The sequence below is a fragment of the Phyllostomus hastatus genome, unplaced genomic scaffold (assembly GCF_019186645.2).
Source record: "Phyllostomus hastatus isolate PE091 unplaced genomic scaffold, TTU_PhHast_1.1 phas_scaffold_501, whole genome shotgun sequence".
Lineage (NCBI taxonomy): Eukaryota > Metazoa > Chordata > Mammalia > Chiroptera > Phyllostomidae > Phyllostomus > Phyllostomus hastatus.
This window is the reverse complement of record NW_025334033.1, coordinates 62,187,463-62,454,988: the sequence shown is the minus strand read 5'-3', so window position 1 is coordinate 62,454,988 and position 267,526 is coordinate 62,187,463. Positions and strand designations below refer to the sequence as shown.

General features: G+C 50.2%; 3 protein-coding genes across 5 annotated transcripts; 1 reads left to right on the top strand and 2 right to left on the bottom strand.

Moving 5' to 3' along the window:
* Nucleotides 1–2,715: 2,715 nt before the first annotated feature.
* On the bottom strand, nucleotides 2,716–61,554 carry KCNK13 (potassium two pore domain channel subfamily K member 13). The gene is made up of 2 exons (XM_045823587.1): nucleotides 61,221–61,554; nucleotides 2,716–3,803 (listed from the first exon to the last, which is right to left on the bottom strand). The coding sequence occupies exons 1-2, from the start codon at nucleotides 61,552–61,554 to the stop codon at nucleotides 2,911–2,913; spliced, it is 1,227 nt and encodes a 408-aa protein (XP_045679543.1). The 3' UTR covers nucleotides 2,716–2,910.
* Nucleotides 61,555–73,296: 11,742 nt separating this feature from the next.
* TDP1 (tyrosyl-DNA phosphodiesterase 1) lies at nucleotides 73,297–137,102 on the bottom strand. 2 transcript variants are annotated; one of them, XM_045823917.1, is made up of 17 exons: nucleotides 136,834–137,102; nucleotides 136,314–136,416; nucleotides 134,176–134,735; nucleotides 128,879–128,922; nucleotides 127,761–127,816; nucleotides 123,964–124,060; nucleotides 121,394–121,428; nucleotides 117,050–117,142; nucleotides 113,084–113,251; nucleotides 112,571–112,649; nucleotides 109,966–110,151; nucleotides 109,325–109,373; nucleotides 107,163–107,229; nucleotides 105,757–105,864; nucleotides 93,866–93,968; nucleotides 80,873–80,981; nucleotides 73,297–73,657 (listed from the first exon to the last, which is right to left on the bottom strand). In XM_045823917.1, exons 3-17 carry the CDS (start codon nucleotides 134,726–134,728, stop codon nucleotides 73,584–73,586), a joined length of 1,821 nt encoding a protein of 606 aa, XP_045679873.1. In that variant the 5' UTR covers nucleotides 134,729–134,735; nucleotides 136,314–136,416; nucleotides 136,834–137,102; the 3' UTR covers nucleotides 73,297–73,583. The 2 variants fall into 2 exon arrangements, with proteins under 2 accessions (XP_045679873.1, XP_045679872.1); XM_045823916.1 differs by lacking the exon at nucleotides 136,314–136,416 and having other exon boundaries at nucleotides 136,834–137,101.
* A 1,202-nt stretch (nucleotides 137,103–138,304) lies between these two features.
* On the top strand, nucleotides 138,305–262,499 carry EFCAB11 (EF-hand calcium binding domain 11). 2 transcript variants are annotated; one of them, XM_045823233.1, is made up of 6 exons: nucleotides 138,305–138,469; nucleotides 138,936–139,031; nucleotides 142,356–142,401; nucleotides 156,118–156,219; nucleotides 157,574–157,664; nucleotides 261,831–262,499. In XM_045823233.1, the coding sequence occupies exons 1-6, from the start codon at nucleotides 138,395–138,397 to the stop codon at nucleotides 261,904–261,906; spliced, it is 486 nt and encodes a 161-aa protein (XP_045679189.1). In that variant the 5' UTR covers nucleotides 138,305–138,394; the 3' UTR covers nucleotides 261,907–262,499. The 2 variants fall into 2 exon arrangements, with proteins under 2 accessions (XP_045679189.1, XP_045679190.1); XM_045823234.1 differs by lacking the exon at nucleotides 261,831–262,499 and adding an exon at nucleotides 187,741–187,846.
* The last annotated feature ends 5,027 nt before the right edge of the window (nucleotides 262,500–267,526 follow it).

Here is a 267,526-nt window from a genome sequence, read left to right as displayed (position 1 = left end):
CTCTTTATTAAATGAGTCGGTTGTGTAAAGCAGCTCCTGGAACAGAGCAAGAGCTGAAAAGTGCCGTTATGGTTACCGCTGTCATCCATTATCCACTGTTGGAGTTCCCTCCCTCCTCCTCACACTCCGGGGGGCTGACGCAAGGGTTGGGAAGCTGAGGAGTGCCTTGTCACCGCTCATGACCCAGACAACTGAGAATCACATTGTCATTAACATTAGCAGGGACAGCGAGGAGAAGAAAAAGTACAGCTAATGTTTTCTTTCCCACCACCCACCGAGGGGTGTTGGGTTAAGGGGGCACAGGCTCATCCGGATGAGAGGGAGGAGGAGAGGCAGCAGCTCTGTTGGCTTCCGAAGGGAACTTGAGATGTCCTTGCTGCATCACTTACGTCACCGGATGCTGCCACGTACAAGGCAAGAGGGGGGGAAGGATGTCCCCCTGAACCCACCTTTGGCCACAGGACTCGGCAGCTGCCCTCACTTCCACAGGTGGTGCATAGTTCCCTGCCCTTGACTTTGGGTAGACCACGTGACTTACACTGCTCGACAGATCAGGATGAAGTGACAGTCTGTTTAATCTTTTGAGTGTCGACTGACCCTCTGGTGCCTCTGCCACCGCTGCGAAAAGAACGTTCTGAGGCAGCTTGCCGATCCAGGAGGAGGGTGAGAGACCCCGGGGGCAGAGCCCACCCTGCATCAGCGAGCCCAGCTGCAGACCAGCAAGCAAAATCAAAGCTCACTGTCGTTTGCCACTGAAGTTCTGATTTTGTTTGCTGTGTAGTATGACCGTAGGCAAAGCAAACTGATACAATCTCCCCCAAGGACTTCCTCCTTTATAGACCCAGGTCTGCAAGGGATGCTACAGTCACCTGGAGCTCTGACGCACAGTGAGACTCAAAGAGCAGTGAAGGAGTCCCCTCGAGACGCCACGGGGACTTAGGGGTAGAGTATATGGTCACGTGGATGGCACCTCTTGACCATATGACCTTGGACAACTTCCTTAAATCTCTGTCTCAGATTTTCATCTGTGACAGGGGAATAAAAACATGTTCCCCTTGGGAATGCTTTGAGCTTTATAGGAAAAGGTCTAGCATAGTGCCCGGAACATAGTAGGTGTCACTAAGTGTTAGCTCCCCAGCAAATGGAGCAAATGGAGCAAATGTTCTGATGGCGAGGCTCTCTTTCCCCGATTCCTTCTATGTCTGCCAATCGGATCTCTTCTGTATGAACGCTTGTTCCTTCTATGGGTGAAGATCTCTGCTGTTGGAGCTGCACAGCCCTGCGTTCAGACCCAGGGCTGCTACTTAAGACGCTTCTGCTGCTGGGCACTGGTGGCATCGTAAAGGAAACATCTGGGTTTGCCTGCTGGAAGAAAAGGCGACTCGGCCTGAAGAGGGAGCGGTTGCAGCGGGAGGTGGGGGGGAGCTGCTGCTGTGGGGGGGCCTGGCAAAGAGCCCACCCTCCCCTTGGAGGCCTGGGTTCTCCTGGCTGCGCACCATCAGCCCCGAGAGCTCAGACGAGGAACAGCCCCTCCGTGCCCATGTCCTCGTGCAAACAGCATGGAGATTGGATGGGGTGGTGGCTAAGGGTCCTCCCAGCTCCGACGCTGTCTGCTGGACATCCGAGTCTCCTTAGGCCACGTCTTCTCCTTTGTCTTCTTCACCGCACCCGCCTTTCCTCTTCATTTCTGGGAGTACCGTGCTGCATCACTCTTGCCATATAAACAAACAGCTACGTCCTTTGAACTCTGCTCTCACCCCCCAAACATTCTCTCCTGCACAGAGGAAGGCCCAGAGTTCTTGTTCCTCACACGGACACTTTAACTCCTTGGGAGGTTATGCAACCAAGACGTGTTACAATCCCAGAAGGCAGAACCGAAACAGCTTAGACAAGCGCTCAGATTTTCTTTCCTGGGCCTGGAATCCAAGCCGCCAATCCAAGACGATGCTCCTGTCGCCAAAGGTTAATGTCCTGCTTCCTTTTTCTCTGCACAGTAAATGCCTGTTTAATTAGTCACCCCACTCCCGCTGCCCGCAATGAGCACACGTGTCATCTTAGGTAATAAAATGAGGATTTATTGAATTTTCGGTTTTAATAAATAGTCAGCCAGGATCTCTGCGATGGGCCCCAAGTCCTGGTAGAAATGGAGTGGTCCCTGGGACCCATGGAAGGGACAACGTTACACTCTAGTCTCTCGTTGCAAAGTGAGCACCGCCCCCCCCCCCCACCACTTTGCTGCAGTGTAAAGGCCCAAAGTTGAACTCTGTCTTCTTAGCACACCGAGGTCCCGGAGACACCTCAGCCACGCATCAAGATCTTTAAAGTGAAAGAAAGAAGAAGCGGAAAGCAGAGAAGCAGGTACAGAGTAAACCAGATGGTCGGCTGCCGTGGCCGCGGCGCCGCGGCCCAGTCTGCTCTGAAGGCAGCCAGGAGCCCCGATACATCTTCCGACAGTTCCCTGCCTCTTGTTTTGTTTCGAGGGGCTGGGAGAGGAAGCGGATTCAGCTCTGCAGAGTCCCCGGGAAAGTCAGGACCTTCAGGACTTTTATGTCCAAATCAAGGACACAGCAGCGGGGATCAAGCCTCACCTAACCACCGCCCTGCTCTGGCCACCGAAACGCTGGAGCAGGATGAGTAAAGAAACAGGGCCAGGTCTGCGCGATTCGCTTTTAAAAGACTGAGTTGAAATGTAAAGAATAAAGATGAGGAGAAAGGCCCGGTGGCTGCGGCTCCGGCTTCCCACAGCCCGCAAGGCTGGCCGCTCGTCGGAGCGCAGCCTGGGAGACCCGGTGTCTGGAGCCGGGGTCAAAGGAGCCCGGAGGAGGAGCTCCAGAAGGAACCCGGCCAGGCGCAGAGCTGGGCCGGGCGACCGTCCCCTCCTCGGCCACTGTCCCCTCGGCCTCCTCTGTCCTACCTGTCCCCACTCGTCTCTGCCAGCCTGTTGTTCATTATCGCGAAGGCCCCCACCCCCGCCGAGAACTCACTGTCCCGATGCAGCGAGCCGGTCTGGTGGGGGCAGCCGTTGGCCGCCTCGGGCAGCTGCTTCTGCAGCATGGGCAGCGAGGCCTTGCTGGCTGCCGGGCAGTCCTTCTCGGAGATGCCCTCCCCCGAGGGACTCCGCCCGTCCGTGTCGCTCTCCATCACCCCATCGGTTTCTATGGAGACGCTGCCCGGGTTCTGGACGCTGCCCGGCATGATCACGTTCCTCCGGGACCGCGGGAGCCCACCCTGGCACCGCCGGCAGCAGCCACCGCCCACCTTCCTCAGGATCCAGTTCACGGACTGTTTGATGAGGATGGAGATGACATTGAACAGGGAGTAGATGCAGCAGACGCCCATGAGGATGAAGGCAAAGTTGGCGAAGCGGTAGAGGCCTTGGCTCTCGTACTGGGCGTTCTGGCTGCTGACCAGGTCCCCGAAGCCGATGGTGCTGAAGGCCACGAAGCAGAAGTAGAGCGAGTCGAAGTAGCTCCAGCCTTCGACGGAGGCATACATGGCCGAGGCGCAGCAGGAGATGAGCAGGGAGGCCAGGCACAGGATCAGCATCACGTAGTACACGGAGGGCTTCCAGCCGGTCAGGCCGTCCGCCTCGGACCTGCCCAGGTTCTTCAGGCTGTCCTGGGGCAGGGCCCTGCGTCGCCGCAGCTGCCGCTGGTGGCACGACTTCATGATGTAGGCGATGACGGTGATCAGTCGCTCCAGGAACAGGTTGAAGAACAAGATGGTGCTTGCGCACCCAAGGAGGCCGTAAAAGATCAGAAAGATTTTTCCTCCTACTGTCGCCGGAGTCGTCATCCCAAACCCTGCAGGGGACAAAAGTCAGAGGAGACAGGCGTGAGGGAGGGCTTTGCTGGGAATGGGGGGGGTAGGGCCTTGGCTTGGATGTGGGCAAAGCACGCAGTCCCGGTCCTCCTAGCAAGGAGGGGGACCTTCTTGCTTCCCTTTGAAGACACTAGGGGATATTCAGGGCTGCAGCCATTGTGCAAACCGGAAAAAGGCCCCTCGTGCTGCAGGCGGATACAGCCAGGGACTGGTGAAGAGCACACGGGCTGGACTTGGGCCTCCCCTCCCCACTCTGCCAGCCGACCTCGTACAGCACAAAACCTGAACAACTGCACTCCACAGGCAGTGTTCAGAGAGGCAGACAGAGGCTGATACGAAGACAAGGCTGGCACGGACGCATGGAAACTCACGCACTCTATAAACTTACTGAGTGCCGTTCCAGGGACGAGCGGTGGAACTGTGGAGGAGACAGGGAGCTCTAGTCTAGGGAGGCGATTACTAGACTGGGGTAGGCGTTATGCTGGAGGGGACACAGGACCCCACGGGAGCTGCTTAGCAGGGAGCCCATTTCAGGCTTGGGGTTCTGGGCAGACGGAGCAGGGAGAGTGGAAAAGTAAAGAGGGGTCAGGGAGAGAGGAGGTTGTCAGTGTGGGGGTGGGGTGGGGGTGGGGCCATCCTGGGCAGAGAGACGGCGGACGCCAGCATGTGCAGAGTTGAGAAATTTCCCCAATGTGTTCTCACTTTTGAACAAAGTTCTTCCAGGACACACCTCACGCCCTGGACGTGAAATCTGAGGGGTTGGTTGGTAAAACATAAAATGTCTCTCTAGCTTTTTTCTTTTCCTCTTCGCAATTTCCACCTCCTGGACCTCTCTGCCCACGCACAGACCCGCTAATGAGCACATTGACGGCAGGACAATGGGCGTCCTGAGGAACAAGGAGAAACAGGCACGTGAGCGGGGACACCCCTGCCAAGAATCGGAAAAGAGCTTTCTCGTGTAGCACGAGATTCACATGGGCTAATGTTTTCCTTTCCAAAAGTCTCCCTGTCCCGTCCCAGCGGCGACCACTATTTCCCTCTTGCAGGGCGGGGCGGCAGTGGTTGTTCTGAGCGACGCTCAGCCATCGATGACAGCAATAATTGATTGAGCACCTGTTCAGTTCGAGAGCCTGCGTAGGGGTTTGGGTCACACACAGCTGACCCTGTACACGGTCCTGGACCTCAAGGAGAGCGGCACCCGGGCTGAGACAGATCTACAGAACGAGGCGCAGTGAATCAAGGCCCGGAACAAAGGCGCGGCGGGGCTGCCCCGGCTTCAGGGTCCTGGCTGCAGCCTCACCAGGGAACAGTGGGGGACCCGGGCACCTTCGGGTGTGCTGCCGGAGCCCGTCCACAAGCCCGACAGACCGGTTTTCCAATGGATGAGACTTCTTGCGATTTTGCGACATGTCCCAGGCATTTAAAATTTCTAGATCCTCTCTTGTTTATTTGGTTTTAAAACATTCCATTTTATGAAAGAAAGGACAGTCCATGACTTTTGATTACCTGCTATATTGGACTGATCACCGCCATCTTTTCAATCAGCCAAAAAGAACCGAAAAAGGTGCAAACGACCGTGTCCGCAGGGCACCAGCGGCCAGCCTCCTGATGCCCACACCTTGCACCACTCCCAGGGCGCCACGTGTGTGAGCGAACAGTGCAGTCTTTGTCTCAGAAAGCCTCCCTTTCCCTGAGCTTGCACTGCAGAGCATCAGGGCTACCTTGGACTGAGGATCATAAACCTCAGCCCCGCCCCCCCCTTGCTGGAGGAAAGGACACGGGCACGATCAAAGGCCTGTCCTCGGGCCCGTGACCCCGACCCCTCACACCCACGCTGGGGAGCTGGGTGCTCATTCCTAGTCTGTGGGTCCCGTTGGATGAACGAGAAAAAGAAGGATGCAGCAACGTGCCGAAGGCTGGGCAGCCAGACTCAGAAGCAAGATCTGCCTCGCCCCCACCAAAGTATCAGCAGTGTGACTCGTGACGCACATTGACGCTCCCCAAGTCGTCACTTTCACTAACGAAATCCTCAGCAACCTACGTATAACAGGGCGAGTACGGCCGAAAAGATAACAGGGAAATGGCCCAGTAATGTAGCCGTCCACACGAGCCCACTGCCAGTGTCCACACAAGGAGTTTTCAGTGACCGGAGACACTGCCAAGTGGGGAAAAGCAGAGCCTGCGCCGCGGCTCCAGTGGGCTGCCGGGCCGACTTCACGCGTGTACCTTGCACAGCCCTCGTTTCTTCGATGGGGAATTCTCTCTTCTAACATGTCTTCTGCTAGCCGATGCGCCCTATGGGGTAGATCTGACGGCAGCATTTACAGCGCTTGACAGCCGCCTCCTGAGGACGGATTCCAGAGCAGACTCTGCCCGACGGCTGCCGCCTGCACAGTCACTGAGGTCGCCCCCCACAGACACACACACCCTGCCCTGTTTGGAATGAAGCGTGCTTCAGGGAGGCGACCACCCAGGCAAGAGAGTAACGCCGGAAAATGCTCACGTTAACGCCCTCACGTCCAGGTTCTCATCTGATGAACCGGGGCTCGAACCCTGTAACTGGAAGCTGTAGCTGTGCGCCCAGCGCAGGCATGCTGTGTAGGAGGCCACTTCCATTCGCCCCCCACAGCAGCAGCCCCCGTGGGCCAGCAAATCCACGCCGATGACTCAAGCCCTGGCCAGCGAGGCTCAGTGGGCTGAGCGTTGTCCCATGAAGTGAATGCTTGTCGGTTTGGTTCCCAGCCAGGCGCACGCCTGGGTTGTGGGTTTGGCCCCTGGTTGGGAGGAGGTGCATGAGAGAGGCAACCGATACATGTCTCTCTCACACATCGATGTTCTTCTCCCTCCCTTCCCTTCTCTCCAAAAATAAATAAAATCTTTGAAAACATAAGCTGATGACTCAAAATCCTTTTCCAAGACCTTATAAACCCCACCCTCTGCTTTGTTATCCTCACCCGAGGACATGCTATAGAGCAGGGAAGAGAGGGAGAGAGAGGAGGAGGGAAACATCAGCGCGAGAGAGAAACGTGGATCAGGTGCCTCCCACACATGCCCTGACCGGGGGGGGGGGGCGGGGGATCAAACCTGCAACCCAGGCACCTGCCCTGACTGGGAATCCAACCCAGGACCTGTCGGTTTACAGGGCGATGCTCCTACCAGCTGAGGTGCACTGGCCAGGGCGACCTTATAAAACTTCTCAAGGGACTTTCCCCCATCCCAACACTGGTAATTGGGTTCCACGAGCTGGAATTCAGCCGATAACCAGAACTTCCCTGTGGCTCACTGGACTTTCACGCTGTACTGCGTCTGTGTTCACCATAACCTCCCTTCTGTGAACCAGATAGGAGCAAACCCTATGAATGAATAACACTGAGCTAAGAACGTCTCTCCTCCACAACCAGCCGCGGGTTAGTTAGGGAGAAGGCCCAGCGGGATGTGAACCGGCTTCCTCCGGCCCCGTGGGTTTCCCTCACAGTCCTGCCCACGTGTTCAGCCTTCTGGGTTCTTAGGCACAAGGCCATTCGCCGTTTCTTTCAGCTGCTTGAGGCAGGCAGAACAGCGTCATAGGGGGGATGACCATGGGGACAGCCATTCATGGGGACGGAGTACCCGTCCCGAGCTGGGCCCTGTGCTTGGTGCTTTACAGGAAACCACTCCTTCAGTCCTCATGCCGACCTGGAAGGGGAAACCTGAAATACAGAGAGGTCAAGGAACTTGCTCCAAGTCACACAGCTAGCAAGTAAGGGTCCCGGGTCCCAGTTCCGACCATGACTTACCTAGGCGTGTAACGGTCAGGCTTTTCCTGGTTGTCCCTTCGGTAAAATGAGGGAAGGGTGGCCAGATGAACTCTAAGGACCTTCCCGTCCCAACATTCTGTGATCTGGGTGTGCAGGGCAGAAACCTGAGCTCACTCTACTTATCCGATCACCCCAGGATTCTGGGGGAGCTCACCTTGGGTGTCCACGGCTCCCCTGCTACAGGCCAGGCAGGTGCATCTAAGTCTGCCTGGAGAACAGTTCCACCTGTAAGTGTCTCCACCACAGCGACACCTCGGACTGACTGAGAGCGTTTCACGAGGCATCGAGGAGGTGGAGGGGGAAGAATCTCCGCTGTGTGCCTGGGCCAGGGTCCGCAGCCGCCTCTGGTGCGTGCGGAAGCTAGGAGTCCTTCCCAGAGCTGAGGGTGTGTTTGGGAATTTGCTGTTTTGAGGGCTATGACCCCTCCCTCATTTTGTTAACAGTAGAGCATCTTCGACAAAACATTAGGAAATCAGAGGCCGTAAAGACTGAACTGTTTTCCTGGTAACTTCTGAACCAGGGGCCGTTTTCTAGACCCTTTAGCAACAGCAGGTTATAAGTAAAAATAAGTTGCTTCTTATCCTAACTGACAGTTGAGAACTGGGCTGTGACAAAGAAGAATTCTTTAAATCATGCCCCTGACTACAAGTTGCAGTAACTTTTATCCTCAGAAGGTGGCGAAAAAAAAAAATGAGCATCCTGGGACGCGGCACACGTCAGCTCCTGAAGCGGAATGTTACAGATTTCACTTCCCCAAGACGCGCGCTGAGTCGTGACCTCGAGAGCTCCTCGAGCTGCCTTCTCCGGCCCTTTCCTCCTCCTCCCCCCCGCCAGCCCCAGCCAGTGTGACGGCGGAGACAAGGGCTGTCATCACTTCCAACTCCGCTCGAACTTACAGAGCAGTGGGGCATTGGGGTGAGGGGCAGCACTGACTTATCTCAAGCAGGCGTTTCAGTTCCAGAGCCACCTGACTTCTAAATCGTGAACCAACTCCTTCAAAGCAAGCACCTACAATTATGTTCTCTCCCGAGCAAGACTGCTCTGCCCCAGACCCTGAAGAAATGACCCGATAAAGCAGAACCCTGCCACGACGCAGGGCGTGCGCCTGGTGAAAGGTGCGCTTCTCCAGGCCCCGTGAGCAGGTGTGGCCGCAGGACGTTGTGGGAACTAGGAAGAGGCTACCTGTAGGCATCCTCACGGCGCTCAGCTCACCCCGGCACCCTCCCGGCGCCCACAGCGGCCTGTGGCGTCCTGGTGCTCCCCCAAATCCAGTTTGACAGCCCGAGAGCAGGGGTGGCGTCCTGGTGCTCCCCCAAATCCAGTTTGACTGCCCGAGAGCAGGGGTGGCTCTCACATCTCTGAGGGTTTCCCTGCGTCTTTGATGCGGCAACCAGAACGGAGCAGGGCCTGGGCCGGCTGAGCGGCAGACCGTAGGAGACTTCGGGAACAAGCGTGGTATTTACAACAGCATCATCTCTGTTCTTCTCCCGTTCGCACCTCTTCTCCGCAGACCCACGCAATTTCCTCCGTGTTAGGAACGAAGTATTCCTGTGCCGCCAGACTCCTATTCCGTGCTGAAACCCTGCCCCTCGGTGGGACGTAGGAGGGGGTGGAGCCCTCAGGATGGGGCTGATGCCCTTCTAGGAGTCTTGGGAGAATCTTTCTCCCTCTTCCTGCTCTCCATCAGGTGAGGGCACGACAGGAAGTCTGCAGTCTGCCCCCCAGAGGAGGGCCCGCCCCCAGAGCCCAGCTGTGCGGGCCTCTGATCTCAGACTTCTGGTCTCCTGAACGGTGGGGACAGATGTGTACTGGTTACTATTAGTCGCCCTGTCTCTGGCATTTGTTACGCAGCCTGAGCTAAGCCAGTCTGTGGCTATCGCACCATCATTTATCCTGCGTTACCTAGAGTTTCCTAGAAATGTTTGGTTAATGTTCTCGTGTTTCCTATGGAGATCAGGTCTGGCGAACCAAAACTCCCTATAGAAAATCAAGTTTTCCTTTCTTCTCTTCTTCCCTCTCTCCCTCCCTCCCTCCCTTCCTCCCTCCCTCCCTTCCCCTGCCCGCCCACCCTTTCATTTCTTGAAAAGAGTCTTTAGACACCCACCCCTTGGACCGTGTTTCCTCGAGGCCCCTGCTGGGTTGTATCTGAATGAATCTCTGCTCTGCCGTGAACTCGTCTCTGAGGGGCCCTCTTGGGCTCTCTCCTCAACATTTAATTTTGATATTATTAATTCCAGGAAGCAGTCAAAACTTCCTTTTGCCCAAAGCCCACAGAGAACCCACCTCAGAAGGCTCTGTGACACCCATGGCGTCGATGAGATCAGTATGATAATTCAGCTGCCCGAGGGAATGTTCGAAAATATCGTTAACACAATGGTATTTTCGCTGCTTGCGGGGAAAGAAGGGGCTGATCACTAGGCTTTATTTTTCCCACCAAAGGAGCAAACACCAAGACAAGACACCTCCCCTAAACTCTGGCTGTTAACCCAAATGGGAGGGTCTTTGGTAAACTACTTTCTAAAATCAGAGCCAGAGAACCAGTCCGAGGCACCCGGTGCGAACCAGAGCCCGGGTTCACTGAGTCAGATGCCCTGCGTGTCCGTCACCCTGTTTACACTGAGTGGGGTCCGATTTCACGGCAGACGCTGGGCACTGGAAAAGGGCGAGGTCCTTGGTACCCGCCGGGGCGTGGAGGAGGCGTAGCAGCCGCGCACACTCGGGCAAACGGCCTCAAGGAGAAGGTTCAAGCCCTCAGCACCGTCTCAGAGGTGCTCACCCCGGAGGCTTCCAGGGGCCGGCACCAAGGGACTGTGGCTGGATGACATCATTTCTAGTTCTGCCGGCCACACGGGCTCTGCAGCACAAGTTGACCTGGTTTGCCCTTTCCCCCTTAGAAACGACCCGCACCTCCACCTTTCTCTCCTCCCCATCGTGCATCTGAAGTGTTCCTTGTCTCCGGCGGGTCCCCTGTGCGCTTCAGCCCCGCTCACTCGGTGACTGAGCGTGTCCCACGTGCCTGATGCCGAGCTGATGTCACCAGCAAACGAGACATCGCCTCTCGGCTGCCTGCAGCTAGAGTCCCTCCGGAATTTGTCATTTTTTTTAACTCTACCAATTTCTGTTTCATTGCCCACACTTTTCACATGTTTCTTGGCCTTCTGTATTTCCTGATGAGCTTTGGAGCCACTGGGCGAGGTTCTGGAAAAGACACTTGGAGTCTGATGGGGGGTTGCCTTATTCTCAGAGATGGCACCGTGACCACCCTGAGTTTTCCGCCGGGGCCACGGCGTCTCACTCTCCACTCAGAGAACTCTGAAGAGCCAGCCCAGCGGAGCTTTGGGACTTCCCCACAGGCATCCCGCACCAAGTCTGTCACGTGGGTTCCTGCTTCACGGCTTTCGTGAAAGATGATGTGAATAAAGTCTTCAACTCCACCACATATATATTTTTGGTGGCTTGTTTCATTATTGATTTTTTTTTTATAGAAGCAAAGCACAGGAAGTCAGGGCACAGGGTCAGATCAGAGATGAAGGGCCAGGTGGGGGCCAGAATCCAAATGGCACTCCCACATCAGGTGTCTGAGCCCGCACCAGGACGCACCCACCCCCTCCCGGTGGTCGCAGGGCAGAGGCCGTTCGCCCTGTTCTGAGCCCCTTCCTTGGCGGGCAGAGAAGGGCTGAGGGGTGGCACTGCTCTTGGGAGAAAGGCTGGGCCCTGTGTGGCTGGGGCCGCCCCGCCTGCAGTGTTACTGCCTCTGCATCTCCTTCACAACTCAGCGGCTGCAGCCCCTCCCCCCCACCACCACCGTCCCCTCTCATTATCCCTCTTTCAGTTCTGATGACACCAGGGGAGAGACCTCAAGTAATCAGGAGCCTTATGCACACCACAGGGGTCACTGAACGCCCACTGTGTGCGGGGGGTGGGCCACACACTGAGATCAGGGAGAAGAAGTAAACGCATTTCCTGCCAGCAAGTGCAGGGGCGGAGACAGAAACACAACAAGTGTGAGGGACTGAGGATAATGATAATAACAGCGACAGGGAGCATTTATCACACACTTCCGGAACTAGGCTCTGTGCTCTGAGCTCTATACGGACGATTTTACTCAATCTTCAGAAGCCCAAGAAGTAGGCACTACTGGTATTCTCATTCCCATGTCACACATGAGACTTACGGAGGTAAAATAAATTGCCCAGAGTCACTCAGCTGATAAGCAGTGAAGCCAGTATAAGAAATACAGTCTTTCTGACCCCAAAGCCAGTGCCATCATAATCACTAACCCCTGCCAACTCTTGGGATGCTAGGGGCTACCCCAGGGGTCACCCGACTCTGACTGGGCCCAGGGGACGGCCCGGGGTGTCAGAGAAGGTTTTCCCGGGGAGGTGGAGGATGCCCAAGCTGAGCGGTGCAGGCAAAGTGATCGGAGCAATGCTCCAGGCCAGGAAACTTCTGGCGCACAGGACGGGGCTCAAAGAAGAGCACGGTGTGTCCAGGAAAGGGACGGTAGTGTGGGGACAGAATGACAAAGTCCAGATCAGGCCCTTACAACGATGCAGCCCAGCACAACCCTGGGCTGCACACCTCCCAGGCCTCGGCAGCCCCCAGAATGAAAGCCCCGTGAACAGGGAGTCCCAGTGTCCATCAAACCGGGTTACTCACGAAGCACTGCCAGCCATAGCTCCCTGTTAAAGGAGTTCCCGTTAGCACATATGTTTAGGTCAGGCCTGCTTTGTGTCTCACCATTGCTTCTCCTGCTGCTGAGCAGCAGGTAAACACTGCAGAGGCCTGCCTGACTGCCCCTCCCAGCTGTGCCCAGTTATATCACCGCACTGTTGCAGCACTTGTACTGCGCGCTTGCAATAAAATGCAAAACGGTGCTCCGCTGTGTTTGGGAGCCGCTGGAGGGCAGCAAGGGGCGCTGGTACTCACTCATCTGTGCAGCTCCAGGATGCTGCGAGCTGAGCAGATCAACAAAGCTGGGGAGACGTCTACAGAGACTGACAGGAGGAAAAGACACAGACGACCAATACTGAAACAGGAGCGGGCACCTCGCCAGGGATCCCAGGGACATTCAAAAATAACGCGGGGACATTGTGAACAGCTTATGGGCCATACGTTCAACAAATTAGATAAAATGTTCCAAGTCCTTGGAAGACACAAACTACCAAACCTCACTCAAGAAGAAACAGATACTATGATCATGGTTAAAAGTTTTCTCACAAAGAAGCCTCAAGCCCAGGCGGCCTCGCTGATAAACACTGGCAAACATCCACGGAGCTGAGATTACCAATCCCACAAAATGGACAGAAAATAGGAAAGGAAAGGAATACTTTCCAACTCACCGATGAGTTTGGCACCACTCTACCCCCGAAGAGGGGAAGAAGACCTCACAGGAAAACCGCCCACCCAAGTCCCTCCGGAGCGCAGACTCAACGATGCTGAACAGCGTTCCAGCAAAGCGAACCCAGCAACATATAAAAAGGATAGTGCATCGCGATGAGTGGGGATTTATCTCAGGAATGCCCGGCTGATTCAACATTTGAAAATCAGTGTAATTTACCATATCGACAGATCAAAAGAGGCAAAACTACACGATCACGCGGTAGATGCAGAAGAGTCAACAGTCAAAACTTGACATTCATTCACAGTAACACCTGTCAGCCGGCTGAGAAGGGATGGGAACTTCCTCAGTGTGATAAAGGGTAAACCCCCCCAACCCCACACACACACAGCTAACACCGTGTTTAACAGTGAAAGACACTGGTTTTTCTTCCCTAGGACTATGAACAAGGCTGGTACGACCACTCGCCCCATTTCTATTCAACGTCGCACTGGAGGTTCCAGTGCCATCAGGCAAGAAAAAGAGAGAAAAGGCAGGTTATAAAGAAAGAAGGAAAACTGTCTTAATTAACAGAAAACATGATGGGTATGTAAAAAAATCCAACAGACTCTAAAAAAAATCGAGAACCAATATATGAGTTCTTTTTTTAAAATATTTTATTTATTTATTTATATTTTTAGAGTGAGGGAAAGGGAAGGAGAAAGAGAGGGAGAGAAACATCGATGTGTGGTTGCTCCTCATGTGTCCCCAACTGGGGACCTGGCCTGCAACCCAGGCATGTGCCCTGACTGGGAATCGAACTGGCAACCCTTTGGTTTGCAGGCCCGCACTCAATCCACTGAGCTACACCAGCCAGGGCTGAGTTCTTGTACTACTTGATTTCAAGACATTGCAGTTACAAGAACATAGCCATGTGGTATCAGTGCAAAGACAGACAAACAGATCAGTGAAGCTCCATAGAAATAGACCCACACACACACATTTAACTGATTTTTGTTTACAAGGGTGCCTGGCAATGCGATCAAGAATTACAAATGTCTTTAACCAACGGTGCTAGCAAAAGCGGAAAGCCAATAAAAAGGAATCCATTGCTGGCACATGCAGCCGCATGGATTGATCTCAAAACGGTCACACTGCGTGAAAGAAGCCAGACAAAAACAGTCCACACTGTGAGGGCAGGCGGAGCTTGCCACCCCAAAATATGCCTTTTGGGCTGTTGATTAGTTTGAGCTGGTTATTTTTAAGAAACAGAGACTCAGAAAAAAAACCCCTTTGACCTTCCCCTAACTGTCTTAGAGGGTTTAGACAGAGGACCAGGAGATATCATTGTAGAGAATTTTAGTTTAATATGAACTAGGGTGCTGGACAGGGAGGAACCTAGCAAGGCCCTTTATTCAAAGTCTCCTCTGTGTCTTGTTATCAGTGATGGCCCGGCAAACTCCTGCTTTTCAAGCTGCCCTGGTCCAGTGTGGCGTATAAGCCTCCACGGACCAGCACGTCCTCAGGCCCCGTATTCTTCTGCCATCCCTCCAAGTACGTACGTATGTACGTATGTAATAAATCTGGTTATTTTCTCCTGTTACTCTGTCTCATGCCAATTTGATTATTAGACCAGTCAGAAGAACTTAGAAGGGCGGGTGGAGAATCATTTTTCCCTCCCACGGCAGAGAGGTGGTCATCTGGGATGGGGCAGGGGCACAGGGGAAGTGGGGAATGACGGGGGTGCGTTCGCTACCTGAACTGTTTAGGTCGTTTCATAGGTGCGGAGACATGTCCAAACCCATCGAATCGTACACCCTAGATACGTGCGGGTTAATATGTCAGTTATACTTCAATACAGCTGTGAAAGATACCTCTGTGGTTTAAAGCAAATAGCTCTCTGGCTGTCCGTTCAGCCTTAGAGTGCAACGTCACATCCTGGCACGTGTCTGCACTGAGAGGCAGGGTCCCGGGCGGGCTGCTGGCAGGGGCCAGCTCTCTTGTTCTCGACAACGACGTGGAGACGTCCAGGAGGATGCCAGCCCGGGGGGTGGGGGGATGGACGGAGGAGTGATGTCCTCCCTTTCATCAGTCCACTGAGAAACAACATGCCTTCCCCTAATGCACAGGTGGCAAACACAAGGCCCGTGGGCCGAATCTGGCCCTCCACCGTGTTTAAACTGGCCAAGTACCTTGTTTCGACCCGGCGGCAGCACTGAGCTCTCGCAGCTCTCGCTGAACTGTTAAGGAGTAGTTGCATTTATACAGTCCTAAAGTTACATTCGGCCCTTTGAAGGCAACCACGAGGTTGATGTGCCCTCCCAGGAAAAATGAGTCTGACACCCCTGCCCTAATGTGAGCGGTGGGGGGTTGATAGCCGTGAGAGGTTCAAGTCCCACCCCGACGCTGCTGTAAGTTGCTGTGATTGACTCATTCCCCAGGACACGTCAATCACAAGAACCACCAACATTGGCTACTGACAGGCCACGGCTGGCACAGAACGGCCCTGCACCCTCTGACGCCTCAGTCTGTCCACTCTCCACCTGCAGGGCCACCCCAGCCAAGCAGCAAGGTCCCCGGCTGGGGGTGGCCGTGCAGGTGGATGCCCACCTACAGTCCCGTTTCCTCCCGGCATCCGGAGTTGACTGTTTTATTACGCTTTCATTCTGAGAGTGATCGTGTAAATACATAAATTGGGAATCACCACTCCCTTGCAGAAAACCCTTCAATGGCTCCCGTTGCATGAAAGGAAACCTCTAGAGCTCCCCACTCCGGCTCCCGAGGCCCTGCACGCTCCAAATCTCACCTCATCTGCAGACTCACTTTGTTACATTGTCCCCTCGCTCACTGAGCTCTGGCTGCCCGGGCCTGGCCTGGGGCCTCGGGGCAGTGGCCCCTCCCCCTTATCTGCGGCTGTGTTTTCCAGGGTTTCAGGGACCTGCAGTCAACTGTGGTCTGAAAAATATTAAATACACAATTCCAGAAATAAACAATCATAAATTCTAAATCGCGTGCCGTTCTGAGTAGCGTGACGAAACCCCGAGCTGCCCGGCTCTGTCCTGCCCAGCTGTGACTCATCCCTTCGCCCAGCCAATCTACGCCGCACAGGCGTCCGGCCCACGAGTCACCCAGCAGCGGTCTCAGCGGTCACACAGAGAGAGAGACACCACACTCACGGAACTCTCATTGCAGCATATTGGTGTAACGGTCGTATTTTATTATTGGTTACTGTTAACCTTTTACTGTGCGTAAGCTATAGATGTGCATGGACAGGGTTCGGTACTGTCTGTGGTCTCGGGCGTCCACTGGGGTCTTGGAACACGCCCCAGGGAATAGGGGGGCTACCGGGTCTGTTAGCCCCTCTGCTGGAATGCTCTTCCGCAGCTCTCGGTTCACACTGCTGACCTCGGCCTCAGTTTCCACGCAGCCTGTCCAGACCCGGGGCCACCTCAAGAGGAAAGAGGCTGTCCCTCCGCCCAGGTGCACAGTATCATTTCAGCCTGCTTTTTTAAAGCACTTGCCCTGGTCTCAAACGACCTCTTTATGAGCTCGTTATAATAGAAAGAACGAGAGCTCCATGAGACAACGAACCTCATCGTCTCTCTCTCTGCTCTCTCTCCAGGGCCAAGGAGATGCCGGGGCCGCACTGTCTCCCACGTGGCTTCATCCTCCCAGAGTCCTCTGAGCCACGCTCTGAGTGATTAACGGAACCAGTCCTTCACGCCTTGCTGGACCTCGCCCACCTCCCCGGAGCCCCCCCGAGGTTGCCTTCAAAACACTGCCTGCCGGGATGTGCTTCTTTCCGGCCCACCCTTCCCTGGCCCCTCCTCCCGGGGCACACCTGGAATCCGGGAGCCCTGGGTCCTTCAGGGGTAACATCTGGCTGCCCCTGTGAGGCCATCCCACAGGTGTTGCCCAGCTGCGCTCTGGAGGCCTGCTGCAGGTAGCCGTCTGGCTCAGGGGGGTGCAGAGCTCCGAACCAGCATCTTCAGGGCGATCCTGTGCTGTGTCCTGGGCTCTAACAGAAGATCACCCCCCAGGAAGCGACGTCTTACTAGTGGTCGAAGGGATGCCACCAGCTGGTATGAAAATGTGCGTGCAAATCAGAAAGAGACTCCCCCTGCCCCCGGACAGACAGAGCCGCTGGGTGCAGGGGGTGGTGTGCACACAGGTGGGCTTTCGCTCTCCATTCCCCTCCTCGGCTGGGGGTCTGCGTGCAGGGCACCCATCCCATAGCGTCCTTGAGTGGTTGTCTCAGAGATCCAGCCCCTTGGGGTGGACTTTTAGCTTCCCTTCTATAAGCCTCTGTTCGTTGACACTTTATATGAACTCCCATTACCCGTGGCAAACAGGCGACAGGAACATGAAAGGCAAAGACAACCCCCAGGTCTTATTTTAATACATCTCATTACTTCCCGGGCCCTGACGCAGAGCCAGGTGCCAGGCTAGACACTTGAGCACATCATCAGCACTTTGTGAAAAGAAAAATGTTACAAAATTCAATGGCTGTATGACGCCATCAGAAAATCAAAATCAATTATGCACGTGTGAATAGACAAAACAGTAGTAGTTACTTCCGGGCAGTAGGACTCGTAATGGAACTTTACGCTTGATTATTTCTGAATGGTTAAGAATTTTTTTTTTACAATGAGCGTATAATTACTTTCATAAACAGAAAACAATAATAATGATATTTCTATTCTGGGAAAAAAATAACACGGACTAAAAACTACAAATAAGTCAAATGAATGGCTTTGACTTTCAGGTTCTTTTATACATGAAATAAAAGTAAATATAAGTAAAATCTTTCACTTCCTGTCACGGGTGCTGGCCAGCAGGGAAATGACCCCAAAAGACCCGGGCCAGAGGATGAGCTGCACGCAGGCAGAAGTCATCCAGCCCCCACACGAACAGACAAACCGCAGGCCAGGCGGACTGTGAAGTCAGTTTCCAATCATGAGAAGCTACAGGCTTTTTAAATGCACAGTTGTGGGTGGAAGCAGCTCAATACCCTGTGCCCGGCCGCCTCGCGGGAAAATGAATTCCAACTCTCGCAGCTGTAACGTGGCAAACACGCAGCTGACAGGCAGTTACACGGCTCACGTTTCAGCAGCTCATGTCACTCCTCCATTTTCAGGAATGAACAGTTTCCTTGTGTTTGTTGCCAGCGCATCGTTTCTAAACAGGCCTGGGAGCACTGTGCGCTGCAGGGGAGCCGGGGCAGGAAGAGGCACGTGGGACGAGGGAGCCGCTGACCCTCTGCAGCCAGGAGAAAGGAATCCAAAGGCCAGGAGTGAGTGCACCACATTTTTGTGTGTTTACTTTGGCTCTGTTTAAATGAGCACGAACACGAAAGGAAGAAATATGAATCAGAAGAACTCGCGGAACTGCTTGCTCCGTGACCTGCAATGTGTCCTGTGAACAAACTACTCCCACTGTCTGTTTTGCTACTTTGTGGCTGGGGCTTTGTTCTCGTTTTTCTCTTTCGTTGTCTGTCTGAGCCAGAGCAGCACGCATGGAATCACTCATGAAGGTGTAGCCTTGTGACTTCACCGACCTAGCTGGTGGTAGCCTTCCGCCGTCCCGAGTGGTGCCTAAGGGCCGCCTGGGCCTGCAGCGCGCACCACCCTCCCATTGGGCCCAGGATGAGGGGAGCAAGAGGAGAGCACCCTCCCTGTCTGTGGCCTCTTCCCCAGTCCAGCCTGGAGCCTTCACCCAACTCTGCTGGACACTGGGGAGGGGATGACATCCCCTCCCGTTCCCACTTAGGAGTGTCCTGCTGCATGGGGACCACGGAGCAGAAGCAAAGCTCTGTGACGGGCAAACAGGAGGCCTGCAAACCGATCAGGGACCGTCCGCCTGCTCGGCTTTGGATGGAGTGAGGAGACACAGGCCAGGGATGGAGTGCGTACGACCATCCTCCTCGACGCTCAGCCGTGCGCCCGCCCCCAACCCATCTGTTCTCATCCACATTCCGGTCACTTCTCACGACTCTCAGACCGAACTTCCTCCTCCTGCGTAACACGGTTCTACCTCCAGGCACCACCTGGCTTGTCCGCCCGTCTGCCCCACGGCTGCCCTGGTCCCAGCAAACTCGGGCCATCTGTGCGAGGCCTGCAGGCGGCCTGTGCCCCGAGGCCCGCCCTGCACCTCCAGCACCTGTGGAGTGGCCCCTTCACGCCAGAGGCGTTTCAGCGGCTGGGTGCGTGTTCTCATCTCTTGTTAGGGAAGAACTCGGCTGAGCCGCGTCACCTCCTACCACAGTGACCAGGGGCACCCTTCTGGTAAGTTATTTCGGGCCCTTTGGGGAACCTCCTTAACACTCCACAAAGAAAGCCATGTACATAAACTCAATTGGAATGGAAAACTTAAACACGGAGAAAGCTTCCTTTTCTCGAAGAGAGCAGGAGCAGATCCAGAGCCAAAGTGCAGGCCATGCACTCTCCAACATCCCCTCCGAGGCCAGACATTCCTCACGCCCGCCTGAGCCTCGGGCGCTGCACCCAGCGAAGGCAGCCCAGGCGGTCTCCTCTGCGGTGCCCGTCCGTGGGTCAGGGCAGGTCACCCGCCACAGGTAGAGGAAGGTGGGAGAGGTCCCCTCCCACCTGACCCCCGACCGTGGTCGGGGGGGGGGGGCCCTCGGATGGAAAACAATGGGATCTCAACAGCTTTCCGTTCGGAACATCTGAGAAACCACTTACCCAGCACCTTTATCAGCCTCCAAACACTCTGAGGTGTCGGTGATCTCAGCCCCTCCCTTCCCGTGGACCTCAGCGAGAGAGGCTGACCCCGCACCAGGCCGGCGCGGTCGCGGGACCCGCCCGGAGGAGGCCCACGGAGGCGCCGGTGGGCCGAAGTACACTTCCCGTCTTTCCTTTGCCAAGAAGTCATCAAGCACATGGAGGCTTTTCTCCCGTGAAACCCACTTTGCTCTTATCTTTGTTTTCTTTTTGAATGAGTCCCAGTTGCAGGATTAGGCGCAGATTTGCGTGTTTTCATTGGAAGACCCCGGTCAGCAGCCTGGACCTGAGAGTCCGCTGAAATGAGCCACCAGGCCTGATTCCTCTGCGAATGAACACCGCGCAAGGTAGGTAGTGCGCTTACGGATGACTTTGAATGTGAGCTGGGGCGCGTTAGGCATGAGCCCTGCGGCTGGCGGAGTCCAGCTCTCGGGCCGGTGCGGTGCCTGGTGAGCAGGCCCCACTGTCCCCAGTGCAGGGCAGCCCCGTCATCTGGAAAAGTGTTCTGTTCAGCAGTTGCGACGTTCTTCGGTTTGTTTTTTAGTAACCATTGTTAACAATAACATTTAATATGTTACTCCTAATAATACATGTCCACTGTAGGAAATTCAAAACACGTAGAGAAGCAGGGAAGAGAAATTACAGACCACCCCCAGTCGTGCCCACGGGAGGCGGAGGGGGCGGGGCAGGGCGCGCGCAGACTCTGACGCCTCCGCGGGCGAAGCGGGCGGACAGCGGCGCGGAGTGTGAGGATGTGACCGAGCACAGCGCACAGGACCAGCCCGGCGTGAGAGCCGGTCAGTGTGAGCTGCTCCTGCGATGACTCCTGGTGCATTTCTTCCTGTCTTCGCTCGCGTGACTTACAAACTTTGGATCATTCCTATGCGGAAATCCCATCTTTCTTCCAATTCCTCCCTGTGTCCAGTTTCAGCCGGGTTCTGGCTAATACTTCTAAGGCTATGTCAGGGAATAATGTTTATGCTTGCTACTTGGTCATGAACTTGCAGATGGGTCTGCAAAGGCAATAATGGGTTTTTTTCCAGAATCACACACCTTCTTATCCAGCCTCCTATCTCATCAACTGCACGGGCTGCACGAGAAAGCCGTCTGGGATGAGGTTCAAGCTGCAATCACAGAAAAGAGGGTGATGCTCTGTGGCCTGCGAGGGGGCCAGCCAGCCTGGCCACTCTGGCCTTGGTGGTGTGAAGGACTCAGCAGTCAAATTCAGTGAACCCAGCGTTCCCCACGACAGGGGCCCCCACGGGGCCATTTCACTCGGGAGCCCCCCTTGTGGAAAGGTGCTCGAGGAAGGGACTGGCCTGTGCCCGTGATCTCTGCCACGGAGTCCGCACCTGACACATGGATCTGGTGTCAGACACGAGGTTGGCCTGGGATTACATGGCAGGAAGGACCCACCTCTCTTGCCTAGAAGCCTACAGAGTGGCACCTACAAGACGCTATGAAAAGCTAGAGGAGGCATTTTTCCAAGAGAAAGGGCCCAAGAGAGGGAGCGAGGGTGCTGCCTGGGAAGGCAGGAAGCCTTGAGGAAGAGGCAGAGCCGAGCTGAGTCCTAGGGGAGCAGCTTGAGTTTGTCAAGGCAGACGAATGGGGCAGGAGGGACCCAGAAGCATCCGGTATGGACCTAGTCTCAACGCGCCTGGTTCAAATCCCAGCTCTGTCACTTGCTAGCTCTGTGATCTTGGGCAAGTTCCCTAACTTCTCTGTGCCTGTTTTTGTTTTAAATATGATTTCTAAAAATAGCTCCATTGAGATGCAGTTCACACACCATATGACTCACCCACTCAAAGTGCACAATCCATTTAAGGGGAAAGATCGAGCAACCATGTCCACACTAACTTCGGGTTTTCATCCAACCAGACAGAAACCTCATACCCGCCAGCAGCCATTCCCCTTTGCCTCCGATCCCCGGCTCCTGGCGCCCACCGTGCGTGTTCTGCCTCTGGAGATCTGCCCATTCGGGACTTTCACACAAATGAAGTCGCACCACGCCCAGTCTGCGGTGACTGGCTGCCTTCCCCCGGCACACCGTTTCTGAGGTCTGTGGCTACTCGTTGTGTATGAACCGAGAGTAATAACTGAATGCACCTCAGGGGCAGATGTCTTTGTGAGGGTCGGATGGGATTAGGCCTCCCAGTGTCTGGGAGGCCGAGTGAGTGCTCACTAGTGTTCCCTGCCCTCGTTCTGCCGATGCTTCTGTGCAGAGCCAAAGGGGGCAGGTGTCCTGTCTCTACTGGTCTGGACACCCTCACATGCAGACGACAGAGTGACAAACCTCAGCTCATGCACATGGCTGTTCAAAGTTCAAAACGGTGCTGCCCTGCCCAGGTGGCTCAGTTGGTAGGAGCGTCGTCCTGTACACCAAAGGGCTGTGGGTTCGAATTCTGATCAAGGTGCATACGAGAGGCAACTGATTGGATTCTCTCTCACACTATTGTTTCTCTCTCTTTCTCTTCCTCCCTTTCTCTCTCTAAAACCAACAAACATATTCTCATAAAATATAAAAATTTTAAAAATAGTTTTAAACAGTGCTCAGTGAGACAGGCAGGACATAATGACCAAGGTGAAGGCACCAGAGGTGAGGCGGGTCAGGTGGGCGGGCACAAGATGAGGGTGTGACTGTGGCCTCCATCAGGCACCCTGCGGACGGGACGTGGAAAAGGGCTGGGCAAATGGGGGCTAGTGCGAGAACGGAAGCAGTTCTCAGAAAACCTGCTCGTGAGGAGGAGAGGCGCTGGGCCCTCACTGAGTGCTCTGCCGTGTGCCCCAGGGCCCTGTGACCTCCCTTCAACCTCTCTAGCCCTGCCCTGTGATCCCAATTCAGCGAGGAGGAGTCTGGGGCTCAGGAGAGACCAAGACGATGGGGCCAGTTCTCACGCCGAGGCTGTGTGAGGTGGGCTGGAGTTCAAACTGGGCTCTGGCTGGCGAAAGTGGGCCCTCCTTCTGCCACACTGCACTGTCAGCACGAGAGCAAGGTGACAGTGCAGTGTCCTGCACAAGCCATCCCCTCTCTTCCCTTACTTGTTTTTTATCCTCACCTGAAGATATGTTTATTGGATTGTTTTAGAGAGGGAGAGGAAGAGAGCAAGAGGGAGGCATCTATGTGGGAGAGAAACATTGACTGGTGAACCTGCAACCTAGGCATGTGCCCTGACCAGGAATCGAACTCGCAACCTTCAGTGTATGGATGACACTCCAACTGACTGCACCACCCTGGCAGGGATTCCCTAATTCATTTTATTTTTTTAAAGATTTATTTATTTATTTCTAGAGAGGGAAGGGAGGGAGAAAGAGAGAGAGAGAGGGAGAGAGAGAGAAACATCTATGTGTGGTTGCTGGGGGCCATGGCCTGCAACCCAGGCATGTGCCCTGACTGGGAATCGAACCTGCGATGCTTTGGTTTGCAGCCCGCGCTCAATCCACTGAGCTACGCCAGCCAGGGCAGGGCTCCTTTTTCTGCTCAGGAAATGCAGAAAATTTCTTCCGCTGCAGAACACGTGTGGTACTGTGGAAGCAGCGTTTGTAAGGTGGGTATGATTTGTTTTTCACCTAACAAAATAGGCTTTTAATTTTAGAATAGTTTGGACTCACAGAAAAATTGGGAGCCTGGAGCAGACAATCCCCATTTGCCCTGCATGTAGTTTCTCCTGTGATCACCAGCTCCTATGAGAACGGTACATTGTTACGATTCATAAACCGATATTCATCCATTATTATTAATTAAAGTCCATCTTTACTCATATTTGCTTTGTTTCACTCAAGGTCCTTTTACTGTTGCAGGGTCCCACCCAAGACACTACACTTGGTTACATTCAGCCATTGTGTCTCTGTAGGCACCACCGGCCTGTGACACCTTCTCAGACTTTCCTTGTTTTGGGTGACCCTGGGCGTTATACAGAGTGCTGGCCAGGTGTTTTGTGGGACGCATCTGGTGTTTCCTTGTGATTGGACTGGGCCGATAGGTTTTGGGGAGGAATGCCATGGAGGGAAGTGCTTTTCTCATCACATCGAGTCAGAGGACTCACCGTCGACATGCCTGTTCCCTGAGGATGCTCACACCTCTGTCACGTGGCTAAAAATTTGCCAGTTTTCTCCACTGTGTAAATTACCCCGCCCCCCAGAGTTTCCCACCCTGCACCCCTGGAGGAAGTCAACATACACCCACGTGTCGGGAGTGGGGAGCTGTGTTTCTCCACCTCCTTGGGGGCAGAGAGCTTCCACATAACTTATCAAGAAGCCTGCTTTGGCCCTGGCTGGTGTGGCTCAGTGAACTGGGCACCGGCCTGTGGACCGAAAGGTCGCCAGTTCGATTCCTGATCAGGGCACATGCCTGGGCTGTGGGCCAGGTCCCCAGTAGGGGGTGCGCCAGAGGCAACCACACACGGATGTTTCTCTTCCTTTCTTTCTCCTTCCCTTCCCTTAAGAATAAATAAATACAATATTTACAAAAAAAAAAAAAAGAAGTCTTCTTCAAGGGAGATTGGTCTTTGCACCAGCATTTATTTATTAAGTTGCTTACTTGTGTTCACATGGGCTCATGGATATTGTCTCGGCTTTGGCCACGGGGAGCTCTTCCCGCTGGCTCCCATGTCCCTTTGACACACCCCCTACTACTGTGGGTTGTTTTGTTTTAACATTTCCTTACCTGGTGGGTATGGTTTTACCACCAGCTTTCATCCTCAAAGTAAGCAGACTGGGGGCCTGAGGGTGGGAGAAGACAGGAATTCCTTTGCAGTCTGAGGAGCTGTTATGACTACGATTTTCTTTATAAGAAGCCTGCCTACCCATTCCACATGATCGTCCGTTCTGTATTTTCACCATGAAAGCTTCCCTTTCCTTCCATCTATGGTAACGGGTTCCTTGTTCTCCGTGTCGCGGGAGCTTCCCTCGAACGTGCAGAATCCGGACCCCATGTTATCACCTAACGCCCTTGAATTCAGAACCATCTTGAGCCTAGGACGTGAGTTAGCGAACACCGGGCTTGTTTCTCCTTTTACCAATTGCGCAAATATGAGTCGCTGAGCTCCATGACAACAGGGAGAATGTTATTTTGCTTTTCAGCGTCCAGCTATGTTAGTTTTCCATCGCTGCGGTAACAAGTCATCATGAATGTAGGGCTTAAAACAACGCAAATGTATCATCTCACTCCTCTGCGGGTTGAAGTCCACCCTGGGTCTCACCCATCGAACCAACCCCAGAGCGGCTGCAGGCAGCAGCCCTTCTTGGAGCTGCGGGGGGCGGGGGCGGACGGTTTCCTAGCTCACTCAGGTTGTGATTGGATCCAATGCCTTGCGGCGGTAGAACTGAGGGTCTGCTTCTTCGCAGGCTGAAAGCTTCAGGCTGTTGCCAGCTGCCCAGTCTCCCGGCTTGCGGAGGCTGCTGCCTGGGTGGAGGCCTCCTCGCTCCCTCTGCAAAGACAGCAGCAGTGGCTCTGTGGGGTCCTTGTCATGCTGACCACCTTAGGTTTGACTTCTGCTAGGAAAGGTTCTCTGTGTTCAGGCATTCATGCAAGTACATTGAGCCCGTGCGGATAATCCAGGAGAATCTCTATTCGCATTTCCAGGGATTAGGGCACAGACACCTTCTGGGTGCCATCGCTCGGCTCACCCCGTCCGCACGGTGGTGGTGTCGAGTGTGTCAGAGGCCTCAGCTAACGACGGTCTTAATGAGCGAAGGAGCAGAAGAGCACTGCGGCCGACGGGCACAGGCGGAGTCGAGGTGCAGCTGAGCTGCCGTGCGGAGGTTTTGCCCCGACGAGGTGCCCTATACAGAGAGCTGGGCGTTCGCTAGGCAGCACACATGGTGGTTTAGAACAAGGCCAGCGGCTCCGGTCTCCCTTTAGAATCCCAGTTACACGGGGGTCTCCGTCCTGGGTGCTCATCCAAACCACCAGGGAGCTTGTGAAGAGCCGCTGTGCCAGGGCCCCACGGACTGGTCGGCCCAGGCCCTTGGGGCGGGGGGCGGGGTGCCCTGCTGGTCACCGAAACTCCTTCCGGGTGACTACAGAGCACAGCTGGCGGAGAGCCAGGGTCAAGAATTAGCCTCATTCCAGAACAGAGGAGTGGAGATCTTGCAGCTCTATTATCACATTGTTTGCGGGTAGTTTTTATCGAGCGCTCTACTACCAGTCAACGTAAACGTATAAATACGTTTCCCGCATACAATGTGTTATCTTCTGTCTCGTGGAAGGCCTAACCCCCCGGGACCTCAGGGTGAGACTGCCCTTGGAGAGAGGGACTTTAATAAGGTGATTAAGTTAAATGAGGCCATTCGCAGGGGCCCTGATCCAGTGTGGCTGGTGTCCTCATAGGAAGAGATTAGGACACAGATCTGCACAGAGAGGAGGTCACAGGAGGTCATGGGTGGGCACGGAGGCAGGAGGGCAGCCACCTGCCCACAGACCAGGAGGAGAGGCCTCAGAAGAAACCGTGCCGACACCTTGACCTTAGACTTCGGAGCCTGCAGCTCTGTGAGAAAGTCAATTTCTGTTGTTTAAAGCACCCGGCGTGGGTGCTCGGTCACGGCAGGCTGAGCAGAAGGACACACCTTTTAAAGAAAAGAGCCTCCAGTGCCTCTGATCTCCCTTATTAAGTGCAAGCTCCCTCGATGGGGGAGGGGGGCGGGGGGCGGAGCTTGCCTTGCCACCTTTGTTCTCCAGGTGCTGAGCGTGCTGTTTTGAACGGAGCAGCAGTTCCATAAATACGGTCAGAGCAGCCCCAGCCCTGGGCTTAGGCCCCAGCTCTGCTGCTAGTTGGCTGTGACCTTGGCTAAACCACGGAGCTTCACAGTCTTCTTCTGTAACGAGACACGACCTTGACCTTGTGCTAGGGCGGAGATAAGGTGTGATGGAAGAACCTCGGGCGGGAAACCTGCCGGGATCTTCCCACGGCCCGCGTGACTCTGATTTCGATGGAGGCTTGTTGGGTGTGTACTGGCGGCGCGAACAGGGAGTCACAGAGCAAGTCCACGCCAACTTCTCCTTCTGTCAGCTCGGCCGTGACTTGAAGTTAGTTCTCATGTTGGTCTCCAAGGGACAGCTTCTCCTTTCCCCACATTTATTGAGTGCCTTGGGCCACTGGTAAATATCACATTTTAAAAACGAAAAAAAAAAACAAAAACCCAAAACCTCAATTTCACACACAATCCTTAAAATATAAAAGGATACGGTCCTTTTGGAAAGCAATGTCAAATTATGGGTGAAAAGCCATTAAAATATTCATACCCTAGTCTCCAGAATTTTTGTTTCTGTTATCAGTTCGGAGGAAGAGATGCTAAATGAAGAAATAACTTTATTCGTAAGTATAGCACTCATAAATGCGCAGTAAAAGGGAATAAAGTATAGATAACAAAATACAAGATATAGTACATGCCCAACACAAGCTATGATGAAGCTATCAAAATTGTGAAGATGCCTATATTATGGTGTCCACTTAAAAAAGATTCAGAATACGTAAAAATGTATAGTTAAGTCTAAGAGGAAGTCCAACCAGATGCTAACAAGGTGGGCGCCTCCGCCGGTGGGATTATGTGTGGTCTCCCTCCTTGCTGCCCTTTCTCTGGGGTGTCTGCCTTTTTTCTGTAAGGAGTGGGCGCTACATTTATCGTGGGAGAACATAAAACGGAGTTAAGAGAAGAAACCAGCAACAAAAAGCAGAAACCGGACCCAAGAGATCTGGGTTGCTCAGGGACCAGTTACCACGCGTGTAAATAATCAAACGCCCCCGAGCTAACAGCTAACAGCAGACTCCGCCGGCGTGATGGGTCCCTGCCCTGCCCCCCACCCCCCCACAAACCCCCAACGCTTTCCTGGTGTGGGTGGAAGCACATCCTAAGGAAGTCTCCGTGCGTAAAGCGTGGCAAAGGGCAGGCGCGGCCAGGTGCTGCGTCAGCAACTTCTCTTCTACCCCTTTAACAAAAACATTCTCCTTAATTAATTTAACAGAAACCTGTCGACGCAAGTGCATGTGTACGGAGGCCTGCAATTCTGATAAGGCAGGCTCATTATTCTTACACTTCGCAGCGTGCTCTTCGGGACCCCCCCACCCCCGCCAGCCCCATGCTGGGAGCCACAGGTGTAGGGGCTGCCTCTTCGCCTCCCTGGCCCGCAGGGCCGCCCCAGTCTTTCCAGTCCCACGACGGAGGGCTGCGCGTCTGTCTGCGTCAACCCACCCTCTCTGCGGCTAATGCCACCGCCGTCTCTCCCTGCAGAAATGCAGTAACCTCCTGGGCTGGCGACTGCTTTCCTTTTAATTATAGAGCCTCCTAAAAGAATGGGGCAACTGCCACTTAGGGGAAAAATAAAACAATGACATTTCCCTCTTTCCTTGCAATTAGGTGGGACCATGTGACTAAAAGAAGTGATGGGGCCACTTCCAGATTGTGGGTGTCCTCCTCATGCCCTGACCCCCTCCCATGGCTGGAGTGGGGACTTGGGGGTTGTGGCTTCTCATCTTCACTTGGCTCCTAGGGCGTAATTGAGCAGTCAGCTGATAGTATCTTGGGTTTCTTCGGCTGCCCCTGGCTTAAAACAACACAGAAGAATTGCCTCCGGGCCCCGGAGGTCGGGAGTCTGGAGACAGTGTCACCGAGCTGCCGTCCAGGTGTGGGCAGGGCCGCTTCCTTCCCGGGGGGTCTGGGGGGAGCAGCTTTTCCTTGTCTCTTTTGGCTTCTAAAGCACTTCAAGCAACCTTAGTGATTGCTATTAGCTATTATTCTTAAAAATGAACATTTCTTGGACACTGTATCCTTCTCATCAGTGGCCTTAGGGCACAGAAACAGAGCAGTGTTGCTACTTCTTATTTCAAGGTCGAACGTCTGGCCTGGACGGGCGCACCGCAGTCGCCTTCTGGGGGAATCCTCAGGCACCTCGGCACGGACGCACAGCCAGGGGCAGGACCGCACGGTAGAGGGGTGCTCAGAACACTCATCAAGGGGATGTATCCAGGGGGTGGGGGTGTTGGGGTCACAAAACCGACCTAGCCAGGGAAGAAGAGCATCTGAGACAGGACATTCAGATGTCCTGTAAGGAACCTTACTCAAAGAAGAAAATTCAAGTGTGGCACTGAGCGAGCAAAGCGAATTTGTCGGCAGGTGTTTTCGTGGCCTCTCTGGCACCAGTTATGAGCCAATTGCTGATACTGCGTTTACGAGAACACAGGTGAGCCGAAGACCACCGAGGTACCTGACCCCGTTGCTCAGGACTCGGTCGCTTGCAGGAAGTGGGCTCCCAGCTCAGGGCGGTTTCAGCTGGGAAGGGGGCCTGTGGCTCTCGTGGTCAGGACCTTCCGCAGCCCTTGGGCTGGCGCGGAGACTGTTTTTATCTCTGCCTCTCGTCTCCGCCATCTCCCCACGCTGGTCTGTTGGGAGATGATTCCAGTGTTTCTGCAGTCTTCTGAGCAAAGGTCCTGAAGAGCTTTGTTAGGAGACGTTTCCGACACCGCCCTGGGGCAGGGGGCAGCTTCGCCAACGTTCCGGGATCTGGCAATGCCATCTTAGGTGTGAGGCCAAAACCGGAAGCAGAAGTAAACCAACAAACAGACAGTTGAGCTCCATCAGAATGTGAAACTTTGGTGCATGGAAAGACACCATGAGCAAGAAAGGAAAAGGACAGCCTGTGAAGTGGGAAAACTGTTTGCAAACATGTATCTCATAAGGAACTACTGATTAGGGGTTTGTGTCCAGCAGGTATGTGCAGAAAAACGACACGAAACCACCTGCTTACACCACACAGAAGAATAAATTCAGACCGGATCAGAAACTTAAATGTTAGACCTGAAACCGTAAACATCATAGGAAAAAAAAAAAACACAGGCAGCAAAATCTCAGACGTCGCTCATAGCAATATCTTATCAGAGGTGTCTTCCCAGGCAAGGGAAACAGAAGGAAAAATAAACAAACGGAACGACCTCAAACTAAAAAGTTCTTACGCAGCAGAGGAAATCATCAACATTAATTTTTTAAACATGGATTTAACGTTCTTAAAAAAATATTTTATTATTTCTTTTTTGGAGACAGAGGGCGAGGGAGGGAGAAGGAGAGGGAGAGAAACACCGATGTGGGGGACATCAATTGGTTGATTGGTAGCCTCTTGCTCTCGCCCCAAGCGGGGACCAAACCTGCAACCCGGGCACGTGCCCTGACCAGGAGTGGAACAGGCGACATTTCCCTTTGTGGGATGACACCCAACCAGCTGAGCCACTGAGCCACACTCCAATCAGGGCTCTTTTTTTTTTTTAATGATAGCCTTCCTAGTGGGTTTGAACTAGTATCTCACTGTGGTTTTGATTTGCATTTCATGAGTAACTAATGATGCTGAACATCTTTTCATGTGCTTATTAGCTACTTGTATATCCTCGTTGTATGAGGGTCTTATTCAAGTCCTTTGCCCGGTTTTGAATTGAGTTGTTTGTCTTTTTGTTGTTGAGTGGTAAGAGCACTTTATACATTCTGGATACAAAATTCTAATCAATAGATCCTTATGAGATGCATGATTTGCTAATACACAACCCACAGAATGGGAGAACATCTGATGAGGGGTCAATACCCAAAATGTATAAAGATAATAGCCAAAAAGCAGAAACAACCCAAATGTCCATCAGCTGTGAAGCAGTGGTACACGCCGCAAGGCATATGTACCTCGAAACGTCATGGGGTGAAAAAAGCCAGACCCGAGAAGGCACAGAGTGTACGATGCCGTTTTTATGGAGCATCCTGGACAGATAAATCAGCAGAGACGGGAGGATTGGGGGGGGGGCAGGGAACGAGAGGAGGGGCGGGCTGGGGTGAGTCTCAGGGGGCACGGAGTTTGCGGGCGATGGGGATGTGTTAGGACCGGGTGGAGGTGGTGGCGGCACCACGTTGTGGGTGTACGAAGCAGCACTGAATCGCATACTTTAATGGCTCATTTTATGCTGCGTAACTTTCATCACAATGAGAAGAAAAGAAAGCCGGTGTCTCCCCCTGGGAGACATGGTGAGCGTGCTGGCTTGCTGGCTCGCAGCCCCTTCTAAGGCTGGGGGCGTCCTGTGCGCGGGCCTCCTCAGCGGAGACGCAGACCTGCGGGTGTGCCGCATTCCTCTGGGGCTGCTGGGGCTGCTGGGGCTGCTGGGGCTGCTGGGGCTGCTTTCGTGGGACCTGGGGGACAAGTGACTCTGTGGAAACACGAAGCGCACGCTGCCTGCTGTGCCAAAACACGCCGTCTGAATCCACCAGGGCTTGCTTCCTTCCCAGCAGCACCGACAGCAGCGTGGTGGATCGCTCCAGCAGCAGCCTGCTGCTACCTACGCTGGGCTCGCTGCTGCAAAGGCCTCCCTGCCTCCTGAAGAACACGGGTCAGCAGGGCAGGCGGAACTCCCTCTCCAAGGGCGCAGTGTGCCATAGCAATGGGACGCACCATGGAAAGTTCCAGTCGACCCTGGCTGGTGTAGCTCAGTGGACTGAGTGTGGGCCTGAGAACCAAAGTGTCGCTGGTTCGATTCCCAGTTAAGGCACATGCCTGGGTTGTGGGCCAGGTCCCCTTTGGGGGGACTGTGAGAGGCGACCACACATTGATGTTTCTTTCTCTTTCTTTCTCCCTTACCCGCTAGAAAGAAAGAGAGAAAAAGAGAAAGAGAGAGAGAGAGAGAGAGAGAGAGAGAGAGAGAGAGAGAGAGAGAGAGAGAGAGAGAAAGAGAGAAAGAAAGAAAGAAAGAAAGAAAGTAAGTAAGTAAGTAAGTTAGTTCCAGTCACACCCTGTGCTTGCTCTCACCCCCGGGAGTGAAACAAGCTTGCAAGGACATCTGTGGGCAAACAAGGTGTCAGAAACCTGGTGACTTCGGGGATACCCATTCCAAGAGAATATACATTTAAAATTAGTCCTCAAAGAAAATGTTAGGAGGCTATGGATGGGAAGGGGAACAGGGGCCGTTTGAGTGTCTTATCTTTTGATCCGAGCATGGATTACATGGATTCAATATATGTGCAGAGTGGAAACAGTAAAAGTAAAAATTCGCCAAGCTGGCCCTGATGGTATAGCTCAGTGGGTTGGGCGTCGTCCCCCAAAGCAAAAGGTCACCGGTTTGATTCCCGGTCCCGGCACATGCCTGGGTTGCAGGGCAGGTCCCCAGTTGGGTGTGTGCGTGAGAGGCAGCCAATACATGTTTCTCTTGCACATCGATGTTTCTCACCCTCTTTTTCTTCCTCCCTTCCCCTCTAAAAAGAAATAAATGAAATCTTTTTTTTAAAAATTCATCAAGCTGTACATTTAAAACATATGCACTTGACTGCATGGGCCATATTGCAACACACGTCATTTTTGCAAGGCAGACATAGTACAATATTCTTGGGATACTTCCATTTAAATAAAATTTTTTTTTAAAGCGAGGAGCTGACTAAACATTGTATCGGAGCAGGACACCGCTCTTCAGAACGAGTCATGCGGTGATGGCGCTCTGCAGCTGGGGTTCTTAATCCCGGCTGACTGAAAACGCCCCTGAAGAGCTTTTCCAAGCACCAGTGCCCGGGCACCACCCACAGAGAGTCTAACCTAAGTGGCTGCGAGTGAGAAGTCCATTCCCCCTCACCCCCGGGGTCTTCCCAGGGGTGCACAAGACTCGGCCCGTGTGCTAAGCGGGCCTCTTGCCTGTTTCTGTAAATAGTGTTACTCATAGAACCCAGCCGAGCACATCCATTACGTAGCATCCAGGACTTTTTTCACACTATGGAGACAACGCTGAGCAATGCCAGACCTGCAAGCCTGAAATATTTAGTGGCTGGCCCTTCGGAGGAAAAGCTCTGCCCAAGACCAGGACTTCCCACGTGCATCACTGGGGAGTGTGTCAACCACCCGAATACATGCCCAGCAGCACACGGCAACTTCCGATGCCAGCTCTCCAGAGATGGTGGGGCTTGGGCAGGACTTCCTTGTAAATTCCAGGTTTCTCTGGGGGACCCTGAGTCCTGAACCAGAGCCCCTGATGTTTTGGGGGGATGCGGCTCACAGGGGAGCCCAAGGACCAGCAGCAGTGACCGGCTCCCCCAGTGTCATCTGGGGAACTGGTGGAACTGATTCCCAGCTGTCACCCTTCAGAGATTCAAGGCCAGCAAGTCTGGGGGAGCGGCCATCCGCTGCCGTTATAAAACACACACACATACCCCTCACGCCTCCCTGCGCTCGGTCGGGATCATTAACCTCCGCGGGCTGAAATGAGACCAGGCCCCAGGCCCAATATTTCAAAGGCACGATTCCGCCTGGACCCTGGAGTATGCAGTGGGTTGGTGGGGTCAAGTGATTTTGACCTGGCTTTGGCTTTAAGTGCCAACAAGAGAGTAGGCTTTGTCCAGGCCACACCGGGCGGGCCCCTGAAAGACCCCGCTGTGCGTGGGATGTGCTCAGAGGAGGACCAGCTGCACGCAGAGCTAATGCCACCCAGCAGGAGGAGACACTGGCACTGAGGGGCTGCTGCACAGTGAGGTGGTTCTCACCTAGCGGTGAACTCCCCCTTGAAGGTCATGGCCTTCTGCTTTCAGAGAAGAAACCCATCCCTCACTGTGGAGTACGGCTCACAGAATGTCCTGGGAATCAGGAGTGTGCGCCTCCTGGTGGTAAAGAGTGGGAATGTCATGCAAATGCAGGCGTCTGTGGGAACCCGTGTGACCTCCATGCTCCCAAGGTTGAAGACAGAAGGACTGCTGTAAGGAAGGCTGGGCTCAGCCAGGCTTTTCAAAGACTAGTAGCGTTTAGTTAGACGACACCAGTGGTTCTCAGACTTGGCTGCGCATTTGAATCCCCTGCGGAGGTTTTTAAAACCCAGAAACCCAGGTCATGACGCAGACCACTTAAATCGGGATCTCTGGGGGTGGCAACCAGGCACCAGGGGTTGTTAAAGCTCCTCAGGGGGGTCCAATGTGCAGCTGAGCTGGAGTGCCCTGGCGCCCACTGGGGGCGGGGGCGGGAATGGTCCAAAGGAGCCATCTCCAGGGGTGAGCAAGAGGAAGCTGCCTGGAACTGGGGAGAGCCGAGGGCAGACGCCAGTAACCGGCCGTGCACAGAGGTCGACAAAGGGGTGCCGAGGGGCCGGCGTGCATCGGGCGTAATTCCTGGAAATTAAAATCGATGTGGAACAACCAAGGGGCTCCACTGGGAAGGGAGACACAGAGTTCTGGGAGAGCATAGCAGGAATTTTGTAATAAAGAGTTTATTTTTAGAGAGAGGGGCAGGGAGGGAGAAGGAAAGGGAGGGAAACATCGATGTGGGAGAGAAGCATCAATGGGTCGCCTCTCATATGCGCCCTGGCTGCGACCCAGGCATGTGCCCTGACCGGGAATTCACCCCGTGACATTTCGCTTTGTGGGACGACACCCAACCAATTGGGCCACACTGGTCAGGGCTGTGGTGGGGATTTTGTTATTTTTTTCCCTTTGTCCAGAGCATTTTGATGCCACCATATGTTGGGGAGTAATTTTTAGACTTACAGAGAAGTTGCAGAGAGAACACAGAAAGTCCCCTGCATACCCCTAACTCGGTTCCCCCTCAAGTTAACCTCTCGCATGACCAGGTGTGGGGGAAGGTCAGCAGGACGCCACCGCTGGTTTGGCCCACAAGCTGGACCCGGACGGACGCCTGGAGGCCCCCCACCCCCTCTCGGGCTGTGGACTGTGCTTTCCGCGGCAGCCCGCCCCCGCCCCATCCTGCCCCAGAGGCTGCTCCAGGGACACAGCCTGGAGAGGAATGTGGTGTTAGTGCTATGGGGACTGACCCCAGTGAGGGCTCCCTGGGTGTGGCTGAACCCAGTGAGGGCCTCCATATAAACTTCTAAGATTTGGCGGGTGGGTGCAGACAACTAGGCATGAGTCACTTAGGGACAGGGACACATTCTGAGAAATGCACCATCAGGAGGTTTCAGTTTCGTCAGTGGGCGGGCATCAGGAGTGCCCTTCCACAAATACGGATGGCACGGCCCACCTCCCCCCACCCACTCGGGGTGTGTGGTCCACCCCCCTGCCCGCCCCCCACACCCCCGCACCGCACGCTACTGCACTGAAAACTGCAGGCAACTGTAACACAAAGGGAAGTAACTGTGTATCTAAACCTAGAAAAGGTGCAGTAAAAACATGACATAAAAGATAAAAAAGGTGCACCCGTCCAGGGCACTGACCACGGACGGAGCTCGCATGACTGGACGCTGCCCTGCGTGAGTCGGGGAGCTGGTGGGAGTGGGAGCGAAGGGCCAGGACGTCCCTGGACGCGACCGCAGACTGTCCAGACCCGGCCCCACCGCCCTCGCGCTCCCTTCTGACCGCGGGGCCGGGAGCAGAACTCCGCAGCTGTCAGCGCCGCTCCCCGAGCGGGGAGGCGGGCTGGACGGACGGACGGGAAGAACCGGGAGAAGCTGGCTGGGTAGCTTGGGGGTCGCCGTGACAGTGACCAGCAGGAGGGAGCGACAGGCGGCCGGAGGGTCAGCAGGAATGAGGAATCACGATGCACAGGAATGCAGACCGCGGCAGCCACTGCGGAAGGCAGCATCTCAAAAAGCTACAAGTGGAACTTCCTCATGATTCAGAGATGCCGCTTCTGGGAATTTACCCGAAGAAACCCGAATCACTAACGTGAAAGAACATAAGCACCCCTGTGTTCACTGCAGCGCTATTTACACTCTCCGAGACATGGAAGGAGCCCACGTGTCCATCAGTAGATGAGCGGATAAAACAACTGTGGACAGTCACACAATGGAATTCTACTCGACTGTAAAAAAAAAGAAAATTTCACCTTTTGCAACAGTATGGACAGACCTGGAGAACATTATGCTAAGTGAAATAAGCCAGTCAAAGAAAGACAAGTACCATATGACTTCGCACATATGTGGAATCTAATGAACAAATGAAACTAAAAGGCAAAACAGGGGCAGACTCATAGATGCAGAGCAGATGACAGCTAGTGGGGGGGCAGTTAGGGGGTGGAGGGACTGAGCAAAGGAAAAAGGACCCGTGGACACGGACAGCAGTGTGGTAATTGCAGGGGAGGGGGTATATGGGGGACAAATAATAATGGGGAAAATACAATAGATATAAAAATAAATCAAGATGGAGAGCTGAAGGAACATGGGGATTGTCATGACAACGTGGTTTTGGCTACTGCATGTCAGAGCGGTGGTTAGATTGAGGAACTTTGGGGTTTTCATTTTTTAAAAAAGGGGTGTCTGACATGGAGAGGGTATAGGACTGAGAACTCAACATCTGACCCTGGAAGTTTGTTTCTGGTTCCACTGACCCCGTCTGGCACAAAGGGCCCGTGCTGGCACTGAGCTGACGGGGGACATAACTCATCTATGCTTCACATCAGTACAACCCCAAAATTTTTCCCAAATACAGAGACAGGCGGCCCCACACGACCACAGAAATCTTTTACTAAAGTAGCAGTGGCACTGAATACTTGTTAAGGTAGCTCCTGTGGGCCTGTGTCCTTGCACAGGGCCGAAGGTCCCCAACGCAGCATTTACCGCAGTGTTCTCTGGAGACCGCGGAGCCCGACCTGGGAGGGCTGCAGCGCCCTCTGAAGGTGTCCTGCCGGCGGCACAGGTTCCACTGCGCTGACGGACTGGGACGGCACCGTGCACTCAAAACTGAGCTGCTGTGAGTGACAGGGAACCTGTGGCCAGGTCCCACAGATGCTCATGCCACCAGAGGAAGAGATTCCCCCTGAACCACACAGGCTTCCGTTTCTCCCAGGACATTCAGCTCCATCATAGTCTTATGGGACCACAGCCGTCACACATCGCACACGGTCCCTTGCTGACAGAGATGGTGTTACGCAGCGCATGACCGGACTCACTTTGTCTCGACCAAGACGAGCCTCGTAAGTAGTTCCCCTGCTGGCCCGCCGCTCGCCCCCGGGGGCTGGTCTGCCTCTCCCTCCGGCTCCGCCGTCTCTCCTTCCCTCCCTCCCTCCCCGTCTGGGTCCGGTTCAGGTCACAGCCGGGAAACTCCAGTGGGGGCTGAACCAACTCCAGGACACACCTGTCAAAACTCGAAGCGGACATGCGTACACCGCTGTTCACTGAACTTGAAACTTCGTGCGGATTTCGCCCGTTTTTCCTCCAACGTGGCGCTGCTCCTGCCCCAGGGTCCGTCACCAGTGAACGGCGTGTCGTCGTCCAGGTGGCACGCCGCAGCCGGACCCCCCTGGTTTTGGGAGGCTCTATTGGACCCAGCTGCCGCTTTGCCTTTAAACACATTTTCAAATTCTGTCTTTATGAATATATAGATTTTAATCTGAATTTTACCAACACTGAAACATTTCATGGAGAAAGTGTTTTTCTCGGTGAATCCCATCATAAACTGCTTTAATCCCTCAAATTCCCATTCTGTGCAGTGAACGGTTTACCGTGCTTCCCCATCTTAAACATCTCTTTTCAATAGCATTTTTTCCTATTGAAAATTACCAAAGATGAGCCCTGGCTGGCGTAGCTCAGTGGATTGAGAGCAGGCTGCGAACCAAAGCATCGCAGGTTCAATTCCCAGTCAGGGCACAAGCCTGGGTTGCAGGCCATGACCCCCAGCAACCACACATGGATGTTTCTCTCTCTCTCTCTCTCTCTCTCTCTCTCTCTCTCCCCCCCTTCCCTCTCTAAAAATAAATAAATAAAATCTTTTTAAAAATTACCAAAGATGTGATTCATCAATTATTTTTGTCTGTCCATCCTAACTTCTGACAATCTGAGTTTGCACGGAACCACGTTTCCACCGAGATCCATCTGTGGTCAGATCTGGCAATCCAGACTTTGATTCTGCTACTGTTTTTTAAAAAACCGGTTTTTACTGCATGACATGTTTCCTTCTGTTGGTTTTATTTTGTGTGGGATCCTTTTCGATCACATCTAAGTTCTCCCAGAGCAACTGTTGCGCTTCTCAACCTTACCAACAAGTTCACATTCTTTTTTTCTTTTAAAGGCATCCACTTTTCTCGTTTTTTCTTTTAATTTATTTTTTAGAGAGAGGGGGAGGGAAGGAGAAAGAGAGGAAGAGAAACATCAATGTGTGGTTGCCTCTCACATGGCCCCCACTAGGAACCTGGCCTGCAACCCAGGCATGTGCCCTGACTGGGAATCGAACCGGCGACCCTTTGGTTCACAGCCTGTGCTCAATCCACTGAGCTACACCAGCCAGGAAGTTTATATTCTTTAGTTTCTCATTTGTGACAAATTTCATTATGTGTAGTGTTAACTGCTGCCGGTTCCATTTTGCATCAGTTTTTCCACTGATAATATTTACTGAGAAGTTGGATAAAAGACAGGTAATTTGTGTGTGTATATATATATATATATATATTTTAGGACAGCCAAGCAAGGATTAAGCAGGCCTTCTTGGATATCCCAGGAACGACGCACTGTTCGGAATTAACCGATCGTGTTGCTCAGCCGGTTCCGAAAGCACACGCTGACTTCACGGACCACAGGCCAGCGGAGCCAGGATGTACAGCACAGGGGGTCAAACCCTCTGCTCCATTTTTTCAGAGTTTCAATGTGTTGCTTTGTCTGGTGCCTGCAGAAAGCTCTGTGAACGGCCCCCTCGGAGGCGAGCGGCAGGATGGCCCCGCCGAGCACCCGGCAGCGGTGGGAGATCGGAAGACAGGACGCAGAACAGGGAGGGACAGGCAGACAGGATGTCGGCGTGAGCACCAGGAGGAACCACAGGCATCAGAAACGGGGCTGGGGCCGAGGCCTGGCCCAAAGACACACGTTCTAGTTTTGGGAGTTGGGGTACAAGGTCAGGGTGGAGCCAGCTCCAAGGCTGATGTGCTGCGGAACCCCACGTCCCCTGGAGCGGTGGAGTCTACCTGAGAGTCCAGGGCCTGAGACCCACCGGTGAGCGCTGCAGGGGGTGGGGCCAGGAGATTTCTAGAGGAGGCAATTCATCAGAGGGAATCAGAAGCCTTATTTATTTGTGTAAAACTGTTCTCAGAAAGCTTAACGGCAATGTGGTAGCCAACTGCCTGTACGGAGGGGAGGTGGCTTTCCTGCTGCGGCTGAGCCGCCGGGGCTCTGAGGCTGCGTGAGGGGGAAGGACATTCTTCGCCCAGAGAGAGGGGGAGGGGAGGGGAGGGAGAGACAGACTGAGACTCAGCCCCTTCCTTCTCCAGATGCTCTCGGTGGCTTCTCCAAAGCGGTGCAGGTCAAAAGCCTCTGACCTCGGGACAACAAAAGGAGGCATTTCACTGTGTCTCCCGCAGTGCCCTCGCCCACCAGCCGATTAGAATAAATGAAACTCCCAGAGAAAGGGCGCAGCTGGGAAATTAAGGATAATTGGGTTCGAGCAGTAAATAATAATTCCCCTCATGCTCTCCCGGGGCTAGCTGACCTCATCGACGAAAGCCTTTGTGCTGAGCACTTCTCATCTGCGTGTATGTGAAGTGTGACACACATTCAGAAGGGAACAAATACATGCATAAACGGCTTGAGCATCCAGAACCTCAGAGGTGTGGCCCATTTCCCAACCTCCATCGGATGTCCCAGGACAGCTTCTTGACTGGGCAGCGTCTGAGATTTGGACAGAGAACAGGGCTTTATTTGTAAAGATCTTCAGGGTGCAGAGACGTCTCGATAGGTGCTCGGGGGTTCTCAACCCGAGTGGTTTTAAGGCAGCACTCGGGGAAGTACTGACTGAGATGCGGATGCAGGGAGTTCCTGATTCAAGTCGTCGGTGGGGGGAGGCTCAGGGACTCACATTCTTGACGGGTGCTGCAGGGGATTTGATAGCAGATGGTTGTCAGAGACACCCGCGCCCGAGAGACATGCCCTGAGTCCACAGAAGTTCAGTGCAAGAAGGTGCCGCGTGAGTCCCTCAGGTCCTTGCTGCTCAAAGTGAGGCCCCGGGCCGGCGGCAGCACCGGGAAGCCTGTGGCACGTGCAGACTCGTGGGCCCGGCCCAGAGCTCCTGGATCAGAGGTGCTGAAACAAGATTCCCAGGACACCTGTGCACGCATGGGAATTTTAGAGCACACCCGGGGTCACTGAGGGCAGAGTCCTCAGCAGGGGCAGCTCTGCCCCTACAGGGCATTCGGAAGCAGGCATCTGGCAGGTGGGCTGGCTGGCACACGGTTCGGCCAACCGTGGGCGGGGGCTGGGGAGGCTAGACGTCCCGGGAAAGTGGCACCGTCAGCACCGTGAAGGACTGTCCGCATCTGGAACGACTTTCCAACACCCCAATGGCCCTTCATGTACAGAAAACCTGTCTGCTTTATTTGGCCTAGAACCTAATTCCTATTCATTCACAAATAAACTTTTTTTGCACAATTTTAATTTTATTTTTTATTCCCCTTCACCCTGCACACCCTCTTCCACCCACATTCCCACCTTTAGCTCATGTCCATGGGTCGTACATATAAGTTCTTTGGCTTCTACATTTCTTAAAAACTATTCTTAATCTCCCCCTGCCTATTTTTTACCTACCATCTATGCTACTTACACTCTGTACCTTTTCTCCCTCTCTCCTCCTCCCATGCCCCGTTTATAACCCTCCATGTGACCTCCATTTCTCTGGTTCTGTTCCTGTTCTGGTTGTTTGCTAAGTTGCCATTGTTTTTGTTTTAGGTCTGGTTGTTAATAACTGTGAGTTTACTGTCATAAATTGTTCATATTTTTTATCTTCTTTTTCTTAGATAAATCCCTTTAACATTTCATATAACAAGGGCTTGGTGGTGATAAACTCCTTTAACTTGACCTTATCTGAGAAGCACTTTATCTGCCCTTCCATTCTAAATGAAAGCTTTGCTGGATAGAGTAATCTGGGATGTAGGTCCTTGCCTTTCATGACTTGGAATACTTCTTTCCAGCCCCTTCTTGCCTGCAAGGTCTCTTTTGAGAAATCAGCTGACAGTCTTATGGGAACTCCTTTGTAGGTAATTGTCTCCTTTTCTCTTGCTGCTTCTAAGATTCTCTCCTTCTCTTTAATTTTGGGTAATGTAATTACGATGGACCTTGGTGTGTTCCTCCTTGGGTCCAACTTCTTTGGGACTCTCTGAGCTTCCTGGACTTCTTGGAAGTCTACTTCCTTTGTTAGATTGGGGAAGTTCTCCTTCATTATGTTTTCAAATAAGTTTTCAATTTCTTGTTATTGTTGTTCTCCTTCTGGCACCCCTATGATTCATATGTTGGAACGTGTAAGATGTTGTGGAGGTACCTAAGCCTCTCCTCATATTTTTTGAATTCTTATTTCTTCATTCTGCCTGAGTGGTTTTAAGGCTGCATTCGGGGAAGTACTGACTGAGATGCAGATGCAGGGAGTTCCTGATTCAAGACGTGGGGGTGGGGGGGGGGCGGGGAGGCTCAGGGACTCACATTCTTGACAGGCACCACAGGAGATTTGATAGCAGGTGGTTGTCGGAGACACCCGAGCTCAAGAGACAGCCCTGAGTCCACAGGAGTCCTCTTGGATGTTTCTTCCTTCTGGTCCAAACTGTTGATTTGAGTCCTGGTTTCCTTCCCGTCCCTGTTGGTTCCCTATACATTTTCCTTTATTGCACTTTTCATAGCCTTCATTTCTTCCTCTTATTTGCAACCATACTCAACCAATTCTGTGAGCATCCTGATTACCAGTATTTTGAACTGTGCATAGGATAGGTTGGCTATCTCTTCATCACTTAGTTATATTTTTTCTGGAGCTTTGAGCTGTTCTTTCGTTTGGGTCATTTCTTTTTTCTCGGTGTGCCTATTACATATGAGGGGCGGAGACTTAGGTGTTCACCAGGGTGGGGCGACCCAGTTGCTGGGTTATGACGCTGTATGTGGGGGCAGGGTCCGAGAGGGAACAATAGCACTTGCTCCGCTCTCTGCTGGATTTCATTCCCTTCCCCCACTTCCCACAAGCAAATTGTGCCCTTCTGGTGCTTATTCCCACGTGGGTGGGTCTCTCCAGTGAACTCTCTGTGAGGCTGGGAGTCTCTCCCTGCGCCTCAACCCCCACAGGTGTTTTCAGTCGGAGGCTTTGAGGCTCTATTTCCCCGTGCTAGGACCCTGGGTTGTGCGGCCTGTCTCACTCCCCAGTTGTTCCTCCCGGTTTATCCACACACAAATGTTTTTTGCACAGCTTTAATACTCAAAGAAGTTTCCAGGGATGCAACTGCCATAGACATTGAGGGAAGATTCGTCATTCGTTTTAAGCATCACCCAGAGCTGCTCACCGTCCGTGGTGGCGAGTGTTGTGTGGCAGCTCAACTGGGCTGAGGGACGCCCAGAAAGAGAGCGGGCGACACGCTGTTTCTGCGTGTGTCTGGGACGGGCCTCCCGGAGAGCGGGGCAGTGGGGCAGTGGGCGAGTAAGGAGGCTCGGCCTCCGCAGCACGGAGGCCTCATCGAGTCGCTGAGGGCGTGAGAACAAGGAGGCCGAGGACGGACGACTTTGTTCCGTCTGCCTGAGCGGACACGCCCAGCTGCTCCTGCCCTTGGCCATCAGCGGCCCCGCTTCTTCTGCCTTCGGCCTCAGGTCGGGACCTAGACTCTCAGCCCCCCAATTCTCAGGGTTCAGACTCCAGCTGGAGTAACTACACCCCGGCTTTCCTGGTTCTCCAGCTTTTGTACGGTGTGAGCCAACTCCTATAATAACCCCTCCCCCCTGTCTATCTGTCTGTCTGTCTGTCTGTCTGTCACCTCTCTGTCCTCCATCCACCCATCCTCGGGTCTGCGTCTCCGGAGAGCCTTCCGTGAGAGTGCGCCATGGGGACTGTGTGGATGGAGCGCCGGTGAAGTAGCAGGCGTGGTTCTGAACACCTTTCCTGTATCATTCCTTTAGTCCTCACTCAGCTCGGCTCGGTGAGGTGTTACTCCTCTCACCCCGCCCCTGTGACAGATGGGGACACTGAGGCCCAGAGGGGTGCAGCGCCTTGCGAGGTAACTCCCTTGTGAAGCTGCGGCCCCGCTGCTTGCACAGAATGTGGTGGCACCTGCCGGAGTGAACCGTGTAACCGGAGACACAAGTGCGGTTTAAGAAGCGGCAGTACTTCAGAGCATTTTTCAGCATCCTTTGGCTGTTTCACGAGGACAATCAAAGCTATGAAAATAACCACCACTAATTTGACAAAATTACTGTTTTTCTTTGTTCAGTTCACCGCCCCAGGCTGAGAGGCCTGACTAATAACCTTGGGCGGATGACACCTTTGTCTCCTCTGACGAACGCAATTTTCTCTCCAGGAATAGAAAAGCCTGGTGTCTTGGAGGTCAACCTGCTCCAGCTAGAGAGCGGCTTATTAAATCTATTTTGCTATGTAAAACCTGCTTCCAGTTTAGACTCATTAGGGACCAAACAATACCGAGGCTTGAAGAATGGGCCAATCGACAGGAAATTAAGTCCCCAAAATGCAGCCATGACCCCTCCTACGGAGTCCGAGGGGGTAAAAAGTGAACTCACTTCTATGCATCAGGGTCCCTACAGGAAGCTCTTTCAAGTTCCATTTAGTTTTGTTTTCTTACTGGGGCCAACCCCGAACAGTTCAGCTGTAGACCATCCGCACTACCCATGCTGCGGTGGGATTCACTCCGAAGAAACGTCATCCCAGCCCTCAGGTACTTCCTGACGTAGGAAAAGCAAATTCGGTTTAATGCTCGAGCTGCAAGGGGAAAAGCGGGAAAAGCACACGCCTTAGGTAACGTGCTCACAGAAGAGCAGCCCCAGGGCACTTCCGAGGCAGGTGCAGCCGCCTGTCCGAGAAGGAAACCTGATGGAGGGGGAAACCAGTCTGCTACAGCAACGCTATGGCAACACAAGTTTTGGACCACGGGGCCGACTCGCCTCCTGGGAAGGAAACAAACAGCGTGTTTGTTCGGTGGGAGAAAATGCAGCCTGGAACTTTCTCTCCTAAGCGGGTGGTCCACGTCCTTCTGAAGAAACGCTGCGGACATCACACTCTGCTGTCCTGCACTTCGCTGCTGGAAGGTCAGGCTTCACAAGCACTGGCTCGCTGCTCCGGTCACCCAGGGTTAGCTTCGCTCTGTTTCAGCGATGCCTGTTACCTAGGGTCCTCACGACCTGCCCAGCGATCGGCATTTTTCCTCCCAGCTGTCTCTGACAGAAACTCGATGATACGTACAAGACCACCTGTTGAGCCAGGAGCAATCTTCCCAATAATGCATATGGATGAATCAATTCTCCATTTCCTGGAACCCAACTAATGGACATTCTGGGGTGTTTTTTGTTTTGTTTTGTTTTGGCATTTGTCATATACTCAACTTTCAGGAATAAGAGGCCATTAACAAGGAACAGAGGGCATCGGATGTATTGAGGACATTGACAAAGTCAGCAAGGGGGTGACCTGAATGAGGGTGGACAGAGGTCCATCCTGACACTCTCTCCACTCGCAGCTAGCTGTTCCGGGCAGTGCTGGGGGCAATGAGGCACCACCACCAGCGAAACCTGAGGCGGAGCAGTGGACTCACGCGTTTTAGAAACGTTCTGTCTCCACTGTGTGAAAACCTTACACGCAGTGTTCGGAAAGAAATGCACAGAAATGGAAGCAGTAACTCCGGTTGGTGAGACAGTGGGTGATTGTCAGCGTTTAATTCCAAAGGTGGGTGTAACATTACTTTCCAAAGGTCTGGTGTAGGATCTCGAAGACAAGAGGAGCCCGTCGACAGGACCAGCTCCCTCCCCAAAGCTATCGGGCGAGGCCTTCCCCGTCTCCCGAAAGGGAGACGCTCTGATGAGGTCACAGGCCCACCATCGTGTTATCCGCACGGCAGCCCTTTAAAACTAAACTTCGTCCTGAGCAACCACAGCAGGACATCACAGAAGCTTAAGTGTGTCTGCGTGCATGCCATTTAAATAAGTCAGTCAATCCCGTGAAGAGTTTGGTCTCCCACGCATCACCTGCCGTCACGTGTATCCCCGGTAGCCCTGGGAGAACCCTGCAGGGGGCACGGCCAGGTGCTCGGAATCTGCGCTGTGAAGTCCATGCGGAACCCCCACGTTACAGCCTGGCACAGGGACCGTCGGGGGGGCGGGGGGAAACATGATGCAGACACAGGGGCTCGGAGGGAGAGACCGCAAGGCTCTTCCCCTCCCCAGGATGTGGCCGTGTTTGTGTCCCAGGACAACCAGGGTGCTGGGTCCTTGGGATGGGTTCCCCTAGTTTATGTTTGAGTGGGTTTTGAGAACTGTCTTTTTTTATTTTTTAAAGATTTTATTTATTTTTAGATAGAGGAGAAGGGAGGGAGAAAGGGAGGGAGAGAAACGTCAATGTGTGGTTGCCCTTCGTGTGCCCCCTACTGGGGACCTGGCCTGCAACCCAGGCATGGGCCCTGACTGGGAATCGAACCGGTGAGCCTTTGCTTCACAGGTGGGCACTCAATCCACTGAGCCACAGCAGCCAGGGCAACTGTCTTTTATTTTTTTATTGTTTGTTTTACTTATTTTCTAACAGTTTATTTCTTTATTGCATTTTCTCCCCATATAACTGTGTTTTAAAAGCCCGGTTTCGCCTTCCTCTCCCGGGCCCTCAGGATGCTGTGCGCGCTCCGTGCCAATAAGCAGTAACTGGATATGATACCATGGGCGTTCCGTTCCCCATCCCGCTTCCTAGAGGGGAGTTTTAATTGCAGTTCTGTCTTGTTTTCCTTCCAGTGTTGTACCCTGGGTGTGTGGTGGGTGGGGAAACCTGACTGCTTAGTCCGCAGATGGCAGCTGCTGGGTGGCCGTACGGAGGGCAGGCGCTGGGCTAGGTGTGGGCACCCAGAATGGAGCCAGGGGCACACGCAGCTCACGGTTCCCTGGAGACACACATCCTGAGAGGCACCGGGGCACTCCCGCCCTTCTGCATGAGAGGAAGGCTGCAGCAGAATCCAGGGGACGCGACGTAACGAGAGAGAGAGAGAGAGAGAGAGAGAGAGAGAGAGAGAGAGAGAGAGAGAGAGAGAGAGAGAGACCCCAGCGGGAAAGAGCGGCACTTCCCACATCCCATTCCAACTAATCCCGATACAGCTCAGCCAACTGTGCAATACATCGGCATTTCCAAAAGCGGGGCACTGATTCCGTTACAGACTACGCACATGCCAGGCACTGAGGAAGATCAGGGCGGGACTCCAGGGTTCCATCACCGAGGATCTGGCAGCACCGGCCACCCACAGGCGAGGAGATCTTCGAGTCTTCTGGGAGGAGGGAACTGAGACAGTCCCAAGGTTCCTTCTCTGCAAGCGGGGGGGAGCCGGGGATCCTCACAGGAAACCACAGCACACGCCGCAGTCTGCTCTCTGTGGGGCCCCTGCAGCCAGCCCTCCAGCAACACCCACGCCACACGTACGCTGGGCCGGGCTGGACACCCCCGTGGGACCGGAGCCCCCACCGCACTCCCCCTCGGTGTGTGACAAATGTAGAGGTGGCACCGAGAGATCAGGGCAACGGGAACGGCTTTTATTTAAAGAAGAAACTACTGAGGAAGCACAAAATCGAGTGTGGAAACGGAGCTGACGTCTTCTCCACTGATAGTACTTGGAGTTCGTTTTTCTTCATCGGTGCTAAGAGAACAATGGCAATTCTACACCAGGTTCTGGGAAGGGGGGTGTTATGTTCGACTCCTGAGTCAGTTCAAGACACAACAGGACGCTTGTCGAGGTGACACAACCATCCAGAAAAAGTGTGGGCTTTGGAGCCACAAGGACCCGCTCCCCCTTCTGCCCGCTGTGGGGCGGGGAGCAAGTTTCTAAGCCTCAGTGTCCTCATCTGTAGGGTGGGACATCATCGCCTCCTGCTGGGGGGCTTTCTGAGGCCAGACGGGAGGATCGAGAACCTGCACTTAGGGTGGTGCCTGGCTCCCCGAAGAGCTCAGTGAATTTAATTATCCTAATCGGGGCCCCCAGACTTGCAGTGTCGGCTGCTCAAAGGGTAAGGTTTGGCGTCTGGCGGCAAGGAGGGCCCTCAGTAGTGGTGTCTGGCCCGTCTCCGTCTCCCCCTTTGAGAGCGCCCTGATTCCTCCTCAACCAGGAAGTGAAGACGCTCCAGTGCGAAAGGCCTGGCGTGGGTGTTTCGCATCCTGTGGGTCCTCTTTGCTCACTGGCCGGCTTTCCTGCCCCTCCGAACGCCCCCGTGACAGGTTCTATCCTCCCTCATCTCTTGCTCGAAAACTCCTTTTCAGTTGCAGCTTTACCACACCTGTGTTTAATAGACTCCGTCAATCCGTTTAAAGCCCTCCGCTCTCTCCAGCTGGTACACCCTGTCGGAAAGAAGAGCCCGAACGGAGGGGTGTCCTCGAGCCCTGCCGCCGCCGAGTGGGCGCCTTCTCCCAAACGCCAGGCTGGGGGGCCCTGGAGAGGTGTGCAGAGGAGCCGCTGAAACCCCCCCGCACTGGGCTCCCGCGCACAGTAGGTGCCTTTCAAAACAGAGCAACCTTCCCCACCGTGGAACTGGTTTCTCCTTAAATGACGCTCTTGCCAGTGTCTCGGCAGGTATGTGCAGCGTGCAGTCCTTCGCCCCAGAGCTGTTCTGGCCGACTGCCCCCAGCCCTCCAGCACTGCAAACTCCAGGGCTCGCCCTCAGCGCCTTTCCGGAACCTCAGCTTCCCGAGTCACGTGGAGAAGCACGTCACCCACCCTACCCAAGGACAGGACAGGAAAACGTCTCATAGCCTGTAGGGGTCCCTCACCACCCACCCATAAACGCCGAGGTGCTTACGGTACAAGCACTCTGGCAGGGCTGTCCTGCATTCTGGGGTTCGGGGAGGTCGTCGCCCCAGACGCTTGGTGTTATCTCCAATCAGCACCCATGGAGCTACCCAGCCAGGCCTCAGGGACACGGCTCCCCCGGCCCCCCCCCCCCCCCCGCACGCAGGGCTTGCTACATCATTAACTGCTAAGTTTCCTCCAAACTTGTTACTTTTCCCCATTTCCCCGGGGAGTAGGGCTTCATTCCCAACAGGGAAACTTCAGCTCGTCACAGAGTTCACGCTTTTCTGCTTCGATTCTTGTTTACTAAACGCCTTATGAAGAAGATCTCTTTGCCTACTGATTCGGGACGGCCAGAGGGAAAGCAACAAGAATGAAGTAAGTCTTCTTGCACCCCATCAGGGGAAACTCGACTGCCTCGTGATCAAACTGGAAACAATTTAAAAAATTTAGATAATCTGGGACCCGACTCTGCAGCTCTTTGTTGGTGAAGGCAGGGGAGGAGATCGCTTGGTTCTCCTCCCTCAAAGAGACGGGGGTGGGGGTGGGGGGAAAGCTCAGCTGGTAAACTGGGGGGGCAGGAGAGATGGCAAACACAGTGAGAAATGGCAGGCGATGCCCAGCCTAGGTGGAGGGGGGCTGGGGGGCCAGTGGGCTCCCCATAGGGAGTTTCCCTAGCTCTTCTGTGAGTGGCTGACTTGTAGCAATGCGCACACAGAATACCCAGATTTCCCATTTTTCGAAGAGAAATCAGAAATCTAGGTTTTGACTGGGAAGTCTAATTTTTGAAAGCTGACAGTTAATTTGAACGTTCCTTAAACACTCTGTGGTCCAGGCGGCGGGTGCCCTGGAGCTGGCCGGTCCAGGCTCGCTGGAGCCGGGTGTGCTCGTCTTTGCTCTGCTCTGCCTCCTGCCCCTGGGGGCTTCACACCCACAGCCTGAAATCAGCCATCGCTGGGGATATTTACACCACGGAAATAGGCAAATGCTACCTATCAGGGTTTTTTAAAAATCCGGTTCTTTGGCATTTACCAGCACATCACCCGCTGCGGGCTGAATAAAGTGTATTGCCTTCGGCCACAGTTGCAGCTTGTAATGAAAACATTAGACAAGATGCAGTGTTAAATAACCACGAAGTACGATGTATCCCCTGGTCTGTCGTTACAGCAAACAGTGCCTGTGACGGCAGGGGTGGTGGTGAGCCAGGAGTCGGAGGGACATCACAACCAGCCGGGAACGCAGAGACAGAGAAACGGGGGTGGGGGGATGGGGGCGTGGGGGCGGCTCCGAACCAGGCCCGCCACCCTCGAGGAAGAGCGCCCTGTACACAGGACACCTGCGTCTGCCCCCTGCTCTGAGGGACCGTGGCAGCGGACACGCCCAATCAGGGCCCTCAGGACACCGCACCATTCTGGCCTGTCGTCCGAACCATCGGGAGAAGACCCCATGGTGCACAGGGACTGAGCAGGAGTGTTTCGAGTCAGTTTTCAAACTGCAAGGGATGCATGCCCTTGGCTGATCGCCCAGGGAGCTGAGACGGCCGCGGAGTCCTTCCCCTTTTCCTCTGCGGTCAAGACCAGCCCGATGCTGGGGAGGTTCTCCATGACTGTGGCTGTTACGGGGGGCCTTGGGCAGCCTGGGGCAGCCGCGGGGTCCCTTCCCAGAATGTTTGATAAATGAACAAAATGATACGCATAGGATTTCAAAAGCAACCATATGAAAAGACAGTTACTAAACTGCAAAACAAATGCATGGGACAGTCTATGAGCTTCTTTAAAAAAAAAAGATTTTATTTTTATTTATTCTTAGAGAAAGGGGAAGGGAGGGAAAAAAGAGGGAGAGAAGCACTGAGTGGCTGCCTCTCACATGCCCCCACCTGGGGATCTGGCCTGCGACCCGGGCATGTGCCCTGAGTGGGAATCGAACCAGCGACCTTTCAGTTTGCAGGGCAGCACCCAACCCACTGAGCCACGCCAGCCAGGGCAGTCCATGTGGCACTTGATGAAATCATTAAGTAGCAGGAACGGGTCTAATGACACCCATAATTCTGGAGTAGCGGCCAGGGGGAAATGCCCCAGTGGCATCTGCCACACTGTCGCGTGAGAAGAATATACCTGCGATTTCGGCCGGTGACAAAGCTGCAGGGGCCGCTCCCGCGACCTCGGGGCTGCTGCCCACACCCACTGTTGCAGGAAATGCCAACAGCAACTATTTTCTCATCCAAATGTACAGACCTCGTGAGCTCTGCCCATGCCCCTGGGGCCAGAACCCCCACAGTCAGGCCGGGCACAAAGCAGGAACTCAATAAATTTCGACTAAATGGATTGAATTTTATATTTGATAGGAGATGGCATTGGGTCTGGTCCTGAGCAGACGAGAAGGGAGAAAAGAAAGACACGGTCCACTGTTCAAAGCCAGGGCGGGACAGCGAGACGTCATCCTTACCATACAGCCTGGCGGCCCAGTTTCTTCAGAACAATAGCTTGTAAAACGCGTTCATCAGTAACATCAAACAGAAATCCACTGATGGCCAATAGAAACACAGAATCAGGCCCGGGCGTGGGAACCAGTTTTTGCTAGACTTCGGACTGTCTCCGAGGCGGGCTTCCTCTCCCACACGGACACCACGGCTGAACAAAGCCTGAACGGACGCCCCACCACGGCCCAGCAGCCCAACTCTGGGCAAGCTCTCCGACCCTGTGCTCCCCTGTCTCGCCCACAGAACTCGGGGAGTAGCAGTCCCACCTCTCGGGATGAGATATTATGCACCCAGAATGTTTAGTATAGTAATGAGGAGGAAAATACAGTGCATGTTCGCTGTGAGAATAACCAAATTCTTGCTCATTGGTTAAGAGAATGTTTATATTTTTAAATGCTCCCCTGGCTGGCATGGCTCAGTGGATTGAGCACGGGCTGCGAACCAAAGCATCGCAGGTTCGATTCCCAGTCAGGGCACATGCCTGTGTTGCAGGCCATGGTCCCCAGCAACCGCACATTGATGTTTCTCTCCCTCTCTCTTTCTTCCTCCCTTCCCTCTCTAAAAATAAATAAATACATCTTTAAAAAATAGATAAATAAATTCTCAAAGATCTGGCAGTACCTATACATAGTTACAGTTCAGAGTTCGAACATTAAAATGAATACTATGCATTCTAGAGCCGTTACACTGGCAAACGATCAGAAACGGCCAACACGCCCCTCCAGCGGGAGGCCCGGTTTCACTGCATCCACACCCCAGTGGTGCATCCTGGGCAAACGGGGAGGGACGCACAGAGACCCCAGGTGCACACTTCCCCACTCGTCCCATCGGCCAGTATCATCCGGACGCCAAAACCAGACAGAGCTATCACAAGCGAGGAAAAACACGGATGAAGGAAGGTCTGTTTGGAGTATACAGACATGCACCACAGAACAACATTTTGGTCAACACGGACGGTATACGACGCTGGTTTCCTAAGACTATAATGTGGCCGCAAATTTCCTATGACCTCAGAGCTGTCATAGTGTCACAGCTGTGCAAGTTCAGCACTTTCAACACTCAGCTTAGGACCCCTCCAGCGGACCCCCACCTCGGTACCCTGTTTCTGAAAATAGCATCCTCCTCCAGGGGACCCCCAAAGGTGTGTGTCTGGGGCCATTCTTCCTCCTTCCCTCCATGTCTACCAACAATCTTGGGAACTGTTTCCTTCCAGTTGCATGCCACCTGAACACGCCCCTTGCCACCCACACCAGAGGAGGCTGTGTGGCCTGACCCGAACTCTTGTTAAGTGTGGCATGCGAACGTGACCTTGCAGTATGCAAGGGCCCCCTGTCCGGGGGCTCTGGGAGCACAGGGACGTTTCCTCCTGAGTTCCTGGATGCTAAGGGTCACGGCAGCCTGAAGCTGCTGGACAGACTACAGTTTCTGTTTCTCCCTCTCCACTCGGTGCGACATGGGGTGTGATCTGTGGACCACACAGGAAAGTACTGAGTTGGCCAAAAAGTTTGTTTCGTTTTTTTCCCTACTATGGCTCTAGTTGTGCTTAGTTGTCTTTAACTTCACTGGAAATAATTTTGTTAGATTGTATTGTGACCGCTGTCATATCAGTGTGCATTGGAAAAAACTTATCAAAATTGGTGAATTTTTGTGCAGTCATTTTAATATTGAAGATGAAAGAAAACATGCAACATTTTTGGTGTATTATGCTTTATTATTTCAAGAAAAGTAAAAACACAACTGAAATGTGAAAAGAAAACGAAAAAGATTTGTGCAGTGTATGGAGAAGGTGCTGTGATTGGCTGAATGTGCAGAGGTGGTTTGAGAAGTTTCTTGGTGCTATTGACATTTTGGCCAAAGAATTCCTTGCTGTGGGGCTGTCTGATGCATGGGAAGGTGTTTAGCAGCACCCCTGGCCTCTACCCACTAGAAGCTAATAGCAAGAGATAGCCAGCATACTCAAAATGTCCAAATCAATAAAGTTATTGGTGAGAATGAAAAAAGGGTCTTTTATTTTGTGGAAAAAAATAAACAGACTTTTTGGCCAACTCAGTAACTCCTTGAAGGCTAATTACCTTGTTGTCACTGTCTGTTTGGAAGCAGAAGCCGGGCTTGCGGAGACGCAGGGGCTGAAATGAAGAGGAAGGCGCCGGAAGGAAACGTGTAAAGATGGTTGAAGAGACAACAGTTTGTGGAGGCGACGTGCTCTCGTTGTCCGATGCGAGGACACGAGGCAGGTTCTGAAGATGGAAAACATGTGATTTCAGAGAGCATTTCCAGTGACCGGGGCGCAACAACAGGGCGCTGGGGAGACAAGATGGGGGGTGTGTGTGTGGAGAGAACGGGGCTGAACCCAAGGATGAAGGACTCCAGGTCGACCGGAGAAAATGGTCTTAATTTTACTCCTAAACATGAACGACAATGCCAAAAGTCTTTTTTCTTTTAAATCCACAGAGATGTTTTGATAAATTTCATTCTGACCACACTTAAACGTCAAAAAGGATATCCATTCCACTGTGACAGAAGATGCAGAATTAAAAAGAGGAAAATAAATAAAGAGGGTGTGGAACAAAAAAGGGTAATTCAAACAAGACTCGGTGTTCAATGTGCTGAAGTCCCCTACGAAGAGAAAAGTCTAAAACTGATTTAAAAAAAGAATATAAAAATGTATGAAGTGGTTTACTTAAAAATTACAACTAGAAAGATAGTCTAAACTTAGCAAATACATGCTGATATATTGCAGGGATTTCATCATCTCCAAATTTAAAAATAGACGTTAACATACAAAGCATCAAGAGGTAAACAAAGGTATTAATAAAACGAGTCATGCAGATGACGAAATCAATAACACTGAATTCATATGCTCTGAAACACACAACTGAAGTGTTATTTTGGGTGTGTTCACTAGGCTGCGAGTGTGTCTGGAGATTATGTTCCCTCCCCTCCAGAGTTCTGTGACGGAAGAGACACCCAGCTGGGATAAACACAGATACAAGGATACACAGAGACATTCAAACAGAAAAGAGAATTCTGGAAAACACACATTCTCAAATCATGATGTGATCATTTTAGAAATAAATCAAAGCATAATTGTATAGCCAATCACACAAAAAAACCATTTAAAAAGCAGTCTTTTTGAATAAAATTTGAGGTGAGGTAGAGCTAAACAAAGAATGGAGAAGAATATTTATCTCAAACACGGAGAGCACCTGAGTTTATGAGAAACCATAGGAAAAAATTGCTGGTCAAAATGAATGTGTATGGCGCTATAAAAATCTTTTGTACATGTCAAAAAAATTTAATAGTCAATAAAAAGGTAATGGAGCGGGATCAATGTTTTGGACATAGGTAGACAAATATATGTGACAGAGATAAGAACCTGAAGGTTGCCCTTGGCCCTCAGTACAGCCCTGAAGACTCCACAGAGAGCCCCGGGCCCTTTGGGGCACCGTTTGAAAGTCACGGCCCCGGCGGTCTGTGGGGTCAGTGCCTTGTGCTCTTCGTCAGGTCTGGGCCCAAGGGAAGACCCGAGACGCCGATAATGGGGCCGACCTGCCAAAGCTTGCGGGCAGAATCAAGAAGTGACTTCTGGGATCAAATACGTCCGAATTGGAGACGGAAAGTCCCGGGGGCTGGCACGTTAGTCGTCACGGTGATGGGAGGAACGTTGCAACTTTGAGGGGACTGTGAAATATTGTGACAGGTGATGTGAGTCTCCGTATGCATGGACGTAGGGATCGGACACCTTACAATCTCACACACGCCCTGCGGTTCGGCTAACCAGACCATCTCTGTCTTCCCCTGTTGTCCCGAGTCTGCACCTGATAATCAACACGGGAAAACAACAGAGGGTGAAGAGCAGGCCGCCGACGTGCCCAAGGGCCAACATCCTTAAACTCTACCGCACACGCACGCGGGGACTAACAGCACCCCCTGTTCCTGGCAGAAACACGGGGGAAAGACGAGAGGATGAACTCCAAGTATGCATGTATGTTTGTACTTTTAGAGCAAGGAGAAGGGAGGGAGAAAGAGGGGGAGAGAAACACCCGTGTGAGAGAGAAACACTGATCGGCTGCCTCTTGCAGGAGCCTGTCAGGGGGCTGAACCCCCAACCCAGGCACGTGCCCTGACTGGGAACCGAATCAGTGACCCTGAGCTCTGCCAGGTGATACCCAACCGAGCCACACCGGTTGGGGCAAAGCGTTTTTAATAAATATTTCAAATGAATCAGTGTGAGCATAAATCAAAGGAATTCTATTATGAGATTAATGTTGACCTAATCACAACAGTATGCTCCTGTTATAATGGTTATATGGGAAACAATCAGATATAAGATACGATCTGTTTCAGGGATTTTCAGATGTACCTTTTCCTGGAGTTAAAGTATCTCTTAAATCAGGATGATCTCACCGTTGCTAGCATCTCAGAATTTAATTGGCAGCATTCTTTCCTTTCTTAATGGCATTTAACGTAATGACTCATCTTGGATTCGGTAAAAGTCTTTAACACTTTAGATTCGGTATAATACGATTCACCAAACTGTCAACAGTGGTTCTCGTTGTATGGTGGGATTATGGGTGATTTCTACCCTCTTTTTTATACGCTCGTATGTATTCCCCGTCTTCTAGAATGAAGGTGTATTTCTTTCAGCAACAAGGGTAAACCAAGCAGCATCTGTTTCTAATTCTGACTTTGTCACTTTAAAAATGTCTTGTCCCGAGTAAGGCATTTATGCTCTGTGCACCTCAGCTTCCTTATCCCCAAAATGAAGCCACTTCTCCCCCTATCTCACAAGGCTCAGAAGCAAACGCTTTGTAAAATGTGAAGTGGCTGTTCCACCGGCGAGACGTCTGCTGATGTGTGACCTCTGTTAACACATCAGTGGAGAGTCCTCTTCATCCCGAAAACCTGTCCGTTATCTTTGATGTCGGCTTACAGCTTCATACAGCACAGTGTTGCTCCCCAATCTTTTATTGTTTGAAATGTGACCTAATTCGATTTCAAGAGCTCCTTCCTCAGCCTTATTTCCATGTAGGAAAAAAAAAAAAAAGAGAGTCTGGAAACAATAGTCAGTCCAGTGCTACGTAGGTTTGCACATTGATGGGATGGAATCACCCACCTGTCGGCCCAGCTCCTGAACCCGACCCCACCTCCTGTTCCAGAGCACAGCCGCCCAACTGCTGGTCACCAGCCCCACCCGGGGCCAAAAGGGGGCGCCAGTGTAACTCTTCCTATTTAATTAAAACAAATCAAACTCTTGTTGGCCCTCTGGTCGTCTATCTTGAGGGGCTGACTGCGGAGGTGGGGCTCGGCATCTCTGTGTCTGGGGGCCTCGGGTCCACACACGCAGCGTTGCTTTCCCAGCCTGTGCCCGCTGCGCCCCTGGACAGTGCTCGTCCTGATCACCTGCCTACTACGCCACCAGCTGGAGAGGAGGTCCTGGGGCTGTGCGGCCGGTGGCACGCCTCCCCTCCCTTCCCTTCCAGTCCAGCCACCACCGGTGCCGCCCTGCTCTGAAGCACAGGGGCTTTCGTCCTAGTCAGCAAGGTCACAAACCACAGACTTCAGTGTGCCTATGACTGGCCCTGGTGTTTGTTAAAGAGCAGGTGGGTTCAACTGGTCTGGGGTTGGCCTGAGACTCTGCACTTCCAACGGGGTCTGAGGTGATGCTGACGCCGCTGATTCGTGGACCACCCGTGAGTAGTGAGCATCCTCAGGGTGGTCTCAGTTTCAGCTCTATGCTCACTCCGATCATGCACGCTGCAAGCGTGCTCCCTGTCCTGCCTCCATCAGAGCCTTCTGGGGAAGCTGCTCCAAGTTCAGATGCACTGTATCAGGAGCCCTGTGGGGGGACCCCAAACACCTGCATTTTAACAAACACCACACTTCCCTCGGGTGAGTTCTTATGGACACCAAAGCCTGGGCACCACCGGTAGAAAATTCTAAGCGTCCATGCCGGACCATGCCAGCAGGAGCTGCACGCTTGCCCTGCAGGGCTCTGCACTTCGGCCCAGGGGTTTTGCTGACCAGCACCTTGCAGTGAGGGACGTCTCTTTTGCACTTACGGCCCAGGGGCTGTGGCGGAGATGACTCACCACAGTGTCCACTCCCCTTCCTGACTATCTGGAAGAGAAATTCTTATTCAAGTCTGAAAATGCTGGGTGTCTTCCAAGCAGCCAGCCTGGAAAGGGGAACCATTTAGTGGTTGCCTTTGCCTCTTTATACTTCGACAACCGGAAAACTCAGAGTCATGTTTGGGGCTCACTTTTGGCAACTGCGCAGGTCCTTTTCATGCACATCTCTGTGTTTTAATCTGTAGCTCAATGTCCTATCCTACTACATTTCTCATCTCCCTGATGTTCTACATCCATTACTCCCCCCTTTCTAGTACACTGGCCTCATGTTTGTGTGGGTAGTCAGCTGTGCTGTTCACCAATAGTCTTTTCTTTTTTTTTTTTAATACTTTACTTTTAGACAGAGGGGAAGGGAGGTAGAAAGAGAGGGAGAGAAGCATCAATGTGTGGGTGCCTCTTGCATGCCCCCTCCTGGAGACCTGGACCGCAACCCAGGCATGTGCCCTGACTAGGAATCGAACCAGCAACCCTTTGGTTCGCAGGCCAGAATTCAATCCACTGAGATACACTAGTCAGGGCCCAATAGTGAGTCTTATCTACTTCTGGACTCATAGGAGGAGTATGGCGCCCTTTGTCCTTGAAGTTGGGTGTGGCCATGTGACTGGATTTGGCCAATGAAGCATGTGTGGAGGTGATTTGCGTCACTTCCAGGTGGGGTGGTCAATGAATTACCGGAGCTCCACTCTTCAGCCCTTTCTCTCCCTTCCTGGGCGGTTCTGGGAGCACGAGCTGATAAACAGGGCCACGAGAACAGAAGGCCGGAACCCTGGGCCACCCAGGGGACCACTGCGCTGGGGAGTCACCGCGCCCATGGCAGGCTTTGTGTGTGCGAAGCAAACTCCTATTGCGTTAAGCTACTAAGATCTGGGGGTAACCGAAAGCCTGCCCTGACCACATTAAATGCAAAAGGCCTCAAATCCTTTCTGAACAGAAGCTGAGTTATAAATACACAGGCAAACACAGAAACGAACCCCCAACAAAAGCCCATTTGAGAGGAAAGATGTTTGTGAAGGGACCATTTACCAGCGAGGCTGTCAGTCTCCTCCTCTGAGCAGAACTCAACGCGTGTTCTTGCTCCAGGTCTGGTCGCCAGTCTCTTGTGAAAGCAGCACCCCTGAGCGTGTCCTACCATTCTGCTCCCACTTTGTAAATCGTGGTGAAACACACCGAATGTTTGCCGTTTTAACCGCTCACAGGTGCACGATTCCATGGCGTTGAACACAGCCACAGTGTTGTGTGACCCCGAGCACTATGTACACCCAAAACTCTGTCCATCCTCCCCAACAACGACGCCTGCCCAGTCAGCAAACCCTCTCTCTGGCCCCCCGACCCCCGGTCACCTGTTCTGCTTTCCATCCCCATGGAATTCGCTTATTCTAAGTACCCCGTGTGAGTGGAATTAGGTGATATTGTCCTTCTGTGACTGGCTTGTTTCATTAAATACAATGTCTTCGATCTATCATCCCTGTCGCAGGATACATCAAAACTTTATTCCTCTTCATGTCTGGATAGTCTGCCATCGCACGTAGGCACCACATGTGTTCACGCATTCCTGTGTCGATAACCCCCTGGGTCGTTTCCGCCTCCGGCTCCGGGGACAATGCCACACCGGACACGGCCGTGCAGACACCTGTGTGGGCTCACCCTCGGGACGGACCTGCTGGGTCACACGGTGACGCTGCGCTTCTCCTTGTGAGACACCGCAGAACTGTTTTCCGCTCATCTTGGACTTTTAAATCGCAGGCCTCGACGAGACAACAGTTGCATGCAACCCTCAGGTGCCTTTTCCTAGAGAATGTTGTTTGGGAACATCAGCCGCTGTCTGAGCCATGTTTTCTCTATCAAATCTCAGGGGGAACCTTTGCTCTGCTCCGGGCTGGGCCGTGACTCTGCTGTGGTGCTTGCAACCAGATTTGCAGCTTGAACAGTCACTGTGGGCCCCTTGCCCATGCCACCTGGAATCCCCTTTATCACGTCTCGTCACACTGGCCTGACCTCAAAGGGCTGGTGCCTGCATCTCTGTCGTTGGGCTACCCTCGGGCTCTCTGTGAAAAATCAAGCCAGAAGTGCCCGGAAATTATAGGCTGTGCTTCTCTGCCCTCCATGCAGCTTTTAACCAGTTACTGACAGGTGTGGGTGCATACACACCCCCAGCTCCCTGGCCTGGGGTCATGCTGGGCCGTGAGTTTTACAGTTTTCAAGCTTCCACTTGGGATTAAGTACAGGTATACCTCGTTTTATTGTTTCGCTTTATTGTGCTTTACAGGTGTTGCATTTTTTACAAATGGAAGGCAAGACCTTCTACAAGCAAAAAAAAAAAAAAAAAGTTACGACTCTCGTTGTTACGGTGGTCCAAGCCGAACCTGGCGTATCTGGGAGGTCTGCCTGTATCTGCCGCCCACGATGTTCCTGCCCGACAGCACACCTGTACAGACTGACTGCCTTCTTCACTTGCCTGTTTTCCTCGCACCTGCCAATGAACTCAAAGTGTTGCCTCAGGGCCCACTTCCGAGCAAACCTAAACTGAGACGAAGCTCCCTGCCCCCCGGCACCTTCTCCTGTCTCTGTTCTTCTTTCTCCTGATTCTGAAGTGTTATTTGCATTTTATGATGATTTTATGGTATGCTTTCTTGCTGTGCTACCTCAACGTCTCTGCAGAATGAGGCAGAGTAGAGCCAGTTTTTACAAGAAAAACACCAGCATGTAATGCCGTGGTTAAAACACAAGCTGTAAATGGTGTGTAGGGAAAACAGAACAGAGAGCCATGCACCCAAATGTTAACAATGGTGAACCAGGGGTGATGTCATTACAGACGGTGTGCCTTCTTTCTCCTTTAGACTTTATTGTGCGAAGACCGTGACCTTTAGTTGCCTCGTCTACGACGTGGAGATGACCGCACCCACCTCATGCAGCTGGGCTGACTGAGACTGAGTGTGATCAGAACGCAGCGATCGGCTGCAGGACACATCCACACAGTAAGCAGTGTGTGCCTAAGACGTACCCCAGCAAAGGGTGACAAGTACGTTGTTACAGCAGGAACTAATGAAGCAGTTTCAAAGGCAATGTCAGAAATGTAACAATAAGCCCATACGTGCATCGTGCTTTGTAAAGAGCACTCCTTACTCGAGCTCACTGGCCCTCGAGAGCCCCCTGAGAAAGGGGGCAGGCTTAGGGGCAGGGACGGGCCGGAGACAGGACTAAGGTCTACTGTGCAACTACAGCGTGGCCCGAACCGAGGCAGCATTTGGTGGCCGTCTCCGACGATGAGGCGGAGGGGGCTCAGAGGGGCTCAGGCACCTGGGCAAGTCCCAGGGGCAGGGCCGACAGCTCCAGCTCCAGACTCTCTGTCCAGGCTTCCTTCTCGCCGCCAGGCTGCACTGTTACACTTGCACCTCGTACACGCCCACCGGCCCAGGCATTCTCCGTTCCTAAGGCACTGATGTTCGCCCGTCTATAAACACACTCCGCGCCCGCCTGCCTCGGTGTCCAAGGGGAGAACCAACGGGTGGTGTGTGTGGTGCGGGGGAGGATTTAGCCCCCCAGTCTCCCAAAGAAACCATCCCACGTAACTATTCAACCTAAATAAAAACTCTGTAGCACTTGCCATATAAACACAGCGGATTCAGGGGACTTCCACAGCAACACTTGCCAACCACTTGGCTCACCCAAGTTGTCCCTGCACAGAAGTTCTGGAAGTGTCTTCTGAGACACCGAGGCGACACACTGAGGGACTCAGGGAACTCTGCGAGGAGAGAGCTGTGGAAGCTGTTACTCCTCCTCTACCCCCTCAAGGCCCGTGTGTTTGGGGCACCACGGAGAATGCTGACAGTTTTTCGTGCCCGACACCCAGTCATCGTGGTGCCTTAGTGACCTGTGCGGACGGGCAGGGCCACCCGGGATGGGATGGGGGGTGGGGCGGGGGTTGTGAGCCAGGCGGTTTAGGACAGAGCACTCCAGACACAGCCGGCGTGTCCCCAGTCCTGCCGGCCTCTCTGCCTCGCCTCCCACCCCCCAGCTGCAGCCCTGCGCTTCCAGGCTGACCTTGGGAAACCGTTCTCACCCAATCAGGCCTGAGGCTGATCTCTGTTATACTCTGCGCTCCTTCTGGCAGAATGTCTACCTGAGACTCCCACGCGTGGGAGCTTCAAGGAAGTTCGTTCACCTTGTCACCCGCCTCCCTGACAGCGCTTCCGCTCGTACAGGGCCACAGCTGCGGAGCACTTGCACCCGTGACATGTGCCACTGGGGGCCTCGCTGCCCTCCCTGGCCCTGGCAGCTGGGAGCCCCTCACTCTCAGCAACGCCTTTCAAAGCCCCTCCTCTGTGCCAGCGTTCTTCTTCCTTCAAAATCTCCACAGCATCTCCCCAGCCCCCCTGTAACTCCATTATGTTTCAAGGGTGAACAGTTTTTGGGGGTGTAGTGCCAACACACCCAACTTCTTCCTCCTGCTGGGAATAAAGGCAAACTGACTGTTGCCATGCCGCACTCTCGCTCCAAGACTTTCAATGGCTCCCCGTTGCCTCTAGGAGCTTCTAGCTCCTTAAACTGGCCGTAAAGGCCCCCAGCTCCACCCCTTTAGCCCGGAGACCTTCTTCATGGCCTTCTCCACAGACCAAGTTCATGGGGCCCCTGAATGCAAGTCTTTCCTCCTCCAGAATGCAAAACCCAAGCCATCCCTAACACTACGGGATTCAGCCCAAAGGTCATTTCTCCCTGTTCTTCCAGGTAGGAAACAGTTTCCCTCCTCATCAGCGTTTTGATGGACTTTCAGTCTGGCATTCAATCTGATTTCCTCTGTAAGCTCGAAGTCAAGGGAAGATTTTTTTTTTTAAGTTCATGCCCCACCCCCTCCACCACTAGTGCCTTGTGCGTGACACTAACTCAGTAGACGTTTATCGGTTCCCGTCCCAGTGTGTCGGCTTTCTCCCGAAATTTCCACGAACTCAAGCGACGTCTCCTTCACTAGACTGAAAACCTCCCCCCGCGGGGTGTCTGCGATTTAAGGATCCCTCCCGTCCGCTGGGGGATTTCTTAACCGCCTGTTCTGACTCAGGAGGTCGGAGGAGGGCCGAGACGCGGCAGTTTTGACTGGCTCCCAGGTGATGCCCATGCATCACGTTTGGAGAAGCCCAGAAGCCACACCACCTGCGGGCCAGGCAACCGCTCACACCTGTGCAGCCGGCTGAGCGGCGGCTGAGCGCCAGGTTGAAAAGCGCCGTCCTCCCCGGGGAAGCGCCCCTCCGGGAAGACGTCGGCGCGCCCCGCGGCCCCTGCACCCCCCGGTGCGGCTCACGTACCTATGGTGGACACCACGGTGCCCACGAAGTAGAAGGCGCCCGTGAAGTCCCAGCGCGGACGGGTGCTGTCCACGCGGATGCCGGCCTCCGTCGCCTCCTCGTAGTGGCGGAGGAAGCCGCGCAGCTCCTCGCGGCTCAGGTTGTGGCGGCGGCTGAAGCCGGCCAGGCGCTCCTCCCAGCGCTGCTTGGCCTGGCGCTCGTGCGCCAGCTCCAGCGCCGAGAAGACGGCGGCGCCGCCCAGCAGGTACAGCGCGATGAGCGCCGCGAGCAGCAGGAAGCGCGCGTTGTCCTCGTTCAGGTGGCCCGGGCCGCAGCCGCAGCCCCGGCCGGCCATGGCCGGGCCCCGGGGAGCCCCGCGCCGGACGGCCGTGACCGCGGGCGGACTCTGGCCCAGGCCCCCCGGAGGTCGGCGCTCAGCCGGTCCGCGGCCGCGCGACCACCGGCTCGCCCATGCCCGCTGGGCGCTTCCCCGGACCGCCGCCGCGACTGCTCCGGTGGAACCAGCCCCCCACGGCCGCCCCGACTCCTGGTTTCGAATCCGGCTTCTCGCCGCCGCTCAGTCCTCCTGAATGCTGAAGGTTCCAGCGAGAAGCTGCGGAGCCCGCCTCTGCTCGGCCCGAGGGCGCGGGCGTTGTTCCCGCCCCGGCGCCCGGGGCGGCTCGGACTGGGGAGCGGGCGTGGCGCGAGTTCAGGGCGCACTCCGGCCAGGGTGAGTGTCCCCGGGAGCGAGGGTCGGGGGGCTTCGTAGGCGGGAGGGGACGGGGAGCCCCGCGGCTCCCATGCCTTTGGCCATCGCCTCTCGAGACGACGGCTGGGCCGCGGGGTCTCAGGTGGCGGGCGCTGCGGGTGGACCTGCGGCGCTGCGTCCTGGTCGCGGCGGCGTCGCTCGCGCCCCTCGGGTCTCCGGCCCCGCTGTCGGGTCTTGCAGGCTGGAACAGGTCCCGGGCGGGCGCGCCGACAGAGGGGCGGTGCAGAGTGGTGCTCGCGGGCCGAGGGGCTGGAGGAGGAGACCAGGAAGCGAGGTTGGAATGAGAGCGCGGAGGAAGTGAGGGGTATCTCCCCCGGGCAGCCTCCCCCGCCTGGCCCCGGCCCGGAACGCCCTTGGCCTCTGAGTCCTGCGCGGGAGCGTCCTCGGTCCGCACGTGTCAGCTCCGCGCGAGCGAAGCGCGCGCCCCCAGACAGCGCCAGATCCCGAGACGCTGCCGAGGACCGGGCCGGAGGTACCCCACGGCCAGGAGACCTTGACCCCGGAGAGTGCCACCTCCTCTGCCCGGACTTGGCGGCCTCAGTGCACTCCAGACCTTTCGCGCCCGCCGGGCTTCGTCCCTTACCCCGTGCAGACCAGCGGCAAGACCCCCCCCCCCCCGCCCATGCCCAGCAAACCGCCAAGGGCCTCCCCCACACCCCGAGACCCTGCCTTTCGGAGGGTGCTGGAATTGCGGCCCCGCTCGAGTCTCACCTCCGGAGGAGAGAGCCCCTCTGCTCCGCTTTGGCGGGACTGTCCCCCGGTCCCCTCCTCTCCTCAGCCTCGCCCTGCAGGGCGGCGCGGGGGAGCAGGGGCGCACGCGGAGCTCTGCCCGGCTCTGCCCGTGCGCTCCAGCGCGGCAACAGGTGGAACTGCGCTGCCCCCCGCGCCGGAGGCTCCACCCTGTCTCCTACCCCCGGGCCACGAGGGGCCCGCAGCGCTGGTCTCAGCCCGCAGATGCCCGGCTTTCGGCGGTCCCTCAGAGGGCTGCAGCTCCCAACCCCGGCGCGCTGATACCGGGAGTGGGTGCTGAAGAGGCGGGTCAAGAGCTTACCGGGCTGTGTGGGCTCCTCCCGGGCCAGGAGAGGGCGCTCCGTCCCTTTCAGACACAGCTCGCCCGCGCTTGTGCACCCAGCCACTCGCTGCCCCGGCGAACCACCAGCCCCTGGAACGGGGGAGTGAATATAGATACCTAAAGGAGTGGGTACAAGGGCATCTTCAAATTAGCCAAATTTTCCCTGCCTCCCGAGAGAGTGGTTCTAGGCTGAAGGCCCAACCCACCCACCTACACTCCCCGGGATCAGAGAATAAAAAAACATAGTCTGGATTCCAATATTCTGCCATTCATTGGAAGCCCCGATGCCGCGGATGTTACTCTCAGTTCCACAGTGTCCCCCTTTTATTTAGCCTACTGGGGGCAACAGCTGCAGGGGGGCAGAGGCCACTGGGGCACGTGTGTGCACCCTGGGTAAGTCCCGCGACTGCTGCTTCACCACTTTACTACGAAATATTTCAAAGTTGTAAGAAGCTTACAATGCGCACGCATATACTCAGCACGATGGTAAACTTTACTGTATGTGCTTTGTTACTATCTATCCATCTCTCTATCAACCCGTCTGGCTTTAAACGCATTCAGAGGAAGTTGAAGACGTCAATCCACTCCCACTCTCCCCCAGTCCTTCTCCCTACATATCACTTGAGTTCAATATTCATTTACAGATTTTTTTTCCCCCTTGGGGTAAAATCTACACCCAGTGAAATGCAAAAATCTTCAATGAACCATTAGAGGAATTCTGACAACTGCGTACACCTTTGCAAATTAAACAGCTACCAATCCACCCTATCACCCTGTTCTTAATTTCTTTCTACCACTGACTGGTTTTGTCTCTATAAGAACTTAGTTTTGCCTGTTCTAGATCTTCATATAAGTGTAATCATACAATTATGAACACATTTGTGTGTTTGTCTAACACAGTTTTTTAATATCTACCCATGTTATGGCTTAGAATAATTTGATCTTTTTTTCCCCTCCTAGGTTTTAACTGTTTGAATACACTATAGTTTTTATTTTCCTATTGACAGAAACCAGGGCTCTCAGAAATTTTTCCGTGATTGTAAATAAAACTGCTAGGAAATAAAAACTGCTTTTTTAAAAGATTTTATTTATTTTTAGAGAGGGAAGGGAGGGAGATAGAGAGAGAGAGAGAAACATCAATGTGCGGTTGCTGGGGGTCATGGCCTGCAACCCAGGCATGTGCCCTGACTGGGAATCAAACCTGCGACACTTTAGTTCACAGCCCGCGCTCAATCCACTGAGCTACGCCAGCCGGGTGGAACATTCTTGTATAAGTGTTTGTGGCTGTTTTTGGGTCTCTCGGGTAAATACCTAGGAGTGGAATTGCTGAGTCATAGGGCAGGTGTGCATTTAACTCTGTAAGAAACTGCCAAGTATTTTCCCAAAGTAGCTGTGTCTCCCAGCGATGTGCGGTGGTCCCCAGCACTCCACGTCTCGTGATCGTTTGGCAGTAGGTCGTCTTGGTTTTAATCAACCTGATGGATGCGTGGTGGTAACTCCTTTTTATGTACTTGCATTTCCCTGATAACTGATATGCTTGTTGGCCATGTGTGTGTCTGCCTTTGTAAATGACCTGTTGATATATTCTACCCATTAGAAAAACTGTTTTCTCTCGTGGGTTATTGAATTACAGGGATCCTTTACGTAATCACACCAGTCCTTTCTCAGCTACCTATCTTGCAAATATCCTCTACCAGCCCCTGGCCTGCCTGCCTGTTTCCTTCAAGATGCTTTCTGATGGATGGTTTTAATTTCGGTGAAGCCCAACATATTAATCTCTTATGTTGAGTGTTCCTTGTTTACTAAGAAATCATCATTCCCCTCAAGGTTGCATGTCTTTTTTTTTTTCCCCCTTAGACATCTTATAACTTCAGCTTTTATATTTGTGTCTATGAGCCATTTTAAGTTTGTTTCCAAACAAGTGCACCACACTAGTCAAGGCACAATGTATGTGCCCTGTCCTTAAAGAGAGAACGTCTTTTTATCTTCATCTTTTATCTCTATGAAGATGTCTGCTATTTCAAATGGCTTTCCTTCCTTACTGAATATTGAGTCTCTCTCTGACACACTCTCCCTTTAGCCAGAAGGGTTTCCTTCAGCATTTCTCATAGGGCAGGTCTGCCAATGCTTAGTTTCCTCCTCTCTGCGAATGCGGTCATTTCACCTTCATTCTGGAAGGATGTTTGCTGGATGTAGATTCCCGAGGGGACTTTTCTCTCGGCGCATTAGAGACGCTGCCGGACGGCCTTCTGGCCCCACCGTCTGCTGCGAGGCCGGCCAGTGGCCACGGCTCCCGGCTTCTCCCCATGTCTTCTCCATGAGCTCGGTCTCCAGTCGTTAGGCTGTGACACTCCCAGTGACGCTTTCTTTGTATTAATACGGCTGGTTGTTCACTGAACTTGGATCTGTAAATTTGTCATCCAAGTTGGCAAATTTTAAGCAATAATTTTCTCATCTTTGTCATCTGTTATTTCCCTCCTCATTGTCAGAGGCTTCGATGCCTAGGATTCCAATGACATGTAAGTTCACTTTCTGATTTACCCCACAGGTCCCTGGTATTCCCTCCCCATTTTTCCCAGCGTTTTTTTTTTTTTTTTGTCCCCCAGACTGGATAATTTTTATTGACCTATTTATTGACCCGACTCCCCTGGTATCTCCATTTTGTTACTTTGAAATTTCAGATATTATACTTTTTATTTCTAAAATTTCCATTCAGCTCTTCAAAAAATAACTTCTATTACTCTGCTGATTTACTGCCTTTTTTATTCAATATAAAATCTTGTTTACACACTTGAACATCAATTTCAATGGCTGCTTTAAAATCTTTAGAAATTCTAGGTTTGGTTTCCTTTGTCTTTTCTTTGGAGAATGAGTTGTTTTTCTGTTTATTTGTATACTCAGTCATTTTGGGTTATGCCCTAGATATTGTATATTGATGTATAATTTAGAATATATTGCAGAAGCTCTGGATTCTGTTATGTTCCTAGGAAAATAACTTATTATTTTTCAATACACAGTTAAACAAACTTGGCTGAACTCAACCACAAAACTGTCTCCCCTGTAGTGGGAAGCAGCTCAATTTTTACTGAATTCTTTTAGCCTTAGCTGTGCACAGGCAAGTCTGTGGTCAGCCCCAGATCTGAGCAGTTCACATACAGTCTGGGAGTCCCCTCTCTGGCTCTTTCCTGCTAGTTCCCTCTTCACTCTCAGAGGCTGCGATTGCTCCAGACCGTGTACTGTGGGCATCAAGGCACAAAACGGCAGGTTGTCCACAGGAGGTTTGCCTGTGCGGACCAAGACCTGACCTCCACCGACAGTAGGAACAAACAAGAACCATCCCCCTCACCCTTGCCCCAGCAAACCCACCCAGTGCAGTGCCTGTCTTAGTTGTGGACCCCTCTCCAGTGTCTGCCTGCTTTTAGTCACTTTCAGTACTTTTAAGCAGCTGGTTTTTAAAGTTGTTTCTGGAGCTTACACTCTGATTTGTGGAAGAGCCGGTTCAATGGCCATTTGGCCCTGCCAGAAACCTGGAGTTACTTGGTTCCCCCACTATGTTTTAAAATGAATACTTCCAACTTACACCAGCGCTGAAAGGATTTCAGTGGCAACTTTGTATATTTAAGTTTTCCTGTTTGCTTTTCCCTGTATCTATCCTTCTGTGAACATGCCATGTTTTAATGCATTTCAGCATAAACTGCAGACATCAGTACACTCGCCCCCAGATCCTTCTTTGGTGTGTACCGTATTTTCCTGTGTATAATGTGCACTTCCTTGCCCAAACTTTTGAGGAAAAAATAAGGATGCGCATTATACATGGATATAATGATCCCATACTATGAGTGTAATAATCCCATGTATTATGTGCACAAAACCGTGGGTGGACATTATACACAGAAGCGCATTATACATGACAAAATACGGTGCATCATTAACTACGGTTCAACAATTTAGATTTCTTTTGATGTAGAATTTATATAAATGCACATATCCGAACTGTACATTCTTTTTTTTAAAAGATTCTATTTATTTTCAGAGAGGGGAAGGGAGGCAGAAAGAGAGGGAGAGAAACACGGATCTGTTGCCTCTTGCTCACCCCCCACCGGGGGCCTGGCCCACAACCCAGGCATGTGCCCTGCCTGGGAATCAAACCAGCAACTCTTTGCTTCCAGGCTGACACTCAGTCCACTGAGCTACACCAGCCAGGGCTCTTTGTGTTTTACAAAATCAGCTTTATTGAGCTATACGGCAGATCCTCGAATAGCATCTTGCTGTCAAGTCGATGAGAGGCCATTGGAAATGAACTGCCCGTTAGGTCAACTACCCCCTGGTAAACCTGGTTTTGTTATACGTCGTTTTCCTTTAAGTCTCAGAACCTATCGACGGTGTCAAACGAGAACTTAACTATAATGTACACACAACAAAAGTTACCAAATTGGTGGGCGGCTGCGCATGCAGCTCCTCCAGGTTACGGTGGCACATGGTGGGGAGCGCTATTCTGAGGGCAAGGTCAGAGCCGAGAGAAGGACGAGTGGACGCTGGTGCATCGACTGTGGCCAGTGGCGTGCAGGTCAGGCGCGTTGTGAGAAGCAGCGGCGGTGTGGCGCCTCCCACGCCGTGCGCCGGGCCTTCGGACCTGCCCTGTGGACACTTCAGCCTGAGGCTGGCAAAGGCGAACAGGTGACAGTAACTCTGCCAAATACAGAAGAATCGACTCCACCAGGACCTGTTTTCAACGGTTCAAAGGAACCTTAAAAACTGCGCTTTGATGATGAACCATGATACCGGAGAGCGTTGACTAGAAAACCTCGGCAGGGCCCTGGCTGGCGTAGCTCAGTGGATTGAGCACGGGCTGCAAACCAAAGTGTCGCAGGTTCGATTCCCAGTCAGGGCACATGCCTGGGTTGCAGGCCATGACCCCCAGCAACCGCATGTTGATGTTTCTCTCTCTTTCTCCCTCCCTTCCCTCTCTAAAAATAAATAAAATCTTAAAGAAAAAAGAAAGAAAACCTCGCAGCGCCACTGTAACAAAACAAGAGGCGAAGGAAGCAGCACAGTGCAGTCCGGCGCAGGCGGCACCGGCAGCCATGAATGCCGAACCGAAGGAGGCCTCCCCAGCCTGTAAAACATTCTCCATTTGAAGACGAGGCGCCCCGGCCGTCTCTGGTGGATGATCCTGAAGGGTCGGGGTGGGTCGGGTTCGGTTCTGCAGCGCACCCTCCTGCCCTCGGGCTTTAGGCGCAGCCGGGACGGGACACGCCCAGGAGGCCCCGAACCACCGGTGGGGGGAGGAGGGCGAAGGAACGAAGCGGCAGAAAAGTTCCTCCGGCAGCCGCTCACGTCTCGGCAGGAAGGAGTTTCCAGCAGGCGCAGCCCTTTGGGAAGGAAGGAAGTTGAGATCTGCACTTCTTCCCTCCCTGCGGTTTGGGGGCTGGTATTCGAGTCGCTGTGGTGGGAGTCAGGCCCTGGGCACCAAAGTGTCCTTGTTTCCACACTTCTCCCTCGAGGTGTGCATGGAGCAAGCCAACCCGCCTGCCCGCTGTAGTATCAGTGGGCCCACTGCGGTGGGAGTCCCCTGATGCTCAGCGTTCCCCTAACGAACAGTAAGGAAGGCAGAAGCTCAGCACCTTGTTGCTAAAAGGGATCTTGAACTTGATTGTCTCACATATGCTTCCAGAATGGATCTGAATCATGATGTCTTTATACACAGGCACACAGTAACATACTGGGAAGAGAAAAGCATAGTAGTAAAGGGAAAGAAGCAAATTTGTTAGCAAAATATATTTAGACCTGCGTTCCCTAGCCACTAAGATGAAAATAAAGACCTCTGTAGCATATTTTGTATTATCTAGGAGACAGGTTCCAAAGAATCAGACTCGTCCCTGCCACTACATTCTAAAAGGAGTTCATGGGACCTGTTCTAAGGAGTATTAAACTGGATGGTATCTTGAACAATGATTGTACAGTACAAGCTCTATGTGTCGGTGTTTTTTTAGCAGAGAACTTAATAAAAGCATTGTACTGAAGTGTGCTATTGTAGGAGGTGTGTTAACCCGACCCAAGCACAGGATCTGACTGTGTGTAAAGGTTTTTCATTGAGGCATTTGTATAGCCCATTCTTCACATGGTCATCTTCTAAATATTTCCCTGACCCTGCTACGGCTGAATCACGTTTTCAGATTTTTATCTAGGTATCTGGCCCTTGGATTAGTGTTTCTAAGGTTTAACTTTTGCATTTACATCTTTGAGCTAGCTGGAAATTTAGTGTAAGAAATAATCCAAGTTTCCCTCCATCCCAACAGTATCAATAAATAGCACTGATAGAGAACTGAAATAAAGTTACCAATTTGGTGTCTGATTCAAGAGGTTTTGAAACACGTAATCAACACTACAATCATGGCAGGAACATTCTCATGGTCCGTCAGAGTTCCCTCATGTAGCCAGTCCCTCTTCCCACTTTTGCCCCTACTTCCACGACCGCCTGGTCCGCTCCGTGCTGGGGCCAGGGAGCCAGGCCAGTGGGAACCGGAGACCACAGGGAGAGCTGTCGGTGAGGCTGGGCACCAGAGCAGGACGGAAACCTGCAGCCAGGCTCAGGCTGGCTCTTCACAGGTGTCCACAGGTTGTGTCTAGAATGCTGTTAAGTGGCCCACGGAGACCAGTCGGTCTATTTCTCTACCTGGAGGCAGGTCTTGCCGATTTCAGCACAATTAAAGGTGCCTGTTTCTTGAGCCCGTGAAGGTACTGGAGGAATCCAGGAGGCAGGAGCTTGCTTCCACGACCTTGAAGAAGATTGCAACCGTAGGCAGGTCACATACCTCTTGGGGCCTTTCTCCATTTCTAAAATGGACTTCCTCCCGGGGGTGAGGTGTCAACTCACCCCCAGACTCACATGACCGTGACCCCCCAGTCCCATGAGGCCACCACCGGGACACCTAAGCGGAGCCAGTAGCTTCAGGGCAGGAAGTAGGCGGGTCAGTTGTGCACAGCTGTTCAGGGCGGGTCAGGGCCTGGCCGAGGTTGGAGGCTTCCTGTGGAGCCCCGAGGCCCACTGGCCCCTGCTGCAGCCAGCACCCTCCTACCCACCCCGGCTCCCGGAAACAGCCTGTGTGCGGCAGCCTGGAAGCAGCACTTGAGGGCACGCTGGTTTCCACACCTGAATTAACCTCCTGTAAGCGCTCCAGGGAGAGGCGGCCAGCACCCAGCACTTTCACTGACTGGGAGTGAGACCCATTATAATTTGTCCCGTTTTTGCGTGTTTGAGCACCAGTTCCACAACTCCCTCCCCCCGGCAGGAAGGACAGCAAATGGCCCCATTCAAAGGTGAGATCACGAGGACTCGGTGTCACAAGGTGTGCCTGAGGCCTCCGAGTGGGGAGGGGGCAGAGCTGGGACCAGACTGGGTCTGTGGTCCAAGCTCCTGTCACTTTACCTGGTGACCCTCTGTCTTCATCCGGGGGCTTGAACTAGCAAACCTGGGAACGAATTCAGTTTATAGTGTAACTCACAGATAAACAAACGGAAACAAAAGTAACCTTCCTGTTGCACACACTATTTCATTTAAAAACACTGGTCATGGCCCCCTGAGCCGATTTCATGATTCTCTGAAAGGCCGAGGCCACAGTGGGAAAACATCTCTGTTCTGGAACACTCGGAAGATAGGGTGCACTCACTCACGCAGCTCTCTGAGAAACCTGGACTTTAAAATTCCGGTCCTGGTCTCCTTTGCAGTGGACTCTGCTCGCTCGCACGCGTCACTGGAGGGCGAGGCACGGAACACGGCCAGCGTCCGGCCCTTGATGCCCTCACCTGAAAGGAGCCCGCTCCGCCGCCGGGTTCTGGCTCCCACGGCGCAGTGGCTCGGTGCTGCCTGTTAACGTGGCATTTGGCGGCTGACTTTCTGTGCCGCTGGTTGGTTCTGTCGCGCCCGCTATGCCTCACGGCTCCAGAGGAGGAAAGGCACCGGGTTTGCAGCCACCGCTGCACATTATGTACACAGGGCCGCCTCCTCGGCCGGAGCTTTGGGACCGGTGTCTTAGTCTCTCCATCTGTGAAATGGGGGTGATAGCAGCACCCCTCCACGGGGTGTCATGAAGATTAAATAAATCAGGTGACACACGTGAGACATGTAGAGCACCTGGCACGGGGCAGGAACGCAGCACCTGTGGGTCAGCATGCCTGCTCGGGGGCCGGCGGGCAGAGACGGGCTCCCAGGGGGTCCCCAGACCCCGCGCTGTGTCCTGGTCACGTGTGCTGCCGGCACCTCCCAGGAGCAGAGCGCTGCCTGATCTGATCTGCCTTGTCTGTCGTTTTTGCGTGTGAATCCCACTGAACAAGCAAGGGCCCCTTGAGATCTAACGTTCCAGGTGACAGAAATGCAGGAGGAAACTGTGCAGTTTCGTCTGTTGCACTCTTTTGGGTACTGCTTGAGGTGGGCTGTTAAACCTGGAGAACCTGTCAGAGATTGTATCAGAACGTGGCCTGACCTGTGCATCACACACAGCACGTTATCAGGGGAGCTTCAGATCTAACCCTACGCAGGAGCTAGTTCCTTTCTGCATGCCGCTGAGTCCCTGCACAGACTTTTGTCGTCAGCCTTGTCGTTATAATCAATGTCACTCACCCATCAATACAATCCCTATGTTCTATAAATGTAAATAAAGGATGTCTGTGTGAGCTTGTCTTTGAGGTAGTCAGCAGTCAAAGGCCAGTACCCACAAGGAACATCAAGGAAGGGGTTCCGGCTCTAATTCTTTAGCAACAAGGGTGAAATTCAAACGCCCTAAGATCTGAAACACTCTGGCATCCTGGCCCCGGATCTGAGCTCCAGGACCCTTTGCAGGAATGTGGGCCAGATGAATGACACGCCCGGGGGACCAGCCGTGGCTGGTGGCTGTCCCTCCGCCTGCCATCGGCGTCTTGACGGACTGGGCCCTGAGCCGGGGCAGGCCGTCTGCCTGCAGCCGCTGTGACTTTGCCCGTCGCCTGGAAGCCCCTGGAAGCTCCTGCTACCGCCTCCTAGGATGGGGCTGCCTCGCTGGTGCGACTCTGGGTCCCTCGGACACCCGGACACCCGAACACCCGGCTCCGACTGCGGAGCACTGCCCTGGGCTGGCCCAGCACGGCCCCGGCCCCTGTTGCCGGCCCAGGGTGCGCGCCCACCGTCTTCCGGGCTCATCCGACGCAGGGCTGGCTTGTCCCGGGCAGGCGAGGGCAGGGTCAGAAAAGGGTTAAGCCTTTGTTTTACTGCCTGTGAAATGAACTGGTTACACTATTTCAGTGGCTTTTCAACTTTCTTTCTTAAAGCAGAACACTAAAACAATAATCAATAATAACAATGAAAGATCTCAGAGAACGTTTGGTGTAGAATCCCGGCCCATGAAACGGGAGGCACGGCTTCTCCGAAGGGGCGTGGAGGACACGCCAGGCCAGTCCCTCCTGCGTCACAGCACCTCCCCCTCCCCAGTTCCCAAGATGGAAATTCTAGGCCTCTGAAGAACAGTTTTAAAAACTATTTTTAAAAAATCTTTCCCAATTAACATTGAACACTATTTTCAACTGTACGATGAAGAGGCTGGAGACACACTGGAAATCAGCCTCCTGCTGAAGGAAACGGGGGGGGGGGGTCTAAATCCCCCCTAAGTGTGAAGGATGGGTGTGCACAACGTGGAAAGACAGAGCCGTGACCCAGCGAGTGGCGTGACCTGGAGGACATCCGGAACCTTTCTGGGCCTCGGTTTCCTCACTTGTAAACCAAAGGTGCCAAACTGCCTCACCTCCTAGGATTTTTTCCAAGTAAAATACCCGTGTGTGTATTTCCATGATCCCGTGAGCTGTCTTTTCTGGGAACTGGTGGGAATGGAAGAGACCCCCACGCAGCCTGGGGGGTGGGGGAGGGAACCGCAGCTGGCCCGGGCCAGGGAGCCCCATGTCGGCAGCGAGGGAGGCGGCCAGCGCGGCGCCGGGAGGGCGGAAAGCGCCGAGAAGCTGCCGGCTGAGGCCACACGACTCCCTGGTGTGCAGGGCTGCCACGCGGCCTCAGGGACAGGCGCCTGGGATCTGCAGACTCAGGTCCAGCAATCCCATGGCCCTCAGGAAGCCGGGCGAGGCCGGGGGAGAAACAACCAACCGGTCACACGTCCCCTCTGACGAGTGTCGGCTGAGTGAGGAGCCCCTTCCCCGACAACGCACGACCTGCCCGGTCAGCCCTCGGCTCCGAACAGCGGGCACCACTGAGAGAGTCCGATCACTACGAGAACTTTCCATCTGTGTGTTCTTCTCACAGTGTGACGTTTAATCGCTCTTATTCCAAAGCACAGCGCGGAAATGAGAATTAAGAAAATATAACTTTTTTTTTCGTGAAAAATGTTAAGGACCGCTAAACCTATAACCAACATCCATGTTCAAAAGAGTGACCCTTGCAGGGAGTGTCCCGGGGGTGCAGAGAGGACTCGGAGGGACCCGAACACCCCGGATGAACAGGAACATTTGATGTTTGGGGCTCAGTGTCTTACGCGTGAGTTTCACAGAGCTTCCGCCCACCCTCTCAGGTGGGGACCCACATGTTCCCGTGTGTGTCCGGGGCTTTGGTGTAGGGAATGTTCCAAATCCACGGCCGATCTGGAAGAAAAAAAACACACTGCGTATGTATAACATTTGTCTGGACAGGGCTGCAGAGAATTCACTCACCAGACGGCATCCGTGCACCCGTGTGCTGCTGGAGTGTGCAGACTGTGGAGAACCCTCCTGGAACCGACCCCAGAAACACCACGCTTCCGGTGAAGGTCCGGGCTGGGACGGGGCGCGTGAATGCAGACGCGGCGAGCACAAACCTGGGGGCGGGCGCTCTGCCCTGCCACCTACACGGACGAGCCGCCTGTGGAAGCCTCAGTTTCCCTACCAGTGCCTACCTCATGCGGCTGTCCTGATGATTAAATGAGATAAACCCGTGTGGTGTGCAAGACAGGGTGTCCGGCAGAGGGAGCCGAACAAAGCACCTAAACCCTGTTCCAATGCCGCCTTGGCCCTTCCCTGACGCTGAGGGGGCGTTTGGAATCGGGCCCCAGGCCCCCCACCTGTGAGGTGGGGACCGAGCTCACTGGCCGCCTTCGCCCTTCCCTTACGCTGGGGGGATGTTTGGAATCGGGCCCCAGGCCCCCCACCTGTGAGGTGGGGACCGAGCTCACTGGCTGCCTCCCGAGATCACTGGGAAGCACAGATGAGGGAACACCTGTGACAAGTCCTGGCGTGTCTGGATGCTCAGTAAATAGGGACCTTTCTCCCTTCCTTTTAACTGGTGTTTCATAAATTGAACAAATCCGAACAAATCACGTTGAACACGCACCGCTACCTGGAGTCAGACCACTTAGGGAGAACCGTGGGGATACGGGCAGGGAGTAAACGCATTGCGGGGACTACAGACAAACCCCCGTGGCTGTCCTGGTGTGTGTGCGAGAGAGAGCAACTCTGAGTGCCGGCGGTGAATGGGCCACCATGCACAGGTCTGTGGGGAGGGACTGGCCCCCTTCAGCCCGCGTGGCCCTGTCGGCTGCCCTGGGGAGGCCTGCTCCCCTCTCTGGGGAGAGGCGGGCTGCGGCTCGGGGCGCAGCGCAGGGATGCCCAGCCAACGGCGGCCCCTGCTGCTCCCTCCTCCCAGCCTTGCTGTGTGGAGTCACCACGGAGCCAGCATTAAAACAGCAGGAAAACGGTAACAGAAAAAGTTACAATAAAAAAAGAGAAAAGGAAAAGAATGCCAAAGATGGCAACAAGTTATCAGAACCCTGGTCTCTTGCCTTTGGCCTTCCGATGGTTTAAGAGCACGAAACCCACGTGTTTTGTTAATGAACGAGCTTGTGAGAGAGCCCCGAATTTGGGCGGAGTTTCCCAAAAGGTCAGGGACTGGTGGGGCTGGGGACTTGACTCCCACGACACTCGCTGGCCTTAGAAAGCACCAGCTCTCTCCCACTGGGGGCACCATCTTCCGTGGCTGGACCTCTCTGCCTCCCCCCACCTTCTCCTGCAGACTGCTGCTGGCTAACCCAGTCTGCGTCCTCCCCACGGCAGAGGACGCCCCGGTTCCTGCTGCGTGAGCAGTTATCGGAGAGACTCTTCACCAGTGCGGGGTTTGAGATGCAAACGTTGGCCAGTCAGCCGGTAACTTAAAGGCCACCCCTGCACTTACTTCCTCCTCTCCTTTGACGTCAGCCAGCGCTGACCAGCAGGCCTGGACACCACCCTGTTGGTAAAACCCCGGCGCTCTGCCCTGTGGGGGAGCAGTAAGGGTCTGCGTCTACAGGCAAGCCGTCTCCCGTGCTGGTGCGGGGCCCTCCACTGCCCTGGGGAGGAGCCACATAAAGGCCAACAGGAAAGGTGAGAAGAGGCTGGTTGTGATCTGTCGTCTTTCTACCCGTCACTACCGGAAATCGGCATTAACAGCCTAGAGGAAGGCCTGTTTTAAGCAATCTGTGTAGACTGTCCCACAGAGAATTTGACTCATACAGTGACGCATGCATCCGGACTGTGTGTTGAGAGCTGGTTAGACATGAGGTGCTTTGCTGCTGGACAAGCTGAGGGCCCCCCAGCGTCTCCAGGCCAGTGGGGCGGACAGAGCAGCAAGCGGGCCGTGGTGCGGGGATTCTCAACTCCACCGCACGTTACAGTTCCCTGACCGGGGTCGTGTGGGCATCACTCACCTCCCGCCCCCAGGAAGCTCGTTGCATCCCCTTCCCTGGGCTGGGGCCTGGGGACGTGCATTCTATCAGTTCAGAAGGTGATCCTGACACAATCAGAGGGTGGGATCCAGGGCCAGAGGGGATGGAAGGCTGTCTTTTTTTTCTGGATACGGTGGGAGGATTGAAAACTGAAGCATGACAGGATGCGATGTGCAGGTGGGGGCGGGGGGTGTGCAGAGGGCGGAGGCCAGAGCCAGGGAGACGAGCGAGCAGCACAGGGCAGGCGAGACAGGGCGAGGCCCACGTCACGGACACGGCAGGGGGCTGGGCACGAGGGGGCAGCCTGCGGGGTTCCTCTCCGTGTGGACCCCCCTCTCACCTCTCCCCGAGCCCAGGGACCGTGTGTTGTGTGTGTCTGACGTATCTTTGGGCGCCCCAGACTTGGCCCCCACTGTGGGGAGGGGCCTCGGTGGAAGGGCAACGGGGGCGTGGATGCTGGACGTGGGAGAACCGGAAGCCCTGGCTGGGTGAGCCCGAGTGCTCAGGGTTAGGGTTCCTCGTCTGTAGCACCCGTGTCGTGGCGGAGTGAGCGTTCAATGCCTTAATTCATGTCACGTGCTCAACGGCAGCTCCTGGCCCGTGGTAAGCACTGAAAGAGTACCAGCTGCTATTATGATTATTACTGTAATTATGGCCACCCCCACTCACAGTGGGTGAGGACCGCCATCACGCTATATGCTGTGTACGCCCTGACAGGATTTTTAACAACCAGACAAACCCAAGTCAAGTCCAGAAATCCTGTTCTATTCAGCTGGGTAACACACCTTCTCTGCTCTTCTAAGAAGCAGCTCGTGGGGTGAAGGACTCGGGACTCTCTGTCCCAGTGACCCCCAGGCTCCAGCACCCATGTGTACACTCCCACTGTCCTCTGCAGGGGACCCTGATACACTACTTCCAGAAGCCGCCGCCTCACCTCAGCAGTCACCCCTCATCTTCCCTTACATCGGGCACAAGCAGACTGGGCGTGGTGTGTGACCCCAAAGAGACGAACCAACCACCCTAAGATTTCTGATGTTACTTCACTTGAGACTACTCTGGCATCAAGGGCCATACGAAAGACTCGACAGACTTACACATGAAGGAAATTCCCAAGACAGTTTACACGGGGTTACCGACTACGCAGAATTGCAATCGTGTGACTTGCAGCATGAAGAACAATGCAAACGCAGCCGCTGCATGCAGGACGGAGCCGGAGCTGCCGGCCGGGAGGCATGGCCCTGCACGTCTCACTCCTCGAAACCCCGGAGTGTTAGAGCTGGGCCGAAGGGCCTCGAGCTGGGCCGCAGCAGCACCACACCGCCGACAAGCTCATCCGTGTGCCCGGCTAACGGGGAGCAGGCGTTACGAGGAGCGGACGGACAACGACAGACGTTCTTTGGAATTAGCATCACTGTGATCACCGTGTCAGCTCGCTCGCCCCAGCAGAAACCCCTCCTTTGGCGTATCAACACCCACAGGAACGGCTTCCTTCTACGGAGGCAGTTACCCCACCCCCGCCCAGCATCCGTTCTCGTAAAACTCCTCATGTTTGCCTCCCAATTGGGGGGACACGCTCCGGATTCCTCCCTGAACCGGCACTTCCAGAACAGCCCCTCTCCTGGATCTCAAGTACAGTCCTCTTTTTTAAAACTTGGATTACTCTAGATTTCCTTAGACTTTCTGATTCTAAAGTCAATTTAAAGGCAAAACTGGGAGTTTAGTTTCAACCTCTGTGCAATGAAACAAAAATGGATCTTGTTAAAGGAAATGATCAGAAGCACATCTAAAAACTTTTTTGGCTGTCTCATTTTTTTTTAAAAGTCTCATTTCTAAAGATCTTCCAAAAACATGTCCTTAAAAAAATTAAATGAAACATATCAACGACGATTTTAAGTAACTTACCTGGTTGTATACACTTTGGATTAGAAAATTAAATCAAATTTCTGTTTCCCTCACAAAAATACGCATCCGGACTCTACTACTTAACAATAATTCTAGATGGAAGTTTATTCCCATACTACCTAAATGCAAGAATTTATTTAAAACTACACAGTAAGTGCCCCTGGCTGGTGTAGCTCAGTGGATTGAGCGCGGGCTGCGAACCAAAGCATCGCAGGTTTGATTCCCAGTCGGGGCACATGCCTGGGTTGCGGGCCACGGCCCCCAGCAATCACACATTGATGTTTCTCTCTCTCTCTCTTTCTCCCCCCCTTCCCTCTCTGAAAATAAATAAATAAAATCTTTTAAAAATTACACAGTAAGGGAAATGGTTAAACCCTTTGGGAACAGGGGGGCAGAAAAGTTAGCCACCCCAAAATATGCCTTCTGGGGTATTGATTTTAAATCAATATTGATTGGTTTAAATCATTATTGATTGGTTATTTCTAAAAAAAACAAATGATTCAGGGAAAACCTTTGACCTTCCCCCAAACTGCCTACAAGGATTCAGACAGAGGACCTGCTCCAGAAAGGGAGGAGACAGCACAGGTAACTGTAGTTTACCATGAACCAATGTGACAGCGAGGAACTCAGCAAGGCCCACTGACCGACGTCTCGTTGCTGAAGAAGCCCAGAGGTTTGCTCCATCTCCGTGTGAACTGCCTTTTCTCCCTTGAAGTCCCGAACCACCCCCCTCCTCCTTAGCTCCAGACGGAGTCCAGGCCTCAACTTCCCGGTCCGTCCTTGGGTCTCTCTCCTCACAGAGCCCCCTTACGTACCTACGTAACTAAATTTCAGTATCTCCTCCTGTTAACCTGTCTTATGTCATTTTAGCCATTCGACCAGCCAGAAGAACTAGGAGGGAAAAGGGGAAAATTTCCACTCCCCAGGACTGGGGTTATGTAAGAGAATGCCTTTATTTTTAGGAAATATATATTGAAGTATTTAGAGAAAAAGGGACATGCTGTTTGCAACTTTCTCTCAAATGCATCAGAAAAGAAGTTAACGAGAGAAGAGGGGAGGAACTGTACAAATGTGATAAAATATTAACATTCGGGGGACCTGGGTGAGGAGTATAGGGGAAATCTTTGTACTTGTAACTTTTTGTATATCTGAAATTATGGAAAAAACTCGAAAGAAAATACTATATAGACACAACGCGTATTTAAAAAAAAGAAGCAACAGATCACTCAATACATAAAATACAGCTGAAACCCTGTGAGGTTCTGGATGTTTGATCACTTCTTCGACTTGGCACACAACTTGCTCTTTAAACCCAAGTAAGACAGGCCTTCCTTACCCTCACCTCGGCTTTCTCAGCGGTGTGTCAGACAGTAAGGAGAATACAAGGGGAACAGGGAGTGTACAGCAGACGTGCCTTGGGAGAGAACTCGGGAGGATCACCCACTCACCTCTCTCTCCCTCCAGGCTTAGGGCTGCAGAGCAGGTGGGAAGTACAGGGACAACGTGTGCTAATTTTAAAATGTGAGTGATTTTGCTTTATGAAAGTTAAAAAAAAAAACCACGCAGCCCCCGTTTGTAAAATGAGTCTGGTAGAGTGTAAGTTGACAGAAGGGCAGCTGTGAACTTGACGAGGGCAAGAACTGTGTCTGCCTGACACACTCTGTGCACCAAGGCTGTGTGAACGAGCGCGCGGCAGGCGCTGCACGAGGCCAGGCGCACCTGTGGCCCAGCTCTCATTTTTGACCAGTTTCTGGGTTTCAGGATGTCGGGTGGCCTCTCGTAACGACCTGTGATCTGTTCCCGGCAGTGTATTTCTTTGCTAAGGTTTTTGTATAACCTCCTGATTTAACAAGCTCTCCTTATGTGTTGGTGGCTTGGAAATCATTTTTTCAAAAGAAGTGCTTTTCGAATCTTAGCCACTCGCTTTTCCAAATCTTGGTAAAATGCCCTTTTTAGACCACACGCCCCCCTGGAACGTCGGCTGTGTATGAAGTGGTGACACCCAAATCACTGGCACCATTCCACATGCTAATGGAGCAGCGTGGAGGGTAAAACCGTAGCGATAAAAAATAAAAGGCTCCAGTCTCTTGTATCTTTCAGAGGAAATGCATAAAAAAAAGAGAAAATCAGCTAAATAATAGAAAACATTCTTCTTGCTGGCCAAATAAAAGATTTATCATCAAGACACTACCCAGTTTAATTCTTGGGAATGCTTTTTCTACTGGGACTTAAAGGGACCCCAGAAGCACTCGAGCAGGGGCCTTGCACACAGTGAGGTTATCCTAGGGACCCCGTCTCTAGACAGACTCTCCTTCACCAAACAGCTGCTCTTCTCGGCCCCCCACACGGACCCTCTGCAGCCCCCCGAGCACTGCCTCATTGCTGGCTCAGGACGCCCCGTCCGGCTCAGTCCCCCTTCCTGTCTCCGGACCTCCCGTGCACACGGGGTCTCGGACTCGTGTGTCTGTGGGGCGTTCCCAGACAAATGCATGGATTACGTTTGGTCACTGCCTCTCGCTGATCTGTCTCTTGTCTGTCTGATTATCAGACCAGCCACACAGATCCTCACGGCAGAGGCAGGCTTGCTTCTGCCCCACACTCGACCTTACACCTCCTGGGTGAACTCCCCTCACAGACCGCCCCGAGTGGGTGGGTGCAGTGTGAAGTCGGCCTGCACAGCCAGCCCGCCCGCCCTGTCCCCGAGACGCCAGAACCGGAACCGAAGCGGCTGTCACCGCCCTGAAGAAAGTCAGACCCTGGTGCAGCGGTTTTCAACGTGTGGCCCGGAGACCTCCCTTTGGAGAAGTGGGGGGGCTGTAAAGTTGAAATCAGTTCCACCGTCATATTAGGCCATAGCTGTCCCTTCACTTTCTCACGAGTATACAGATGCAATGTGACACACGTGACATCACATGTTGTGCTGTCACACAGAGCAGCTATGAGTATCGTTGTCTTCTATTAACCAGGACAGAAAAGAGGTTTGCAAAAAGTGTAAACAGTGCCACCTTCCATTTTTTGGAAAATAGTCTTAGAAACCTCCCACACAAACCAGAGCTCTCGGTGGTCCTCCACAATGATACCAGTGCAGAGGGGTTCCAAGACCAGCGAGTTTGGGAACTACGGCTCCAGCGGCCCCAGGCAGGGCAGCGAAGGGGCCGGTGCTTCCAGAGTGTTCCACAGGCCGGCCTGCCCCCGAGAGACCCCCGGTGTCTCCCCGCCTCACCTTTGCTCCCGTACAGCTCCGGAGGGAGGTCACAGGGCACGGGGAAGGACGCCGCCGGCTCCTGGCCGCCAGAGAAGAACCGCGGCTTCACCCGGAAGCTGTCCAGGCCCTGCAGACACACAGAAGGAATCCATGACGGCACCTCCTTTTCTGGAAGACGGGTCTCAAGGAGCGACTGGGCCTTTATGATGGCGCTCACACAAAACCCAAGTTATTTCACGGCTGTTGTCAGTGTTCGATAGGTCAAATGTATTTGCACCCCCCAATGATTCCTTCCTAAAAACGAGAGGGGGTCAAATTCCAGGAATCACATTTTAGCAGTTGGCAGAAGTTTAATCAAGACTATGAAGACGCAAGAGGAAACAGTTTAAAACACTACAGCCCATTTCAACTAACCACTATGTAGAGTTTGCAGTGAGCGTTTAGAAGACTCTATAAAAATATCTCAAAACTGTTTCAATATTGCTATAGTAACAGGCTGCTCACTCTGGTGTAAGAAGAAAGAAACGTCGCGCTCGTGTATAATGAAAGCGTCCCAATGTAACGCGACAGGAATATCAAAGTGACAAGTCCTCAAGACCCACAGAATGGAGGGTTTATTTCCAGGACTCGAGAACAGGGTGTTAACGTTGGGTCTCACTCAGGGTGCGGGCGAAGGTTCTGTCTGGAGGCTGAGGTGCTGCCCGCCGCCTCCTTCCAGCGCTGGGCCGGCCCGAGCCGGGTGAGGGCCTCACACAGCAGCCTCGCCTCCCGAGGCCTCCAGGCGTCCGTGTCGCCAGCCTGTCTCCCCTCGACCGTTGCTCTGGCTCTTCGTGTACGGGTCTGTCTCTCCTCCTCTCTGCCCGCCCACCCTTCACATCCTGAATGCCCACCTGCCGGACGGTGCCAATGTCCTAGGGACCCAAAGAGCCGGGGCCGCAGGGCTTTGCCTTGGTGACCACATCACTCAGCAGGGGAGGTGGCCGGGGACAGCCCAGGACACGCAAAGAGCTGCAGTCGTGCTGGCCGCAGGCCGTCTGAGGTCCAGCCCCTGCGCTGGTGTCCCCCCCAGCTCTGCAAACGGCTCAAGTTTGCATGCATGCGTTCAGCACGCTGCTTCCCGACGCTCCTCTGCGTCAGCACGAGTGCCGGCACTGACTGTCTAGGAGCCCCCACCAGTGTCACCGCGCCTGTCCTCAGGGGGCGCACGGTCTGGCAGGGAGACAGCACACAAATCCGTCCCAGACAGTCAAGTAACCACAGTCTGTGGTAAGTGCTGCACAGACACATGGAGGTGTGAGAAGAGAGCGTGGTGGGCCTATTCTGGATTTGGGCAGGGGGTGGCCGATGGAAGCTCCCCGAACAACTGATGTTTACACTCTGAAGGACAGGTCGGGTTTGGTCAGGTGGAGTGGGGAGGATGTTCCAGGCAGAGGGAACAGAACCTGCAAAGGCCCAGAGGTGGCCAAGAGCTTCCACGTTCCAAGCACTTAAGAAAGACGGTCTGTGGGACCCTTGGCCACCAGTTTATTAGGCCTCAATCCCCTCATTCGTTAAATGGACATTAAGAAAACACCTGGATATTATCATAGGAACGTTTCTCACTGCAGCGCTCAGCACACGTCTCAGCGAGAGCTGGTGTCCACGCGAGATGCAGCTGTAAAAGCAGGATCACAGCGCCTCCCCTGCTTCCTCGTAAGGCTTCCGCATGAGAGCAAATGCAGCAGCGTGCAGGAAAGTGCCCTGTGCATGCCAATACCTCTAGAGAGGCGTGGGGCTCTCGGAGCATCGCTGAAGACGGTGGGTAATGATGCAGTGAAGGGCGGCATGTGATCAACACCCGACACGAATTCCAGACAGGAAAGGAAGAGGTAGCCTTTCACCAGTTGCAGGGCAGGAGAGGCTTTGTAGGAAGCCCTATAGCTGGGCCCTGAAGAACGGTACACTCGTGGTAAACAGAGATGAGCGGGCAGAGCAGCGGGATGGTGCACCGGGGACCGGGAGTGAACTGATGCAGAGGAGGAGGGCTGGGGAGGGCCGGGAGGGAAGTCAGAGCGGGGCGGGAAGGGCTTTGAAGGGGAAGCAGTGTGGGCATCTGTGGTTGCATCTGGGCCCGGCCCCTGGCCAGTGACTGGCACAGAGGTGTCGGGGACACCATCTTCCTGCTGGGAAGCTCATTAGTACGGTGGATGCCTGGAGCTGCAGGGCGCCCCCACACCGCCACACCCACCTCTCACGGCCCGGCCCTGGCACCCAGCCCTGCCCAAAGCACAGGCTGGCCCCTGGGGTCTGCCTGTTCCCTTGTACTGAGTTAGCTGACCGTCACTCAGAACCCAAAGTGTCAGAGCACCCAGGTACGGAGGGTGGCCGTTACTCCGGCATGCAGGGAGGAGCTGCAGAAGGGTCCCCCGCACAGAAGTCCCGCCACAGAGGCAGACCGGCACACACAGGCACAGACTGGAGAAGGGTCGGAACTGCCGGTGCGGAGAGCTGGGAAGGGTGAGCGAAGGGTGAGGGGCACAGTGCAGGTGCCGCCCTAACAAAACCCGAGATACACAGGGGGAGATACACTGGAGGAGCGTGGGGTTGGTGCAGGCAGCAAGACACGGGGCTGAAACAGACTGAAGGAAAAACTCGTAAAACCAGGGACACGGGGTGGAGGAGGGGAGCGGGGGCCCAGCACAGGACCCCGAGGCCTCTCCTTGGCCCCACGCCTCCCCCCCCCCCCGCCCCCACTGGGCAGAGCACGGCCGGCGCCTGTTCCACAGCCCCCACCGGTGTCTCTCCTCGCAGCGCACCCCCGCCGAGTTCTGGAGCCGGGGACCTGAGGACGGCAGCATCTCTTACTTGCGTGCGTGACCTACTGGCCGTGTGCGGCTCGGCCAGGGACCTCACCTCTGCGGTCCTCGGCAGGCCCGTCTATCGGATGGCTGTGGCGCGGACACGTGACTTAGAGAGGTAACGGGCACGTGCACGTGAACAGTGACGTGAGTGCACGGGGCGGGGGGGGGGGCGTGCTCTCTGTGGGGCAACTGCTGGTCTTTCACATCCAGAGAATCACAGTTTGGGGAATGAGCAGCTGCCGCAGAGCTGCTGTGTGGCAAGGCGGGAATCGAACCCCGCCTTCCTAGCTCTTGGCCCTAAGTTCCTGCCGCGTGGTCACCGGAAGGTCTCCTTCTCACCCAGCAGGAGCCACGGCAGAGGAAAAACTCCTCGCGTGTTTAAGAGGCGACATGAGGGCAGGTGGCCAAGTCAGGACGAGCCAAATCCGGGAAACCTTGGTTCTCGACATTTTTAAAAAGAAAGAGGCCAGCGGTCGGAAGTGATGCCGACTTAATGATTATTAAATCATTTATGGGGTGTCAGGTAGAAAAGACTTCCCTCTTCTTCGCTCCTGGCTTGTCCTGTGACCCTGGAACGCACCCGGGGAAGGGCCGAGGGTCTCTGGGACGGGCCCAGACCCGACGGCTCCGTGTCGTGGTGTCGGACGACCTCACCAACGAGAAGGTCTGAGCCATCGTGTCTGACAGCAAGGAGTATGGTTTTCTTTTTTGAATGCCATTTCTGATCCAAATTCTAGGGTGTTACATCGATATAAAAAAAGCACCACTTTTCCCTTCAATCTGGATGTCAGATAATCTGAGGCTGTCTTCTAATTACCGTTATTTATGTATCACAGCGGCATCGCCACCTGGCATCTCATGCAACAGAGGCAGGCGCCCTCCCAGGCACGAGCACTTAGACGAGACATTTGTAAAACACCAGAGGAGAGGGTGGACGTGTGTCACGCAGGAGAAGTCGGCGGCTTCTCCCTCCGTCAGCCCTGGGAGGAACAGAGCTGGTTATCACTGTGACGGATGGGGTTCGGCAGCTCAGCGCAATCCCAGGGAACAGGAAACCTTCCCAATTTTCAGCTAGAGATGTAATGTTCTTTCAGCTGCACCTGAGTCGCATCCTCCGGCGGTAAAACCCTCTATATACGCTTTCCTGGGTAAAACAGTAATGGCAGCTGAACCTTCTAGAAGGGGTGCACTTAATCCAAGAGGGGCTAAGGGATAAGGAAGTGCACTACAGGCAGGTGGCTGTCTCATGCTGCCTGTAAGTCAGTATCCACTTAGTATCAGCTGCAAGTTCTTCCAGCTGGGGCCCAGGAGACGCTTCCTGGAGGACACTAAGCCAGCACGACGTCATCGTGGGTATGATGCCAGCATTCTGACTGAGGCTTAGTCTCTGCCCTCCACCTCCTGTTGCTGATCTGCCCACGTAACCTGCACCTGGTGCCCAGTGCTGGCTGAGTCCCAGGTGCTGCCACACACACTTCCCAGGTCCCCAGTGATCCCATCCTATCCCCATGTCAAGGCTGAGAAACAGGAGCCTAAAAAGCAAAGCAACAGAACCACAGCTGTTAAGCCTGCAAGCACGATCCCAGCTCCCTTCCCTGTCCTCTGCTCCTCTAGATCTGACACCCCCGAACCCTCAACCGCTGCGAGTCTGGGGAAGTTCTTTCTCTTGGTCCTCAGCATCTCTTCGCTGCGTGTGTCTACACTCTGCCTCTTTCCAAGCTGCACAGGAGCCCGAGGCAGAGCAGTAGCCCAGGCTGGCCCCTGGTGAAGCGGCGGCTGCTACCACGGGCCGACCTCACCTGCGCACTAATGAGCACTTGCCGGTGATGGAGGCCGGGGTGGGTGTGCCAGGAAGGGGTGGGAGGCACGCCGGTCCAGTTCACAGCCGACTTGGATGTCACACAAAGAAGTCCGGACATCGTCGTGTGGGCGGAGGGCAGCCACTGAAGGAAGGTTCAAAGGCCAGGGGGAGGCCACAGCTTCAGAACTGGGTTGCAGCCGAGATGGGAAGGATGGGTAGGATGGGATGACAGTGACCAGCAGCAGCAGGAAGAAAACCTCCTGATGGGGCAGATGGCCATGGCAACTGGATTTGGGTGGGGGAGGGGAAGCAGCAGGAAAGTAAGGAACAGGACGCATGGACCCTGATTGTTGGCTGAGTGGTTGTGAAGAAACACCACTCACAACAGTGCTGCCCAGCGGTGTCCTCCCGGGAAACCCTGAGTGCCCCCGGCTGACGGACGGGCCGGGCCCCAGGCAGGCCCTCAGAGGTGGCGCTGGGAACTAGGGGGCAGGTTCTTCCAGCCAGAGCCACAGCTGGAGTAATATTGTCCTTTTTATGGCAACAAAAGAGAATAAAATAGTTGAACCAGAAGATAGGAAAGAGAAAGACTTGAAACCTGAACATTCTTGGAGACTTGGTAGAAGCAGTTTTAATTCTGACCGCAGAGACAAGAACTTGCCGTCTCAGGAGCAGGTGACCCTGGGGCTTGGGAGGGCAGAGACGGCTCTCAGCTCTGGGACAGCGCAGGGGTGCTTGGCTACCTTGCCGGGAGGATGCAGCTTTGATCATGGACCTTCTTCCCAGAGGCAGGGGGAGTTCTGGCCACAGAACACCAGGCAGGCTCAAGTCCAGGGCTGAGCCAGCGCCAGACAAGGTAGGTGCGCAATAAACACCAAAAGGCATGAAGTTCAAAGTGAGAAATACTTGCATTCCCTGATACCCTCACAGACAGATGCCTTAGGGTTTGAAATACAGTTACTGACCCTTGAGATCACTGGATGTTTCCCACATTAAGATTTCCAGGAGCTGCATGAATTAGTCTAATCTAGAAGTTAAATACAACTATGCTAAAGGGGCAACCCGAAAAACATTACGTACTCTGTGTGGAGGAGGGACTGTGCAACCACACGACCTGTGTGCCCTGCAAGCTGGACCTGGGCCAGGACGAAGGAGCTTCCTGCAAAACTCCCCTACAGACCAGCCGTAACTGATGTGCACTCTGACCCGAGTCAGCGCCCCTGAAGTCTCCTGCTGCGCACTGGTTCCAGGAACAGGCTGCTGTCGCGACCTGGTCAAGCAGGAAAGCAACGGCCCGAGACACGCCTCCTACGTCCGTTTCCCTTAACGATCTCCACTCATTAGCAGACTGGAGAGGCCGCACTCTTTCTTTTAGATCTTCAAAGAATAAAATCTTTAATCAAGTACCGACTATGCAGCAACAGCAGCTAAGTGCTGGGTGCACGGTCCAGTGCACTTTGATACAAATCCCCAAAGCTCTTGAAAGCGTTTCTAACCAAAGGAAAGGTTACCAACTCCATGCTCTATGGCAAAGTTAGGTGCTCTCGAGATGATGGGTTTACTGATTAATTCATTTAAAAGCAGCAGGAAAATGTGAACAGACCGACATTTGGTTACCAGGAGCTTATCAGCTTCCAGGTCAATCCCGGAGGTGGCATCTTTACTATGAATGGGAACGCTGGCTCCCGGCCCACTGGCTGGGAGGCCACACCGAACGTGACAATCCACACAGCCATGGGCTCCTGCGCCCTCGCCACGGCCGTGGGGGAGGGGAGAGCTGCAGGGTTCCTGCCAGGCGACTGCCTACGGCATGCTCCACACTGTGCCGCTCTGCACACAGAGCTCACTGTTCGCCACGCTGGCCTCGAGTCAGCCTCCTGGAACACAACGGCGAGGGGGGGCTGCTGGTGAAGGACAGACGTGGCGACGCCGGATGCTGATAACTCAGAGGTGTGGGCGCTCCGGACCTGGAGTTCTGCCTAGGAAGCACAAAGGTGGGCCGCTCTCGAGTGAGGAACAGAGTGAAGGAATGAAACACAGTCACTGAGATCGAGTGGGCTGAGGCATGAGGAAGCGATTCTATTCTTGCTGTATAAGTGTGGGAATGTAAACTTTTGAACTTTCCAAGCCTGCATCAACGCCTGGGCACACATCAGACCTGCAGATGACCCTCTGGCTGCCTGGGGCGGGGCGGGGGGGACGGACTCTCAAAGCCAGACCACCGGGTGCGCCCACACCGCCGGGGGTCCATCCTCGACTGACATCGGGCTCGCAACCACCCTGGATCGCTCCTGGAGCTAAGAATGCACTTTTTATTATAAAAGCTCTGGACTCTTCTTTCTTCTTCAGAACACTTCCGGGTTTCTGCCTGGCTGTGGGTTCAGTTTGGGAACCCTGTGCCTCTTGATTGAATCTTTATCCTTATTTCTCTCAAAGCCTTCCGACTCTTGGAGTTTAACACAAGAACCCAGATTCTAGATGACATCCAGTCAGAAGAATAACTATAAAACCGGGTATTAAGTAAACTATTTGGCAAACACGTAACTAAACACATTAAAAGGCCTGTCTCGCTAGTACTGAGAAGAGATAACTAAAGAAAGAAACGCCACTGACCTCATTTTACAACAAACTGTTCCGGTCAGTAGCCACTCGAAGACTGATGGGCCCAGAACTCGCTAACTCACCCACGGCACGAACACACAGGGGTTGGCGAATTATGAACTGCACAGGCTCCCAAGATGTGTGTGAGTGTACGCACACATGTGCACACGTGTGCTGATTCCAACAAGACGGCCGCAGGCGAGCCTGTGCAGCCACACTGCGGACTGCGTACGACGTGGCGTGGGAACATAGTTAAGCACCTGCTACATGCCACACCCATGGACCCAATCCACGGTCACTACTCTGCACGTTCGATCTCCTCATAGCAAGGGCAGCGTGTGCTCTGGGAAGTTAAAGGAACGACATCGACTAGCAGACCTGTACGAAGAGGCTCCCACGGGCAGGCCCTACTACATGAAAGCCGCTCACAGTCTGGTTGAGGAGACACAAGGTCAAGACCGCACACCGGGGGCTGTGTGATGAGCCCCAGTTCTGCAGAGCTGTGGGGGCGGAAGAGGGGCGCCTGGAGCGATGGCAGGTGGGGCTGGGGCTCAGGGGTGTCATCCCCAACACACCAAGGCTGGTTACAAGGGTGGTGTGAAGGCTGATTCTACACGTCAAGGTGACCGGGCCACGGGATGCTGAACTGTCTGGCTCAGCCTCGCCTGGGGGTATCTCTGGGGGTGTCTCTGGATGAGATTAGCATTTGAATCATGGACTGCAAACTGCTTGCCACCCCCAGCCCACTGTCCGTGTGGGTGGGCATCACCCAGTCAGTGGGGGGCCGGAATTGAACAAAAAGGCCTGGGAAGAGCGAACCTGCTGTCCCGCTGCTGGGCTGGGATGTTCTCTTGAACCCCGACCGGGAGTGGAAGCACCGGCTCTCCTGGTTCCTGGGCCGGCAGACTCAGCGAACACCACGCCGTCCGCTCCCCTCCGCTCCCCGGGCTCCCCAGCCTGCAGGAGGCGCGGCTTCCTCTGGGAGGCTTCCTGGCCTCCAAAGTCGTGGGGGCCAGTTCCTCACCATAAATGAGTCTCCTCCTCTGTGTATCTATACGCCCCTCCGGCTGTTTCTCTGCAGGACCCCGACTAGCCTGGTGGGCCCGATTCCTAAGGAGAACCGGTGGTTCTGCACGGCTGGACACGAGGGCCGGGAGGGAGAAGGCAGAGGTCAGGACTGAGGAGTCAGGCGCCAGGGCGCGAAGGGGGAAGCAGGCCGTGCCAGCACCTGGCTTCCGTCCCGCCAACTGGAAGCAGACGGGCGACCCGTCCGGTCTGTGGTCTGCAAAGACATTCCGGCCGCAGGGTGGAGAGCGGCTTGCGGGAGGCAGAGGGAAGTGGGGTGAGAGGCCGCCGCCGCAGGAGCTGACGTGCCCTGGACGCAGCGGCAGCAGCCACGGCCAGAAACGAGCCAGAAACGACAGCTCATCCAGCGGCATTAAAGAGTCAGGAATGACAGAGCCTGGTGATCGCACAGACAAGGGGGAAGAGAGAAGGCATGAGGGACGACGTCCTCCACACTGAGCCAGGACAGCGGGGTGAAGGGTAACAATGATTCAGTGACATTCAGGCTTTTATAATAGTGTGGTTAAGTAGTTACGATGACTTGGATGACATCTCCAGTGCCCTTACCCTTTGAATAATATAAACTAAATTTTAATCACAATTGGAGATGTTCTATAAGATTCAAATTCTCTGAAAATTGACCGGAAGAGACCAGTAATCCTGCTGACAAAACTGAGGGCTCCCGCCCCGGCCAGTGTGGTTGGTGGGTCGGCCGCCTGCCGCCCTGGGAAGTGAGGGGTCGCAGGTCTGACACGGCCCGGCCCCTGGGAGGGGTGCTCACGAGAGGCGGCGGCTGCCTGATGCTTGGCTCTCACACTGGTGTTTCTTTACTTCTCCTTCTCCTATCTCTAAAAATAAATACATAAAACCTTTAAAAAAAACACCCCAACAAGCGGATGGCTGCCCACTATGTGTGTGGGACGGTGTGTCTTTCGGAAGACGACTCCAGCCAGAGCGCCCCGGCCCCTCCCCAGGCACACGGAGGTTTGCTGCTTCTCACCCGGAACTTGCACTGTTCTCTCCGGCTGGAAGCCTCATCTCCCCGGGTGGTGGGTTAAGTTCATACTCATTTTTCAAGATCACATGAGGTCAAATGTGATCTCCTTAAAGGAGCCTCCCCCAAGCACCCCCCCCCCCCCGCCCCGGCAGGCCACAGGCCCCCTTCTCGGAGCCCGTGTATCTTGTCCACCCCGCACCGTCTCATCACAGACTGTAGTAACGGTTTCCTTAGCTCTCCGTGAGCTTCCGGGGACAAAGACCCCATTCTCACTCCTGCTGGGTTCCCAGGGCCCGCCCAGCAGGAGGCACGGGTGCTGCTGGAGCTCAGCCGAGCACCTGCGAGGTCATGCCTGCAGACAGAACGTTCAGTTCCAGGCCTGAGATACGCCGAGGAGGGCACAGCCGCGTCGTTCCGCCGAACGGCCTCTCGCCAGCAAAGTGTCTCCTCGTCCTGTGCTTGCGCAACCCCCGCACAATGACAAGTGACCTCATGGCACACGTCTCCGGGCTGCCCTCACAGTCAGATCGTCAATGTTAATTCTGTGCAGGCCACGCCAGGGTCTACTTGTTTTCCAGAAGCTTTGCGGAGCAGCAAGTGACACAGCAGCTTAAGGACAAAGGCTCCTCTGTCGCCAAGGGCCCTGAGACCGCTTTGCACAGACTGTGATAACACACCGTCCACATCCCGATGGGTGAGGCCCTCTGGCAGCTGCTGCCCCTCAGCGTGGCTTCCTAGCTCACGGCAGCCCCGTCTCTGCAACAGGCCCACCATGGCGGGGGCGGGGGGGGGGGGCTCTGGGGGAGAACAGAGGCGTGGAGGGCAGACCCGAGCCTGAGCCCTCGCTGTAAGCGCAGGACGGCCAGCAACAGCGCAGAGAAGCCACGTGGGGAGTTGCGGGCGGCGGCGGCAGCCCCCAAAGTGGTCCATGGCTGAAGCCCCAAGCTGCCCCGGCCCCAGGCCTCCTGGTGCCGGCTGTTCCTCTCTCCTGCGGCTCCTGTGACACCCCCTCCCGAGACCCCCTCCCGAGGTCTTACGTAAGCTCAGGCTGGATTCTCTAAAGCGCAACTAAAAGATCACGAATGCCCCCTTCCAGCCCTCTGGGGTCTGCTCACGCAGGCCAGGCGCCTTCCTCACGCGCCTCAGCACCCAGTTCACGCCAGTGACATTTCTCGTACGAGGGGCCCATCTGATTTTAGGACCATCAGCTCCTCGGGAGGGCAAGGCCGGACAGTCCTGTGCACTGTCCACGGGCCTAATGCCAGGACCTTCTCGCCCAAGGCATTTAAGACACCCACGGACCCGGACAGCCTGCCGGAAGGGGGGTGACGGCAGGATGGTGGCGTCTGTGGGTCCTTATCAGTGCCGTGGAGCCAGCCTGCTTGTCGTGAGACGGCCCCAGAACCCTGGTGACTAGAGAGTCCGCCGTCTCCTCCGTGTGTCAGTTACACGGCCGCCCTGCTTGGGGCCTGGCTCTGGAGTCTGTGGGCACAGCATGCGCGGGGTGGGGGGGTGGGGGTGGAGTCTATTCTTTCTATTCTTTATCGATACCCCAACCTCTATGTTACCCAAAACGCACCGCAGTGGGGCCCTTCCTTATTCTAAAAGTGCAGAAGTAAGTCCAGTAGAGACTCGACTGGGAGAGTCTGCACAACCACGTCCATTTTCCGTGGCAGCCTTGTCTAGTGCACAGTCGGGAACAGCAGCCGAGGTGAGAACTGGGGGCGTCTACGGACCCGAAAGTGCAGCATCCTTCCTCCTTACTGTTTTCAGGAAGCGGGATCAGGCCGAGACAGGGAGGCGTGAGTAGGACTTTGCCAATGTGGACAACAAACGCCAAACCGAGGGACGTGGAATCCATTCCACTATTTAAGTTATTATTGGAAGGCAATCCTAGCCTCCGTCCGAAGCTGCAGTCGCTCTAATCACACCGAAGTACGGAATAGTATCTATCACCCTGCGTTGGGAATCTACCGCTCCCCTGAGACAAGGCTGAAAGATCACAGGAGGGGCCGGCGAGGGGCTGCGGTTTGCGGGCCGCACCGCACTCATCGGCGGAACCTGTGGGAAGCTGCGTCCTGGCCTACAGTAGAACACGGGTGGTCGTCCACCTGCGGGCTGTGGAAGTGGAAACCGTCAGCTGCAAGCTGCGCTGGGATTTGCATTCGACTCTGTAGGAAACAACAAGTACTGGAATCTTACGACACTACCCATAGAGGAGGCCTGGGGGACAGTTTTGTAGCGACGCCCTCTGAGATGGGGAAGGATGGCTGGAGACTGGTGTGGGGAGGAGAGGAAGGAAGAGAGCTCTCGCTGGAGCAGGCGTGAGAGAAACGGAGGTGTGGGGAGCCCGCTGGGCAGGGCGGGGAGGGGTGCACGCACTGCGTGGTCAGGACTGAAGCCTAAGGACCCAGCGTTCCCTGAGAGAATCTGCAGGTCCAGTCCGAGTGGTTTACAGCGGAGCTGCATCGTGTGTGTGTGTGTTTGTGTGTGTGTGTGACACACTCAACCACAGCAGGTGGTGAGAAAAGAAAGAGGAAAAATAAAGCACGAGCCACCCCATCGTGAGGGCCATTCTGACCGACGAGGGAGTGTGAGCCCAGCGTGCCCGTGACGGGGGAAGGTGGGCGGGTGGTCTCGGGGCCCCGGTGCCTCTTACAGTGGGAACGTGCCTGTGAACCAAGAGGGATTCTAGTGTGTCGAGAAACCTATGGCTTGAGCCCTGGTGGGGTGGCTCAGTTGGCTGGAGTGTGACCCTGACAGGCCAAGGTTGTGGGCTTGGTCCCTGGTCAGGGCACTTGCAAGAACCAACAAGAATGCATCAATAAGTGGAACACCAAATCGATGTTTCTCTCTCTCAAAACAAAAACCACAGAATAAAAAGGAAAATACGGCGTGTCCACTGCAGTCCTACATGGAAGCTAGCCGCTTGGGGCTTCAGCTGCAGACACAAGCTGGCTGCGCCGGACACCTCGGGAGGGACACGGCCTCCAAGTCCAGGTCGTCCCAGGCAGCCCACCCGGCAGTCTGATGGCACCTGGCCCCTGCGGCCCCCTGCGGCCCCCTGGACGCCACCTCTCGCAGAAGCCGTGAGCTTCCCTGCCTCCCGGCGTGTGCTCCTGCCAGTCCCCTCCCGTGAGCTCTCCCCCTGCCCACCTGCCCTCAACCCTGAGCCCCCTTCGACCAGCCCTCCTGCTTCCAAAGGCAGCACCCCAGCCTGACACGGCTCACACCTGGCTGAGCCATTTCTTTGGGGACTGGTCACTGCCTCCGAGTAAATCTCCACGCCTGTTTCCCGACATCCACGTGAACACTGCTGACGTTACCCAGAGTAGCACCTCCCTCCTGGACGGGGTGCACTCCTGGAGGCCGGCCATTGGGAGCACGGGCTTGGGGTGAGTGCCCGGCTCTGCAGCCTCCAGCCTCTCCTGACTCTGGAAGGCAACCCAAAACCCACCTCGTCTCACACGTGACAGGCAGGCGGTTTCAAGGGTGAACTTACAGCCCTGGCTGGCGTAGCTCAGTGGATTGAGCGCGGGCTGTGAACCAAAATATCGCAGGTTCGATTCCCAGCCAGGGCACATGCCAGGGTTGCAGGCCATGGCCCCCAGCAACCACACACTGATGTTTCTCTCTCTCTTTCTCCCTTCCTTCCCACTCTCTAAAAATAAATAAATAAATCTTAAAAAAAAAAAAAGTGAACTTACAAATGCCGACGGGAGGAAAAGGACCCCGAGCTCGTAGGATCGGATCATCAGCTGGGCGCCGTTCTTCTCCAGCGCCCCCCAGGCGGCCTTGGACAGGTTCGCGCTGCAGGGACAGACACGGAGGAGCTGACTCAGCGAGGCGTTTCGGGGCAGGTGGTAGGAGCACGCGCTCCCGTAACCAGGTTCACTCTGTTTCTGGCAGATTGCGCATTTGGAGATAGGGGACTGAGTCCTACTGTGTCCCTGAGATGTATCTAATTGTTAATTTGGGACAGTTGTACCCTCATCTGCGTTTTCCTGAGGGTAGCTATTAAAATAATTACCCTTCCTTAGAAAAAAGTGTTTTTCTGTCCAAATCTTTTTAATTTTCAAGACTCTGGTGCAGCCAGGATGCTTGGTTTTGTTGTATATAAAAGAAGCATTAAAAAATACCAACTACGTCAATATCATCGTATATACTAGTATCTTGAGCATTGTTTTTTTTTTTTTTCTTTTTGTGTTCAGCCAGGTAGTGCTAACTTCTTTCAATCTAAAGCAGGGGCGTCAAACTCATTTTCACTGGGGGCACATCAGCCTCGCGGTTGCCTTCCAAGGGCCGAATGTAGAGCTCCTTGCCCCTAGTGAAGGAGCAGTTACATTCATATAGTGCTAAAGTTACCTTCGGCCCTTGGAAGGCCACCGAGAGGCTGATGTGGCCCCCAGCGAAAGTGAGTTTGACACCCCTGGTGTACAGAAAGGCTCTGAGGGCGGTAGACCGGGATTTGCATCTAGAAAGAACCGGTGCACTTAAAACCACGTTTTATACGGGAACGGAGTTACAGATGTGGCTAAAAGTCACATGAAGCAGCAAGAGGCAGGCGACTCGGGGCCGGCCCCTTGGGAGGCTCCGACGCTACGAGGACGAGGACGACGCTCAGGACTGAAGAGGACGGGCCGGGCTCCGCCCCATCGTCTTCGGAGACCCGCCCGGAACTCTCACCGCCCGTGAACGAACGTAAACCCGCTGCAAACGTTGCTCCCCGTCAGGCTCATCCAGCTTCCACTTCTCTTTTAGAACGTGGAACAAAGCCTCAGCTGCTCAGAGCCTGGCTTTGCGGACAACTGAGTGTTTCGAGAGTCATCCATTCAGCCGCCCAGTTTTCTCCTGCACGGAGGGAGGGCAGGAACTGGGGGAGTCGGACAGTGCAGTGAGGGGACAGGAACTGGGGCCTTATTGGGGTTCCACGGGCGCAGGCGCGGAGGCTGACCGAAGTCAGAGCCGAGGAGACTCTGACGGCGAGTCGGCTAACTTAAGTAAACCCAGACCTCCTTGCCTCCCCTCACGGGCCCCACTGAGCACGGGGCACCTCTGGGTCAAACCCCGCTACGTGCACCTGTAAACGTCTAAAATTTGGTGGCAGGAGTAGTGGCATCGGTTGCCCCTAACCCCGGTCCGAGCAGCTGTGCTAGTGGCTGATCATGTGCTTTTGGGATTTTGTTGGAAGGCGGACGAATCCCCAAGACGGCTGCTGCAACGGGAACGTGTCCGGTGACAAACGCCTCTTCTCACGGTCGGCACTCAGTCCAGGCCGTCACTGCGGAGCGTGCGGAGGTGACGACAGACTCGGCTTCCAGCCACACAGCCCCGAGGACCCTGCCGGGGGGTAGGGGGCAGACGCCGCCCCAGCCGGTGCGCGACAGGGGGTGGCGCTGAGCCTCGGGGGTGCCAGCAGGGAAGGGAGGACTCTTGCCACGGCGGCAGTCGCCGGCCAGGTGCCTGCCACAGCCACGCGGACACTCCACTCGTCAACGGCTTTAGGCTTTCTTGTCCTGCCCTTGGGCCCTGCTGCTTTTGATGGAACGAAAAGGTTTCACAAGTAACACTGACAGATACTCTCACTGTAAGAGACTCCAGTTGTAGGCACAAAACCATAACCTTTCATTTGGGTGGAGTCTGCCAATGTCCCTCTGAAACAGCTTCCTGTTTGGTGATGACCCATCAGCCCCTTTTCTCAGGTCCTTGGGAACACCGGGTGGACAATATCCATGAAAATGTTTGCTAATCTCGCAGGCAAAACAGAGCTCATTTAAATTTGATTTCCCGGATTACTCAGTACTTTCGACCACATTTACTAGATGTCTACGGTCCTCAGCTCTGAGTTACCCATTTAAAAACTGTTATTTGTCTTTTCTACTGATAAGCAGTGGGCGCTGGGCTCCTGCTGGTGCTCTGACAAGGCGCCGCCGGTTTAGTGGCTGAAACCACATGATCGTGTCCCTCGTGCTCTGACGCGTACCCTGCTGGACGGCAGCCACGGTGTCGGCCACTTCCCTCCCCCTCTCCAGCTCTCTGCAGCCTTGCTCGCTCAAACAGCGCTCTAGCAGCCCCAGTGGTCTTTCTGTACTTCTTACCCTCCCAGACCAGTGCGTCTCAGCTGGAGCCGGTCTCCCCCTCAGGGGACCTTAGCAATGTCGGAGGACGTATTTTGTTGTCACAAGTGGAGGGTGGGTTGCTACTGGTGTCTGGTGAGTGGCATCAGGACGCTACTGGTATCAGGATGCTGCTAAACCTGCAACAACGCACGAGACAGCCCCCGTAACAAAGAATGGTCTGGCCCCAGATGCCGACGGTGCCAAGGTCCGTGAGTCCTGCTCCAGACCTCTTGGGCCGCACGGCCTGCTTTTGTCCACCCTTTCTCTCTGCGTCTCCCTCCCCCAGTTTTCCCGTCACTGACTGCTCTGCACGTCTCTCCTCTGCTGGCCTTTCCACCCTGTGCCTTCTAAATCTGTGCTCTGCCATGCGCTCAGTTCTGTTGTCTCCTCTTCCCTGGGGACTTCCCTGCTCACCGAGTGTAGCAATCACCTTGACAGGGATGGTGCCCAGGCTTCTTCTGCTCTGACCCAATGAGCATGTCCAATCACAGGCTGGGTATCTCTGTCGGGACGTCACAGTGCCGCCTCAAACCCAGCGCTCCACACAGCGAACCCAGCCCTCTGAGAACCAGCTCTCTCCCGAACTCCCTTCCGTCCACCGCCTCGTGCAGCCGGGCTCAGAGGGCTCAGAGGGCTCCGGCGTGGGGACCTGTCTGCTGCCCAGGAACTCTGCACGACCTGACACCATGGTCTTTTACTCTCGTATCCTCCTTTCCATTTCCGGTCGGATCCCCCCAGCTCAGTCCTTCTCACCCCAGCCTCCAGACCCGCAGGCCTCGCCCCCTCTGGTTTCTCCGTCTCCATCTCCCTCCGGTGCCCTCAGTACCACCGCGTCCTTTTCTGCTTCGGCACAAGGCAGGAGCCTGGCATGCAAAGGGCCTGGCATTCAGGGCCTTCCACCATCTGACCAAAGCAGTGCTCAGTCTCATTTCCCATCATGCCTCTGCCTGACTCTCCCACCTTAACTGAACAGATTCACCGACTGCCTCCACGTCTCGGCAAGCACCACCTCCCAGTCCGCCGTGCCTCCTACCTTGCCCACCCCCGTGGCTACGTCTCTTCCTCCCCCACACACTGTGTGTCTCTCTCAAGGAGCTGTCCGTGGCTCTCCTAGCCCACAGCTGTCTCCCAAGTGAACCCTGCAGATGCTATGCAAGCCAGAAACATGTAATTAATTCAAGAAAATATGCAAAGGCTTAGAAGATGCAATTTATGAAAACTGTTCATTTTGGCCAGGGAATTAAAAACTTGGAAATCACACAGTTAGAGAAAATGCCTAATTGCTGACCGGCACGGAAGGTGCAGCCGGGCTCGTGGGTGCGGGCACACACTGAGGGCGAAGACGTCAGATCTCAGAGCCGATGCCGCAGCCCCTCGCTGCGGCTGCTCCCGCCTCGTCTCAGACGGGGCATGTCGAGTCCCGGGCACGGGAACGGTGCCGCACAGGTGTTAGCCATGACCATCACCGATACTCCACTCACCTTTTGGGAGGGCGACTCTGGTCCTCCCCTCTGGTGTGGTCCACCAAGCCATGGGGGGGTCCATCCTGTCCCCAGAAAGTGCTGGCGGGAGGCAGGCCTAAAAATTATTCACAAAACCGCTTCACCGACTTCACAGTCCTCGCCCGAGTCCCCGCGGCAGAAACACAGTGAGCTCCTGTTCTGTTCAGTAAAGGAGTCAAGAGGATTTGGGTCCCCTTGATACAGATACACGTTTCCCAGTTTGAATAGGAGTGATGAAGTATCAGAGACTTAAGAGTGTGATTGAAACTAAACCAGCTCTGCACAAGTCCACGGACCCTGTGAGATCGAGGGCCAAGGGGATGCAGCACGCCGGCTGTGTTCTGGGGGCTGCAGTGTGTGGGCAAAGAAACGTGCGCAGGAAAAGGAAAAGGAAAAGGAGCGGCACGTTCTCCCGCAGACAGACGGGAGCAGAGCACCCTGAAGACCAGAGACGCGGGTGCGGGCTCCTGAGAGCGCCAGTTCCGACAAATCACCAGGGAAGGAAGGGCCGAGACTCTGCTGATGAACCGACTTTGCCCCCCAGGCACAGGTGTAGTCTCCCCAAGCAAACGCTGTCACAGCCGCACCGAGCTCGGAAAGGGTGGCTTTCCTCCCAGGGCGCAGCCCTGCCACGCCACCAGCCTCTTCTTCCGGAGGGTGCATGTACACTGGATCCCACAAACAGAATCGCACGGCTTCAGAAGCCGTCAGTCAGATCCCTGATCCCACATGACAAAAAACTCCGTCAAGCAGGATCAGAGCCGCCTTGCACCATTTCAGGTCAAAGCGGGTCCTTAGAACACCCTTCCAGAGAATTTCACAACGTCTTTAACCGGCACTGACAACCACTAACTGCCACTTCCATTTCTAACATTATTTTCCTTTACCTCCTGTGGTGCAAAGACGGTAACGAAAACTTGAGAAGTTTTCCAATAACAAAACTAAGGAATGTTTGTTAGAATGGGCCGTGGGAGATGATCTATGATAACGGTCCTTTAAGCTTTAAACAAACACGCCCCCAAACCAACCAACCAACCTAGAGATTCCTTTACTGAAAGGAAACACTGAGAGCAGACAAAAGGCGAGTGTCTCCGGGTGAGGCAGAAACTGCCTGCGCTCCCCCCCCGCCCCGCCCCCCAGGCACTGCAGTAGAGGGCTCTCAAGGGGCTTCCAGGACTCTGACGGGCTCTCAGTAGGTCAGCAGATCTAGCTACCGAGAGCCCAGCTCGGGGACCTTTGCAGACCCACAGTAACAGGTAACGGATGCGTATTTGCAGATGGCAGGAAAGGTGAGGGGAAGACTGAGAGGCGGCATGGGGCTCACGGGCAACTTGGGACAACAGAAACGCTGGCAGACCCAGGCTCCAGGTGGCACGCAGCTGAGTTTGGTAGGAACAGAGTGGGTGGGCAGAGGCGGGAGGAATCTGGTGCCCGGATGTTGACTGGTCAACGAGAACGGGATGACCGGGGTACAGGAGTGTTTCGAGGGCCCTGAAGCTTTCAGTGCTGCGCCCCAGCACAGCCTGGCCCAGAGCGCATGCTCGATGGACTGACAGAGGAAGGACATACAGAGGCTAAGAAAAAGCAGCATCAGGCTGCTGCCCACTGCCAGCCACACGGACATCTGGGGCTGCTCAGCAGGGGCGACACAGGACAGCTATGGCTGAAATTAAGCTTTCCCCACGGGCAAGGCTATGGCAAAGCGGTGGGTAGGAGGTCAGCCCATTGTGGGTGAAGGGCCGGGGAGGGTCAAGGAGAAGCCTGGCTCAGCAGCATTAAAGGTGTTAATGGGGAGGAGGGAAGGCCTGGCCAGTCGCTACTTGAGGAAACTGGAGCTGCAGTGAGTTTTTGAGCTGTGGGTGCTTCCCAAGGCCTTATGTAGCAGCGTGGACCCCGAAGCGACGGACAGCGGGCTGCCTGGCGCACAGGCAAGAAACAGCCGTGCTGGACTACCTGGGTCCTCCGCCACCTGACCGACCCGGTCACGTCGCTTCAGCTTCGTGCTTTAGTTCCTATGCCTCTGAGACGGGATGACAGTGCTGGCTCCCGAGGGGAAGAAGTAAATCAGCGAGTGGGAAAAGCACTGTCTGTAGACATTAAGCACCTTACAAGTGTCTGATTTGTGGGGGGTCCTCCTCAGGGGCCAGTTCCTGGTGAAGGACTCACAGATGGCACCGCCTCGTCTCACGCCACAAGCACACCTTGTGACTAGCCGTGCCGGCACACAGAGGGTCTGGGGGCCCCGGGGCAGGTGTCTCGGGCTCCATAGATCTGCTCCCCTGAGTGTGAAAAGGGGCATGCTCTGTCTTTGGGCTACTTGTCAGAAAGCTAGGGTGGTGACATGACCTTGAATCATCTCTAACATAGAAAGAAAGTCATTCTCTGACTTTAGTACTGGTGACCATTATTTGTTATCAGCTGTGTATTTGTTAACATTAGCTGAGGCACACCAACTACTCCCAGTATCTTGGGGCCTCAGAGCCAGGTACCCATGCCTACCCAATGACAGGTACAAATACTGTGTGTGTGCGTGCGAGCCATCCAAGTTGATCTCGGACCTAAAATCTCAGACAAAGGAGGAAAGAGGGCTCTTTGTTTCCGAATCAAAGGAACAGGCACTAGAGAAGAAGTATCGCACAGCTATGCCGACAGCAGAGCATCTTCTACGGTCTCTCGAAAAGCCGCGGTGGTTTTGTAGTCAAGCACTGGTCTTGTTTTCCCCCAAAGTGACAGCACCAACATCTCTGCTCATCCCAACTTTCTTGTATTGCCTGTCAGTTGCTAGGCAACTGTGACAGCGATTGCTCTCTGCCCACCCACAATGCACAGCTTTCATAATTGCTCTCTCCGGCTTTGCCAATTACTCGTAGGCACTGTCTTCTCACCCAGGGCTGCCTCTTCTAGCTCGTCTTCTCGCCTGCTCAGTCCGGTGGTAACATTTAAACACAGTATTTGTCATCATGCCCCGGCAATTTCCATAACAACAGGCTGCCCATCAAACAGCATGATTTCATGGTGGGATCAAAAACTATAAATAGCTTCCATAAAAGCAACCAGAGAAAAGAGAAATTACTGCCAACACAACACCTAATAAGTTCTAATTGATTAGAATAATTTTGAGCAATTTTTAAGTAAACCACATTAAGTTTAGAAAAGGTTAATAAAGGCTGTATCTCATCCATGGGCAAGTCTTTAGGTCATAGAGTGTATAGTGATATGTTGTATTATAAACAAAACAGAGAAAAGCTTCTCAAGCTTTTTTACAAAAATTTTTAACTGAATTTATTGGGGTGACACTGATTAATAGAATTATATAGGTTTCCGGTGGTAAAATTCTGTAACGCATCATCTGTACACTGCACTGTGGGCTCACCACCCCAAAGCAAGCTATAAGCTGCTTTCTTGAACCTCAGAGGCCCAGCGAATATGAGCTTAATGGTAACATACGTAGTTAGCAGCTACCACAGTCAAGCTGTTAACTGATCTTTAATATTTAATACATCATATACTCTAATAGGTAATGTTCACATATTTCTTTTATCATCATCCTCTGAGCATTCAACAAGATAAAAGCTGAGATGATAAATGGCTTTTCTAAAATTTAAGTGGCAAGGCCAGTATGTGGTCATTCCCCATTGGGACATGGACGTTTGGACTCCACTTTGGTGCTATTTCCTCCGTAGTACGTTGGCCGATCGGACAATGCGACCCCTGGAGACACCTGGGTCTGAGGGTGTTGACAGGGTCACGGCTGTAAAACCTGAAACCCCAGCAGGATGGCTGGGGCACAGGAACGGGAAGATACGCTTTCTCCGCACACCCTTCTCCTGTCTTCTGCATGTGCCACCCATCCGAGAAAACCAGTGTCGTGGATGGCTCTGGCTTAACCACGCGTCGGTCAGTAGCCACAGGCCACGCCCCGTGTCCGATGCCGCCGACAGAAAGATGGGTAAGACCCGTCACCACCTCTCAGGCAGCTCATAATATACTGAAGAAACGGGACCCACAAAGAACCAACAAGGAGGACGTAAAAGGAATAAACAACAAGTGCTACAAAACACAAAGGAAATAGACAGTGACTTATGTCTGCCGAACTACAAGGAGTTTCAAAGGGGAACCTGTGAAACAGACCTGAAGGATGCGTCCTGGGCAGCACGAAAGGAAAACACAACCCTGAGACCCAAGACGCAGCGAGAAAATGCAGGGTAGGACAGCACTCATTGGCTGAAAATGTTCAGAGCCATATAGACCAGGCACTGTACTAGGCACTCCATTTACTGCTCTGAGAGAAAATACAGACACTAAACGAATAGTTACTAACAACGAGGATGAGTATTTTGGTAGGAAAAGACATATAAGATTACAAAGTTATGTTCTCTTAGAGTAGGAAAAAAACTTCTAATGCAGACTGTACACTGACATGGAAACTGCATTTAAAAGTGGTTTTGGCGCCGATTTTGCAATGCTCGGGGGTGTGGCAACTGTGCACTGAAGGGTGGCCCAGGACCTGTGAAAAATGCCTTCCTTCAGGCCCCAGCGACAACATGACGACAGAGGAGAGGAACCACGGTGACCCACGTGTGTTTAAAAGGAAAAATAAAGAAGAGTGAAAAGTACAGTCACTTTTTACAAGCCCCTTAAGCAGAGTCCGGTCCCTGGTCTCCGGCAGCCAGTCTCCACACTGGTGAAACGTCACGCGGGTGAAACGAGGTCCCCGTGACCGGGACGCCGACGCCCCCTCCCGAGGACGGGTGGGAGGCGGGGCAGTGGGATCTGTACACCGTGGGAAACACGTGCAGCGGGCCTCTAGGGTGATGAGCGTTTGTGGTTTTGGTTTGGTTTAAGGTGAGGACATCAGATCTCTGGGAACTCTGCGCGTCCTGGGTGAGACGTAGGAACAACGGCACACACCACGCCCCCCCTGCAACACTGCCGCTGCTCTGTCTCCGCGGGCCCACTGAACTGCGCTCCTCCAGCCGCCCTGCAGCCTGAGGCTCGCCTTCCGAGTACATCTAAGGGCAGTTTTGCTTAACTATGGAGACTTAGCTTCAATTTCATAATAATGAAGAAATCAGTTCAAATCGAGGCTGCGGAGTAAGATGGATGAGGCAAACTGGACGGTGAATACCAACGAGGCCTGTGGAAGGCAGAACCCCATCCCCGCCCCCGCCCCCGGTCGGCGCCCCCCGAACAATCCCCTGCCCTTGAGTGTGAGCAGAAGCCGCCAGCGTGACGGGGTCCTCTCCCACATCAGCTCACCCACCAGCCGACCAGGTTAGTCCGAAGGTCTGGGATGAGCCTGGTGGGCCTGACCCTATCACGTGAGACTTAAAAGAGTGCCTGGGTTCCTCCTGACAGACAGAGACTCCCCCTTGGCTTTGAAGAAGCAAACAACGATGCCTGTGTGGAGAGCACCGTGTGCCAGGGCACAGAGGCCTCAGACCTCCAGCCGTGAGCAACAGAGTTCTGCAGACCTGGGGGCTCAGAGGAGACCACGGCCCCGGTCAAGGCTCTGACCCTCTGCTCACGCCGCTCAGTCCACCATTAACTCGCCCCGGAACACGTGGCCCACGGATGGGCTGATGCATCCCCCCTTGCCAGGCAGCGAAACTGGCACAACTATTGAGTGCGCTGAGTCCCGGGCCTGGCGAGCTCTGAAGCCGACGAGTACCGAGGCCCGCAAGAGAGAAGCGCCTGTCTTGGTGAAAGCACCAAATCTCAGAGCGCGGCCCCCTTGCAGGGCAACACTTTTGCAGGTGTGTGGATCTGGAGTATTGCAGAAAGTCTCACAATCGTGCAGTCAAAATTCACATTCCTTGTATTCCATCTTGCTTATTGCTATTAAGGTTTTTTTCCTGGGGAATCTGTTTCAATTTTGTGGCACTTAATAATGCGATTCTATTCTCCACCAGGACAGACGATCTAGAAGATACTTAGGAATGCATGGGGCATCTGGGGGGGCTTCCGCCATAACGGGGCATTTGGTATGTGAGGGACAGGTTATGAAGTTTCCTGTAACGCATGGGGGGGCTGTGGCACCGCAAAAAAACCTTGACCCAAATGCCAGCAGCGCCCTGTTGAGAAACACTATTGGAGCATAAGCTAAAGCCGACTATATTGAAACCATGTCTTGGTCCAGAAAGCCTCATGAAATAAGAACGTAAAAAGCAGTTGTTCTAATCAATCCAAATTATGGAATACACAGACACAGAATTGCCTCCAGCAGACCCATAACTAATAAAGCTTCAGGAAACCCGGGAGACGTCGGGCAATAGTGCTTTTGCCTCTACAGCTGGGAAAGGCGGTCTGGCCACGGCTGCTGCTCTGGCTGCACCTGCCCTCCCGCCCGCTCACTCCAGCAAAACCGCCTTGCTGCTTCTCACACACAGTGAATACGTTCCTGCCACGGCCCAGAAAGCGTTCCCCCAGCTACCTGCCCGCACAGTCCCCTTCCTCCTTTCAGGCCTCCACTCCGAACGTGGCCACGCCGGCCAGGCCTTCCCTGACCACCCTACTGAACGAGCAGCGTCCAGTGCCCGCCCCAGGTTCCTGGGCTCCGGCACAACCTCTGTGCTTCAGTTCCCCCCTCTGTATGGCGGATTGACAGCTGCACCGCAGAACAGCTGTGAAGGCTACGAGAGAGAGAGAGAGAGAGAGAGAGAGAGAGAGAGAGAGAGAGAGAGAGTGGGGGGGGAGAGAGAGAGAGAGAGAGAGAATGAAATGTGCTCGGAGGGTGTCTGAAACGGACAGGACGTGGAGCACGTAGCTCCAGGGCCCTGGAGGAGGGCGAGGACAGAGGAGGCCGGCAAAGCCTCCGGGAAGAGATGACGCGGGACCTGAGCTCAACTGGGGAGGCAGAGAGAGCAGAAAAGGAGGGCACTCTAACACCTGGGCTGTGGGCAGGAAGGACGGTTTGAGGGGCAAAGGGAAGAAGCCTGGCTGCTTCTGGAAGCTCACGCTGGGGAACGCAGGGCAAGCTGAGGAAGGTGTGGCTGGGGTGGACGCCAACCTGAGGACGCTGGACCTCGGTCAGCAGGAAGTGTGTGTGTGGGGATTCTGAACACAGGACAATGAGGAAAACCCATGTTAGTAGCAGACAAAAGGTCATGGACAACTGGGACGGGTGGCCTGGGAAGAGGACAGCCTTGTGATGGGGCAGCAGACAGGTGACCATTTCAGAAGCGCAGGTGGTAAGTATCTGACTGAGTGTTTCGGGGATTAGAAAAGCAAAGTGCAAGGCATTTCAAGGATGAACAAGCTTTGATGTATATTTACATACCACCCACGGGCCCACCTCGACCGCAGAACAGATCTCTTCCTATTGTCATCACTCCTGTCTGTCTTCTGACACCTCTGAAACCAGGAGCACCTCAAACGCACTAGGTGAACCTTACTGTTTCATCCTGTGTGCCCGGCATCCACGGGGGGGAGGACTTCAGCCAATGCCGCAGCATGCTCAGAGGAAGGACCAAGACAAGAGCACGGCCGGGCATGAGGCCCGAGGATGGGAGAGTGGGCGGGGGCCACTAAAGCACAGAGGATGCTGGGAAAAAAAATCTCCTCCCAGATGCATGAGCTCAGTTTGGGATGCTCTGACTTTGAGATAAAGTGGCAGACAAACAAAAAAAAAAATGAAGGGAGTTGCTGGTAGGTGTCCCCTATATTTGCGGTCTACATCTTCCCTTGTTTTCGAGGGCTAAGAGTGGATGCTAAGCATTTTCTAAATTATTTAGGTTGCGTCTCTCAGGTGTGCCTTAACAATACTGGAATGCCATGTGGATAAAATCAGGCCATGATTACAACCTCTACAAAGGGATCAGTCACGGGCCTCCTTTCAACAGGGCTCATGTAGGACACACACACAGAAAACTAATCACAATTCATAAAACCACTCTTTAGAACACGACGTGGCATTCAGAGCAGGAGTTACACACACATTTAGAAGCCCCTCCCACCAGGAACATGAGGACGGTTTACCTTGTGACAAGGAACCAAGCAATCCGACTGAAGTCTGGAGAGGGCCTCATGTACGTCTTAATGTGCGGCATGGCGTTGCTGCGGCCCGACGTCTCCGCTGACCATTTGCTAGTGACAGGAAAGACACAAATCACTGATAAGAAAGTACCAATTGGTCACAGTCCTCACATTAGAAAAGTGCTTGAAAACCCAAATCCTATAATCTAAAAAAAACGGTGAGTACACAATTCCCTTTGATACGACCCGTGGTATCTTCTTACTACACTCGGCTCAGGGAGCAGAATAACGCGTGTTCACTTCAGAATGCAGGAATGCAGAAAAAAATGTACTGCCACTCACAACAAGGGCCTTCTGGCACATGGTGCGCCCGGCTTCTCTGCTGTGAAAGCACACCAGTATGCAAATGCCATACTCTGTCTGTTGTGCTTTTCCCGGCACGTCTGCACATCGTATCTCCTAGCCGGGCTGTGAGCTCTTAAAAGCTGGGAGTGTGCTCACACCACAGTGCTAAGCAGAGGCTCAGTAAGAGCTTGTTGATAAAACACAATACAAAGTGGGAAACATACAAACAGTATGCATATCGTCACGGGACGCTGAAAAGCAGGGGCATACATCAGAAATACTTGAGTCGAATGCTGACATTTACTTGTATCCTCAGTTTGGTTTCTAGGTCTGCCACGTGGCAGGACTGAGGTGCCATGGGAAGAAATGCCGCCTGTCCCTCCCGGGGCGACCATCCTCACTCACAGGAGGACGGTCCCTGAGAGAACAGATCGTCCGCAAAACCCAATGTCCTTTGTGAGGGACACCCGCCCAAGAGAGCGTCCCAGAAAGCCTCCGGATGACACACGACTGGATTAGACGGAAAGGGAATCAGCCGTTGTTTCCGGCTGTTCGGCAAAATAGGTGGACTTGGAAGTAGGTATGGCGCTGGGATCAGCCCGGAAGTCACAGATGTGCGACCGCTGTGGCCGCAGCACAGAGGACTTCCCTTTCGCCTGTCTGTCCGTTCAGCCACGCAGGCACTGCCCCTGCACCCGGGGAACCGCGTGAGGGTCGACCCTCAGCAGGCCGTGCCGACAGAATGACTACACTTTCCATACTGGAGATATGAACCAAAAGGTACTTATGTAAATCCTAAGCTATCCAACAATGTTCTTTCATTTTATCTTCTTCTTCGTGTGCCAATGTATAAATAGAAATGCCACAGAGATCAATTATACTCGTTGGCATTAAAAACCTATTCCAAAGAAAATGTTCAAAACCTTGTTTTAAATTATTTCTATCACTAACATATGTAGCTAAAATATATAGCTGTATTATGTAAGGTTCTTTTAAAAAATATGACATAAATAACACTCTTATCCCAAAGGAAGCAACGGCAGCATTCTAAACCAATTACTTACTGGAAATAGGAATGGAGCCAACTCTGTTTTTCCGCTGTCTGGATGCTATAGGGAAGAGAGCCCCCAGCTTTTGAAAGAAGAAAAATGAAGTAAATAATCAAATCTATGGAATATAATTTGAGGATCCTTCATTAAGGAGGAAAATCTATAGTAAACAGTGAGAAGCTTAAAGGAAAAAAAAAACCCCGAAACTACTTCCATTATTTCATCTTATACAATAGTTCTTTGAAAGAAAAACGTCTATACTTGCACAAGTGTGTTCTCAGTGGGGCTTCCTTTCTCAGGGATGCATATTAAGTGTATATGTATACTGTCTACAGAAAAAGGTATTCAATCACTTGGCGATGGTGACTTGATATCTGTAACAGCACGGATTTGAACTGTCAGAAGAAAACACGGAGAGAACCCTGGCCCGTCCCGCGGTCCGCACGAAGGCCAGCTGAGGTGCGGAGCGCCCCGCTTTTGCCTGAGACCAGGACACCTGGGCAGAGTGGAGTGAGACCTCCTAGGGGAACCTGGTTCTCCGCCTTCCTTCGCCCGCTACTCTGCTCCTTCCCAACAGACTTCGCGCGAGCTAAACAGAGTCTTACCAGTGGGAAAGAATGGTCACTAAAATAGAATAAAGTGTCAGAAACAGGTAAGTTTTTAAAAAGGAATTCTAAAAGCCATGTTCCTGCAAAGAAAATAAAGATATGGTTCCCAGGGGGAACACAATTAGAGGCCAATTTTTTGGTTCATCTTTGAAAGGAGGGAAGTTCCACTGTACATGCATCAGTCGCTTTCCAAACACGGGATGGAACTTGTCCACAGTGACCTTTGCCCGCAGCGGGCTTTAACTTTCTCCACCTCACCAAAGGTGGCGTGATGCACCTCCTACTCAAATCCCTAAAAACACACTTAGGGTTTCAGGACCAGGTGTGAAGTAGCTTAATTGGAAATGCCATGTTCTTCTCTGTTAAAAAGTATGCTTTGAATGGATCTAGTCTATTAGAAGTGCAGGAGGGAGACCAAAAACAAAGAAAGAAACTAACAAAAAATACCCCGCCATGTCCCTGAGCCTCAGTGAAACAATCTTCACCTTTGTCACCAAAAAGCAACAAATGGGCTGAAACACTGCAAACCCTATGGAGATTTCCCTGGCAGGGTCACACCTGGTTTGACAAGCATTAAGTGGATTAAATCAGCCCAAATTCAGAGCATTCTGCTTCCGGCCATAAGACTTCTTTTTTTCCAGAGACGTACATTGTTTGGGGTTTTGGTCATTACCTCCCAAAGGCACTATTTGGGGAACTGAATTTCAAATAAAAGTCTAGTGCCTAGCCCTGGTATAGGAGAAACAGAGAACCAGGTGATGTCTACAAAATAATCGTGGGCACTCACAGATGAAGCCCTTGAGAGATGAGATGTACCCATTAGGCTATATGAAAGGTTTCATCTCAATGTCAAGCGTCAGTTCTGAACCTTAAATGTATCTGCGTCCAGGATTCGTGTTTAGAAGAAGCACACGGTACCACAGACGCAGACAGGATGCGGAGAGAGGGAGGGAGAGCAGAGTAGGGTGCTAGCAGTGCTCTGAAGAGGCAGCGGCAGGAGAGGCGGCTGGTCTTATTTGGAGGTGTGCTCGGACAGCCAGGCTGCTGGTGGCCAAGGCGAGAACCTCATTTCTTTCTTTCTTTTTTTTTTTTTAAAGATTTTATTTATTTATTTTTTAGAGAGGGAAGGGAGGGAGATAGAGAGAGGAACATCAATGTGCGGTTGCTGGGGGTATGGCCTGCAACCCAGGCATGTACCCTGGCTGGGAGTCGAACCTGGGACACTTTGGTTCCCAGCCCGCGCTCAATCCACTGAGCTGCACCAGCCAGGGCTGAGAACCTCATTTCTATCGGCAGAAATGAGATTCCGACTCAGAGGGTTATTGTAAGGATTGAAAAACACTCACAAATGGCCTCACGTACCATCTCTGGGACACTGCCAGTGAGTGCTCCATGTCACCTAGGTTCATGATTCCTACCCAGTTAAGATAAAAATCGTCTCCCAATTTCTAGCCAATACTTTCACATCCCAAGGAGGAAGGCATTCTCATTGCTTGTTTTTAAAAGTTTACCAGGGCATTTATGAAATAAACCCAAAGATGCAATCCGGATGGTTTTCCCAACAATTACCTGGGTACCCTTCTAAGCTGGTCCTCACATTTTCCACAGAAGGATAGATCTACAAATAAGTAAGAAAAAAACTCAGTAAAACTAGGAAGGTACCATGCTGAAGAAACCGTTTGTTAAAAGGCATGCTGACTAGTTTTTTAAAAAGGAAAATCTCAAAAATACTTAGACTTTGAAAATGTGCTTTAAATTTTAAAAAGTTCCCATTTTATGAAAAAAAAAAAAAATTGAACTTCTGGTAATTAATTTGATGATAAAAAACTACACTTCGATTTGAGTTTTTCCTCTTAAATATCACATTAACACTGAATTGAATGCAAAATTAACTATTAATTCAGAGGTGTCTAAATTATCAATCATGCTCCTAATCCTGCTGGCAATGCGTCATCAAATATTTTTCCCTGGGCTGACAACCTGGGGGGGGGGGGGCGGAAGACCGCAGGCTCGCTGGTGGCGGACAGGCGCGTTGGCGGGACCCACTCGCCCCCAAGCACCACGCGATGAGGGCCCCTCGATTACAAACTGCTGTGTCCACCCCGAGCTACTGAACAAAACCTCTGCACGACAAGGAGGACTGATTCCCAATTCCTCTCCTGGACCAGAGGGCGCGGATAATCAGCCCCCGCCCGAGGAAGGGCACTTACCAAATGGAGCGGAGCGACGCCTTTGCCGGGGGCCCTGGTGTCCCTCCCCAGGGTCGCCAAGGTCTCCTTAAACTCGGAGCACAGCCATTTGGACGCGTCAGCCCCCAGGGAGCCGATGCTGGAGAACTGGCCTACGATGGGCCAGGCCTCCGCGCTGGGTGTGGACGCGGCGTGCTCTCTCAGAAGCTGGGAAGAGGAATAGAGGATGCGGGTCACTCCCTCGCAGGAGCAGAAGCGCCGTCACGACTCAGGACGCAGTTTCCCACCCTCGAAGCCCCCGATTAACAAAGACATGCTGGAAATATTAGTGATCAATTTCATACACAACCGTACATTTTTTCCTTCTTTGGGAAATACTTTTTAACCTCTAAAAATATTTTACTGGAGTAAGTAGACAGGAGAAGTCTTCTTCTCCTCAAATTCTTTGATTTGTACTAAAAGCAAGAACAGATTCAACTGTTTTTAAAAGGTCTATGTGTATTAGCGGGAATGTCAGATAAACCACGAACCTGCCTTGCGAAGTCACATTTTTGCACTGAAACCATGACTGTTTAACACACCTATAGAATACATGGATGGCCGGACCACTGTACATTCTGACTCCTACCAACTGAAAGAAATCTGACGCTTGTGCTCCAGGGAGCTGTTAAAATAGGAGAGCACCTACTTACATATAGATAACACTGCCTTGAACACTAAGGATGACCTGTACTTCCTGCTTTGATACTGGGGAAAAGCTCCAGAAGCAATTTAGAAAAAACATCTGGAAATCTCATCCACTTGGACATTCACACTGAGTATCTGCCCAGAGGCTGGAGAGAGCAAGAAAACTGCACTGCGGTTCCTCTGTTCTGACTGATGTGTTGTTTAGTTCAGTGCGTGTTACTTTCTTTACCACAGCCTAGGCGTCACTGTTTGTAATCACTGCCGCCCAAAAGCCCGGACAACTCTCGATGACAGGCACGGTGGGCGCGGCGCCGTGCAGGGAACAAGGCTGAGCTGACGACTGCGAGACCCCGTGTCTCGTCTGCGCTCGGCCCCCGGTGGGCTGCAGGACCCCGGACAAGACCCTCTGCTCCACTCACAACAATGAAGCAGAACCCTGACTGTCCCCCCGCTGCCCTGGAAGGCAGCTGGGAGGCAGCAGGAGCTCCTGGGTGTGAGCCGTGGCTGGAAGACTCTAAGATGATGCTCAGCGTCCAGTGAGGCCGCACAGCCTGTGCTCTCACCTCTCGGGCTGAGCGGCCTGTTCACAGACGACCGCTGGTGCTGATGGCACACTCGGCCTGTGGCTGCACCCACCGTTTCGTTCAATCCTTACACAATCCTGGGGGTGCAGCACCACTGTTACACCCATTTTACAGATGACAAGAGGGGCAGGTTAGGGAGAAAGCCAAGGTCACGTGACTTGTGCATAGCAGGTCAGGACTGGAGCCCAGGCACCCGCGAGGCTGTGCACTCAGCCAGTCGCTCTGGTCCCTCTAGGTCATGACCTAGCGTTTTTGTTACGCCTCTCCCACCGGTATGAACTGAGAGCTTGGCAGCCAGATCTTGCCTGCTTTTAGTTGTAGCCTCATTTAAAAAAAAAATTAAAAATTTCATTAACAAAGGAGAATTCTTATGTAACATAAATAATTTATGGAAAAAGAGGTAAGGCTTTTACGGAAGACACCTTAGGAATATTACTAAGGTCGGTAAAGTGTTTCCTAACAGGAGATAAAGAAAAGTTAAAAAAATATTTAGTTTCTAGCTAAAGGGCAAGGGAGGGAGAGAGGGAGGGAGCGGCACATCGATGTGAGGGAGAAACATCAACTGGCTGCTCTGGCAGCTCCCTGACCAGGGCTCGAACCCGCAGCCCAGGCACATGCCCTGCCCGGGCATCGAATCAAAGACCTGCTGCTTTACGGGACCACGCTGAACCAGCTGAACCATGTGGGTCAGGGCAGGAGATGAAGAAAACCTCAATGTTCAACTCGCCTGTTGTTGCATTGCGTTAAAGGCTCTCTTTGTTCATTTTCACACCAGCAGCCAATGTCATTTTCGTCATTTTCGTAGTAACAATTCTCTTAAGGGCACTGGCTTAGTGAACAAAACACAGTGTAGCTGGGCTGTAGCCTCTCCTCAGCGCTCTGCTCTGCTCTTTGCTGAATTTGTAGGTTAAAAGTCCTTGATATGCTGATCAAGTGCTACAAAGTGAGAAGTCTCTAGTTATCGTTGTTGTAAGATATGTAACTAAAAGTCCATTTAGGACAGTTCATGCTATAGGAGAGGCATAGCACAACTTTAAGACCACGGAGAACTGTAATTAGACATCTCTCTAGTGCTCACCATCTGCCCAGGGCTGTGCTCGAGACACTGCGATGCGGCCAACACAGCAACCGCCCGTGAAAGAGGAGAGAGCACACACCCAGGGCCGTCCCGCCCTGTGGCGTCTCTGGGCCACACCGGGGGGAGAGTGGTCTGGGGCCACACGTTAAATACACAAACACTAACGAAAACCGATGAGCAAAAAAGTTTTAAGTGAATTTACGGTTTTTGTGTTGGGTCGCCGGTTGGACGCCCCTGCAAATGTTTAAACATGTTCAACGAGTAAAAATTCTGCCACCTTCCTAAGCCGAAAGTGCCCCCAGTCGTCCTTCTGGCCTCCTTGGAAGCGTCCTGGGGTTGATCCCACGAGGTAAACACTGCAAAGACACAACATGTAAGTTACAGAGCGTTAGCGATGTGACTCATGGACCGTCCCCCAGATGAAAACTCATGTAATCCCGAGGTGTTTTAAGAGCCAGCTCATTTTCTTGGGATGCTTCCTCAGAGTAGTAAGTGATACTTCAACTCCTCTTCAAGCACACCGACTGCTGGTGTAAGGTGCCAGGCGAAGGACCCATTCACTCGAAGATTCCTCCGGTAGGAGGCAGAGGACCGGTGCGAGGATGTCCGGGCCTCCACTTTGGCGGCCGAGAACCAGGGGGTATACCGTGACCGCCTTTTGCTTTCATCGCGTCGTGTAAGGGTAGCCACGTGTCACTCAGCCTCTGCCGAGACCCCTGCACCCCAGACCCATGAGGCTCTCAGGCATCGCCTACGGTGAGCACCCCCCAACGTCGAGGATGACACGTACTTGGTCTCAGAGAGGTCATGGTCCTGGATGATGTCTATCCACTCCTGGAGAGGGGCAGCGTTATAAGCCGTCAAGTAGCTGATAAGATCAGCTTTGAAGTGTGTAGCCGATTCTCCAGACGTGTGGGTTCCGTGGGCAATTCGTGGGTACAAAGGGCTCAACCATATTCTGGAACGGGAGAAAACGACTATTAACAGGCCGGCCTGCACCCACCTGGTCACAGCGCCCTCTCTGCACGGAGTCTGCGCTCACCCCACGGAAGAGGTGAATCCCCACTACTACCTCCGCCCGAGAGGCAAAGTGATCCTTACGGAACATGAATCTGATCACAGCACTCAGATGGCTTCCATCGTGTTCAGAATTAGTTTTGAACACCTCACTGTGAACTCAGACCCAGGAAGGTCGGGCCTCTGCCCACCTGTCCCCATCCAACCCCTCCACGCTCCGTCTCACCCATTCACCACCACGCTTCCCTCCTCCTCCTCCTTTCCCTGCCGGCCATGCTGCTTCCTAACGTGCTGACAACAGCTAATCGTTCTACTCTCAGTTGTAGCAAATCCACACCCCCTGCTGTAAGCCCAGCAAGTTCTGGCCTTGACTACATCCGTGTAGCTCTTTAGCCAAGCAGAAAAGAATAAAAGTTACTATGAGAGAAATGTACGTTGTGCAAACCTATTTTCAATAAACAAGCTCGTCATTTCCACGATGTATATGCTAGAGCAGTTTGCGGTATTCTCACCTCCTATACTTTGCTGGGGTCTGGATTGAGGATATACTGCATTTAGTGATGTTAGATGAACACAAACCTCAGTCTTTCAGATAACACAGGAAACAAAATATTAAAGACATCTTTCATTCTATCAATTCTTTTTCCCAAAAGGAAAACAATGCACTTTGCCAGAACTTCTACGTTATACCCACACAGGGAAAACAACCCCATCCAAACCCAGTCCTTCTACAGACTGCTCTGTGGTGGATTGCGTGTGAGTACACTTCCAATCTCTCGTGCTCAGTTTCTCCAAGTGCAAAATCGGGCTACCACCCCTGCTTCACAGGGGCGCACACGAGGTAATGATCGGTGTCCAGATTCAGGAAGCAGTGGGAGCGTATTAGCTGTTACCGCCCCTTCCCTCCTGGGGCTCCTTCTCTCCTCCCCCAACAAGTTCTACCCACTGAGCCGAGGCAGAAGCTGCCGAATTCTGCTTTCCACCTCGCAGCCCTCACAGGAGACCCACAAGATGAGGCCACTAGGGCAGGAAGCTCCCGCAGCCACAAGGATCCTGGCTCTGCCTCTTCCAGTGTTGGGACGTGTCTCTTGCAGCAGGTTGGACCGTCACACTTTCCATTCCCACCCGGAGGAGACCCGCCACCCAGGCAGCAGCACAGCCTGACCCAGACTGGAGCCCAGGCTCTGAACCCGGACCCACTCCCCACGGGCCGTGCCACTGAGGCAAAATCCGCAACCTCTCTGAGCCTCTGCCCGTGCGGACAAGGACCACGTTGGGCTGGATGTGTAAGTGAGGTCTCCCCTCACAATTGCGACTGAGAGCCCACGGTCTGAGGGGGGCTCCCCTGGAGCAGGTGCACCTGCAGACAGGAGTGGCTCTGGCTGAGGAACAGGGCAGACGGCAACTCCCTGCACCGGGATGCTGAGGTGTGAGGCATTTTGACACGCCACAAGATAAGATGAGAAAATGGCCACGGGCCAAATAATTTTAAAAGTGAGCAATTCCAAGGTGGACCAAGCAGCAGCTGAAAAAGACGGCTGGACCACCTGCACGGCAGAGGAGGATGAGCAGCGCCATGGAAGACCAGTTATGAAGATCCCCCGAAACAACGGCCTTTAAATGTTTTTGGAAAGTGACAACCCACGGCCCTGGCCGGGCTGCTCAGCTGCCTGGAGAGTTGTCCCGTACACCAAGGGTTACGGGTTCGATCCCCGGTCCGGGCACGTATGGGATGCAATGTTTCTCTCTCTCCCCCACTTCCTCTAACATCAATAAAAACATAGCCTGGGGTGAGGATTAAAGAAAAAAGTGACGACCACAACATGAAACCGCAAAGTGTCAGAGCGCAGAACGCAGACTAGCCAGGAGATGACAGCGCACCAGTCCAGTGCAGAGAGAGGTTGCGGGGAGATTCCCCACCCTGGGCACGCTCTGAGTTTTAAACCACCCGAAGCTACTACCTCCTAGTCATGACTTTTTTTTGAGAAAGTTAATTTCTTTTCAAATAAAGGGGGGAAAGTAACACCCCAGCCCTCACCCTAGGTTGCTCCCCCCGTGAGGGCCGCCCCCAAGAGGCCTGAGGAAGCAGGCTGCCTGCGAACCCGGGCTCTGGCAGCTCGGGCTCTGGCAGCGGGGGCGGGAGCCGTGGGAGTCCTGGAGCCACTAAGATGGAGGGATCACAACTCGATCAGTTCATTTGTGACATCAATGACTATTTCCCCAAGAAAAGCTGTATTCATCTCACCTCTTTTTTTTTCTGATGGAGCCACATATAAGTCACGAGCCCCCAAACCCAACTTGGCGGCTTAGAAGCCCCCGAAGCAGCAAAGGTGTAGCTAACCCGAAACTCGGTGGGTCAGGAGGTCCTGCGGCTGAGGCTCCTGGAGACAGAGTGACGGTCCCCTTGACCCTGAACCAGTCGGAATCACACTGCATTTCGAGATGCGTATTGTAAGTGGGACACTCAAACGAGAATGTGTTCAAAGAAGAACTAACAGGAAGTGGGGGGTGGGGGAGGGGAGTGCAGAGAGGGACCGGGAGAAGTCAGGCTCAGGGAAGAGACCATCTTTCAAACTGGACAAACCATCTGGAGGGGGAGAGGTAGCTCTGTTTCTCCACGCACTTTTAGGTCAGAGCAGGCCCAGCGGATAGAGGCCGGAAGGCTCTGTATTGTAGCCCAACCCGCGGTGGGAGTGGACTCAGGCAGCTAATACTTTCCATGTTAGGGGTTCTAGCAGAGCTGGGCGAGGGGGCAATGATATGGGGCAAAGTTGGTGCGGGGGAGAGGGGGAAGACGACAGTGGAGAAACCCTGAACCCTAAAAGGCTCCTGGAGGAATGTCTGAGTTCTCTCTAACACGGAAGCTATTAACCAGCACTTAGCCATCTTTAACAGGGGGCAGAGACGTACCAAACAGCTTAAAAGAAGGAAAAGTAAGTTAAAGCTCCTCACAAGGAAGGGCTTACCAGGAGGGAGAACAATGTTACAACCTGATCTGGGAAAGTCCCTAAAAATAAACCCAAACCCCTCCTGAAAAAAGAGAGAAAAAACTAGACCCAACACACGCGCACCAAGGACACAGGGTTAGCAATGCAAGCCAGGCCAGAGCCACCTTCCTGTCAGTCCCGAGACTCGCAGCCCACTGAGTGTGTCAAAGGCCCTGAAAAGACACCGGTGCTGGCTGGTTGTGTGGGAAACCGCACTGGTCAGGGGTGAGGGGACTCTCAGCACGCAGCCACCCCCCAGGCTTTCCTGTGATGCCCACCGGGAAGTGCAAGCGCAGGCGCGAGTGGGCGCAGGGGCGCGTGGGGACCAGAAGGCCCTCTGGCGGGTCTTGCTGGGACCGGGACAAGTTCAGACCTTCCCCCCGGCGTCCTCTCTCCTGCCTCAGGCCCTAGGATGCACTTGGCTGTGAAATGTGTAGAATCCCATTTTGTAAAAACAATGAAGAATACCCATTGAGTGCAGACAGTTATCCATGTTTCCGGGTGGACCAGAGGCAGCTGTGGATGATTAGGCACCAACCTGTTAACACTGGTCACCTCAAGAGACAGAAACTGGGGGGAAATACGAAAAGAATGCTATCATTTTTTCCTGCACGTGTATGTCTTCTGTGCCACACGAGTGGGTTTTATACAATTAAAAAAACCAGAACAACGAGGAGACCAGAGCGAGTGTCCTGGCCCCTGACCCGCCCCAGCACGCCCCGCCCCGCCGAGGGCGAACGGAGGCCACGCACCCCTGCGTCTTCTGGTGCCAGTCCGCGCGGATGAGGTTGGCGGTGTGGACGACGACCCGGAGGCCTTCTTCGTACAGTAGGAGCATCATTTTCCTGTAAAACCGGAGCAGGCGTCAGAAAGCGTTAACATACAGCACTTCCAAAAAATGCAATGCCTTCCTAATGCCAATGTGATAGCGAGAGGAATCCCTCAAACTCCCTTATTATCCAATCTTTCAACGTTTATAATCATCCTTTCTTCCACACGCTGTCAGAGCCGGCTCAGCTGCTCCGGAGAAAACCAACCACCCTCCGAAATGCTCCGAGTGTGCCCCGCCCACGCGGCCAGGCCTGGCGCTCAGGCCCTCCCCCTCCAGGCTGGCCCCCCACCGTCTGCCTATCCAGCACCATCTGTTGCTGTGGGGACAACAGGAACCTTCCTGTCGGGTGTTCTCCAAAGCACGGTCACAACCTCTCACTGTGTCATTCATTGCCAGCATTATAAAAAAGTCGCCCCAGAATAAACGATACACGCGAGCGCCCTGCACCCGTTTCAGTTCGGCACTGGTCCACGACCTCCGCGTGGCCGGACAGGCACGGACGTGTGTGGAAGACTGAAATGCACAGTTACTTCTCACCGGGGGCTGCAGTTGCACCCTGCACAGATTCCACACTCGTCCCCAGCATGCTTGCACTTGAGGTCTGTCTTCCTTTTCCTTCCCCAGTGACTTTTCTTCTTTCTCCATCAGTCCCAGGTGAGTCCTCTCTTCCCTGCGGGGACTTCCCGGGCTTCCAGCCACCAGACGCCATTCAATGGCAGCGAGAGGGGAACAGCACACCCACGGGGGCTTTCGTCTGAAGCATGGGCACCTCAGCTCCGGCCTCCGTCCGGCAGCCGCCGAAGGACGCTACGTCATTCTGCGGCTGAACCCTGAAGGCTCCACCCGCCTCCCCCGCCTTTCACTTCCCCGCGTGGCTGTGAGAATGGAATGCAACTGCACTCTGCGGGAGGTACAGCGCCCTCTCCGGTCCACTCCACCAGTCCTCCAACGCCTTGCTTTCTCCTGTCACGTCCTGTTGGGCGATTTTCGGCTTCCTGGTTGCTTTCTACTTATTTCAGGAATCTGAGCTCTCTGTCCAACCAGAGATTCTCTCCTCAAGGCCAACATGCTACTTAAAATTAACTGACAGAGGCCAGTTCACACGTGATTCTCTCAGATCAGCACCACAGACAGCGTTGGGTTTGGCATAAAAAGATGCGGACAGGGATGTGCGGACAGGGAACGGGACTCCGCTCTGGCCAAGACGGGGATCTGAGCCGCGCTGGCGAGCAGCAAATAACTCGAGGCTGGAGAAATGACAGCCGTTGAGCCTCTTTCCACCCGCGACATGTGTGCCCTGGAATCTGGGCAAATTATGCACACAGTTACCAAATCAGCAGCTGATTATAATTAAAAATAAGCCAGTTAGTTATGAATTCATGATACGAGTTTTACAAATGTTTCCATTAAGGGAGACGCCAGTTACCAGGGGAACCCACTCACTGAATTCAGCGAGCCCCGTGCAGAATGGTGAACGAGCCGGGGGGAGTCGCCTGGATTCTTCAGAGACAGGATGGCTCAGGCCCGTCAGGTCCCAGTTGGAAGTGGGTAAGAAGGGGTGAGACTCGGGGTGCCCCCTTGAAGAACGCTGACCTGCACGACACCTACTGAGCTGCAGGGGCAGTGAGGGGACACCTGCCAAACCTGGAGCCACTCCCGAGAGGGGAGAAGAAAGCCCTGCCTACAGAGCCTTGCGTGCCGGGCGCCGTGCTAGAGCTTCTGCGGGATGCGGCCTTGCTGCGTGCCCACGGTGACCTGGAGCAGGCGCCACCCCCCACTCCGCTGCAGAACCCACGGCTGGGGGAGGCGCCGGTCACAGAACCAGCCAGAGGAAGAGCTTGCTTGCTTGGGTCGGACGTGCCGGGTGGTCCTCTCACTGCACGTGGCCTTGAGGGGATAGACAGGGGGTCACACGTGTCACCGCGCTAGGGTGGGAGTGGGCGAGGCGGGGATGATGTGACCCAGGGGAGACAGGGGACGGCGGGTGGGCGTGGAAAGCAGCGTGTCCCGCCCACCCTGTGGTCAGTCCCCGTGAGACAGGGACCGCGCACAGGGAGCTGCTTTGGCGTCCCTCCTTCCCGCCTACAATTCTCAGGGCCATTGAGCCAACCCTGCTCCTAGCTCTGGGGGAGCTGAAAAGCTTTGGCATTCTACAGCCTTGCCAGAGACAGCCCGGGGCTGCAGGACCTCTCGCCGAAGTATGGACAGAGCACATTCAACGTGCCTCACCGGACTCTGGGCTCCCGGAGGACGGGCCGCACCCGGCCACTTCCAGACGCTCTGCACAGAGCCCACGGCCAAGGCAGGCCTGCTCGAGTGAACAGGGTCTCCAGGCCACTTCCTGCGCCCTGTGGCTGCGCCACTCGGTCACGCTGGGAGGCGGTTTACAGCCGTCACCGTGAGCTGGAAGCGTTTCCTCCTTTTCTAAATCAGATGCTTGTCTTGCCTCTCTGGCTGAAAGCTACAAGAACAAAGTGTTTTGAGGCTTCAAAACACTTTATAACCCCTAGAGCTGTGTCTCAAGAATGTAATAGATATTTAATGAGTAATTCCTACAATATTTTAAAATAAGCAACAGAAAGTAATTTCAAGATACGAACTCTTTGGGTTTAACTTGAAAGGGTGTCTGCTGGGAGGCGGAGGAGGAATGAACTTGCAAAGTGTATGTGTGTTGGGGAGGGCGGGTGGACCAGGGGAAACAATGAGTCTGCTTTAGCAGTGAGCACACAGAAATTCCTGTCCGCAGCACCGGCCCAAGGAAAACTGATACTTGGAGCCTCTGGCCTATAAAATGAAGGACGTCGATTTTTTTTTGAATGGCCTTAAAAAAGGACAGCCCCTCTGGGCTCAGTCGAGCATTCCTGTGTTAGGTCCTGGCTAGGCCCGGCACGCTCACTCCCTCCTGGGTCAGAGCCACAAGTTCTGCTACTCTTTGCTAGCCTGTCAAATACAGGGTGACTGTGCCCATGAACTGCTGGCTGCTGGCACGGACCGCGTGGCCAGCACCCGAACCTGGCACTGGTGGTCTAGGAAAGATACCGAGCTGCCTTATTCACGGCGACTTTGTATCCTCCGATGGAAGTAACATCCTGTGGACTCAGTGCTACCCGAGGAATAATCGCTACTGGAGCTGGGTGCCTGAACTGGAGCTGGGTGCCTGAGTTCACGTTCAACGACCCTCAAAGCTTGTCCTCATTAGCCTGCAGCTCCCAATTGGGAATGGTTGGTAAATGCTGCAACGTCTACTCAACAGCACCTGCGACCAGACACCGCAGGGCTGGTGGGCATCTTTCACAAAACGGCTCGACTCTGTCCACTCTGGTTCCTCTTTTTAAAGCACACTGGCAAAACACAGTTTCAAGTGTGTAACAGGAAAGCTGAATGCACGCCTCCGTGTCACTGTAACAGGAGGAACACCGTGGTCTCGAACACTCCCACTGCCTCCTAGAGTCTCCTTCCTGCCCTGCAGACAGACAGACACCTGAAGGAACACGCCGCAAGCAGCCGGCTCCCCAGCTCCATGACTGGTCTCGAGAAAAGACGAGGCTTTGTCACACTCACGTCACACTTCCTTTCCGGAGAAGTGGGATTTATTAAAAAAAAAAAAAAATTGAAATGCGCTCACGTACATGTATGTGTATATCAGCAAACACAGCCGTATAAAACTAACCTAAAACAGGAGTCCAGTTGAGATTTGGGTACAATGTGTGAAATGGGAAGTAACAGAAAAGTTTTCCCTGTCTTTGTCTGGCGAGGTCTCAGAAAAGTATTCTACAGGAAATTTTTGAGATGTCTTGATCTAGAACAGGCATCAGCCTCTTGAAGTGACAAACTTTTTGTGAAACAATTTTTTTTTCCATCCCAGGAAGGAGCTGACCCTCAATGTCCTGTTCGATGCAACGCGGACTCGCATGGAAATCGCCAGGCTGTCTCTGAGGCGGCGGAGCCCGCAGGCCCGTGGCTAACACACACACAGACAGCCGCCCACAGCCGGGCCGCACACCACACACGGCCGCCGTTCTCCGGTAACGAACGCCCCGGGCAGAGAGCAGAAACCGCACCGGGGGTTCGGGCTTTCCTGCTGAAAGCCGGATCCCAGTCAAGGCCGCTAGAAAACAGCTCCACTTCCTCTAATTCCTCACTGACAGGGTTCCCCCAGCCCCTGCAAGTTCACCACACTGGAGTTCCTCTACGGGCCCCTTGTGAATAGCATGCATCGGTCCACTAAAACCACACCCTCTCCCATTTCATAAAAATTGCTTACGTGTGGTGTGTTCCAAATGCAATGTCCAACTTTGCCTAGGATGAAAAAGAAGTCAAGTCACTTATTGGGGGAAAAAAACCCTCAATAATATCTCTACCCTACTAGAAATTAAATTAGTAAAGTTTCAGTTCAACATTTTCTAACAGCTTTTACTGCCCTCTAGTGGACAAGCCCTTGATCAACAACACAGCTTTTTTAGTACTGTTGAGTGAGGCTCATTAAAAAAAAAATGACTTTTTAAAGTTACTCAGAATGATTCAATACTTTCTGCATTTTAATTATAGTAATTACAAGTTGAAATGCCTAATTTCTTTAGTTGTCAAAAACTAATAAAAACAAATGAGACTATGCAAAGTTTTAAAATAAGTTAGCTGGCTTACACAGAAATTAATAAACGCAGTTTTCAGGGTGTAGTCAAAAAACACTGAATGTAATAGCAGCAGAAAGACTTGTGTTATGATATTAAAACAGAAGTTTTCTTATATTAATAACATAGTAAGTGATGAAAATAAAGAACACATATTATTAAATCCGCGTTTGTGTTACAAAATAATACCTTCACATACAGAGGGGAGCGGGGTGGAGAAGCAAAACATCGTATCTAGCACCCCGTGTAGCAAGACCTTGGTTGAGCAGAATACACCCACGATGTGGGCTATCAAAGGGTTAAAACAGAAATGTCAAAACAACAGGTAGGAACGCACAAGTCCTAGCTTCACGACTTTGCGTGACTCGGGAAAAGTATTTAAATGTCTGTGCTTATTTGTTCTCCTTTTTTCAAACGACGGGGCTCATGGACAGGTGGCCTGGCCCACTGTACTCTGGCACTTGGTGCCTGGGGACAGTCCCAGGCCAGCGTGCATTCGTGCAGTTGGGCCACCAGAGACAGAGAGCAGGGAACCATATTTGATGACTCTAAAGCTATAAAATTAGCACGAAGACTGCCACTCTATAAATTGACATTTAGCTCAGAAAAAGCAGTGGTCAAGAGACTTGGCTTTCAAGTTCAGGTTTGTTATACATTATGTGGTTTTGGCAAGTCTGACCACAAAATCAAGGATAATAATAACTTCAACAGATAATATTTAATGGGTGCTTTCTGGGGCAAACGCACCAAATCCCTTGTACAACAGCTCTGTGAAGAAGGGTATTAGCAATCCACTTTAAAGATGAGGGAATTAAACTCGAAGATGGGCCCAGCAGGACACAGCTGGAACGTGACGGGCTGGGACAGAACCCAGGTAGCCCGAACCTTGACTACCAGCCCCAATCTCGGGTCTCTGCCCCGTATGTACAAAATAAGAGAAACTGTAGCATCCGCCGGCTCCTTGACTGACGTCAAAGCCAGGAATCCATCGTGCACACGAGACATAAGGAATTTCAGTAAGTCAGGATGCGGCCGACCCTCCTGTGCCTCCGATTAGACCTGGGGGCTCCTGAACAGCTCTTTGCAGGAGGTTTGGAAGGCAGCGGCTCGTCCCGCCCTCTAGTGGCGGGTCTGAAGCACGCCACAACGGCTCCTGATCTTTCAGGACAGGTAGTGCGTGAAAACCATTACTTCTATGGATTTAACCACTAGTTTTCAAGATTCCTGTGTTATTTTATTTTCTGACCACCACTCTTAGTCTGATGAGAGCTCTCCTCCTGCAGTTCGGCCTCTTCTGTTTTGGGAAGCAAAGCAAACAACGGGAGCTTAGGCAACTGCTAGGCAAAGGCGTGTCTGAGAAGAAGGTGAGCCGCAGACACTGGGGGAAGGAGTGGGTCCCAACTCTGACTGCCTAAAGCGCAGCGCTGAGACCCGGGGTTCGAGAGGCACGCGGACTAGATGCACCCAGAGGAGGCCCAGAGGCCCAGAGGGGGACCAGAGGCAGGGAATCCGTGGTGCCTCCGATACAACTGGAGGAAGTAAGCCACGTAAGGGAGATGTCGTCAAACACAAGAACCACGGGCGCATGCCAGGAGGAGAACGACGCTCCGAGGCTCCGGAGGGGAAAAATCAGGACGAGTGTGTAGAAGTCACAGGAGGAGGGCTGAGATTCAGTGTAAGTGTCAAGTTGGCTGGGCCATCGTGTCCTGGTGCTTGGTCATGTGCTGCAGTGAAGGTCGAGTTTAGATGAGAGTAAACTCTGAGGGGAATGGACTCTCCTCCCCATGGTAGGCGGGCCTCACCCCGCCCCCCCCACCCCCACCGGTGGAGGCCTCAGGAGCAGGCTGACCCCTTCGAGGAAGAGGACTCCAGCCCCCAGACTGCCCGTGGGCTCCAGCTGCCACACCCACTCTTCCCTGGGTTTCGGACTCGCCAGCGGCCCCTCTAAACCTCCCCCTTGCCCCTGCCCGAGGCTGTTTCCCTGAAGAGCGCTGACTGATGCAGGGACACGAGGGCAACGTGAAGGACAATCTTCCTACCCACAAGGGCTACCGCAGGCAACATTGGAGCCCAAGCTAGACAAATGTGTTGAGGGTGCTGGGGAGGGAACTCCTGAACTAGGCAGGCAGACGGATGAAATGTCTAAATTGCCTTCCCACTCGCAGACCAAGCCTGACCTCGGAGGGCAACAAGGTAAGCTTACCTGGCAGAGGGAAATGTTCTCATAAGGCTTTGCCTCAGCGTGCAGGTGAGCCTTCGCTTCTCGCTTCTCGCCATGCACCAGCAGGATCGGCTTCCTCCTGCAAAGGGGTCAGAGGCACATTTAAAATACGTCCTTCAGAACGCCGGACTCTCGCCTAGTGAGGGGAGGCGAGCTTCCTTCTCAGCCTACACCAGCTCTGGCCTTTGCGGTGCCCGAGAACAGGGCTGACGCAGAGCAGAGATCGGTTCACCCTCACTGACCACTCACCTTTACAGCGGGCCCCTGTGGCCAGATCCCGAAGCTCTGCTGCGACCCAGGGGGGCTGTGACTCAAGAAAGCCCCTGAGTAATGAATTACTTTCTTTTTTTTAAGGTTCTGTTTATTTATTTTTAGAGAGAGAGGAAGGGAGAAGGAGAGGGAGAGAAACACCAATGTGTGTTTGCCTCTCAGGTAGCCCCCACTGGGGACCTGGCCTGCAACCCAGGCATGTGCCCTGACTGGGAACCGAACCAGTGACCCTTTGGTTCAGAGCCTGCACTCAATCCAGTGAGCTACGCCAGCCAGGGCTGCATTATTTTCTTTGGTCCCAAAGGGCACATGGATCTGTGTTAATATGTTTAAAGTCAGATGGATTAAAAGATATAAAATTACTGTTGTGTAGCATGATGCTCTTTTCTTTCCCTTCTTTTGGACCCTTACTAGGTCTGCATTTACCAAGCTCCTACTGCGTGCTAGGCACTGCACTAGGCTCCCAGGATACATGAGTGAATAGGCTCACTTCCACAGCACGAGGCAGACTCATTAAAGGTGGTTGTATTTCAATGAAACAGAGCCCAAGGTATACTAAAAATGCTGTATTCTTGAATTAATGAAGGACAACATACAAATGCTCCTAAGGAACAGACCAGATTAAAAAGGCTTTTAAGGGAACCATGACCTTCTCCAGTTAATTCAAAACAAGATGGTCCTTAGAAATCAATATTCCTTCACAAGTGCTCCCAACAAAACAGAAGCTGGATCTTTCTCCAACAAGTAATCAAGCAAGACGGACAACTACAGCCACTTCTGCATCTACCAATCCCAGAGCTGAGCGGTCCCCAGCACACACTCGGGGGCCCCACGCGACAGAAAAGGTGACAGAAACGCACTTCCGGTACAAACGCCTGGTTGCTTACCTCCCACTCATGTGTTAGTCCAGGTAAAGTAAGAAACACGCCCTCCCGACTTTCTTCTATTTGACGACAAGGAAAACAGCCCAGAGCACAAGGCAGCAGAAGCTCAAGCACCTGTCCCCTAGCAACAATTGGTGTTATCAGGCCATTAGGGCGTTTTTTTAAAAGATGAAACATTACTGACAGAAGCTGAAGTCTGCATTAATTCCTCCAACTTTACTGGTTCCAAAAACTATCACAGAAAGGCCGTTGTGACGGTTCATTTTATGGGTCAACCTGACAGGGCCAGGGGGTGCCCAGACCAAACACCACCTCTGGGTGGCGTGACTGTGGGGGGTTTCCGGACGAGACGAGCATGTGAACGGGTGGGCTCAGCGGCAGGGGTGGCGTCATCTGGCCCACTGACAGCCCGAGTGGGGAGAGAAGCAGAGGCAGAATCTGTTCTCTCCCTGATCCAGCCGACTGCCCACAATAAATCTCTGTGTACAGGGTGGGCAAACGTAGGTTCAGTTGTTTGCATGGGAAACACAAGAGTTAATGACTAATGCCGTGAGAATAAACTGTGTCTCATGTGCTCACGAGTGTTAACCCGCCTTTGCCCCGCCCTGTGCATCTCCCACCGGTTCTGCTCTTCCGCAAAACCCTCCTGCAGGCGGCGTCCGACCGACAACAGGAGGCAGCACAGGCCTCTGTGACCTGAGTTTTCCTCTCTCTCCATTCTGGATGTCACCTGAACTTGGCTTTCAGGTTGTTCCTCCTGATTGTGCTCCTGGTGGCATTGCCAAGGTGCGTCCAGCAACGAGTGGGGGTGGGGCTGGCAGGACCCTCTGACCACAGCTGCCGAGAGCCGGGTACCAGAGCCACTGTGCCAGTTTGCTGGGGCTGCTGCAATGAAGCACCACGAGCGGGGCCTTAACCACCGGAAACTTTTAGTCTCACGGTCCTGGAAGCAGGAAGTCTGAGGTCAGGGGTCAGGAGGCTGGCTCCCTGTGTGGGCCGAGGGAGGGCTCTGCTCAGGCCCCCTCCCAGCGTCTGGACGGTGTGCCCCCTGTGCCTTCGCTCTGTGTGCGTCTGCGTCCCAATCCCCGCCGCCTATGAGGACACGGCAGTGTCAGAGCGGGACCCCCCCCCCCCCACCTCACCTTTGCTGGACCTACTGTCAAATCGGGACACCTTCTGAGGTGCTGGGAGTGGGAACGCCAACAGACCCCTCTTGGGGTGAGACGGTTTGACCCGGAACCGACACGCAGGGAACTGAGGTCTGTGTTTTGGCAACACTTGAAAGGCGGGGCAACTCGAGAAGCAAAGGGATGAACGACAGAGAGCCAGTGCAACTAAGGACGCTTGCGGCCAGGAGGACCCGTGGCAGATGGCTCGTTGCCTCCTGATGCCCGCCCTCTCCTCCTCCCCCGTCCCAACAAGAGCCGGGCCCAGTCCGCACAGCGTGTGCTCGGCTGAGACTTCACTCACTGCCTCTTGCAGAGCCGGTCACCGTCCTGTGACCGCGGGCCGCTCAGTGAAACACAGGCAGGTACTGAGGGGGGCTTCCAGGAAGGCTGCTCGGGGGGACACAGCTGGGTTGTGTCCCTTTCATGCCCCCCGCCCCCCTCATCGGAACACCAGGGATCTGGAGCATCAGGTGTCATCCTGGACCTCAAGGTGTCTCTGAAGACTGAAGTCACACACGGGGATGGTGGGACAGAAGGACAGAGGGGCTCAGTCTCTGAGAGCCATGGCAGTCCCCGACGTTGACCTTGATGTCCACTACCTGGACTTCTTAGGCTGGAGAAATGTTTTTCTCGCTGTTTAAGCCACCATTGCTTTGGGTTTTCTGTCACATGCAGCTAAAACGAACCCTGCGTGTCACCGGTCAGACGTGAGCCCTTGAGTGCCAAGGCCTTGGGAAACCTGAGTGCCACTTCCTCTGCTGTTAACGACGGCACCCACCATCTGATCCCTCTACGCACCAAGGACTGTGAGGACCTGATAATCATGTTCCCCGCATGAGCATTCCTGGACCTCCCCTGCCGTCACGGAGTCTGCCACGTGAATGTGTCAGAAACCAGGGCAGGTGCGTGTCGTCACGGCGTGAGGCTACCCACCTGGTCTGCACTGCCCAACCCCAGGCTGAGGAACTCCAGAAGACAGGCTGAAAATCTACCACCTCCACTACCTGGAGGGGGGAAGGCCCTGGGACACCTTCGTCACCTTCTAGGCTACAGGAGGAACCCCCGGAGAAAGAGTCTCAGAACAGCGCTGGTGTGGCAGGCAGCACGTGGCATGTCAGCCGCGTCAGCACGTGGGTTTACGGGGCCGGAAAGCGGGAGGCAGCGCCCTGGCCTTCACATGAACACTGGACAGGAAGCTGTCTTACTCGGGTTCGAGGTTGTCGTCACCTACTTCTGGGCAGAGCTATGGAGGAAAATGGTAAGATCTGTATAAGGAATGCACGGAATTAGAAGATATAAAAAAAATGTCGTTTTCTCAGTACACCTTCAGGTGTGTTTGACGCGGATGGTTTAGAAGACATTCAGAAGGACGGCTGGCAGCTACCTGAAAAGCACAAATCCCGTGTTTTAAAGCCCCTTACGGCTGGGATGCCGCCTGGCATCACAGGAGACTCACCTGAACTCGGGTGGGTACTGTTTTATGAGCCAGTCCACGTCAAAGCAGTAGTTGAACTGGATGGGGAGAGAGAAAAGGCACTAGGTCACGGGTAATTCAGCCCAGCAGTCTACACGGAGAACTGTGCGGTCATTAATGGAAAGAAACGCTGAAACGCTACATATTTCATTTATAAACCTAGGCAGTTAGGCCACAATACTCAGAAACGAGCCTAAAACACATCTCGGAGAGGACACACGCCCCCAGGACCCGAGTCAATGGAGGAGCCGTGAGAAAGGGGGCTCTGGGGCGGCCGTCTCCGCACGCTTGGGCGGCGCTTGGACTCGCCGTTGCTGAGGCTCTCTGGTTAATTTAAACCAAAGGACTTGCACATTTATCCCCCCACCCCACCAGGTGATTATAAAAGGTTCTGCACCACACTTACCCACGGGGCTCGTCCCCACGCCTGAGTGACCCTTGCCCCTTCTCCTGGACACAGGGACTCAGGGTAGCTAGGGTAACGCAACAAATCCACCCCAAGGTTCTCCTATCTGGGACCAGGACTCTCGGGGCCACACCAAACGGGAGAGGCCCCGAAAGCTTTGCTCTCTTCAGAGAAGGGACCTCCTCTCTGACCCCTGAGTTGACGGCCTGGAGCACTAAGTGATTTATCAAAACGAAGGGACCAGCCCTGTCTGGTGGGAGCAACCAAACGTGCAAGAGGAGTCGTAACTTTTCGCCACCTTTTTTTTTTTTTGGTAGCTGCAGCAAATGTCTTACTTTCCTACATCAGACTTGGCTGGCTTTCACCTCTCTACCCGTAACTCCCTGGGGGGCTGCATCAGAGTCCCATGATATCATTGGTGGGGTATTCCAACCCTCAGGCTGAAATTTCCAAAGTGAAATTAGCCAGTCCCTCTAGCCTCCTCCAGAGCCAGGAGCCTAATGACAGCGGCACCCTCGTTCCGTGCAGGTGGCTGTGGACCCTACGACCGTGGCTGGGGGGTGTGCCATCTCAGGGACCCTGTGCCGGACTGAGACGTGGGTCCCCATCACTCATAGTTCCTTATAGAGTTAATTATTTCTCCCCTCGCATCGGAAAACAACCAACCAACCAAAACAAACAAACACACACTTACCTGTGCTGAAGATACAAGTGTCCCAAACAGAGGCGATAAAATATCTGAGAAGACAAAATATTTAAATCTAATTCATATTTTTGATAAAAATTTTCTAGTAATAATAATCTCAGCAGGCCCCGGCCAGGTGGCTAAGTTGGGCGGCGTGTCGTACCGATGCACCAAGGATGCTGGTTCCAGCTCCAGTCAGGGTACACGCAAGAAGCAATCAATGAACACATAAATAAGTGCAACAACAAATCAATGATTTTTTTCTCTCTCCCCAAAATCAATCAATAAAAAAATAATCACAACTGACTTAATAGTCATTGATGCTCAAAATTTGGCTTAGAAAACAGTGAACTGGAAAATTACTACAGAGTTAAGACTTCGGTGTTCCATAACATTCAAGGGAAAATTTCTCTGTGATGTACTAATACTTACCATATATTCTTTAATACAATAGAATGTAAAATTAAAAGCTACAACTTCAATACTAGATGAGCGGTTAATTTTAGAAGCTGTCAGTAAGGACAATAATGATGCATGTTGTTCTTCCTTCCAGATTTCTTAACTTTTACCTCCCCAGCCCGGGCCTCACTTGGTTCCTGTGAGGGAGAAGGCGGAGGCAGCCACAGGTCCAAGCTCGTGTTTCAAGCATGCTCGGTGATCTCTGAGGGAGTCCCACCTCTCAGCCGTTCCAGCCTGACTTCGGTTAGGCCCAGGCCGGAGAGCTCCTGTTGCATTAGCACCACCACCTCGACAGGAAGGACTGACCATTCACCATCGCCACCCCCGGTCCTAATAGCCGCACCCGTACAGGACCCAGGAGGCGCCAGGCTCCGTTCCTGGCACTTTTTCCACGTGTTCACTCTTACTCCTCCCTGACGGCTTCCGAGGAGAGGCGGGGTCTGCGGCCCCCACTGTCCCTGAGGAGTCTCCCCGTAGGCAGGGGCAGGGGCAGGATCTGAGCCCAGGCTGTCCACTCTACTCCGGCACCTCTGCTCTCAACCACCCGACCGTCCCCCAGGATGAAGAATGGGCTCCTTCATCTCTTTGACCCGCACTCACTGAGCGCCCTCTGTCTTCCAGACACGTGCTCGACGCCTGGGCACAAAGAGTTTACAGTACCCGAAACCCCTCTAAGGGGAGAGCTGTACCACCAGGAGATAAAACTGCAATGCAGTCCCTGATGGTACCCCCCATTCTGCCCCCACCAGTCACACTCTCCCCACCTTTCTAAGTTTCACTCGTCTGTCTTGGCCCATCTGTGGCCCCTCTTTCTCAGCGACACCTTCTGAACAATCCACAAATTCATACTTGGTTGGCCAAAAAGTCAGTTATGTTTTTTCAGTACGATGGCTCTAGTAGTGCTCAGTTGTCGTTCAGTTCATTCGGAACAATTTTGTTGGACTGTATTGTGACAGCTGTCATATCAGCGTAGGTTAAAAAAAAATCCAAACTGGTGAATTTTTGTGCAGTCATTTTAATATTGAAGATGGAAGAAACACAACATTTTCAGCATATTCTGCTTTATTATTTCAAGAAAAGTAAAAACGCAACTGAGACACAGAGACACAAAAAAAGATTTGTGCAGTGTATGGAGAAGGTGTTGTGACTGACACAATGTGTCAGAAGTGGTTTGTGAAGTTTTGTGCTGGAGATTTGTCGAAGAACAATGCTCTATGGTCGGGTAGACCTATTGAAATTGATAGTGATCAAACTGACACATTGATAACGATCAATGTTATACCATGTGGGAGATAGCCAACGTAGTCAACATATCCAAATCAATAGTTATTGCTGAAAATGAAAAATGTGTCTTCTATTTTATGGAAAAAAGGTAGTGGACTTTTTGGCCAACCCAATACATATCATATGTACCCTTCCACATGTTGGAGTGATATACTGAACAGTTAAGATGCTGAATTCCTGGGTTCACATCCCAGCTCTACCATTTACCACCTCTGTGACCTTGGTAGGTTTTTCAAACCTGCCTAAACTGCAGATCCGCTGCCCACCCAAGGAAGTAACCGTAGCATCTCCTAACAGGCTGTTGTGAGAGTTAAAGGGGACACTGTGCACAAGCTCCCTTCTTAACATCCCCCACCCCTTCCTCCGTATCCTGGTGCTAACAGCCAGCCTTCATCATTTCATTACACAGCAAAACCTGGCACAGTTCTCTGTCGATCTCCTGTGTCCAGCGCTGTCAAACAAAACAAAACAAAACGAAAGCACTGAGATCTGGGTCATGTTTCCTGAAAGTACCCACACAAGAGAATTTCAAAAAGAAAAGAAATAACGTGTAGAATCTAACTCCCTTACAGTGTGGAGTTAAATACACCAACATTAGTGTGTCAGAGAAGATATATAATATACAATTATATAATTATATGTAATTAAAACATTATTGATGGCGGGACACAATCCAATCTTGAGAGTGGGCCAGAAAAATGGGTGATCCGGAATTAAGGACAATGTTTATTGTGTGCACCGGCTGTGTTAGCCTACTGTGCTGGCCACTTCCTGCGCTTTCCTCCTTTTCTCTGTGACACCCCGGTTTAAAAGGAGAGCAGGCGGAAATGCAAAGAAGGGCAGGCAGGTCCTTTGGTAATCATACACACAGCGAGGGAGTGGTGAAGCCAGGATTCAAATCCTGCGTCTGGATTCTAGAGCTCCTGCTGTTCCCCCTTAGAGGTTCCCCCTGAAAGGAAAACTGTTTTCTCTCCTCACCCAATCCTTCTGACACCAGGGTCACTGGGCTTTCCCCACATACCGATTCTCCAGTTCTCTGCAGCTGGATATCCGACAGTTTCACTCAATCCTGACACCATCCACCTGGCATTAGCATCGCATCTCACAGGTTCAGAGCTCAGCCCCACCTCAGACGCCCATCACAGGTCCAGACCTCCTGTACTTCTGCCTGTAGCTTCCCATGATCCCCTCCTCAGGTCTGATGATGTGCTAGTCTCACAGAACTCAGGAAAGCACTTTGGATGACCGGTTTACTATAAAAGGGTGCAACTTAGGAAGAGCCAGGCGGAAGAGCCGCATGGGGCACGGGAAAGGGTATAGAGCTTCACGCCCTGTCAGGTGCACCCTCCTGTTACAGAACAGATGGGGGGGCAATTATTGGCCCACCCAGGGACGCCAAAAACTGTTACAGAAAGGAACCCCCCAGGTTCGCTTGTCTGCCACCTTATAGGAAAGACATCTCTCAATGCCAGAGATTTTCGAAAAGGAAAGGAAATGTTTATTTAAAGCTATATAGACTTAAAGTAGTGACCTAATGTCTTCATTAAAATGTCAAAGTCCTTTTGGATACCCACAGACATGTGCTTCCTTCTCCCCCTGCCCTAATTTGGGGTACTGTATCTCAGGAAAAGTAGACGTCCGGGATCCAGGCTCCTGACACCGTCAGCTGTGTCACCGTCCAGGCAGGATCTCCAATTAATCCAAAGCCATGTGGCACCTTCTCATGGCCTGCTGGCAAGAGTTCTTTGTACCCATTTTCCAGGCAAAGTCTCTCCTGCTTCCCAGGCCACATGGCCAAAGGGGGCACCCCAAGGCCACGTGGTCCTCTTCTACCAAAGCTGCAGGGGAGGGGGGTCGCTACTCTGCCAAAAGTGAGTGGCAGTTCTCTGCTAAAGCCACATGGTGGTTCCCCCTACTAAAGCTGTGGGGGTCCCCACTCTTGCAAAGCCGCATGCCTGTCTCTTACATGCCCACAGCTGCGTGGTCCTCACTCCTCTATTGCCACAGCTGCATGTACTCTGCACTGCCATAGCCTCGTGGTCCTCTCCTCAATGGCTGCGGTGTCTGGGCTTTAAATCCCCGTGCCAATCCTCCTCTGTAGCCCTATTTCGACTCCTCCCACAATTGGCTACACTTGCCAGCATTCCCATATCCTTCCAGCTTCACTGGGCTGCCATACTGAGTCGGGGGCAGGTATGGCCCCATGGTGTGGAGCCAATCATCTCCAAGCTCTCACACAGGTGCTGTAACCAGGGGGAGTTGCCTCCCAGTCACATGGGGCGGGGGGGGGGGGGTAGTTACTTTCATCTCCAAGGCTCAAAGCATGGTCACAGCTATTTAACATATCTGTGCAACCAGTTAAAGGTTATAGATATGTTAAATGACCACACCAAAGGTTAGCTGCAAAGCTGTTGCTATGCAAAACAGCCCTCAATGGCCCTGCTCCATGTGTCCCTTCCCCCAACCCACACCTGCGGGGGAAGGGGTGAGGACATCCTAATATTTCCTGGACACCTTGAGTTCTGGACCCCATTCCAAATCCCATTTGGGGGACCCCTCTTAGCTGCACACTGTTTCACTGCCAGCACCTCTACGGGTGCTCCAGCCTGGAGGCTCTCCAGACCCACTCAGCTAGGGTTTTTTAAAGGGGCTTTGTTACACAGGCATTTTGATTAAATCATGGGCCTTTAGTGATTAACTCAACCTCCAGTCCCTCTCCTCTCCCTGGAGGTAGGCGATGAGGCTGCAAGCTCCACCTTTAATCACGTGGTTGGTTTACTGGGCAACCAGCCCCCCATTCTTAGGGGCTTTCCTAAAGTCACCTCATTCACACAAGCCCAGGTGTGGTTGAGAAGGGCTTGTTACGAATAACAAAACATACTCCTTTGACCTTCATTACTTTGGAGCTGTTTCAGGAGCCTAGGACAAAAACCAAATACAGCCAGAGATGAAGCCCAAATATATAACACAGTATCACACAGACGCACCCCAGGGAATAACCAAAGCAACCAAAGACCATCTTCTGGTTCAGAAATGAAACATCTATTTGCATGCCGGCATTTTTTTTTTAGCTTCTTTGCCAAGAACCAAAGCCAGGCTTCCAAGCAGTGGTCCTCAAACTTGACTGGGCGTTAGAATCCCCTAAAGGGCTCCTTACACAGATTGCAGAGCCTTGCTCCCAAAGAACGTGGGTAGGGCCAAGACCCTGCATTTTTAACAAGTCGAAACTGTTAAAAATGAGATGCTGCTGACCCAGGGACCAAAGAGAACTGCGGATGTCAGGTATTTGCTACCTCCTTAATAAAATGTTACTGATGAAGTGTAATCTCCAAGTTAAAAGTTAAGCAATTTAAAACGTCACACTAAGTGTTCCAAAGCATTCCTCTATGGGGACAGCCCTACAGAGAAACAGCCTCTGGTTTCCTGCCCAAAGTAAATAGTTTGCTGTTAAAATGGTATTTTTCTTTCCCTGAGACCACGAGGATCTTGGAGATCAGTCTGGAGGACTGCCCAGGTTCACCCCCACGTGCAGTTTGGCGGCTCCCCACACCGGCGCCACTTACCCTTGATATGCAGGGCTCCGGAGTTATACTTGGCCTTAATTCCCGAGACTCTCGTGAGGTAAAACTGGAAGGGGTTCCCTTTATCCAGCATGTCCCAAATGTCCTGGCCTTCCCCCGATGTCTCATACTCGTCCTCTTCGAGCACGTGGTGGGCAGGAGGGCCGTGATTTCCAGCTCGTGGGGCAGCATTGTCTTTGGGTGAGGAGACACCTTTCTCCTCTTTGACCACCACTTTCTCGGCTGCCTTCTGCTGCGCCTCTGGGGGCAGCTCATCGTCGCTGCTGGAGAGACACCAACCCAGCTCTTCCTGGGAACCGCTCTTCTGCCTCTTGGCATCTGAAGCCGCATCTGCGTTGCTGAATTTCACGGGTGATATTTTCCTCCTGTGGGCAGCTTTCCGAGCCTCTGAACAGGTGTACCTAGGCTCATAGGCTGCTCGCTGCCCAGCGCAGGGGAGGAGAGAGGTAGACGGATTGTCTGGTTTGGGCTTTTCCTCCTCACTTTCGTCACTGCTTGATATTGTCCATTTCCCATAATTACCTTCCTGAGACATTACACCTCTGGAAGTGAAAGACAGAAATATTGTTACTTCCCATTCACTAGGCCATTGGTAAACTAACTCCACTGCCCTCAGATTCGCTGTCGTGTGAGCGTCTACAATATACACAGCACACCTGACACCTACCAGACGCTGAGCTGCGTAACCAACATCAGCCGCTTTGCAGGTGCTTAGGGGCACATTACCAAACGCTGCTACGGAATCTGGCAAAAAAGTGACAGCAAAAATCCCGGTCACCTTCTCTGCCCCTCCCTTCATTTTTCAACCTAGATCTTGTTCTTAGATGCCCCAGGAATAAGGGTTGAGCCAAAGTCCAAAACAAAACAAAGATGTTCATTCTTGACCCTGAAGCTTCCAACTGCTGGGTTGGGGTTCAGGCCAATTTAAGAAATTTCAACAGTAATTGTGAGGATGCTCACATTTTTATAGTCAAATTGGAATTTACGTAGCTGTCCCTCACTGAAGCATGGGGCCCGAAGGAATTCAGTGATTATTTCTTACTTTCCCAAGATGAGCTACTTACTTACTGTAAATCTTAAAATTCTCAACAGTGTCACATGATCAACTCTGTATATACATTACCTAGAAGTATATACTTCCACGAGGACCCAACTAATGTAATAGCTTACCGTCCCGGTCCTAAATCAAAATGCTAAGTCCCACAAAGAACTTGTACTGGAGCAAAACATTTTTATTTTGTAAACCACACAGTCGAATTTCTATTTTCTTTATCTCACAAGCAGAAAATACATGCCAAGGAGGGTGAAATCTAAAGAAACTCTCCCACCAACTGCCAGCTTGAAGTTTTAGAGCTTTTATTAAGGACTTGAAAAATTTGTGGATGCAAATGAGTACTTCTCTTAAAGCTGCTAGCTCTCTCTCTCCCCCCACCATACTACACCCAGATGCTGCTGCTTACAGAGTCTGCAGAACATCAGGAGGACACAGGAGTAAGGCTCCTCAATTGAGACCCTATGTGGCCTTTTAGTGGGCAAACACGGGCCCTGATTTCAGATCCAGTCATTACTAGGGGGCAGGCACCATACCTACCTCCCTGAGTTCATTCATCCAACATACTTATTGAGCAGCTACTATGTGCCAAACACTGGGAATAAAGAGTTAACCACATACAAACGGTTTCTGCCTTAGAAGAGCTCATATATCTTACGGGGAAAGAAAAAGCCCAACACAAAAACAAACTAACAAAAAACTAAGATATCTTTACAGACATTCCTTACATTTTACAGGTGTGAGACAGAATCAGGGATGCCCTTACTCTGGAACCCTCTGAATAAGTAATATTTAAGTGGGGTCTGGAGGGCGAAAGGAACCAGCAGCGGTGGGGTGAAGCAGCATTCCAAGGAGAGGGTACCCAGCCTGCAAAGGCCACGAGGTGGGAACCAGGCTGTAAAAACTGCAGGAGCAGAGGGAAGGACTTGGTCAAGTAACACAGTGGTCCAGGATGAAGAGGGTGGGGAGGAGGAGCAAGGCCTGTTAAAGATACTGGGTTTTATTTTAAGAACCGCGGGGCTCCACCAAAGGGCTTTAATAAGCAGGGGAGTACCTTGGTCCTACTTACCCCTTTTAAAAATATTGCGTTCCTTACAACTCTGGGTGGAGAATGGTTTGGACGGAGACAGAAGTCGAAGTGAGGAGGCTCCTGCAAAGACTCGGGGAGCTGCCTGACGGAAAGCAGTGGGGATGGAGTGAAGTGAGTGGATTCGGGGTACGTTTAGGGCAGTAATGACAGCTCCTAACTTTTCTGTGCGCTTCCTTTGCGCCAGGCACCAATCGAAGCGCTTCACCAGGGATTAACTCATTTCGCTTTCACAAGAAATCTACACCAAGTACCACGACTGTTCCCAGGGAAACCGAGCACAGAAAGGTTAAGTGTCCGGCATGGGGTAAACGCTCACCACGAGCTCGCTATCACCCCTAACAGCCGAGACCACCCACCTAACTACGGGGAGAAGCCGCAATAAGAACCGGGGGGCAGGGGGAGCCCTCACGTCCCCACTCCCGGAGGACTCTGGTTGCAGAGCGTGCTGCTTGCGCCTAACAGGTTCTGGAGGAAGTCGAGGCCTAGGAGGGGACCCTACCTAGTGTCTACGAGACGCTCCGCTTCCAGCCCCGCCGGGACCTCAGGACTTCGCGGGATCCGCGCGGCCCGCGCACCGCCACGAGGCCGGAAGAAGCACGAGCGCAGGCCCAGTTCCCGCAGCCGCCGGAGGCTTCGGAGCCCGCAACCACTCGGGATCCCGCCCCTCCACGGTCCCGGCGCCTGCGCGCAGTTCAAACTCTCCCGGCCCCGGCGCGCACTTCGCGAAGGTGCTTCAGCCCCTTCGTCTTCCCCTTCCGGGACGTCCGCCGCTGGGTCCCAAAGACCGCCATATCCAAGGGGTTGCCAGGAGCTCTCCCAGCAGGTGGCGAAGGGGTGACTCGGTGTCTGGGTCTCGGCTCACCTCCTGGCCACTTCTCTCAAAAAAGAACACAACACAAAACAAACAAACAAACAAACAAACAAACAAACAAAAAACCGGAAAGAGGAAAATAACTGTTACCTCCCTCTCTCTTAGTTAATTAGCAAAACATCCCATTTACTGCGATTCTCGCGGACAGCTTCAGGCTCTCGGGGCTCGAGGCTGGGTGTGGGGTGGGGGCGGTGGTTCTGGAGGCCGAGAGAGGACCAGCTGAGCTTCGAGGTGGCTAAGGGCTGAGACCCGTGTCCCAGGAGAAGCGGGCTCGCCTGGGGCGCACGATGTTAAATCTGCTGTAAAATACAAGGTTAAATGAGCGCCCCTCGGAATCGACCTCGAATGCCCGTTTCTTATTTGAAACCGATGTGTATGTCTCTGAGCGTGCGTGTGCTTTTTAATCTTACTGATTTGCCTGAAAAAATAGCGGTCTAAGACAAACTCCTTTGCAAAACGGAGCCTTCTCCATACTCCTTACCATTAATGAGGATGTCTGCGATGGAATTTGGGCTCAGTGCTGTTTATACTACTTATTCTCGGAGTTTCTTTCATACCAAGCTCCTCTCCCGGAGGATTGAAAAAGTAACTTGTGTAAATGTCCTCAGGGTTCAGCTGGTTCGTCTGCTTTGTGGCAGGCATCGTGCTACGTGCTGGGGATACAGGGAGGACAAAACTGACCTCGTGGGGCTGGAACCCAATGATTTGATGATCTGCACGCGAATGCTGGACTTGGCTCGTTTTATTCGATTCCTCCTATGCTTTGTCCACACTCTTTGCGTCTCCTATAATAGCACACTGTGGTAGATCGCAATTATCAAAAGTAATTTATTGCGAAGTGCGGGGGCACAGAAACAGTCATTGAAGCAGCAACCGGGCGAGCTGGCTCTCCAGCTGCGCGCAAGGAGTTAAGGGGACCAGACCCCGCGTAGTCCAGCGCTGGGGGTGGACCGCAGAGCCTCTCCGCCATTGGCTGTTCCGGGGAAACCTCCGCAAACAAAGCCTCTGACCAATAAAACTGCGGTACCAACCCCAGTGGCTTGCGTGCTGTCCAATGGGAGAAGACCTTGGAGGTGCCCGGCCGCGTTCAGTTGCGGGAGCGGGAGTGAGTGTGGTGGGTGGTCTGCTGTTTGTCGCTCTCTAGCTGCGGAGATCGCCGGTTTGTCTCGATTTGGTTGTGGCGGTCGAGATGTTCTTCTCCCAGGTCGCCGCCAGGCCAAAGACGTGGGAAGCCAGCCCCTCAGAACACAAGAGATGGGTGGAAGTAGGTGTCTCAGATTTTAACTTGACTCGGGGCTCTCACTTAGGTCCCCCTTCCTGCGTCTTATGTAGTGTCCTTGCGGTGATAAAGAGTGGTCAGTCAATCCAGAGTCAGTTAATGCCTGAGCCTCGGGTTGCTGGGTTCTGGCTCCCCGTCCTGTGTTCTGGCTACTTCTAAGTCCCTTCTGTTCTCCTCTACATAGTCTAGTAATAACCTGCATCTCTCTTCCCGCCTTTCAGAGCAAGCAAGGCCCTTTGCCTCAGTTTCCTAATTCTCGGACCGAATTTTGGGCAGAAATTATCACAAAAGTTTAAAGGAACTAACAGTGAGATAATGCTCCAGTTCCAAGCCTACTGCTGGGCCGAGTTTTAGGTTTTAGGTTTTGGAGGTTCAAATTTAAACTAGTAAGAAACATAATAGAACAATCGAAATGTTTCTGTCTTAACTGAAGATATTTAATGTTCCTTAGGTATTCAAAGTGTGTGACGAAGATAACAAAGGCTACCTAAGCAGAGAGGACTTTAAAGTTGCTGTTGTAATGCTGTTTGGGTACAAGCCTTCCAAGGTACAGCTTTGTCTCTATGTCTGGGGATGGGGCAGACAGCATGAAGCTCTAATGGTGAACGGATCCTAATGGTAGAGCGCAGAGGGCTAGCTTAAGATACTTATAAGGTTAATCGCTGCCTTATAAGCAGTTTCAGAGATGTGCCCAGTGCTGAATGTCACTCATTTTTTCCTCTAGAACCCAACTTAGGGATGAATTAAGAAAGCCATCTCACTAGAGCCCATGAAATATGAGATGATAGGTAGGTGTGAAGAGGGAAGGCTGGGACGGCAGTGTTGGTAATAGGAGGAATTCACAGAGGAAGTGACATGCAGGGGGTTTTTATTATTTAAAATTTTTCTTTGTTTAAATTATAGAGGTGATACATTAACATGCTAAAAAATTCAAACTGCAGAAAAGTATAAAGTTGAATGTAAACTCCCTCTCCCCCCCACCCCACTACAGGATCCCACTTAGGGGTTACCATTATGAAGTTTCTTGTGTATCATTCTAAAATTTCCTTTGCAAGACAAACATGTACACGAAAACATCACTGTCTTTTCTGACTTAAGAGTAATTGAACATGAAAGCACCCACAACCACCACATTAAAAATATAGTTGCATAGTATTCTTATTACCCAGTTTCCTGCTTTTGGTCATTTAGATTTATTCCTTTATGTTTTGCTCCTACAAACATTGCTGCTGTGGGCAGCCGTTTATATCTGTATCTGTGCTTGTGGGTGTACATCTGTGGAATAAATTCTTAGAAGTACAAGTCCTGGACATTGGTCTCCAGGAAAAGGTTGCGTGAATTCACTAATAATGAGAGTTGAACTGAATTTCGATGAGTCTCCTACTGTAGTAGGGCCAGTTTCCTGTCCCCCCCCCCCATCTTTGTGCTGTTACATCACATTCTAGAAATGGGTCCCTTTTGTTAAGCTGCTGCACTGGAATTAATCCGAGGCAAGATCTTGTGCAGGTTTAAGAAATCCAAATGCAGCCATCAAGCAGAGGGAGCACTTGGGACTCTGCCTGCCGTCCTTCCCTCGTGCCCTTGTTAGACCAAACAGCTTGGCAATCACTTTGACCCATTGTTGCTCATGAGGGGGCTCTGCCTGACAGATTGCAAGCCCAGCAAAGCCAGGGACCACATGATGCCCCACTTCTCCATCCTTCATTATGCTTAAATACATCACAACTTCACGGTAAATATGGTCTATGACCATATGAATACCCCAGATGGGTTCAGAGTGGTTCAAGTACTAGGCCATGTCCGTTACGGAGTGGCTGATTACAAAGCTCAGAGGAGAAGCCAGGGCTGGCTCCCAGAAATTGCAGCTCTTCTGTTAACCTGCAATCACTTCAGCTGGAATTGTACAGCAGGTCAGCCAAGCAGACTCAGCCTTTGAAGCATTGTATTTAACCTGCGTTCAGCGGGAAAGATACCTGGTCTCCTGCCTTTATCACCCTTGAGTCTACTTGGTTGGTTTTAATTTCAGCATGTAAGTGAGGAACTCAGTGACAGGTACGGTGGTGTGGTAACTTATGTATGTACACTCCAAGGTTTTAGCTTTTATTTTCATACCTGGTTGAAGTTTCGGATTGTTATTTTTTAATCTAATGAAGTGTTTTATTGACTGCAAATCACTAAACAGTAAAGAATTGGTATGGCAAATCACCTATACACTTATCAATCATTTGTACAATAAAGTTTTATTAAATAAATAGCACTTAATGCATACCCTGCATGAAATTTAACAGATTTATTTTTTTAACTTTTTTACTGGGTTGAGGTTTGGGTTTTTTTTTTTTTTTTTAGTATTGCATTTGAGTAAATGAAATATTTACTGAATGCAGGTCATGAAGCAGTTAAAGCACTTGTGTAATAAATCACATGTGCTTATGCAGTTGTTTACACAGTGGAATTATTGTGTTCCTATTTACTGAAAAGGTATTTGCTATCTGCTAGAGATAGAAAGACGGATAAAGCACCAACCCTACTTTGAAGTTGTTTACAGTTTAGTGTAGAGAGACTTACTAAGAAAAGAACAAAAAGCGAAGGGGACAAGGAGGAGGGTCCGACTCCAGTGACAGTCAGAGTCTAGTGACAACTGTAGTGGGAGTCCAAGTGTCATTTAGACTAGAGGAGCTAGGTGGACCTCTGATGGGGAGTGTCTGGGAGCACTTTGTGGTGGTGGGAGAAGTTATGCCCTTATGACTGATTGGATGTGGTCGTGGTAAGAGGATGGCGGTGAGAGAGTGGTGGTGTGACACCAGGACTGAAGCAACTGTGATGCCACTAAGTAAGAAAACTTGGGGACAGGTTTCAGTGGAAAGTCAGTGAGTTCTGATGGGGGTACGTTCAGTCTGAGGGGGCCGTGAGCGTGCCAAGTGCCTTCGCTCATTGAATACCACGCTGGTGCTGGGGTGTTTGATCTGCTGTCAGACTGTGCTTCCTCTCTCTAATACGGGAATCTGAAACTGGGGGGACAGGTGAGGGCTGGAGACAGACTGGGGGCTCTTCAGCTCCCAGGTGGTAGCTCAGCACAGGAGACTGGGTGGCATTGCCCAAGGAGAGTATGCGGGGAGGGATGGGCAGTGGTCTGAGAGTAGAAGACTGGGGAGCACCATTTCAGAGGGGAGGCAGGGGACGTCCTGAAGATTTCTTGATGTGGTAGGAACCCTCCAGGGAGCAGGAGGAACCAGGAAAGGGCTGGGCATGGAACCCAAGGTAGAGAAACTTAAGTCGGGTACTGACAAGGTTCTAATTCCATGGTGTTTACACTGTGTTACAACATTTAGTGAAGGCAGGCCCCAAACTTTATAGGCAGTGTGTGAACAAATACGTTTAAAATGCACAGACAAAAAAGTTAGGCCAAAATGTTAATGGCTTTCATTGGATGGCTGATTTTAAAAGTTGTCTTCATAAGTTTTTATATTTTTCAAGTTTGCAGCATCATGTTTCTTTTACAATGGGGGGGGCGGATAAAATAAAACCATCTGGCCCATTGCAACAATTTATGTATTTGTCTAAAACGGAAAGGTCACCTTTTAGGCCATGCTGCATGTGGGACAGCCAAGTTGATTTTACGTGCTTACACTGTTTTGGTCAATGGAGTAGAGTTTTGGGGTCACTAGAGCCTGTAGCAGATTAGCATCTGGTAACTTCCAGAGGTCAATGAAAGCGTGAAATGACCGTCATAGCTGTCCTGTGACATCGCGTGCCTGCAGGGCCTGACAAAGTTGGCTTCTCTTAAAATACAGTCTCTCCCTCAGGAATTCAGGACTTGCACTGTGAAAAAAATTGGACGAAATTTTATGCCCTATTCTTTCTTCTTTTCTAGATAGAAGCCAATGCTGTGATGTCTCCAGTAAATCCAAACACTTCCGGTAACTAATAAAATTAACATTTACTTTTTTGTATCCGTATTTAGACATTCATGAAAGTAAAACTAAGAGTAAATATAGAGACTATAAAGCATTGTGTTCTGTTTTCAATGCTTTGTTCTGTTTCAAAGAAAGAAGCTTTGGTTCTTTTAATTTTGATGAACTCATGTGTTCATAAGTATATGTTTATTGTAGGAATATGTTAAACCTCTGAAAAGCATGAAGAAAAAATCTTGCTTATAATTTCAACATCCAGTGGCTGATTTGGGTTTCCTGACACGAGCAGGTCAAGTGGCAGTTACGGAGATGGGGAGACTGGGGAGAAGATTGGGGGTTTGGGGAGACCAAGAGTTGAGTTTTGAGAAGATTCAAGTGGGGAGGTCAGGGCACTTGGTCCGTGTGAGCATGGAGTTCAGAGCAAAGCTGTGGGCCGAGGAGACAAATCTGGGGGTCTTCAGCGGGGACATGGTTTTTGAAGCCGTGGGGATGGGTGAGACCTCCTCGAGAGACAGAGGGACTGAGAACCTCAGGAACTGTAACCGCTAGAAGTCAGGTCGAGGATGAGGACATGGAAAAGGAGAGTCCGCAGGGGCAGAGGGGCAGGACTGGAAAATCAAGGGTGTTGGATCCAAAGGCTGTAGAAGTGGGTGTGGTCCCTGCTGTCAAATGCAGTGGAAGAGCCAGTAGCGCAAGAACCGAAGAGGATCCATCGGTATTGGCAGCCTGGGGGGTGTCTGGGGGCTTGAGCAAGACCAGTGTCTGTGTGGGGTGATGGCAGGGGCCCGGCCAGAGAGGGTTCAAGGTAGACGGAGAGTGAGAAAGTGTGGCACGTCTTTCACGAGGACCTTAGTGGCTGTGGATCAAGAGCAATATTTGCATTTGTTTGTTTGTTTATTTGTTTGTTTCATAAAGAAGGTGTTTCTAAGCTTAGCAGAATGACTCAGAGAAGAGGGGAAAGGGGGATGAGAGCGAGAAAGACGAGTGCCTGTTGTTTGGAGAGCAGGGTCCAGAGCATGCTGGGTTGGCTTTTTAAACATTTTAAAGAAATAATTTAAAATAGTACAGAGATGGCTGTGTACCTTTTGCCCAGACTCACTTATTGTTAACATTTCACCCCATTTGTCTTCTCATTTGCACTTCCTGTCACCCTACCCTCCCTTGCCGCACTGTACACAAGCACACCACAACTTCATGCATTTGTATTGATGCTATATTTTAAGTATATTTTAGTGATTATGCTATTACAGTTGTCCCAATTTTCCCCCTTTGTCCCCCTCCACCCAGTACCCCTGTTCCTTCCAGCGATTCCTCGCCCTGCCTTAGTTCATGTCTGTGGGTCGTGCATATGAGTTCTTTGGCTTCTCTATTTTTTATACCATTCTTAGCAACCCCCCATCTATTCTGTATCTACCAATTATGCTTCTTAATCCCTGTACCTTTTCCTCCGTTTCTCCCTTTCCCCTCCCAGCTGATAACCCTCCAAAAGATCTCTGTATTTGATTCTGTTCCTGTTCTGGTTGTTTGCTTAGTTTGTTTTTGGTTTTTAGATCCAGTTCTTGATAGTTAATGAGTTTGTTGCCATTTTATTATTCATAGTTTTAATTTTCTTTTTCTTAGATAAGTCCCTTTAATGTTTCATATACTAATATTTTTGTGATGATGAAATTCTTTAGCTTTACCTTGTCTGGGAATTTTTATCTGCCCTTTGATTCTAAGTGATAGCTTTGCTGGGTAGAGCAGTCTTGGCTGTAGGTCCCTGCTTTTCATGACTTTGAATATTTCTTGCCAATCCTTTCTAGCCTGCAAAGTTTCTTTTGAGAAATAGCTGACAGTCTTATGGGAACTCCCCTGTAGGTAACGAACTACTTTCCCCTTGCTGCTTTTAAGATTCTTTATTTTAACCCTTGGCATATTAGTTATGATGTGTCTTGGAGTGGGCCTCTTTGCATCCATCTTTATTTGGGACTCTCTGTGCTTCCTGGACTTACATGTCTATTTCCTTCACCAAATTAGGGAAGTTTTCTTTCATTATTTTTTTTCAAATAGATTTTCAGTTCCTTGCTCTTTCTGTGCTCCTTCTGGCACCCCTATGATGTGAATGTTGGAATGCTTGAAGTTGTCCCAGAGGCTCCTTACACTGTCCTCGTTTTTTTGGAGTCTTCTTTCTTCATGTTGTTCTGGTTGGTCGTTTTTTGCTTCCTTATGTTCCAAATTACTGATTTGATTCTTGGCTTCATCAAGTCTACTGTTCTTTCCTTGTAAATTGTTCTTCATTACAATTGGTGTATCCTTTTTTTCCTGACTGGATCTTTTTAGTGCAGTTGAGGTCCTCACAAAGTTCCTTGAGCATCCTTATAACCAGTGTTTTGAACTCTGCATCTGATAGATTGCTTATCTCCATTTCTTTTAGCTCTTTTTCTGGAGTTTTGATCCGTTCTTTCATTTGGGCCATGTTTCTTAGTCTCCTTGTTTGGGCAGATTCCCTGTGTTTGTTTCTATGTATTAGGTAGAGCTGCTATGACTCCCTGTCTTGGTAGTGTGTCCTGATGTAGTAGGTGTCCTGTAAGGTCCAGTGGCACAGCTTCCCCTATCACCTAAATGGTACTTGAGGTGTGTCCTTTGTCTGGGCTGAGTACATCCTCCTCTTGTAGTTGAGCCTTGATTGCTCTTGGAAGGTCAATGGGAGGGATTTACCCAGCCCATTCAGCTGCAAGGACTGGCTGTGACCACTGACCACCAATCTCCACCCTTGGTGGAGGGTCAGCTGTGCAGGGGCAGTGTGGTGGTGCTCCAGTGTAGTCTGTAGCTGTCCACTGGGTGTGCAGGCCCTGGGGTTTCCCAGGTGGCACAGGCCAAGGTCAGCTCCCACCTGTGTTCTGCCTGGGACCACCTTGCCTGAGCTATAAAGCTGCTGTTTGTGCTGGGCTTGGAGGTTCCCAGGTAAAGCCAAGCTGTGAACTTTGCTGGCTGCTACCAGTGCCAGACCTGTGGCCATTTAGCAAGAGGTAAGGGGGCTGGGGGCTCACTGAGGTGGGCTGTTGTTTGTTTGAGAGGATTTAGGAAGTTGTGAAGCATGAGTGAAGACCAGCCATTCATATGGAAAAGCTACTTGAAACAAGTGTCAGCCAGGTTGATGAGTCTCAGATAAGGCACCCACATTCTGGCTCTGGGGCTCTGTGGGGGAAGGGCTCAGAGAAAGGACAGTGGCCTCTGCCTGCCTTTCTCTCTGGGAGAAAGCTGTCCCCCAGCTCTCACCTTCATGCCAGACAACTTCAGTCCCTCCCTGTACGTGCCCACTGGTGCCTTTCAGGCTGCTACCCGGGTGCTGGAGCTCAGAGGGGGTGAATCTGATGAAGTCCATGTGTGGGTTCTTTAAGAGGAACTGCTTGGGGCTCCAGGAATTTCTTCCACTGACTCAGTCCCCACTAGTTTCTGCAGCCAGAAGTTATGGGGACTTATCTTCTTGTCTGTGGAACCCTGGGCTGGGGAAGGCATGGGTGTTGCCTGGTGTGGGGTTGGGACTCCTTGCTCCCGAGATATCCCTCCTGAATTTTTACCCACCACACGTGGGTGTGGGACCAGCCCGTTCCATGTCTCTGTCCCTCCTACCAGTCTGGATGGATGCGGATTCTTTAATTCTGTCATTGTTGGTCTTCCATTCAGCTCGATTTCTGACAGTACTGAGTGATGTTTGTTCTGTAGTTCATTGTAATTTCGATGTGGTTGTGCAGGAGGCAAGCTTTATTTACCTGTGCCTCCATCTTCATCTGAACATGAATTTTAAGATATATTTCAAAAGGTTGTAGGGTATAGTAGTCATCTGAGAAACTCGGGGAAGATTGGGTTTGAGAGATGAAATCACAATGTAGGCGCTTACTACCTTCCTTGAAATGACTGTGAAAGGGATCTCCTTTGTAGAAGCTTCCAGTCTTCTCCCTTCCTCTTGGGGTCTTGCTGTCAATGTCAAATTGACTTTCTCAAAGCACCACTTCGCATTTTAAAGGGAGAGATGTACAGCCCGGGTACTAACTCTCTCACTAGCTTCAATATGTGTTCGCTTGCAAGGGAAGACCCAAGACCACAAACACTCGAGAAGAAGATAGCCATCCCAGCAGGAAGTCCCTGCTGAACTCTGACTACTGCCAACATATTTTTTTTCTTTTAGAACTTTCCAGTACTGAACCGATTTCAGGAGGCCATCAACTCCCTCTTTTCTCCCTCTCAGTGACATAAGTCATATTGAAATCTTTTTTTTTTTTGAGGAAAGAGGGTTTATACACAGATTAAATGTTATCTCAAATATATTATCTCTCTCATTAATGTTTTGATCTTGAAGAAGAGCTGAAATGTTGGCCTCGACTTTCTGGGAGCTGATTATTCATGTGGTCAACTTTCCGGGGTTCTTCTCGGGGGCCGAGACTCAGGAACGCCCCTGCGAGCTGCGGCTCTTCTTCCACCCAGACAAGGCCGGGCCACATCCTCGCATGCCACCCCCCCCTGGGTTCCCTGTGCAGGGCCCAGTTGCTGCCTGGCTTCCTGGGGGAGGTCCACGCTCACATCCTGGAGTGGCCGGGACTTGGCTGAGTCCTGATGGTGCACACATGTCACACAGAACCTAGACCTGGGGGCCCAGATCCTGCTTTCCAAGAGCTTCTGGTCTCTCTGAACGTGGGTCGTTTCTGTAGGGGTTCTCTGTGAAAATCAAGAGTGAAGAGTTAAAGCTGTTGGAAATAAGAGTAGAATGTCTACCTGAAATTCACACTGGAAGAACCTGAGGGCAGCCAGAATGAGGAATGAAAAGGTGCTGAAGACTCTTTTAGTGCTTGTAACAAGCACCAGGAACTAGGAATGACATTAGTGGGAGAAAAAAAAAATCACGCCACTTGTTGCAAGAAGCAGCAGACCGCTGTTGGGGTTGGTTCCGGTGTCCACCGCTGCCGACTCTTCCACGGGGCTTTGTCTCGTCACGCCCCTCACTCGCTGTGACGCAGTTCACACCTCCTCCGGGTGCAGAGGGCGAAAGAAGTGTGCGACCAGCAGAAACCCAGGATCTGTCCTTTGTTCCCTTTGTTAAAGTGAGGAAACTGGATTCCACGGAGGAATAATTGACAATCTTCATCCTGGCATTCGATGCTTCTTTAGGGTTCACAAATACTTTTGCATGTGTTGCAGTGTTTGTTATTATTATTATAGATATTACACCTGTGGTTTCCTAGTGCCTACCGTGCCCAGACTCTGTGATGAGGGCTATTCAGGGATTGTTAAATTGAAGGTGACTGCTCTGTGCTGTGAAGATTATACCCATTCTGTAGGTTTAAAAAAAATCCTGAAGCTTAGAGAGGCTAAGTAGTGTGCCCAGGGTGGCACAGTGGGCCAGGACGCAGCTGGCCGCAGTGGTCTGCCCTCCAAGCTCACCCTGTCAGCCGTTCAATGAACCGTCCCCCTGATTTTGACGGTGCCGAGAGTCCGACTAGTCGGTCATTGCCATGGGCTGGAGGCCAGTGTTCGTTCCCTTAGGAAGGGGCGGGTTGAAGGCAGGGGCGGGTCAGGACGCAGAAGGCAGGTTCTGTGTAGCTGGCAGATGCAGACGTCCGAATCGGTTCCGTGCTGCTCAGTGTCCTGCGCAGACGGGAAACCACAGCCAGGTACAGCGATCCGCACGACAGAAACACTTTTCTGGAGAGACACCATTTCCCCCGATGTGGGGGTGTTTCTCCCGCAGTGTCTGACGCGTGGACCTGGAAGTCCACAAAGCGGTTCAGTAAACACATTAGTGAATTCTGTATGGCTGTTTCTTAAAATCTCTTCCCCGTAGGCCAGTGGCACGGTGCCGGGCACGTCTGTGTAGTTCCTTGAAGGGCAAAGACCACGTGTGGTCTCAGAGGCTTGGACTTCATTGTGGGTCACGTTGTAGAGCATCTCGTCTAAAACACAACAGCCGAGAAGGGCATGGACGGTGCCCCACCGAACCCTCGCACAGCTGCCTCTGCGTTGTCCCAGATCCACATAGAGTGAGCCCGAGGGGAAAAGCCAGAGCAGAGCACATCAGAATTTTGCCTTAACTGGGTCATTAGATTGAGGTTTGTCCCCCCGCCCCCTTTCTGTTTCCTTACGTTATTGCTCTTTTAGAACAGCAAACATAGTTTACTTGGATGCTTAAAAAAGAAAAAAGCTTTCTGGGAACTCCTAACCTTTACCTTTGAATGATGGGAAAATCCAAGAGGTTGACTGGTCACCAAGGTGATCGCGGCTGTTTGACTCAGCCGCGCTGCCCAGCGTCCGGTCGGTCGAAGAGCAGCTGGTGGGTGCTGAGGCGGGCGGGCACCCGGCCTGCGTGCTTCTGTTTATCACCATCTCGTCCGGTTTGTTTCGAACCAGACAGTTTACTATTAGATACATTCTTGGCCTAAGTTTCCATTTCCACTTTCTAGTCTCTCAGGTTGTACGTAAACAGCCACGGTCACGTTGTATCCCGCATAGCTAAGTTCTGTGTGACTACAGGTTTCAGTTGACTTCTCAGTTCTTTTCTATAATCAGGAAACTGCAGACGCATTGAGGTTGCCTTTTCTTGGCATCATCATCCTGGGACTGTTTTGTGGTATCACCCACAGATTAAATTGATACATAAATTAGTTCAGTTACTTACCCACTTAGAGGATGCGTAGGCATTGTAGGGATAGGGAAAAAAGAGACACTGACCTAAAGACATTTAAAAAAAATAAAATATGGGTTAGGAGAGATGAAAGGAGTGTTGTCACTTCTTTTGTGGCCAGATGTCACCTCCCTACTGGACACAAGGAAACCTCTGAGAATGTGGAGGAAGCCAGCGCTCCCTTCCTGAGCAGGGGTGGGCGGAGCCAAACTAGGACGGATGGGCGGGGTTGGGGAGGGTGGAGAAGCGAGAGGAGAGCACAGTCAGTGGATGACGGCGGTGCTGACTCCGGCTGCGAGCGTGTCCTCCGGCTCCAGGTGCTCGCTCTCTCTACCTGCTGCCCGTGCCCGGGGGCTGTGGAACCCAGCGTGAAGTTAGACTCAGCCTCAACACTCCACGGCCATCAAAGCGTTGCATGTCATGTAGACTTTATAGAGGCATTTTTTTCGTGGTACAGAGAAGGGGCTTTACCACTCCCTCTCCGCAGCAGGCTGTGCAAAGGCCGGGTCAGCACGTTCTCCGCTGTGGGGGTCTTCCTGCATTACCCACGCTCCCCCGCCCTGGGAGTTTCTCACAGACCCTCTTCCTCCACTCGCTCCAACCTCAGGGCGGAAGTTCCTTCTCCCAGGTCCCTGTCCCTCATAAAGGGATAGAAGTTGGGGGTTGGGAAGGGGGCTAAGGGCCAGTTTGCCTAGAAGGAATCCTGCAGCTTTAAATTCCAGAATGAGGTGTCAGGACTTTGCACTACTAACACCAAGGAAGCTCTGAAGGTTTATGAGCAGGAGATATACATAATATTTGATAGAAATAAGGTTTTATTGGTTCAGATTTCTCTATTGTACTCTAACCTGTTTTACTCTTTTCAATTTCTCGCCAAAATGATAGTAAAACTTGATTTCTTCCATTAAGGATGATTCTTTTCTCTTTGATTCCCTTACTCTCATGCAAGAAGCTGAGAGAAAATACTAGTGCTCTGAATGTACTTACCCAGCTGCCTGTGACAGCTCCACGTCATTGATGCCATTTGCACGTTCTGTCCTTACTATGTATACATATAGTTTAAAAGATGAAAATTTATTTTTTTTTAAGATTTCATTTATCTTTCAAGAGAGGGGAAGGGAGGGAGAGAAACATCCATGTGTGAGAGATACATCTATCAGTTGCCTCTCGTGTGCCCCCTGCTGGGGGCCTGGCCCGAAACCCAGGCCTGTGCCCTGACTGGGAATCAAACCAGCGACCTTTCGGTTTGCAGGCCTGTGCTCAATCCACTGAGCCACACCAGCCAGCGCTGTCCTTACTGTGTTTTTATGTGAACACATTTTATCCTTTTTTCCCCTCGTGGCCTCCAGAAGTCACAACTTGAACTCTGCTTCTCACACTAGAGGAGGCTTGCACTGTACCTGTTGAAAGGCTACTCGACCCTGGCTGGCGTAGCTCAGTGGATTGAGTGCGGGCTGGGAACTAAAGTGTCCCAGGTTCAATTCCCAGCCAGGGTACATCCCTGGGTTGCAGGCCATAATCCCCCAGCAACTGCACATTGATGTCTCTCTCTCTCTCACTCTCTCTCTTCCTCTCACCCCCGTTCCCACTCTAAAAATAAATAAATAAAATCTTAAAAAAAAAAAAAAAGAAAGAAAGGCTACTCGAGCCTTTCAAACCTGCACTTTCAGGCATTCTTCAGCCCCTAGGAAAATTAGTATGTGGCATTATGAATGTGAACCCTCCCCTTTCCACTGAATCTAAGGCCAGACTTACCGTCTAAATAAGCCAGCGTTTTTATTGCTTTCTCTTTCACGCTCCCCAGGTTTATTGCAGTTTCTAATTTAAGCTCACTGTGCTAGCCATAGCTGGACCAGTGCTTCATTTTCAAGAGGACTTCTCTGTGCACACGGGCCCTGAAGCTTAGACGTGTGAACCACAAAAAATATATACATAATGAAACTTTCAAGGAAAACACTTATATAGTTTTATTAGACTTTCTGAATATATCCACCCTGTAGTGAAAGATGATTACCTTTCTAGGAAACTGCTTAAAAACAAAAATACACAAAAATAGAAAAGATAACATTTCCTTGTCTGTCTCTTTATATGACATATCTATATCACATGCCTTGAGTCGTGTGGGAAGTAAGGTATATATGAGTGTATTCATTATAGAACATGAAAAGAGTCCATTTGGCCAAGAGTGGTTTATGAAATGGGAGGAAATGTTTTCAGTGGTGTGGAAAGTGCAGAGACCAGCCGTCTCGAAGGATTTGTAAAGATCGTCGGTCCCCGTGGTCTTTAAGATGTGATCCTCAGTCCTGGGTCCTGTGGGGGCACTTCCGGGACCACTGCTTGCCAGGGAATGGTGGGGAGCCCACCTCGCTCCAAACCAAACAGCTCTGTGTTCATCCCCTTTGCACGTTTAGCTTTCGTACAGCTAAAAAAAAGAACAAGTCGCAAACTACTGATAGAATCCAACTGCCCAGGTGACTTCTGGACGCCGTCTGCAGACAGAGTAGTAAGAAGCTCAGGTAAATGCCCAGGTCTGTGGTCCCTGACATTGTTGGGATCCTCAACGTGTAACTATAGGCAGGTGTGTTTTTTAGGTAACTGATCAGTGAGAGGTGCGCTTGGACCTAAGGTTGCATTTGAAGTGAGAATGCTTCGGACATATTCCCTCTAGGGGTGGGCACTGGTAATGCAGGTTTCATTGTGTTCAAAGTCTGATGGCAACAGAATTATGAAAGTCTTTGTGAAGTGGCAGTTTTAGGTTTGAATATTGTAACAGCAGGTGGAGCTAGTGGGAGGACCTCTATTTCTCAGCCATTTAAAGAGCAGCAGAATGCATAAGACTTGCATTCATGAGCTTGCACTTTAGAGCGGCAGGAATAGCAAAGCATTACGCAGTGGCTTTGAAAGTGATCTTAACTACTACAGGGTGGGAGCCAAGCTGATGCGAAGTCCTGGGTTCTTTTCAGAGAAGGGGTTTGCATTTGGATATGTGTTGCCATGGAAGATTAAAACAAGTGAAGGGCATGTAGGGCAGGGGGCAGCAGGAGAGTGTTTACATGGTTTGATATTGATGACTTCTAGAGTATTGATTTCAAAAAATACAGTGAATGATCCTGTGGGAAAACAGTGCCAATGAACTTGATTACATACATAGAGTTATTTGTGGTGTTAGATTGTTTCCCTCTTTAAGTGGTGACAACCATACAGTTGAAACCCACATTTTCACTTCAGGAAAGCTGAAGGACATCTGCTTTGTATCTGACAGCATTGTGCAATGAAGGCCTGGCTACTTTATGGCTCCAAACACCAATGAGTTTTCTGAATATGTAATTTAAAAGATATCACTACTCATGTATTTTTTTTTCTTGTGAATCATGCAATGAACCAGGAAATTGTGCTGTTTTTCCTTGTAATTTCCCTAAATCAGATGCAATGATAAGACCAAATATAATGCATGCATTTCCTTTCCTCTGGTTTTTATTTATTTTTTACTATATTATATGTAAATTGGGGTCTCAAATGATTATTGATTTTGCTGGCTATGTTATTCAAAAGAGACCTACATTTTGGCATTTGTTTACAAAGTTATAAGATCATTTCAAACAGATTTTAATACCTTTTGCTGAAAACTAGAAATAGTATCTCCCTATTATTTTATTTACTTATTCACAGACATTATGAGTGCCTACTTACATGCAAGGTGTCATGCTAAGCACTGGTGATAGAATTCTGAGCAGTAAACAGTGCTTTCCCTTAGCATGTCTCAGCCAAACGTGTGGCCAAATAATTACCATAGGACCCAACAGAGCCTATGACTGTGCTATGCGCAGAGCCACAGACAAAGGACTCCGGGGAAAGAAACCAGGGTGGCTTTCAAAGAGGAGGTCAGGCCCTCGTTGCATCTGGAGGGCGATGTATTGGGTTGGCCAAAACATTTGTTTAGTTTTTTTCCCTACAATGGCTCCAGTTGTCCTTAATTGTCTTTAACTTCTTTTGGAAACAATTTTGTTAGATTGTATTGTGACAGCTGTCATATCAACATGCATTTAAGAAAACTTATCAAAATTGGTGAATTTTTGTGTAGCCATTTTAATTTTGAAGGTGGAAGAAAATATGTGAGATTTTTGGTTTATTATGCTTTATTATGTCAAGAAAGGTAAAAAGTCAACTGAAACACTAAAAAAGATTTGTGCAGTGTGTGGAGAAGGTGCTGTGACTGATGGAACATATCAGAAGTGGTTTGCAAAGTTTCTTTGGTCAAGACATTTTGGCCGAGTAATTCTTTGCTGTGGGGCTGTCTTATGCATGAGAAGGTGTTTAGCAGCACCCCTGGCCTCCACCCACTAGAAGCCAATTGTGGGAGATAGCCGGCATACTCAAAATATCCAAATCAATCAAGTTTTTGGTGAAAATGAAAAATGGGTCTTTTATGGAAAAAAATAAGCAGACTTTTTGGCCAACCCAATGAAAATTCACTAGGAAAGCCCCGGCCAGGTTGCTCAGTTGGTTGGAGCATCAGCCGTGCACCAATAGGTTGTGGGTTCCATTCCTGGTCAGGGCACATGTCTAGGTTGCGGGTTCGATCCCCAGTTGGAGCATGTATAGGAGGCAACCGATTGATGTTTCTCTCTCTCTCCCTCTCTTTCTCTCTCCTTCTCCTTCCCCCTCTCCCCCCCCACCCCACCTTCTTGTCTCTGTAAAATAAATGAAAACATATCCTTGGGTGAGGATTTAAAAAAGTTCACTAGGAGAAAAGGGAATGCACGTTCCAGTCAGTGCGTTCCCACACGTGGAAAAGTATGGAGGTATGAGAGAGCCGACTATCTTGGAGAAACACGGGGATGTTTGCTAGGAAAGCCAGCGAGGCAGCCTGGGGCTAGATGGCGAAGGGCCTACTAAGATATGCCGTGGTCAGTGAATACATTATTCAAGAATTTCAACTCGTCTAGATGCTATTTCATTGATTAGCTTTTGGTGTTCGTGGAACTAAAGTTATGGGTTTGATCCCTCGGACACCCGGTGTGATGACTTCAGTTTTAACCTCAGCCAGCAGATTTCAGCATGTTCTCTGGTCACAGGAGTGAATGGGTGAGAACGAAGCTGCATCAGCACATACCCTCACTCCCGTGGGGGCAAACGCCACGTGTGCGAATTCCATTCAGTACCTTCTCATCGAACACACCGCAAGCACCGTGGAGGGACTGGGAGACACGCCTTGTTGCCTGGAGTACATCCGGCTGCCTGCTCGACTTCCTGCTCTTTCCCTAGCCTTTCTCATCCCTTCAGATGGCTCCTCAGACCAACCTAAGCCAGAGCCTAGGGGTTTTTCTGGACATCTGCCTTCTCCAGCCCTTCAACTCCTATGAAACCTGGGTGGAAACCTTTCTGTCCTCGGCTGCCACCGCCAACACCTAGCACGCACATCTCTCACCGGTAGACTCCTAACGGGTGTCCCTTTTTTCCGTTTACTTTCTTCCAGTCCCTTTTCAAGGGAACAGCCAGGAAGATCTTTTAAAAAGTCTAAATCAGTTCATGTCACTTCCCAATTCAAAATTTTTTTTTTTTAATTGACGTCCTATTGCAAGTGTAATAAAAACCAGACGATTTCCTGTGGTCCCACAAGGGCCTGCCCGCCTCAGCAGCCCCACCTCCTGTCACTGTCTCTCTCACTACATCCCGACCATGATGGCCTTGGCACCTGCAGTGTCCACTGCCTGGAATGCTCTCCTTCCCAGCCTTGAGCCAGCTGGTACCTTCTCATTGTTTGGGCCTTAGCTAAGATAGTACCGGTTCTACGAGATCTCTCCTCCACCAGAGGGCGCTCTGCAGGAGGATCCCTCTGATGCACTTAAACCTCCCTGTTTCCCCTTGTTGGGCGCACAAAGTATTATAATCGTGTATGTTTGCAGCTGGTCCTGTGTGACCACTCCTTCCTCCACTAGACCGGCAACTCCCTTGGGACCGGAGGGATGTGTGTGTGTGTGTGTGTGTGTGTGTGTGTGTGTGTGTGTTCTCTTTTCCCCCCTGTTTCCAGGGCGTGGCCCATGCCTGCACACAGTGGGTCGTAAAGAATTGTGAAAGACTCATTTCAGCACTTAAAGCTAGTTCAACTTTTTTTAGTTTCTCAATCTTTATATACAACTAAGAAAAATGTGGAAAAATTGAGAAAATTATTTTCTATGTTTTTTTCCACCATTGGAACTATTTTTAGGAAGGGAATGCCACTCCGTATCACCTCATCAAAAGGAAAAGGGTGCGAGTTTTCAGTAATTGTATGATTTGGGGCTATTTTTAAGACGGTGATACATATTTTTTTTAACTGAAATCCCGATATATAAAAACGAACTGTTCTTTTTATCTATTTAGGGCTCAGGTCACTGAAACGTTTAAATTCTTGGCTCCACTCTTTAAACCCATTACAAAGATCACATTAGAATTCATTTTACTAGACTTTGTAAGCATGGAATCCAATCTCATATGATCACGCTGGGCTCTTTTATTGTGAGAGTCGCAGGAAGCAGAGCCCGAGGCTGCAGAACAGTCATCGGGTGTACCCAGGGCTGGGGCCGGTGCCAGCCCTATTGTTTACGGAATGTTCTCTCCGCTTTTATCTGTGGTGTCCAATCGGTGCTGACTTTTGAGGAGCTACTTCTTTGCCCTGATCTCCCAGTTGGAAAAAAACCTGCGGTAATGACATCTGGCTAGGACGGAAGGATCAAAGCAGCAGAAGGGAAGAAAAATTAGGACGCCTTGTTTAATATACAGCTTGGGGCCCCTCTGTTCGCTCTGTTATAGGGAAGTGTGTTCCACTTTTCTGAGGTCACCCCCCCCTTTGTCCCCTGGAAAAGCCCAGTGAGCTAAAACTATCCGTTGTTTTTGCTGTTGACTCCTAGGGTTGGGCCTACTTAGCATTTAGCAAAATGTCTTTTCGACTTTATAGCTCTTTAGAAATAAATACTGTTCACCGAAATTAAGATAAAATTTGTGATATGTATTACTTCTTATTTTTGTTTTGTGTTTTTGTAAAGAGGATGGCAGTCAACTTTGGACATTTTTTTTTCAATTTTTAGGTGTATCACTGGAGGAGTTTTTAAACATTGTAAGGAAAAAGAAGGAAGCTCAGGTATATTGGAATGAAATAAGACACATCTTCACAGCTTTTGACAGATACTGTAAGTCTCTTTAAACTGTTTTTATAGTAAAAATGACTGTTAAGGCCCTCACCGGTGTGGCTCAGTGGATTGGGCATCATCCCACAAACTGAAAGGTCTCTGGTTTGATTCCCAGTCAGGGCACATGCCTCAAATGTGGGCCAGGTCCCTGGTTGGGGTTGTTGCAAGAGGCAACCGATTGATGCTTCTCTCTCATATCGATGTTTCTCTTCCTCTCTTTTTCTCTCCTTTCCCCTCTCTCTAAAAACAAATTAGTAAAATCTTAAAAAAAAAATTTCTATTAAGGAACTATGAATGGGAACATATACTCAATAAGCCAAATAAATATACTTGGAAGTTTATTTTACTGTCCTCATTAGCTATCACCTTAGGTATTGGTGGGAGTTTTTTTTTTCCTCCATCATGATTTTAAATTCTTGGCATTTACCATGGATGAAATAACGTTGACAGCTATGTACTTGTACTTATGATTATAATCGGGACAACAAAAGGGCTGGCCGTGTGGAGTATAGGTCACGAGCCACCTATGGAGGTGTGGGAGACTGTGGCGTCTCCTTTGACTCCTGCTTTGACCCACCAAGTGCTAGAGGCACTGTTTCCCCTCGCTGGATGTGGCTGAGAGGGTGGCTACAGAGCCCCCCGCCCCACGGACCTCACATAGGGCGAAAACGCTCACGGAGTCCAGGTTCAGCATCTTGGCTGCTATTATGGCTTCCCCTTCAATATGATTATATTATCATTCCAGCGCCAAGCAAGAAAAAAAGTGAATCTTGAAGAATAAATTGTTTTGGCGGTTTACAAAGACTTGAAGCCTGCTGCTGTTATTGCAGTGCCTGTCTCTGTAGTCCTTTCCCTGGGACTTGGGGACTCAGCGAATGACAGGACTGGAAGTGACCCTCCAGATCGCCCGTGACTTCACCGAAGGAGAACATCACTGGATTCTTAAATTCTCCCATGGAGACACTCGTAGTTTATCTTACATGTAAATCAACTGTTAATCACTGCTCTTCTCCTCATAGCATGTTAAAGTATCGTGTAAGTCCTGACCAGTGTGGCTCAGTTTAGTTGAGCATTGTCTTGCAAAGTGAAAGGTTGCCAGTTTGATTCCTGGTCGGAGCACACGCCTAGTTTGTGGGTTTGGTCCCCGATTGGGGCGCATGATCACTCTCACACTGATATTTCTCTCCCTCTCTTTCTCCCTCCCTTACCCTCTCTCTCTCTAAAAAAAAAAAAACAAAACAAATAACCGAAATCTTTTTTAAAAAATAAAGTAGCATGTAAGTTTTATGGCTGAAATAACAGTTTATAGGGTTCATAGAGGTAAGTGAATGTTTTATATTTTGTTTTCAAACAGATCGTGGCTATTTAACTTTGGAAGATTTCCAAAAAGCATTCAAGCAGGTGGCTCCCAAGTTACCAGAAAGGAGCGTTCTCGAGGTTTTCCGGTAAGGCACCAAAGTCTCCCCGTACACCCACCCCTTGGTGTGCCGTTTGCTTTTACAAGTTCTCAGTTTTATGGCGAGCACCTCTCTGTGCTGATTTTTCCCTAAGGGACATTTTCATCTCACCATATAGTATCTCGATGCAGGAGAGACATTATTTACAGTTCGCTCTTATTAATGCACCAATACCCTCGGTGGTGGCTGCTTGCCCGCCAGGGAGGCGCGTAAGAACAGTTGGTGAGGGTGGGAGAGGGACAGGAGGAAAGTAGAACTTCTTTGTATATTTATGTATCGCCCAGAACCGACGAAGCTTTGATATTTAATGTGGGACAGGCTGCGCGTGGCCCCCGAGGTGTCCGGAGAGAAGAGCTGGCCTGGCGTGGTGGTGGCGCCCTCGTGGTGGAGCCTGCGTGCCTGATAGAGCAGATTTGGAGAGTATACTATGTTCTGCTGATGAACCGATCCTGACAAAATGGGCAAGCGGCTTAAGGGGTTTTTGTTAGGAAGCTGCAGGTCGAAGGTCATAGGCTGACCTGAGAAAATGGTGGAGCGGCCCCTCCTCTGACCGTGAGTGGGAGCTCTTCATCGGCCCTGTTACCAGGTGCATTAGTCGGGGCGGCTCAGCAGTGCAAGCCAGGAAACCCCAAATAACCCAGCTCAGAAAGACAGCAGTGTCCTTCTCTCTCACGCAGACTCGGCGGTCCAGGGCTGATCTGAGGGTAACATAGTCAGGAAGGGCCCAGATGCCTCCTTTCTCCTTATTCTGGCTGCCTCAGCACCTGGCTTCTCCCTCCTCCTCCAAGGATTGCTTCAATTTCATCCATCACACTTGAACCCCAGCAAAGTACCAGCATGAGGAAAGGGAGCAGAAGATACGTCCCTCCTTTTAAGCCTCTCCATTATTCCTACGTACGTCCCCGTGACCAAAACTTAGTTCCAAGGTCATGTGGGATATGCTGTCTTTGCCCTGAGAAGTCACGTGTCCTCCAAGTTTCTGATACTGAAGAGGAAGGAGAGAATGGATATTGGGGGGCATCTGGCAGGTGTTCCCATTTGGGATTAAAGTAATTTCATGAAATCTGACCAGAAGTCAGCCCTGCCCATTAGAAATGATCAAATAGGTCATTTGCAGTAAGGAGTTGCACTCACCGTGGTTAACAGTGACGTGTATGAAATCCTTTCGCTGCATCATTCATGAGCAAGGCGTTGAGCAAACTGTCGGAGCGTGGCCAGGCAGTTGAAGGCACGGACAGGTGGAGTGCCACAGGGCAGTATTGCTTAGATGGTTCTAGGACGAGAAGTCCTTTAAAATATAATAGCATCTTTGTAGACGCTTTGTGAGATGAGTAATGAATGTCAATGTACTTCTATTGTATGGGGTTGTTTTAACTAAAGAACAAAGAATCATTACTGTATTTTCCTTTTACCAAAAGACACAGTGTCCAAATTTGCTGGCCCTTACGTGTTAAGGTCATCTTACTTCTATGAGGTGGGTCACCCCATGGAGATGGGATGACCTACCTCTGAAGTTTTCTGAACAGTACCCCTAAATATAGCCCTTCAAGAGAGAAGCAATATTTTAACAATAAGCGAGAAAGTACCTCCAAAGAAGCCTGTGCTACCGGAGAGCATTTTTGGAAATGGGTGTTTAGAAATGTGATTTTTTAAAAGATTTTATTTATTTATTTTTAGAGAGGGAAGGGAGGGAGATAGAGAGAAACATCAATGTGCGGTTTCTGGGGGCCATGGCCTGCAACCCAGGCATATACCCTGACTGGGAATTGAACCTGCGACACTTTGGTCTGCAGCCCACGCTCAATCCACTGAGCTACGCCAGCCAGGGCTAGAAATGTGATTTTTAAAAAATGATGTGTGTCACCAATTAAAACCCTTCACATCTGCATGTTTAATAAGTTAAAAATGGAATGTCCTAAGTTTCAGTGGGCTTAGAACGCAATTTTTAAAAATTTAAAAATTTGATAGCTCTCATAAATTTTCAAGAGCAACTAATGTCAGGAAAGGAGGACATTTACTTGCTGAATGTCAGTTAGCAGTAACAACAAAGTAATAGTTAAAAAGGACGACGACAACCCTAAACCTTTTCATAATCGGGGGATGGAATTAAAAACTGAGGGGCCGTGATGTCCTTTTTCCGTTCGTGTCTGCCTGTATCCGTGGCATGTCCCTGGCAGCCAGTGAAGCCAAGTATTAAAACAGATTACTCGAGCACAAGGGATTAAACTGTGATGTTCAGAAATAATGAAGTACATTAAATCACGTCCTTGATAAATATGGTGAATAATTCCTAGTGACAGCAGAAAGCCATTTGCCATTAACAAATAAAATATTTGCATCTTTAGTTCCTTAGAATTTCCACATTATATTTTATAATGTGCATAATATAGTAACGGAGTAGCACATGTGCATGTAACGTATTGATAAATGTATTCATAGGCCTGTACATCCGATCTTCCCCAGGATTATGTGACCACGGCAGTTTGGAGACCACCGCAGTGTGCAACCAAACCAGGCATGATAGTTCACTGAACATGCCCTGATTAAATTCTCCTTTGTGTTATCCTTTTATAGCACTGTAATTTCTAAGCAGAATAAATGATGCGTGATAAGCATTAAATGAAGTTGTGGAACCAAAAAAGGAGAGAAAAATGTTTTTCCAAGTATGAATCAAAGTTGGCCAAAGAAATAGCGATGTCTAACTTCCACACATATCTCTGTTTTGGTGGCACAGGTGGTTTCAAAGAAGAAGGAGAATCGGTAATGTAAAATTACATAATGTTTCTAGGGTTAGACACTCGGTGTTTGAGAAGCTTGAGTGGTGGTTGACTGAGTTGACCAGCATCAGTAGAGTTCAGTACCCAGGTTCCCAGTTACCTGGAAGAAAGCTGGTATCTGATCACTAAAATAAGGCAACGAAAGAGGGAGGTTTCTAGTTGGCACAGGCATCTGCGCCTTTCATGACTGAAGGAGCGAGTGTTCATCATTTTCAGTTCGGTGACTGCCAGATCCTTCCCAAAGAAACTTCTAAAGATCAAGAGCTGTCTCTTCCAGAAGTGCTTGCCCATATTACACTTTCATTTTACAAGCTAAACCGAAAAAGCACAACAATAAAACCAACTAGACAACCAAAGCCAGTGATTCAAAAAGACAGACTTGGGTCATGAGGCATCAAAGAATCATTTCACTTTATACCTTGATAGAAACACTGGTGTGTCATGGATTAAATTGGAGGGCATTCCAAGGACGAAATGAGAGACTTTTATAAGGTTTGTGAATTGGTGCCTAACTATTTCAGTTACGTCTACCTTGATTTAAAAAAAAAAGATTTAATTTATTTCTAGAGAGAGGGGAACGAAGGGAGGAGGGGGAAAAAGCATCAATGTGTGAGAGATACATTGATGGGTTGCCTTTTGCATGCCCCAGCCAGGGATCTGGCCCACAACCCAGGCACGTGCCCTGACTGGGAATCGAACCGGTGACCTTTTGGTTTGCTGGCTGGCACTCAATCCACTGAGCCACACCAGCCAGGGCATGATTTTTATAATGAATAAAAGCAATGTCTTTTAAAATATATACAGCCAGGGTTCATAACATTCACATTCTGTTCTGCAATCATAATCTTTTTCATTTTAACGTTACTTTTACAAATAAATGGATTCACAGCTCACCTCCAGGCCTTGTGCCATTGCTTCCATTTAGCTGAAGCTGGTCCTCTGTCCAGTAGGGATCATCAGACTATCTTCCCTGGCGTCGTTCATGTTCAAAAATGTCGTAAAAGTACACAGTGGATTGACTAGTAACAGGTTTGCGTCACTTTCTTTTTCTTTGAGAACACCGATTATGCTCATGTTGGACGGACGTCCTTTTACAATTTTTGTTAGTTTCTATTTCATTTGCCTGTTCTGCTCGCATGTCTCTTGGGGTATTGTTGGCAACGTACCTTCTCCCTCGTGCTGCACCCAGTGTGGCATGCCCTGGCCCCGCCTTACGGTATTATTTTTCTTGTACATTTCTTTCTTGAGCTGTATCTGCTGGCGTTACATCTCCCCTAAGCTTTTCTATTTCTACATTGAACTCATGTTTTATGGAGGTGCTTGCTGTATTGGGAGAAACAATGATTTTTGAGATTATATTTTATTTTTTTAAAGATTTTATTTATTTATTCTTGGAGAGGGAAGAGAGGGAGAAAGAGAGAGAGAGAGAGAGAAACATCAATGTGCGGTTGCTGGGGGCCATGGCCTGCAACCCAGGCATGTACCCTGACTGGAAATCGAACCTGCGATGCTTTGGTTTGCAGCCTGCACTCAATTCACTGAGCTATGCCAGCCAGGGCTGAGATTTTATTTTTAATGGGTGATTACTTGGGGGCTGCTGTTACAGCCTTTTAAATATAAATTGAAGAAAGAAACTTTCCTACCAAAGAAGGGGTTTTGAGGAACAAGTTACTTTGTTAAGCCAAGAGATGATACCTTGTATAAAAAACAAAAATAAAAATTGGTAGTAGTTTGTTTTTCCTAACGTATAAAATATTTAATATTTGGATTTCAAAATTTGAGGTTCCTTTCAGTGTTTAAAACATAATTTCTACTTAGAGCCAGTAATCACGATTTGTATATTTGCGTTCTAAAATAACTGTTTGCGTAACTAAAATAATTTTTTCTACCCACTGCAAAGGGCAGAAGTTCAAGAGGTGTGAGAACTGACAATGCTGTTTATACAGTGGAATCAACGTGAGATAACAGGCTGTTCCTAGTACAAAAAAAGGTTAAAGAAATATTTCCTTTTTCATATTAATAGAACTCACTGAAAATTTTGTAGTGCTGTTTTTTTTTTTACTTTTTTTTTACAATTTTTTTAAATTTATTTATTTATTTATTTTTAGGGAGGGAAGGGAGGGAGTGGGAGAGAGAAAGAGAGAGAGAGAGAGAGAGAGCTCAATGTGCGGTTGCTGGGGGTTATGGCCTGCAACCCAGGAATGTACCCTGGCTGGGAATCGAACCTGGGACACTTTGGTTCCCAGCCCGCGCTCAATCCACTGAGCTACGCCAGCCAGGGCTTGTAGTGCTGTCTTTAAAAAAAAAAACACCTCAAAATCACCAGTGACTGTAACGTTTAACCTGGCCGTCCAGCATCCGGTCACCTTCCTAAACTCACCCTTCCTCAGTCCCCGGCTCCTGCTTTTCCTCGGCTGAGAGTGCTTGCTCCTGGGACAGGGGATGGGAGTTAAACTTGATTCTGTTTCCCTTGCTGGTCGCGCCCTCCCTGGTGCCCGTCTGCCCGAGTGAGTCCCAGCTTTTCACGGTCCTGCTCCACGGAGCCTTTCTTTCTTCACATTGAACGTTCTTATCTACTTTATCTAAATTTTCATTGTACTTACGGCTGTGTATTTTTTCCCACTCACTTACTTGATAAACAGAAATGTAGTGTTTAGGATTATCCCCATGAACGGCTACCAGCTCTTTGAGTTTATGAGCTTATCTGCAGCTTCCACTGTACCCAGCACAGTGCTCTGTGCACCGTAGAATTTAATAAGTAAGTGTTGGTCCATTGTCACTCTGAATACCCAGTGATAGTAAAAGTGACAGTATTCTCACTTGTAGTTTATGGATTAACTTACTTCTTATAAACTGAAAAAGAGAACATTAAAGTATGCCTTAATCTCCGATGGCCCCAATTTGCTTTATTTTGGGGACATTTTCCATTCACGATTTAGCCTCTGCGGTCATCAGGAAGCCGACACACTGCCCAGGCTCGCCTCTGCCCGCCAGCGCCCCCTGTGGTTTCTGGCTGGCGTCTTTCTCCGCACGGTGTTTACTCCTTCATCCCGAGGGGCCTTCTCCATCTCCTCGCGAGGACTGAGATCTGCACATTCCCACCATCTGTCGATCGGCAAAGAGCTCTGGGAATCTCCTTCTGCTTCCCAGCCGTGACCCTAAACGGGGATGTGCAGAAAGGCCCCTCCCTGACCTGGCACGTTTGTTCTGAGGGCACAGGGGTTGTCGGATACGGACGTACTGTGGAAATGCGGAGGCACCAAAAGGCTTCCAGTCACGACAGGAGACGTTCAAAGTTGTATCTGATATTTCTGGCGTTAGAGTTCCGTTCTTCATGTTACCTGGAACGTATACTTCTTCTTTTGTGGGTATTTAAAATTGGTGGAAGGTAAGAGGATCGTGACTTGTGGACCAGGTAAATTTTCAGTATCCATGGGGGCGGGGGCTTAGGCAGTTTTAAGAGGGACTCAGGGATATTCTCTTGGCAGAAATATTCGTATGCGCCTCCCATCACAGCCACTGTGGAGGGAAGGAGTGTCGTGAGCTTGGGTGAAGCGCACTCACAGCGGAAGAGGCTTACAGGGCCCAGGGTCCCAGAGGAAAGTGATTCAGGATAGCATTTACTGCTGCAGATCATCGGCTCCTCTTTTGCAACAGTATTCCTCATTGTGTTCTTTCACTTCCTGTAATTCCCTTCTGCCGGCAGCTGACTCGTGAACATATGTCTTGGACAATCTCTGGCTAGAATTTCCTGGTCATTATTTTGTGCATCCAAATGATTCTCTTATAAATGGAGTCATGCGACCTCAACAAAATTGCAGTTGTTCGAGTGGGGACCCGTGGGGGTGGATGTGATTATTGATCTGGAAGTAGCTACATGCTCCTGTGTAGAAAAAAGTAGAGAAAAGACTAGAAATCCCATCTTGTCCTCCACACCCATACACAGCAGTCACTGGCTGTACCTGCGGCGGAGGGTAGTGGCCGAAGAAGTAGACTGCTTGAGATTTCCATTTTTATCTTACCAAGTTGTGTATCTTCTTTGCAGTGGTAATGCCTTAGTTGTATTTCCACTGTTTTGTCTCAGAATTTTATTGTCAGAGATCCCATTTTCTCTTTATCCTTTTGCGCACGATCCCTTTGGGGAGAATGGATTTGTGTAAGCCCTTCCAGATGACCTCAGAATTTCCTCTCTCTGGAAACAAAACCGGACTTTAAAAATCCAGCTATAGAAATAATTATAGTCTGATCATTTTATGATTGAAAATCATAAAATGTTTGTTTTTCAGATGGTTTTTAATCCATCTCACTCCATGGACAAAAATTATATCCTCGCATTTGAGAATAATCCTTTTACCAGCAGAGACTTCAGAACGGATGATGCAGGAATTAAAGCTCAGAAGCTGGACCAGAAGACAAGTAATGACTTTACTGTGTAGGTTTTCAGATAGAATGTGTTGTTTTTATTTCTTCGGTTAAGCTAACTTAGTTCATGTTATCAAGGATATATTATTTAATCTCTTTCACATTCAGGATTCCAGATATTGTAGTCCTATCTTATGTTAAACACGTTCAGATGCAAATGCTACTCATCCTTCAAGGCCCAGGCGTTAAGGTATTTTTCTTGAAAGAGGCCCTACCCTGTACCCTACCCACCACCTTCCAACCCCCTGCAAGGGGACAGACTCCAGCTTCTGCTTTAAACTCCCCATCTGTCATAAATATCTTTCTTGTGTATGCTTCCGCGTAGTTATTGGTGTGTACATGTCATTTCCAGTCCTTAAACGCACACTGAACGTGAACAGGCAGACCAGGGCATTCATCATCGTGCTGCCCGCGGCGCAGTTCATACGCGTTGGGTAGATGACTGCATTTTGTGTAAATGAATGGCTCCTGTGGTGAGCATGCTTTTTGTTACGTACTTTTGTCTTACTCTCCAAATGCCACCCCGGCGCCGCCGTATTAAGGTTCCGTAGCTCAGGAAGCCCCCGGGGCTGGGAATGAGGAGACTCGACACCTAGTCCCAGCTCTGCCACCGGCCGGACTTCCCCCAAATCACCGAACCTTCCTGGCCTGCGCTCCTCTCGTCTCGGAAGTGAGGGGGTCACGGCGTATGATCTGGCAGGCTTCTTCCAGCTCCAACACCCACGGATGGGGCCGTCTGTCACGGAGAGTAGACCAGAAGCAGTCCCCTTTATTCTCTCTGTCTGTCACAGACATTATTCCGACACCCCCTCCCCCCACCCGCCACCCACAGGAATACAGATGCCCGCTCTCAGGAAGAAATCACTGGGTTTGACAGCTGCCCAACCCGGGGTTGAGTTTTTGAAAAGTCATTGTAACAAGTGTTACGGCCAGCGTATCCAATTTCTCATCTACATATGCGGTCGGGTACGCCGTTCTCGCTGTGATCGCTGGAAGGCTGTTTTTCTCATAATCCACCTGTCACATAAGGAACTGCTGCCGTGGTTTCTTTCTTGTGACCGAATGTTGCTGACCCTTTCGGTCATCCTTGAAGTTATTAGTAGCTGCCCATCATGGAGGTGTTCGTGCCACTTTCCTTTATGGAAAAAGGAATCCATTGGTCATGTTTTTATTTTGTGGTAGATAGGTACATTCTGGGTGAAAACCTTGATAATGTTGTGTGTTGTATTTATAAAATAAGAAAAACTGGTACTTAGTAAAAGAAACTTCTATCTTATATGAGATATTTAAAGTAACATTGTTTTAAGATGTCAAGAAAAAATAGGGTCAGAATGAAGAGTTACACTTGAAAGTTTAGGTTATCCTTCAAATGTATAACCTAAAACCAGAACCAAAGATTTCCAGTGCTACATCTTTATCTATAACATGCTGACCTGTGCCTTTGCGGCCTCACGTTCGTCCATCTGGTCTACCTACCTGCCATCAAACATTCTCCTCCTTCAGCCTCCCTCGACTAGATGCATTCTCATCATTCAAAGAGTGCCCCAAAGACCAACACCATCAGCATTAGGAAGCTTATGAGTAATGCCTAATCTCAGGCCTCGCTCCGAATGAACTGAGTCAAATGTATTTACTTTAATATGTTCCCTGGGTAATCCATACATACATTAAAGTTTGAAAATCGCTGGCTACCCTTCTAGTTAAGTTTTGGATAATGAGAATATTTTAGCATGACTTTTTTTTTAAATACTTATTTTTAGAGAGAGGGGAAGGGAGGGAGAAGGAGAGGGAGAGAAATATTAATGTGTGGTTGTCTCTGGTTCCCACCAGGGATCTGGCCCCCAACCCAGGCACATGCCCTGATTGGGAATGGAACTGGTGACCCTTTGGTTCGCAAGCCAGTGCTCAGTCCACTGAGCCACACCAACCAGGACAGCATGACTTTTTAATGTTACTTCTGTAGCTCTTCATTGCCTACCAGATAACATCAAGATTCCTTGGCCTGGCATACAAGGCCCCTACCTACATGCAGAGAGACCTGGCATGCCTTTGTAGCCTGTCTCCCTGCATTTCCCAAATCAGAAATTCTAGTCCACCCTTCTGATACCCTTGCTGTATACTGGTCCTGTCTCATTTCTCTTACAGCACTTTTGCTCATGCCGGGTTCACTGCCCTCTCTTCTCTCCGTCTGACTTCCCCATTCACGTATCTAGATGGGATCCACGCCTTTGATCACTGCAGCCCACAGAACTTCTTTCTTCTTCCTCAGAACTCCCATGGTACTGGCCACGTCAATGCATCTAATCATGGTAACCACAGTAACACTGGCCTCTGCTGACAGTTGCTGAGTATTTAGTGTGTACCAGACTCGGTGCCGAATCCTCGCAGGGTCCGCGGGGGTTGGGCTCTGTCCGCTCCCATTTTACGGATGAAGGAAAGGCCTGGAGAGGTCAGAGGACCTGCCTGAGGTCACCAGCTGGTGAGTAATGGAACCAAGGTTCACCCTGAGGCAGGTTGACTTTTAATCACTGTTCTATTCCCCTCTCACTTCCTTTAACAGTATAAACGTCCTGAGAGCAGGAGCCATGCCTTTTTATCGCCAACCACTTGGCGTTCGGGTAAGGAAGCAAGGCGTGTTCTCCCTGCCCGGAGGCGCCGCTGATAAACTGGCTGCGTAATTAGGTACCTTTCCCCTGTTCATGTGAATTGGTTTGGTTTGGCTTGCTATACTTGAGATTTCACTTGATTATCTGCACTGTAAACAAAAGGGACTGTTTACAAAAATGTACAAAAGGAAGCCGGTGCAACATTTTTATCGCGTGAAACTGCAGCAGGCATCCCGGGTTGCATTGCTTTGATCGGAAGCCTGGTGTTGCGCATGTTGCCTTTGGAAGTCTCTCATGGCTGCAAAGTATTGTGCCAAGTAACCTGGAAAAACAAAATGTAAGATCAGTAAGTAGGGTTTTATCATCTTAAGTGGGGTGGGAATGCTAACCTGAATCCACGATGGTCTCTTCAGAAGGCAGGATTGTACGTCGATTCCCCTGGAACAGCCTTCTAATCAGCTGCTGTGAGTCGCACATTGTGTGTTATCATTTCCAGCTTGCCCACGTTACCTGCTTGTCTTCCCTCCTTGGCTGCAACCTGCTGCCGGAGAAAATCAGGGCGAAATAATAATTAAATGCACCACAGACTTCATGTGGTGCCTGTTAGTTCCTGCTCCTTCCCTCACCTCTGCCTGTCACCGGGAAAGACAGGACAGGCACTAACACTAATAATCTTTACCTCTTCCCACCTCTCTCTCCTGCCCATCACTCACCTGTAAGGCTCTCCTGCCCGTGGGACTTAGAATTTGACAAGCCCGGAACTGGTTCCTGGGGGCTAAACATGGCTGCTGGACTCTTCTCGGTGGACCCCATCTTTCTTCTTCCCCCTGCTGCATCCTCCCCACTCCCCACCTCTGTTCTCCTGAACTGCAGCTGAGACCCAAGGAAGTTCATACTGCTGTCCCCTCTTTGTCTTCGCTTACCGCCCAGGCCTCAGACTGTGCCTCTGTCCAGAGGCCCCACCTTGGTCCTGACCAGCCTGCGGTGCTATGCTGCAGGGCCCGGGCTCTTAGTAGGCTCTGCTGCCTGGATGTGCTCTGTGCCAACCTGAGCCCCGGAGCGAGCGTACCACGTGCCTTTCTGCGGTGCAGTCTCCGCCCTGACACACTCACCACAGTCAGTGTCCCTCTCCCTCTCTCATCAAGTGTCATGTCTGAGAGGTCAGCGAGCTCTGTGTCTGTCTACCTGTTTGGATCCTGTTGCTTAGATCCCCTGCTGCCGACCTTGATCCTCTGACTGTCCATCCCAGAATGGGACCAGCCTCTCTGTCCAGGCAGAGACTGTTGCGCCTACTTGACCAATGAGTTTGGACTGCGCGGGCAGACTCTTCTGTGCACAGTTCCCCTCCCTGGTCCTGCGTGATTCTGAGTGCTTTCCTTTCGGTGTTGCGGTCTGGGGTACCTGCCACTCGAGTCACGTAATACCCCACTGCCGTCCAGGAGAACTTGAACTCACCTGTCCTTGACTCCCCCGTTCAGGGACGATAGGTGGTTGGCATGTCTCCTCGTGCACCTGTGGCCTGCACTCTCCTGATGAGCCTCAGAACCCTTCTTGCTATTGCACCCTGAGTCAGTTCGTTAGCTTTGTAACACACGAGGAGATTGACTTGCTTTCTGTCATGTTGTACCAAACCCTTCCACTGCTGTGCGTTGTATGTGACCTTGCCTTCTGCTTCATGGGCAAGGTCATGGCCTCTGCCTGGTTTTCCTTTCCTGGCTCTTTTGATTTCAGAATACCACTGCCTAATAACAGTGGTACAGTAGATGGAATTTATAGTTAAGAGAAAATGTCTAAACACATTTAGCATTACATGTCATTCAGGAATCATGTTAATGTTATTTAGAAAGAAAAAAAAAGGCTACAAAATACTCTTCTTAACCCCAGTCTTCTTTTCCTTAGGATTCCTGGCATCCCGTTTGTGATTCCATGTAGAAACCCCCCTGACTTGGAGCTGGCGTATCTGTCGAGGCTCTCATCGAGGAGGGGGAGGGCAGTAGAAGAGTCTCACACTTGGTCCACTTTTGCAGAAATTTAACTGTTTGGTGGAGAGAGAATAGTCAGTGAATACAAGAATGAATGAGTAAAGACTAAGTAAATGAGCAAAGGAACAGAAGGAGGTTGATCAGAGTTTGTGTGTTCAAACTGGGTGTTAAATTGGGTAGATCAGCTGCTGGGCCTTAATTTTATCTGGGCCCATTACACATTGTCTTCTTTACTGGCTTTTCAATGGCAGATCAGAGGCTTTGAAAAGTATGAACTTGTCCCGGCTGGCGTGGCTCAGTGGATTGAGCCGGTTCGATTCCCAGTCATACCACATGCCTGGGTTGCGGGCCAGGAGCCCAGTGGGGGGCGCACAAGAGGTAACCACACATTGCTGTTTCTCTCCCTTTCATTCTCCCTCCCTTTCTCTAAAAATAAATAATAAAATCTTTAAAAAATATGAGCCTGACCACACATTTATATAGAGACTTAAACTTCCATCGTCATCATAAAATTATTACAGTAGTTTTATACTCTCTGAGAAAACTTTTTAGCAGAACCCTGCCATCAGGGTCAGATTCAGTTAACTGGATGCAGCCTTTTTCTTTTTCTGTTGTTCATTGTCTGGTAGAGAAGTTTCTGTAAATTCTATAGGACGGTGTCATTTATTCTGGTTCCAAATGTGTCATGACAACAAGTAGCTGGATGTACTTTTCATAAACAACTTGTATCCACAAATTGGTTATCCTGGGCGGAAAAAATTGGACTTCTTCAGGAATACTTATTTTCAGAGATGGACGGATTGTGCAGAGATCCGATTTGGACCCCCAGGGCTCAGCTGTGCTGTCTGCTGGCGTCCATTGCTACATACGGCTCAGTTAGACAGGGAGGAAGGGAAATGGCAACACGTGGCCCATCCCAGGCGGCAGAATCCCTCTCTGAGTCGGGACTCTTGGTGGGAAAAGCTCAGAAAATTTTTAAATGTGTAATTCCCTCCTTATTTGTATTTCCTATTAAAATTAATGCCTTATATAGACGCTGCAGGCTACCATAGCATTCCGTATCATTTCCTTTGTGCTCTCTCTCTCTCTCGCTCTCAGTTTCCAATTTTCATTATAGTCCTTAGTCTTTGCTTTTGGAGTGCGAGCTTATGGTAGAATAAACGATATTAGCTTTAGTGGGTAGATTTCGTCTTTTCTTAATGACTCACGAACCAAAATATACCTTCTTATGTTGAAAAGCCAAAGTGGATTATTATTTATTTGACTGACAAGGAAAGTCATTTCTAATTTTATTTAGAGACTGAAATAAATTACTTTGCTGTACATGAAATGTGAAATAAAGGTATGATTCCCTCCTAATGAACAAAGCAGACTAAGAACCGAGCAAGTCTGCAGTAGATCTCTTCCTCCAGTTGGTGGCGCTACAAACTCTGATAAGAAATTAATTGGGACGAGAGGTGGTTAACCTGGAGCCTTTCCTAATGAATGTTATCTTACTAGTTTTTAAAAAATTAGTACCAAAAATATATGCCCAAAGTATTGCACCTTCTGAGCTTAGGGACCAAACCTCTCTTTGACAGACAGCAGAATACATTCCCAGTAAACTGTAAAGATGTCATGGGCTCTCATACAATTCACACTTTATAAATTGCATGTTGTGTAACATCTGGCTGCATCCTGGGAATGGCCTTCAGCCCGCTGTCTGAGGAATGCAGGTGTTCTTGAGTGGTATTCCTGGTCCTACTTACATGCCAGAGTTAGAGCAAAGAAATATTGATTCATGTTGGCACTGGTATTTTTTTTACTACTAACGTGCTTTTTAGGGGCTAGGCTTGTTTGTTGAACCCTCTGCAGCCCTTTGTTTTTTAGCATCTGAGAAGTCCACACTAGAGCAATAGTCTGCTGTTGAGTGTGTCCCGAGGGCTGCTAGAAGCCTTGGAGTGGGGGGAACAGGTTTTGAATTTCCCTACATGTTTCATCACTGTCCCTTAGTCCCTTAGATAAATTCTCTGCAGCTCAGTTTGCCCAGCCTGTGAAATGGGAATAATTAACATCTTTTCTCCAGAGTTGGTATGAGCGTTGAGCAAGGCACCCGGTGCTCCTTGGGTGTTGTTTACCCGCCATCCCCCTGGTCGAGCCCACCCTGACCTGCGGAGTGGACGGGGCCTTCGGACCGGAGGGCTCAGTGCGTCTGATCCTGCAGCCTGCGTTTGCTAATGAAAAGGCCTTTCTCGGTTTGTCCAGTCCCACAAAGATTTTGTAAAGACTCACGGACTCACACGAGAGGCACCTGGTTATATCTGGTTTTGAAGCACTCGCCTGTCCATCCTGAGCATATATATTTATGTGTTGGTCTGAATCTGCCTGAACACTTAAGACTGAGGAAGGGAATGCAGATCGCTGAAAGGTGTCAGAAAGGTGTCACTCAGAGCTTGTTCGTCCATTTACTTGTTCCGCACACTTTGATCAAGCATCACTCTTCCAAAGAGGCGCTCCCGGAGGGCCCCGAGACGCGCACGCCCGAGAGCTGTAGACGTCACGCAGCGGGCTGCTCTCCACCAGCTGGACTCGGTAGGCAGCTCCTTTCTGTGTAACAGGAAGGTTATTTCAATTTCTGTGTTTCTCATAATATTATAAAAGTGAGTGTAGAATTATAAAAATTTTTTAGAACCTTTAATTAAATTTTTATTCAATTTGTTTTATTAAAACTTCCACCGCATATTCTGTTTGGAAGGTTGAAACAAATCCAAAGAAGGCTTCAGTAGATAGTAAAATCATAAAACTCTATTAATTAGGTGCTCTAGCCAGCATAGCATTTAAAAAGTATAACAGTGTGAGGTATGTATTTTTGGAGGAACAGCACAAATAACGCCTTTGGGTAGATCTGATTGGGGGATTCAGACCTTTGAGATTTAGAGATTCCAGAACCATGGAGTCAGATGGCGGCTGAGACTTCAGCAATCACACACGCCATGTGTCTCACACTAGAGCTCAGAAGAGGGAGGGCTTACCCACGGCTGCATAGACCCGGATCAGAACTCGAGTCCCCTGACCCCCAACTCAGGGCCCTTGCGTTATTTTTTTTATCTTCTAGAGGATGCGTCATTTTCAGCGTATATAAAAGCAAGTGTATGCTTGCTCAGCCTCAATAAACTTTCACACTGAACACGGAGTATCATTTCTGCCCAGTTGTCAGAGCGAAAACTTTGACTGCACGCAAGGCAGTTAATTAAGGTGCTCCGATGCACATTTCAGTGCGGAGCTAAGGGGCGGGGGGAGCAGGGCGGCCGGGAACCGCAGTCCTCCGCCAGGGCGGATGTGCGCCTGCGTCCGAGCCCCACGGAGAAGCAGGCAGGGTTTTCATTCAGCCTCCGCCTCGCCGGCCTCTCATTTCTTGCTGCATGAATGGCATCCTGGGCCGCAGGTGTATTGGTGATTTCTGAGTTTGTTCCCCACTAAAAGTGACTTCATTGTTTTGTGCTGCTTTTCCATAATTATACAGTAAGAGGAAAATAAACCAGCTCTGAGTACAGCCCACAGCAGAAATCTTGTGCTCTTTATGCAAGTTTGATTTATAGACGTGCACTGCAGAGCGGAGTGACTATGAAACATTCATCTTCCCGATGCTAGTTGCCATGGAAATCAAGTACACAGAGCAGTGTCATTCCAGTCCTGGTGATGCCTGCAGTAGTTTATTCCTTTGTTGTTCTCGTTTCTTAAGCAACTGCCCAGCTTTCTTTCATCGTTACAATTAATCGCACACACGAGTTTTTATCTTTTATCTCAAATAGAAAGCACTAAAAATGTACGAGAAAAATAGGGAGAATTTAAATATTTTTGTGGCTTTAAGTATGCATTTGTGATTTTTTTTCCTCTCTCAGTCCCATCGGAAAATGGGTCAAATTAAAAAAAGCATATATTAATGTACAGAAAGCTCAATAAAGAGAGCAAAGTAAAACTTGAAGGAGAAGCAATGCCATGCTAAGGAAATATTAAGGAACTTGGGATTCTCAGTCTCCCAGTGTTTGCCACTAAGTCTGTTATTTGGGGTCCTGCCAACCAAAAAGAGCCCCTGAGCTGTGTAGTATCAGTTCTCCTTTTGTTTTGTTTTGCTAGTCTCCTTAGGGGTTTGAACAACCTAAATATTGGCTGGATAGATGTGGTAATATTAAAGAGTAGGGCTCCTTTCTTTATGAAGAGCTAATGAAGTTCAAGTCTTTTTTTACAGTCTAAGTGAAAGGAGTTCTTAGTCTTCCTTATTATTATTCATGAAGACTCCATCGTATCCCAGTTTCACCTAGCGTAGTTCGTAGTACGAGCCACGCCAGCTATTAGTGAGTGATTCAGGAATAACCCTGCCTGGGTCCGAGCCTCTGCTCCCTTGCTGATTGGCTGTGATCCCTCTGAAGAGTGTCTCTCCTTACCTTGGCTTCCTTGTCCGTAGAGTGAGCAGCTATAAAATCGAGATAATAATGGGTTGTTGGGAGGGTTGTCAGACACAATTCATGGGCCCAGCTCTGTGCCTGGCACAGAGTAAGTGCTCGGGTAGGGGACTATTTCGTGGTGGTGAGGTCATCACTGCTAGGATTACTCCCTGTTCTTACCGCTCTGCCTGCTCCTGGGCGAAACTGCATGGAGAGCTGTGCTCTAACCCGGAGAGCAATGCCTGCACCCAAGCCCGGGACCCTGTTCCCAGCATCCAAGTGCACAGATAATTGCCCAAGCCTTGTTTTCCTGGGGCCACATGGACTGGCTCATCTCTACACTTCAGATACTAGGATGGTAGCCTAGAGGTATTTAAATGGTCTTATCTGCACAAGGAGAAGAGGAGGCTGCTGCCAGTGTCTCATCTATGACCTGGACTTGTTTCTTACAGTGGGGGGTGCATGGGGAGGCAGTGGGCTGCCTGAAAAGGCATCTGATCTGCTGCCTCTCCACCCCAGGCTCCCCGGGCCACTCTGCAGGGGCTGCAGCCTTTCTGGAACCGAAGTGTTCGGACCTGGTGGCAGAAGCGTGCTTTGTTGAAATTCACTCTCCTTGGCGGGCCTCCAGGGCACACAGCAATGCCGATTTACTGGATTTAGCTTTTGTTTGGTTAGCTTTGTATTTTGTCCGTTTTGCCTTATGCGGTTCTTTTCCCCCCAAATTTTCATGTTTAAATTCCTTCGACTTCATTTCTTTTTATTTTATTAGCTGGCTTCACAGTATTGCTAAAAGTTGTTTGCTTTAAGCTATTACAAAATGAGTAGTCTTAGATTAATTTGTCCTGTTTTTCCCCAGCCTGATCCATAGCCACGTGAACTAGGTGCACTTTTGTTAATGATTACAACCAAATAGGCTTGAGAGTTTCCCCTTTGCCACATCCTCATGTTATACCTCCACGCCCAGTTCCCTTTATTTAGTTCTTGGTTTTCCTCTGTCCCCCCCCCCCCCCCGCCCCGCCCCCAGTCAGTAAGCTGAAGTCGGTTCTGAAGGAGTAGTAAAGGGCTTTTCTGAGCTCTCGGGTTCTCTCTTCTCTGTCTTTCATCTTGCATCTCCCCACGAGGCAAAAACTCTGGAGTCAGAACCTCACATCTTCCAGGGGAAACTCTCCATACTTGCAGTGACACAGCTACTCAATAGACGTCTGTGTTCTTGCGTTTACATTGGACACGCTGGATGTAGCTGTCAGATCACCGCCCGAAATGTGGACGCTCTCCAGGTATTTGGTAATGTTTCCACACCCTCCCTGGACTCTTGATTGTGTGTATGGTCCTCACCTGATACCTAATGTGCAGCACAGCCTCTTGTCTCTGTGCCCTCCAACGGCCATAGGAGGCGGCTCTGCTCTGTGCGCTTCTCCCCTTGGCCTGGTGTCGTTCTTTGTTTTGGTAACAAGTATGTGTTTGTATCTACTGCATTACAGACACTGGGAATATATGACAATAAGCAAAACAGACACTGCCCTGCCCTCTAGGAGCTTACAGTGTAGTTGGGGACATAGGTAGTTAGAATCCAAGATGGTTAATCCTGCAAGGTGGCCACAGAGCATGTGGGAACACGTAGGAAGGACATGCAGTACAGGTGGGGGCACCAAGACAGCGATGCCACCGTGAGCCCCGAGGGATGGAAACAGCCAGGCAGAGAGAGGGAGAGCGTGTTCTGGGCAGAGCGCCTCTGCAGAGGTCAGTAGGAGAGTGCTGTGGATAACCGAGAGTTGTTCAGAATAGCTAGTCTGCTCTGGAATACACACGTTTTCCTTTGGGTGGGTGGGTGGGGCCCGAAGGATGAGTGGGGAGTGATGAGCTTGGAGAGGCAGGCAGGGGGCAGATCATGAAGGGCTTTGTAAATGGTTGAGAAGTTTGGACTTCATCCTGAGGACGTGTAGGAGCCACTCAAATGTTTTATCTGATCTCTCCTATGGCAGTGTGGAGAGTGGCTTAAAGGTGGCATGAGTAGCCTGTCTCTGGGTTGATCCTAGGGGCCACCTTCCCAAACTCACCTTCTCCTTATCCTTGCAGTCGGCTCAGCATGTCCAGCTTCTTGCATTTTCCTGATTAGTGCGACGGCTTGCTCCAAACTCCGACTCTGCTTTTATAGCTTCCTGTCTAGAAGGCCAGCTTCTCCCAAGCTCCTGGCTGGCTCTTGCTCTAAAATGAGTGTGTCATCTGGAACACCCACTGGGTCTCCCATATCACTGTTGCCCAGAGAGTCCATTGCTTTGCATACGAGCTTGGATCCCTTAGGATTTGGAGTCTGCTTGCATCTAGCCTGAGCCCCTCTGACCCCTGAAATTCCTTGTAAGTCTCATGGTTGTCCCGTCCTTCCCAACCTGACCAGACCCCCCTGTGAGAATTCCTCTGGCCCCTCTTTTTCCCACTAGCAGCTGAGTATCCTGGGTATTCCACACCGATCCCCACTGCATGCCCATATTGGACGTTAAATGTGGGAAGATGAATGAAAATGCATTGAATTGGCCAGTAGACTTTGGGGAAGTTACTTCTGTGCCTCAGTTTCCTCATCTATAAACTACAGATGTTAAGAGCATCTGCATCATAGAGTTGTTTGAAGGACTAAATGGGTGGGTGCAGACAAAAGCACTAGGCCTGGCCCGTAGTGGACACTCGCTGTTTGTTAATGTTTTTATGAAAGTCTGTAGACTATTCTAGAAAAAGAGGCAGGAGAACATGAAAGGTTTGGACTGCTGGAATAGTTTGTCACAGCCAAATGGGCGTTTATCTTGAAGGTCCACTCCTCTTTACTATGCCTGATTGAGAGATGACAGCAGTTATGTGCCCTGCCCAGGTGGGGTGCAGACCAGGGGACTTTATTTTAATCTGATGTTTCATTCTGTGCCGATTTTGTTCTGCAAGTTCTCAGTTTTCGTGAAATTAAATCAGTTTTGCATTTCATAAATTATGCTTCATTCCAGAAGACAGTCATGATGTTTGCCTCAGCTTTACAGGCCTGGGCCCCCAAGACCAGCCCTTCCTCCTTGATAATCATCACAGTAACAGCCATTAGTCAACAAGGCAATGGAAGACAGCTCTGTATGTTGATTTGTTCCACAAGTAGTTACTGAGCAAATGCCACGTGCAAGGCATGGAGAAGGGAAGTGTTGGGGCCATAGATCAGGCAGGGACCGTCTCATGGAGTGACCAAGGGTAAGGATTTAATTTCAGCTGGGGCGGTCCGGGAACTTAAGGACTAAGTTACGTCCTGCAGACTCCTTAGGGGGAACGGCGTCCAGGGGGAGGGGCAACAGCACGGACAGGCGGGTAAAGGAGGGGAGATGCAGCTGGTGAGGTGAGGGAGGGAGCAGAACACCTCACACGTAACCTCCCGTGAGCCAAGACCTGTCCCGCCCTCCAGCGTGTCTTAACTCATCCCATGCACGCGACAAGCCCCTGGAGTGGCTACTGGCATCACCCCCCTTTCACAGAGGAGGAAATGGGCACAGAGTGAGTGCGCAGCTTGGCTAAGGCCACACTGGTGGTGGAATCTGGCCTCGACCCAGACGGCCTGACTCCAGAGTGGAAACACGAGCAAACATACCCGTCACGTGAGGCAGGACCTCGCCGTCCCCCTGTGTGCCTCTCCCCACGGGCCCCCTTGAAAGGGATTTTCATTCTCTTTATCAGTCAGATCTACTGCAGTTTACAGATTTCAAAGGAAGTCATTTTCTTTAAGGGCCTTTTTCCAGTTCAGTTTCAATAGAATAGAGATCTGGACAGCATATAAATTTTCATGGTCAAAAATAGAGCTATGTAATCTATGGCTATAACCCTTTTCATAGACCAAAGGCTGCGGATATATGAAAACACTCACTGAACTGTACATTTTTCCCCCTTGATTTCTGACAATTTGGCCATAAAATCTTTTGATAAAAATATCAAAAAAAAATCTCATACTGCAACACTGTTAAATGTGACTGCATTAATGGATGAAAAAATCCATATTTTAGACTGTCAGGACCTGCTTAAACATCCTAGTGGGAAACATTTATGGCTCAAATAATTGAAGTCCGTGTTTCTCAAAATCTATCTATTCCGCTCAGCCTATTGTTAGACCTTGAAGCAAATCACAGAATCGGCTGGCTCGAGTTTCTCTGGAGCTCTTTCCCGTCCCTTGCGGGGTCGAGGCGTGCGCCCAGGGCGGTCGGTCAGTTCTTCGGGTTTGGCTCCCCCGTGAGCAGGAGCTGATGACGCGGGCAAGTCTCCTAACCTCCCCGGAGTTCAGCCTCCTCTTTAAATGCCTCGATTCGACTCTTTGAAGAAAACTATAATGAATAGTGCACGATCTAATGGCAAGGAAAGAAATATTAAATAATTTGGTTTCATCAATTTCATTCAGCATTATGTAACCAATGTCTATTAATCCCCTACTGTGTACACGACGAAGATCTGTTTATCGCTTCCCGGTATGCTAGTAGTTCCGGTGTTCAATCCTCAGACTCACCCGAGGTTCACCCTCACTCATGTCCCCCTCGTGACTGCATTATTACTGTATAATCTTATATTGTTCAATGTTATCTTTCAAAAACCCCAGACAAAGAAGGAAGACAGGAACCTTTCATCTCAATGAGATCCCTTAGCATTTTGCAAATTATTATGGCATCATATATAGTCTTTCTCCTTTGGTTCTTTTCACTGTACAGAAGCCGGATTTAAACTACTGGGTAAGGCTTCTTAGGAAAACCCGTAGTCGTGGGGGACCAGTGGCGCAACGGGAAGCACGTCTGCCTCCGGATCGGAGGGTCCCAGGGAAGACCACGGCCGTCCGATGTTCAGGTCGCACCCTGGCGGGCCAGCTGACGTGCGTGTCACAGAAGGGGAGCCTCCTCCCGGTTGTAAATTGCTCAGACCCAAATGCCGTGGAAAACTTACAAGGACTGCCACTAAATAGAATGTTTTAAAGTATCTGTTGTGTTGAGAGAGAAACAAGAAAAAGACCCGGTGAGAGGTTTATCAGACAGTCATGAGTTCAGGTGACGAAGAACCAGCGACTGGGCCCTTTGCCGGATGGTACGCTGGGCAGTGACAGTAAACTGGGCAGTGACGGCGAACACCCCCGTGGCATCTCAGTGCTGCGGTGAGCGCCCGGTGTTGCCATTGCTTCACTGAGTCCCACGACAACCTGGAGGGCTGCGCACTGTCGTTGTTCCTGTTTTACAGACAGGAAAACCGAGCCTGGAGAGGTTAGATAATTTTCCCAAAGTCCCACAGTTAATACATGGTGGGAATGTTTCAGGGAATGGTGGTCACCTCCTTCAGCTCATCCTGCTGGCGGGGAGAGCCATTATTATCCTGGTCCCAAAGTCAGCTCTTCCTTTGGTTTTTGTCAGTGATCCCCTGATTTTCCCAGACTCATTCTCGCAGCCATCACTGATGTTTTTTTTTCTTCTGTCTTTGCTCTAATCCACGCAGTCACCTTGTCGTCCCGAGTCCCTTTGCTTGTTCGGCGTCTTTTCGCTGTCAGCCCCCTTCCATCACCTCGGTCCGGGGTCTAGCCCATCTCAGTGGACAGGCCGAAGGCCAGACTCCTTGACTCAGAATTCAAGGTTGGCTGCCCTCTGGCTCCTGCCCTCCCCTGCGGTTCTTCTACTTCTCTCCCAACTGATGAACTGCCTACCTGAACACAGCACGCCCTTTTCCCACTTGGCCCCTGACAGCTCCTTTCTGGGACGCACCTTCCGCTGCACCTGGGGAGGTCGGGTCCCCTCCTCTATTGCCTGTTCTGATCAGTCCACTCCTCGGTGACCCTCCGTCTTTTTAGCACCTGTGACGGTAGTGTTGTAGTTCTCATCTCGCGCTGAGCGTGGACTGCCTGCCCTGCATTGCGGTGCATCTCTTCCCGTCTGTGATCTGCTGCTCGGGGGTGCGCAGGGGTGGGGCCTAGACCCCTCATGAGTGTCTGGAACATTGCTGTACACGCCCAAGTGCAAGTTCCCATGCTCTCTGTGCATGCGTGAGGACTGAAGTGTTAACGGTAACTACCCTAAGTCTCTCCCATTGAACTCACTGAGTTAAGATCTCCCATTGATCCCCCGAACCTTCTTATTCAGAGACCCGCTTCACTGGAAAAGGACCCCACACATTCAGACTGCAGGAGGGGGGTGGGGGTTGTTTGCAAGGATGGATACAATTCCCCACCCCTGTCAGTAAGCCCTGTGCAGACTGGCTTGGCCTTCTTTCTATCAAGAGGTAGAGTTTATTTCTCTAATCTCTGAATCTTAGCTGACTTGTGTCTTACTTTGACCAAAGAATGTAGCGAAATGTAGCATATCACCGCGCCTGAGGGCCATCTTGGGAATCCACCTCCTCCCCCGACAGAGGATCCTGTGTGATGCCAGGCCTCTGACCTGTCAACCACCCGTGGTCCCACCACGTGCACATGAGATGAGGTCTGTTGGAGGTGCTTCTTGAACTGCGGTCGGTGCATTTTCCAGTTTATATTTCTATGGAAATGGTCTTAAAAGTAGATAAGAAATTGCGATTATTTACATGCCTTAATACATTCATTCTGTTTTGTCTCTTACAATTTTCTGAACATAATCCAAAGCTAACACTGCTTTTTAAGATGCTAATATTTTCACAAGCCTAAGTTTAAAAAAAACCTTGTGTTCCTGGTTTGCAAACAGCTGGAATTGCCTCTCCCTTCCTCTCCTACCCATTGTATGGAAACAAGCTCTGTATTTGCCAAATAGCAAAACAGTCCTCACTTGACAGTGTGTATTTCACTTCCGAGCTCCCGCCGTAGCCCGGTGACATTTTCTTCCACGGCAAATGACGGCGGCGTCCAGGAGTATAGGTGTTATTTTTTCCTCCCCCAAATGTATGAAGTTTTAAAATGAAACTTCATTTCAGACAGAATGATGTTTGCTTTTATTTTATAAAAGTGGGACTTTTTTATGGTTCTGGGGCTGTACGAAATAAACTAATAATGAAATAAACTCATACACAAAATAGAAACAGACTCACAGAGAACAGACTGACAGCTGTGGGGGGAGGCTGGGGGTGGGCTGGGTGGAAAAGGTGAAGGGATTAAGCAAAGAAGAAAAACTCACGGACACAGACTCGTGGTCCCCAGAGGGGAAGGGGGTGGGGGAAGCAGAGGAGGGTGAAGGGGGATAAATGGGGATGGAAGGAGACCTGACTTGGGGTGGCGGACACACAATACAGTGTACAGATGATGTGTTATTGAACTGTACACCTGAAACCTATATAAGTATATTAACCAATGTCACCCTAATAAGCTCAATAACATTTTTTTAAATGAAAATAATAAAGCCTAATCATTGTAGCAGGTCAGCTTGAAAGATGGCGGAGTTTACATTTAACGTAGACAAAATAGCTTACAACAGATTTGGAAACTGTGCCAGTGTAATTGTGTTTAAATGATTCTTGATTTGGTTTCTGTTTTTTTTTTTTTTAAGAGGTAGCTTTCTCCTTTAAATGTGTATTCAGTAACACAGAGTTGTTCGGATTCTAGGAGAGATGCAGGGGCGTCGGGTTCGTGCATGACGCAGACACAGCCCTGTTCATGGGCTTTCACGGCTGATGACCGACCGGATGTGCCGTGTCTCCTTCTTCTGGCCGAGAGGAAGCATCCCAGTTCCTAGGCAGTTCACTCAGTAGCACGTTCGTAGTGCATTTCCCCTCGTACTACTTCTCAGACTACGAGAATACCTGCAGCATATCGAGGGAGCTCGTATCACAGCCAGAAAAGTGCATGGTAATTTGGATGGAAAATAATGTGAGAGCTTTAGGAACAGAATATAATTAAATTAGTGCCTCGTGTAAAAATAGTGAGAGGGTTTATTTTTAGTTTTTAATGACTCAGATCAGTGTGATGAAAATATGTAAATTCAATGACAACATTCACTTCCGTGATCTCCGTGACTTCAGCTCGGCTCGCGTGTTCATTCGAAGAATTCCATTTTCTCCTGCTTGCCCCTACTTTTAAGTAAACACAACATTAAAGGGTTTTGAATTTGATGAAATAGGGAATGCGTGGCTGCAGTCTTAGAAGCCTCGAGACGGAGGCCTTTCAGATTGAACAGGCACGCATTTGTGTAGCCATGCAGTAAGTGGTTATTGAGCACCTACTGTGTGCCTACTACCTTTCTGGATGCTGGGGGCAGAGCCAAGGACAAAGCAGAGGAGGTCCCTGCCGCCGAGTTCGCAGTTCAGTTGCCAGAAGGCAGGCAGTGACTGAGCAAAAAGCCTCACTTCAGACTGAGGCAAGGAGGGCAGCCCAGGTAAATGGCAGGATGAGTGGAGGAGGGGTAGCTCTAGATGGGAGGTTTTAACGTTTTGAGGGACATCTGAGTAAGACCTAAATGATGAAAAACTGCCTGCCACCTGGCAGAAGAACCGCCCAGAATGAGGAAGAGCAGTTGGAGGGCCCTGGACTGGGTATGAGCGTGCAGGATTGAGGAACAAAAAGAAAGGCTGGGTTGTAATGAGCAAGAGGAGGGGCTGGGGCAGGATTTGAAAGGTAGACAGGGGCGTGATGATGCGCTCTTCATGGATGCCAGCCTGTATTATGTTTATTGTATTATGTTATATTATATTACATCATATTATAATGTTATATTTTCTGTACTTTGGTATAGTATCTATTTTACATCATTTGCATATTTTGCATATATTGTACTAGTGTTATTTGTGTAACCTGCTATAAGGTTGCAGGCCTCGTAAAAAGGGAGGTGAGTCCTCGAGATGCGTGGGTTTTTGGGCCATTCCCAGTATCCACAGTTGTGCTTGTGGAGAGTACCCTTTCTTGGATTCCCCCACCCTTTTCCCACATTTGTTTCTCATTATCAGTTAAATGCAGCTCAACAGATTTTTTTCTGAGTCCGTCCCGGGCCGCGGAACCTAATGAGCCCACAGGGCTGTCCGGACAAGTGCTCCAGAAAGGGGGACAGACTCGGTCAGAAAGCCGCTCTGCTGGGTTGGGTCTGTTGTTTCAGTCGGGGCTCAGCCACCTCTGCTGGCATCTCATTTGCCCTGAGGCTGCATAGAGTGAAATGACGTTAAGGACCAAGTACGGAGCCTGAGCGCCAGTCAGTGCCAGTGTGGTGCAGTCTTCGGCCGCTCCCCTTCGTGGGAGTCGCACGGCGTGGCGAAGTGATGTTGGCGCCTGTGCGTGCGTCAGACCAAAAGCGTTTATCATCCGAACACTCTCTTCTGGAGGAAGGAAGTTGTTAAGCATTAGTAGTTTAATCAAATATGTGGAAGTTTTAAAGAATATATATATATATATATTTTTAGGTGAAGCAGTACAGACTTGTAGACTCTGTTCCGTTATTACGGTCATGTTTCGGGGTGCCTGGTTTAGACAAGGGAGTCAGTAAACAATGCAGACTGTCCCTGTGTTTCTGAAGACCGTATGTAGTGATAACATACTGGCGTAAAATTTCCACCGCATTAAACTTTCTAGGATTTATAAGACACTGAAATGCATTACCAAGAGCGCTTATCGAATCTTCCTTCAGAGGTACTTAATGGAAAGACTGTGTTATTTTTTTAAAAGGCAGTAGTTTAGGTTTCGTTCTGGCAAAAGTAAGTTCTAAAAGCCTTCCCCTGCTTTGCTGCTGGAAATTCCACTCCTTGGATACTTGTTTTGCCTTATTCGTCCCAATTCTCCCTGCTTTCTGTGGTTTAATGGGTTTTCCTCCTGTTCAGAAGAAAACGCAGCCAGTGCTACATTTAGCGTCTACCTGCAGGCGCGTCCAGAACAGCGCCTCTTCCCCCTGCCCTTGTTCCCGGGGACCCGGACAGAGCTTGTTCCCGGGGACCTGGACAGAGCTTGTTCCCAGGGACCTGGACAGAGCTTGTTCCCGGGGACCTGGACAGAGCTGCCGGGGCCTCATGGTGACGGCACGCAGCTCGCATAGCTTTGTCAGCTCTGCTGTTTCTCCCGTCGATGTGCGTCATGGCACGCTAGTGTGCGTGTATGAAATATTTGAGACGGGGAAAGAAATCCATCTCTGTTCCTCCCAGGCGCAGAAACAAAGCATCCCACTGCAAGCGTGGCTGGAGCGCCCCGGGCAGCCCCGCCGGGGGGCCTCTCCCTTCCTCTGCCCCGGAGAGAATCACTAGCTCCAATGTCTCAAATCACTCACGCGTGTCTTTATATTTTATGACACAGAGTTATGTTTGTTAAATAACGTATGGCTTTGTATTGTATATTTTTAAACCTTACATAACTGCAAATTGCTTTTTCTCCCATCACTGTGTATTTTAAGACTCAGCCATGTTAATACGTGTCTCCCTGCTGTAGAGTGCTCTGTTGGGGGCTCCAGGGGGCACAATATCTGGCACCCTCTTTTCGCATCTAGAATAAATTGAGAAATAGATCTGAGGAGTGTTAGAGAGTACTGGATAAAAATATCAGCTGTGTTTGTGAGATGGCTCCCTGGGGGGGCGGGGGCGGGCTCGCTAGAATGCAGCCAGAACTGCATAGGTTTACCCTTCCAGTCCCAGGTCGTGTTGCCAGCCTGGGACTCCCCCCATGAGGGCCACCGTGTGGCGTGGCGGGGCAGAGTGTGTGGAGGGCAGGGCGTGGCATGTCAGTTAGATAAGGCACTTGCATCTCTAGGGCTACTGGAGGGAGGCTGGGAATGGTACTCCGGAAGGGGACCCCTTTGCTGTTACCACAAATGGGGCTGCCGTGGACGGGCAGGTCCACCACTGGGAGGGCTCCTGTGGGGCCCAGACACCTGGGCGTGGACAGCAGGCTCCTGGCTATGCTCGTCTGCAACCGGACTGGCCTCCTGAGTCCTTCACCTTCTCACTTGTCAGTGGTTAGAGTTCTTTGCCAGCCTATTCTCATCAGCACTGGGGGTTAAACTCTAGTTTTGGGCAGTCTGCTGGGTATGAAATGGCATCTTATTGTGATTTTAATTTCCCTGATTACTAGTCAAGTTCGGCATCATGTGTGCTAGCCATTTGGTTATTCGTGTTATTGGCCTACATAAAAATATTGAGTTATTTTTTATATTGGTTTATAGGGATTCTTTACATATTCTGGAGACTATTCTTTCTCTTTTATGAGTCACACAGATCTTTACCTCTTAGTGGCTTATCTTTTTCTTTTTTTAAAATGGGTTACCTTTTGATAAAAATCTGATACACACACACGATTTGGGAATATCATTTGGCATTATATACTTGTATGTATGTATTTCCCCACATCCCCAGAAATAGAGAAGACTTCAAAAAATAGGAAACATAAGGCTCTTTGACATGTCCAAAGTCTAAAATTATGTAGAGGATGTGTAAAGTATCACTTGAACATACTAATAGGTTCTCTTTTGTGATTTTTCTGCCTGTTGGAATGTTAATACTACCTTTGAACAACTACTACTTTGTATTAGGCAGTTCGAACAATATTTCCACAAGATCTACCTTTTTAAATTCTTTGACGTGGTAGAGTGTACTGCTTAATCTTTGAATCCTAATGCTTCAGTTACGAGGTTTCGCCTCCGTGTAGTCACATGAAAAGGCTACACCACAGAACACTTCTGATCCACCAGAAGTCAAATTTATCTGCCTCCTAGAAACTCTCTTATGCGTGACATATTAACAAACTTTGCATGTTAACTCGTCCCATGGTAACACCGTACTGATGCTCCAGTAGACACTGTTACCATGGACAGGCACGGGAGTCCTAAAGCACGTAACGTGCTGCTTATCCGAGTATAAGGAAATGGCATCATGATTTCACCAATTATTGATAAGAATAGTCTATTACAGGGGCATGGACTTTTACAAAAAAAAAAAGATCCTTAGAGAGCCTTTGGTGCAGTCTCTTATTTCACACACATGAGGGTGAGTGACCCACGCAGGGTCACACACCCAGGCGGGCACAGATCAAGAATGAGATCTGGGTCTCAGCCTTGTCACTGTGTGCTTTCCATGGCCGTGGTGTCTTAGTCCATTTGGGCTGCTGTAACAGAGAACCATACACTCGGTGGCTGCAGCAGCAGCAGAAATTGATTTCTCACCGGTCCGGAGGCTGGGAGCCCAGGAGCTAGGTGCTGGCAGAGGGCGTGTCCGGCGAGGGCCCGCTTGCTTCCCGGTTCGTAGACAGCCGTCTTCTCGCTTTGTCCGCGCCTAGCAGAAGAGCCGGAAGAGCTCTCTGGGCTCCGCTTTGTGAATAAGGGCACAAAGCAGCCCCCAGAGGCTCGCCCTCCAAGTACCATCACGTAGTAGGTTTTAATATATGAATTTAGGGGGAACACCAACATTCAGTCTGTGGCAATGGATTATAGGTCACAGCGTTCTTCTCTGTTTTTCTGATGGTGTACATTTTTACAGCTAGATCTCTTTGAGAAGTTTCAGTGTACTGGGCTTTTTGTTGCTGGAAGCTTTTTAGTTTTTTCATACTGAAGGAAGTGTTTATTGCACTTCCTTAAATTAGCTTTATGGAAGTAACGTATACCATATTCTCTCCTTATTCTCGACTGGTGTTTACGTGCAAGTTTTTCCAGTAGGTTGTATAGATAAATTAAATGTTATGATAAATTATTCCAAAGTGGCATGTTAACAGTTTGCATAAATTAAGACTATGCTGTGATAGTTTGAATCAGATGGGAAAAACATGTAAATTTGTAAATGTGTGTAGTTAATTTTTTGAATAGTTTTTTTCATGCATGGCTATTGTTTATTTAAGTCAATGTGTTTAACATTACAATGAGTGCATTTAATCCAAGAATTAAAATATGACCATTAACTCATGTAAACCCACGAGCTCCTCTTTCCTGTCTTCATGCTCTCCTACCTTGGGAGTCACTGTCTGGAATTAAGTGATTCTTATTTTCATGCTTTAAAATGACATACATACCAGTCAGGGCACATGCCTGGGTTGCAGGCCACGACCCCCAGCAACCGCACATTGATGTTTATCTCTCTCTCTCTTTCTCCCTCCCTTCCCTCTCTAAAAATTAAAAAAATTACATACATACAAACAAACATACATACACACGTGTATACACACACACATGCGCCTGTATACTTTCCTAATGTATAATCTTCATTTTTTTAAAACTATGTAAATGACTGCCAAATGTATGTAGTCTTTTGGGACTTACTTTTTTCCCCTCAATATGTTTCCAGTATTTATCCTTGTTTTGTATATAGCTATAATTCACTCATTTTAAATGTGTACAGCGTTCCATTGTATGACATTACCGTAATTTCTCTGTTCTGTTGATAAGCATTTAGTTTTTTCTCCCCAATTCTATTTGCGTTTGCTATTTGCTAATAATACCATCCGAACATGCTTGTGTTCTTATTCCTGGTGCCCACGTACGGGTGTTCCTCTTAGTCAGGTACTTAGGAGTGGAATTCCTGGGTTATAATGTATGCAAATGTTTACGTAGGGCCAATATACCATACTGCCAAGTGGTGCCCCCCAGTCATTTGTGTCAGTTTACACACCCAATGACCTGTGTGGGGCAAGCCCTGAGTCTTGACTCCTGAGCTCTTCCCGAGTGAAGCCATCAAACCAAAGCTCCCGTGCAGACGTGGGCCCACCCACAACCTCGGGGCAAATGTGGCTTTGGGTGCCAACTTCCCGCCAGCCTCTTCGGGTGTGAGCTGCCCCAAGAACACGGCCTGTCTGCGCTGTGCTTTTTAACTCCATTCCTTTGAGATCGTTTTGTTTTAGTGTCTGATCCAGCATTTTTGGTTTTGGTTTTTGTTTTTTTCCCAGTGGGCATATTGATCTGACAATCCAAAAACAGAAAGTCACATTTCTCAAATGTTTCTTTCTAAATTCTCTTTCCCAGATATTGATTTATTGGACAGAACAATGGATTTGTTAAGTGTCGGAGAAGACTGACCGTTTGTCTGTAAGAGACGTGGAGAGTGTGTAAAATGAGGGATGCATTTCCAAGGTTTAGTGACCGGCATTTCAGTTGTGTCCTGGTGCTGTGTGGAGGCTGTGCCTGACTGCCTGACCGCTGACTGTCCTCTGGAACATCATTTGGGTGTGAGCTAAATATTTATTCTCTTGCACATAAAGCATATTATCCGGAAATACTGATATAATTTAATGGACATGCCACTGAATCTCAACTTTTAAATTTCAAACATTTTTTTAAATGAGAAGAAACAATGCCATATGTTTTTCTTGCTATCCAAGTATTATATCTAAAAATCACTTTTCTTGAAATTGCCTTCAAGATGTATTTCAGTGCATTTTTAGTATATTTATACCTCGTATAAAATAATTAACTGTGTCTGAGTGTGTTGATGGGTCCCCAAGGCCACCGCAAATCTTTGATGATTCACCGGAAGGACTCGGCCTGTAATTGTACTCACGGCTACAATTTGTTACAGCGAAAGGATACCAAGCAGAATCGGCCCAGGGAAAGCACGTGGGCGCAGTCCGGGGAAACCGGGTGCGGGCTTCCGAGGAGCCTCTGGCAGTGCAGTCCCACAGGACGTGCCCGACTCCCCCGACAGCAAGGTGTGTCACAGGACACGTGACACGTCGCCAGTCAGAGAAGCCCCCTAGAGACGCAGCACCCAGGGTGTTTCCCGTGGGGTGATCGTGAGTGAGGGCAGTCTCTCTGCCCCAACGGAAAGCAGCGCACACCATAAACCGTGTTGTTGCCCACACTTGGGCTCGGGGACCCATTCTTAAGCATGAACGTTGGTGGGAAACTTCTGGAAACCCAAGTTCCCAGACGCCAGCCGAGGACTGCCTTTGTAAGCAGGATAGTCGTCCGGCCTGGTATGTGGACTCTTTTCTGCACGTTCAGCTATGGCTAAAGTTTGTACAGCGCCTCCTGTTTGCCAGGCACCGTTCTTCCTTTATTTCATCTCACAAACACCGTTTCACCGAGACAGACAGGTTCAGAGACTCGTCTAAGGCAGCACAGCTGATGCGTCGTAAACCAGGATTCTAGCTCAGGCTTCAGAAACTATGACTTATCCAATGCTTTATTCGTGTTTTGATTTCTTATTTCGTTTTGTCCTACTTTATGGCTAAGTTTCATACATTTCCATAAAACTGTGATGTTGTTTCATGGCTCTTTTAATTTTCAAGTTTGGGAAATCGTCCTAATTATCATGTACAAACCTTTCCTGACCTCATAAGCCTCTCTCGGCTGCTCCTGGGTCACAGGGTCTGAGTCACTTGCTTCCGTCTTTCTGCAGGAGGGTCGCCCGGTCTTGGACCACCAGTTAGTGCCACTGTTCCTTGCTACACCTCCTGCCGGGCTCTTGGCGGTGCCGCGGCTGGGACTGCAAACAGAGACGGTGTCGCGGCTCCTTGGTCTATCACCAAAGACAGGACAGCGTCTTCGGTTTTATTTCCTTTCTTGAAGTTCTCGTCACTGTGCTAGCCGTATTGTCTACCTCAGTGTCTTGGACAATGACTCAAGGAATGGAATTTAAATGCGCCTTGGATGGCCCTCTGGGATGTAGATGGTGACTGCAATAACAGAGCTGGTAGAGCTGGCCTTTCCACAAGTGCATTTGAGATTTCTTTCCTGAAATGAAGAGTCCAACTATTCGCTCTATCCAGTCCCCAGAAAGCACATTACAGCTTTAAGAGAAGTTTGAGTGTGTAACACATGTGCGGAAATATGACGCGGATGTTCAATGTCTCACTCGAATATTATTTCACTGTTCCTAGTCACCTGTTCTGATCCCCGCCTAAGCTTGCTCGCTTCATTCCCTGCCACCTGTTCCCAAGAATGTATTTACAGTCTTGTCTTTTTTAAACGGATAGTACATGTGTTAGAAAAAGATTGATTTTTGCCAGTGTCATTCAATAAATACCTCAAGGAGTCCTTGTTATTTTATTTTCAATGTTATTTTATTTCAGTGTAATACTGTAATGCTGTTTTTACTTCAGTAGCGTGTAAGAAGTCACGCTATATGACTGAAGTGTGATGTTCTTTAAATGTTCCTGGATGGGAAACAAGGTTTTTTTTTAACTTTTGAAGTGAACTATAAAACTTTCAAACTACCACACGATGACAAATGTCCTTGCATTTCTGTAGGCTTAGAAGGTTTACGCCTCTCATTAAGCTCAGGAGGTCCCGGGCATCGACTGTCCGAGACATTTACCTCCTTCTATTCTGGGGTGTTGCATGTGCGTTCCCTATTTAAGCATTGCCTCACCAGAGGGGCCCTTCCCTTCCGAAGTGACTTCACCCTCCCTCCCCTCACCCGGCAGTACAGCTCTGCCTCCTGGAGGTCTGTCATTCCTGGCACCCACCAGCCTCCGAGACGGTCCTGTGTCTTCGTTGGCTTATTGTCTGCTCCATGGGAGCAGCGATGTTATGTGTCTTTCTTCCTTTCTTCCTCTCTTTCTTTGATTTTATTTATTTATTTTTAGAAAGGGAAGGGAGGGAGAAAGAGAGAGAGAGAGAAACATCAGTGTGTGGTTGCTGGGGGCCGTGGCCTGCAGCCCAGACATGTGCCCTGACTGGGAATCGAACTGGTGACTCTTTGGTTCGCAGGCCAGCACTCAATCCACTGAGCCGCAACAACCAGGGCATCTGTTTGTCTTGATTACCTGTGGATGTTGAGGTCAGCACAAAGCATGTGGCCGTCAAGTTTTTGTTGAATGAATTAATGGATTAATTTACTAAAGACTCTCAGAAAAATAAGTTATGTTAGAGTTGGTATTTGATTTTTATCAATTTAAATGTATCAGATTTTCTTTGGGATTCTTGAAGAGGGCATCTCATGGAAAGGTAATTCTACACTTGATCTAGTTGCCTGCGGATGGACAGTTAGGTTGTTTTAAGTGGTCTGGACCTTTCTGTTTGTGCATATGTGCAAGAGTTTCTCCAGGGTAGTTACTGTTTTACCGTCTTTTTCACTATATTGCCCCCATGTACAGGGTGGGGCAAAAGTAGGTGTACAGTTTTGAGTACACGAAACACATTTCCTTTTGTATTAGTACTTATTAGTAGTTGTTTTATTTTCCATACGAACAGCTGTAAACCCACTTTCGCCCCATGCTGCAGAGTGAGATTATTTATGAAACACGTTTCTGTTGACAGACAGGTTGGTACTGGCTGAGAGCAGACTGCCTGCCTGCCCAAGAGACCTGGGGGCTCGATACCTTGCCGCACCTGTGAAGCAGCTGTGGCAGGGTTTCGGAGAGCCGTGTTCTAGGGCCGTGGTCTTTGTGTTTCCCTGAAAGGATTCTTAGAAACTATGCACTTCCTCGTGCATTTTCAGATTGATAGCTAAAGCTTTTCAGAGTAAGTTTAAATGGTTGCATAGCATATAATTTCCAGTGTATTATAAATATTGACATTTACAAACCAAACTGTGATATTACTCTTAAATGTATCCAGTGGAATCTAAATACCACAGTGATTTGATACTCACCATGTTTCTTTCAAAAAATGTGTGAGCAAGCATTTAAAGTGATAGGAACAGATTCTCCTTTAACAATTTGAAATTTCACATTCTTCCTTTTTGAACTTGAACTCCTGCTTCTATTTTTCTCCCGTCACCAAATTTTACCCTAATGTAATATTTTTTTTTATCTTTCGGCTTTCACTGGCAGTATTTTAAAGTTAGGTTCATTAAGTTATAATTTACGTATTGTGGAATTCTCCATCAGTAGGTGTGGAGTCATACGGGTTCGGCAGGTGTGTACGTAGTGTGTGGCCAGCACCACGGTCAACACATAAAGTGTTTCCGGACCTCGGGGTTCCCTCCCTCTCCACCAGGCTCGTTTCTGCCCCCGTGTTCGTTGCCTTTTGCAGAAGGTCACGTACATGGCATCACACAGCTCGTGGTCTTCGGCACCTGGCTTCTTTCACTTCACGTGATGTTGGGCATTCATTCATTGGTTCCTTTCCGTTGCTGCGTTGTGTTCTACTGCACATGCGCGCCGTCGTTTGCTTAGCCTTTCACCAGTCCATGGACATTTGTATTTTTTCCAGTTTAGGACAGTTATGACTAGTGCTGCTATAAACATTTTGAGCTCAGTTTTTTTGTTTGGGTGTTTGTCTTCATTTCTTTTGGGTTAATAAGTGAGATGTGTGGGTCACGTGGTAGGTGTTTTAATTCTATAAGAAACCGGCAAGCTTTTCTTTGAAGTGGCTGCATCATTGTATATAAAATAGAAGACTGTTTCTCGTTGTTGCTGGCACTTGGTATTGTTAATGTTTTTGTTTGTAGCCCTTTCTAACAGGTGTATAGTGGTATGTCATTGTGCTTTTAATTTGTATTTCCCTAATAACTACCTTAAATAATTGTTTCTTGTCCTTGTTTGCCACCCATACCTCTTATAATGAAGTATATGTTCGGTCTTTGGTGTATATATATATATATATTCCTCACCCGAGGACACTTTTTTATTGCTTTTAGATGGAGGAGAGGGGCAAGAAAAGAGAGTGCGGGGCGGGGGGAGAGAGAGAGAGAAAGAGAAAGAGAAAGAGAAAGAAACATTAGAGTGAGAAAGAAACACCAACGGACTGCTTCTCATACGCACCCAACGGGGCATCAAACCCATAACCCGAGTATGTGCCCTGACCGGGAATTGAACCCACAACCTTTCAGCCTACAGGCGATGCTCCAACTAACTGAACCACACAGGCCAGAGATCTCTGTCTCTGTCTCTATAATCTATTTTTAAGTACTGGGTTGTAAGAGTTTTATATATTCTAGATACAAATTTCAGTCTGTAACTTTTATTTTCATTTCCTTCATACTTTCTTTTAGAGATAGAAGGTTTTTTTATTTTGATGACTTTTTTTAATTGATTCATGGGTTATTTTAGAAATCTGCCTTATTTTAGAAATCTGCCCAACACCAGTGTGATCGTTAATTTTATGTGTGAACTTGGCTGGGCCATGGTACCCAGTTTTTGATCAAACAGCTGTCTAGATGTTGTTGTGAGAGTATTAAGATGTGATTGACATTTAAATCCGTAGACTTTGAGTAAATCCGATTACCCTCCATAATGTGGGTGGGCCTCATCTAATCAGTTAAAGGCCATAAGACTGAGGGCCCCCCAGGAAGAAGGTATTTTGCCTCCAGACTGCCTTTGAACTTGAGAGACTGTGATATCACTTCTTCCCTGGACTCTGTTATTTTCCATTGGTCGACTTGTCCATCCTTGAGCCTACAACACACTCTCTTAATTATATAGTTTTATAATAAGTGTTGATATTCAGTAGCATAAGTCCTAGGGCTTTGTAATTTCTTCAGAATTTTCTTGACTCTTTTTAACTTGTTGCATTTCCTCATACATTTTTGACTTTACATTCTTAACCACTATGTTCTACTGCCCTGTAAGTAATACTGGTTTTCGTTCTAATGAAGTAGCCAAGATTGTCAGGCCACCTGACTCTCAAGTCTGTGCTCTTCACTAAATATCTGCCTCTCTCTCTGTCAAAGCCATAGGGTTTATAGGTAGACATAGCTAGGACACTTCTGTCATTGGCTTTCTTTTAAGTAATCAGCATTTATTTTCTCCATTTTATTATTTAGTTTCCATTGTTATTTTTCAACTTCTTTTTTTTTTTTAAGATTTTATCCATTTACTTTTAGAGAGGGAAAGGAGGGAGAAAGAAAGAGAGAGAGAGAGAGAGAAACATCAATGTGCGGTTGCTGGGGGTCATGGCCTGGAACCCAGGCATGTGCCCTGACTGCGAATCAAACATGTGACCCTGGTTTGTAGCCCGCGCTCAATCCATTGAGCTGCGCCAGCCAGAGCCTTATTTTTCAACTTCGTGTAAGCCACCTTCAAAAGAAAGAAAAATGAAAGCAAATTCTTAGTTTAGGATCAATTTGAAAGATGGTAAGAACTTTTGAGTGTGAGATCAAGTAATTCGACCCCTTCAGCTCGCTCTGCAGTCCAGTGTTCAGGAGAGAGGAGTCGTACAATAAATGTTACGAAAGCTATACTTGCAGATTTAGGATAAATGGAAACTAAAAGTTATTAATAGGCCAGATGTGAAAAGGGGATAGACTAACATGTGCCTTTACACATCTCTGACATTTCTGATAGAACAACTTTTTTCCAGAGATTTATATATAATGTTGTTTTTTTTTTTCTTAAAATCCCTGTGTTGTCACAGAGGAAGAATCATCACTTTCCTTTCGTTGTAATTAGAAAAGGCAAGACTGCGTAAGGTCAGAGCAGGCCAGGCTCACTGTCGGGTGGCCCTGACTAAGAACCCAGTGCGGGCTCTGCTGAGAAGTCGTCGTCCGTGCCGGCAGCAACGGGGACAGGAGCCTGGGGCCCAGCTGTGTGGGTTGGCCCAGAGATAGTGTTTGGTAAAGGCAGAGTGTGCTCTGTGTCTTCTTCAGAAAATACTCATTCAAACATGTATTGGTATATAAAACTGTGGTATGTATTTGTAAGGAATTCAGGTACTTTTTGTTTGTTTTTGTTGCTTGGTGGTTTTTTTTGTGTGGAAACTTTTTGGTTTTGGCATCGTACCGTAGGTAAATACATGCCTTGTAATTCATTGAAAAGTCGACAAATTTAAGTTGAGTAAGTGAAGTGGTTTTATAGGATTATACTATAGTTAGTATTATAATCACTCAATTAAACAAGCGAGATGAAAAAGAGGCCATACAGGTGTTACGGAAGGAAACTAATGTCGGGAACAGCAGAAGTGATGAAAGAATAATAATAGGAAGTGACCTACATTTCATAGAAGAAGAGGTGTCTTTTTAATGTCTTGAAATATAAATGAAAGAAGACAAAGAGAGTAGATGAAAAAGAAAAATAGTCACATGTTAGAGCTGTCCACCAGAGCTTAACAAAAACAATGGAGAATAGAAAGAAATGTGGCTAAATATTGAATACAATAGCTATTGAGTAGCGATCAAAGGGCACAGGAAGACGGGGACTGTGGTTTGGCAAAAGGATGGTCAAAAGAAAGCAGAAAGTGCAGCCAAGGTCAATTCAAATGAGGTGAAGGAATAGAGGGAAATAATACCACGTAGACAATCTTTGAAGGTAACAACGCATATCCTAATGTTGTGTGTACATCACTTAACAACAAGCGATTTTGTTTTTTAAAAAATAATGAAAAATGAAGTACAAAAAACAAAGGAAGAAAGAGACATGGTCCTGGTAAATAACCGGGCACACGGGGAAAATGAGGGGGGGATGAGAAAGGCCGTGCCGAAAAGTGCGTTCAGGTCCCAAAGAGGGTTGAGATAAATAATCACATTTGTTCCTTGTCTCTTAAGTCAATTAAAAAAACCCAGTTAGACATTGAATGTAATGGCCATTATAAAACTGCCTAAAGCAGACATATTGATTGCTGTCAAAATGTACTTCATAGTCTATATAAAGCATTGCAAATGGATCTAGATATTCGTGTTTCAATATTTTAAGAAAACATTTTAATTCAGTATGATAAAAACAAATCTGTGAAAATGATTATTTTTAACATATCATTCAGGAAGGCATTTGGCAATGATTTCCATCTTTCGTTTTCCTTTTTTATTTATTGATTTGCAGGAGGGAGGGAGGGAGAGATGGGGGGGGAGAGAGAGGGAGAGACATCGATTTGTTGTTCCACTTATTGATGCCCTCATTGGTTGCTTCTTGTGTGTGCCCTGGCCCGCCGATGGAACCTGCGACCTTGGTGTATTGGGATGATGCCCTACCCACCTGACCTACCCAGCCAGGGCCCGTCTTTCATGTTCTTATTTTGGATATAGATTGCTGCTTGGTACATATCTAATACCTCATTGAAAATATTTGGACAGCAGATAGCATCCAACATGTTGGTAAAGTTCAAAAGCACCTTTATGTAAACGATAGCTTCTAAAGGCCAGTAGACACATGTAAATAGAAGCAAATAAATCGATTCATCTCATACTTAGCAGTTAAAATAGAATGCATTTCTAGTGTATGAATTTAGATTTGACCTTGTAAACACTGAAAGCAGTAGAAACCCCAAACACCACAGTTACCACAGGGTTTGTCTGGCAAGGGACTGCTGTATCAAATATTTCTCAGAGCCGTCTTTCACCTTGTCCCGACTGCCAGCTAGAATGGTTGTTCCACCTTTTGAAATAATAGAGTCTGCAAGCTTTTCTCCCACCCACGTAGTGATCGACATTCCACAGTGTTAGAACAAAAGCACAAACTTACTTGTAAACATAGAAACAATTGAACAAAAAATGATAATAATCAGGCTCTTTTTGTTGAGTTTTGGGACTCGGGTGTCATTACTCATGATAGAGCATAACAGTGTTTTCTGCCCATTAGAGTTCATGCCGGCCACTGTTCTGCGCGGTAAATTATGTGTATGGTTGGCTCTCCAAATAGTTACTCAGTGTCGTAACGTACGAAAGGGTACCTTTGAGCCACTCGGTTGTTGAGATAGCACTGAGACTTTGTGTGTGTTACATGAGTGATGTCCCCAGTGTCCTGTCCTCAGTAGCCCTGGAATTTACCCATCGCTAAAGCTGAGTACTTTTAACTGAAGCAGCAGATTAAAACAAGTGCCACGGCCTTTTCTAGAATACAGTACTATATATTAAGTCTGAGACACCCCTAATTCTGGGGCACCGTTATCTTCAGTGCCGCTAAGGAAAGAAAAAGTTCTGCCCGTTAAATCACGACACAATGCAATCACAATGCATCACAACTTCGGAGAGTTTTAAATGGGGGAAAGGTGTCCTGAGAAGCATTGAGTCCAGAAAATGTGCACCTGGAGCCCAGACAAACACTTCATAGCTACCTGGTTCTGAACTGTTTTCAAATTTGATCCATTAAATGCTGCCTTCATCCAGTTTCCTTTATTCTGCCTTTTAAAATCCTCCTTGGTCTCATTATTTTATTTCCCTGGGTGTAACCTTGACATTGCTCAAAATTAGTTCTGGGCATCCGCCTGCAGAGCCGCTCTCTGACCGTGCGGTCACACGCCCCTGCCTGCCCTACCTCGCCTCCCACGGGGCCTGGACATCCGGTGTGGACCCTCACTGGGCTCACCCTCGCCCTGCCGGCAGGGCCTGGATGTCAGGGCAGGCAGACCCGCCCCGGCCGTGATCTCTGCACAGCCATGGTCAAGTTCTCTTTCAGCGTTGGGTGGGCTCCTAGGTGCCTGGCATTGTGTGGGAGCCGTAGGTTACTATAGCGCGATGTATCCCAGCAGGCAAGGAATTCACGGTCTGGCGGGAGAGTAAATGTGTAGAAGGCAACTGGAGGTCCCCGGACTTGTAGCCTTGGCAGACAGCTCTGCAGGGGACAAAGTTCCTCCCCACCTCCTTCTTGACTCACTGTTCCTTCTTGACCCAGCTGACCCCTTCCTAATACCAAACGAAGACGGTCTACCCCACATGGCCGAGAAGCCCATGGGTAGCTGTGCGCAGACGAGTCACCTACACGCACGAGCACACTCCAAACAGGCATTTGCTCTGATCCGAGTCTAGCCGCCCCAGGTGGGAGCGGGAGGAACTCGCCGTGAGGATGATGTTTGATCGAGTCTCGGAGGGATAATGAGTCGAAGAGGCCCAGTACCCTCTGACCCCAGGGTGTGACCGCTGGGGCCCCATCTGCTTCCTTTCCTCCTCCGCCAGCGCCAGCACCACCGATGATGATGATGATGATGATAAATAGAACCCACACTGGACCCTGCCTCAGCTCTAGCGCCCACCCAGCCACACTCCTCACGAGAGGAAGCTGTGCTTGCCATTTTTATTCAACCCCAGTCTCTTCGCTTCTCCACTCCGGTCGTGTGGCTTTTACCTCTGACAGCTCTACTGAGTAATTTTGCCAAGTTCACTGATTATCTCCTAATTGTCAAATTCGGTGGCCACTCTTCAGTCTCTGGCCCTTTTCAGCCTTTATCCCTGATGACCACGCCCTCCTTGGAACACCCTTTTCCGTTGGTGTCTTCGACGGTGCTAGCTCTGACCCTGTCCTCCCCACGGCGGTCATTCCCTTCCATCTCCTCCAGGGGGCGGCCTTCTGCTTCCCGCCCCCCAGTGCTCTCCTTGTTACCCACACGCTCTCTCAGGGAGGCTTCCTTCACAGCGCCCGCGACCACGCGGGCGACTCCCAGATCCATGCCTTTATCCCAGTCCTGTCTTCTGCATTCCAGACCGATTCTCTCTCTCGATGTCTCCACCGACCCCTCCAACTCCACATGTTCTAAGTGTTTTCTATTGTCTTTTACCTCGACATGCTGATCTTCCTTCTTGTATTGCATTTCTTGGTTCACAGTGTCATCATCTACCCAGTCCAGCTTCTTTTCTTGACTACTTGTAACCAACAGATTGTGTCTCTTCCACCAGCCCAGTCCGTCTCAGGTCTTTTCCTCCTCACCACCCTTAACCCAGGCTGTGCTGGTCTGCCATGACAGATACCACAGCACGGTGGCTCACCCCAGAAACCGATTTTCTTAGAATTCTGGGGGATGGGAGTGTGAAAGCAAGGTGTCGGGCGGGGGGGGGGGTGCTTTTCTGGGGCCTCTGTCCTCCGTGTCTTCTCACGGATGTCTGTCTGTGTGTCCATGTCCTAAGTTCCTGTCTGTGTAAGGACAGCAGTCAGAGTGGATCAGGGCCCACCCTAATGACCTCGTTTTCACTCAGTCGCTTCTTTTGAGACCTTGTCTCCAGAGTCACATTCTGTGGTGCAAGGAGTAATCCCTCCTCAAGGGATTATGCCGAGAACCTCAACACAGAAATTTGGGGGTGGGGGCGGGGTGCAGTTCGGCCCGTAACACGTGCCTTCACCATCTCCTTCCTAATTAATCGTGCGCTCGCCTGACTTGTTTTTCTGCCTCTGGCATCATCCCCATGCTGACATACCCCCCTCGCCACCGTCTGAGAGATCATTGTGATTTCAGATACGAGCACGCTGCTCTCCTGCTTCAGACTCTTCAGCGGCTCCCAACGACATCCACTGAGTAGAATGCCCAGGTTCCTTCCAATGGCTCTTCTGTGATCTCGTAGCTTCAGCCACCTTCCTGTTCATATGTGCTTGAACCGTTCGGAAGTATCGAAGTTCCCTAAAGGTTTTAGACCTCTGTGCCTTAGCACATGCAGCGTTTTGCACCTGGAATTTTCTGAACTCTACTCCCTTTGTCCCACCAACTCGAAGTCACATGAGACTCAGTGGAGGTGGCACATTCTGCAGGAAGTCTCGCCTCGGAGTGACCAGGAGGAAATACGGCACACGGCAGTAGGACACACTGAGGGAAATTGTTAACACGTGAACCGGCCTCTCTTTTATATGGATGCAATAAAAAGAATATGTTCCGTGTAAGCGACGCTGGTTGTTGTAGACTTTTCTCCTCCTGCGGAGCCCCTGAAACTTTCGTAAAGGACAGATGGTAAAATTGGCATCTTCCTCTCGTCATCGACTTGGCCATCAGCGCAGAACACAGACTTAATCACGTCCTAACGCCTTCCTAAATCGGGAACCCTGTCCCCAGGCTCGGAGTGGCGTCCAGGGCACTCACTCTCAGCAGCGTCTGCCCCTCAGCTCTGGACACATGGTCATAATGCAGTTTTTCATCTGTTTTTTGTTTTTTTTTCCCTGGGAAGAAAAAAGAAGAAAGGTGAGTGCAAATTGCAAGAAATGCAGTACAAATTGTGAGATGTCAGTACATTAGTAGTGACGTGGGCAATCATGGGGTCAGGGGGAAGAGGTGTAAATTGCAGGATAATACGAGAGAGGGGTCAGCCGTTAGTGATGCAGGGAACATGGCGGACGTCAAGAAAAGGTCCAAATTGCGGGGTAATATGAAGAAGAGGTCAGTACATTAGTAACATGGGACACCGACAATTTGGGAGGAAAAGGTGCAAATTGTGGGATAATGTAAAGTAGGGGCCTGGCGGCAAGGACGCGCCTCCGTCATGTCAGGGAGGCCTGCCGGCTGCGCGGACGCTGGCCAGGCCTTTCGGCAGCTTCATGGTTCCCACAGCAGATCTTTACGTCGCTTAGCATTATTAATTACGTCCCAAATTAATATCACAAAGCAAAATCACTGTAATTTCGTGCAAGGGAAAAAACCATGTCAGGAGGACTCTCTCAAGACTGCTGAATGCCCGAACCTAGAACCCTCCCATCTGTCAGCCCTCACACACACACACACACACACACACACACACTCACACACTCGGGGAGCCCTGCACCGCACACGGGCACTCGATCCTCCTAGCGGCTCTGTGAATAATGGATGCTGTTTCTGGGCTCAAGACAGAATTCAAAACGAGCCTACAATAAAAAATAATTTAATAAAAACTTGAGAGGATAGCAGAGGATGGGAGACTGCGGGGGCCCCGCGGACCCCTCTTGTTTCTGCACGTCTTCCGAGTGAGGCGCGGACCGCCCTTTGTTCCAGAATATTGTTCTTTTCGAGGATGTCTGTGCAGTGAATGAGCAGTCTTAGAAGACCGAGTTAGTGTCTCCCTCACAGGGGTGTCCAGCCTTTTGGCGTCTCTGGGCCACACGGGAAGAAGAAGAGTTCTCTTGGGCCACCCATTAAATATATTGCAACATGGAATCACACACACGAAAAATCTCAGTGTTTTGAGTAAGCTGACGATTCTGTGTGGGGCTGCACTCATGGCCACCCTGGGCGCTGCAGGTTGGACGCCCCTGCGAGAACTAAAGGCAGGCACGCTTGCCAACCGCTTTAGAAGATCTGGGCTCCCTAAACTCAAGGTCCGTCTTCTGCATCTGCCTGGGCCCGTGTGCATCACCTCCTAGAATTTGGGGGTAAGAGGAACTGAGAAGTGTGTGACCCCTCAAGCTGTTCGCCGTGCCGTGAGTAATGAAGCCCTTTGTCTGCGACGCAGTGGTCCTGGGCCTTCTGCCAGCATCCCCGCGACCGCGGCAGGCGGCAAGGAGCCTGAATTCCCAGATCCTTCCCCGTTCTCCACAGTCTCATCCGTGAGGGTGGGTTGCTGACAGTGACGTGGTGCTTTCTGGAAGAAGAGCGAGGAAACCCTGGTCCCTCACAGCATTTGAAGGAAGCCCATGGGAATTGGTAGTGAATGTGTTGAACAAATCGTGTGGTCGACCAGGCAGGAAGGGTCCTCTGCTTTGTAACAGGGGGAGGGGGTGGTTGCAGTGGACGCACAGACAGTGTCTGGGTGGCTGCCCCCCCCCCCCCCCGCCACAGGACGAGGACTTCCTCTCCAGGACGGCGTCAGCCTTGAGTCCGCTCTGTCGTGATGACCAGTGCAGAGATTCGTATTGGGGGAGCAGAAAGTTCTACCCCACTTCAGACAATAGCTGCGTGGGCACCTGTCCTGAGTGAGAATGGGGGAGATTTGTGGCTGCAATGGGTGGGAACCAGGAGAAGGTTTAGAACGTCAGCTGGCTCTCTTGAAAGAGGAGGGGCAGGGCAGGTGCACGCCGCCTGCTGAGGACCAGTGTCAGCGGCCCCACCCCGAGCTCAGCCCCTCCCGCACTCCGCAGCACAGACGTCACATCCATTTGGAGAGGTGGTCTCCAGGTTTCTGCGGTGTTTGGCCAAACTAAGCAATATACATTTAAAGGTTCATATTTGGAAAACTATCATCTTGAAAAACAAGGGAGTGATACCTCCAAAACTATGGCTCCTGAAGGTGAGGTGCCGGGCGGAGGTCGGGAGAGGAGCAGGCAGGTAGTTGCGGTAACATTTGCTCGTTTTCTACTTCCGGAGTTGGGGATGGGTTCACCCGTTTCGGGTTTATTACCATGCTTCATGATGTAGCTATTTGTTACACATATTCATTGTTTCCCACGTATCAACTGCTACATAGTAAATTTTTATGACCAGATTCGGGTAACTTAGTTTATATCTAAAATTATTCAACGGCTGTGCATTGCATAACACCTGCTAGATTCCTGTGTGGATTTTAGGAGAGTAGAGGATGATGACTTCCCGTAAGAAGCCTCCAGTGTCCAGTAGGAAAATGGTTTATCAAACACCTGCTCGCAAGAAATCCTGGAGAGCTTCGGTGTTTGACCTTTCTCAGTAGATATGAACTTCGTTACAATTTAAGTGCTCTTACATTTGCCTAAGCTAAGGTCAATCAAAATCACTTTGGCTTGATGTCTAATTCTAGATGCAGTTTATTGTCTTCATTCCTAAAAACAGACGGCGAACACTCTCGACGTTTACAACGCTGGGGGACGTTACCTGGCAGTGGAGGGACGCGGGGACATGTCGTGTGTGCTCTGCCAGCCTCACTGTCCAGGACAGTGGGGAGACCCATCTTCTTCCCCTTCCCCGGTTCCGCCTCCCGTCTGAAGAGAGAGATGTGTCCTTCACACCCTTCTCTGGTGGCAGAATTCCAAAGGACAACATGTGCTCTCTGTGTCCCCCGAGAACGACAGCTTGGCCCCAAAACGATGCCCCTAGGAGGTCCCCAACGCTTCTTCTCCCGTGTGGGAGGGCAGCGCCCTGCTGGGGCCAGCCAACCCTGGGAGGCAGGACACCAGGTGACCTGTGAGGTCGCCCTTCAGTTGCTGTCATCACACTACTAGCTAAATTTTTTTTTATCACCGAATACTGCAGGAACCAAGCACTTTCCCTGATCTGTTTCGTTTACTCCTCACAGCACCCCCGAGGCGGCTGGTCGTGCCCCACTTTTGTGTTGAAGCAGGGCTCAGAGAGGCAAAGTAACTGTGCGTGTCCTCCTGGGCGGGCCGCAAGCCTGTTCTGCGGATTCCCTGCTTTTAACAATGTCAGAACCCTGTTTAATCCGTTCTGATAAATCACGTGAGCGTATAGGTCTTTTTTGTTGTTTGTGTGTTTGTGTGTTTGTTTGTTTGTTTGTTGTTTTTTCCTCGTGGAAGTCAGAATTCCACACAGTTCTAGTCTTGAGAAGTTACACAGTAAGGACAAGTGGTGGAATGCTCAGATTTTGTTACCCTCCCCCCTTTTCTTTAATCTCCACCCAATTGATTTCAGAGAAAGAGAAAGGAAGTGAGCGAGAGAAACATTGATTTTAGAGAGAAGCATCAGTCAGCTGCCTCCTGTGCGTACCCCAACCAGGGGTTGAACTCGAGACCTAGGCATGTGCCCTGACTGGGGACTGAACCCGCAACCTGTTGGTGAAAGGGACAGTGCTCCAACCACCTGAGCCACACAGCCGGGGCCTGTCACCTGTCTTGTTAATGACTTGCATACTTACTCGTCTCACCAAAACTGTATCGTTCTTATCTGGGTAGTTAATATTTTTGGATAAGCTCAATTTAACAAGTGCATTAAAGATATTTTTATTTTGCTGAACGTGGATATATTTCTTTGAACATGCTGGCAGGAGACTGGGTGTGCACGCATTTGTTTCCGTAAGAAAGGACACAGGTTTAAACAGTGTTTCGGTCGCTGGTATTCTTGCAGAATGGTAGGGATGTCACTTTCCTCCTGATTTATAATTAGTCCCTCTGAGGGAAGTCAATTACTCGATGTGAAATGGGCTTCAAAGGCAGGGTTTGAAGCATCTTTATCCTTAGTTTGCAAATATATCTTTATTCAGCTACAGGAAAAAAATAAATGAATGAATACTTTAATCTGATGCACAGAGCACTTAAAACAAGGAGCCACAGCATAAAGAGAGCGGGAGGGAGCCGCCCCTTGGGATCGGGGGTCGGGGGCTGGGGGGGCAGCTCCCCGCGGCTGTGTTCTCGAAGACAAGTGCCCCTGCTTCGGGAAGCCGGGAAGAGAACCCCCGGCCACACTGGGTTCAGGAGCGCATTTTACGGGAGACCGTTCACTACTTAACTCCGAGGAGCGCTTTTATCTTGATGTGTACTAATAATATACATGCCTTGTTTCGGTGGGGCTTGATACAAAATCAAAATACCTTTCCTTGGAGTAGGGCTGTTTTGTGTCACGAACTCTTCCTGCAGACCACACGACCCCAGAAGCAATAACAGCTGAAATACTATGCCTACCTTAAAATGCAGGGCTGTCAACCTATAAACTACACGAAGGTCTGTAGAAGATGATCAAGAAGAAACCTTTAGTTTTGTTTAGTCCTCCTGGGTTTCTCCTCAGGCGCCAAGTATTTTGTTTCGACTCCACGGTCAGGTTGCACACAGCGGACCTGTCGGTTAAATGGGTGTTTATTGCACAGTTATTGTGGGCTCAGCTGAGTTTTCCCCCCTGGAAGAAACAAGGAAATGTAGCTGCTGGCTGAGGTTTCCAGCTTCGGGGGAAGTGGAACCTGGAACCTGGAATGTAATGACTGGACCTCGGAATCCATGGTGCTTCCCCTCCCAGCCAGTCTAGGCGCTGGGCCCACCCTTTCTTCAGTGCCCTCCTGCCTGGCAGGATCCCCCTGTTCCCAAGTCACCAGCCCATCGCTCTGTCTCCGTGCGCCACCCAAATTCGCATGTCCTCCTCACAGCCGATCTCGGGTGGGTGGTAGCGGGGAAGCATTCAGATTTAACTCATTCACACTATAGTGTTCATGACTGTCAGTCCCTTCATCTTCCCTGAGGCATCTGCATGAAAAGGAAGTACTAATTAAATGCTTATTAAATCAAACAAGTGTAGATTATTTAGGGTGTCGAATAGTGAAATAAGGCTGAGCAAGGGGAGCTGTGCTGGGGGACAGGAGGGTCACCGTGGAGACAGAGGAGCCCATGTGGAATTTGTTCCCTTGGTGGGAGCTCCCCTGGGCCAGTCCTGCTCTTCACGACTTCTTTCCTCGTGCTGCTTCTGACTCCTTAGTTCTCCTAGAAAAGGCCACGCGTCCACACCGTGAGGCAGCAGTCGAAGCTCCCCTGGTGGAGGGGAGGGTTAGGGAGGGTGTGGGGAGGACGGTGTGGGCTGAGGACATAGTGACCCATTGTAGGCGGGAGTTATGCAGGAGGCAGCTGGAAGGCAGGGACGCGGCCCAAAGAGGGAGACAAGGTGTCACACTGCAGAGGGAGCAGAGGACCCGAAATCGCTCAGCAAGTTCAGGCCCTGCGCACTGGTGATGAGCAGACAGCTTGGTCCTGCCTTCGTACTTAGGGACAGTCGCATCAGGAAAGAAGACTTCGGTAAACAGTTACGCTAAACCTAGACCATCAAGAATCTCGACCTGCTACATTAGAAAAGCAAAGGATATCGTGCCTGATGATAACCGCAGGCCAGAGTGAGATGGGGGTAGGCTGGCTGCTCTGAGAGAGGGAGGTTTCGGCTACTATGAGCTGGAGATGGAGGCAGGTCGGCCAGATGCAGAGGGCAGGGAAGGCCAGGCCTTGCGGAGAGCTTCTCAGGCAAGGTGCACCGTGTGTGCCGAACCCAGCGGGGGTGGGGTGGGGGGGGGAGAGGGTCTTCATGACTGTGTGACTGCCAGTGAGACCTGAGAAGGGAACGCCTGGGGGTGGGGAGCCTGGAGGAGGTGGGGCAGAGACAGGGCTCTGTCCCCCAGGCGTGGAGGCCACCTTAGGGGCTTAGGGCCTCAAGGGTTTGGGGTCTGGTGTTAAGGATTTAGAGTGATGCCCAGGCCAGGTAGCTCAGTGGGTTAGAGTGTCGTCCCAGCATGCCAAGGTTGCAGGTCGATCCCCAGTCAGGGCATCTGTAAGAACCAACCAGTGAATCCATGAATAAGTGGAACAACAACAACAAAATCATTGTTTCTCTCTCTCCCCTGCGCTTTCCTCTGTCTCTAAAATCAATTAAAAAAACATTTTTTTTAAGAATTTAAGGTGCAAGACTGACAGGTTGTACCATGTGGCCCTGAGTGAGGGCTGATCAGGTCTGGAGGGGCCTGGGGGCCACCGGCGCCCCCTGTGTGGGACTGGAGAGGTGCCCGGCGTGGCCCCTGCTCAGAAATCTCTTCCCAGTCACCTCCGACACGGTGTCTGAAATCCTGTAACTGAGGAATGCATCTCATAAAAAACCCAAGTTCCCCAACGACCAAGGCTTGGGCAAAATTATGCAGTAAGTAACATTTAAAAAGTTCATCCGACGCCCCCTCCCCAGCCGTCCTTTTCTAAACTGCCTTTTCCCTTTCTCAGGGGTCTCTTCTCCCTTCAGGTACCCCAGGCTTAATCTCCAAATCAACACCGGATACCAAGGAAGACTCTGCCCCCTGTGGTTTACGAGAACTTTATGATGCGATTTTGAGCCAGTCTGTAGAATGTACCGTGCTGATTGTAACTCAGGTGCTGTGAGTGGTGAAGGAGATCAGTCGGCTCCCAGGCTGAACCTTGGGGAGGTGCGGTTGGCTTTGGTGTGACTCCTCAGCGCTGGGACCCAGGCCTCACCCCTGTGTCCCCTGTGACCTCGGCCGGGTACCCGCTGTAGTTGCGACACACTACAGTAGCTTCGGGCCTCACACCCCGAGCCTGAAGGTCTTGCCTTGTGCTTCTCTCTGAGGTCGTGGGACAACCCTAAACCAATTACTGGGGCCAGGAGTGTCTCCTGATCTGAGAACAGTCACCACTAGCAAGGGGGCGCCCTGCTGATTGGCAGATCACTCTCCCACCCCCGAAGCTGTGGGTGTGGGTGAGGTCCTTCTTTCCAAAATCAGGGGGATCCTGGATACTCACAATGGGAGTAGGATTTAGTGGGTTCTAGGGAATCGCCCAACGATGTTGGCAGTCTGTTTATTTGCAGAATGTTAAACAGAAGGGGAAGGAATTGTTTTTAGAGTGGACGGTGGGGCCGTCTCAGAGTCCCTGAAACTTGCACTTCCCACACCACCAGCCTTCCGGTGGACACACTCAGACGGGCACTTACCTGCCGCACTGGCTCAGATTACCCAGCGGTCTTTGCCTCTGACACGTCTGTGCCATAGGCATTTGAACCTGGGAGTCTGAAGTTTAAACAGGCAACGTGTGTGGTTGTGATGGGTGGAAAAAATAAAAAGGCGTAGATCCTACTTGTTTAGGATAATTACGTATTATTTAAAATTATTTGCTATTTAAAAAAAAATTAACAGTATCTTTCATTGGATATATTAGAATCACTTTATAAACTGGAGTTTGGCAGGAAGGGAAGGAGCTGAAAATAAATGTTATTGGTTAATGAAAGATTTGATGATCTTTTGTTCTCTATCTATCTTATCTAAGTAGAAAGATTTTACAATTCAGAATAAGTGAACCTTCATTTTTTTCAACGGGGATGGTTTTATTTCTTACAATTTTTAGTTGTCTAAATAATACAAGGCCATATTGAATTCCTCAGAAATGTTGCCAAGTAAAACAAAAATATTATAGCATTTAACATTTTGTAACCTTTCTCCTCAACCAAGTATATTTTGCTAACATTCACGTAAATATTTAAACGAAAATTACATACGTGCCCCGCTCAGCAAACACCCATCATGCGCAGGGCGCTCTCCGGTTGCTAGAGAAATCGAAGGCCCACGTCCCGTCCTCAGGGAGGAGCGTGCCATCCATTTGGGACGAAGGGCAATAGGACGGAAAATAAATAGCCATCCACTGCTGGTTCCACTGGGTGAGATGAAACACGGAGTTCAGGAAGAGAGCCATTGCTGGGGTGGGGGCGGGGCGGGGGGGAGCCTGCAGAGGACCGAGAGGCGGGTCCTGGTGAAGAGGGGAGGCCGGTCCAGGCCCCCGAGTCAGTCTGCTTTTGCAGTTACATCTCACTCTGTTTCCCCTGAAATGATTGTCAGAGCCTCTTGTTTAATTTCAGGGTTTTCTTTGTTCCCTATTTCCTGGAGAGTCATTAGGGTTTGGTCGCATGGATCACTTCCCACTATTTGCGCGTTTTCCAACATTTCTGTAACGATTTCCTGTTACTCTTTCAGAATGGCTTTATGATGATATAATAATGTTGAGGACAGGATTGCCAAAAGCAAACCAGAAAATAAAACTATCCACAGTTATCTCCTAGGAAATAAACGTAGGGACAGTTTGTAGTTGCTCAAAACCGTCCCGTCTACACTGTCACTATTTTGCGGCCCCCTACCATGTTGGGGACTGCCGCTCCCTGTTGTCTGGGCCTGACACATCCAGGCAGGAAAATTCCAGAAAACCGGGTCCGCGATCAAGTTGTCAGAGATCTTCACTGGCTTTATTGAACGTTGAGTTGTTGGATTTAGTCTTCACTTAATCAGTTCAGGAGTAAACCTGAAATTTTCCATTTAGCGTTTTCTTCTGTTTCGGTTGTCTCCTGCCCTTTTCATTTCTTTCCATCAAGCCTGTGAGCTCCCATTTGGCTGCGAATTCCTTTTGGACAGAGATCATTGAATCTCTGGAGTTTTGAACAGTGCTCGCTAAATGCTTAGTGAATGAATTAAAAAAAAAAAACACATTCCACATGTGATTAGAAGGAAAGAATGCCGAGGAAATTACATACAGGTACCCGTGTGCGATTTTAATTTTCACACGTGATCTTGAGGTATCTTATTATAGCATCTTCCTGCCAGGAGCTAACCTTGACAGGAAGGCGGTAAGATTTGTAAGCCCAGCAAAGATCTCCCGGATGTCAGTTACTCTGTGAGACAGACCCGTTGCCTGTGACATATTAACTCAGATTTGAAAAGATCCTTGGCTTCCTCTTCTGCATAATTACGTTCTTTGCAGAACGCCTTGTATATTGTGGATTCCACATGTGTGTTTCAGACTGGTCAACAGAACTAAAACGCAGTCGTGATTACCAGCTTTCCACAGCCTGCCTTCATTTCCCAGCAGGCGGCCTCTTGTCAGAATTCATTTCCCGTCTGGAAAACACCTCTCCGACCCCCAGGGTTTTGGACACAAGTCATCCTTCACAGATTGGAGCCCGCCCGTTGTCATCCATCCTCAGCTCCTCAAGTGCCAACGACCCCTTCCTATCCAGGGTGGTGAGATCTTTCTGAAACATCAAAGGAGTGAAAGCTAGGGACACTTAGAAGATTTTATTCCAACGATATTCCGAATTTTAAAAAGTGCTTTTCATATGTCTCCGTCTCCAATTTTACAGTTTAAGAAATTCAAGTGTAACTGTTACTTTTGAAGCAAGAAGATGTGCTTTTTATTTTCTCAATCTTTATGCAATTAAAATTAAGCTTTGGCAGAGCTGTGGTGGAAGTTCAGTTTAGCAAACCTCCACGGAGACCCTCCCATCGGCCCCGCGTCACCACTGTCTCTGCGAGAACTGCCCTTTAGTTGTACAGGGTGAGCCTGAGAGAGTGTGATCCAGGTGAGGCAGGAGATTAAAACTCACTGTGGGAGGGGCTTGCTGGGAAGGCATCCCGAGAGAAGGGATTTCTGGTTGGATCTCAGAGCAAGTGCGAGATTGGACTTGCAAAGGGGACAGTCCTGTTCCAGGTGAGCGGCACGGAGGCTGGAGTCAGCAGGGCCTGCACTGATTCTTGGACAAGGAAGGACGCGACAGAAAGGCCTTCACCCGGCTGCAGGCTGCGGGCTGCAGGCTGTACCCGAGGATGAAGCAGCCGGTCCTCAGGAAGCGTCATGACTGATCAGGGCTCCACCCCTGGGGTCCTGTTTGGAGGGGAAAGGAGATGGGCGTGTGAAGGGAAGGTCAAGTCATGTGTGTGTGTTACACAGACCGACTCTGCTAGCTCCACAGGCTGATGGGATTGGGGGAAGCCGTGCAGAGGGAGCTGCTGAGGGCAGCTGCACGGGCCGGGGAGCCTCGGTGAGCGGGAGAACCCTGGCGCACGTCGGCACGAGTGGAGGAGTGGAAAGGGAAGTGGACCGGGCAGAGCCTCGAGAGGGTGCCTGTGGCTGGCCGGGGAGCCGGCCCGGGAGCGGTCGGAGGAGAGCCAGGAACCTGCAGTCCCGTGGACACGCAGGGAAGAGGGTGCTGGGGGGCGGGGTGAACCAGGAGGTCAGGGCATCTGAGGGTTTGGACAGAAGGACAGAACAGCCTTCGAGAACTTCCGAGAAGTGGCGGAAGTAGAGGCCAGACGGCAGAGACTCAGAAAAGGGGGAGGAGCTCGTGTCATTGGGGAGACAGTGATACAAGATCCTTCAGGTGTCCCCAGGAATAAATGCCTTCAAAGGAAATCCACTCCTTACCCAACGTGTTATGTAACAAAAAGCCAGCATATTATTAATACCTGGAGACTTAAAATGCACCTATTTCTCCATTGTAACCCAAAAACATTATTTTTACAAACCATTTGGAAAGAACATTTTTATTTTCTTTCACTCTACTCTTTCAAAATTGCGCTTATCCCTTTCTGAGATTTATTTCTAGGTCATTGATTTGGATTCCAAAACTAGTGTTTTCTATAAGCTTATTTTATGCCTGCTAGAGTTTAAATTTAAACATTTTTCTGACAGTAGCAGCCGAAATAGCTTCAAAGACATTTTTTATATGTACCTTGCTTTTTCTTTGTTGGTTATATCTTTCTGAAAATGGCCCAGATTGATAGCTCTTGAGATAGTATGCCTGTAGTAAGACACGAAAATTGTGTTGTGCCTTTTAGACTTGAGAAATATACTTTGACTTCTTTCTGGTTCTTGAAGACACCCTTTATTCCTATGAGTGAAGGAAAAGGCACAGGATGTAGGTCCTGTTCCCTTCTTTGCTGCATGACCTTGGACAGGTCAACCCTAGCGATTTTCAGCTGTGAAGTGAGAGGATTATACTAGAGGGTCGTTTAGGTCTTTCAAACAAACAAAACGCAAATTCAGAATCCATGAATATGCTGCTTTATTTTTCTCATTGAGTCATCAAGCCTAGCACAGGGTGTGACCCCACACTCGGAGACGCAGTCAGGGTCCTCGATCGTGCCCTGCCTGTGACAGCATCACCCTCCTTCTCCTGTGGCCGACTCGGGTCCTCCCAGCCTCACGCTGCCTGTGTGTTCTGGGATGTGGGGGTACCTCCAGCCCCCAGCGCCTGCATGTGGTACACATATGGGGCTCAGTAAATAAATACTCAGTGATTGAACACATGGGCTGTGTTGTATTATTGTCCACCAGGTGGTGGGGAACAACCAAACTAAGCATCTGAATCAATTATGAGCCCTGGCTGGTGTGACTCAGTGGTTGAGTGCTGGCCTGTAAACCAAAGGGTCACCGGTTCGATTCCCAGTCAGGGCACATGCCTGGGTTGAGGGCCAGGTCCCTAGCAGGGGGCGTGTGAGAGGCAACCACACATTGATATTTCTCTCCCTCTCTTTCTCCTTCCTTCTCCTCTCTAAAAATAAATAAGTAAAATCTTTTTTAAAAAAGAATCAATTATGAACTTGAAACCATCTCTAGGAAATCTCCAGGTCCCACTCCCCCACTTTGGTGTGTGAGTTTCTAGAAATAGGCCTGAGTGTGCACATACCTCGTACCCGTGTGAGAAGCACCTGTCCACCCTCTGTGAGTTCCTGGAGGTCACAGACCATATAGTCTCTGTTACTTCATGCCCAGGCCTTAGGGTGAGGTCCAGCAGGAATTAGGTATACAGTAAATGTTTGTAAATACGTGAATCTGAATTTTGAGATCAATATAAATGAGAAGCAAGTGCCCCTTCTTTTAGCTGCAAATGTAACATCTTGAAACTTCACATAATAATTCACACTACCCATTACAATCTATATTTTTAAATACATGAAATAAATTACTTAAATGCCCCAATCACCAGTTCTAATAAAATTCAAAACTCATCATTTGTTACCTAATAGTTGCGGTTCGGACTACTTTGCTCCATTTGCCCAGTCCTTACAGTGTTGTGATGCCGTTTCCTTTCATGATGAATGCCTTGGCGTATCCCTTGTTCTATTTATTCTGTATTGTTACTTTTTCTAGTGTCACCCTTTTTTTCAATGACATGTTGTAATCGATATTATTTTGAATTCGTTTCAGGCATACAGCATTAGTGGTTAGACAATTACATACGTTACAGAGTTCATACCCCTTGTTTTAAATTATTGTCTAAGCAGCCACGACCCATTGCTGATCTTTAGTTACGTGATTCTAGTGTTGTGAACTGCAGTTTCTTTCCCGGGGGCGCAGGATGTGGGGGGTGAAGCAGAAGCAGCACTAACTCCGTGCTGTCTGGAGACCCGCCATCGTGCAGGATTCCGTGCTCCAGAGAACAGAAACGGTGCTGTGGTGCTGCCTGAGTACAGGCGCCCACCTCTAGGAGCCTGTTGGCCTGTATCTTAGTTATCGACAGGCGTTCCTCTTTTTATTGTGCTTTGCTTGATCACATTTCACAGATATTGCATTTTTAAAAGATTTTATTTTATCTATTTATAGAGAAATGGGAAGGGAGGGAGAAGGAGAGGGAGAGAAACATCAATGTGTGGTTGCCTCTCCTGTGCCCACAACCCAGGCATGTGCCCTGACTGGGAATCGAACTGGCAACCCTGTGGTTCACAGACCAGCGCTCAATCCACTGAGCCACACCAGTCAGGGCAGATATTGCTTTTTTTTTTTTTTTTAAACAAACCAAAGGCAAGACCCTCCTTTGACTCGCTTTGTTGCGATACTCACTTTATTATGGTGGGCTGGAACGGAGCCGCACTGTCAGAGGTCTGCCTGCATCTCTGAGCAAAAAAACCACCCCGACTCTTCGGCAGATCAAAGCGAGGCACTTTTCACTTCTCGCCTGTGGGCCGGGGACCTGGGGGCGGCTTGGCCTGTGGCTCTGGCTCACGTCCTCTCGGGAGGTCACAGGCAGGGTCCCTCACGGGGCTGCAGGAGCCACGGCTGAGGAGGCTCACTCGGACGCTTGGCACGTCGTGCCCGTTGCTTGCAGGGGGCCTCCCTTCCTCTCCGCGTCTCGCCAAACCCTTTTATCTTCGGGTGACAGGAGTTCAGCATCAGGGCTCCGTGAGCGTCTTCCCCACATGGCAGCTGGCTTCCCCCAAAGTGCGTGGCTCAGGGGAGGGAGCGAAGAGGGAGCCCCAGCACCCCACTTTCGGGAGGAGCGTGAAAGCATCTGTGGACATATTTTAAGACCACCACGGCCTCTGTAAACACAAAGTGCTGTCTGCTACCTTTGACGCCGCGTCTGGGATCTGAAAAGCGTCTGGGATCCAAGTTATTTATTCCACTCCTTTTCCACGAACAGAAGGCGACTATCAGAATTTCTGGTTTCCACCTTATTATTTCCAGTGTCTACTTTCTTTTTATTTTCTTGACTAAGATAAGGAGGTGTGGTGGTAAAAATCATGAAGTGTTAGAATCAAAAGATGTCATTTTCCCTCTGTGTTCCGGACAGCAAACACTCCCTGTCTGGAACACAATTCAGAGCGCACCGTCTCCAAGGAGCCTTCTGAGTGGAGGCAGGACCAAGCTGAAGGAACCTGCCCAGTTTCCCGGTGAGCCACTTACATGTCCCCCACCCCTCCCCCCCTGCCCCAAACAAGCCTTCCGAGGGGCTTCTTACAATGAAAGGGGAACCTTTCCAGAACTTGAACCAGTGACCACCGGGTATTTTGTTGGTGATTTTATACGTGAACTTCCAGGAAAACGGGGGGGGGGGCCGGGGGGGGGGAAGGTCAGGTCAGTAGCAGCTGTAAGCCTCCATGCAGCTCAGTTACAAGTCCACTGAAGGCATTGTTTTAAGTGAGCTTGGTGTCAGGCCTGGAGTTCTTGCATATTCACCTCATTTTGAATAAGTTCTCTCTCTCTTCTCCTCCACCATCCCGGTCAGTCCCCCCCCTTCCTGTGCAGTGCTTTGTCACATCTTCCGGTGCTTCGTGAGAGTCGTCACGTCTCCTGGTCTGCCTCTGTCCGCCCCACGTGCCGGCATGCGCCTAAGGGGCAGAGCTGCGGGGCCTGGCCCATGGTTGACCTCGATCGGTGGTGGTCAGCTCTGACCAGCCTTGTTGATAGTGAATGTGGCTGACTCCTTTGCCCCGTGAGGCTGTCTGAGCCGACTGACACTGCACCGTGTGTGGCGTATGTGGCGGGGGTTGGGGGGTTCAGAGCCAGGCCCGTAGTTTGTGCCGCGGCACAGGGGGTCTCAGGAAAACTCTGGGGGGTTCCCCTGTGTTGGGAGGATCCGTACAGACCTCACCTGGGAGAGATTACTAGCAGGGACCCCTGTGTTCACCCAGAATGCACCCTTGTAGTGTAGGAGGCTGCCAGAAGGAAGCAGGTTGCTGGTCCAGTGCAAGGAGCAGGCCCGTGTGGTCAGCTGCAGATGATCGTGTAGTGTCACGGGTTGTTCCTGCGCCTGCGTGGGGTGCTGAAAACTCCGCACACACAGAACACTATGGGGAGGTCCCCTTCCTCTTTTCCCGTTTGTCCCAGGGGCTTTGCCCTGGCTGATGAAGGGACTGAACACGGCATTATTTAGGACACAGCGCGAGCTCGGGACATGAGAAGATGGAACGTCAGACTCGGACTGAGCCTGGCTGGGAAGAGGCCTCACTGCAGGAGCCATGGTGGAAGAGCCAAGGCATTTAAGGGGTGTTTTATGTCTAAGCCCCCAGGGCCAGGCGACAGGGCGTGCAGTGGAGGGAGGCAGAGGGCAGCTGGGCTCATAGGGCTCCGACCTGGAGTCTGAGGGGAGGGTGGTGTGAGGGGACGCAGGAAGAGCAGCCGGCGGCGCAGGGCTCCTGACGATGCCAGTTTAGGATGCATCTGTGGGCCCACAGGAAGGGGGTTCTGTCTAGAAATGGGCGTCCGGGTCAGAGGGCCCCACGGAAGAGAGGTTGTCCCAGGGTACCGGGAGAGAGCCTGGGTTCGGATGTGTGTCTGTCGGCGTCCCCTTCGCGGATTGTTGGACAGAAAAGAGCCAAAGGGCACAGGCAGCCTGTCTGGCAGAGCCGTTGTGTGGGGAATCCCTGCTGCTGTCCTGTCTCGATGTCCCGGGTGAGGAGGGGAGCCACGGGCACCCTCCTGTTTGCAGGGAAGAAGCGGGTGCTGTCCTGGGGGAACAGGGCCCTTCTCTCTGCCAGGCCTCCCGCAGGCTGGGACGTGGGGCTGGCTTCTGCTCGCTAGGATTCTGTGATTTGGCAATCTGAAATACCTCCTTTTTTTTGGGGGGGGGGTTGCTTTTCATGTCTGTATCTATTGGAAATGTCATTCTCTTTTCTTCTTAATAGACAACTACAAATCCATGCTTTATTTTCCCGGGGAAACACTTCTAATAAAACCACGGCTTGGTTTTCCGTGTGGGTGTTGACACAGATGGTTGTAACGAGATCTCCCTGATGAGTCACTTTCTATCCGACTCCGAATTATTTTAGATGTGCCAGCTCACTTTTTAATTTTTGATCCACAGAGTTATCCTGAGAGGTAACACACTTGGCTTTTGTTACATCCTACAAACTTTCCAGCTTACTCTCTCTTTCTGCATTAATCCGATAGCGTAATTAAAAGGTCTGACTTCATTTCTTCCCTTCCAAACACTGCCTAACTCTTCTGTCTTTAATTAACTGAAATCATTCCTATGTAAACAAATAACAATTGCAGATTATACTACCCACACTCCTTCCTGGTGAGGATTTAAGTGCATCCCTTGTTTGTTAAATTACAGTCTTTTTAAAAAACCAGACCTGACATATTTTGTCATTTCGGATGATGCCGGTGGAAAACAAAGGATCGCGGCTGTACTTCCGTTCTCCTCACACCTTCCATCGAACACTGATTCCACGAGCCGGCGCGGCAGGTGGAGGCAGGATGGCCTTTGGGCGCACGCCAGCTTGAGAATCCGAAACCCCGGTGCTTCTCCTGAGGGGTGCAGCCGCGGATCAGTTGCTCGAGTGCCCCTCTGTGCCTCGGTTTCCTGTACGTGAGATGGAGACCATAATAGTTGCCTCATGGATCGTGGAGATGAAGTGACATAGTACAAGCTATGTGCTTATTAGCACAGTGCCCAGCACGTAGTAGGTGCTCAATCAGTACTAGCAATATCTCTTTCTGCAGAGTGGAAGGAGCTCCCTTAGCTAATGCTCCAGCTTCGAGGAAGCTTCCAGGCCCTGTGCAGAGCCGTCCGGTGGATGCCAGGGCGTGGGGGGTGCCTGTGCTCGGGGGCTTCTCTCCGGGGGACGCAGGCGCTTCTCCAGCTAACTCAGATGCACTTGCTCGCACACCTGTTGGTGTTGTTCGTTCTCAAACCTTTTTCTGTCCATTGAACTGGTTACTGTACGGTCATTATGTAATTAGGCTAACAGAATGTAAAGATTAAATTTTGAAGGCTTTGGAAAAACTTAATAAAGATTAGTCACTAAATTCTTTTAAAAACCTGAGATATTTTCCCAGAGACAGAAAGTAGAATAGTGGTTGCCAGGGGCAGAGGGACAGGGGTCGGTTATCATTGAGTGGATACCGAGTCCCGTTTGGTGAGATGAGGAGAGTTCTGGGGGTGGATGGCGGTGATACAGTGCAACTGTACTTACTGTGGCTGAGCTGTGTGGTTACAGTGGTTATCGCGATTAACTATGAAAGATCGGGAGGAGGGATAAAAAACGTAGAGGGATTCCACGTGTAATTTGTTTTCCAATGGTCTTTACGTTCTCATGCTTTCTGGAACCCAAAAGAGAAAGAGGTAGGGAATGCATTTCAGGTGCAGTTTACATTCATCCACAGGCTGCTTCTCACAGATGGAGGCGCTGACACAGGGCACAGACAGTCTCAGGGAATGCCTGCATGTTTTTATTTGAAATTTTAAATTAGGCATTCAAGCTATGGCAGTGTCTTAGGTTGGGCCCTGGTGAACAGACTGGGCGCCCTCAGCACCAGGCCGTGCGAGTGTGGAGGAAGCAGGACAGACGAGGAGAATGGAAGCCCAGCCTCAGCCACTACGCTGGGGTGCACCAGTGCCGACCGACTCCCGTTCGGAGATGCGGCCGACAGAGGCCGTGTGTGCCCGTCCCCTGCACTGACTGCGCCCTGGGCGTGGGCTTCCTGGGGGCTGGGGGGCGGGGGCCCTGCATCTTGAGCAGGGTTCTCAGCTGGGAACTCTCAGCAGGGGTCACTTTCAGCCCCAGCATCGGATGGGACGCCACGGCCCCCACAGCTGTGTGCATCCTTTTTTTTTTTTTTTTTAGTGTTTTCCCGTTTCTGCAGACTTTTGAAAACTAGCTGATTGAGTGTTGGTCCAGATTGCCTCAGATAAGACATCCTTGCTGTTCGAGCAAGTCCCCTGAAGGTGTCGCCGTGTCTGACCTCCCTTATGTGTTCCGGTCGTCCCACTGGTGGTACAGCCAGGCTGTGTGCCTTGATGACAAGTGGTGAACACGGGTGCGTGTTTGAAGCTCTCGATGATCTTAGGACCGTCGCCTTTTAAATGCATTCCAGCGTGTGTTTTGAGATTCATGGATCCTCAGATTTTTACTTCTTAAATTTCCAGGATATTTCGGCATTTGATGATTTTTCTTTTTGTCGCATTCTCCATTTTCATGCTAAAAGTCATCTTTTTCTCAGACCCTATGACCCGTGGGTCTGTATCTGCATCTTCCTTGGTTACTCTTGCATCAGCCACAGGGAACTGTCCACTCCGGTTCCTTGTACACCTGCATTTTCCCTGCAGACCTGTGTGTCTTTGTTCTGAGCCCCAGGCTCCTTACATGTCTGGGGCCAGAATCCAGGATGGCCACATATCATTTTTAGATGTATTCTTTTGATCCTGAAAAGAGGAGTCCTATTTATGTGACTATTTTTGTTTATTTTTTTAACCATCTTAACCACTTTTAAATGTGTAGTGCAGTGATGTTAACAGTGTTCGTATTCCTGTGTATCCAGTCTTTAAAACTTCTCATCTTGCAAAGTCCGGAAGTCTGCATCCTTTAAAGAACTTCCGTTGTCCCCTCCCACCGGGCCCTGGCAACCACCATCCTTCTTTCTGTTTCTGTGAGTGAGGCGACTCCTGGTGATTCTCAGAGGTAAAGCCCTACAGTAGTTTATCTTTTTTAACTGGCTTATTTCACTTAGCATAATATGCTCAAGGTTCATCTACACGGACGCGGAATTTCCTTCCTTTCAGAGGCGGAGGGATATTCCGTGTGTGGGCACACCGCGTTTTGTTTGCCCACTCGTTTGTCGAGGGACTTCGGGTCACTCCCATCTTTTGACTGCTATGAATAATGCTGCTGTGAATATGGGCGTGCACGTTTTTCTTTGTTTTTAAATAGAATATTTTTTTTTTGTTTCTCTCGCTTGCAAACGCTGAGTCCCTTTGCATGTGGGACCATAATGGAACACAAAGACGCGACGGTTACCCCGCAGCCACGTTGTGGCGTGTGCCGGCCTTTCAGTGGGGACACTGTCCGTCCTCACTGACGCCCGTCCCCACTGACACCCTGCCCCCCCCCCCTTTCGCTGTGTTTCCTTGGTTTCCAGTTTTATCTCTTTGGGCGAACTGGGAACTGAAGCCTTCCGTTTGACTTGTGACCCCATACATTCTGGAAGCTCATATACACGTAATCGTGGAACAAATAAAGCAGCTGGAAGAAATCTTTCCTGAACAAAACCCAAGTGGGGCAGTTGGGTGCGAGCCAAGAGTTCCACAGCTACAGAGGGAGATGTAAAAAGGCTGCCTGCATTCCAGCACCAACAAATCACGGCTGGCCGGGTGGAAACGTCCTGTAGGTCATGACCAGACAGAGGGTGGAGACCTTTCCCTACTTAATTGCCTGCCCACAAAGTGAAGTGTTTACCGTAACCCCCCAAGGTCTCTGCGCCGAGTTTGTGGTGGTGACATGCCTGCAGGTAGAGTGGCGTTGTGGCTCCTCGGACGCAGCCACGGTGGAGATTCTGAGGCTGCCCAGTCTGGACCTGGCCTCCCACGAAACTGCTGCGTGGTCCTCGGCAAAACGTGGCCTGTTTAACTTCCTAGGGCTTTGTTCCTCCAGCCGAAATTCTGCACTGGAAGACAAATTGAGCTACTAAGCAACTGACTAATAGTAAGTGAAGTCCTGTTTTCATTGCCTCTTTTTCAAGGAAGAAGCTTAATGTCCTGCAGTGATCACATAATTAAGATTTTACTGGGCATTTTGATAAGATCGGATATTGATTTTTTTATGTATCTACATATACATGTGTCCAGACTGACACAAAAGCAAGAGCTTGGAATGAAGGCAGCTTTAAAAATATATATATAAAGGGAATGTCCAAGTTTTTAATCATTTGTCAGCTTATTTAGCCAGCATTAACAAGTGCCTAGAGTAGCGCTTCTCAAATGTGAGGTGCGGAAGTCACCCAGAAGGCTTTCTAGACGCCCTCCCTGGGGCCCGCCCTCAGAGTTTCCGATTCAGTAGGTAGTGAGTGACCAGTATCCCAACTTAATTCCCACTGGTTGACGTTTAGTCTCTTGCGAGTAATCCTCCGTGGCCACTATCCCAACTTAATTCCCATTGGTTGATGTTTAGTCTCTTGGGACTAATCCTCCATGGCCGAGGCCTAAACTGAATGCTGGGGTGGGGGGCCAAGACGGTCGGAGCCTGAACATTCGCCCCCCAACAGGCCACCAGGTGGTGGCGACGCGGTTGGTGTGGAGACCGCACCTCGGGTCCCAGAGTTCCAGAGGCACTTAGAGTGCCACGGCTAAGAAGACGTGTCCATTCTAGTCATGTCCATCACGCAGATGGGACTAATGTTAACACTCGATGGGACCCCACTGCATCTCTGTGTGTGCGCACACGTGTGTTTCAAAGGCGTTTCAGAGAACACAGCACATGGGAAGGCGCGGGGAACTGAAACCGTGCGACGTGTTCGGGGACGTGGAGTCTGCTTTCCTGGAGCACAGAGCTCCTGGCTGGCCAGCCGGTGGTCTGGGGGACAGGGTGGGGGGCGTCGACGGGAGCACGTGGCTAAAGATGCCAAGGACTAGGCAGAGCTCTGATCGTAACAGGTCTGCGTGTCCCGAGCGATTTGATCGTTTCCCCAACTGGTAACAAAGGGGACGGAAAAGGGAAAATGTGAAGATTCACAAGACATCTCAAGGAGGTAGAGTTAAGTAGAATTTGGCCAAATATAGTTTGATCAACCCGATAGTCTCACTGAAGTCGAACGTTAGTCCAAAGTTGATCTCTGCGGTGTCTGATTTCATCAATTCCGCTCAGTTTTGTGCCCCATGTGATGATTTACCTGTTCTTAGGAATTATCCATTTTTCATTATTTTCCAGGGTTTCTTTTTCTCTCCAGTGAATAGTCAGTCAGTCGTCCTTGTCCAAAATTGCTTATAATAGATAACAATTGGGATACAAAGACATTAACAATAAAACTATCTTACAAAAGTAGGTTTTCTGGTTACAAAATCAATGCATGCTTATCACAGATACTATAGACAAAAAAAAGAAAAACGAAAACAAACCCTCACATAATCACACCAATTGTTTAGGAAATCACTGCTGACTTCCCTAGAGACTAACCCCCCGGGCCCTTTCCTGGGTCTGTGCGCGTTCCCCCCCCCCCAAAATAGGGCCATCCCACGCAGGCTTGGAAAACTAGTGTAGTCTGACAGCCTGCCAGTCCCTGGACATGCAGCATTCCAGCCGAGCTCCCGCTGCGTGACACTTAGTTCCGAGTCAGCCGGCAGAGACAGCAGTGGAGGGGGGCGCGGGGCACAGAGGTTCCGGCCCGGGGCGCTGCCCGTGCAGGGGCCCGCAGGCGAGGAGACACGGCTCCCGTGAGGGACGGGAGGATGTGTGGGGAGGCCGGGGCAGGGAGAGGGAGGGCCGTGGGGAGGGGAGGCTGAGAAATGAAGTCCTTGCAGCCATCAGCCTGTAGTTGGACATCCTGGGAATGGCTGGCCAAAATGAAGTTATCTGGAGGGGGGAAATGTAGGGGAAAAAAGCCAAAGAGAAAGAGAAAACTGTTGCAGCCTACCACGAAACAGCATTCCTTTTCAACCCGATTGCGCTCACGCTCACGTGTTGTTCTCACCCACCTGATGCTGACCAAGTTGTGTTTGGAGATTGCTTGCAGCCACCTGGTCTAGCTCCAGGGTCACGGGACTCGGGCCCAGGGGTGCGCCGAGGCGGCTCCTCGAGCAGTTCTGCCCGTCTGTCCCAGCTGATGTCCCAGGATGTCACCTTGATAGCTTTACCCCAGCAAATGCTACAAATCCAAGAAGCTTTTTCTGCTCCACAAGAGCCAGTTCCCTAGCACACCACCCGCTGAGGGAGCCTGAGGACGTCCAAAATCAATGTCCTGGGTTTGGGCCTGGCACTGAAGGCAGAGCCTATACAGTGCCGGGTGGAAGGGCCAGGGTTTGCACCCTCACTGTCGCACTCCTGCCGTTTCCGACAGAGTTTGGTAGTTAACTTCTCTTGGTCTCTGCTTCCTTATGTAGAGAAATGGGGTCACTGACATTTAACTTACAGATTCGTTATAACAGTTGTTGAGAGATATTATGATTATTACTGTGATGAAGGAGGACCATGAAGACATTAAGGTGATTTTTTTAAAATGTGAAGTCTGAGTTGCTTTTGGAGTTTTAGGTAGAGATTTCTGTAATAACAATGACAAGTAATATTCTTGAGTGTCAATTCCGTGCTTCTGTACGCATTATCTCATGTAACCCTCCTGTGAACTCTAAGGTGCACACCAGTGACGTGATCACTCCCATTCTATGGCTGTGGAGACTGAGGCCAAGTGAACACCTGCCTGTGGTCAGGTAGGTGGTAAGTGCAGAGGCAGGATTTGGAGTGATGATTTGTTTGCATTTGTAGTCTGCATTCTCAACCAGTGTGCATGGGGGTCTCTGCTCGGCAGAGACATCTAAGCTAGGTGTTACCAGTCTGTGACTCGCATGAGTGGCTGAAGCCTTATGTTCAAATGAGGTGACACTGGAAGGGTCTAGAAAGAGAGAAGAGAGCAAGGATGTGGCCCTGGGCAACGCTGGCATTTAAAAGGCAAAGCGAGTTTAGAGAAGGCAGGAGTGAGTGGGCAGCAGTTTCAGATGACACCAGGAAATCACAAAGGGTAACATCTGAAAAGGACTCCTTGGGTGGCAATATGAAAAGCATGGATCATCTTAACAAACGCAGTTCGGGTAAGATAATGGAGACAGGCCCAATGGCTTTGGGTTGAGGAGTGAATCGATGGTGAGGTTAATAGGAGAACTGTCGTGAACTGCTTTTGAAGAATAAGATGCTACAGAAGTAACTTGGAATCCAGGGAGATGTTTAGCAACATGTATGTGTTGGGTAGAAATATTGAGTAGAAGTGAAAGCCTAGGAACACGATTGAAGGGGCTTATCCCTGAGGAGGTGGGAGGAGTAGGACCCAAAGCCTAGTCGAAGATTTGTGATTGGTTTGATCTCAGGTTTGGGTTTTGTAGGTTCGGTGCCAGGCAGCGGATTGAGGGTAATGGTCAGTATAACACCAGGTGTGGCACCACGGGCTCTAGGCTAGGTAGGAATAAGTAAAGCCAGATGGGCATCATGAATAGCGAATGTAGAGTGGTCCAGATTCTGGGCATACCCAAGATGTCAAAGGGAGGCTGGGGATAAATGGGCAATGGTGTTATAAGAATAGGGAGTTGAGAACAGTGAGTGTGACCTTGACATTGTCCAGTTCGTATGCAGAGAAGTTCTGGGTAGTTGACAAGGCTCCTGGTCTGGCCATTCAAGGTCAGTTTTCGTAGCAGAATGGAGGCGAAGGTCCTAAGAGTTGAGGAGATCAATGGCCTCTGGACCTAGAATTGTGGTTGAGACCTCACACCCTCTGAGTCTTCATCTTACAAATATAGGGGAGCACAAGAGTTAAAGATTTAAACTTCAGGCATAGTTGATAGGCGTCAGTGATTAATGCATGCGGAAAGCTGTTATTCCAGGAACTAGAATGCATGAACTTCTCAAGTGCCTCCAGGAGGTCATCAAGCAATTCAGCCTTCGTGCCCTGGGGGTCTGCAAGGGTTGGAGGTGGTATCCGAGCCATTGTGTTCCAGGGAGGGAATGTCCATGACTCAGATAAAGAACTGTTTGTCGGTCAGCAGATAAAGAGATACTAGGAAAATTGCCACCGGACAGCCACTCTTACTTGATGAACCTTTTTCCAAACTCTTTACCTACCCTCTCCTTCTCCCTATCAAGAAGGTCTCCTGGAGATGAGAGGTTAAAACGGTTTTGGAGGGTCATAGCCCACCAGCTTCTCAGATTGCAGGCAGCTGATTAAAGTGCTCATGAAGATTCAGTCCTTGTCTCTACCGACTGGTTCTGGTAGTGACAGGCAGCACGCATGCCGACTTTTCTGGTTTCAGTAAGACTACATCTTTTCACAGTACTTTGTTAGTAATCCAAATGTTTATGTCTAAGGAGGTCCTTCCTAATAAGGGTGGAAACAGTTCCGATAGGGAGTAACATATTCTTTCATTGGTGCCCAAGAAATCTGATAGGTTCAACTTTTTCCCAGGATCCTCTCTATGGGATGGCTATGGGCAGAATATAAAGCTCCTCAGTTCATTTTTCCTCCTCCTAGGGGATGTACATCTTACACTTCCAGAGTAATAATAATAATAGCTGTCATTTGTTGACCACTTGCTACATCACAGCCTCTGTGACAGGACCTTTATGTAGAGCCTTATAATAATGCCACAAGGTGGGTGTACTTTCTGTCTCTGTTTTTAGAAAAGTCTGTTGCCCAAGGTCACTCAACTTATAAGCGATGGAACCAATATTCAAATCCAGGCCTTCTGCCCCCAGAACTCACCGTCCTAACTCTGAAACACGGCCTCTCGATGTCTGGGGAGACTTAGGTCAGCCTCGCCGAGGTTGGACGTCAGTGTATTTCTGTTGGTCAAGGAGAAGGAATGTGGCCACCCTCGAGGTCACTTGTCCCAGAGATGCACCAGTGGGACCGGGGCTCCCAATGAGCCCACCTCGCCCCAGGGCCCATCTTCAGCCTGCTTCTCCCCAGAGCGCAGACTCGAGTGCCTTTAAGCATCCACCACCCCACAGCATCCTGCTTTCCCACAGCAGTGTCCCTCACTCCCGGGGGCAGCGTGAGACATCGTCCCAAAGTCCCCCAGAAGTTAAACCTCTGGGCTCCACTTCCAGTATTTCCAAGGTCCAGATAGCGACACCCAGGGGTTGAGCCCAAACCAGGTGTTGGGTGGGAGGAGGCAACTGGGAGGCCCGAGAACACAGAGCAGAGGAGTCCGCCGTGCAGAAGGTGCTCAGCATGGGTTTCAGGTCGGGCGGGCCCGTGCCCCAGGCGGCGCTGTCACAGGCCCCCGAGCCGGCTTGTGACCTCCTTCCCTGTGTTTCTCCATCTCGCCCGGTGAGCCTCTGCCTGTGTGGTCCGTGGCCCTGAGGCGGCTGGAGGTCAAAGCTACTCTCACTGTGCCAAGACACTACTTACCTTGTCTCACTCTGTCGCCATTTGCATTGACGATGCAAACACTGCTCTTAGGTAAAGCTGCAGGAATCCTTTTACCTGTTTTGCATTCTTCACTACCTCCCGCTCACAGGTAAAAAAAAAATAATCAGTGTCACCTAAGAATACCCTAGTGAAACAATAAAAATTATTTCATTAAATCTCAGTCCTCTAGCCCTGGCTGGTGTAGCTCAGTGGATTGAGCGCGGGCTGCGAACCAAAGTGTCACAGGTTCGATTCCCAGTCAGGGCACATACCTGGGTTGCAGGCCACAGCCCCCAGCAACCGCACATTGATGTTTCTCTCTCTCTCTCTCCCTCCCTCCCTTCCCTCTCTAAAAATAAATAAATAAAATCTAAAAAAAAATCTCAGTCCTCAAGTGCACATCTGTTTCATGTTCTGGGACACGCTCTCGCAGCACGTCCGTCTCATGCTAAAGGACCAGGGTTGTCTCCCGGTGTGTGGCCCAGTTGCTCACGCTATAATCTGAACTGGCTGCTGTTTTCACGGAACACCATTTTACTTGAGAGAATGACTGACAGACAAACTACCGTTATTCAGACATTAAGTATTTTGTCAACATTTTCTCAAAAACGAAGCAAGTAAGCCTGTCATTTCAGGAAAACAACTGACAGTATTTGTTGCCAATGATAAAATTCAGGCTCTCGAGTGGAAATTGGAATTCGGGGAAACTTGCATCCACCACTGTGAGCTTGACAGTTTCTCAATACTTAAAGACCTGTCTGATGAATTCAGGGGTGATATTAACAACTGTGATTTTTTTAGATGGTATAATGAAATCTGTTAGCATTTAGAAGATCTGTATAGTTCGGCAAATTAATATTTTTCAGATAACCAATGCATAATATTACAGAATCATGCTCGGGCAAAAGACCTATTGAAAGTACACCACACCCCGGTGGGTTTTAATGTAACAAAGCAGGAAAAGTTCATTGATACGGTTTCAGATTCTGTTACAGCTAGCCTTTAAGAAACTACCACGTATTGAGTTACCGCATCAAAAAGAATATCTCCAATTATCTGAAAAGACTATTAAGTGCTCCTCTCCTTTCAGCGCCGTGTCTGTGTGAGACTGTATTTTTCTGTACGTACTATAATCGTATTGCCACAAAGGGAGTGCAGACACAGATACGAGAATCTAGTTGTAAGGTATTAAGCAGCACAGTTAAAAGACTTGCAAAAATGTAAAATAATCCTCTTCTTCCTATTTTTTATTTGTCTGGACCATTAGTTTTCATTAAAATATCTATCCCAATGAATAAATTACCCTTTAAAATTTTCTCCGCTTTAATTTATTGTATGGTAAAAGTTGATAGATATAACCCACATAAACGGAAGCTCTTTAGGGTTTTCCGCTTGTAAGAGTGTAAAGGAATCTCGAGGCCAGAAGTTGGAGAACCACTGACCTGGCACATGAGTGCCCACTGTGTACCGGACCTGGCCTGGTGCAGGGATGATGTGCTGTGCTGGTCAGATGTGGGTCTCGCCCCCGGAGGTAACAGTCGTCTGCCATGACAGAGGTAATTCGCACAGAGTGTGGTCAGGGTAGTGATAGGAGTCGCCCCAGGTGACACGGAGGAGCACATTGCAGGGGCACCTGGCCTTGTGCAGGGAAGGCTTCCGGGGGAATTCCAGGGCGAAGGATGAGTAAGAAGAGTTAGCCAGACAGAGAGGAGAGGCTGATTGCTTTGGGCATATCGGAAAATGTGTACTGTGTCTCTGTGTGGGAGATCATGGCTTCGTGGCAAAGGTAAAAGAAGTGGGGTGTCACTGGAGCAGGGGTGGCGGGGCTGGTGAGACCTGAAGTTGGACTAGAGGACGGCAGCCAGGCTATGCAGGGTCTTGGGAGCTGAGGAGTCAGGACTCCTCCTAGGGCAATGGAGAGTGCTGGAGGGGCTCCAGACGGGAGCATCACAACAGGTTGCGTTTGGGCAGATCTCTCTGTCAGGGGAGAGTGGATATCGAGAGGCAGGGAGATGCGTCGGGCTCAGCGTGACAGTCATGAAGAGAGACGAGGGAACCTGGGCTAGAGTGTGGCTGAGGTGTTGGAATGATGTGCATAGATTTATAAGAGATTTGCATGGAGAAGTTACCTGTCTAGGTGAGTAGACTGGGTTAAAGAAGGAAGGGGAGGCATCAAGATTGAATCTAGCTTTCAGGTTTAGACCCGGGAGTGGGGATTGTGTTCACCCAGGGAGAGAACACAGGGGGTGCAGATTTAAAAGGGGAGAGATGACTTCCATGTGGGTTACCTGTGGCCACCCAGGAGGGATGCCCAGTCAGCATTTGGGTACGTAGTTCTGAAGCTGAGGAGGAAGGTCTGAGAATAAATCCGAGAATCATCAGCATACAAATGGTAACTGAGATATCTCAGAGAGGAGGTTTAAACAAGGAGGAAAGACTAATAGAGAACCATGGTAAGTACCGATATTTAGGACACGAGCAAAGAGAGGAGAGCGTGCAAAGATGTCTGAGAAAAGTGCCCAGAGGTTCAGGAAAATTCAGAAATTGTGTGGTCATTGAGACCAAGGGAACAGAATTTCTAGAAGGAAGGAGGGGTCAGTGGTGACCAGTACTATCAAGAAGTCAGTACAGTGAGGATTAGGAGGGTCTTGTTGATTAGCAACAAGGAGGAGTTGTTGAGTCTCTGACTGTACCCACCCAGGACAGTGTCAGAGGGAATGGTAGGCTCCCACCGCATGACGCCTGAGGAAGAAGAGAGAGCAGCAGGTTGGTGAAAGGGGCGAAGGGAGGGAGGGAGGGGAGAGGGGTGAGAGGAGATCGCTGTAATTCTATGGGAAGGAGCCCATCAGAGAAGGTTGAAGACACAAGAGCGAAGAGGAAATCAGCAGAGCGAGGTCCCAGAAGGGGCAGGAGGGGAGGGGCTTGGGGAACAGGCAGAGGGAAGCCCCGTCTCCAGCAGAGAACCAAGTTCCAATCCAGGCTTGAGGTGGAAAGCATTAGCTGAAGAAGTTGAGGACACAGGGAAATTTAACTAGAAATGGAAGGTCCACGGTGCCCAGTGGGAAGGTTTAGAAGACTGGGAGTCAAGGCTAAGGGAGAACACACACAGAGCAGGGTGAGGAGAAAGGTAGGGGAGACCGGGTGGCCAGAGGGCCTCACCGGAGTGACCAAGCCCAGCATCTGCCTGAGGAGACAGGCAAGACGTACAGAAAGCTGTTGTCTCATTTCAGATATCAGTAATTTAATTACGGCGATCTTTTTACACAATTATGCATTTACATCACAGCCTAAAAATTACCCTCAACAATGGTGATTCTTTTCTTTTAAACCAGCAAAACATCATTTTCCGGCCAATTCAAATTATCCTTATGTGTTTCTGTTGTTCCCTTGTATGGTCACCAGGTTAAGTCTTCAGTTCTGTGTCTGCCATTAACAGTTCCCCGTGTAGAAAAATCTATTCATTATGAGCACATTTATTGCTTCATTGAGTTGCCTATTTAAAATGCAGAGAACTACAAATTAAATGTGGTGCTTTTCCATTTTGAAAAAGAGCAGATGAATGGGTACCATTTTCTTGAATACATCGTGTTTGTCTTACATAATTAACAGTCCAGATTCATAGGCTAACAGATGCCAATCCCTGCTTGTTTTGATACATTTGTTCCTTATTGAAAGGGATGCTTCCTGAGACTGGCGTGTGCCATTTTCTGCACCAGGGAGGTGACAAAGCAAATGTAATGGAGACAGTTGCTTTTGGGGGGCAGTGAAGTGGTCCACAGAGAGGTCGGTCCCCAAAATCTATTTCTCTGAGATTAATTATGCAAAGTGTAAAACAATTTCTTCATTGAAATTGTAAAATAAAATATCTTAAGTAGCTTCAATGTAAGATTAACCTATTAAATATTTCCAGGTTTCAAGCCTAGAGCTGCCTACTAGATATTTGCTGAATTTAAATTGTATCGTTCTGTTCCAGATACATCCTGTAACATCATGCCCTAGTTTCCCTACATTGCCTATGCTGGTAAGAGTGAGTATACCTGTGTTGGATGTAAACAAGTGTGGACGACAGTAGAAACACTTCTAAAGTCTCAACATTTTGTACGATAGGGTTTTGGTGGAAGGAAAAAAATCTCTTATATTTCAAATCTTCTCAGTTTTTCCATTGTAAATAGGTGTTGGACTTCTTTGAGTGTTTTTCGTACAAGGGCACTGCTAAATGAGAAACTGCAGTTAATGCCTAGTGGATCCGATCCCCAAGTCAGAGGTCTCTTGTTTTTTGTTTTAATTTTCTCCCAACGTAACCTCAAAGAGGCCTCAGGTTCCGTTTCTTAACCCGTATGATGGAGTCTCCCGTCAGTGTCAGGCTGTGGCAGACCAGCGGAGAGAGCTGTGTCTTCAAGGCCCCCGGACCCTCCGGGCTCGCGGCCCCCCCGTCTCTGTCCGGCACAGAAGCCCCTCCGTTCTCTCTGGTTGTCTCATCGCCATTCCACCCTGCTCTTGCCTTGTTCCGATCAGCCTCACACTTGCCACTCTGTCAGACTTTCCAAAGACATTCCTGGACTCCCGTTCCCATAGTCCACAACTTGCCTACATCCTTCGGGGGCGGGGGGCTGGGCTGGGACGTGGCAGCTGCCTTCTTGCTTTAACTGACCTTTGGCTCTTCCCTGAGAGCTTTGCCCAGTCGGTCTCGAGCAAACACTGCTCCGCAGGCACAGCGCTTTTTGGGGACCATCACTCCCCCCGATGGTGGGCCCTGCTCTCCTGATCACCCTGCTGCCTGACCGGTCTTCCCTCTGTGCCCATGATACTGTCGTCCCCCAGCCTCCAGGTCTCCTGCATCACGTACAGCCTCCTGCCTGCCTCGGAACCCTGACGACACCCTGGGTGCTGCCCAGCACTTCGGATTTCCGGTCCTTCACTCTGTCCTAGTGACCTTTGTCCCCATTACGTAAGCCGTCTGTTCCTTTAGCTATACCTTGGCCATTGCCAGGAAGTGCGACGTCTCTAAAATGTCACCTTCAAGTAGCTCTTTCACATGAGTCAGGGCCCCTGATACAGTGCTGGGTGGTCAGGGTGGCAGTGGGCATCGTACTGTGTTTCTAGCTTGCTGTGGAAACACTTCTAAAGTCTCGACATTTTGTGCGATAGGGTTTTGGTGGAAGGAAAAAAATCCCTTATATTTCAGATCTTCTCAGTTTTTCCATTGTAAATAGGGGTTGGACTTCTTTGAGTGTTTTTCATACATATATATATACATGCTCATATTTTTTTCTCCTTCAGTCTGGTACTTGCGGCATTAAATATTTTCTCATCCATTTTATTTTCTCTCTTGAAACTTCTTTTAGTTTGTCAGTGTTTCCCCTACATCTGCTGTGTCTCCTTAATTTTCCTTTCAGCCCCACCCCCCTTTTCTAATTTCTGTTCTGTGTTCTGGGAGATTTCCTCGGCTCCACCTTCCCATTCATCAAACCTCTGTTAAGTAGTGTCAGACTTGCCAATTGCATTTTTTTCATTCCAACAGTTTCAATTGGTTCTCTTTTATTTCTTCTTCTCTTACCACCTCCATGCATGTCTGCCCTGCATACCCCTTGTTCTGTGGGGCAGGGGGCGGCGCGCAGCGAGAGAAGGGCCAGACCAGAGCCTCCAACATGCAGGCCCAGGGCAGGTCCCCTCTGGCCTGGGTCTCGGGCTGGTCCCGTTCCTCCTGACCTTCACCTTCACTGAGACCTCAGGCCTCTGACCCTCTCGGTTTTTCTCAGGCCGTGAACCCGCTGCCAGACTCCCTTATTTCCCTGTTGGGTCCGGAGCCTGTAGTCCTTTACACCCTCAGCAGCGTCCTCAACCTCCTGGCCCCTTGGCCTTCCGTCGCCCTGACCTAGCAAGACCGCAGCCCTGGATCAACCCGCCTCTCCATCTTCCTGCTACACGCTCAGGTTGGGTGCCTGCAGTATAAATAGTGTAAGCAGCACCCACGTGTCCACGCCCGCTGGGCCTCTGCACCCCAGGGGTTCCTCGGTGTTCTCCCAACCGTTCTTCCCTTTCAACGATGCCACTTTTCCCGGGCTCCTGCCCCACCGTCTCCCCTGTCACTCTCAGTAGGGAGCCTTGCTCCCTACTTCCTAAGAAACTGCGAGTCACCAAAGCAACGATGTCTTTTGCTCCCCACTCCCCTCTACAGTTTTACTGCCCGCTGTCGATGAGGAGATCTATGGAGGGCAACGGGTTAGCTTTTCTCCCCACTCACCGTTGACCTGCCACCATGACCCCTCCCCTCCGGTCGTCCCTGTCTCAGACAGATCCTTCCGCCATTGTCTTGGGTTCTGCCCCTCTCCGCCTCTGCTGGACCTGAGAGCATCAGGGATCTTCTCTACTGGAAGCTCTGCGTTGAAGCTGCAGTCACTCCTCTACTTCTCATATCAAATCCCTCCCAGTCCTCTGGGATCTTATTCCTGCCCCAGCAACTCCACCGACCCGGCTCAACAGTGGCCTCTTGTTGCTAAAGCCGATGGATGGGCACCTTGGTCCTTCTCTGTGACATTCGACACCAGTGAGCACACCTTCTCCACGCGCTTTTGCCCTTGGCATCTGTGCGCTTCCTGCTCTCCCGGCCAACCTTCCAAGTCTCCGTTCCTTAAATGTTGTCTTCCTCAGCGTCCTGCCCTCCGCCACTTCTCTCCGGATGCTCTCCGTGCCTGGGCTAGAGAAGGTGCTCAATCAGTATCAAATTATGTATGCAAATCTGCTGGTTCCGGATTCAAGCAATATATTCAGAAATTTTTAGAAGTTTGAGAGAGGAAGAACAAACTTTTGGAATGATACACATTCCCCATTATAAATGATGTATTACTTATTGCAACTGGAGCCCGCTGAACGGAAGAAAACACCCATAATGGCTTATTTCAGAACTAATATGGCCATACATAAGCAGCAGAAATGATGTAGCTATCTTATTAGGAATACAACAAAGAGATTACTTAGCAGCTGTCTCCGCACACTGGCATTTCATTTTGCTCTGTAGTTCTTGGCAGAGAATCGAGAAAAGGGGGAAAAAAATTAAGCCACATTGTGTTCTCCTAGAGTAAATGATTTCTGTTGTTCTGAGAAACCAATCTTCAGATGCAACGTATGTCCCATGATTGTTGGAAATGGAACATTTGCAAAGTTTTCTTTTTCTTCCTAGAGACAAGTGATTAAACATGATGGCCTTTTCCCTTCCATGTTTTGGGGTGAGGTTTCTCTTAGCTCTGCTCTGTATTCCACACTCAGAACTCGAGGGCCCACACACCCAACGCCGGCCGAGGGGCCCCACTTGGAGCTTGAAAACCCACTTTGCAAAAAGAATTCTGCACAGAACTATTCAGCGTTCTCTTTTTATTGAAATAAGGAGATGCAACACGTAGGAAATTGTGGTGGAGATTTCCATGCAGAACATGCATTTGTTTTTGCATTCATCTTCCATTCAACAAGTGATTATGTTAATGGCCACTTAAAGTCATCTTGGAATGGCTACTACTGAAGGTGTGGGCAGATGCTTGGCAAACAAGGCGGCTTGTTGTTTACTTTACGTGGCCTTTACCTGCCGCTGTGTCTTCTCCCCACCTCCAGGCTGCGCCAGTCAGCTGGGTCTGCTTTGCGTAGTCACCTGTATCGTGTTGTTATGCTTCCACCTGTCTCTGCTGCAGTCACTTCGACAGTGTCATGGGTCGTGGTTTCCTCATGCTACTCTATATGTAAGCAGGGGGAGAACTCCTACCAGTCGGGGAGAAGAAGAGATTGTCAAAATTGACTAGAAGTCAGGGTTCCACTGCCTACCGATTGGTACGGTTCACATTTTCACAACATAATTGTGCACTAAGAATGTGATATTATGGTCATGATTTTCATTGACCTGTCTGAGAAAATGAATATGGCTAAAAGAGGGACAGGAGAGACATGTGCAGGTTTTGTGGGCAAAATTATTATTAACGCTCTTAACCTTCTGGCTTTACCTGTAGGCCCAAGACCGCACAAGGCAGAGTCGAACGCAGTGGTCAGCCCAGGGGAAGAGCACATGCCTGTCAGTGTAGAAACGTGAAGTCATGGCCTAAGGTGACATAAATGTGTGACTCGGGCTGGGTGTGAGGTTATAGAGAGTGGTGGGGCTTGCAGCAAACTGGGGAGCTCCCAAGTTGCCTAAAATTTGCATCCATGCTTAAAAAATTGAAAACCGCCATGCTAGCCAGAAGAAAACATGCCTAGAGATTTGTGATCTCTGAATTCTTCCAGTCGCTTGTCTTGTTTCCTCTTGTTCACTCTTCTCCCACCACCGAGCACCCCATTCCCGGGCGGCCTGCTGCCGCAGACAAAAGCTGCGGTTGGAAGTTTCTACCTCATTCCCAAGGATGTCTTCGGTGCCTGTGGTGAGTGTTTGCTTACATCTGAACCGGGCATCATTTAAAACGCTTTAAAACTCTTTAATCTTTGTTAAGTTTTTTATATTATATGTAATACCTGTTCTTCATTTAAAACTTCTGACAGTATAGAAATAAAATAAAATGTGTCCTTCCATTCCCTCCTCTGCTGATCCCATTCTGCAGATAAATGCTCCTAACTGTCTGGTGCGTGTGCGTCCAGACGTTTCCCCGGCGTGTAAACAAACGCACACGTGCGCATGCTCACACAGGAGGTTAGAATCTTACTGCAACTCGACCGTACCGTTCTGTAGCTTGTCTTTTCATAGGATGTGGACAGAGTTTCGTAATTGTATAGTTGTAGCACAGTCTTTGTAACTCTTCTTTCAGCACTTGATCAGTGTACAGTAATTTATTAACCATCCCTTGTTAGTGGCATTTAATAGATTCTAGCTTTCCTTCTTTTCCTTTTTTTAAATCCTCATCTGAGGATTATTGATTTTGGAGAGATAAGGAAGGAGAGGGAGAGGAGAAAGAGACACACACACACACTGATTGGTTGCCTCCCATACATGCCCCATCAGAGAATCAAACCTGCAACCTAGGTATGTACCCTTACCAGGAATTGAACCTGCAGCCTTTTGGTGTGTGGGACGATGCTTCAACCAACTGAGCCACCGACCAGGGCTGCCTCTAGCCTTTCTGCTGTTTTCTGCTCTTGCTCAGCTTTCCGTATGGATGTGTGATGGGCACCTGCATGTTCAAAACCAAACTCCTGATCTTCCCCAAGCATGCTTCTCATAACAGTTTTCCCATCTTTTTTCTTTTTTGTTTTTTTTTTCAAGAGGGAGAGAAACATCAATGTGTTGTTGCCTCTCATGCACCCCCTACTGGGGATCTGGCCTGCAACCCAGGCATGTGCCCTGACTGGGAATCAAACCAGCAACCCTTTGGTTTGCAGGCTGGCACTCAATCTACTCAGCCACACCATCCAGGGCCCATCTTTTTTAAAAAATATATTTTATTGGTTATGCCGTTATAGTTGTCCCAATTTCTCACCCCCCTTTGCCCCTCTCCAGCTGGTACCCCCATTCCCCATTTCCTCCAGCAACGCCCGCCTCCCCCCCTCCCCCCGCTTAGTTCATGTTCATGGGCCATGCTTCTCCATTTCCTACACTGTGGCTTTTTATCTCACTTACATGAAAGCCAAGGTCCTTCCATTGGCCAACAAGGCCTTAAATGACTTTTTCAGGTCATTGCCTGTCTCTCCCATTGACCCCCCCCCCCCAACCCCATCCTCCTCTACACTCTCCTACTGACTCATACCTCGCCTCCAGCCACCTCGCCTTCTTGCTTTCCCTCGGACATGCCAGGCGTGTTTCTGTCTCAGGGCCTTTGCACACACTTCGCCTTCTGCCAACAACATTCTTCCCCCCAGATCTGCACACGGCTTGCTTCCTAACGCTTTCAAGTATTTGCTCAGTCACCCCCTTCTCCAGGAGGTCTTCCCTGGCCATGGTGTTTATGAAGGACGTTATTTCCCAGCCTTCTCTACCTTCCTTCTCCATAGTACATATCACCATCTCGTGTACTTACAATGAAGTTTACTTTTATTTTGTTGATCTTCTGTCTCCACCCCTAGAGGGTAACTGCACGAGGGCGGGAAATGTGTCCGTTTGGTTCTTCGCCGAATCTTCAGCCCCTGGAAGAGCGCCTGCCGCACAGTAGGCTCACACGTGTCAGCAGTGACCTTCCGTGTACACATGCATTTGCTCACACATGGGGCTGTATTTTCAAGGTGAATTATTAGAAGCGGAATTTCCGAGTCAAAGGGCATGCGTATTTTGAATTTCCTTCCCAAAAGGGTTGTACCGTTTGGTGTGTATGGGTTTTTTTCTTATAAATAAGATACCTGGTTAAAAGAGAACTTGACCTGGGTGTGGGAGGGGGTGAGAGTCCCCGTGAAAGGGCCCTTTTAAGCCAGGGGTTCTTCATCCGGGGGTCTTTCAGCATAGACCTGTGATGGATTTACACGTATAGCATCTTCTAAACCTAGACATGTTGGCAGCAAAGCATAGCCATTTTGGCAGTGTCCGTGACTTTTTCACCCATAGAATCTACAGATATGTCTGTCTTATGATACAAATGTTGTGGCCAGCCCGAATTTCTGTTCACCCTCTCCACTGCTTTGAAACTGCAGTGCACTTCCTCTCCAGACCCTCCCTTCCCTTCCCCTCCGCAGTTGTATGTCGTGCCACCAGTTCTTGTTATTTCACGTATTGATAAAGAAGCACCTATAACACGTTATTGCTGATTGATTTTTTAAAATTCTCCGATACCTATTTCAGTACCGTTGGTTTCATTTTATGCATTTAAAATGAGACTCTTTATCAAACTGTCACAAGGGTCCAAGGTGTTAAAACACTTAAGAGCTCTGTGCACCGAAGGTGCCGCTATTCATTTGGAAGGAATGAGGTACTCATACAGGTAATCATAGGTATTTTGTAAAATTAAAGTGCCACAAAATGTCAGTTTCAGAATAACAGGTGCAGTAATATTCACAGCTATCACATCTTTCATTCATTCATTCATCCAATGCATATTTATTAAGCATTTCTCTATGCAGTGCTCTGTGTAAGGGCTTGCGGGGAATCACAGGTGAACCTCTGATTGCCGCTGTAGCTCGCTGTGGAACATTCACGATAAATCTAACCCGAGCCTCTGCCTCGGAGATGCGCATCAGAACTGTCGACCCAAAGCCTTTCCCCCTGCACTCGCTCCCCCTCCTCTGCCTGCCTCTGCACGGTGCAGGGCTCACGCCTTGCTCCTGGCTCTCTTCTGTACCCACATTTTCTCCCTAGGTGATCTCATGAGGAGCTGTGACCTCCGAGTGCTGGTAATCTCCCAAATTATGCCTTCAGACCAGTAACTCCCTGAGTTCCAGACTCAGCCATACTGACCTTCTCCGTCTGGGTGCCTCATAGCATCCAAACCGAACATATCCTAACATGAGCCCCCTTCTACTGCAGTAAGTGGCATCCCCACCCACCCCGGACTCGAGCCAAAAATTGCCCAAGGGTCTGTCTTCCTTGAAACCTCCCTTTCCGTTACTAGCCCCACCCCACCCCCCACCCCTAATTCATCAGCAAACACCCTTGGTTCTCTCCTCATATTACCTTATGACAGCACTACCCAGAGGGTGGACTGAGGTTGGTGCTGGGCCATGACCTTCTTGTTATTCACCCACTAGAAGTTAGGTCTAGAAATTGAGACTAGGCATTAGGAGCCTTTATAGCAGTTTGAGATTGTTGTGATGGCCAAGTTCCCAGGGTGGACGCATCTCACTGAAGAGGGCACAGACCGTCTCAGCACCAGAAGGCCCAAATGGCGCGCCCTGTGTGTGTGTGTGGGGGGGCGGGTGCCATCACTCAGCACGTGCGAAGGGCCAGCCCCAGTGTGTGGTGTGTTATGGTTGGTTTGATGACTGCGCCCCGAAAGTGTAGAAATTCCGTGACAACGTAAGCAATGTATTTTTATAACTTACACTGACACGTTTTCATTTTTAATCAGAATTTTTCATTTTATTAATGTGATTAGTTCATTGGAGAAAGAAAGCTTTGCTATCAGTTATTTCCACCCTCAATTTACTGAAGGTGAAGCCAGCCTCACTGGAGGTTCTGTCCTTGTTTTCATGGCAAGAAAACACTTAGGATTTCTGCAGGTGGGGAGAAATAACCGAACAGGGAAGGCGGACGTGATTCTGAAGAAACAAAGACCCAAACGTTCATAGCAGTTTCCTCAAAACCGTGACCCCCGCAGACTGGGGGGTTCATAGCTGTCATGGAGGCCGACATCCTGAAAATCGTGTTTCGATATTTGCAGCTGTACTGCCTACGAAGGAACGGAACCATCAAGACCTACGGGGCATTTGCTTATAAAAATTAGGTAAAAACCCACAAGCATGTTTGGAAAGAAAGGATATTGTGTTTAAAAGCTGATTGAAACAGATGTCCAATATTTCACACATAAACATTAGGGTGTTCCCTTCTTAATGAGCAGCATGTCCGCGTGCCAAGGCTGAAATCCGCAGACAGCTGCCGAGACCTTGGGGAGGGCTGTGTCACAGGTGTTTGCCTGGAAAGGTCGGTGAGTCCGCAGCCCAGCAGGTAGCTCAGTACTGGTACCTCCGGGGCCCCCGGCCCAGCACGCTCGGGAGCTGGCTAGTGATATGGAGGACTCGCTCACAGAGCGATTAAAGCTGGTACCGTGTTTGTTATTTTTTCCTGCCCCGTGGTATTTTCACTTTATTCCTGTGTATGTGCCACTGCACATGATGGCGACATGAAGGAAGAAGTCCCCTTGTCAGCTTCACTGCTGACAGTCATGACTAAATCTGAGCTGTGTAAAACTGTGAAGGACGGCATCGCTGGCAGCTGTGGTTTGGCCTTTACAGTCTGCGGAGGGGCGTGTCCTGGGGGTGCAGAGAACACCCTGGGGTTTCAGATCCCGATTAAGGGCTCACGTCAAGACGCGCATCACCGCACCGATTCCCTCCTGGGAGAGCCCTGTGATGCAGACTGCTGGTGGCGCTGAACAGTGGGCTAGTGTCGTACTAAAAACCACGGATTAGGTGCAAGCTGGTGTGTTAAATTCTGGATTATCTTCTTGTGTCATGTGATACTGTGGAAGATTCGCCAACAGCTGTTAACAGATGCTGAAGTTTGCTGATAAAGGAGAAGACAAATGTTTGAGAACGATTCCAGAACAACGCGGTGTTTCTGCAAAATCACAAGACAATTTGGTCCCGGCCTGTTGAAGGAATGAGTTGGACAAGGAGGACGACTCATGCATCTAAGGTCTTCAGTGCTTTTAATGGTCTCGGTACGTTCACAGGAGGGAGAAATGCAGCACGGTGCTCAACGGCAGACAAGATTACAGGGCAAAGATGAAAGGTAGGCGCTCGGAAGAAAAGTTGCTACAGATTGTTACAACACCTTTTGTAATTTAACAATTATCCATCACGTAGGTGGTAATCTGGTATTGTACATCTGTGAGAAGCTATCACAAAACATCTTAGAATTTGATAAAGCATTTCAAATTTTATTTTCCTTCAGAAGAAGATTTATGCCTAAAAAATGCATGGATCCAGAATCTTTTTCTTTCATCAAAAGATAACATAAATTTAACTGTAACTTACAGGGTACGTTGCTGGAACTGACTTCTCACGAAGGCTTTAAAGGACTCTGAAAACTTTGTAGCACTTTTTCTGTTTCATTTTTATTTTTTTATTATTGATTTTGGGGGTGTGGTGGAGGAGAAGGGGGGAGAGAGAGAGAAACACCAGTTTGCTGTTCCACTTATTTTATGCATTCATTGGTTGCTTCTTGTATATGCCCTGACCAGGGATCGAACCCGCAACTTTGGCGTATTGGGACAATGCTCTAAAATAAAACACAGAAATCGTTTAGATATGCATTATCCCCTACAGGTAGCCTTGTTGACAATCCCATCTAGTTAGATAAACTATCAAGCAAGAAGCAAGTCAGTTTATCACGTTAAAAACTTTAAATATCTGCGTACACTGTGCTCATTCAAAGTGTGTCTACAGACATTCAACATGGGGAATCATTTTTCTCCCTCAAAATAAAAATAAGTTACGAAGTGTAATAGCGAGCCTATGTATCAGTTGCCTGTGTGCATACTTTCAATGAATCAACAACATGCACAATTTCATACTTTTTCCCCCGTATGTTATGTTTACCCTGGTAATATTTATTGCAGTGTAATTTCCTATTTGTCGAACTAATAATACAAAATTACAGCTTTTACCGTGTCTTTTTTCCATTTTGTTTTTCTCCTAATTCATTTTTATTAATTTTTACAAAGTATCAGTTTGCAACAGACTGGAAAAAATTTAACAGCGTCCTTTACCACAGAGAATTGAAGCAGCACTGCCTTGTGGGAATGAATACAGAATGAGACCTTTCTTGAAAACGTATCCCTCTGGAAAGAATTAGTTCCCCTACGAAGTCTCTTTGACTACCAAACATGCTCTGAGTTACTTTGTTTTGAACAAGGAAATAGTAGCTGAGCCTGACACAGCCTCATCCAGGTCGAGGTTTTGATGCTCAGAGAGGTCGCCTGATGAACCTGGCAGACAAAGGAGGAAAGAAAGTTACCACATCCAGTTTCCCTGCTTGGTCATATTAATGTATCATGTAAATGAGCCTTTAAACATCATTTTATTTTATTTTATTTTATTTTATTTTATTTTTAAAGATTTTTATTTATTTATTTTTAGAGAGGGAAGGGAGGGAGAAAGAGAGAGACAGAGAGAAACATCAATGTGCAGTTGCTGGGGGCCGTGGCTTGTAACCCAGGCATGTGCCTTGACTGGGAATCAAACCTGCGACCCTTTGGTTCGCAGCCTGCACTCAATCCACTGAGCTACACCAGCCAGGGCTAAACATCATTTTAAAAGCGATACAGTAAGTGGTTACATATTGGGAATCCCAGATACTGTATATATCTCAGGTAAACGGAAGAAAAACCCCAAACACACCTTTTATCATGTTATGCAAAAGGCTAGTAAGTGGCTTTAGGTAAAAATTTCTAGTGTCAGTGACAGGCTTGGAATGACAAAGCCCTCTACTCCAGACAACCTTGACAGATGTGAAGGTGACGTGCCCTAGAAAGCGCACTCAGTGTCTCCAAAGTGGCTTGGTGACGGTGAAAACAGTTGTAGGCAGGTGGGTGTCAAGAATGAAGAAAATTATTTCACAAGTTGTGACCGTGGATGAGGCAGCCCGTGTTGTTGGTTGTGAACCTGGTCTCTCAGCCCGGAGCCCGCCTTTCCTCTTCTGCCCGGGGAGGCCGGGACTGAGACTCTGATGTCCCACTCTTCTCTGCCCGCTGCGCTGCGTCTACTCGGGCCTGTCCCCTCGAGAGGCAGAGGGTCGGGCGGCTGCAGGACACAGATGCAGTGGCTGTCTCCTGTGACTCAGTTCCCATGAGGGTCGCCCAGCAAGTCCTCCCCTCCTGCACCTGCAGTGGGTCTAGTTCCCAGTGTTCCCCACCCTGGGCCCCGCGGGGGCCCCGTGGAGGCACTGGCTGCGGCTTCCCGCACTGTCCCGGGAGGAACCCTGTCCATCTGCTAGGTCCTAACGACCTCAGTCTCTTTCCTGTGTTTCTCAGCCCTGCCGGTGAGAGAGGCTTCACGCAGTCACGGTCACGGCCGGCTTTTGGAATCTTTCTCTTTTACATTCAGTATTAGTTTGTGTTAGTTTCAGGTGTACAGCATCGTGGTTAGATAATCATACACTTTACAAAGTACCCACCCGGCACCACACCTGGTTATTCCAATACTGGGGACTCTGGGACAATTTCTGTGCACTCTTGGTGGGAGTGCACGTTGGTGCAGCCACCGTGCGAAACGGAAGGGGAGTTCCTCGAACAATTGAAAACGGAACTGCCTTATGGCCCAGTGATTCCACTCCTGGGTACATCTGAAGAAACACAAAGTACTAATTCAGAAGAATATCTGCACCCCTGTGTTCATCGCAATGTTATTTACACAATAATAATAAATTAACAGGCAAGATTTGAATCAACCCAAGTGCCCATCACTAGACGACTGGATGAGAAGATGTGGTACATAGATACAATGAAACACTGTTTGTCCATAAAAGGGAATGAAATCTTACCGTTGGGACAGTGTGGGTGGGCCCAGAGGGTGTTATGCTGTGAAACGGCCTTTCTTTTCTCTCTGCAGTGTCGCCCTTTTGCCTTTTTAGCCCCCGACTACCTATCTAACCTAGTTCTTACATTAAAGTCGCTCTTTTAAATTAACGTTGTCTTCCTGATTTCCTGACGGAATCCCGCCGGGCACCAGCTCGGTACCGTGATCCCGACGTGGTCCCAGGCGTGGTCCCAGGTGGTCTGGGAAAGGCTTGGTGGTGTCTTTGACCCTGAACCCCGCGCTCAGCTGTTGCCAGTGTGAAGTGGAATGTTAGTGACCCTTGTCACCTGGTGGCCCCAGGGTCCATCGGGCCCGAGGTGGGTGACGATGACGTGCCTTCCGAGCAAGCACCTCGAGGCCGCTGCACACGCCCACTCGAGTGGTAACGACGACGCCAGCGAGGGTGGACTGGATGGGCGTTTCTGCTGGGTGGCATGTTCATAGCACACACACGGCAAGCTTGAGTCTGGGCACACTCAGTTCCAGCCACAGTGGACTGTCCTAAGCGGCCCCGTTGCTCTTCACCCCCACTGCCTCCACTCGGCCCTGAGCCGCCCTCCTCTGTCCCCTGCGGCTCTCGCGTGTCCCTTCTCGTCCCTTCTCACGGTCCGCTTCCGTGACCCAAGGGACCTTGAAGCCAGCCCCTCCGCTGAAAACCTTCAGCGTTTTCCTCCCGCTTTTAAAATAAAATCTAACCTCTTCGACCCCATCTCAAACTCCCTTTCACCCCGTGATGTTGTAGAGTCTCTAGCTCTGTGTGGCCTCGGGGCCCCCCACACTGACAGTTCCCTCTGGTCGGGATTCCCTTCCCCTGCTCTCTGCCCATCCCGCTGCTTCTCACCGTCCCTGTCTCTCGTCCTCCGATCTCCCAAGCTTCCCTGCATGGAGCTAGCCTTCTCCCAGTAAATAAATGTGTCTTCATGGATTCATTTATTTTCTAGCACTTACCACAATGTGTGTGTACACCTTGTTTATTTCCTTGTTTGTCTTTCTCACCAAACTGCACTCCATTAGGGCCCAGATCTGTCTGTCTTATTGGCTACTGTGTGTATTCCCAGGACCCCGCTGTAATACCTGTCACATAGTAGATGATCAATAAACACTTGCTGGTCAAATCAGTTTTGGAAATAGTTTTCTCTCAGTGAATTCAAAATTTTGGTTTTGAAGCATTTTAAGAATGCAGAAAACACCAAGGCACCTGCCAACCAAATTAACAGACACTGACATTTTTTCCAATTCTACTTCAGATTGTACTTTTTTCCCTCAATATTTTTCCTGAAATGTTAAATGTAAGACACATTTGTCCATTTTATCTAAGTTCAAATTATGGGCACAGAGTATGCATTTTATCTCCTAATGCTTTTAGTGACTACGGGGTCTGCCCCCCTGCCCGTCAGACGACTCGTGGGCTTGTCCTTCTGGTCGGCCTCGGTGGGCACCGAGCCGTGTTCCTCTGGGTGGACACTCGGGTTTCTAACTGAGTTTTTGCCATTAAAAAGATGATGGTAAGCCCTGGCTGGCATAGCTCAGTGGATTGAGCGCGGGCTTCGAACCAAAGTGTTGCAGGTTTGATTCCCAGTCAGGCCACATACCTGGGTTGCAGGCCATGGCCCCCAGCAACTGCACATTGATGTTTCTCTCTCTCTCTCTTTCTCCTTCCCTTCCCTCTCTAAAACTAAATAAATAAAATCTTAAAAAAAAAAGATGATGGTATAAGTGATTTTCTACCTAAAGCATTTTTTGACATCTTTATTGAAATACGGACATGAAACGATCTACACATATTTAAAGTATACAATTTAATAAGTGTTGGCATGTATACACTCGTGAAATATCACCACAGTCCAATGATGAAGACAGTCATCACTATCAAAGTTTCCAATGCCGCCCTTTGACATGGGTCCTACCCAGGCGCCCCCCCCATACCCCTGTCCCCCCTTTCCAGGCAACCACCAAACTCATTTCTGTCACTACAGATTAGTTTTCATCATCTAGAATATTCTTTAAACAGTCACAAAATGCACTCAGTTTTGTCTGGCTTCCTTGACTCAGCATAAACGTTTTGAGATTTATCCACGTTATCGTGCGTATCCGTACCCCATTCCTTTTTGGTTGCTGAGTAGTATTCCACTGTAGCGGTGCACCACAGTCCGTGTGTCCGTTCAGATGCTGGTGGACATTGGGGTTGTTTGGGTCTTTGGCTGTTGCGCACAAGCTGCCGTGAGCGTGCCGGTACAAGTCTTGGAGTGGATTATGTGCTTCCCCACCCTCCTTCGCTGCATCGTAGGGTAGGTAGATGTTTCATTTCCTAAAAAACTGCCCAATGTTTTTCTTCTCTGTGTCTTCTTTAGTGAAGTGTCTCTTCGAGTCTTTTGCCCATTTTTTTATGGTGTCGTTTCCTTTTTCATCGTTGAATGTTGAGAATTCTTTATTGGGTCTATGCTTTGCGAAGATTCTCTTCTCGTCTGTGGCTTGTCTTTCCATTCTCTGAACAGTGTCTTTTGAGGAGACGTTTTGAAAATGTGTGTTCCTCAGATACATTTTCAGAAATAAGATTAAAGAGTCCAAACCACTATCGCGCGTGCGTGTGTGATGCCGGTACGTGCTGTCAGCCTGTCTTCGGAGAAGTCCGAAGCACTCGCTGTCCTGGAACCCAGGTGTGTCCCTGGGGCTTCCGGCTCTGGTCTCCGTCGCTCGTCCCTGTGTTTGCATTTCCTCAAGTGCAAAGTGTTACCGTACAGTGGCATGTCACTCCCCTCACCTGGCAAGTGGAACATTTACTTAAATTCGGCATATTTAACATTTTTTCTTTTCTAAGCTTGAACCATTTATCATTGAAAATTTTTGAGTTATTCTCACAGCTTTATAAGAGCTTTTCATATAATTTAGAAGTCAAAATTTACATGTAATATTTATTACAAATATTTTCATATGAATAATTAACCTTTTATCTTAGTTTTACCTGTCCCCCAAACCCACTGTCACTTATTATTTATAATTTCTGATTTTTTTTTAAGATTTTATTTTTAGAGAGAAGAGAAGGGAGGGAGAAAGAGAGGAGAGAAACATTGATTGGTTGCCTCTTGCTTGTCCCCTACTGGGGACCTGGCCCACAACCCAGGCATGTGCCCTGATTGGGAATCGAACCAGCGACCTTTCAGTTCACAGGCCGGCATTCAAACCACCGAGCCACACCAACCAGGGCTTCTCCTGTCATTTAAGTGGTAATCCTACATTGCCACTTGAGATAAATATATTGTTTCATTTCCTCCTAAAATTGGGGAATTGTGTGTTAAATTTTTCTTTACTGTAGTTTTACTCTGATTTTTAGTATGAAGTAAAGGTCTAAGTTTATATGTCTCAGTATTATCCACGAATAACCTCTGCACTACTTTCTGCTGCACTCAGACTGCCATGCCCTGAATCCTTACGTAACTCGTGTCTCAGTGCTGGGTTCTTTGTCCCACGAACTTCTGAAGTCAGCAACATACGTTTGATGTGGCTCGCTTAGTGACACACTCTTATTTCATAAAGCATGTTCCCCCCTGTTGTTCGAAACAGTCCCTGATTTTTAGAATATTTATGGAACAAATTATCCTATTATTATTTGAAAATGTATTAGATATATAAATTAACTTAAAATGTTGCCATCTTGACAATATTTTTGTTTATTTTGTCTTTTATAAAGTATTTGTAGCTTATTTTTATTGGGCTGCTATAGCCCACCGTAGGTTAATTACCAATAGGCACTCAATAAATGTATATTAAGTACTGACCTATTTTGTCCTTGTGATGAGGGAAGTCTATTTCAAAACAAAAAGTTAAGTAGTTGTAATTGTTAAAAGGGAATGAAATACTATTATAATTTTTGAGTATATTTTGTATGATAAATATATGGAATTATTTTATTTCCAAAATCCTTTGTAGATTACTTTGCATTTCCTGGGTTATAACATCATGACTTACACAACTAGTAACGTTCCTTTGCTCTTAATTTTTCTTACTTGTTTTTCCTGCCTTATCACCACGGTGAGACCCTCTAACAGAGTTTTAAATAACATGGGTGACTAAGAGTATCTTTGCTTTGACCTTGCTTTTGGGAAACATGTCACTGCCATTTGGATCTCCATTAAAAACAGTATTAGCTCTTTATGTTAAATTTTTGTTGTTTAGTTTTCAGAAATTAAAAACCAAGACTATGTTACAATTTCTAAAATTTTCTTTTAAGCCTTCTAATATACAAATAATTGTGATTGCCAGCAAAATATACTAGGGGTGGATTAACCCTATTGTAAAAAGAACACTTTTCTGGTTTTGGTTACTTTCCATTTTGGGTTCGCAAGCATTTCGCTTGTCGTTCTGAATTTTCCAGGGTTTTCTTTCTGAGGAGACGGGCTCTCAGCTGCCGTGTTGCTGAGGCTTCTGGAGCCTTGCACTTGTCCCCTGGAGTCGGCCCTGTCTCTAAGCCACTCGCTCGCCTCGCCCCTCGACGTTCTCCGCTTTTTGTCTTTCCAGTTAAACGCTCTGTCAAACCGGTGAAAAACTCTAATCTCCAAGATGTTCCGGGAGCACTTTTCTCCTCCAACGTTTACTTCCTCACCACTGCTCAAGGCTCGAGTTTACTGCCACCTACACAGTATTAATTAAAAAGGATTTTATAAAGAAATCCCTCTAATTCTGGTATCAGTGCTTCTGTTAAATTCAAGCTTTGCTAAGGGCTCTTTTCTGAAGCACAATCCAGCATCTGTGGGAGAACAGCATAATTAAGAACTTTCATGGAAATTTTTCAATTGTACACTTACTGTATCATTTTGAAGTACCGATATGTTGAAATGTGCTTCCCCCCCCAGCCTGTAAGTCTGCAGGGTTGTGCAAAGCTCCCGACTGACAGCACAGCAAAGCGGTCCTGGTCCCAGAGGTGACCCCTACGCCCACGTAAACGGAGAATGACGGAGGAGCTGGAAGGGAGGAGTCCTGAAGTCTCGTTCCTCGTGCTGCAGGGGGCGCCGTGCAGAGCTCTGAGTGGAGGCATTCTGCAACGCGGCTTTTCCTCCTGTGTAGCAGTATCAGCCCAGCGTGGACTTTTGACCAAGGTCTCCGTGGTCTCAGAAAGCCCAGATCATTAGCCGGGCACACAGGACTGTGCTATGAGTGAAGAGTCCTGGTTTTCTACCTGGTTTTGTTGCCAACTGGATACGTGACCTCTGGAAAGTTTCTGAGCCTTGACTTCCTCATCTGCAACGTGGAAAGAGCAAGCGGGGTGGTTTCTAAAGTCCCCTACAGGAAAAAGTGACTAGTGCTCTTATTATGGAGAGAGGGTCAGAATTTGGAAGTGTGGTGGGCAGGTTAGAAGTGGCCTTTCTCCCAGTGCACTGGAGCATTTGGGACTGGCAGGTGACAGTCTGAAGCCCTTGACACAGCAGGTCGTGGACTAAGAGGCAAAAAAGGGACGGTGTGAGCGGGAGGGAAGATGGCCAGCTCCCGTCTCCGGGTGTTTGTTCTGCACCGTGCTCCTGAGATCCTAACACCAGCGCCAAGTTCAGGGTTGCTTTATCCCTGCTTGATCCAAACTAAGAAAAAGGTTTTGTTTTGTTTTCTTCTCCCACAGGGAGGTGTTTTGCAGAACAACTTCCATACAGGGACATACTCCTTACCAAGGAGTGTCAAGTGAGCCACATAGCCAGACCATGCAGTCACCGAAAGGAAGGGGCCTCTGGGCAGTGCGCACCCAGACGGGGGCACCCGGGAGCCCGCTCCCCTCTGCAGATCGGAACACTCTTGTTTCTTGAGCCGTTCCATCCGCAACGACTTTCTTTTCATTCCTTTCTGATAAACTCATGTTATGTAAGCTCTCGAAGCACTCTGTGCTTTTCCCCTGTTGGCCATCACACTCCAAGTGACTTTATCAGGCATGAATTTTCCTTTGGCTCTCCGCTGCTCGCCGGGGAGGCTGGCAGAAGCCAGGCGAAGCGAGGCAGGGCGGGGCGGAGCAGGGGGTGGGTGTGGAGGACGCACACACGGCTCTGTGCGCCCACGCAGGTGTGCCGGGGCGGGGTCAGGGATTTCTGGTTACAGTGAGGAATGCTCCCTGCAGAGTATTTTGGAACTAGAGAAAAGTAAGGAAAAGGAAACAAAAACCAACCATGTTTCTGTCAAATCAAAGGTACTTGTTGTTAATATTTCAGTGTTTATTGTTTCCTGTTTCTCTCCATGTTTTTGTTGTTGCAGTAAATGAGAGTTTTATAGCCCATGCTTTTCAATTATCTTGCTCTTTTCACTTTATAAATAACCCTACAATCAACATACTTGTCTGTACTTTGGAATTATTTGCTTAGGAGAGGCTCCTAAATGTGGGAATGCCATATTTATTTTATCATTTTTATGACTCCTAATTCTTTTTTTATCTTTGCCTGAGGACATGCATATTGATTTTTTTTTTTGGGAGGGAGACAGAAATATCAATCAATGCGAGAGAAACATTGATGTACCTGCCCCAACCGGGGACTGAACCTGCAACCCATGACCTTTCAGTTCAGGGTGCGACACTCCAAACAACTGAGCCACACTGGCCAGGACCCAGTTCTTCTTATTAAATCACCTAATAAACAAATGACACCCCCTCTGGCAACACTTACCCCTCACCTTTTTCTTGCCAATGATTGAATGTTAATTTATTTTTCAAATCTTTGCTAGTTTAATAGGTGAAAATAGTGTCTCATTTTTATTTTATTTCACTGATTGCTAGTAATATTGAATATTTTCACATGATTATTATTTCATTTGATTCCCTCTTCTGTGAATTAAACTATTCATGTCATTTGTCCATTTTCTCTTCTGTAGTAAAAATATTTACCAGTTTCAATTTTGTTATATTTACTTTTTCTAGTCTATTGGCTTCTTTTTATTTTTATTATTTTTGATGTTCAGAAATCTTGTTTTCATGTACTCATATCTATACCATTTCCTTCACAATTTCTGCCATTGCTTTTATACTAAGATAATTTTCCTCATCTAGAAACCAAATTAATACTCACTTCCATTTTCTTGGTTGGTTTGAATCTGTGGTACGACCTTTAACACCATTTAGCCCTTTAATATTTTTGGAATTTATTTTGCTATATAGCATGGGGTGATCATGTAAGCATTTTTGTTCTAAAAAACTATCTAGTTTTGCCCTGGCTGGTGTAGCTCAGTGGATTGAGTGCGGGCTTCGAACCAAAGTGTCGCAGGTTCGATTCCCAGTCAGGGTACATGCCTGGGTTGCAGGCCATGACCCCCAGCAACCGCATATTGATGTTTCTCTCTCTCTTTCTATCTCCCTCCCTTCCCTCTCTAAAAATAAATAAATAAAATCTTTAAAAAAATTATCTAGTTTTTCCATGATCATTTGTTAAGTAATCCTTTGAACAACAGCGGATAACAATCCACGCTCACCTTCTGCATTGCGTTTTTCACACGCCAGGAGGCCTCTCCAGGTCGTCTGCTCGGTGCCCTCGGCCTCCTCCTTCGACACCGAGGGTGCCGTCCCTCCTTCCTTCCCCCACAGCTACTGTATTGTGTTCTGAAACCTGGTGTTTCTCGTCTTCAAATCATTCTCGGCGATTCTTGCCTGTTCATTTTCCAGATGAACGGCGGAGTCGTTTCTGTGGAGTTCCAAAAAGCTCCCTTTGGGGTTTTGATGAAAATTGCATTCAACCTATAAATGAATTGGGAAGAATTTGGCGTCTCGACAGTGCCCGGTCTTCCCGTCCAGGGACACGCACAGGGCACGCCCTGCCCCCCGCGCTTTCAGGCGTCCTTCTGCGTGCCGCCGTGGGGCTCGTAGCTTTCTTCACAGTCGTTCAGCCTGTTTCTTACGGAGGTATTCCCAGAGTATGTTATGTTTTGGATACTATTTTTACTGGAATGTCCCCCCGCCTTCAGTTTAGATCCACTGTTTTTATTTACTTAGTATTTTTAAATTTTATTTTCGATTACAGTGGACATACAGTGTAGTACTTTCAGGTGGGCAACACAGCGAATCCACATTTGTGTGCCTTACAAAGGGGTCACCACAGTAAGCTAGTGACTGTCACCACGCGTAGTTACTGTGCTGTGATCTTACTGACTATGCTCCCTGTGCTGTACTTACATCACATCCCCGGGAACTTGTTTTGTGAGTGCGAGTTTGTACTTCGTGATCCCCTGCCCCGTTCCCCCTGCTCCCCCCGCTCCCTCCGCTCCGGCAACCATCTGTTTGTTCTCTGTGAGTTTGTTCTCTTTTCAGCTTCACTCCTTCCCAAAGGATGGCCAAGTCCGGACTGGAATCTCAGTGAAAAGCATGTGTGTTTTTTTCCAAGCTTGTGAAGTCAGAGATTTAGAACTGGACCTGACCCTAAATATGTTGTTGTCTTTTTACATGTGACAAACATGAGGCCATGGAGGGTAAAATCATGTGCATGGGTATCATGTGACTCGTTGGGAGGGTATGGAAATAGGGGAGGACCCCGCCACGTGTCCACATTCTTTGTCTCACGGACACGCACAACTTCAACATCCCGAACCTCATCGTCCTCCGGGTCACGGCCAGAATCCTTAAGTGGCTCACGAGGTCCTGAGCTCTTTCGCCGCATTCCCCCTCCACCCTCATTCTTCTCCAGGCTCATCTTCCCTCTGTACTGCGGCCACAGTGCCTTCTCCTGGTTCCGTGAAGGAACCCTGCTCTCTCCTGCCAGGCACCCCTTGCATGGGATGTTCCCTCTGCCTGGGAAGCTCTTCCCCTGCCGTTGTCACCCCGTAACCATGTCCCCGCTCATCCTTCGGTTCTCAGCCCCCGTCGGCAGCTGCAGGGCTTGCTCCCCTGACCTCCGTGGCCAGTCCCTTCATCCCGCCCCCCCACAGCGCCTCCTGTCCCTCCTTCAGGGCACTCGGCACACTGGCGATTTTACTGTGTGTGTAGGACTGTTTAATTCTCTCCCTGGCTGGACTAAAGCTTCAAGGAGCTCTGTGTCTTCTCCGCCCGCCTTACATCCTCAGGACCCAGTGCACCTGGCTGGCCCATCATGGGCACCTGGTGTGTCCGATGAATGAGTAAATGAACTCAAGAACCTATTTCTAAGGAGCAAAAGCATTAATGAATGTATTCATTGACACATTTGCAAATAGACTGGGGTATTTTAAAAGCCCAGCAAATAAGGAAATTATTATAAATCCATTTGATAGAATTATATAGCCCCACTAAAGGATGAAAATAATGAAGACTCAAACAGTGGGGGGGGGCAATATTTATATTATGTGCAGAATAACAGGATAGAAAATAGTTTTATGTTCATTAGAAGGGAAGGTGCTGAAATGATCATAGCAATTATTTTAAGATCACGGGATGGCAAGTGATGCTTCTTTTCTCCCGTCTCCAAACTTTCCATGCACAGGTACACGTATTCAGCACACGTCTCTTGGATGCCAGTGTGTGACAGGCACTGTGTCAAGTGCTAGGAAAAGCACAGTGAACAAGGTGTGTGTGGTCTCTGCCGACTGCAAGCTTGCAGCCCGGTGAGGAGGAAACCTACAATGTTGATAGCACAGGTGGCCCGCTGTTCACGGACTGCTGTTCTCTCCGAGAAAGTGTGGGCTCCTTTACCACAGTGTGTACCAGGGGCTAGAGAAATACTTGTGGGGTAGGATGCATTATTATTAGTGCATGAAAATTTTAATTGTGGGGACCACTGTAGGAGTGATGTACCTGTTTTCTTTAGTTTTGAGGTGTTGAATGAGATTTCCTAGATTGTCTCTTTGTTTCTTAACCGTTGCTTTCTGCAGACTGTGCTCTGGAAGGAAAACGTCTGCGGTGCATGCGGACGAACTTTCCTCCTGTTTGCCGTAGTGCAGCTACATTAAAAAGATTTGTAGCCCTGGCTGGTGTAGCTTAGTGGATTGAGCACGGGATGCGAACCAAAGCGTCGCAGGTTCGATTCCCAGTCAGGGTACATGCCTGGGTTGCAGGCCACGGCCCCCAGGAACCGCACATTGATGTTTCTCTCTCTCTCTCTCTCTCTCTCTCTCTCTCTCTCTCTCTGCCCCTCCCTTCCCTCTCTAAAAATAAATAAATAAAATAAAAAAAAAGATGTGTAGGTGATGGTTAGGACCCATGGCTGTCTGCCCACCTCTGGCTCATTCCCAAACATCCTGCGGGTCCTCAGCACCCGCTTCTGGGAAACGGCAGAAGCCGAGTTCCCCCGATGTAGATTCTCTTGGTTTCATCTTCCCACACCTGTGCACTCCGCGGCTGTGCCTCCGTGCTTGGGCCTGATGTAAATACTTAACTCGTTTAATAAATATCCTGAAATAGCCTCTCTGAGTTGTTACTGGAAGGGCACGAACCTTTTAAGTCACTTAGCCAGCACGGATCAACACTTAATGTCTTTAATGATGATCCAGATCTTTTTTAGTGGTCGAGGCTCTCCGTAATCAATGACGGGGCCCTGCCTGGAGGCAAGAGAGACTAGATAATCGGCATGAAATGTCACGCTGGATGGGGCCAGTGATTTGAATCCCTGAAATTGGTGTTAGTGTGGCCGTTTCTGGGAGAGCGCCGTTTCTCCCCAAGGCTAGGAGGAGCGCCCCAACACCTCCAGTGTCCCTCAGAGATTTACACATGGATACCCCTCGTGGCCAGATTTTGTTCTCAGGCTGAGAACTCTGAAGATTCCTCTCCCCACCCCCCAACCCATCCAGGAAGGCAGACGCCGCGCCAGCTTCTGGCACCGTGCTGGGCGGGAGTGGAGAGGCCTGTCAGGGTTGGGGCAGGGAGGTGTGATATGCAATTCGTGAGACCCCATCGAGGGGGGTACCTGCCCTTTCTTCCCCACGCCTGTACCAACCTTGAGAATTGTCGTTTCAAGGACAGAAAACAAGTCCTGTTTTCTAGCTGTTGTACGAAGAAGCACTCCCAGATTTCAGTCCTGAAATAGCCCCTCTGAACTTGTACTTGGAGTCCCTTGGTCTGAGCCTAGGATGTGATTGATTTGACCGTGTTGACGTTCTCTGTGCATTTCATAGTTTCCCGAACACTTGTCACGTGCCCTCTGAACTTCCGTTTCTTCCCTCTGAAGCTCTCATATGAAGGCCTTGTGGTCATCTCCTTTGGTGTGACTGATGGTTATAGGTGGATTTTTATTAATAGAGTGCTTCCGATAATCTTTGGGAATTGTTTCATTATGAAATATTCATTATATTCATTTTTATGCTGTTTATCATCGTCCAGAGACCTGGATTTTTAAGTGCTGGGAGCATGTTGTAAATGAAAACATAAATAATTTGTTACAATTATGCGGAAACAAGACCAGATTTTCTGCTGGCTCGGTGGTGCACACCAAAGAGAAATGGGCTGGGATGTCAAAATCTTATTTTCCCAAATGTCCTATTTAAAACTAAAGTGTAAACAGAAAAAAATCTTATTTTGTGTAAATTTCTGCATCTTCATTTAATGAAAAACGTGCCCTGCTAGAATTTCCAAGTAACATTCTTGTAAGCAAGCTCTAGGGCAGAAACCCCGTGGGCTCCTGGCGAGCCTGCTCACGTCAGGGCCTCCCTCAGGATCGGGACCCGCACACCTTTGACGCGGGAGTGCCCCTAATTAGAGGGAGGAATGGATATTCTTTGTTCCTGCATTCTCCAATTATGATCGCCCCATTGCTAGACCTCTCAGCCCTGTCTAATTGCAAGGGAGGCTTAGCCACGGGCCGTGGCTATGCTCTTGGGAAGAGAGGGCGGTGGTGAGCTTTGTTGAACCTGTAGCAGGCCCTGGGGTGGCATCAAACTCCACGCGTCCCCAAACGGGTAGCCAGTGGCCCCAGCCCCTCTTCCCGCCAACCTGCTGCATCTCCAGGAACTGGAAATGCTTCCTTCAACCTTTGCTGAATTCCTGTGAACACATGTTCTTCTCATTCATTGATTCCTGATTAGCCAGGCTTTATATTTTGGGTTTGTTTTGATATTACTATCTTTTGAAAAAATCTTCTGAATCTTCTTACTTTTTTCAGATAAACTTTTGGTTCAATGTATCAGTTTCCTTTAAAACAGAAAAAAAGAGCAAACAAAAAACCCTACAATCTCTCTATCACATTAAAAATATATTCCACTCGAAAAATATTATGCTATTAGAGAAAATAAGCGTTGTCTGACAATTGGTGTCTTCCGACTCCGAGAAAATGTGCTTTTAAAATAGCAGGCTTCCTGTCAAACCATGGCAAACGAAGTTATTAGCAGGGCACCGATAAGTGGCTTGATGTCTGGAGTTCATATCTGGACTTCCACTCTACCTGTTGCATTAGCAAAATGAAGCTCATTAAGCCGTATTCTTTTAGTCCCTCTCTCCCAGCCCACGAACCCACTGCTACTCAGCGTTCTCGTCTGGAAGGACGTAATCTTTCCTGCGTGGCACTTGAAAGTTCAGCTCATTCCTAAACCCCCAGTCAAAGACATGAACTTGTTGCTTCAGAGAGGGCACAGCTGTGCACTGAGCCATTACACCATCTGTTAAAGTGGCCAGAGTTCCTTTTATTGCCTCCTTTGTGGAAGGACTTGTACTGTAAAAGTGTGTGTTATTGAAAACATAATTTTCCTCATCATTATGCTTTCTTTCTAGCCGGATCATAACCTGCCAGAAATCTATTGAGCACAGAGTGAAAGCTCTTCGGAATAGCTGTTCTTAAGAGATTAAATGATTGCCATCTCTGTCCCGTTTCTTTTATCTCATAATCAAGTTCAAGATGATACTAGATAGCGCAGCTGAAGTGATTATATATTTGAAATAGAAATGGCTTTATCTCCGTTCATATTTCGCTCTATTGAAGGTAGGATCAGCTTTTTTCCCCCCATTTGCATTTATATGTGTTTATGGTTCTTTACAACTGTCCCCAGGATTAAAGAATCAGACTGCTTTTTAAAGGCTAACGTGGCCAGCAGGAGCTGGATTGCTTTTTAAAATGCCCTGTGTACAGAGCCACTGGTGGCGTGATAACATGCAACTCAGATCCATCAGCATGTAGAGCTGCAGCCAGTCTCAGTCACAACTCAGTCGTTCAGCTTGACAAGGGAGACCCTTGAGATTCACAGCGGCCAGGAGACCGGCCCAGGGTCACTCTGCCTGACAGCAGGCTTGCGGAGGCGATAGCTCACAACCGGGCTGTTTCTGGTGGGTCACCCTGCCTCGTGACATGTGCAGAGGGTTCCTTTTACACAGCTGGGGCGCGGGGGAAGAATCGGAGATCCAGTACCCCAGTCCAGGAACGAGACTTTTTATAACAAGTTCAGAGATGTTCTGTTTGCCTTTTTAATTTTTTTTCTTTATCTCTAAAGCTGTCTGATCCGTGCTCTTTTCTTACATCCCGATTTCTCTTCCAGAGAGTCAAACTGAGAAAAAAGATCAGGTCACTGCTTATTAGCAGCTCTGCTAAACCACTTGATGGAGAGGGAATATGAAACCATTTGCCGGAAACGAGACTTCGGGCCGTATGCTGATGGCGTTTGTCCACGTGCCCACAGGAGTCAGTAGTCAGGCACACGGAATTACGCTGTCCTCCTTTCCAAGTGTTTCTAGTTTTAAATAAGAGTCTCGTTTTGAAAACACAGTAAATAGGAAAAAGTGAGTCATTATTTATGGTTAGCCTTGTTTGCCAGCTGCATTTTACATCCATTTTTTCCCTTTTTTTTTCTTGGACTAGAGAGTCTATCCTGTCTCTCTAGGGAGAAAACAGTATTGGCCCCATCAATAGCCCCTTTTGGCACATGACCGCGGTGAAGGCACTGTGCACGGAGATTTTTCTTGGATATAGGAAGAAAGTCACTTCTTTAGAATGCAGGACTCTGGACAGTAATCCAGAATCTTGCAGTAGTACCAGAAGAGAAATCTGGCTTATTTTAGCGTTCCTTTCAAAATGGAATAATCATTTCAAAAATACTATCTGTATGGCGCGTCTGCTCCATGTCTACCAAGTTCCGAATACTGCAAGGTTGACAGGAGATTTCCGACGGAATGCCTGGTGTATCAGGACAGTTATTTGCGAGTAGCAGGAAATCCGTCTCAGACAGCCTAACCCACGGAACTCCAGCCTCCAGCATGGTGTGACTGGGCTCCAGATCACTCCACTCTTCTTCTGCCTCTTCCCCTCACCGAGCATAACTCCATTCTCGGGCTGATAATCGGCACTTAAAAACACGTGCGTACATTTTTGGATCAGTGCACCACTGGATCGTAGAACTGTTGTGGAGACTGCGCCCTTACGGCAGGGAAAGGACTGTGTGATACCCAGCCTCACTTCCGCATCCCAGCTGTCCAATGAAACAGCTTCTTCCTCCACTCAAACACAATTCCTAGGCAAGGAGGGTGGGGTTATAATGATTGGCGTGGGCCCGTCAAACCCCAGTTCTGCAGCTTGGGGTGGGGATCCATCCACACCACTCACAGCCGCTGCCTCGGCTGGCTGCTGGGTCAGTAACGAACATTGTCCACTGTGTCTTTCATCTGGTAGGACAAGCCAGGTCCTAATGAGGCCAAAGTGTTGCCTGGCTTGTGTCATCCTCTGTTTATAGTCTGCGATCCTTTTATCCTTCACAGCTCATCCTGACTGGCCAAACCCACCACCTGCTCATGGCCAGGCGCTGGCTGTACCTGTGCATTCAAAAGGCAGAAGAACTTGCTTATATGAAGGATTATAATGTCCTCATGAAGGAGGAATACTTAATGTCTAATAATAATGCTATGCACTGTTAACAGACTAAATATTGTTAAATAAGACATGCCTATTAGACGGAGAAGAGAAGATTGCTGTTACATTTTTCCAGTTCACTCTGACATTTCAATTGCCTAGAACTTTACACATCAAGAGCTCTTTTTAAAGGCAATATTTAATTTGCTCTTAAAATCATTTTCAAAATAGAAGAACACTCTAGATCAGAGAAGAGACTGTTTCCAGTAGTGAGATCCCTTTCACCTGACTGAGAATCTGAACGGCGTGTGAACGGCACTGAAACTGCCCCAGGAGAACTGCGTCTCTTAAGTAAACTTTCCACCTGGTCCTCGCCTGGGCTACGCCTTTGAAATCAGAGCTGTAGATGCAGGCGTGCGTGCAGGTGGTTTGTTTGGGGAGTAGCCTCGGGGAGCAAGAGTGGGGCGGAGAAGGAGGCAAAGCCAGCCCAAGGGTCTGTTACCCAGGCTGGTACTTCCGCGAGTAGAGCAACCGGAGCTCGTTTTCGCTGGAACCGTGAGCCGAGAGAACACCTCTGAGTTGTCTACCCGAGGGGGCAGGAGAGAGCGTTCGTCCACCGGCGCCTGCGCCCTCCTTGGTCAAGGGTTACCTGTGGGACTAACTCCTTTTGTCATAGTTTCAGATCTCGCAGGTCTGTGAGAAGGCCACGGCACCCAGGTGTTAGAGCAAACCGCGGAGGTCCTGGGTGCAGAGTGCCGCCCAGGGGAGGGACTGCGGGCGGCGGTGGGGGTAAAAGGTGGCGGAGGGTGTCAGAGGTGGGGCACCAGGGGAGGCCCGCACACGCTGGGGGGGGGGGGGCCTAGGCAAGACCAGGAATCACCTGCAGATCCCCGTGATCTTTCCTGCATGTCTGAATGGCTTTCCTAACACGCGTCTTTAAAAGGGGGAAAGTAATAGACACGTTACCCGCTGGCTGGAGGAGAGCCCTGCGGAACTCTCACCAGCAGAGAAGAACCGGCCGCTCCGCAGGAGGCAGGCTGCTGGGGGAGCCGAGGTGAACATCACATCTTCGTGGGGCGGGTCCGCTCCTCCCCAGCAGGGGCGGGGGGCGGGGGGCTCCTTGCTTAGAGGGGGATTTCTACTCTCACCCTTCAGTCAGTATGACAGCTTTGTCCCTGACACAATGGCAGTTTTGACTTCAGTTTGACTTATTCTATAAAGAATCAAAGAGAAGGAGAGTCTCTCTCCCTTTTCCCCACCCAAAACGTTCCCCTAAGAAAACTTTTTCTCATCGAAGTCTTCGCCTCCACATTAAATTTCCCATTTATGTTTCAGGCCAATCAATACGGTGTCAACTTCCAAAGCCCTGTGTGACAGTCTCAGCGACTCAAAGTAATTGCTGTCTGTCAGTGTATTCGCTGGGAACACAGACACACAGGCCTGCCGCCGCTGGCTGTGTTATCACCCCCAGGGGCTGGCCTCTGGAGTGGGGCCTTCTCCGGGCTCGGCGCCGAACCTGCGCGATGGCGAGGCCGCTGCCTGCGGACTCCTCCCAAGAAGCACACATGCCTCGGTGGCCCCTGAAAGTCACTTGTTTTTAAAAAGGAATCTTTAAAGCCATTCTTGTAGCAAGTGCAGGTGTAGCTGGAATGTTCCACAATTTGCCTCCAACTTTGGTTCCTCTAGCTCAGCAGTTTTCTTCTTTGTTTATTGATTGATTTTAGAAAGAGGAAGGGAAGAAGGGAGAGAGAGATCTACTTGTTCCACTTACGTATGCTTTCACTGGTTGACTCTTGGGTGTGCCTTTCCTGGAAATCAAACCCACACACAGCCTTGGGGTAGCAGGTTGACGCTCCAGCCCATCCAGCCACCCAGCCCGGGCCTAACTCACTGGTTTTCAACAAGGTATGATTTTGTTCCCTGGGGGACATTTGGCACCATCTAGAAATGGTGCTGACTGTCGCAGCTGCGGAAGGGAGCGGTGCTACTGGCACCAAGTGGGTAGAAAGCAGGCACGCTGCTAAACATCCTACGTTGCACAGGACAGCTTCCATCACAAAGAACCATGACAAAGAACTGTCCAGCCCAGAACGTCAGCCATGCTGAGGTTGAAAAACCCTGCTCCAGCTATTGAGGATTTATACTTGAGAAATGAGGTCACTTGTCTAGAAAATTCAGACTAAAAAGAAAGAAAATTCTCTAGTTGAAAAAGATATCCATGTTAAAGAATATTTTAAGACAAATGACTCATAAGACAAAGTTTCTGTTGAGTATATAACCTTCAACTTCTACCCAAATAAATATAGATGTGTAATTGTAATATATGTATTAGTTTGTGTTCTTGTTTCCACTGAAAAATGTCACTTTTATAGTCTTTATATCATTTTAATAGAGAATATTTCATTGTTTTAATGTAATGAAATTCAACAATTTCCTCTTTTTTCCTTTCTTTTTTTTTTTAAAGTAACTTAAGCAAAAGCAATTATTTCAGTGTGAAATCTGGCTTTGGAGAGCTGGCCATGGGGTACTCCCAACTTATTTTATAGCAAAAACTATTTTCCATGAAATAAGGACTTTCAAAACATTACAAGAAATTGTTGTGATGAAAATATTTTGTACAAAAAAATTACTACTTGGGAGAAATATTCATGGTTTACACATTTTTTAAATTAAAAAAGCAACAACTTACACTTCCCTTCAGAGTGTATTAGAGCAACACTACGGCTTAACCTGATGAAAGGCTCATGGTGTGAAACCCTGGCCCCTAGGGGTGGGCTTACTCACTCAGTCCCTGGGTCACGGTGGCACCTCTGGGCTGGGCTGTCGAAGTCCGCACAGCACCACAAGGAAGGAGAGAACAAAATCCTGCCTAACAAATCAGGATACGGAAGAGGCAAATGCTAAAGCTCATGCTGATGGAAGCAATCGTAACCACTTACGTGATGAGTCAGTTCTGACGACTGTCGGAACTCTGCTGCAGAGGCCGAGACCGGTCCTGCCTGAGGTTCTCGATGAATCCCGGTGGCAGCTGAGGTCTTCCTGCATCGCAGAGTCCAGGTGGGATTGCCTGCAGCCCCTGTTCCACGCCCTGTGGGATTATAACACACTCCCCAAGGTTTTCTGCAAAGTCCTGGGCAGCTTATGGCTCATGAGTTCTTGTCTCTCTGAATTCATCCAGTTGATAGGTGGTCTTACTGTTCCGCACCTGCCTTTCCCCTCTTCCTGCACCCACTCTGACCAAACTCATCACCCAAGCCCGCACAGACACCCCAAATGCACTGTCCCCACTTAGAGTGTGTTGCACCCCTTGGCGAAGATAGGGGAGAGGTCATACCAGGAAGCACACAGTAGACACAGCCACTAACTGCAGGACCTCTGATCATGGTACCGTGGGAGTTTTTCTTGGGCCAGTTCTTGTATAGCACCCCAGCCTCCCCCTCTCGGTAGCCCCCTCTTTCTGCACCTTCCGCCCAGACGGGCCTAAGTTGTCCGTACGGAGTGACACAGGGCAGTTCAGCTCTCTGGGGTCTCTGCTCCCAGCACCAGTCCTGGGTCTTCCTCTGCATCTCAAAACCACGCAACCCAGAAAGTCATCAACTTCACTGGACCTGCGTTTCTAAAAGCAGTTCTTATTAATAATGACAACTTCTGTTTCTCTTAAACATCTGTGCAAGCTTTGTTAGCTCCTTCGATAAACCAGTTCAGAAACATAAGCTTGTTTATATGTCTACGGTTGACCCTTGAATGAACCGGTTTGGACTGCACGCGTCCGCCTGTATGTGGCTTATGTTCAGTCAATACCGTCAATGTAATTTCTCTTCCTTATGGTTTGTAAGTAACATTTTCTTTTCTCTAGCTTACTTTATTCTAAGAATACCATATGCATACATAGAGCATACAAAATCCATGTTAATTGACTGTTTATAGTATTGATAAGGCTTCCGGTCAATAGTAGGATATTAGTAGTTAATTTTGGGGGGAGTCAAGTTATACACAGATTTTCACTGTGTGTGTGTGTGTGTCGGGGGGTCCGCACCCCTAGCACCTGCCTTGTTCTTCAAAGGCCAGCTTTCCTGCGAGAGAGCATTCGCTCACCTGGATGGCCGTGCTGCAGGGCAGGCTGGTCCAGGGCTCTCTCTTGGTGTCCGGTTTCCTGCTCTTTACCTCTGAATCGCTCAGCCTACCACTGGGCGGTTCCCCCCGTCCCGTGCTCTCCTCTGCAGCCTTATTTTCCGGAGTTCGTCTCTCCCTTGGTCTCGCTCATACTGAGTTGGCATGTGTCAAAGGCGCTTGGGCACGGACGCCAGAACCGACACCGCTTACGGGTCCCCGAGTGGTGGCTCCCAGGTGCCTGCTCCAGTGCATATTATTTCCCTGGCCAGTGACCAGACTCCTCAGAAATAGGGGTGCTCTCCTCTCTCTCTCAAATCCCCCGCACCTCCTGGAGGATCGTCGCTGTTCCGTTACGTTGTCCACTGTTTCTCCAGATTCGTCAGCTCCACCAACCTGTTCTCCCCACACACGGGCATGGCCTGCCATGCGCTGAGAGGCGGGGCCCCGCAGCGAACTGGAGAAAGGTCTTGCCTTCCCAGAGGTGACTTCCGGCCAGGGTGCGGGGTGGCGGACCGTTTCAGTGCTGAAGCACGTCGGTGACATTGGACCGCACCTTCAAGTTTCACAGCCAGAGTAGATTCCTTCTGGGGCTGACTGCCAGAGAAACGGAAACACTCCAACTGTTCCACCTGCTGACGATTTCTCCTTCTCCTTGGCCCACCCACCTGTAATCCTACCCACCAGCCACGTCTGCTCTCTGCTCGCACAGAGATTCGAGTGTGGGTGCTGTGAAACCTTCCTCCTCTGGATTTTCATTCCTTCTGCAGTGTAAAAAAAAAAAGTATATTTTTGCTTATATTTTTTGCTTTTAAAATCACAGCTCTGAAATGTGAATTTCTTCTCTGAGGCAACCAGATCTGCTCATACAGATGTGTGATGAGGGAGAAACGTCGGAAGGCGAAACACTTAACCATGCCTCCTTCTAAATAGAAATACAACATCCCTCTATTCACTGTGGGAATAAAATGCCACTCCACACCTTATGAGTAAACTTGTCCATTTTAACACCTCTCGGTTATACTGTCCCTGTTTTATGATGGACTGCTGTGGCAGAGACAGCAGGAAGGATAAGAAGTGAAAGCAGTTTCAATGAGGGTTATTTACTGGGAACGTCGGGCAGAGGGATTCCCTTTTCTACAAGCCTGCAGCATCCCAGTAAGCGAATAAACACACCAAAAATATTGTCAGGAGCTGCTTATTCTAAGCATGACTTTTCTAGGTTATCCACTTAAGTCACCTTCTGAGATGCAGAGTTCAACCATACCAGTTCAGAGCAGAGAGAAAAAAAAAAAAACCATTTATCTAATTCAGTTCCTTGGGGAAAAAAATACGTAGGCAACATTAAGAATCTTCAATTATCTAATTTAATAAAAGGGATGGTTTCTATTCTGTAGTCAGTAACATGTGATACTGATTATTTCTAATCCCTTAGAAGAGATCTGGCGTTCTGCTTTTGGTCCTGTATAGCATGAAATTGTCGTGTATATTTCACCGAAAGAAGTAACAAGAATAATGGCCTCCACAGTCTGCGATCATTTTATACTAACACACTGCAACATGGTTTTGCCCTGGGGCAGAGAAGTGGGGATTTTCTCTACTTCAAAAGAATGAAAAATTATCATTGCTCTATCCAGAACCATTATAGACTTCAAAGACTTTGGCATGAAATATTCAGAAAGTTTATTTTAGAATTCAATATTTTAAAAGCCTGCTTTAAAACTATTACAGTGATTAGTGGCTCTGTTACTTGGGCCAGTCTTGACTTTAAAAAGCCCTGTGTCATGGTCATGGTCGAAACCATTTGTTGTTTCGACAGGATATGATTTGCATGAGGATGTAAAGCATTGTCTTAGAATGGTCCCCCAAAGAGGAGTCGTGGCTGCCGCTCATCAGTTATCCTCGCAAACAGTGGTTTTCAATGAACATGACTCTTTCTGGTAACGGCTGACTGTGCTGCTTACGCCCTCATTGCCAGTATGTCCTTCTGACATGCGGTATCCTGCCCACGTGGGTGCCGTTTCTCTGCTCCCTGTTCAGGTGGCAATGCTCCTCTCCCTGGTTCTAGGGACAGGCAGGGTCGACCCAGCTGAGGCCACCTACACCCTCAGCTGACCAGCCAGAGGTTCACATCTTCACCACTCTTTTTAGGAGCCAGAAAAGTTGACCGGGTATTGGTGAGGATGTAACAGAGCTTACAAGGCGACGGATGAAGTCAGCGAGAACTCCTGGAGCTAGATTTAGCCACGGGGAAATTGCAATCCGGCCGCCTCTCCTGGACGTCCTGGGTCCGTAGGGAGGCAGCGTGCGGGAGAGTGTACAGCCCTGGTTGCGGAATTCAACGATCCTGATTTTACTTCCAAGGCTGCCCCTTACCAGCAATGTGGTCTTTGGAATCACTTAACCTGTTTCTGTCTGTCAAGCAGACCTGGACCAGCGCTGGCACACCGATTGGGTGAGAGGAAGAAGGTAAAGGCGGAGTGCAACGCAGGATGCCAATCACTGTTCCTGAAATGTGCTGATCTCTTACTGGCTTATTACCCGTTCCTGTTGGGTAATGCATGTACATTTACTGATGGATCTCGGAGAGAATTTGAAGGATGATTGCAAAAAACCTCATTCCCGCTTTTCGTACATAACCTGTGCATTTGGCTTCATTTCTTCAAATGGGTCGAAGACATCATTTCCATAGGTTTTAGTAAATGCCTTTTTCTTTCCGTCCCACTTACCAGTGTAAGGAAAAAAATAGGCATCAGCCTCAGCCTTCAAGTAGATGGATAGGCGCCTCTCACAGAAACACTCAGATATATTCTGATGTGATATATTCTTGATGCACAAGTGTGATGAAAATAACCTGTAAATAACTTCTTGTTTCATTTTCCAGGGAAGTAGATCAAGACTCGGATGGCCATGTCAGTTTTAAAGACTTCGAATACGCCATGAATTGTGGACAGAAATGAGGCCTGACTATGGGACCTGCTCGTGGCAACCTCTGGGGAGACTGATAGATTGTAATGTGCTTACATGTCGACATCACGCCACCAAAAAGCCAGTGCTGCATACACACTCGAGTTTAAACTCTCCATCGTGGTTTTCAGATGCTGATAGTTGCTAGCATCTCAGAATCCTCTAAGGGTCCTTTAGTTTCCGTCCATGTAGCTTAGTATCCCCTCCTCGTCACTCTCAACCCCCCACTCTGCAGGCCAGGATGCTCTGTTCCCCTACTACTCCTCGCCACCCCGCCCGGTTCCCAGGTTCCCTGGTTCTTGTCAGTTCCTCATTTCAGGAGAGGAGCCACTTCTTCCCTGCCGATGGGGCTGTTTCCTTCATGCATTCAACTTGGTTGGATGAATAACAGCGCCTCCCTGTGGCGCCTGCGCACTGTGTTCCAAGTAATGAGCAAGGCGCTGGGGAAACAAAGCCTTCAGTCTTCTCAAAGATGATGTACCCAGAGTCAAAGGCATCCTTGCAAACTGGCCCCAGGGCCCTGGCTGTGCAGGACAGAAGCCAGATTGGGCTGGCACAAGTAAGTCAGTCTCCCCGCGCCCCCCGCTGCCCCGCTGTACACTGAGGAAAGACAGCACAGAGAAGATACTGGGGGAAGGACTCATCTGCAGAAATTTGTGATGGCCTGGGACAGTAACTGCTCTACCAGAACACAAACTGTGACACTGGACATTCAGAATTTGTTTTAGATAAACAGCAACCCTCAATACAAATGTTTTAGCTCTACATTTTCAGAATTGCTAACATCAACAATATGAGGAAAATAATGTAATTCAAATGATAAAATTTATTAAGTATTTCAAGATCAAGTAAAAATGTAAGTTTGTGAAATGGAACCATTAACAAGCATACTTCTAACACAAATTGTTAACAGATAAACTTAGTAAAAACAAGGTCTTACACTGTCGTGAACCAGAGGAGCCTAAATAAACATAATAGTTAAACGTAATGTGGTATTCCGGATGAGATCCTAAAATAAAAGAGGACATTAGGTAAACGCTAATGAAGTACGGACTTCAGTTCATACTAGTGCACAGTAGTGGCTCATTAATTGTGGCTAATATGTCATGCCCATAGAAAAGGCTAACGACAGGGAGAGCTGAGTGAAGAGTATATGGGAACTCTACTATCTTCAAAATTCTGGCAGCCTGAGACTAGTCCTGCCGATGGGGCCAGGGTGGTATCGCTGAGTATCATCTGCGTTTTTAGCTCAAACTGCTCTAGCTAACGAAAAGGTTTTTCTGATTTTGGATATAGAGTTTTATTCAGCAAGTGTTTTCATCATCAGTTGAAACATTGGTCCTTATTTTGATACCTAAATGACACTGATTTTCAGTTTCTAAAATATCAAAATTAGGGTACCACACCAAGTGCCAGTGTTGCAGTGACTGCCAGAACCCCAGAGCCTCCTGTTGCGATCACTGTTTGGACCTCGTTTCTCCCGGGAAACGGGTCAGAAGGGGAGGGGTCACTTTCTCCAGCTGATATGGGAGGTAAGAGGCAGCTGTATCGGGCGATTCCCTTGACCTTGGATTAGTTGGGGCCCCTTTTGGTGTCACAGAAACCTACTCACACTCGCTTAGGCAGAAAGGGGGTCTGGAAAATGGGAGCCTACTTGACGGGGTCTGACCCTGGGAGGGAAGAGGTGTGGCCAGGTTTCCAGGGCAACGAGGACAAGCACCTCCAGACTCAGCCTCTGGGCCATACCCACCGTCAGCCTCACACCATTCTAACAAGCAGCTGGCCTGTGGTCTGTCCAGTTCCAAGTGCAAAGACCCCAGAAAGAGGCTTCGGTTGGCCCCTGAAACAGTCAACGCTGGTTCACTGAGAGGGTCTGGACGTGGCCACTGGGTGCTCACCGGGGTTGCCCGAGGGCTGGCTGGTCCCGGGCTGGTGAGGGGCAGGGAGTCTGTAAGAGCTGGGCAGCCACTCCATTTTCTTCCCTAGAGGAGAAGGACTTGGCCGGCATCCGGCCTGGGAAGGAGAGTGCCCCTAGAGTTTGCTGCCCACGCCTGCAGAGCACTGACCAGCAGCAAAGAGGGGAGACGAGAAGCTGCTCACGCCACCTTCCCCTCCTTCCCACTCCCCCGAGCCCATCCAGACCCTCACCCTGCAAGCTTTGTGCTCCGCTTCTCACTCAGGTCCCTGTCCCGGCCCTCGCAGGTCTGCCCTCAGGCGGGTGGCCCACAGGTTGGCATCTGCGCAGGCTGGTCAGCTCACTCTCTTCCCTGGGAAGATAGGAATGAGAGCAAGGCCGCAGCGCTCCTCCGAGTGGCTGACCGCGTGGGCACGACTCAGGAGCCAGTGGCAGACATTGGTTTCCACCGCGGGGCCTGCAAATCCGAGACGGCAGATTCGCAGCAAAAGCAGAAGATGAAATAGGTATCAAGAAAGAAGGGAAGAAGCCGGAGAAACCCTGTGGCACTAGGTTTCTAGTCGAAGCTTCAGTGCAAAGCCCAGTCCCAACCCTCCAGGTCCTGTGAGGTAACGCTGCATCCTCCCAACCCGTCTTTCTGCTGAAGCCAGCCGCAGTTGCTTTCTGTCACTTGAAACCGAGAGAACCCGAACCACCTAGAGCGTAGAGCCAAGGGTAGAGCCTTAGGTAACAACAGCATTGACTGGGCAGCGAAGAAAAGCGTCTGCTAAAGGGACTGGAGTAGCTGAAGATGGAAGAGGAAGCCATCACCACTTCTGGCTCCAGAGCCCCGGCCTCCGCTTGACCTCCCCGTGCACTCAGCTCCGGTCTGGCCCTACGGCCACAGCTCCCAAAGAGGTCTCCCGTCATCTACGAAAGGCCACCAGCCCCTCTCCGACCCCGTCACACTTGTCCCTTCTCCTGGGCTCCTCTCTCTTTAGCCTCCGTAACAACAATCTTTCGTGGTATTTTATGCCCATCTTCTCTCCCTGTCTCTTCCTGTTTTCTGTCCCACGACTGCCCGTACGTGTTAGCGTTCTCCGAGACCCCGTAACTGGCCAGCCTTCTGGAGGAACACATCCCCCGGCCACGGATGGTTTCCTCCCAGAACCTCAGCCGTCACCTTTACGGGGGCGACTCCACAAACAAACCTTTCTCATTAGTCTCCACCTCTGCTCAACCCCAAGCCTGTTTTTTTGTTGTTTTGTTTTTGATTCTGGAGCATCTTATAGTGCCAGAAATTGAAGAAGTAAAAAAAAAACAAACAAACAACAACAACAACACACACACACACACACACACACACACAAAGCCCATGTGGGCAGGACATATGGCAAAAGGACACGAGAGCCAACAGAAAGAGCTCCCAGTGGCCAAAGCTGGAACAATTGGAGCAGACAAATCAAGTAGTATTGGGTTGTAACCCAAAGTATAAAATAAATATCTATGAGTCCACACTGATGCAAATAAGTGATTGAGTAAATATGTTAATGGAAGAGTAGAGATGAATCTCCATTGCAGAAGAATTCCAAATAATGGACGTAGGTGCTCTGCCCTCAGAGAGAAGCAGCACAGCCCTGCATTCCTTCAGTGTGGGTGGCGTATAGTGACCTTCTTGCCAGGAGTCCTGCAAGGGCTGGGGTGAGGGGGAGGACAGAACCACAGTGCAAAAACCTGACAATCCTTGCCTCAGCCAGGATCCAATGTACACTGGAGCATTACTCAGCTATAACAATGAAATCCTGCTGTTTGTGGCAACGTGGATGAATCCTGAGCGCGTTATGCTGTATGAAATAGAGGAAGACGAAAACTATGATCTCACTCACATGTGAAATCTACAAAACCCAAATTCATAGAAGAATCGTGGCTCTGAGGGCTGGGGACAGAGGGAAACGGGAAGTGTGGTCCTAGGGCACAGATTTCCCGTTCGTGGTAAGATGGGTCTGTCCTGGGGATGACGCGTGCGGCGTCGTGACTGTAGTTAACAATGCCGCATTACGTACTCGAAAGCTTCTAAGAGAGGCAGTCTTAAATGTTGTCACCACACACACACACAGGTAATCACGTGAAGTGATGGAGATGCGAACGAACCTGAGTGTCGTCATCATTTTGCAGTGCATACCTGTCTCACGTCATCCTGTGTGCACCTGGAGCTGGCCATGTTGTATGTCAGCCCTGTGTCTACAGCTGGGGAAATGCCTGTCAACCACGGAGCACCTGTTCCCTGCAGTCAGGGCTGCTCGGCCTCACGGGGCCCTGGGTCCTGGCCACGGAAGCCCCCAAGGTCACTGAGATTATTCAGGGACCAGTTTGCTTTTACAGAGTTTGTATCTTACTCATTGACTTTATAATGGTGTTTTAGTCTGTTCAGGCTGCTGTAACAAAAATGCCGTAGACTGGGTGGCGTATACAGAACACATTCCTTTCTCCCGGTGCCGAAGGCTGCAAGGCTGAGATGGCGGTGCCGGCAGGTCTGATGTCCAGGGAGAGCCCGTGTCCCCGCAGACGCCTACGTTCTCACGCTCACCTCCCAGGGCCAGAGAGTCTGGGAGAGGCACCAGTGCCACTCACGAGGGCTCCACCCGCATGACCTAATCACTCCCAGGGGCCCCACCCCCTAATACTATCACTTCAGGGGATTGGCTTTCAACTTACGAATTTGAAGGGGGACACAAACATTCCGACCAGAGCAAACGGCGATAAGCCTCGTTCTTAAGCTTTCATCTCATGCGAAGTTCATACTGTTTTATTTATGTCATGAATGTTATTAATCACTGAGGTGGCTTTTATAATTCTGTTACAGTTCCTTACATTTTAATTACATATGTAAGGAAGATATTCAGTTTTCTTGATTGGTCTTTCTAGGGGTCTATCAGTTTTATTAATCATTTTAAAACATAACTTTGGGGCTTGTTTTCTTTATTTTCAGATCCATTATTTCTGCACTTATCATTATGATTTCCTTTCTTCTTTATCTTTTGGGTTTTTTTATGTCTAGCTACATGACAGGCTAAGATAATTGATTTTCAGTCTCTTCTCTAATATTTAAGGCTATAAATGTCTTCTAAGAACTGCTTTGGCTGTATCTTACAAGTTTTAATATGTCTTATCTTCATTATCTTCAAAATATTTTCTAATTTCTTATAACTTCTTTTTTGATGCATGGACTATTCAGAAATTAATTGTTAAGTTAATTTTTTTGTTTTCTACTTTTTATTATTGAATTTTAGCTAGTCCCTTGTGCTCAGATGACTTATTTGAATGTTTTCAAACCCTTGAATCAATTTTCTAAGACCTTCAATTCTCCAATGAAAAATACATCTTTCCATCTATTTAGATACATTTTTACATTTAATTAATTAAACTCTATAATTCTTAATTCTCTTGAATGTTCCAACATAACTTTTAAACTTGGATTTCAACATAAAATTATAACTCTAAAGGAACTTGTATTTTAAATTAGAGTCACAAAGTGAATCTGTTCACTAGTCTAAAATTCTATCCAAATTGGTAGCCACCAGCATGCACAGCCATTTAAATTTAATTTGTGACTAATCAACATTAAATGAAACATTCTCTTTCTCACTGCATAGCTACACTTGGTAGTTATATTGCATGTGTCCAGCCACTACAGGTGGTGGGCGGCTGCCGGATGGAAC

What these genes read in the sequence shown, in the direction of transcription:
- KCNK13 (XM_045823587.1), bottom strand. Translation starts at nt 61,554, where the DNA reads ATGGCCGGCCGGGGCTGCGGCTGCGGCCCGGGCCACCTGAACGAGGAC. An exon ending in CACCGTGGTGTCCACCATAG is followed by an intron (nt 3,804 to 61,220) that starts GTACGTGAGCCG and finishes TGTCCCCTGCAG; the next exon opens with GGTTTGGGATGACGACTCCG.
- TDP1 (XM_045823917.1), bottom strand. Translation starts at nt 134,728, where the DNA reads ATGTCTCAGGAAGGTAATTATGGGAAATGGACAATATCAAGCAGTGAC. An exon ending in AGAACATTTCCCTCTGCCAG is followed by an intron (nt 121,429 to 123,963) that starts GTAAGCTTACCT and finishes TTTTCATCCTAG; the next exon opens with GCAAAGTTGGACATTGCATT. An exon ending in GGAGCTGTACGGGAGCAAAG is followed by an intron (nt 73,658 to 80,872) that starts GTGAGGCGGGGA and finishes TTTTTCTTCCAG; the next exon opens with ATCGGCCGTGGATTTGGAAC.
- EFCAB11 (XM_045823233.1), top strand. Translation starts at nt 138,395, where the DNA reads ATGTTCTTCTCCCAGGTCGCCGCCAGGCCAAAGACGTGGGAAGCCAGC. An exon ending in TTGGGTACAAGCCTTCCAAG is followed by an intron (nt 139,032 to 142,355) that starts GTACAGCTTTGT and finishes CTTCTTTTCTAG; the next exon opens with ATAGAAGCCAATGCTGTGAT. An exon ending in AGCGTTCTCGAGGTTTTCCG is followed by an intron (nt 157,665 to 261,830) that starts GTAAGGCACCAA and finishes TTCATTTTCCAG; the next exon opens with GGAAGTAGATCAAGACTCGG.